At 42.9% G+C, this 243,793-nt stretch overlaps 20 protein-coding genes across 49 annotated transcripts; 10 read left to right on the top strand and 10 right to left on the bottom strand.

Moving 5' to 3' along the window:
• Positions 1 to 1,214: 1,214 nt before the first annotated feature.
• Positions 1,215 to 34,053, bottom strand: L(1)g0289 (lethal (1) G0289). The gene is made up of 8 exons (XM_071782748.1): positions 33,116 to 34,053; positions 6,835 to 7,340; positions 6,363 to 6,701; positions 5,871 to 6,063; positions 5,116 to 5,325; positions 4,274 to 4,672; positions 3,787 to 3,923; positions 1,215 to 3,404 (listed from the first exon to the last, which is right to left on the bottom strand). Exons 1-8 carry the CDS (start codon positions 33,243 to 33,245, stop codon positions 3,336 to 3,338), a joined length of 1,983 nt encoding a protein of 660 aa, XP_071638849.1. The 5' UTR covers positions 33,246 to 34,053; the 3' UTR covers positions 1,215 to 3,335.
• Positions 34,054 to 34,181: 128 nt separating this feature from the next.
• LOC139815679 (cilia- and flagella-associated protein 69-like) lies at positions 34,182 to 41,672 on the bottom strand. Its single transcript, XM_071782750.1, has 11 exons — positions 39,842 to 41,672; positions 39,017 to 39,449; positions 38,397 to 38,637; positions 37,889 to 38,189; positions 37,489 to 37,670; positions 37,263 to 37,414; positions 36,944 to 37,148; positions 36,410 to 36,717; positions 35,952 to 36,166; positions 35,356 to 35,787; positions 34,182 to 34,862 (listed from the first exon to the last, which is right to left on the bottom strand). Exons 1-11 carry the CDS (start codon positions 40,079 to 40,081, stop codon positions 34,662 to 34,664), a joined length of 2,910 nt encoding a protein of 969 aa, XP_071638851.1. The 5' UTR covers positions 40,082 to 41,672; the 3' UTR covers positions 34,182 to 34,661.
• Positions 41,673 to 42,763: 1,091 nt separating this feature from the next.
• Positions 42,764 to 66,294, top strand: Stan (protocadherin-like wing polarity protein stan). The gene is made up of 16 exons (XM_071782608.1): positions 42,764 to 42,954; positions 52,718 to 53,287; positions 53,860 to 54,421; positions 54,633 to 54,910; positions 55,002 to 55,715; positions 55,915 to 56,755; positions 57,116 to 60,418; positions 60,655 to 61,273; positions 61,565 to 61,931; positions 62,026 to 62,241; positions 62,416 to 62,988; positions 63,301 to 63,727; positions 63,809 to 64,046; positions 64,179 to 64,496; positions 64,741 to 65,338; positions 66,153 to 66,294. Exons 2-16 carry the CDS (start codon positions 52,845 to 52,847, stop codon positions 66,181 to 66,183), a joined length of 9,528 nt encoding a protein of 3,175 aa, XP_071638709.1. The 5' UTR covers positions 42,764 to 42,954; positions 52,718 to 52,844; the 3' UTR covers positions 66,184 to 66,294.
• On the bottom strand, positions 65,685 to 116,433 carry Spg (dedicator of cytokinesis spg). Of its 2 annotated transcripts, XM_071782609.1 has the most exons (18): positions 116,060 to 116,433; positions 108,610 to 108,693; positions 107,677 to 107,870; positions 107,044 to 107,192; positions 76,237 to 76,321; positions 75,232 to 75,693; positions 74,770 to 75,069; positions 74,338 to 74,542; positions 74,017 to 74,199; positions 72,071 to 73,796; positions 71,708 to 71,725; positions 71,464 to 71,626; positions 70,637 to 71,074; positions 70,323 to 70,464; positions 69,521 to 70,196; positions 69,088 to 69,449; positions 68,560 to 68,918; positions 65,685 to 68,310 (listed from the first exon to the last, which is right to left on the bottom strand). In XM_071782609.1, the coding sequence occupies exons 1-18, from the start codon at positions 116,094 to 116,096 to the stop codon at positions 68,143 to 68,145; spliced, it is 5,751 nt and encodes a 1,916-aa protein (XP_071638710.1). In that variant the 5' UTR covers positions 116,097 to 116,433; the 3' UTR covers positions 65,685 to 68,142. The 2 variants fall into 2 exon arrangements, with proteins under 2 accessions (XP_071638710.1, XP_071638712.1); XM_071782611.1 differs by lacking the exon at positions 71,708 to 71,725.
• On the top strand, positions 86,686 to 106,496 carry Inx3 (innexin 3). 2 transcript variants are annotated; one of them, XM_071782612.1, is made up of 6 exons: positions 86,686 to 86,961; positions 87,109 to 87,265; positions 99,355 to 99,528; positions 101,865 to 102,286; positions 102,528 to 102,923; positions 103,309 to 106,496. In XM_071782612.1, exons 3-6 carry the CDS (start codon positions 99,366 to 99,368, stop codon positions 103,513 to 103,515), a joined length of 1,188 nt encoding a protein of 395 aa, XP_071638713.1. In that variant the 5' UTR covers positions 86,686 to 86,961; positions 87,109 to 87,265; positions 99,355 to 99,365; the 3' UTR covers positions 103,516 to 106,496. The 2 variants fall into 2 exon arrangements, with proteins under 2 accessions (XP_071638713.1, XP_071638714.1); XM_071782613.1 differs by lacking the exons at positions 86,686 to 86,961; positions 87,109 to 87,265 and adding an exon at positions 89,157 to 89,753.
• Positions 116,434 to 117,348: 915 nt separating the features above from the next.
• Positions 117,349 to 118,901, top strand: LOC139815875 (uncharacterized). The gene is made up of 3 exons (XM_071783118.1): positions 117,349 to 117,497; positions 117,609 to 117,989; positions 118,399 to 118,901. The coding sequence occupies exons 2-3, from the start codon at positions 117,669 to 117,671 to the stop codon at positions 118,675 to 118,677; spliced, it is 600 nt and encodes a 199-aa protein (XP_071639219.1). The 5' UTR covers positions 117,349 to 117,497; positions 117,609 to 117,668; the 3' UTR covers positions 118,678 to 118,901.
• Positions 118,902 to 119,803: 902 nt separating this feature from the next.
• On the top strand, positions 119,804 to 141,777 carry LOC139815871 (sex-lethal homolog). Of its 7 annotated transcripts, none has more exons than XM_071783108.1 (6): positions 119,804 to 120,477; positions 127,997 to 128,381; positions 128,461 to 128,636; positions 128,925 to 129,038; positions 129,755 to 129,915; positions 138,084 to 141,777. In XM_071783108.1, exons 2-6 carry the CDS (start codon positions 128,169 to 128,171, stop codon positions 138,428 to 138,430), a joined length of 1,011 nt encoding a protein of 336 aa, XP_071639209.1. In that variant the 5' UTR covers positions 119,804 to 120,477; positions 127,997 to 128,168; the 3' UTR covers positions 138,431 to 141,777. The 7 variants fall into 7 exon arrangements, with proteins under 7 accessions (XP_071639209.1, XP_071639207.1, XP_071639210.1 ...); XM_071783106.1 differs by having other exon boundaries at positions 127,753 to 128,381; XM_071783109.1 differs by lacking the exon at positions 119,804 to 120,477 and adding an exon at positions 126,024 to 126,386.
• A 6,735-nt stretch (positions 141,778 to 148,512) lies between these two features.
• Positions 148,513 to 157,683, bottom strand: LOC139815865 (cytosolic 10-formyltetrahydrofolate dehydrogenase). Of its 2 annotated transcripts, XM_071783096.1 has the most exons (8): positions 156,222 to 156,316; positions 155,471 to 155,516; positions 153,999 to 154,140; positions 153,565 to 153,799; positions 151,095 to 151,789; positions 150,429 to 150,843; positions 149,549 to 150,207; positions 148,513 to 149,379 (listed from the first exon to the last, which is right to left on the bottom strand). In XM_071783096.1, the coding sequence occupies exons 3-8, from the start codon at positions 154,132 to 154,134 to the stop codon at positions 148,802 to 148,804; spliced, it is 2,718 nt and encodes a 905-aa protein (XP_071639197.1). In that variant the 5' UTR covers positions 154,135 to 154,140; positions 155,471 to 155,516; positions 156,222 to 156,316; the 3' UTR covers positions 148,513 to 148,801. The 2 variants fall into 2 exon arrangements, with proteins under 2 accessions (XP_071639197.1, XP_071639198.1); XM_071783097.1 differs by lacking the exon at positions 155,471 to 155,516 and having other exon boundaries at positions 156,222 to 157,683.
• A 147-nt stretch (positions 157,684 to 157,830) lies between these two features.
• On the bottom strand, positions 157,831 to 160,277 carry LOC139815869 (protein Red). The gene is made up of 3 exons (XM_071783101.1): positions 160,135 to 160,277; positions 159,535 to 160,048; positions 157,831 to 159,288 (listed from the first exon to the last, which is right to left on the bottom strand). The coding sequence occupies exons 2-3, from the start codon at positions 160,021 to 160,023 to the stop codon at positions 158,194 to 158,196; spliced, it is 1,584 nt and encodes a 527-aa protein (XP_071639202.1). The 5' UTR covers positions 160,024 to 160,048; positions 160,135 to 160,277; the 3' UTR covers positions 157,831 to 158,193.
• Positions 160,278 to 160,367: 90 nt separating this feature from the next.
• Pus7 (pseudouridine synthase 7) lies at positions 160,368 to 163,531 on the top strand. Its single transcript, XM_071783098.1, has 7 exons — positions 160,368 to 160,606; positions 160,683 to 161,189; positions 161,256 to 161,732; positions 161,810 to 162,464; positions 162,546 to 162,697; positions 162,777 to 163,083; positions 163,326 to 163,531. Coding segments are annotated over exons 1-7 (2,193 nt in total). The 5' UTR covers positions 160,368 to 160,512; the 3' UTR covers positions 163,327 to 163,531.
• Eif3k (eukaryotic translation initiation factor 3 subunit K) lies at positions 163,111 to 164,415 on the bottom strand. The gene is made up of 4 exons (XM_071783117.1): positions 164,256 to 164,415; positions 163,849 to 164,068; positions 163,548 to 163,767; positions 163,111 to 163,477 (listed from the first exon to the last, which is right to left on the bottom strand). The coding sequence occupies exons 1-4, from the start codon at positions 164,306 to 164,308 to the stop codon at positions 163,320 to 163,322; spliced, it is 651 nt and encodes a 216-aa protein (XP_071639218.1). The 5' UTR covers positions 164,309 to 164,415; the 3' UTR covers positions 163,111 to 163,319.
• A 58-nt stretch (positions 164,416 to 164,473) lies between these two features.
• On the top strand, positions 164,474 to 166,567 carry Phf5a (PHD finger protein 5a). 2 transcript variants are annotated; one of them, XR_011732844.1, is made up of 4 exons: positions 164,474 to 164,667; positions 164,882 to 165,072; positions 165,153 to 165,297; positions 166,005 to 166,567. XR_011732844.1 is itself a non-coding variant. In XM_071783120.1 (3 exons), the coding sequence occupies exons 1-3, from the start codon at positions 164,616 to 164,618 to the stop codon at positions 165,240 to 165,242; spliced, it is 333 nt and encodes a 110-aa protein (XP_071639221.1). In that variant the 5' UTR covers positions 164,474 to 164,615; the 3' UTR covers positions 165,243 to 165,484. The 2 variants fall into 2 exon arrangements, 1 of the variants encoding a protein (XP_071639221.1); XM_071783120.1 differs by lacking the exon at positions 166,005 to 166,567 and having other exon boundaries at positions 165,153 to 165,484.
• Positions 165,373 to 168,108, bottom strand: Hinfp (Histone H4 transcription factor). Of its 2 annotated transcripts, none has more exons than XM_071783100.1 (6): positions 167,975 to 168,108; positions 167,406 to 167,902; positions 166,993 to 167,329; positions 166,588 to 166,903; positions 166,203 to 166,500; positions 165,373 to 166,116 (listed from the first exon to the last, which is right to left on the bottom strand). In XM_071783100.1, the coding sequence occupies exons 2-6, from the start codon at positions 167,889 to 167,891 to the stop codon at positions 165,901 to 165,903; spliced, it is 1,653 nt and encodes a 550-aa protein (XP_071639201.1). In that variant the 5' UTR covers positions 167,892 to 167,902; positions 167,975 to 168,108; the 3' UTR covers positions 165,373 to 165,900. The 2 variants fall into 2 exon arrangements, with proteins under 2 accessions (XP_071639201.1, XP_071639200.1); XM_071783099.1 differs by having other exon boundaries at positions 167,961 to 168,100.
• A 135-nt stretch (positions 168,109 to 168,243) lies between these two features.
• Positions 168,244 to 171,588, top strand: LOC139815870 (tRNA modification GTPase GTPBP3, mitochondrial). Of its 3 annotated transcripts, none has more exons than XM_071783102.1 (4): positions 168,244 to 168,421; positions 169,303 to 169,476; positions 169,701 to 170,661; positions 170,731 to 171,588. In XM_071783102.1, the coding sequence occupies exons 1-4, from the start codon at positions 168,244 to 168,246 to the stop codon at positions 170,969 to 170,971; spliced, it is 1,554 nt and encodes a 517-aa protein (XP_071639203.1). In that variant the 3' UTR covers positions 170,972 to 171,588. The 3 variants fall into 3 exon arrangements, with proteins under 3 accessions (XP_071639203.1, XP_071639204.1, XP_071639205.1); XM_071783103.1 differs by having other exon boundaries at positions 168,404 to 168,525; XM_071783104.1 differs by lacking the exon at positions 168,244 to 168,421 and adding an exon at positions 168,821 to 169,001.
• Positions 171,280 to 179,179, bottom strand: LOC139816296 (uncharacterized; the record flags this gene model as incomplete). Its single annotated transcript, XM_071783697.1, has 1 exon — positions 171,280 to 179,179. A coding segment is annotated over one exon (1,560 nt), but the record flags the coding sequence as incomplete, so codon positions are not given.
• LOC139815873 (protein Loquacious-like) lies at positions 179,159 to 184,000 on the bottom strand. Of its 3 annotated transcripts, none has more exons than XM_071783112.1 (7): positions 183,759 to 184,000; positions 182,661 to 182,983; positions 182,441 to 182,582; positions 182,040 to 182,334; positions 180,867 to 181,016; positions 180,626 to 180,737; positions 179,159 to 179,316 (listed from the first exon to the last, which is right to left on the bottom strand). In XM_071783112.1, the coding sequence occupies exons 2-7, from the start codon at positions 182,974 to 182,976 to the stop codon at positions 179,180 to 179,182; spliced, it is 1,152 nt and encodes a 383-aa protein (XP_071639213.1). In that variant the 5' UTR covers positions 182,977 to 182,983; positions 183,759 to 184,000; the 3' UTR covers positions 179,159 to 179,179. The 3 variants fall into 3 exon arrangements, with proteins under 3 accessions (XP_071639213.1, XP_071639214.1, XP_071639215.1); XM_071783113.1 differs by having other exon boundaries at positions 182,441 to 182,576; XM_071783114.1 differs by lacking the exon at positions 180,867 to 181,016.
• Positions 179,380 to 180,563, top strand: Mthfs (methenyltetrahydrofolate synthetase). The gene is made up of 4 exons (XM_071783119.1): positions 179,380 to 179,736; positions 179,877 to 180,132; positions 180,241 to 180,288; positions 180,362 to 180,563. The coding sequence occupies exons 1-4, from the start codon at positions 179,626 to 179,628 to the stop codon at positions 180,532 to 180,534; spliced, it is 588 nt and encodes a 195-aa protein (XP_071639220.1). The 5' UTR covers positions 179,380 to 179,625; the 3' UTR covers positions 180,535 to 180,563.
• Positions 184,001 to 184,682: 682 nt separating the features above from the next.
• LOC139815857 (probable ATP-dependent RNA helicase DDX5) lies at positions 184,683 to 190,431 on the top strand. Of its 2 annotated transcripts, none has more exons than XM_071783074.1 (8): positions 184,683 to 184,841; positions 185,346 to 185,699; positions 185,785 to 186,438; positions 186,560 to 186,732; positions 186,822 to 186,881; positions 188,969 to 189,211; positions 189,281 to 189,481; positions 189,562 to 190,431. In XM_071783074.1, exons 1-8 carry the CDS (start codon positions 184,825 to 184,827, stop codon positions 189,594 to 189,596), a joined length of 1,737 nt encoding a protein of 578 aa, XP_071639175.1. In that variant the 5' UTR covers positions 184,683 to 184,824; the 3' UTR covers positions 189,597 to 190,431. The 2 variants fall into 2 exon arrangements, with proteins under 2 accessions (XP_071639175.1, XP_071639174.1); XM_071783073.1 differs by having other exon boundaries at positions 189,559 to 190,431.
• A 1,426-nt stretch (positions 190,432 to 191,857) lies between these two features.
• On the bottom strand, positions 191,858 to 232,089 carry Gluclalpha (glycine receptor alpha 1). 11 transcript variants are annotated; one of them, XM_071783086.1, is made up of 11 exons: positions 228,247 to 228,517; positions 227,753 to 227,820; positions 226,849 to 226,964; positions 206,881 to 206,948; positions 200,558 to 200,627; positions 199,765 to 199,918; positions 199,289 to 199,371; positions 198,994 to 199,128; positions 198,743 to 198,895; positions 197,941 to 198,224; positions 191,858 to 197,158 (listed from the first exon to the last, which is right to left on the bottom strand). In XM_071783086.1, the coding sequence occupies exons 1-11, from the start codon at positions 228,247 to 228,249 to the stop codon at positions 196,568 to 196,570; spliced, it is 1,725 nt and encodes a 574-aa protein (XP_071639187.1). In that variant the 5' UTR covers positions 228,250 to 228,517; the 3' UTR covers positions 191,858 to 196,567. The 11 variants fall into 11 exon arrangements, with proteins under 11 accessions (XP_071639187.1, XP_071639181.1, XP_071639182.1 ...); XM_071783080.1 differs by lacking the exons at positions 191,858 to 197,158; positions 206,881 to 206,948; positions 228,247 to 228,517 and adding exons at positions 197,203 to 197,577; positions 214,523 to 214,590; positions 231,492 to 232,089; XM_071783081.1 differs by lacking the exons at positions 191,858 to 197,158; positions 206,881 to 206,948; positions 228,247 to 228,517 and adding exons at positions 197,203 to 197,577; positions 214,523 to 214,590; positions 231,247 to 231,268.
• LOC139815855 (probable cytochrome P450 12b2, mitochondrial) lies at positions 229,723 to 242,738 on the top strand. Of its 4 annotated transcripts, XM_071783070.1 has the most exons (11): positions 233,776 to 233,917; positions 234,012 to 234,145; positions 235,004 to 235,135; positions 236,283 to 236,531; positions 236,886 to 237,129; positions 238,156 to 238,352; positions 238,672 to 238,873; positions 239,245 to 239,404; positions 239,725 to 239,973; positions 240,610 to 240,825; positions 242,093 to 242,738. In XM_071783070.1, the coding sequence occupies exons 3-11, from the start codon at positions 235,009 to 235,011 to the stop codon at positions 242,198 to 242,200; spliced, it is 1,752 nt and encodes a 583-aa protein (XP_071639171.1). In that variant the 5' UTR covers positions 233,776 to 233,917; positions 234,012 to 234,145; positions 235,004 to 235,008; the 3' UTR covers positions 242,201 to 242,738. The 4 variants fall into 4 exon arrangements, with proteins under 4 accessions (XP_071639173.1, XP_071639171.1, XP_071639170.1 ...); XM_071783069.1 differs by having other exon boundaries at positions 233,831 to 234,145; XM_071783072.1 differs by lacking the exons at positions 233,776 to 233,917; positions 234,012 to 234,145; positions 235,004 to 235,135 and adding an exon at positions 229,723 to 230,006.
• The last annotated feature ends 1,055 nt before the right edge of the window (positions 242,739 to 243,793 follow it).

Genomic DNA, 243,793 nt, shown 5'->3' with positions numbered 1-243,793 from the left:
TTGCATTTCCGTGCGAGAAACGTTAGACATTTCTGCAAGGCAATTCGCGAAAAGATAAGTCGATTTTACGTTTAATTCCGTTATTCGTTGTTTAAGGACAAAGTAATAGGATTTTTATTTGAAGAGATTTTCCTCTCTTTAATTTTATTTTTCTCAAGTGCGATACATATATTATTCCCTCATTAATGACGAGATTTGTACTGGCATTGAAATATTAAGATTAAAGCTACTATCTTGCCACGTTATTCGCGGGAGAGGAAAGTCAAATATGGCATGTCGGCACGTTCCCGCGAGGACGTACGTGTTCCAACGTATCCTCATTACATATTACGACTGCACATGTTCCGTATGCGCGCCATACGCTCCTTCCGCACCGGAGGTACTCTCGTCGCAATTTCCTCGTCGCATAGCTAAATGGTTCTAACTGGTGTTGTGCTTGACGCCAGTCATTTCGAATGCTATAGAACAATGACAGCAACACATGGAACTTAACAAAGATTGAGGAAGATGATGGAGGATTCAGGATTCTCTTAGTGATATGGAAAGCGCCATTCACACGAAACACTTGACAATAGTTTAAATGCCACTCTTGGAATTCTTTTTTTTTTTATAAAAATGCACGAAATATAATAATGACGATGTAATATATAGAAACATTCGTCATAATAATGAAAAATTTTATTGATTTCTTGAAAATAAAAAGAGAGATTTCGATAAACACATTTTATACTCGTTGAAAAGAATTATATAATATGTACAAGTTTTTAGAAAACAAAAATATAATATTTAATACTTGCAATACAACTTTTAATACATTACGTTTGTCATGAAAACTCATTCGTGACACGTGTCATTCATATAAATGTGTATGTATATTATATATGTAATATATATTACATTATACATATACAATACATATATATATATAATTATTATACAAATTGATATCACAGATATCGTTTGATACACCGAGTGTCACCTGGCAATCGAGACATGAAACCGCTAGGTGTTTATCGACTGCAAGTACGTCATATACGATTTCCCGATGCAAATTGTCTTGTAAAATGTTATATGCTGCTTCCACAAATAATTATATCACGAATCTATTATTTTCACAAAAGAGAATTTATTTTTTTTGTCGTGGGACAAAATTTTAATTTAGTATTAGAAATTTTTTATGCGACTCGTGAATGAAAAGAAATCACACAGAACTCATTATAATAATTACAATATTTATTATCACAAACTATGAATTACATCGTACACAGTAATGTAAGAAAAGCCCGTTCGACTATAATTTATTCCAGTCCCCTCCAGTTGGCTTTGTCGCGCGGTGAAATCACAATCGCTACGAATATCTATTGACAGATTATAACGCATTAATGGATCTTTACGTGATTGCGTAGAAAATTCGCTTTTGCAAAGAGGACCGAAACACTCTTTTGAGAATCGTGATTTACAGTGAGATTTTTCCCCTCAGGCCTTTCCGTCGCCTATTTATTATTATACACGATATGTCGCCTGTCGATATGTCGAAAATTTCATGAAGAAGGCACCCTTTGACAGTGAAAATTATACACTTAAAAATAGATAAAAATTATATTGTTTTTTCATAAAACTACTATATACACTCACAAACTAATGAAATTGTAGATGCTATAAAATCTTCATATCTCGTGCTATCTCGTTTTTTTTCAGCTCACTTAACGTCTCACGCGTATTATAAAGTGCTCGTGTGATCTTCGAAAAATTTTGTCGTAAAATATATTTTTGTATATAAAAAAAACAATCATATAGTTATAACTATATAATTATATAGAGCGTGTATATAATTATTTAAATATATATATTTTTTAATACATATATATCTAAATAATTATACATAATTTTATATATGTATAGAATTATTAATATATGTAATTATATAATTATAATTACATAAATTATATAATTATATATATTTATGGGTGTTTTGTGTGATGATAAATTGGGCCGATAAAACTACAGTTCGTACGTGGCTCCGCAGTTCACTTTCGAGAAACGTGCACGCTTTGGAATGTGGTGACGACAATGCAAATGATTCTAGGACGCATTTTCGATCGATGTAAGTTGAATTATAAATAATTTAGAGGTTTTCCTCTCTCTCTTTGTCGACTGCTCGAAGAGCTCACCGCACCGAACTGTAGTCGAGCCCATCGAACTTCACCACGCTAGATCGGAACTTTCGATTTTTTGTCAATTTTTTTTTTTTTTTGTTACTTTCCCAAAACGTTGCTCTCTTCTTGCTGTGAACATTACGTATATATAAAACAATTACTGCAATTTGCCTAACGATAAGAAAAAAAAGAAAACGAATTCTTAAACAATAACAAGGTATACCATGTGCTGCTAAGAATCACATAAATGCTCGACGTTCCCGATCGTCGTCTCCGTGTCTCGATATTACGATCATCCTCTTCCGACATCGCGAGAAACCGTAAACGCGTTTTCCAAAACGTTGGTCCGTCGGAACGACACCGGCTTTTGCCTCCGCAGCTTGTGTCATCGATCGCGTTTCAAAGCACGATTTAATATCGGTGTACGTCATTTCGCCGAGTACAATTTTCGACGCCACTGGTATGCGAAAAAAGATCTTGTGTCGAACATCGCGTTTCATCTATTCAAATAAGCATAAGACTAATGATTCTGTATACTCTTAACATCTAAATGAACTCGGCAAAATTGTACCAATATTAATCGTTGCTTTGAAGGCGCTACTGTCGCAAACGGTTCATAATATCTCGAAAATCTTCTCCGTTTAGTACGATCACGCGGAGCGATCTTTTCATTTGTCAGAGTGAATTTATGTATATATACGTCGCACCGATATTATATTCACGTCGTAAGTGAATAGTTAATAGAAATTTCATAATTTCCAACGGAATCAATTTTCTCTTAGCTAGTCTTAATTATTCTCATATACGTAATTTCTTCTCTCATATCGTTAAAATATTATCATATATACGATAAAATCTCTCACGTATAATATTCTTGTATACAGTCAAATTATTAAAATAGCAATATGTACTCTCGACATATGGTCAAATCTAGAAGAATTGAAAGGGTATGTTCGCTTGTCGCTTGTCAATTAATCCATTCCGCCTGGAATTCGTCGTATGAGAAAAGCGATTATTTCGTATTTGACGCAAACCTGACGAGCAACGGGGTCATCGCGAGTAGACGTTCTGCGACGCGTTGCACTCCCGCAGACTTACCCGACACGCTCGGCTACAATTAATAGGAAATTTACTCAACAGTTTCGCATTGACTGTGACTGGATCTCCGTTGACACCTCATCACATATGAATAGTCGCGGCCGTATAACGAGCTTCGCCTCTTCGCCAGCTCCATTGGCTCGGACGATACTGAAAGGTCAATTCCGTGATAGATAAGATCAGTAAACGCAAAATCAATATATCCGGTATTGAGAAACCAATAAGGCCGATAAGTGGAAAATCCATATTTAATAGCGAATTAAAGCGAAAAACGATTATTGATATTTCAATGATTATACAGAATAAAATTAATAAATTTACATAAATAAAACAAGAGAGATCAACAATCAAGATTTAATTTTCAATAGGTAACAATAAAGAGGAAGCAAGTAAATATTTTAATCAGCAATAATATCAATGCAAACAGTGATAATGGAAAAGAACAACAAACAGAGAAAAACAGTTACCATTACTCGTTTATATATACTATTACTACAATTTAATGATATAATTTGAAGAGAACTAATCTTACCCTGATCAGCATCTGTCCCGATGCGCTGTGAGGGTTGCGATAAGCGTATACTCCCCAACCTGCGAGACCCACCACTAAAGCGACGACGGTGAGAATGCCGATTATTCCCGAAACGCCCATATTCACCTTGTTCGAAGCTAAAAAAGAAACAGAATAAATTGCCTAATGCGACGAATTTAATTACTAGTCGCGTTATCCTGGACTTGAAGAGAAAAGAGAGATTATTAGAGCAAATAATACGCGTAATTCGAGTATTTCAATTAACGATCAAACGAGCTTCGAGGTCGAACTAAGAAGTTGTGGAAATTACGCGGACTAATTTCAACCGGTTCTAACATAAGACTACAAATTAACAAATCGCATTTTCTGTACAAAATTTGAAGTTTTACATCGCGTGCGAATTTACGCTCGTAAGAATCTTATGCGTTTTGCCACAAATTCAATTAATAACTCGATGCCGCAACAAACGTTAAATGAGAATACTTACGAGGGCTCTCCAAGGAAGATATGCTGCCAGATCGCTCTTGCTTCGCGCCCATCTCGTTGGTGGCGATCGACTCCTCTGGATGCACGTGGCCATCGTGGTCATACTGATCGCCCCTGTAGGTTGTAATCTGCGCCGGACAATTGTCCATCTCCTTGATGTTACGTACGTCGCAACCCTTCAGCAGCCACTCCTGCCTCTGTCGGGACGTGCCGGTGCTGCATTTGTTCAACTCCCGGCACCACTTGCAATCGAACTCGGGCACCTTTGTCAAGCAGTCCCGGCAGTTGTCGAAATTCAGGCACGTGGGCAATGCTTTCAGGTAGATGACCGTGCAGTTCTTTATGTCCTGCCGGTTGAAGTTGACACGGTGGTACTCGTAAATGGTTTTCCGCCGTACGACTGCGAAGCGAGATCAGCGAATTGAGTTTTCGAGGTGTATCTTTAAGTATTCGAACATTAATTCGCGATACGTCTATTTAAATCGCAATTTTGAGAATTTATATCTGGATTTTAGTGTAAATTCGACATTTAAATACATCAAATGATAAAGATAACATCTTGTAAATTTCTGTCTCGTAACTTTGATTACGGAAGTGGTAGACCTATGCTCGTCATCGTAGAAAGTCGTAGGATTTGTTTTACTTTGTATGCGTGCACACAGATAATTTCTGGTCGCTTCTAGGACGTCGAGACCGGGTCCAGTTAACATCGTCGCCTATTCGCGTAGTAGTTTCTCTGCGTCCGATGATCAATAGCGATGACGCAGATATTATCCCGCGATAGTTACGCAATGGACAAACGGAGTAATGGACAAATTGAGTAATAAGCGAGCGAACACTCACAGAACACGGTTCGGTCCATGATATAGGCGTCGCTGAGGCCGACCTTGACGGGATGCATCGTGTCCACGATTTTCTCGACCAGGAGCGGTATCACCGAATAGACGAACACGATGTCTCCGTTCTGATGCAAGGTCACCTGGAAAGTGAACGCGCCGGCTTTCGGCCTGTCCTGCAGCACCACGTTCTCCCATTCGACCGTAAACGCCGTACCTGTCGCACAAATCAAAAAGGGAATATAACAATCTCGCGCCGCGAGATCAGGGCACGACTACGTTTTGCGCCGCGCCGTGTTTCTTTGCCACCGGTTGCTTGACGAGGCGTGTAATTACGATCGGCAAATCGTCGCGCCGATTTATTCTTCCTCTCTCACCCTCCGTCTCCCCTGGAGGCTGCTGATTGACTACTGACGCGATCGCTTTGCGACGCGATTAGTTCGGCGAGGAGAAAGGATTTAGAAAATCAGCTTATTCGAAAAGAATTCGAAAAGAATTCGAAAAGCCTGTCGAATGTTTTCAAAAAAGCATGCGGAATTTTAGGACAACTCGCTTATCGTAATAAGATTTCTTTAAATCCTAAAGGCATAAATTATTTTAAATTTAGCCACACACGGCAAACGCAAACACGCGAAGGATTTCTTAAATGACTCGGCCGTAATGGGCCTCCGATGGCAATGATTGACTTCGGAAGAAAATGTAAGAACGAACGTCCTTCAGATGGCACGAAAATACCGTCCGTTCGAGATTCCGATGACTCACCATTGTCAGCGTACTTGACGTAGCTTTCGTTCGACAGGCGGGTATCGAAATTCGCCATGAGCGGTGCAATGTACTGGGTGGCGGCCAGCCAACTGTGCACGTAGTCGCCGGTGTAGAGAAAACCGCCGGTGGCGATAGTGATATTGCGCACGTTATAGCCGTAGAATGGGAAATCAAACTTCAGCTTAACGGTCTGCAACAGCGTAGAAATCGCGGCTCAATTCTGAAACTTATCCTTAGAATTAACGATTAACCGATCCTTACGTTTCTCTTACATGTAAGTTCTAATTAATCTTTCACTGCAACAGGGATTAAATATTCCAAACGTATATATACGTCATATCTGTATTTATACCAATCGCTTTTTTTATTTAATTATTATAAAAAATGGGAAAAAAACGCTACATATATAATAATCGCCATTTTCTATATCGTTTTCACTTTCTCACGACAGTAGCTATATAATGCGAAATAATGACAAGCGAGTCTCACCGCGGCACGTCGATGGCTCTGACTAAGCAGATGATTGACCCTAAGATCCGGGTGTTTGTCCATGTCGACCCAGTACTTTTTGCAGATACCGTCGTTGACGATAAAAGTGCTGTTGTAATACTGATGCGTGTCGTAAACCGTCTTGGTGATGTTGTTCTGCGTAAGCGTAGTGTTAGTCACGTCGGAGAATTTGCTAATGGAAATATCGCTGATGTCGTCGGATTTTATGGCATCGTCTGCCGTGTCCTTTGCCGCCGACGGTTTCGGCTGCTCCACCTCGCCGACGTCGGTGATATTGCGAATCGACAGGGTGCGATTTGCCCATGCGTGTAGTGTCGCCTGCGAACGGATGCAGAATTGTTAAACATAGTCACGTATATCTGTACAATTGACAAGGGGAGAGAAGTTTCGCTTTATACGTACGAATCTCTGGACGTAAAAACAACTCGATAAATCCACCACTAATACCTACCGCGTCGGTTGCAGGATTTGCTGCCTGCGACGCCTTCTTTTTAAAATCCGGCTTGAGACTGGAAATAGAATCAGATGGCCGTACAGTGGTGGAAGTGGCTTCGCCGGTCGAATAAGCCGTGGAATATGTTACGTCGGGGGATGCGTTGGTCGTGTTCGACGTCGCCGGTTGTGTTGGCGAAGCTTGTTGCTGTTGTTGCGGTTGCTGAACCTGCGGCTGCTGCTGCTGCTGCTGTTGCGATGGCAGTTGCTGCGATTGCTGCGGCGGTTGCTGCTGCGGTTGTTGTTGCTGCTGCTGCTGTTGCTGTGGTTGCTGCTGCTGCGGTTGCGGCTGCGCCGATGATTGATCCTTAAGTGGTTCTACTTTCTGCTCAGTCGTCACCACCGATTTGTCAGGCGTTGCACGGCGCACCCTCCCTACATTCTCGTCGATTAGTCTGATATGTAAAGACTGGTGATCGAACGATGACTTGGCGTTCCACCCGGCGTAACTGTAGTAAGAGTGATCTGCAATACAGGTGAAAGCGTATTCTATATTATGCCGTCAAAAGCTTGAGAAGAATATTGAAAAGAAATATTTTCTAACATCTAAATGCATATTATTATATTTTAATCTTTCCTCATCTTTTCGAGAAAGATTAAAATAAGAAAATAACATTAAGAAATTTAATATAAAATTTGCAGAACAAATTTTAAATAATCTCCAGAATTATTTAGACGAAGAATAAATTCCGGTCTACTTTAGAGAATCGATCTTTAATGGATTGAAGTGATTTATTATTTATGCATTAATCTTTCTTAACTAATAACGCAAGCTTATAATCCACTTATTCTGAATGCAGTGAATAAAGAGTTCAGCAGATAATATTATAAATAGGTCATATTCTTTTCTCACAATCTGGTGAACAACCGAGATTGCTTATTAGTCGAAATTAAAATTCAGGTTAAATGCAGTTAATTGATTAATTAATTAATGATTAAGGAAATAATTAATTATTTTCTTAGTGTGAATTCTAGTGTGTTTTTTATATTTGATTCTTCTATCTAACAGTCAAGCTTGTGGAGAGAGATACGTGCCGCATCTATCGCGAGCGAAAGAACTCGTCTCGGCTCGTCCTTGAGCACGCGTTGCAATTACGATACTACGACTGATTATTGAATGATGACTATAGGCCCAATCTATGACACATACATGACTGTGTTGCATCGCGCGTGCATTGTCTCCGGTTCGCACAGGCTCGCCGAGAGTGATTCCCTTCGAGGGGATCGGGTGTCCATTTAACCGATGCATCAACGTCAAGCCCATCGCCGGTGTCCGAGATCAGTGCCATGAAACGCGGATTAACCTCGATTTCTACGCTCGCGATAGCCGCGGCGCGATTAATGGACAGTTCGGGGGCGAAAGTGGCACGGGACAAACTTTTCACAACCCATCGTTCACATTAAATTCGTTTTTAGGATCCTTAGAGCAGTTACTATCATGCGCGTATCTTTTTAACATATTTTGTATATTCTAGTTGCAATTCACCGGCAGCGACATAAATTATATGTCTCAAATTATATTTCTTTATTTCATGGGCTAGTTTTACTAACGCTATAATTAAATTTTGAAGTCAATGTTTGCTATACAGAATGTTTCGTAATAGATAGCACAATAATCAGAACAGTGGTTCTACATGAAAAATAAATTAAAAATGTACAAAATATTTTCACGAGATTTTCTTTTCGGAAAAATTGGGAAAACATAAAAAAATTTTATTATATATATTTTTTGCTTATTTTTTGTAGATTTATTACCTTTTTAATTGCACCGTCTATTACGAGACACACTGCGCCAAACATATTTAGCTGAGTGAAATTGAGAATAATTGCTTTTGGTAAATAGATTTATTAATAAATCGTGATTACTGAATTCCGCGTCGTAAAAGAACGTGTGTAGAATCGTCGGCGAAGAGGAACGGGAAGTTAGGCGGCACGATCGACCGGATAGAGCAATAATTGACGATCCGACAAATCGGAGCGAACGTACAAGCTTGACGTCAATGTAAAAGCGCAAGCCAATTAACCAATCAACCCCGCGGTAGCCTGTTATCTTGGAAAGTTCTCTTTCCCTTATCATTACGAAACTATCACCCTTTAATAATCCTAAATTATCTGATACGTGATTTTTCCCTCAGGAAATTTAAATTCTGTGCCATAATTTACCCCATGATTTAAATTTCAAAATAATCTTTATCGCAGATATTTTCTGAAAAATTACCAAACGCGTGCGAGGAAAAGTGTATAATCTGAATAATCGTTAAACGCTAGTTTGCATAATAATGTCTGCTCGTCATCCGTTGAATAAACAGAAATATAAAAATAAAATAATTGACAACTCATAAAATATAGCTCTGTCGAAAAACTGCAATCAAAACGGGCTTGGGGAACTTTCACCGAATGAGTCAATTCTCCGATACGAGCAAGTTTCATTAGTCGTGCACTAGCGAATCGACTCGATTTCTTAACAGCAGCGGCGAATCGTAAAGTCGCTTCGCCGAATTGCGCAGATCGTAAACGCAGGTGAATATGGGCAACGTGTGAAGCTGTGCGTCGCGGAAAGGTTTCCTCGAATCCGAGGCGAGCGAGATTGGCGCGAGAACGCGATGTTTTCTACCCACGCGAATTACTAACAAGAAGTTGCATGTTGCATGTCACTGTTTTCATGCACAAACTGCGTCGTCGCGATTCAATCGTCACATCGATGCAATCGCGACAGCCATTATTCGCGGGATAGCTATAACTGTTTTAATTGTATAATCGTATTATTTCAAATGCACAAAATCCGCGAATCGTAATGTAAATTTATGAGGTTCGCGCGACTGACTTTCACGTTTCATAACGTTTCGTAGACCAATTTGGCGCGATATCGGTGATATACGTATGACACGCGTGGACAGCGTGTAAAACTTTCGCGCGAATATAATACGCTTGTAGAAAGGTACACCTGAACAAATTAAATTGAACAGAAGCGGAGCAAAGCAGTCGAGCGCATAGTGCGCTTACGTATTTGTGCCTCCCACGTTATTGCTTTAACGTTTATTTGCCGCAATTATTGAGAGACTGCGGGTCACGAAGAGAATTGCGAGATACGCCGCGAGTTGCGACACACGCGCCAGAAATATTTGTTTTATTCCACAACGTTCGATCTCGGTTCGTTTCGCGCGGGTATAATACGTACGTTTTCCATTATTCTTTTGTTCCCGGCGATGTTCCGCCGGTAAAGACCAGACAGCGCGCAGCCTTGGACGAAAACGCGCGGCGGTAAATGTTAAAATTAAAACGACGCTATCGGTGAATGTCAATGCGGCGGCGAAGTTAAACGTCGCATTTTAAATAACGCTGTCCAAAAGGCTGAAGAACGATTTCCTACGTCACGAGCGAAAACGAATCGGAAAGGAAACATTTTAGATTTACGGTAAATGAGTACAATTTGATCGCATGAAGTCGCTTGACATTAATTAGCTCGGGTGATAATACTCGTATGAGAAATACGAGTGTCTGGCGCAGCCACGTAGATTTGTGCGCGCATCGAAGTGCAATGCACCGCGTATCTCGCACGATAAGATTTTTAAGGATAACTTTATAATATGATATCCGTCGCTGATTAAAAGACGCGTCGGCAAGATAAAGGGAACGCCTCGGCGTCCTGACGCCTCCACGCGCGACATTATTTTTAGACGATGCGAGTAAAAGGATGCTTCTACATTGCAATTTTTACGCCTTGAATAACCGGGAATAGATTACGCGTCCCTCGGAATTATTTAGCGATGTGACTGAAAAAAATCGAGATAAAGCCGCAAAATAATGGGGAAGAAAAACAAACACAGATATGTAGACAAATATTTTTCCTCGAAACCATTCATGGAGCCCATCCGCTTAATTAAAAATGATTTTTATCAGTTTGAAGCGAAATTGTGTAGCAAACATGCACCGACGATAACGGTTATAAAACGATTAAAAACGATGACAATTACTTTTATCGCCGGGAAATAATGCAGTATCATATTTACCCGCTGGTCTCAGCCATCATTAACCTGATTATTCTAATTATCGTTATATAAAAGCACTTACGCGCCGCTGACCCGATTGCAAACCTCGAAGACATTTCTTTATCACATTTCTCAATGAAAAAAAAAATTAATTACAGACAATTTACGATTAAAGGCAAAATAAAAAGCTTGGCTAAGAAAAACTTATGTGATATCAATTTTTATGAGAAGAATTTTTAGGCGACTTTGGGGAATTCCACAAGCTTACACATGGAAGGGTTAATCGTTCGAGAAATAAACATAACTGTACATGCGAAACGCTGGCCACCTTTTTCCCACGATGTTGCTTGACGAGGTTTTAATGAACTACAGATTGAACGAATCGCTGAATATGGAATATGGCTTTCATTAGATCGGGCAGACGCGCGCGTGATAAAAATAGCCCTTCTCTCGCGAAGAGTCCGTTCGCAATTTCGCGCACCCGTGTCCTCGTTCTAAATCTTTTTAAGGATATTCAGTTGTGTCGCGCGATCGACGACGAGTCCTTGAATTTCATTCGCGACGATTAATCGACTTTAACGCGACCACGAATAAGTCATCGGTATTTATGAAGCTTATCGGCTTTAATATAAACATGACACGCAAAAGATAAAATAAATTACAAAATGTCACGTTTCTTTCCCTCGAAAAATAGAATTAAGTACACGAATTTTTCTTAGTTCTTAGCTCTGCAAATAAAATTTATATTAAAATTTTCTTGTTTAAAATATTCTCTTTAAGTTTCTGCATGTATATATATATACATGTATATATACACACATAACATATATATTAAAGCTGACATAGATCACGATTTCACGATATCGTGATATCGTGAAAACGGTGTAGACCTACCTCACTTAGATCGATCATTTCTCATGGCATATTTTGTTTACTAGGTTGGTAATAGCATGCGTGAAAGGTTTTCCATGTACGTCCGATAATAGGGCGCGCCCATTAATCTCATTACGATCACGCTTTTTCCGCTTCCTTTCGCATTTTGCCGTGATCCGCGATATCAGGGCGGAAACGACACGACAATCAATGTCAATGTTACGCGCGCCGCCATCAAGCCGCCCACATCCGAGGACGTTTCTTCCTTTCCGAGCGAAGTATACGGAATGTGTCAACGAAATTCGCGATCAAACGGGAGAAAAAAATTGAGATTGAGGAGGGAAAGGAACACGCGAGGATTATGAAACTCTTGAATTAATACACAAATATCGATGACGAAATGTATTTATGAAATCTATAACAAAACAGCATTTTCATCGATGACTCCATCGATGACTTGCGTGATTCGGCGCAAAAAAATCTGCGGTTCAAATGTCAGATAATAAGAAGCGCCGCGAGAGAGATGAAAGCGCGCGAGCAATCGAAACATTTCCCAATCTTTCCGGCCACGCTTTTCCGGTGTAAAGATACCAGAGAATTCAAAGGGATTGGTAACGCAAAAGCCGCACCTTGAACAAGATATTTTAAACAATCTATATATGTTCAATTATTTTTCTATGTTCCGTGAAATTTTACCACACGGCTTGCGTTAACAGATAAATTATTATACAATTTATATAACCTTTTATATCAAATACCTATCAAGATAATAATAGGGCGAGGCTTGATACCCGACACTATGGCACAATTAATCACGACGATAAAGCTTAGAGAGACAATTCTTGAGGATAATGGACAACCTGTCTCCGCAAACTGTATCCGAGATAAATTACATCAATCACGCCAATATCGCAGTTTACGCAGGACCGCGGACCAACGAGATAACGAACAAGAATGAAATTGAAGCGACTCGTATAAACTCTTACACTAATGATCTAACATGCCAATAATCGCCAATTATAGCTATGACGGTTGGTTTGTACACGTCTCGCAATGTTTAGCTTGTCGTCATTTTACAATTAGACCTCTTCAGAGCTCTATCGTTCATTCTTCATTATTCCGATAAAATTACTTAGACTTCTCGTGATTTACTATCGTATCATAGAAATTTCATTATTGTAATTTTAATGCTAAAAAAAGTGTGGTACCTTGAAACTGGAAAAAACAAATGGCACATTTTTAGATTATGTCATGAATGATTTTTCTGTACTTAAAGAGGTCAACAGTGGTAAAAATTCAATAATTTTTCCATTTCTAACATAATTTAATTTATATAACAATATCCAATTTAATCTAATCTATATCTATGTAAGGTAATTTTATTATAGCTATTTTCGCGAAGCAAATTCGAAATAATGGTCGACGCGATTCAACTCGAGAAAAGCGCAACCGTTGTCCCATAAGATAAGGCGACTACTCTTGCGGTGAAAAGTCAAATGGAAAAAGTGCAGAAAAGACCGGGTATGCAAATATATGGTATGTGCATTTGTAGGTGCTCGTTCAAGATAACGCGCGCGCCTCTTTCTTTTTCTGTTTCTCTCTCCCTCGACAAACAAGTAGATGCGGGTTGACTTTAAAGCCTGATAGCTGATAACGAGTCAAGTGGCTGAAAAGGTTTCGAGAGAACGCTGTTACGCCGGAGAGAGCGCGAATTGCGACGAGTAATTCGGATGCTCTTAAATTCGCGAAATTAAAATAGAAAATTCGAAAGAATACTTCAACACAGCGATATTTTTTTAGATAAAAACGCATCGAGAAAATCAATATTTTTTCGCGACCGTGAAAATAAAATCTGAATTGAAAGATTTGCGCGCAAGCACCTAGAAAATTTTGGAGTAAATTTCAAAGAAAATAATGCTTGTGTTGTAACACGAGAGTAGTCTAAAATTAGAAAGGATGCATTACTTCTCCAATTGTGCATTATACTTCTAAATATTTGAAATATGGGAAATAATCTGCGTCTATTCGATTTGCGATCATAACGATGAAGAAGATAACGCACATCTATAATATCGTTATCAGAGATATCGATGCGATTCTATTTCTTATAAAATCGCTAGTCATTCTATTCTAATCTAGAGAGCGATAAGATTCGTAGTAATTGCACAATGCAAACCGACGTTCAAAGTCTTGAATATTCTAACGGGCAGAAGGACGTTGGAAGATTGTACAAAGATGAAACGAAGTATCGGTCTCGACCGCAGAATGCGTCATCTGACGCCATTTGCTTTCCCCAATGCCAAATACGAGCGAGCGCGCATACATTATGACGATCACGAAGGCGGTGTTAACACGCGCAGAAGACGCGGCATATCAACGATTCGATTGAGAACCCAAACAAGACGTTCGACTTCCAGACGTCGCCTTCAAGGAGGAGAAAATACTCGCTGCGCCGGCAGAAAACACTCGTGCATCTGTCGTCGCGAGAAATAACTTTATCATGAATTATATTCCTCGTAATCGTGTTTTTATCGAACGCCTAATTATCCGCCTCGTATCATGCTCTTATCGATAAACAACATTAATAATGAACACGCTGTTATTCTCCCATGTATATAATATTAGGGTCGTGCAGTAATTTTCATCATAATCAATATTATCTTCATTTTCGCTGGATACTCCAAAAATACTGGATATCAAGACCTACGTTATTCGCAATTTTCGAGTCATATTAATTATTTATTGATACAAATTTTTTTATTTTTTTTAAATATCCGTTTTCGTTACTAAACGTTAAGTCACGAGAAGTACGAGGCAAATACAAGATTCCAGCATAAATAATTTAAAATTCTTCAAGTTATTTGCATTAGAATTTACAATCGGTGGAACACGAACGTCCCCCCCCCCCCGCCCGAGTTGTAGAACGCAGTCAAAGAAACCAGTTTTTAAAACGTGACTCATGATTGTCCCCCGTATCATAGGAGAAACCCCATAAAAATAGCTCGGCCAGAACCCGTTCTGGCATTGGCGATTCGCGACGCGAGAAAATGCACGGGTTATTTTAAGTTACGTCGCAGTTTCTAGATGCAGTAGCAAATAAGAGTATACGGGGTGTCCCAGATTCCATGCGTCTAACAGCCAGTTCCGTCCGATTTGGAGTTTATATTCTTGTTTCGCCAAAATAACGGGCACCAAACGATGGTTTTGAATTAATGAATTGGAACACTCGATATTCTTCTCGGTATTCCCTATTGACGTTGAAATTTAAATTTATTGCAAAATATCAAATTGTTGCGAAAAATCATATTTATTACATTCGTCAAATAATGTTGGAGACAAAATTTCAATATATAGTATAATTAGAGAGCAAAATTGTATAATAGTGACTGGATTTTAATATACTTTTTTCATATCTAAAGAGAAATTTTTCTGTCTCAATTTTCTGAAGAACTTCAGTTTTCCATTCATTTTTTTTTTATTTAATGCAAATATAATTTGAAAAAACGTTTAAAACTGAGCTCTTGCATGAACTTAACATCTCGATTTTAATTGATCTATTTGTCATGTGCAATTTAAGATAATCCTATTTGTTATACGGGTTATAATTATCAACAAATTCTTTTATTGCGAAATTTTCCTAATCCATGTATTTATAATCAATACAAGCCAAGTATATCCGGAACACGTAATCGCCGCCTATAACGACGCTATTTTTATACGCCGACAGTTATGTCGGTGATACGGATAAGACACCCAAGAGGTTGCGTAAACTCTATCATCCGGAAGTGACACGATAGACTGACACACATCCTGCCCCTATATTAATGCAAATATTCTCTCTCTCTAACCCTGCCTGTCGTGCTTCTTATTATTATAGTTGTTCTTCTATTCTAATCTTCTAATAAAATATTAATTCCATTATAATATACAATCTTCTATTTATTTTTTATTAATTACAATAAAATTTTTAGATAAAATATAATACTCGATATATCCATGTAAAATGCTACAATCTGTTTTCTCGGAAATTCTTCACAAATAACAATAAGACCACTTCGTGATGTTTTAAAGTATGCTGTGATTTTGCGGAACAAATAGCTACCGGAAGATTGCTTCCTTTTCTAAATAGAAACATGAATTTTCATTCCCCCTTCCTCCCTTCTCCCTTCTCGTCCTTTCATCTTTCAATATCTCGTTGTAATATCGCAGCTTCTACCACCGCAATTAAATCGTATCCGTCGTTTCTCGAATCGTATCGACGGAAGGGATCGTTAAACTGTGTACACAATGTAACAGTATCGCCGTGAGATATTACCATTCCCACTTTACTTTTCTCTTGCCGTCTCGTCTCCTGAAAATTCTATACAATTTATAACGCTCTGCATTGAATGATGCTCGAGGAAAGATCTCATCTCAGTTCCGAGTATCGTCAATATTATTGAGGAAAAATATAACGTACGACGCAGCGAATATCTTCTGCGTCGCATTTCTAATTTGAGTGTTCTCTATTGACTTGCAGAGCCGTTATGCAAAATGTTCTCGGAATTTATACATTGTTAGAAGTATCCTTATTTGAAACCGTTTAAAAAACTTTCTAAAATTAAATATTCAGATATATTTAATCTTAGTAGAAAAAATTTGGAATGGATTGCTTTCTGATGATCTTCTCAGGCGAGAGACATATAATTTCTCTTATTTACACGATATAAAAGTGGAGAAATATCGTAGAACAAAGGTTTACAACAGCAGTCGTTGTCGGAAGTGTAACAGTTTAATGACACGTGAGAAATTCTCACAATCGCCCGTCCACGCTTCACTGCATACGTAAACGCGATGCCAGGGATTTTTCTTCCTGTCTTGCGTGATGCTTTGCCATCCATCGATGGCCACAGACTGGTAATCTTGAAACCATCAGCGAATCGAAAATCGGTCATTTCCCCACGAAGCAAACTCTAAATTATCTGTTAACCGTCATTAGAATAGAAGAACAAATAATGCTCTGTTGTAATTTATATTACTGATATCAAAGAAATTAATTTAGGCGCCTCCGGTTTATAATTTTTTTTCGGATTTCCTCATAAATAAATAAAAATAGAACGATAGATTGAGATCTTTTTGCGAGCTATATCACATATTACTTTCGCCGGATGCGACGATGAGACATTTATTTAAATAGGAGGAATTTTTTTATTTTTATCTTTCCTTTTTCTTCTTTCTCTAAATATGACTATTATAAAATAATTTCATTATTCTCTGTCTAGCGCCAGCTACCTTTTTCGCACTTTTTTATATTTCATAATTTTATAACATCTTGCAAATTATCCTTTTCCCCTAATTGTTATTCGATATATAACTCGTATCAAAGTTTCGTCTTAAAAAGTTCGGGGAAGAAACTCGTTTCGTCTCCGAAGAGTCTCTCGTTTCGTTGTGTAATTGAAACGCGACGATCCGACACGCTTGATCGCACCTATACATTGCGGGCAATATATTAAACGCATCCGCGACGGTAACGCATAATTGAAGAGTCGTTAAAAAGGATCAAAACCCGACATGGTCAATGGACCGGCCAATGGCATACGCATTTCGGTCTGACCGTAATATAACGAACGTGTCGTAACTCACAATGCCGCTAACTATTACGACCATCGCGGTGATCGTACGTAGGATGCGTTAAACCATTCGTAACGACAATGTACGCGGATCATGCTAACAAGATTCGCCTGCATTCTATATTGGATATTTTCGAGCAAGCTTAGTTCACACTGTAATCAGAAAAAGTTCAAAAAATGCTCTTTTTATTAATCAAAATTTTATAGAATAATTTATATATCTGTATTTGTGTTAATAATACATACTAAAATTTATGTAAACGAAATAAATAGCAAGAAAGGATTCGCAAGTCAAACGCAATAATTAGCTTACATGCCTAAATTTTTAATTAAGAATTTAGTAAATAATATAATACGATTCTCTTGTTTACACGACGTGTCAAAATTTGTTGTGTGACTATAATGTCTTGAAATTGAGAAAGTATAATTTATAAAACAGCAAAGGACAAACGTTTTCTATGTGGCTTTTATATCGAGAAATTATATAAAATCGAGTTTCTTCGTACTTAAAAATTCGCTTTATTGATTCCTTTACAGCGCGTAGATAAACGATCAATATGAACAGCATTCAAAAGCGATTTTCTTGTCTTGAAGTAATACATGATTTTGGTTTCGGCGCGAGTTTCCCAACGTCAAGCACATCGACACGCCAGACGGATTTTCAGGCCAGCGAGCGACATAATGACACGAGCGCGACGCAAGCGTCGTCATTGTCGTCATCGTCGTCGGCGCGTTTGCCACCAGCCGTTACCGTCACGAAATCGGTCTCCCTCCCATCTTCTCCCGGAGTATGAAAATAAAAAAAAATAAAAAACAGGAAAAGAAAGAGACGTAGAACACAAATCGTACGAGAAGAGAGCAGCAGCGAGGGCCAAAGACCTCTCCTCTGTTCTGTTTCTCTGAAAGTCCATTCCTTCGTCCGTTCGTGAGTGTCGCGGTTTTCGGTGAAAGCGACCATTGTTCGTCCCCATGTGTCTTCTTTCTGGTCCGAGAAAAGGAATAAAACGGGGAGGAACACGGATTCCTGGTCTTGCACCAGAACGCGAACGAATCCGGACGATCGTGTGTTGCATGTTGGAGAATAGATTTAACATCGCCATGCTGCGCGACTTCGCGTCCAGAGATAAAAGCTACTTTAATAAGTCGCATATGAGCCAAATTAAATCTTCATATTAAATTAAAAGCGACGCATTTCAAAAATTGTTCTATTTTGACGTTAATCTAATTTAAAAACATTCATATCTATTTTCATTTGTCAATTCTCGTGATAATTTATCGTAATAATATTTTTGTAATTTGCGAATGTTGTTCTCGGAATTTAATATAATTAATTGTAACAATATCATAAATTTAATTTGCGAGTGCTGGCTAATGGTTTTATTATGTTTATCATAGCAGAGTGTAATGTATTTTTGTAACTTAGCGTAAAGTGACTAATTTGACTAATTACACATTTTTGCGCGCGGCACGTTTCGAGCTTTCAAGGTGTTTCAAGGCTTGAAAAATGGTCCCGAAATGAAGACGTTTTCGCCGGTGGAGAGGGCGTCTCGACTCGCCGAGACAAACGGGACGGTTTTGCGTCAGTCGCGCGATGCTTACGTAAACGCAAGGACGTGACCGCGTGGTCGCGAAGGAAACGGCAGGCGACTTTTCATAGCCTGGCACACCTGTCGCCAGCGGTCTCCTTCGTCGACGACGAGGAAATATCCGCGTGATACGTCAGCGCGACACGCTCCGATGGCTTTTCCGACGCGCAATCGCGCTCGTTAGCGTGCTCGAAAATTATTATCACATTCCGTACCGACTAAATAGATAGTACCGATAGATAAGCGCGAATTACGAGATAACGCTAAACGCAACACTGAATTTTAGAATTCTATTGTCCGCGAGGTTGTTACTTGATGCAACAACCTCGAAATCTGACAAAATGCAAGTGGAGGGGAATAAGGAAAATATGGAATTATAAGTTATTTATTCAATATTATATAAATGGACAATTATAGATGTATCTGATAACACTTTGAATGTTAATACAGTCTGTCTTAAAAGCGTCACACGCTAAAAATATGTACCTATTTTGTCGATATCTTTATTTTGATCTTTATTAGATTCAATAATCATCAATCAAGGAATTGAAAAATGACAATCTCACAATAAGTCAAATTGTAATTAATAATTCTAACGTGTGTCAGATTAATATTCATTACAATACTGGCAGATAGTGTTATTACCGTCGGGATAGTTGCAACATATTACAATTAATAATATGTTGCACTAATAATAATTGTTCAAAAAAATTAAAACAGGTAATGATTGTTCATAAAGGCAGTGACAACTAATAATTGTTCATTAATGACGCGTCATCTACGATTACGTTGCACGATTGGCGCGGATAATGCACGAGTGTCTCTCGCGGTATTGCACAACTGCGATGACGATCATAAAAATGACTTCGATCCGTTTAATGGAATCTGCAAGTAATATAACTCAGTAAATATGCATTGAATAATACATACGTATATTGTAATTATATGTTTATTAGATGAATAAATTGAAAGCTACGTAAATTAAATAAATATAGTAAAAATTTTTGAAAATAATAAATGAGCAAATGGTATAAACGATTTTAAAATCAACTTGCACGATAAGATTCAGTGCGGTGACCGGCGATTTTTATCAGTCTGGCAATTAGATTCGTATTTAATAGACCTTTCGAAATCTCTATGTAGCAATCGCGCGCTCCCGGCGGTAATTAGCTTTCTATTTATCGGTATTATAGTTCGCGAGAACTACGCTAATGAATACGGCAGAAAGGACGGCATCGGACGTCTCATGATTCGTTCTGACACGGAGTCGAGACACCGTCTTTCTTTCCTCGTCAGGAGCTGGCAAACGGTACATTTGCCCCAATTAATCGGACAACGGAATTGTGAGAGAAATGCAAATGACTCGTGCCCGTTCTCGTGCCTGAAATTAATCGCGAACTACAATGAAATCGTCCTTACTCAAGAATAACTCCTAATTGGAATAATTGCTTCAATGAGTGAAAAAAAATGAATGGGTATGCGATATATTTGAGTAAAATTATATTACGTTATGACAGCATAATATTTGTTATAGTAATTATATAACAATGCAACAAGAAATTTTAATAATTTACGGGAAGAAACCGGCTCGCAACTCTTAAGTTTCGTTATCCTTGTAGTCAGCTTTTGTCTAGCTTTAATTCTTAATAGATAGTTACACAGATAATATATATGCGCGCACACATACGCAACATACGTATGTCGGTAACGACATCCTTAGAATAAATTCCGAAGAAGTTTTTATGCGTACATCTTAATTATCATCACGATGCACACATTTACTACTTTTATAGATCGCGATTGCAAGAAATTTCTATGCAAACGTATGCAGAAAATAGTTACATTTTCTTTCTCGCCTCCGTAATTGCGTCTCGTTAGTCATTTCTGGTCCTTCGGCTGAAATTAATTACGTCTTGGCCGCGCTTACATTTACGTTGCAGCGTGCAGCGTCGATCGCGCGATCGCTGGCGTGCATGTGGCGTACCGGCGCGGCGCGGCGCGGTCGTGTAAATATTTGCGCGCGTACAGCGACTAATTTATCCCCGCGCGCGAGAAGAACTTCTGAATTCGTCGAAACACCGAACGCGCAATGGAAGCCAGAGACCCGCGTCTGCCCGGCAAGAAATAAGCCGCGCCGTCACGGCGAATTTCCGTCCGCGGCGAGAGCGGTGAAAGCCGAGAAATGGACCGCAAAATCTTTCTTCGCTCGCAAAACAGTTAATATTTAAATGTACCCGAAGAAATCTTTCTAGAGGTCGCAACTCTTTTACTATTTCATATTTACTTGAGAAAGTTATCAACGAGAGAGATACGCGAAAATAAATACGTGTATACATACACATATCTGAATAAAATTACATTAAATTATAGTAGGTAATAGAAATTATTGTAACAATGTGACAAAGAATTAAATAATTTAATAATATAATATTATTATAATTTCGTATATTTGATTCAGATTTCTATTTTTCATTATGCAGTTCTTATATCAGTCCGATTTACATTTAAATAGATTCTACATTTATTCTTTTTCTGATGACATGACATCAAGATATTCGCTAGTATTCTACGTAAATTCGTGGTCTTTTAATTTAGAACTATATATATTTACGTTTCCTTCCAGGAAACATAAATATATGTTAAAAATGAGCAAGTTCGTTAACTTACAGACGACGTATGATAGCAGTAGATATAGTAACAGGCAAGAGAATTGCAAGCGCGATTCGCTCAATGAGCAGATAGCAACAGAAAACGGAATTGTATAAGCAAGATTCGCTCGACGAGCAAACACATCGTAATGCGAACGACGATGCTAGCTACTTTGCATCGCGGTATACGTAACTGATCACCAACGACACGTGGTAATAACGACATCGTATATAAGCTCAAGATGCGGAGAATAAAAAAAAATTACGAGAATAAAATTACAATTTGTCTTCTAAATATATCTATCTTGCTGAAAGATATTAAAACCACAGCACTCAGCGGAGATTTACGCAGCATTTGAACTTTGCATAAATTGTATTAAATTATACTCACGTCTTAAAACAGACATTTTTGGAGATGCCTCTGGACAACACGCGTTGTCTAAAAATTGATGATAAGGCAACGCTCTTTGTTTCGCGAGACTTTTTTGACAAATCAAATTCTCCTTTGTCATTCGCGCTGACGAGACCTCTCTCCATTTAATACACCCGTAGATGATCCGTCCTATTGAAGCGAGCAATGTATTGCAAGGTACGCAATTCCGTTTGGTCAATCGCTGAAAGACCTTTTACCATTAACGAGGTCGATGGGGTGATACCAACCGCTAACGTTCTTCGACGTTTGAATTGACTTCGTTCACGGAGAAGAACCCTCTCGACTCGATCGCGTTATCGACTTAAGCTTTTATCTTTGCCCGGCATTCAGAATTATCACGAGTGATTTTTATTATGTCATTAATGCGTAGAATTAGTCATGAGCATAATGGTAATTTATAAGTAGCTAGATTTACATCAAGTATATAGCTTACATAAGTTTGTACGTATTGCGCCTTGCTATTTTTAATAAAATGCTAATCTAGACTCGAAATTGTGCGCGAGAGTTGCACGAAATGCACTTGATACACATACATCGGTTAATTACCTAGTCACTCAAGCAAAAAGCAGTAATTACCCACATATCTAATTATCTATTACAAGGATATGGCAGTGACTTCCAACAATGTTCGACAATGACTTTAGTGCCCCAGAATTTATTAGCGATTTATTCAGCCAACAAAAAGTTATTTACTTTTCGATAACTATACATTTACAGAGATGCACATACATTACAAAGTAGAATTGGTGAACAAAATGGATATAAAATCTTATCTCTTCGTCAGTCTTTGCATAACATTCAAAATTGTTACAAATTATTTTTATATTATCAATATGCTACAATAGATAATTAGTCATGAGCGACTGGTTCATTCTCGACATTATTAAATAAAAATTAAAAACTGAAATTAGATAAATATATTTTATAAAGCCTTTTAATCGACGTACCGAAAATGTTGAATTTAATTCGAATTGCGTAAATTAAATTATTCTCGTTCATGTTAATTGTTCCGCCGGATAATTTTAACATTCTCGCGGTCAAAATATCAATAATCCGCGTCTTATTTTAAAGATACATCTGAATACACGCGGTCTATTCTCGGCGCGGTTGGCGCGACGCGTCTGGTCGGATACAATCTAATAATGTTGAGAATGAATTGAGCCAATCGCCCATATCGGAGCCGGCACACTAATAAGAGCTGCACATCGCGAGAGTCGTGCGACGAAGATACACTTCGCGAGTCGAGCGCGGCGCCAGAGCCACTTATCGACCTTTTATAGATGTCAAAAGAATGCCGATGTAATAATTAATGAGAAAAAGTGTCCGGATTATTTATCCCGCCCCAGTAACTCCGTATCGCTTAGCGCGCGCTACATGAATGATCGTCGTTTCTCCCTGACAGATTCCATTGAAGAGCCGCAAAATATTTCACGCAAAAATATTATCGTAAAGTTTAAAACACGGTAAAAGATATTTTATAAACTTATACACGTTTTATAAAAATTAAATATTTCAACAATAAGCTGTGCAACATGCATTTTTAAAACGTGAAATTGTGTCTCAATCAAATAATACTATAAAGTTTTAATGCAAGAATGATATCGTAATTATAATTAACATAATTAATATTTTATCGCAAAATCAACGTATCGTAAATTTCACCGTAAGACACAGCTGAAATACTTCACGGTAAATACGGGCAAGTTCCTACACAATGTTTTAACGTAAACGCGATCCTTATAGCACTTTAACGTAAACGCGGTGGCGATAAATTGTCGGCGAAAATACCTTCGTGACGGGGACGGAAGGGACCTACGGGTATTGTGTACGTGCAGCAGCGTCTGGCTTCCGGCGTAGAACGACACACGCGATGATCACCACCTACGCGTGACGAGACGAGACGCGTGCACGCGCGCGCGCGAACGTGCGCGCTTGTAAAGACGACGATCTTACGCGCTCGCGCTCATCGGCTCGGCTCGGCTCGGCTCGAGTGCAACGAACTCACAATTTCGCGCCCGTGGCTGCATTCTTCCAGCGTAATCGCGACGCGCGAATTGCCATTCGATTGCAGCGTCTTTAACCCTTTATCCGTGCCAACCTCCTCTTGAAATGAAAAGACCACTGCTCTCTTTCTCTCTCTCTCTCTCTCTCTCTCTCTCTCTCTCTCTCTCTCTCTCTCTCTCTCTCTCTCTCTTTCTTTCTCGAACCGAGATAGCTGCTCGGAAAATTCAAACGAAAATATTTCGAATATTTTAACATTTTGTATCTATGTAGGTTCAATTTATCACGCGAAATGGCGATTGGCAAAAACCACGAAATCTGATATTCGCGAAAAGCGTCGTAATTACGGCATTCGAATCTCGGGTAAATACACGCGTCGATATTCTATTTCTGATGTGCAAATACAAAATAATTCGATAAAAGCGGAAAAAACCCTCGATTATTCACCGTCCGATTGTTTGACGTGAACACATCCATTTAATAAATTATGGAACGGCGAGTATACGCGCGAGGCACGGACCAATCAACTATAATCGGTAGGACCATTCGCACAAGGCGAACGACTTAATGACCGTATAAAATGGGCCACGTGGGTGTCCGGTTATGTGCCCGCGCGCGCGCTACGCCCTTTCCTCACCGCGAAATTTCTCCGACACACATCCTCCGTCAGACGGCTTTTCATCGCTCTTGTTAATTTTAGAAACGGGTTACAATCGCGAACGCGCGCAATCGCGGTTGCGTAACCCGTCTTTGTAACCCCCCGCCTCCATAAAGATTGTTTAACTGCCCGCTCGTTTAATTCTAATTTTAAACAAACGCAAACACAAAGGAATTGTTCAAAATAAGGTATTAGGTGTAAGAAGCAAGATATAACTTCTTTTTCAATCTGGTGAAAGTACCTATCGTGAAAACTAAAACTATAAATTAAATAAATATATCGCCTGGCTCTATATTTTCTATAAAATTCCGAATTTGTTACCAACTTTTTTACGGATACTCGACTGAATAGAAATAAGATAAATATTTTATTGAGGGATTTATTGCATAACATTATTATGTTGTGTGTAGTTATATACGTATAGTTACATACGGAGTTTACGTTGGAGATAACGATTGCTTAACAAAGCGCATTAAGGATATCTCTCATTAAGCAAAGTCACATGATAAGGCCGACGCGTGGCGCCGGTCTTAATCTAGACCCGCGCATGCGTATGCGTATATATACGTATATGTTTACATACGTATGTATAATACATTAGAATATGAGCGGAATATAAGCTTACAAGGAGCAGCGGCTTAAGATACTATGTCATAGCACATTCATGCACGCTACACCACTTGCCGGCAAATTTCATGCAGGTATAAACATCCCGTATAAAATGTCCCAAACGTTCTTCTTTTAATTATACAATTACCCTGAAAGCATAATGATGCGTGAACGCGGTGGCGTTATTTTTGAACGGCATGTTTTAATTTTAAAAAGCTATTTAAAAAGACGCTATATTTGTCACGCTTCGATCGGTACCGGCATATACGTGTGGATTACGCCACATTACGGCGTATCGAGCGACGTATCGGCTATACATGTTACCGAAACCGGATACGAGCGCGCGTATACGCATCTTCGTCAACGAGCGAGTATGGTGTGCAATATGCGTGCACCGACGACCGCCCATAAAAGCGCGTGTAATAAAGGGAGTTAACGCACTATCGACATATGCCAGACTTGGCGCGAGAGGAACGTTACATTCAAACATTTTTTATAGATTTAAAAAAACGAAATGTATTATTGTCTCTTCTTCTAAAATCTATTTCTAACAAATTCTATTTTTAATAAAATTCTATTCCTTTTTACATATCTCGTAATAAAACGTTTGAAGAACTGGAATACGATTGCATAAAGTATGTAGAATACACACGCACACATAAACGTGTCAGAGTACACAGAGCATAGTCAAATTATAAATAGAATTCTGTTGCGAATTCTGACGCGAGAGAATTGTAGGTCGCCTAAGGTGCGCCTTAAATAACGGAACATCTCTGAGAAAAGTCTGGAGCAATGGTAAACAGAAAATTGTACGACATATACAAATGCGCCTTGCGGTTTAATCTAATTGTCGGTTTCGCTTGATAAGGAGAGAACGAAGCCACGAGAGTTTCAGCTTTTCGCAGTACTGCGGTTCGTGGCAGTTAGCATGATTACGAAAAGTCACAACGTTTCAGATTATTCCAACAAGAAATCAACAAGAATCAGGTGTCGTACCTAAAAGTGCCTTCATCAAAATCGATTTTTTTCCGGACATTTTCTACATGCTTATTCATTTCGGGACATTTCTGTATGCATTTCGTATATCACGTGAGTGAGAGATATACAGACGTGTATGTAAGGTACAAGGTGTCACGGCTTTGAGTTACATACGGAAGTATTGTTATTATTACACACTTCGACTAAACATAGGGAAGCAACCTGACACAATCTTGTTACAGACATACAAGACCCCTATTACTAGAAATATTTCTATTTTTAAGCCCTTTTTAGCCAATACACAGAAAAATAATGACGCAAACTATTGTTAAGCTCGAAATTAGATTGCTAAAGCTCGCGGCCTTAAAATTTTCCTTCTCTAAAGGCCGTGCTTCTGTGAATGATATTTTCTCTTACAATGAACACCACCGCCGATCGATCCCATCGACGGGGACACTGACTTCTTCGGTTCACGTACGCGTCTTCCGCGGGGCGAACGAGGTCACCGCGAGTGTAAGTCCGAACGGAACGCGCCGCGTTAGCGAAAATAGAGCGATCCGAAGCCGCGGTGGTATACGAAAGGTGTAACGACGAGCGGTGGTCGAGGAGAGTGCGTTGAACTTTCTACGTCGATGGAAATATGACAAAAGCCGTGACTCATGGATGAGCTGTCGGCGCACGTTCGTCCGTTCCATCCGTCCGTCCGTCCGTTTATTCGTTCGCCGTGAGTCGCCAGTGAAGTGGATAGAAGCAACTCGTATACCGCGCGATTACTTGCCACCTCTCTTCATATTCCCCGGAAAATATGCGCCGAAAGGCAAGATCGATGAGAAATGATAAGAAGCTTGTTCCTCCTCGTCGCGACGGCGAAAGTGACATATACATATAGCAGCGCGTAATAGTTTACAGAAGTCTTTACGATGCGATTTACGGCGGAATTTCCGCGATACCACAAATTGGGAAAATTATATATATATATATATATATATTTTTTTTTTTTTTTTTAAGTACATCTAGAATCTGAATCGCTTTGATTATCTTATTTACCTCCAAGAATGTTTGAAGCAATCTTATGTCGAAATAAAGAATGCCCAGGAAAATTGTAAAAGTAATTTGATGAGGTAACATTTTTCCATCGTGCTTGATTTTCAAACAACAGAGAGGTAATTCGAGATTTTTATTACTTGAAACATAATATCGAAAAATTTAATTAAAGATCCATTTCAAAAATTTTCCATTTTTTATATTAAATGTTCAATATTAAATATCTTTAAAGTTTAATTTAAAACGTTATAACATTCTCGAGAAATTAAATAATGTTTATAATTATTTAATTGCTATTCAGAAATTGTATTTCTGAAACTCTTTCTCTTTATCAGATATAGATATTTCTATAAGTTATTTATAAAAAGTTATTTGTGCCTTCTCACAACTCCACAATTCTTTTTAGTATATATTTAGACATGCGCAATCTACGCGTGTATCAGCGAGTGTATATGCAAATAATGATTCTATAATGTATGCATATGAGAATTAGAAAAAAAACCGTGCAGATTGTCGGACTATGCAATTAGGTAAGAGAAATCTAGAAGAATCTAATAAAACGCTTACGATTGCATCATATACGTAATACAAACAGAAAGTAGACAGAAACACAAGAAATTGTTAGAAACCGAAATAATTGCAATTTTTCGTAATTGTGTTTATCAGCAGCTTCCCTTCCACCTCGTCGAGAGTCGAAATCTCGATATCGCGAACGTGTCATTTACGTCGTATTATTTAATCCCGCGGACGCGTTGCATTGGAAAAAGCGGAGATTATGCACGCGGACATGCCAAGTGTTACGAGGACAAATTTCTACACTTCGCGGAGAGCGTTTCCGCGCTCGGATCGCTTCGCGAGAAATATCGGGTGGCGCGAAAGTCCATTCCGTGGAATTTCGCATTGTTAAACGGCTGACGAACATGCCTTTGTCTTTACGCGAAGATCGATTGTTTTCAGTTCGGCGGCTCTCTTCTGGGAAGAACAATTTTTACTCTTGACTAATCATCCCTAATCGTCTTTCCTTACGGGAATTGTTCGTGGAATTGTTCTACATAGAAAACAAACCTGATAACGACTCGATAAGCCTAGAAGCCTAGATAAGTCTTTCGTTTAAAAAATAATATGATTCTATTTTTGAGAACGCGTATATAGTTTCTTTTATAAACTCAAGCCGCTCCACGCGATCGTAGAAAGATTACAAATTACGACTTATGCATATCCAACGACGTTATAATTGGACGCGGAAATAATTGCATTCGCAAAATTCAAAAAGCTAAATTATGTACGTGATTTTGCATATATTAAATTCAACCGGATAAAAAGAGACTCGCTACTTGCGGTTAACTTTTTAACATAATTTAATAGCCCCCAAGATAAGCGCGCATCTTTCGTGGCCAGGCGTTTTCATCGGCGGAATTAAAGTGCCATGGCGCACTTTAAAATTGCGTTCGCCGCCGTGGAATTACGCGAGATCTAATTACGCGCTCAGCTGGACGAGGCGTTTCGTGCTCGTAGAACGAATTAAGTGTTACCGAGACCGAACGTCACGAATGGTATCGCGCCGCGTCCCGCCGCAACTCGCGCGATTACTTTTCGGAGTAAACGCGTTAAATTAGAGTTTTCCCGGCATATCCCGTATCATCGTTCCCTGCTTGCCACCATAAACCGGTGTTTCGCGCGCGACGACTCGTTTATACTCGAGAGACTCGTAAACAAGACGCCAGTCAAAATCGATCTAGTCGACCTGGAGGTATCTCAATGGAATGTCGGGCAAACAAATATTTTACAAACAAAACGAAACAAATCGATCCTCTAATTAGTTCTAAGTACAGAGCTACCACTTCGTAATTGAAATAAATTAACGTAACATTAAATTAACGATGTGTTGGCGTGTCAACTGCGTTATCTGGACGCACATGTGCATATATCGCCTCGGACAGTGCGAATTCAGAGGTCACGGGCGCTTATCTAAATTTATTCACGTTGCTTTGTTTACCGAAGTTTCTCTCTTGAAATGCGGATACGTGGTCCACTGCGACTATCACCGATAACCGAGCGCGATAAGCGATCAGATTATACGATGGTAGCACCACGGCATGCGTATAAAGATAAAAGAGACAGGTGAGGGACACATATACATTCTCCTGAATTATTAAGCGTTAATGGACCGAGCCTCGGCAGGATTTACGTTTTACTTTTTTTTTTATACCTTTGCCTATGCGATCTACGAAAACACCGAGTTGTCTTCGTTATTTCGATCACGTCGCGTGAATTGCAATTCGAATACTAGAATTAAATTCCACGCCTTTAGGGCAAATTCGTATTTCTTTTCTAAAATAATATATGTTAACGAGTGCAACAAGGAACTCCATCGTTGGATGCATTTGTGATGAATCCAAAAATTGGACTCATAAGAATGAGAGTACAGTATAGTACGGTATTCTCGTATTCGCGGTGTTACTTTTTTCAAATGTAATTTCAGCTGATACGACACGTACCGTAGAAGTGTCGTATCGCGTTACAAGCTAATCTATCGATTTCTGCAAAATACTCCGCCTGCGTATGCATTATGGATAGCGCGGTCGCTTGTTGCATCGCATAACATATACTTGCGGGACAGAGAGTTTGCCATTCACGCATTATGAAGTATTTCTGTTATTGATTCTTTAACTGACAAGACAATGCCTTGCATTTCGGGAGCAGTGCATAATGTCGCATAATTGCACGAAGCTTTTTTTAAACTTTTTGAAGATAATTTTCGATAAAAATATGAGGGAAGAATTTTATTTAAAAAAGTTCTATAGTTTTAATTTAATGTTAAAATTGTGTTGTTATGATATGATGTTATCGATAATATATATCACATCTGCTGCAAGAGCTAAATAACCGTCAATTGTTAAGCAATCTGAAACGGCTGCTATATAAACGAGCGAGGATGCAATAATAGACGTATGCGCCTTTCAACGCACACGATTGACACTTTTCTCAACTACATTCGCGAAACATATTTTTCTGCCTTTCCGACTTCGTATACTTATAAAGCGACTTCTCATTCGTGACAAGTTGCCTTTGTGTCTCTATATCAGTTACCATCTGCAAAAGAAAAAAATGACTTGCGTGCACGAGACAAACGTTATTATAAGCGAAAAAGAAGGCGGGAATTTATGGAAATTATTGCCTTGATGTTCCGGGTGTTGAGTAATCGCTCGATAAGAATGAAGTATGTGTCAATAATGTAAATACGTCTTCGCACGTTCGGATGTCCTTTCAAGGATCTCGCCGAAAAATGTTTACGAAATCGGAATTCTGAATTAGTTTCTCAGGAATTTACATTAATTTGTGTGTCTAATTATAACCCTTGCAATTTAATTTAAGGAATTCCGCGACTAAAGATAAAGAAAGGTAATTCTATAATATACAGGGTGTTTTTTTTTTAAGTGTTATATATTTTGACAGCAAGTAGTAGGTATTCATCAAAACAAGAAAGGTAATTTCAAAGAAAAAGAAAGGTAATTTTATAATATACAGGGTGTTTTTTTTTTAAGTGTTATATATTTTAACAACAGGTAGTATAGGTATTCATCAAAACAAGAAGAAACTGTCTAGTAAACATGGGTCGTAAGTCAAATGCCTATTAAGATATAGGCCAGTCTTTATCTTATATACATATATATCGTACTATAGGAGGTGCTCTCGACGCGACAATACCTAACCCTGCAGCATTTAACGGGAAATGGATTGGTGGTCGAATAGTTTGACCTGCCCGATCCCCTGACCTTTAATCCCTTAGATTTTCGGCTAAGCCGACACTTTTAAAGACCTTGTTGTTTTCAACACTCATCGATGACGTACAAACAGGAATATGCGTGTCAGCAAAACCGAAAGCAACCAGGTGTATTAGTATGAGTGATTCTCTGAGACGTACGGTCTGAAGTATGTGTGACAATGAATGAGAACTACGTAGAGCACCTCCTATATAGTATGCGATAAAGAAACTTCATATCTTAACAGATATTTAATTTAGGACCTATGTTTACTGATGGACATTTTTTCTTCTGTTTTTGACGAATACTATCTGCTCTCAAAATATGTAACACTTTAGTTTAAACACCCTGTATATATTATATCCATCACGCAAGCCTGACAACGCAAATATTCCATTGCCTTTAATATTACTGACGATTTTTCTGACGTAATGTAATTCGAGAATTGCTCGTAACAGAATCGCCAATTTGCGAAAGCGTTTAAACGCGAACTCGCGATGTCAACAACTGACAACAGCTTGACATTCCGTGACGTTCTGATGACACCACTGACACCGACGATTCCGACGACGTCGACAATAGCCGATGCCTCGACCGCTTCCGACGGCAAGTCAATCGCGAATGTCGCAAGACTCGCAATTCCCGCAATTCGAAGGCACACGCGGCGAATAAAGGGGCACAACACCGAGCGACGGTGCCCCCCTCCCCCTCGAGCAAGTAGCAGACGATTTCGCAATCGCGAGATCGAGGTGCATCAACGGTATGCGGAGAGTGATCCAGAGATAACCCTACGAGTTATCACTCACGAATTCGCCGTATTGTTATCCCCAGCGACGAAAGGGTTACAAAACTGTCGCGTGCGAAAATTCCTTTTCTCTTCTCGCTCCTTGTAGCGTCGGAGCGAATCTACGATAGCTGGCAGCGATCTTAACGAGAGGGAACGATAAAAAGATGTATCGTATAGCGCAGTCCCTTTTTAATAAGCGGACCGAACAACGTGTTCCAGCGACAAAGTAATTACGGCGTCGCGTGACGCTCGTAATTTCAGTGGAAAAACAGCCTATTAAATCGAAGGGCTCGCGGCAACCAACAGCGTGATAAGCGACACGATATAGTTATGCGCAGCGGTGGGAGGGAAGGCTCATAAACACAATGCTCGCTCATAATACGATATCTATAAGGTGTACGGTAATCTTGGAAACTCGACGGGGGCCTCTCGCGTTTCTTCCTTCATTTATCTCGCGTTACGCTGATCGGAGTCTGCCAATTATTCCGCGGATACTCGCGACCTGCCATCGATTCTCGTATATACTACGAGCGTTAACGTGTACGATCGCTCGCTCGGCGTCTTTGGCCGTGAGCGAGCGAGAGAGCGCGACCTTATTCCGGAGACAAGCGTTCCCGATCCCGTTGCATCAGCGGATGCACATGAGGCAGCCATGAATGAGGACGAAGGGGTCGCCGGGATCACGCAGGGAGCGGCGTTAAAAAAGGTCTAAGACCCAGACAACCGACCGGATTTTTTCTCTTCCTTTCTCTCGTCGCCCTCTCTCTCTCTCTCTCTCTCTCTATCTCTCTCACACACACACACACACTCTTCCTTTCTTCTTTTCTCGCCCTTTACCTGCCTTTACCTCCCTAACCATCTGCGAGAAGTCTTTTATCTGACCTCCCGCTTTGTTTCCTTTTCGGAGAGTAAAACGAAGATGTTTTGAAAATAAAAAGAAAAACGAAATGGTTTAGATATCGGCTGTTCTGTCGCTTATTCGCTCGCTCCATAGCGCGCCGTCGCCGTACGTTTCTCTTCCTCTCCTGCGAGCGCCGCCGCTCACGTCGTATCTCGCGCTCGCGCCTTCCCCGCCCGATCCGAAAAAGAATCCTCCGCGATACGCAACAGGTTATCGAAAGGCGCCCGTGTGCGCACTAGCCGCGGCGCATATGTAAGAAAATATGTAAATGACATTTGTATACACGCCCGCGCGCGCATATGTAGGTATACACACTTAACACACTCCAACACACAGACATAGGCCACGCACGACACTCACCGTGCTCGGCGACCGCCAAGGATCCGGCCAGGAGAGCGCACAGGACGACGAGCAGCAGCGGGATCCGCGTCGGCCTTCCACGTTCGTTCGCACCGTCAAAGTAGCACCACCGTTTCTCCTCACGCGCCATAATTGCGTCAACGTCGGCACGACGAGGGGTTTCTACTCCGTCTTGTATTTCCGCTTCGCGTGGAAGGGCTTCGCGCGAAAGCTAAAACCCAAACGCGGGCGTCGCGAGTCCCCCCTCGATATAGCGCGCTCGCCGACGAGGCGAGTCTTACGAAGCGGAGCGCGACGGAAAAGCGGCGAGCGAGTAAGCGCGCGCGCGCGCGCACGCTTGCGGCAGCGGCGGCGGCGGCGGAAGAACGTGGAAGAACGGAGCGAGGGACGCACAAAGGCGCGGGTGGCGAAGGGAGAACCGGATGGAGACCAAAGACAGAGGGAATCGAAGGGTGACTCGCGAGAAAGAAAGGGAGCGAGAAGACGGGGGGAGAAGAAAATAAAAGGGCGAAGGGAGAGACGGGGAGGGGGGAAAAGGGAGGCCGAGTGCGCCGCCGCGTGAACGAGCGAGCGGGTTCTTTTCTCGCGGAAAGCGGATGCTCCGGAAACGGTTTCGGTGCTCCGGAAAAAGCGCGTCTCCTTCGACCGTTCCGCGTAGCGTAGCTCCGCTTTTGCTCGCGCGGGGAAACTGTTGCGCGTCGCTCAAGAGAGAAAGATAGAGAAAGAGAGAACGGGAGGAAAAAGCCGAGAGAGCGGATTCCGCTAGCGAGTCGCGCGGCACACTGACGCGAGGACGGAGCGGAGACGATCGAGCGAGTCTACTGGGCTCGCGAGAGGGCTAGTCCTGAAGCGCGCGGCTCGCTCTTCAAACCGGTACCGTCGGACGACGGCGGACCACGACGGCGGCGACGGCGACAGCACTCGCTTGCGACGCGAACGGCATGCTCGCTCTCACTACTTCACTATAGTCGCTCGCCGCGCTCGCCAGTCTCTCTCTCGCGACTCTCGCCCACTCCGAAGCGGCCTCGAGAGTATCTGGATTATCTAGATGGTCTCATCTAGATGAAGCGCGCTTCGCACGCCAGATATCGCTCGCGCGAAATCCGCGCGAGGTGTCCCGACTCGCACCGTTGAACCAATGATCTTTGTACAGATAGTACGGAATAGTACGTCCTTCAGGAATTGAAAAAGTGAAAAAATTAAAAATAATTGAAGACTAATTAGTAAAATGGACGAAGACATAAAAATGAAGAAGCGATATATCAATAATGGGTTAATTGCTAATGAGATAAGATGATTTTCTTCTCTCGAGCTTGGAGTATATTTATAAACGCGTGTAGGTCACTTGGATCCAGTTACTGTTAAATAAAAAATGACATTTCCTTAACGCTACCTTCTTCTTGTCGACAAGGAAGACAACTATTGTATCGAAGTAAGATAACACTATAGCTTCGTCACAAGAAGAGGATGTTTTGCTGCAATCGGTTCTTTAATTTCGTGTATTTTATCAAATTGTTATTATTTGATGACGTAAGCAACGCGCAGGCTATCGATTGAGACTTTCGATTGCGCGTTCGTCTGCGAATCGGTGTTCATAGAACGGAGAACTCGCGGAAGCGACTTCGAACGAAGGGAAGATCTCTTCGCGGGGCGAATCGGGGGGTGACACCGGAGATATCTTCGTGAAATCGCTCCGAGGATCCTCCAGATGCGAAGTGTCGATCAATTGATGCTGCCCGAGAATCACCTGGAAAATATTATTTCATTCAATTTTGCTCTGAAAAAATATCACGCGAATAGAATAGCGCCCTAATGTAAGCGAGTAAAATTGATAAAATATTTGTGCATTTATCGTAAAATTACAGACTTACAGAATTGTACAATTAAAACGGGAAAGAGCCTTTTCAACTTTCAAATAAAAATATAACGGAACTAAATTAGACTCTAATATTATTATATAAAATTAAAACAAAAATTCAAGGTAAAATATATCTTATTATTTTAGTGTATCGATATCAGTGTACCGATGGTATTGGTATTACACGTCAACACGTTGTTCTTATTAGAAATTTCGGTTTAATTTATGCTTCCCAGGTAGCAGAGTGACGTATTAATTCTGTCTTAATGACGTTTTTAACGGGTTTTTATCTTTTTCTCTTTATAGTGCTAGAAAAGGATAAAAAGTAAATCGAGAAAGTTAATCCGCACTGATAGAACTGGACATAAATCATCTATTTTACCGTGACGTTCGTCTTATCTGAAAACGTTCGATGACACCGCTCGGCGTCGGCGTCGCGCGGGAACGAGAGGGCCGCGCGCACTTGTCGCCTCTGCCGATCTTTCTTCCGCAGCATGTACGATCTGTCGGTCGTGCGACGGATGCGGTCCACCTCGTCCAGCGCCTCCAGGGTCGGCGCCAGCCTGGCGTCGCGTATCCTCGCGAGCTCGTCCCTCTCCGAGATCTCATCCGCGCGTCTAACCGTTGCGGTCAGCTTCTTCTGGCGGCCCTCGATTAGGAAGCCCCACGAACGGTGCCACTGCACCATGTGGGCGATCAGGTGTGCGTCCACGCTCAGCGGGGTGACGCCGGTCTGCTCCAGGTGTCTGCTCAGCTCCGTCCACATCTGGCCGAGTTTCAGTCGTAGATACATGTCGATGCAGCACAGCGTTATCTGAAAAAAAGGTTCAGAGATAACTGATTGTTTTAATATTATATAAAAAAAATTTAATATTACACACTATGTTCAAACATTCGACATTATAGAAATTCGTATGCTATTTTATATTTCTATTAGTTTTTTTATATCATTACTGGTTTAGAAATAAGAAGTCTTACGTGATCTTTTGTTGGTAGTTTTTCGAGTAGAATCTTGTAATGCTCTCTGGCGGTTTTGTATTTGTCGCCGTCTCTCTCGATGATTTTCAAAATACTGAAGATTTTCGATCGCGCCGAACCGATCATGTCGATTATAGTGGGACTAACGTCTTCCGTAAGCTGCGAACGATAGGTGTCTGTCCACTGCTTAGTGCTCATCTGAGGAAATTCAGGATCTGAAATTGCAAACAAAAAGTTAATCGCGACTGCGAAATTACAAAAAAATTTTGTTTAACTTTTCTCTGTTTAGATTTCTCCTTAATTTATACATAAGTAATCGAGAAAATCTCTGGACATATTTTTTTGCGTCTAGAATCTTTCAATAATTTTCATAAAATATTACAAAATTCAATAAATACTAAATTTGTGAGGAAAAATCTCCGTACGGAGCTCGACATTCTGATTCGCGAGATGTGCACCTGCTATGGAATCGTCGGCGCGTCTCTTGATACCGATCCTGTCTTCCTCTTCTCGCCAGACAGTCGCGAGCAAGGATATCAAACCTGTCTTCTTATCGGCGCCTCTCCAGGTGCAGAGACACGGCCCGCAAAAGGTCCTGTCGCACATATCGGTCAGCGCACCGAGATACAAACATTTCACGGGATAGCTCACGATCTCGACAATATCCAGCATGGAGTACAGTCCGCCGTTTCTCAAGAAAATCTGGAGACTCCCAGAACATGGCACCACGCATTTCCAAATGTAAGCGCCTATCGCTAACAAAAGTCTGTCCCCAAATAATAAGAAATCAATAATGTTTCTACTTCTATTTTTCATTCCAATATGTAAAGTTTTTACATTTTAATATCCTCAATATTTATAATTGTTGGTGAGTATTTTATATAACTTGTTAATTAGTTTAACAAGTTAGTTAATTGATATAAAAAATTACTATAACGTAGAAGCAATATTTATGTAAAATTGTAAATCATATTTGCCAGGGCGAACGTTACCGCTGATCCACTTGGAAGTCCTCGTCTTTTTTGTACAAGCACTTTGCGAAGATCTCTAAGACGAGCTCAATGCTTCGTTCTTCGCACAGCTGCTGAACAGACGTTTGTTTTTTCACGAGACCTTCTAGGGCGATCAGCAGCAACGTTAAGATTCGTTGCCTCCTCATCGTGAGCTTATTTAGGTACACTATATTGCTGGTTAATTCTGAAAAATTCAAAGAAAACATATTTTATTAGAAATTCAAGATATATTTAAAAAATTGTAACACTTTTTATATTTGGCATATCAGTATGAAATATATTTTGTGATATCTCTTACCAATTAATAACGGGATCATTCCATGTTTTTGGAAATCCTTCAGAAGAAGAGCGTCGGCCTGCAGAATTATCGAGCAGACGGTTCTCGTAAAAATCATCGCGAGATGCTCGTCGAATTCCACGTTCAAAATTTGCTCGTGCATCGCCAGTAATCTGTGAATATTAAAATCTATTTTATTTGATTTCTCTACTAAAATCCGATTAATTTTTCATCTCTCTTTTTTTACGTAAAAGTGCCTCTGCGCTTCACAAATTCCGTCTCTAATCGTGGCGCTAACAGTGATAAAATATGCATCGCGTGCTCCAACAGAATCAGTGACGCAGAAGAAGATCCTTTATCCTTTTTATTGCTCATGCAGGATTTAATGATCCGGAGAATAATCGGCATAATCATCGCTTTTTTCATTATCTAAAAAATTAAAAACCTTTCCGTTAATATATTTTTAAAATTTTTAAATGAGTTGCGTTTTTTGCTAAAATAGGTTTTGAAATTAAATATTTAAACCCAGAAAAGTTATATTAAAAAAAATACTAAGTTTAAAAAATTGTTTATACTCGTTTTTTAATTTCTCTTTCATTATAATATTATTCAAAATTTATGAGATAAAATTGATGAGAATAATTTACAAAGACGTAAACGTCGATATCGGCGAGATGAGCGATGATCATCAGCAGGGTTTTTTTGAAGAAGAGATCCTCTTCATTGTCGGAGAACTTCACACTTTCTGTCCATATTTTGGTACTGCCGGATTCAATTGCGGGTAAAAGATTGACGACATCCTCCGCGATGCCGCTGCTGACAAGATCCCACGAGGATAGAGTCACGATTCCAGCGAGGATCAATGCGGCAATGTCGTTTCTGATCCTTAAATTGACGGCGCAATATTGACCGCGAAGTATCTGCCGCTTGAAGGAATATCTTAAGCCCCTGTACTGCGTCAGAAATCGTATATTTTATGTTTAATGACTCGTTCTTATTAAAGAAAAACTACCTAACAAATTCATAAATAACACCCAGAAAATAAAAAAAAATATCTAAGTTAAAAAAAAGTACATATATACAACGAAAATAAATAAAGTTTATTCTGTGGTTATTTTTCTCTCACTTTATTTTTATATTTTTAATTGCCACTACCACATGGCGCATTGCTTGAGCGATGGAAGGTCCTTCAGGTGTTCCGGTAGTGTATTCGGAGATAACACCGATCTCATGAGGCTCCACAAGAGTTTCATTATCAAGAGCATGACGTCCCACGAATATTTCTCTCCCTCGAGGGGTATGTCCGGCGGTCTGGTGCAGCGCGGCTGCGTCGCGTAAGGAAGATCCATCCTGGTGAATAGCGTGTTCAGTATACCGGCCTGCAGCATTCTGTAACCTTTATTCGGGGATGTACGAAAGCTGTAACCCATGCATGTAAAGTGAGAAATGCCTGAGGCATTTTCCCCCGCGGCTAAACCGCCCTCGCTTTAACGTTCAGGCATCCATGCGCGCGCGTTATCCGTCGGAATAATATTTGAATAAATTATGCGCTTGAAAAGCATTCAGTATGGTCTGCTAGACTGCATTAGAAAATTCTTTTCAATAATAAATTCAAATTATATAACTTTAAAGAGATTTTTGAAAAATATTCTGCTCTGCTCGAAACGTTTAGGAGAATATTATTTAAACTGAATTGAAATGATAGGGTAATGTTTTTTATAATAATTTCAGCAATATATAAAATATTTCGGTACTCTCGATTCGCGTATACTCACAACATTGATTCGAGATCGAGGCGAGCATGTAGGCCAGTTCCAACATCTTCGTGTACATCTTCAGCATAGCAGCTTTGAGTAATTCGACGATGATAATCGGCAATTTAGAATTCTCCATAGCTCGACGACGAAAATCCAGTTTCACTGCCGCGACGTTCTTTGGTTTCGTTTTGATTAATAAACAATCAAGAGCCGCGTGAATCCGCTGAACATCTTCCTCGTCGGGTAAAATTGTCAGAAGATAACCCAGCAACGTGAAATAATGTTCCATTACGGCGGAGCTAACGAGACTCTCGGAAGTGTGTTTCAGCAAAGGCGGCTGACTGCATAACTGCAACATCCTGTCCAGATGCGCCCGATAGTCGTTGGCTTCCCTGGTCTTCCAGGCTAGAAATTCTAGCACCTTCATTACAGCCGGCAGGTGTTTGACTGGCTGAAAGACGTCTTTGAGGAAACATACTGAGAAAATGATTAGGAAACATCGAATAAATTGGAGCACCTTGTGCGAGTGAGAGCAAAGTGAGTATTAATATAGTAAAAGTATAAAAATTTAATTTATAATAAGTCATTTTACATACCAATTTTTAAATAATGCTTTTGTTAAAAACGATATTATTTAAGGCCTCAAAAGTATTTTATTAATTGGATAATTGTCAATACTCGCATTTATCGTTTATTTATCTACAATTATTCTCGAAAATAAATGTAGATCTCCTAAATTATATTTAAAAAAGATATAACGTATTTTTATTTTTTTCAAAAGTCAGCGAGCCCCAATAGATCTTAATCAAAGAGATTTTTATTTCTAACTTGTGCGAAGGATACGTAACCGTCGTCGCCGATCTCACGCAGATAATCAGACAAAAGTCGTGATATTCGTGCGACATTATCGCTGGTGACGGGATCCGACACGAGTTTTCGCAGCTTCTCCACGGTATAATCCGCATCTGTTCGGCGATATTTTTCCGCGTCGTTCAAATGTGATACGGGAAAGTCGTGGATCACGTATTTCGGACAGGCGGACTCCTCGGCGGTGAAACGACGATCCTGTCGTTTCCGCTCCATTTTTGTGTTAAATTATTCACGAAAGACAGTTATATAAATTACATATACATCGTACTCGACGATCTTGCTCGAACATTAATCGTCGATAATAAATTAACTTCGCGTCGCGAATCGACTGTATCTTGTTCCGCGCGATACACCGTGACCGATTCCGGTTCTTCCACATGATACGTTATCGGTAAATTAAGACGGCTCGAGTCTCGACGAGATGAGAAACGCTTCAAAAGGAAAGATCCGCGCGCCGAACCGGTAACACGTGTTCGGTGATTAATTAGAAACCGACGTTCGCATTAAAAGTCCAATTGCATAATGTAATATGATAGCGCAGTTATATCGATCAGATTTATTGGAATGTAAAAGGACATTAATTTTCACGGGTGAATGACAATAACGAAAATATATATATTCTCCGTATCTCTTTAATTATTATTTTATTTTAATCTTTGTCACAATATAAGCTGTCAATTACAGAAAGATATGTTAATTTATTATTTAAAAATGTGTTAATGTAGAGGTAATACAACGATATGCAATATTCTTGAAAAATGAAAACTTTGGCTTACGGAATCACGCGTGAGATACGTGTATTATATAAATCTCGTTTGCACAAAGAAAGCAGCGTAGGTAAAGATAATAGCAGATCATGGTCCACGAACTGGCGCTCCCTGGGCGCTGACACGCCAACTCACGAGCGGCTGATACGGACCTTTCCTTTCTCCTTCAAATTATGCGATTCAAAAAAATTCTTTTATGATGGTGCACTCCAACGTCGCGTCGTTCTAATCTAGATGCGAAAGATGCTCTTGCAAATCGACACTTGTTCTTAATTAGCATCTCTAGAAATAAAGTCGCGAAATTATCCCCATGTCTCGCGAGAAAACTTAACATGTGTTTAAAAAGCTTAACCGTAATCGGCAGGTGTCTTCACACACACACACACACACATATCCACGTACAAGTAATAGAACTCACTTGTACAGGATGTCGAAAGAATTACAGACACAAATTTTATTCTTAGATTTCTTTAACCAAGTTGAAATAAAATTAAATATCGCTTCATTAAATATTATTAAATATCGTTTTCCTTTATAGTTGTCTAATTTGCAGTTTTAGTAAATATTTTAGTAATTGAATTAAAAAATGTCGATATAAATAAAAATTGAATAAAACTGTAAAAATTGAATCTATGAAAATAAAAATTGAATAAAACTGTAAAAATTTTGATCGAATAAAATCTGTTTTGTACATGTGAAATTAGATGAGTAAGAATTTTTATTATTGTTGCGCAATCACAGGAGATTATTTTGTGAAAAAGACGGTCAGCCATAAAGATGACCATCTTTATGGCTTATAATTTAAAAAGGAAATTTCTTCGGACCGATTCTCCTAACAACCTTCTTAAAGTTTATACTTGCAATTTCCTGACACCTTGTATAATAAGATTCCTATCAGAGAGAAAGAGAGAATTCTATATTAACGCCGACAGCGATGCACGCGCGTTTGCTTTTCCGGGAAGCGGGAAAATTTCATTCACTACACGGGAAAACTCGGCTTTGTTCTCCGACTCCGTTTCATTTCGCGTCGCGGCATGTCACTGATCGCCGCGAGACTTTGGTCAGATCCGCCGAGTAGGCGATCGGTTCTACGACGGTTACAGTCGCAATCGCATACAGACACGCAATCGTACACAATATACACGCAGGCACGCACGGACGCACTCACACGCGAGCGAGTGAACGTGCGCGCAGGGCCGACGCCAAGCTGGAGTACAAACGACCGTAGATTTTCCATGCGATATAAATGTATATTCTAAATCTGAACAATATTATGGATAACGAAATTACTAGTCTCGTTAAATCGCTATAATCCAATTTCTTTTTCGTGTCTAAATAAAATTATATAATGCGAAACTAACAAACATTTTGACGAGTAAGACTAACGATAAAAAAACGAACAATTAAAAACAACAAAGAACAACAATGAAACTAACAATTAATTTACAATTTTTTAACTTTTTATTATAAATACAGGGTTTGTACAGCCTGAAATAAGATGCTATGCTAAGTTGTGGTGGAAAAAATGAAATAAGACTTATACAAAATACAGATGTATGAGTGCGTGATTTCAAAGTTACATGGCATTATAGACATAGAGGATTAAATTAGAGGAATAATAAGAACTAATTAATTAAAAAGGCGCAACTGTCATGATTACTCAATAGATAATAATTACATGTTTGCTAATTGGACTGGAATTAAAAATAGGACAATATTTGTATTTTATATTTAAGATCGTTTCAAATCTCGAGCGTTTTAACCGGTGGAAGACTGGACTTGAAATAATCTTAAAATATTAGATTGGATTACAAATATTGCTCGTAATGGTAGATTTAATTATTACAATTGTGTTACATACAAAATTACGTAGACTACACGTCTATAATTGCGTGAATACATATATTCGCGAATCGTACGGACGGTCAAAGATGGAAATAAATTCGCAGGATTCGATTTCAGGGACTTTAGACGAAGGGCTTCAAGATCCTCGCTTACATCACCATCCGCGTACAGGTGTGAGCGCGCGCACGCGCGCGTTGCGGCCGCTCGCGTGCGCGCGTGGTGCGGTGTGGGGTCGGAGCGGGTGAGAGCGGCGCGGCGACGACGGCGGCAGTCGCGACGCTGACGTGAGCCCGGTGTATCGCGCGGAGCGCGAGGTTTCGCTCGCGTTGTTTTCGTCTCGTGCACGCGAGCGAAGGCGGGTTATAACCCTCGATTCGAGTGCCCCGAGGTGATTACCGAGATCCGAATTGTGATATCGAGAATTTCGCGCGGAGATGTGACCGATCGTTCGACGTCGGCGACCTTGGCGGGACGGTGAGTGACCTCTCTCTCTCTCTGCGACGCCGCTCTTCTTCCTCCTCTTTTGCGCCGCCACGGAGCACACACGCGTGTGTGCGAAAGCACTCTTCTTCTTCGTCTTCTTCTTCCTTCTCTGCTCCTTCCTCTCCCCCTCGTTTGCACGCCGCTGCATAGGCGCTTTCCCACGGGAAAAGTGACCTTTTAATTGCCACGCCGGTTGCCGGTTAACGAACCGAGGCTCGTTAACATCGAACGTCCTCTCTTTCCCGCGTGGTTTTTCCACCGACGCCGACGCGAGAAACGCGCGCGCTGTCAATCGATGACAGGTCGCGGTCGGTTGGAATTGACTTGTAGAAAAAATACTATATAATATTGACAAATAAAAGTCATCGAGAATGAGACACTTAACTATCGCTTATAAAGTATGAAAAATTTGTCTATAAAAATTTCGATATTTTATAGAATTTGAAAATTTGGAGATTTTTAAATGTGAACTTTTGGTGATTGGGAGAATCTAAAGTTTTATTATTTGAAACTCCTTTTGATAAAAGAGGGAGAAAGAAAGAAAGAAAGTTCTGTTATTTTTTTATTATTTTACTTTAATAACTACAAACGTATCTTACATGATTCTTCCTTGACATCACACATGATGTATGTATGTTTATAATATGTAATAGATATATGTGTGTATGTAATATATAGTTAAAGTTAAACTATGAAATATGAAAGCATAGTTGAAAAAAGGATTAATTAAAAGATTATTTTACTGGTTTATAAATTTATTTTAACAAACGTTTATGAAAAAACGCACTTTACGAGACTTATCATCGAATTTAAAATTGAAAAGAATTTACAGAAGATTACAGAAAGAATAAAGTTAGTCGATTTTAAAATCTTGTGGCTCAATATTGAATTGAAAATGATCAACTTGCTTTATATCTGTTTATCACCCTTCCGAGCGTCCGCGTCCGAGAAATCTCCCTTTAAATTCGAAAGAGAAAAAGTCGTCAAAAAGACTCGGGCGAGATATCTCGCCCCGAGAGAGGAGACGCGCAGGGTCTCGGGGGAAATCCGATTCGGGGAAGACCTAAAACGAGAGGCCTATGCGAGAGCGTCGGGGAGAAAGCCTCCCCCGGTACACGACACGCGTTGCGACGCGTGCGTTCCTCGGGCGAGCGAATCAATATTTGGAGGGTAGGCGTTCGCGTCCCGACGAACGGCGTCGAGGCCGACGGAACGTGAGTCACTCACCCCTCGTCCGAGAAAGAGAGAGCGAAGCAGAGCGAAAGGGGGCTGACTGACCTCTCTTTCGCCCCCTTTTTCTCCGTGTGCCGACACGGCCCTCGAACAGCAGCCCTCGTTACGAAAGTCTCGTTGTTTCTCGCAGACTTAAGCCGTTCGCACATTTTTATTTTTATATTCTTTTGTTTTAATTTTAACTTGATAGTCGCAGATCTTCTGAAGACCTCCTTTTTATAAATGTGACAACACAAGATAAATATCGTATTAGTTATATTGTATTAATTTTCATTTTTTTTTACTGTTTTCAGATTAATTCAATTGATTATTTAAAACTTATTTTAACAGAATTCTCAATTATTAAAAATTCACATTATACTTATAAAGCTTGATTATTTTAGAATTAGATACTTGTGTATAAAAGTATTTTTAAATTTAATGTATATATAATGTAGAAAATTGAACGATTCAAAGAAATAACAGATTCAAAGAAAATTCAGTCTCAATATTTCCTCTAAGGATACGAAAATTGGATCGAAACTGTTCAGAGAATCTTATTGTTAGCATCTTATAGTCTTCAGAATACCCTATAAGATAAATTCACCCTTCGTATCTCCGGCGAAGCCGCGGATCAATGCATATGGATATCTCTAATTGAGACACTCGTCGGATTTTCGGATGTCCCCGGTCAAACTACTCAGCCACCCGTTATGAGCGTGCTGACGCTAATTTACAAGCAGGCTCTCCGCAGAAGCGTGAAGCGCGCCAAGTACGTGCCCGCCTAAAGCAAACCCGTTCGCGCGAGGGACGCGCACGTACTCGCGGCGGCGGTGGGAACAGGTTCCATAAAATCGACCGTTCCTCCGTGGAACCCTTATCTGTGCCGGGCATCTTTGGTGCCCGTTTCATCGCGCACCACCGCGCATCGATACGGGCCACCGCTTTGAGAACCTCCTCGCCGGATTTTTCGGCTTCGAAACGATTCTCTCGAGATAATCTCGAGATACGGCTCCGCGTCGTATATAAATCTGGCTGAGTCAACCGGAGATATCGGGGACTGTCGTCAGGTTTCGTAAGTGGCAATGAAAGAGTCAGGTGATCCGAGGGAATGCGTAAAAATTCTTTGATAATTAAATTTGCATATTTCTGAACATTGCATTACCGTAGGTATCCGTAAACTCCAATCATGCGTTTCCAGTTCGAAGACTGTTATGTAATTAAAAGAAGATGATAATATCTCTTGAGATTTCGTAAGCGATTATTTTTGCAACGACTGTGTGAACTTGCATGCGCGTTATTGGAATGATATACTGTTATGCGGAAAATCGAAGGCCGCCGAAACGCTACCCTCGCCGGCGCGGCGCGCCGGTGATGTCGATGCGTGTTTCGCGAGGCGCCGCGCACCGTCCGTCGCGTCGGCGACGAAAAACACTGGCCGTGTGGCGGTCGTATACGCGTCGCGAATCGATTCCGATCGGATCTGTGTGTGCCCCTGAGTTTATTCCACGCCCAAGCAAATCCGACGACGATCCCGTTCCTTATCTGGCTTACCGGTAACGAGCGAAACGAATATACCTCACGGTAATTCCCTCTTCCTCCCTTTTCTCCGACCTTACCGTTACGCGAATATGGTTTTGTACTCTCGGCTGAGTCTCGGCGTAACGGTGCGCATTGTACGACCGTCGCGGAAATGAAGAAATTTCTCCACCGAGCGTATTGCGATCGTAGTGTCACCGTGAAAGAATGCAACGCAGTACGGAGTACGTTCCTCTCTGCGCCCCCTTTTTCCGCGCTGTCATTCGCACGTCTTTTCCTCCGACAATGAGCGGAGTGTCGGCGAGTTAACTTCGCCGCTGGAAGCCACAGCTGGAAAATCTCCCCGGCAATTGTGTCTATTAAGATCAAGTGAATCCGAACGGAGTATATATATATGTGTATCTTAATTTTCAATAAATCTGTTTGCAAGCGCGTATCGAAACTTAAATTATTATCGCAGAAAATTAAAGTAATTAAAATAACTCAGATTTATGTCCAGATGTAGTTTAGCGATAACGACATTAAAATGGTAAAAGAGCGATTAATGATTTACACGGTTTGATAAGTCTAACAATGATGCGAGAGTTGCGTATTAGATACGCTAGCGTGCTCGATCGCGTGACTCTCGGGATCTTTACGTCTTTTTCTAACTCGCAAGATTTCCTTTCATCAATCAAAATTAATGTGCAGAAATAGGGGATAAATCCAAGAGAAAAATCGCGCGACGTTTACACGTGATTTTGAAATCCCAATGGGACATCAAGCGTACGCCAGCACGATCGATCGCGTGACTCTCCAAATCGCTACAATTTTTCTTTCTATTTCCCGCGTCAGACACAAGATTTCTCTACTGTTATCCGTAATTCTGTATTCAAATAAAAGTTGAACACAAATAGCGTGCCAAGTGTGGCCGATTGCGAGGACTCTCGAAACGTTTATCTTTTTCTCCTCACAGCATCGTTCACGCATACGATACTTACTCCCGTCAGCTCCGCCGGCATCGCGCGATCCCTTTCGCGTCGCTTCTCTCCTAAACGCTCATCGTTCGCGCTATCGCCCGAGTAAACTCGCTCGCTCGACGAGGACTCTCCTCGGAAAGAATGGAAGATCCTCGAGTCGAGTCGAGTCCAGTCTCCTCGGGAGATCTCGCTCGCCGGTCTCTCTTCGAAGTCGCGACCTTGAGCGGGAACCACGTACACCGGTTATTGTAATAGCCAGGCCGAGGGCCGTCCCTCGCGTGTTCGCGTCCATCGGGCGGACGGACCAGCCGAGCCGGTGGTTGCAGAAGAAAGTTGGCGGGCATACAGAAACGGAGAAAGAAAGAGAGAGAGTGAGAGAGAGAGAGAGAGAGAGAGAGAGAGAGAGAGAGAGAGAGACGAGCGAACGAGAAAACGAGAAGAAGAAGAAGAAGAAACGAAGGGAGAGTCGCTGACACCGGCCGCCAAGAGGAGGACGCCTCTGGCGATTCATCAGAGTCGTCCGGGATGTTTTTTTCGTCGAAATAATCACCGGGCCGATTCTTACCGATCCCTGCGTGCCTGCCTGTTCTGCCTTTCCTCCCCTCGCTCGTCCCGCTCGCGTACCTATACGCAATCATAATGAGATGCGATCCTGAACGATTCTTCTCTCCGAGGCCGTTTATTACGGCATAGGAGATTACTTAGGGGAGAAAAATTTCGCTCGACGAAATTTCGCTTCGCGAAAGGCGTACATTGCGTCTTCTTCGCATCCCACTCGCGAGATGCTCGCCCGCCGAGAGGATATCGTTAATCGAGGAACGCGTATGCGTGGTATGCGAGATCGTTCGTAGGCCGCTCGCACCAACGGGTGAGGAGGATACGACCGTGCGACGCGCGCGCGTGCATCTCTTCCGCATCGCATTCTTCGGCAGGAGGCCGATCCATAAATCTGTGCGATCGTTCGACGAGTTTCCTGCGTACGCGCACGCAGATTATCCGCAGAAATAAACTGTATCCCGCAATCTTCCCTTTATAGATAACGGAATCGGCATCAGCTTCCTCCGAGAAAGACAGCGGGGAACCTCGGATCTACTAGCGCGCTTTTTATAATGGCAGTTTAAAATTTTTTTTGTGATTTACATATAATTTAAATATGATTTTTTAATTTACGAAAATTGATTTAGCTCTATTTTAAGTCTAAGAAGGTTTGGCAAAAAAGTTGAGCTATTTTAGGATCATATTTTAAGAGTGGCTGATTGAGAAAGCGGCAAAGTTTTTAAAAGCGAAGATAATCTGATATTCATGAAGAAAGAATTCATACTTCCTTTTTTAAACATCTGTTCTCAAACCATTCAAAATATTCTCAACATTTCAAAATTTAGATTTCGTAATAAAAGTTTAGCTACGTCTTTCCCTCTTTCGGAGGAGAGTCGATTGGTAAATAGAGACAAATACTTTTTATTATAGCCATTTGTAGGCTGAGTACCTTCGGTAGCCTGCGCTACGACGACTCGGTAATCACATAAATGTCCGGAAGACCGGTCGCCCGCGCATATATGTCTCTATTAAAACGGTGAAATCGCGCCGTTTCTTCCGTGGTAGGACCCGTCCGAGATAACAGGCTCAGGCTGATTCACCGAAACAGCGTACGGACCCCGACGCACGCATTTCGGGACCTGAAAGGGTCCAGGGGAAAGGCGCGCGAGATAATTGTCGGGACCGGATTCCACGACAAGTTGAAGCCCTTCTCGATGTAATTAATAGTTACACCAGTGGGCCAGCCAGTTTCATTTAATAATAAAATAGCACGCCCTTCGCGACGACCTGAAAAGGGGAGAGATAATTTGATGGAATATCTTTTATATACGTGCGTATTTTTTATCTACAACCTTCGGAGAATATTTCTGAGAAAATACTTTTGGCGAAAATAATCCCTTTTTATTTTTGTTTTAAGGAATAATATTTATTAGAACAATTTTTATTTAATTAATTACGATCGTGAAGATTATTCAATATCGGAATAGTGTACTATATGTATAGTAAATGAACGAGATTCCTCGCGTCAACTATTGGGCTTTTAAAGATAAGAAACAGACGGTGCGTTAACGTTAAAAGATCGATCGTCTGAAAGCCACAAGAAATTTCCATAATATCTCGGGGAGATATCAGCAGAGCGCAGCCTTCGGCTGAAGTATTTTTCGAGACGATGGCAAGATAACCACGCGTCTAAGAGCTTTGAAAATCTGATGCTTGGTCAGGCGGAAAAATTAATGTCCCCACTTAGACGAAAGATATCTAAATGGTAATGATGCACTAGTAGCGCGGATAATCCTAATAATCACTTTAACGTTATAGTTTTTTCTCTTTTCCTGGTGCTCTGTGAAAAGTTCTTTTCTATTTTAAATGCAGTGCCAATATAAGCGAATGCTTTAACAATTATAAAACTTGTACGAATCTTCAACTAACACTAATGTGTAATAAAATCTTTTTATTGTGAATGGAGATACTTCTCTCTGATATATCAAATAAATAAGATTAGTAATTTCTGAATTCGTTTAGCTTTAACAACAAACAGAGATTCTGGCTCGAGGAAGTTAAAGTTAAACAAACTTATATAGGTGCGATTTCATTGACGCTAGAAACCAGCGGCAGCGTCAAGAAAATGTAGTGGGGGAAGAAGTTCTGTTGAATTTTGCGGTACGCTAAAAAGTTGAGACGGTCTGAACTTCTTCCCCCACTACATTTTCTTGACGCTGCCGCTGGTTTCTAGCGTCAATGAAATCGCACCTATATCTCTTTTCATGCGAAAAAGTGTCGTGCTCGAATTACCAAGCGACAGTACACAATACGACGTGGCAGCCCTTTTCCTCGCCCTTTCTTCATCACGTTACCTGTGGATAAGTCTCTAACCGTCGCGGCGGGGGCCCGGAGGTTCGATTGGATCCGCGTGCCGGTGCGCCGGCCGTACGGATTGTACCGAGAACCGGATCGGCTAGATCCCCCCGGGCGACGTAGAGGACGATCGTCCGATCCGGATCGGCCGGACCGAGGTAAAGTATCGGACTATCGCGCTCGCTCTCGGCCACGGTCCATTCTGGTCGCCGCGATCTCTCGCGGGGACCGACGAGCGGAATAATATCTCGCCGCGCCGCACGAAACGGGAGGATGGACCCCGCCGCATCTTCACGCGATTGCACGGTGCATTGCGTCGCATCGCGGACTAAAGTTTCTCGGTCTGCTCGACGAGTTGCACGCGAGATTCTGCACACAGGCGTTTCGCCATTTGAACGCTCACGTTGGATGCAATAGCGTTCAACGGAAAGACTTAGCAATGTTGAAATCAGATTGACGGGTTTCACAAAGGGCTTCTTCTTGATATTTTTTTAAATCTGCATATCTGCGTGCTAGAGAGCTTTCTCCAATTATAGAAACATAATAATCTATCTTACATTAGAAATAAACTGTTCAAGTTGTGATGACACGTTTAAAAGACACGGTACTCGTATCGCTTAGACGAATTAGTTTCTTTTCTTTTTTGTATCAGAATAAGATTTAAAATAGACAGAAAAAATTTCACGTTTTGTATTTAGCTTTAAAGTGCGTTTTCTCAATCTCATCAAGGCTGTAGAAAGACCTAAGATCTCTGTACATAATTGATTAACCTACGAATCGTCGTTCTTTCTGACACGCTTAAAAAGTCGTCGCGTTAACATCGATACCATAGAAGCAACAAATCGTTCCGATCGAACGAGATGCGGTTTGCGGGTACTTGTTACAGCAGTCGTTGATCAAGAGACGCAACGATTGAATCTCGAGACGCTCGAGTACATGAATCAACTGGCTATGTTTATTGTGCGGTAAACGTCAAGCTCTTCCCTCTTTATTTGGAAATCTTACTTTTAGTCAAACATGCTTCGGATTAAGACATCTTGGGAACTCCGACAACGTCATAAAAGATCTAACGGCACTACGTTCCATTTGTTCATCCACTCCATTCTGTCACGTTCAATTTTTTCCGTGCCGATTCTTTAGATTTCTGTTTCTATATTTTCATCGATGCGCTCGCCGCAGTTATAGCGAAATAGCCCGGATCTTACAGTTATTTCTTTAAAAAGTATACGCTCTGGAATCAAACGGCTCACTGAATTTCTCGAGGTGTGAAATTGAATTCTCGGTTATGTAGGACAGGCACAATAAGATGCCATGAGCAAAATAGACGGCTGGTATTCGTATATCTGAACTTTTTCTCGTGTAGCTTATGATATCAAGCCGCATTGTGCGCAGTTTTTTGTCAATGCAGCTTCATATATTCAGGTATTTTTAATATCTGATGAATAGGATTTAGTTTTATCAACAATTTTCAAAATATACGACGCAAATGTGGACAGAGGAATGTTTTTCATTTAGTGACTCTCGTCCGCCGCGAATTCGCCGCTTGATATATTTCAAATGACAAACTCGAAAAATTCAAGTTATGCGTCATGCAATTTAATAACTCTTTTCCTTTCTCTTTCGAAATTTTATTGAGAAAGTAATTTAATTATTTAATCATTTTTCTATAATTTTTTATGTGTAACTAATTCGCAATAGAAAGTTAGTATATACTTACATTAATTTACACAATACATCTTAATTATTATAGAATTATGAAATTATTCTTGCGTGTATGAAAATGAAAGGAGTCGTCGGGATAATATAAAGGTAATTCTTTTCTCCGGACAACTTAGAATTATTGCGATAACTGTAATTAAAGAAAGCAACTCTTTTCATCAAAGCGAGGGGTAGATAATTATCTGTTCTTCAATTGACTTGCAAATTCTATTATCTATCATTTAATATAAAGAAAACGTTATATTTTGAATTGTATGAGAGACAGAGTATGTGCTGCATAAGCAGACAGATGTGCAACGAGAATCACGATGAACTCAAGATAAAGATCGCGGTCTTCCGTTCTTCCGAGCGTAACAGCGGACGTCGCATTCCTGCATATTATACCTGCCATTGTTCCTCAAAGTTAGATGTCAAGGGCGCAAATGTTCGAAAAGGACACTCGTACACCTTAAGCTTTCTCCGACATTTATTTTAAAAGTAGATATCACTCACATATGTAAAATTATTACTTTCGAATGTTTTAATCGTAACATTATAAGATGAGCTGTAATGATATCGTGAGACGACTAATTACCCCGTCGACTTAAACCGGTCTGACTGAGAATCAGCGACGATATCTCCTACATATTGTAATCGGAGAAATTTTTCTCGTGCCTCTTCACAAGACACGAGTACGCGCGATTCCGTTGCTCGCGATCGACTTTCTCAGGATCGCGCGCGCGTGCGCTCGCGCGCTGAAGTCGAGCGTGAAAGAAAAAGGCCCGGAGCCCGTCGACCGAATTGAAGCGCGATATACGCGATGTAAGCATGCGTGTAACACGAATCTAGCCGACGAAAGGCCGATATATCTTTGGGGCACCACGCTGCGAGGGCACGGCCGGAAGCAGTTCTCGTTTCCCACGTTTTGTACCTGATGACGATGGAAGGTGGCTTCTCGCGCGAGGGGGAAACGCGTGCACCTCGAAAACCGCCGTCCGGCAATTATGATACTTCGCCGTAGCGAGAAGACGATTAAACTCGAGCGAAATACGGCGTAAGAACGAGACTCCGTCGTCACGTCCTTATATACGCCGACTGGTCCTTACCCGTCTTCCAGGTCGAGTTAAAGGCTGCGCGAGGGACAAGAAGAAGTCCACGCGAGATTAATTCCAGTCGCGACGTTGTCCGTCGTGATTTACTATCACCCTTCGCTTTTCTCGATTCCGATATTTTACCGAGCTCGAGTTACCTCGAAGTAATCACTTGAAAGAAGCAAAAAGTTGCCTTTTTTCTAATTATTCTAATGAAATAAAAGTTATCTTTATTATTTTAATAAGTAAGTTACCTCAACGATGACTATTCCATCGATTTTAAATGTAACGACGAGTTGCCTCGCGAATTTTTAAGCAATCTTTCCTCGACAAAAGACTCGACATCGATATATCTTTCCCCAGGTGAATCCCGGCGCATCGGCGTATTAAATCCGCGAAGGATCCGCGAAGACAGGTGATTATGGGACATGCGTCAGGAAGAGGACAGCACAGACCGCAGGATCGCACGGATTGAGTGCGGCGTGTCGTCATGGCGAGGTGGAGATGGACGCTGCTGATCCTCGCGACCGTCTGGACGCTGGGCGATGGCTACCTGGCGGTGCTACCGTCCAGCACGCCCGCCGGCACCGTCGTCTTCGAGGCCGGGGTACCGCAGCTGGGCGGTCGTCGCAAGTACGAGGCGTCCAGCGAGCGCACCGCTTGGTTCGCTCGGAAGCTCCTCAAGGTCCATCCACACACGGGCCGCGTGACCCTGGCGAGGACGCTCAGCTGCGACGGTCTCCAGTACCCGCGTGTCTTCACCTTCTACGTCGACTCGACGAGCTCCCGCCTCGGTAGGCCCACCATCGACTATTACAGCTTGCCGCTGAGGATCCTGATCACCGGATGCGGCGGGGAGAATCGCGACCTGGCGGCCACCAGGGGCTGGATGGCGGAGACTCTGGCCTCTTACGCGATGCCCAGCACCGACAGGTTGGTATCGGATGTTCAGGTTTAAATAAAATTAAGACTGAGTTAGTGAGTCGTAATATCGGTTTCCAATTTGTTTGACAAAATATAAGTGCAGCGATAATAATTCTATAAAGTATAAGCACTTGAAAAGTAAAAAAAGAAACTGTTCTGGAAAAACAGAATTTGGTCAGAATGGTACATTAATTAAATTTCGTTCGTTATAGTTAGAATATTTATTGTTAGCTGCATAAAATAAATCCGTACAAATCTACCAATAATCTTATTGTTAAACTTCAGATTTCAATATTTAGCGTAGCAAGTTTAATGTTCTAAGTAATAGGAAAAAATAATCTACACAACTGTTGACCCCGTTAAAAAAGTAACCATTATTTTTACTATTTAACTCTTCGTATTTGAATCTCAAAGCAACATTTTATTGCATGAAGAGCACATGGGAGAAGATAACAATTTCTTTTTTGATAGAAAATTTGCCTTCTTCGATATATTATAATTTATAATCAAAAGAAAAAGAATTAACGTTCAGCTTTGCAAAGGATTAAAATTCATAGCTGAAGATTCAATTACATCGATAGGTTTACCGAGGTATGCCTACGGACGTCTCAACTGGTGGCAGCTCTCCGCGACTTTCTGCCGCAGACGGCATTGAAGGAATGCGAAACGAGATGGGGTGGAGTGGCGGACCCCAGGTTCCTCGTGGAAGGCGCCGCCGGGGACCTGGTTTCCGCCACCGAGCAGTGCCTGGTCGATCCGTTGTGGAAAGTCTCGGTCAGCATGAACTTGCGCTGCGCCGGCGATTCGCGTCTGACCGATGCCGAGCATCGGCTGAAGATCGTGTTCCATCACCGTCAGCTGGACGACACCGATCTGGGCAGGAGGGTCAGGCGAGAGCTCAAGAATCAATCGCCGTATTTCGAGCAGCCGCTCTACGTCGCCGCGGTGGAGGAGGAAAGGGAGCCGGGGGTGTATGTGACCTCGGTGAGGGCTAGAGATCCCGAGAACGGCGCCGTACGGTATTCAATGAGCTCGCTGATAGACGCGAGGTCACAGGCTTTATTGGCTCTCGATCCGGTGACCGGAAGAGTGACGACCCGTGCCAGATTGGACAGGGAGAACGTCGACGTGCACTATTTTCGGGTGCGTATTGAATTCCCGAAGTAAAAAAGAATAAAAATTGAATGAGAAATATAAGCCTTGCTCTAACAATAAAAATAAATTTAATGAGAAGCGTTATTCAAGAGACACGCGTCTCTCCTCTTTCTAAAAAACGTATTAACGAATCTACGGTTAAGATGAAAACTGTAAAGGTTTCCAGTCAAGATAAATACAAATCTCGTTTGTCGAATAGGTGTTGGCGGTGGACGACTCGTTTCCTCCGCGCACCGGCACAACGACTCTTCAAGTTAACGTGTTGGATGCGAATGATCACACGCCCAGCTTTGAGGGGCCGGAATACGACGCGTCAGTGCGCGAAGGTGTTCCCGTAGGTTCCACAGTGATTACGGTCAAGGCTACGGATCAGGATACCGGAAGAAACGCCGAAGTGGAATACTCTATCGTCTCCATCACGGCGAGCGGTAGCACCACGCATACGGAGGATGCGGCGACATTCAGAATCGATCCCAGGTTAGTGTTACAGATATATTCAAGAATCATGCGAAATGTAACTTATTCGCATGATCTTTGCATTGACAAGACACATCTTTGTGTATCTCAGATCCGGCGTGGTTACCACGCGGACTGCGCTCGACCGCGAGCGAACCGAGATTTACACGGTAGTGCTCAGCGTCACGGATCAAGCGACACCTCCTTCGGCGCGACGTAGCGCGAACGCGACTCTGGTGGTGCGTGTTCTGGACGACAACGACAACTATCCGCAGTTCACCGAGCGCACGTACTCGGCGGCCGTGCCGGAAGACCTGGACTACACGACTAACCCGGTGATAGCCCGTATCAGGGCGACGGACGCGGATGCTGGCGCCAACGCGGCCGTCCGCTACGCCATCATCGGCGGCAACACGCAGAACACCTTCTCGATCGACTCGATGAGCGGCGACGTCGCCCTGGTGAAGCCACTCGACTACGAGTCCACCAGGAGCTACAAGATCGTCATACGCGCCCAGGACGGCGGCTCGCCCGCGCGTTCCAATACCACTCAGCTGCTCGTGATGGTTAGAGATGTGAACGACAACGCGCCGAGATTCTACACCAGCCACTTCCAGGAATCAGTGTCGGAAAACGTGCCGCTCGGATATTCGGTCCTGAGGGTGCAAGCGTACGACGCTGACGAGGGTAACAACGCGCTCATCAAGTACACCATCGGCGCGCGCGACTTCACCGGCGCGTCCACGGAGAACTTCCCCATCACCGTAAATGCGGAGACTGGCTGGATCTATACGACGAAGCAGTTAGATCGCGAACAGTGCTCAAGGTATTAATCTCTCCCGTCGATTATTAAATTGTTATTTAACCGACGTTGATAAAAGTTTGTAGAAAACTAATATTTAAAGCTAGTGTTAGAAAAATATATAAAATAATTTGCTTTCGCACTTTATACTAAATTTTATCAATAGTCTTACTTCAGATTCTTTAGCAAGCTCTTTTACGAGAAATTCTCATTTCTATTTCAGATACCAATTCACCGTGATCGCGGCGGATTCTGGCGAGGAACCAAAATCTGCGAGCGCGACAGTAATTCTTACGGTGACCGACGTGAACGATAATGATCCTTACTTCGAGCCAAAGAATTACGAGGCTGTGGTATCCGAGGACGATCCACCGGGCACCCCGGTCGCCTCGGTGACCGCCACCGATCCGGACGAGGACGCCAGGATCCATTACGAGATCACGGGCGGCAACACGCGCGGCCGCTTCTCCATCGCGTCGCAGAACGGCCGTGGCCTTATCACCGTCGCCCAGCCACTCGACTACAAGCAGGAGAAGCGGTTTGTGCTGACGGTGACGGCGTCGGACAGCGGTGGTCGCACCGACACCGCCCTGGTCTACGTCAACGTGTCGGACGCCAACAACTTCTCGCCGGTATTCGAGAACGCGCCATACTCGGTCTCGGTGTTCGAGGACGCGCCGATCGGCGTGACCGTCCTAGTGGTGAGCGCCACCGATTCCGACGTCGGCAAGAACGCCCAGATCACGTACAGCCTGGCAACTGACAACGGCGAGCAGACCGTCACCGAGTTCACCATCAATCCACAGACTGGCGCGATCACGACGACGAAGGCGCTCGATCGCGAGCTGGTACCCTCGTACTTGTTGACGGTGACCGCCCGGGATGGCGGTGTGCCATCAATGTCGGACACCACTGATGTGGAAATTTCCGTTACGGATGTAAATGACAACGCGCCGGTCTTCGAGGCGCCGCAATACCAGGGTTCGATTCCCGAGGACGTTTTGGTAGGCACTAGCGTGCTGAGGGTAGCGGCGACTGATGCGGATACCGATCTCAACGGCCGGGTAAATATAACTTTCTCTGATAAAAAAATAGTAATGCTATATAATATAATTTGATAAACGAGGAAAATAGTACATCAAATGGCTCTCTTATATAAATAAATATGATTTTTTTTATTTTTAATAAAAATCTCGAATTTGGTATATAATTAGCAAATTATAGAATACAGTCAACAGATTGCTTTTATCACTTTTTCAAGTAAAACGACGATTATAAATATTGAATAATTAAATTATTAACTCTGAATAAATATTATAAATTACACTTATAAAGAAATAAAGCTTAATAAATAGCAGCAAGACTACAAATTTTGAATATTCTTTCCATTCTTTTTTCTAATAAACTCAATATGATTGACCTAGGTAAGGTACGCTCTAGAGGACGACGGCGACGGCGCGTTTGCGATTGACTCTACGACAGGCATCATCAGGACCGCGAAACCGCTGGACCGAGAATCGGTGGCACATTACATCTTGAGGGCCGTCGCCATAGACCGCGGCTCACCCGCACTCTCGTCCGTCGTTCCCGTCGCTGTCAAGATCGAGGACATAAATGACTCACCGCCCGCCTTCGAGAAGGACAAGATCGTTCTTTACATCGCCGAGAACTCGCCGATCGGTTCGACCGTAGGCGAGATCTACGCTCATGATCCGGACGAAGGACCAAACGCGGTGGTGCAGTACAGCATCATCGGCGGCGAGGACTCCAACAGCTTCAGTCTGAATATTCGCCAAGGCGCCGATCGGGCCGAGTTAATCACCCTTGAGGAACTCGACTACGAGTCGCCGAAGAAGAAGTTTGAGCTCGTGGTACGAGCCGCGTCGCCGCCGCTACGCTCGGACGCGGTAGTGCAGATCCTGGTGACCGATGTGAACGACAATGCACCGATACTCAAGGATTTCCAAATCATCTTCAACAATTTCAAGGACTTCTTCCCGACCACGTCGATCGGCCGGATACCAGCGGTGGACGCCGACGTGACGGACAATCTCGTTTACAGCATCCTCGCAGGCAACAACGCGAATCTGATCGATCTCAACAGGACTACCGGCGAGATCCGGTTATCGCCGCAACTCAACACCAACGTGCCGCGAGTGGCTACTATGGAGGTTGCCGTGACGGACGGCATCAACGAGGCAAAGGCCACGATGACGTTGTCGGTGCGACTGATCACCGACGAGATGCTGCTAAATTCGATCACAGTAAGACTGGACGACATGACGGTGGAGGCATTTCTTAGCCCTCTTCTGGGTTACTTCCTGGACGGCTTGGCAGCCATCATTCCGTGCCCACGCGAAAACATCTTCCTCTTCAGTGTCCAGGAAGACGCAAACGTACACGGCAAGATCCTGAACGTGAGCTTCTCGGCGCGCAGGGTCGAGCCGGGCACGGTTGACGAGTTTTACAGTCCGCAGTTTCTTCAGGAACGGGTATATCTCAACCGCGGTATTTTGGCGAGATTGGCGACGGTCACCGTTCTGCCCTTTGACGATAATCTCTGCGTCCGCGAACCTTGTCTAAACTTCGAGGAGTGTCTGACAGTGCTCAAGTTCGGCAACGCTTCCGGCTTTGCCAGCAGTGACACGGTTCTCTTTCGGCCTATCTATCCGGTGACCACGTTCGCGTGCAGGTGCGCCCGTGGCTTTACCGGCAGTCGCGAGGCTTACATGTGCGACACCGAGGTGAACCTGTGCTACTCGAACCCCTGCATGAACGGCGGCACCTGCCACAGACGAGAGGGCGGGTACTCGTGCACCTGCCGGCCGGACTTTACTGGGGTAAACTGCGAGATCTCGCTGGACCGCGACGTTTGCTCTCCCAACGTTTGCGAAGGCGGCTCTCAGTGCACCGTGAAGAATACCGGCGGCTTTACCTGCGAGGGTTGCCCCGTATCCGCTCTGGAGAGCGTAACGCCTCTCTGCGAGTTGAGGGCACGCAGTTTCGGCCCGGCGACATTCCTCACCTTCGCTTCCCTCAAGCAACGTCATCGTCTTCATCTCAGACTGAAATTCGCCACCGAATTAGCCGATGGTCTGCTGCTCTACAACGGGAGATACAACGAACAACACGACTTCATCGCCCTGGAGATCGTGGACTCGTGCGTGCAGTTCAGCTTCTCCCTCGGTGACGAAGTGACGAGGGCGACGGCGAGTATTCCCGGCGGAGTCTCGGACGGTCGGTGGCACGAAGTGGTGGTCTCGTACATCAATCGGACGGTGACGGTGTCTCTGGACGACTGCGACGTCGCGCTCGCTTTAAAGCACGGGGAGAGACTGGGTCCGAGATGGGCCTGCGCCGGCAGGAGCGAGAGAATCCTCGAAGAACGTTGCGGGCTTGTCACCGAAACCTGCCACAGGTTCCTGGACTTGACTGGACCGTTGCAGCTGGGCGGTCTGCCGGCGATTCCATCCAGCTTCCAGATCCGGAACAAGGACTACGTCGGATGCATCAGCGATCTCTACATCGATCACGTTTTCGTCGACTTGAACTCCTTCGTGGCCGACAATGGAACGAATGCCGGTTGCCCCGAGAAGGCCGCCTTCTGCGCCTCGTCGCCCTGCAGGAACAACGGCAAATGCCGGGAGATCTGGTCGGGTTTCGTATGCGAGTGCGAACACAACTTTGCCGGGCCTACCTGTGCCGAGGAGATCGGCGCACCGTATGGCTTTCACGGCGACGGTATGCTCGGCTTCAACCCATTACTGCGACCTATTCAGTTACCGTGGATGACGGCTCTGAGTCTCCGAACTCGCGCACGACAGGCATTCGTCATGAGCGTGCAGATCGGCCAGAACAGCTCGGTCCTGTTGGAAATCCGAGACAGCAAGCTGGTCGTCTCGCTGGACGGCGCCGATGTAATCCGAACTAGCGGTACAGTTGCGGATGGCGAGTGGCACCGCGTGGAGGTCGTCTGGCAGAGCGGCCACGTGTTTCTGGACACGGACTATCGCGAACGACCTGTGACCGTGCCGCTACCAGCCAAACTGCAGGGTCTGTACGTCGGCAGAATCCTCGTGGGCGGTCCAGACCAAGCGACCAACGTCGATCTGCCGTTCTTCGACGGCTGTCTGCAGGACGTACGAATCGGCACCAATCAGAGCGTCCTTCAGCGGCCGACCGTCCAGGAGAACGTCGACTCCGGTTGCCCGTCCGAGACCCAGTGCAGCTTGGAATGCCCGCAAGCGTCGGTCTGCATCGCGCAGTGGCGGTCGAGCGAGTGTGTATGCGCGGCTGGCCGCGTCGGTCGCGACTGCGAACGTGTCTGCAACCTCGAGCCCTGCAACGACGCCGGCACCTGCATCGAGGATGCGACCGACGTGCGGCGGGGTTACCGATGCGAGTGTGATTCCTCCGACATATCCGGAGATTACTGCGAGACGAAGAGTGAGCAGCCTTGTCCGGCGACATGGTGGGGCTCCCCAATCTGCGGGCCCTGCCACTGCGACGAGACCAAGGGCTACGACCCCGCTTGCAACAAGACCACCGGCGAGTGTCACTGCAAGGAGAATCATTATCAGCCAAGCGGACGTAAGGAGTGCATTCCGTGCGAGTGCTACACAACTGGCAGCTTCGGGCCTCGTTGTGACAGCGAAACTGGTCAATGCCGCTGTCGGACTGGGGTGATCGGTCGTTCGTGCACGGACTGCCCAAATCCTTACGCCGAGGTGAGAAAGTGGAATAAAATATTAAATTAAGAATAAGAATTTCCTTCAAAAAAGCAAAACCTATTACAAGGTCAATCGATGCTATGAAATATATTGTAGTTAGTTTTTCTTGGGACTTCTAAATATTCTGAATTTATTTTTAAAATAAAATAGTACCGTCTCTAATAATAATTTTAATTTTGAAAGATTCTTAGCAATGTTAATTAAAATATCGATAAATTTATTTAATAAATTAGGTGACCCTGAGGGGCTGTGAGGTGGTCTACGACGGCTGTCCCAGATCGTACTCTGATGGTTTGTGGTGGCCGCGGACTCTCTTCGGGATGACGGCCATCGAGGACTGTCCCGGCACCGCCGAAGGCAAGACCTCCAGATCCTGCGACGACAAGTTGGGCGGTTGGCAACCGCCCGATCTCTTTAACTGCACCTCGGAGGCCTTCGTCGAGCAACGATACCAGCTGGCGGCTCTGGAGACCAAGGATCTCATGCTAAACACGTACGTGGCCGTGAAGATGGCAAAGGACGTTCATAGGGCGGTAAATATTACCAGAGATATGTACGGAGCGGATCTTTTGGTGGCGGAATCTTTGCTGGTGGCATTGCTGCGTTACGAAGAAAGCTTGGTGGGTCTGAATCTGACTCACAGCCAGGACAAGGATTATGTATCCCACCTAGTCGGAATAGCCGGAGCAATTTTGCGGTCCAAATACAAGGAAAAATGGGAAAAGATAGGAGAACTTAACGGAGACAGCCCCGATAAGATTCTGGACGCTATGGCGAGGTACTTGAAGACTTTAACGGCATCTCAACATGACACCTTTACCAATCCCTTCGAAGTAGTCGACGATAACGTTGGTGAGTGGATCCTACCTTCCTTTCAATTTTATTATCTTAATTAATAAAACGATTTGTTTTAGAATTTTTATAAACGAGTTTCGAATTTCTCTATTGAAATTAATACAAATTTTTTACTTAAAAATAAATCTGCGCACGATACACGGCAATGATAAAATTTAATTAAATAGTAATTTTAAAATACATAAAATAATACATTTTACAATTTCTGCTAAAAGTATATTGCATTTTATTGCGCGAAGAAATTAATTTTTATTTTATTTTTACTAAATTATATGCGTCACATTTTAGTGCTGGGTCTAGACGTTGTAACGTCAGAAAGTCTCTTCGGTTACGAGGCCGCCGAATACAAGGAAGATCTCACCTTATCAACAGCGAGGCCCGTGGAAGCCGACCGGAAGATCGTTTTGCCCGACACCTCTGCTTTTCTGAGCTCTTCGACACACTTTGGTCCATCCATTAGCTTCCCAAAGTACAACAACTACATGGCTGATCCCAGCAGATTCGATCCGCATTCGAAGATCCAGGTGCCGCTCAACACGTTAGGTATCAAACCCCTCATACAGGGTGAGCTGAATGTCAAGAACAGTCTGAGCAATCATAAGGCTGTGCTAAGTTACGTGCAATACAAAGAACTCGGTGCTCTCTTGCCGCAAAGGTGCGTTACGTTGCTTATATCAATTAATTATTTTTCTTAACATGATAAGAATTAATTATTTATCTTATTAATTATTATATTTATTGAATCGTAGATTCGATGACTCGGTGGCAGTTAGATGGGGAGTAGAAGTAGCAGTTGGATCGCCTGTAATGACCGTTTCGGTGTTGGTTCCTTCGGATGACGGCTATGAGTCCTTGACAGGAATCCCTTTGCAGTCACCGGTTCAGGTCAGACTTTGGCTTACCGAAAACGATGATTTCAAGACCAGAACAAATCCGCAGTGCGTTCATTGGAGCACGGCGAGAGGGTAAGAAAAGTTAATTGATTTCTCACTGAATTAAGAAGTTCTAATTTTTTATGAAAAATTAATTTAATCTAACAATAGATTAAATTGGTACAATTTATTTGTATGGAAATTAGAATTTTATTTTATTCAATTTTATAGTAATCTACATCAAATAATTTCTTTAATAAATTTCAGAGTCGGCGAATGGAGCCGAATGGGCTGCACGACGGAAGTCGAAGACAATTCCCTATCCTTCGGCACTATCGTGAACTGCTCTTGCATGCAACTGTCCACCTTCGCCATACTGACAGACGTCCTCGACCTCGAATACGTTCCCGAGCCATCCTTGCTAGAGGATGTCACCAGTTACAGCGCGTTCATGCTCGCCTTGCCGCTGCTATTATCCGCTCTCCTGATCCTGGCGTTGATCCGCGGCGGTGGCACCAATTCCAACAGTATCCACAAGAATCTGGTGTTGTGCGTTCTCGTGGCGGAAATCCTGTACCTGGTCGCGCTCAAGGCCAGAAATCCTCTCATCTCCAACGAATTCCCGTGCAAGCTCACAGCGATAGGACTGCATTACGCTTGGTTGAGCACCTTCGCCTGGACCCTCGTAGACTCCGTTCATCTCTATCGGATGCTGACAGAAATGAGAGATGTGAACCACGGCCAGATGAGATTTTATTACACTATGGGGTATGGTCTGCCGGCTGTCATCGTTGGACTTACTATCGGCGTCAGAGCCGATCAGTACGGAAATTTCTACTTGTAAGTTGATTTTAGTGATCCATTTCTTGAATATATTTTCAAAAATGTCTTTACTTTTAAAACCTTAAAATCCAGAATTTTATACTGTTATAACATTAAAAGTTTCATTATTAAGTAAATAATAATATTAAAGATAATAAAATTAAAGATTAAAATTAAATAAGATGAAACAATAATATAATTGTAAGTTTAGTGAGACAATCTGTATTATAATAATATATTATTCTTTCACGATTTATCACAACTAGAATATAATTTCGAACTTTTAAATGAACGTTTTCTAGTTACATAAATTTGTATTTGGTTTTCCAGCTGCTGGCTGTCCATCTACGAGACCGTGATCTGGTCGCTCATAGGGCCCGTCTGCGCGGCCGTGTTGGTAAACTTCTGCATTCTCGTAATGTGCATCCGCGCAGCGTTTACTCTGAAGGAGCACATCATGGGTTTCGGAAATCTGCGGACGCTCTTATGGCTGTCTGTAGCCTCGTTACCTTTGCTGGGATCGACATGGACTCTGGCGGTTCTAAATGCGTCGGAGAACTCGTCGATGCTATCGTACTTGCTGAGTGTCGCTATCGTGGTCCACGCGGCATTCAGTCTGATCGGTTACTGCTTCATCAACGGCAGGGTGAGGAAAAATTTGTATCAAAGTCTGTTGAGGTGTATCGGCAAAAAGTCGCCTTTGCTAGAAGGGAGCATGGGCAACGGAAGTAGCAGTCAGAATGTAAACGGCCATTCGGTACGTAATTTAAAATTTATCTCTTGTTATGCAAAATGAATCAAACTATTGAGCGCATTAACATTGACAATTACGTTTCAGCGTTCGGCGCTAGCTTATTCTTCGACCTACACCGGAGCGGAAGCCGTGTGCAAGAGAGTCCACGTCGGCGTTTCCACGAGCAGCACGACTTCAAGAAGTACAAATAAAACAGGCTCAAGCCCTTATCGCAGTGATACGCACTTAAGACACACGTCAACGTCCACGAGCAATTACAATAGCGATCGAGATCCGTACTTGTCGTCGAGGAGTCATCGATCAGCGCCACACTCTCGACAAGGTATATCTTTTAAAGACAGCAGACGAAAAAATTTACTAGCTATATTAAAGTTGATTTATAAATATTAAGTTGAATCAATTGATTATAGATAATTCTTAGAATCTTTAAGTTAATGTCACGTAACGTTTCCAGAATCTACGGAAGTGAGGGGTCAGCGCAGAGAATCGGAATCAGACTCCGACGGCTCGCAGGCCGAAGGAGGCGGCAGGAGCCTGGACCTTGCCAGTTCGCATAGCTCCGATGAAGACGACGTTACGTCGAGATCTCACAGAAACATGGGGGTGTCCACGCAGCAGCACGTCGCCCACAGCTACCTGCCCAACATTCACACCAATCCTGCCGAGCACTTGAACATACTTTGTTCGAACGCCGAATTGTTCCCCAACATCAAACCCATTTACGCCCCCCGATGGAGCTCCCAACTGCCAGAAGCGTACTTATCGTCAAACGGTGAGATTACACATAAGTTTAAATTAAGAACAAAAAAGAAAACGACGTGTAAAAAAATCTTAAATCATAATACAAAAAATAGATAATTGTAAAAAGGTACGGAAACCAAATAAAGAGACATATGAAATTAAATTAAATCAAATTGAATAATTTAAATGTATTATAATATACAATTATATAAATTATATAAGGCCCGATGATGGGATTTTTGAGAACAGTTAAGAAATAATACTATTCATTGCAGTGATGGACGTGCGCGGTAGCCAATGGTCCGGCGGCACTATGTCAGACAACGAGATGGCCTCGAACAAGACCTCGAGCCCGAACCCGCTGCCGTATCCGGAGATGAGCTCGCCGCAGAAGAACCAGCCGGACGAGAACTACTCGGAAGGTGAAGAGAAGATGCACCATCTGGGCGAAAAGTATCTGTTTCCCTATACCGCCGAGGAGGACCACACAGTGTCGCCCACCCCGTACATGCTGTCCATGTCGTCGCGCATCCTCGCCTCCAGCATGAGCCATCACTCGCAGACCTCGAATCACGAGAATCTGAGCGGTTCCGAGCAGCGTTACGGCAGCCTGAAACGCGGCCAAAGTCTGCACGGCTCTCAGCATGACAACCTCAGCGGTTCCGAGAGGTATGGCAGTCTGAAACGCGGCAAGATGGGCACCCCCACCGTTCTGGAGGACAGGCCCGAGTACATCCTGCCGATGAGCGGCAGGATACTATCCAGCTCGTTGACCCATGACCTGCAGCACAGCAACGAGTTGGCGGCGCTCAGACAGCAACAGCAACAGCAGCAGCAGCAGCAGCAATACGAGCAGACTATCACTGAGACCGAGTGAGTAGTACGAATATATGTATCGGGTTGCATTTGGGATATTTATCTTTTAATCGGGTATCGGATGGCTTTTTAAATAGACGCAAAGTAGAGAGCTTGAATGAGCTTTTTATAGATACGATGAATTTGATGCTTGAATCAAAGATATAAAGATAACATTTTAAATTGCTTTCATAGAGAGTTTTTTTTACACATATATCGCCTATGAAAATAATATCTTTTTTTAAGAGTAATATATAAAGAGCAGCTTTTCAGCAAATCTTAAAATGAATATACATACTTTAGAAATGAAAAATGGAGAGCTTACAATAAAAATTGACAAAGTTGTAGAAATAAAACCACGTAGTCACATTTGGATAAAAATAGAAACCTTTATATAAACGATTATCCAAGAAGTTCTTGCGTTCATTGACATATAAAACAATTTACAAAAAGACAATACAAATACGTTACATCCAGTGCATGTAAAAAAAGATGGGCGACGGGCTAACATACTTTTAAGTTACAGCGTTTCTTGTTTTAGCGCAGTCTCGTAACACTTCTTTTAATTCATTCTGGTTTTTCTTTGGTTTCCCGTGTTTCCCCTTGCTGTATGCGCAAAAGGTGGCGTTGGAACGTTCTAACATAACTGTATCTTTTCTGTGATCCGTGCTTGCCCTGACGACTGTCGAATCATCAGCGAGGAGGTAAGCGACGTTATAAATCTACAAATCGCCCTGCAAACCGCAACGATTGTCTCTGTCGCTAATTATTTCTTCGTGTCTCGAAATATACCAGCTGGGTCGGAACTAATCGCAAATTGTCGCTGTTGCAGGAAGGATACTAATGCGGAAACGTCCGTCTGACGAGGTCCGTGCCACGAACGAGAACAACGTACAAAGTAATTTAGTTTACGCCTAGCTTAAGTGTCCAACGCGCAATAAAGACTCGAACGATCGTCGATATATATATTTTAAGAAGCGGCCATGACTGTACTTACATACTTAGCCATATTAATTAGCATGTATGTGTGAGTGCCTGTTTATATATTGCATATGGAAGGTCTATCAGAGTAATCTCGAGAGATAAGCTTCACATTAAAATATATTCCAATGATCTGATATAATTATTTAACATATATATGTATATATCATGATATATTATATGTATAATATATAATACATAATATATATAATACATTAATTTTATAATATATATACATATATATTTGTAATTATAATGTATATTGTATATATAACGATATATGTTATAATTACAAATCGGCAATTATTGCATCATTGGAAAATATCTCGATGTCATATTTATTGAGTGTTACACGGCTGGAGGATTCAGAATGCAAAGAGAAAATAAAGTTTATATAGATCGTATTTTGAATACAATATTTTGTATTTGAGTATAGAAGGTATAGAAAATTACGGAGTAAAATCAACTGAATCGTTCAATCACTCTGATCGACCCGACATAATAAATTGCGCTTGTTATTATTTTTACGTAGGAGCGATTCGGCTCCGACTTAGTGAATCTCCGATTCTCAATGAATGATTGCTGCTGCAATGATATTCAGGAAGATACGGAGGACGAAAATGATCTCCAATCATTATCGCGTACTCATTAATTAATCTCATTCCATCCTATCTTAAATTCTCCCTCTCCTTGAGCTCAGTATTGTGCAATGTATACATTCCACTGTCATCCTTAATTATGTATCAATACTTCAGAGAACGAAGCTAGGGACGTCGAAACAAAAAAATGTCATGAACGTTTAGCTCATTTAGACTTAATTTTTCCGTATGACATTTTTTTCTTCATTTGACCTCTATATATTCATCCTTCAAAGTATTAACATATAATTAAAGATCATCCCGTATATGTATAATTTTAGGTTCCATTTACTTTTTTTTTATAGAAGTTTACAATCTTTCTCTTTATTTTATATGCCATGAAAAGGAAGAAAAAGTAGCGTAAGTCAAAGCGTACAATCATGCGGCGCATTTTTTCATACTTTTGTATATACACTCATACGAGACGAGAAGAGAAAAAAGAACTGTGACAAAATACATAATTTATATACCCCTCAGTATTTCGGGATAAGGTTCATTTCTTTCCAACCACACCCGTAATCGTAAATTGGCAACATCACTCTACACAGTCTGCAGCAATATGATTGATTTAAAAATTATCTTTATTTTCTCGTCGAAAATATAAATAAATTACAAAATATATAGTGTCGGTGTGGTATGTGTGGATCTCGATATACTCGGAAGAGCAATGTTTCTTTTATGTAAAGTCGATATATATGTATATATATATACCGCGATTCGATCGCCGATCACGTCCAGATGAGCTCAATCTATCGAGAGAAGCTTCTTGCTGGACGTTTTCGGTGTTCAAGGGCGATTATTACGCATTTTTTGTTTACCTTTCCTTTCTATTTCTCTACGAAGGTACGTATATACGCGAGTTTGATACTGTCCGTTGTGATTTCGGATTTGTTTATGATTTGATTCGGCTTAGAGTACGCTATCAGCTACGCGCGGAGTCATGTGCAAATAGAAATCTCGATAAACGACAGATCCGAGTCCGCCTCTCCGCGTTCCACTCTTGTTAGACACGACGACAACGACGACGACAATAAATGACAACGATGATATTCTTATGCTTATCTTAAGTTACTGATTTAAGAGAATCCGCCCGACGACTCGAGGGACAAATCGAGTACAGGAATCGCGCCTGACCATAATGGCACATACACATCACTAAAATACTAACTGCTAGAGACTAGGGGGGGGGGGGGGATATCGTCACTACACGGTGCTCTCCGTATCGGACGCCACGGAGAGCGTCTGCATCTTCGGCACGGAATAATTCTCCGAGTGGCCGTGGTTCTGCGTCCTGTTGGATACTCTTTCCAGGGTTGAAGGAGCTGATGGAGTGTCCTGATGAGCCTTGGGAGGGATCGGCGGAGGGCTCACCTGTAAAAGGGAATTAATCGAAACATTACTATCATCTTGATTTATGAATGGAGATGTCTATTGGCATTATTTGAATATCTGTTTATAAAAACATGTAATATATTTAATCTTAAAATTTGAAAAATTTCTAAGAATGACGTTTAATTAAATTTTTATTGAAAGAAATACTTCAATTTTAGCAGTTTACTCAAAGAGATGTTCTATACACATTTATTTTAGTGTATATGTGCAAATATTTTCGGCACTTACCTCTTGATTAGGGAGAGAATGCGAGCCTTGGAATGTGCCGCTAGCGAAGCTAGCAGTGGAAACGTTGAGTGCGCTTATCACAGATGGTGGTGAAATGTTCATGATATCGTTACATCGAGAGCGCGGTTCGAAGTCCTCGTAGCCTAGGTTGTTTAGGTTCGTCAGATGTGATTGGAAGTCCAGCAGGCTGGCAGTGGAGATGCCGCTGTCGCGTAGGTCGTTCGGTTCGTTTCTCGGTTCCGTGATTTCGGAGTCGTCGTCGGTGCTCCACTCCGTATTCGTACGTTTGTGCGTTAAACCGCGTTTCGGCGGTGCCGGCGGCACTACCGTGTTCGTGTTCGAATCCCTCTTGTCTAGCACTGAAACAGAAGATGTGCGCGAGTTGCGATGTATTTTCGTGGAGAATTTATTCCTGACAGCTTGTCATATTAAATTTTATTATAGTCTAATAATAAATATAATAAATAATATTGATTCTAGAAAATATTAATCTAATTTGCTCATAGAATAACAATGAAATTAACTTACTGCAACCCCTGGGTGGTAGCGGCGGGGCAGGCTCGGGTCCGGGTTCGCTCCACGAGCTTCTGAGGCCACCTTGATCCACACCATCAGTAGGAGTAGGCAAGGAATGCCTCAGTGGCAGTTTTGGACTCAGCGGCTTACTGAGAGATCTCTGGTGCGTGGGCCTAGGCGGGGTTGTGCCGTAACCGACGGAACGCGGTCGCACTTCTCGCTGCGGGATAGGCGGCGGCACACCGTCCACTTTCGTGTAGAAGCCTTCGTCCTCGGGAAGGCCATCGCTGTCGGCGTGCGACGATCTAGAACCGGCGGTTTCCAGAGTGGCTGGACGCTGCTTGTCGTTGACCGGCAAGGGTGGTAGGGGCGAACTAGGAGAGCAAAGATACGATTACAGAGTAAGAAACAAACAAGCACTATAGAGTATATTGAATATAATTACTTTACGATGCTATCTTGATGAATGGTTCTCTGCCTGGCCAACGGACCGAGGCCTTGCTTGAGCTGGGTGAACCTCTCGATTAGCCTCTTATGCAACGGTTGGACCCCGGCCGGCGCGATCTGACCATGCAACACCAGGCCGGATTCTAACACACTCATCTGATCCAGTATTAACCCCTTCAATCGATTAACATGCGGCACCATTTCGGGATTTTGTCGGGCAAACTCCGGAGTGAGAAAGGCCTCCTGATATTTCGTGATACCGCCCATTACGTTAGCGTCGATGATACCCTGCAGCCGCATGCTGAATGGATTGATATTTCTGTGTGGCTCCGCGGTATACTGTGCCACCAGCCGCCTCAGCTCCCTCTCCACGCTCTGCATAGTCTCGCAGGCGTACTGTACCGGTGCCAACAACTCCGACCGCTTCTCGATCACTTCGAACCATCTGAGGATCCCTGGCAGTTTAGCCTCCGTTGTCAACAACGTCCTCTCGATCCACAATGATTTGAACTCATTCTCGCGGTCCACCGGGCCGCGATGCAATGGCCGGTCAAATGTGAACTTGCGAACGTCGTTCACCAAGTAGAAGGCGACCACGCGTTCTGGAACTTCGACGCCGCTGCAAGCCAGGCTGCCCTCCTCGGGGATCGGCTTTACATTGCAAATTTGAATATCTACAAAAATGCGGTATATACAATGATTAGATAAAATATATTTATTCGTAAAAGACTGTCGATTCCTAAATTATTGGGACTTTTATAATTTAAAAGAATAATTAATAACTCTGATCTCACACTTACATTGACCCTCAGATGTAAGGATACTCTCGTCAGGCGGGGAATTCTTCATTAAAATTTGCGCACAGGGAAACTCGGTTTGCAACCGCTGCGTAAACGCCCCTATTCGTTCGTATTCCAGACCACGATAAATAAACAACTTGTTCTACAATGAAAGATACAAATAACATTTTCGAAGCGTCTGTTTCACAAGAAGTAATGCTAGAAGCCGAAACTCAAACTTTCATAAAATATTTTTATAAACTAGAATCGTGTTTAAATTACTTGATACCGAGAACGTCTTTAAAAGTCGCCTTGGATTATAACATTAAACTCACTCTGACGAAAAGCGGGAAGCTGAGGCCGTAAAATCCAACGCGGAAGTACTCCGGTTCCGGGCGTAGTTGCGTCAGGATGTTATCCAGGAATTTAGCTTGTAACTTCAACACGTGACTAAGCTTGGCATAATCGTACAGCCTAGTCTCGTATAGGATCGCCAGCTCCTTGCACAAGGGTATACCCTTTTCCCAGCACTTGCCACGATCGAGATAGTGAATGATTTTATGATAGAGTAGCTCTTTGCGCTGCCATTCTGGTTGCTGAGGATGAGCGTGATCGGATGGTAGGATGGTCGAGCCCCAGCCCAGCTGATCGGCGTAGAGTTTCATCGTGAAGCCCGCTTCCGTATAATTCTCGGCGGCCAGATGTAGATCGTGCAGCTTGTAGATGTAGCGCAGGTACATCTCCTTCCGGTTGAACTCATTCTTGTAGAAGTTCTGCAAAAACAGCAGAAGTATCCCCATGTTACACTCTGATAGGGATTCGCTTCTAGTAGTTGATGATTTAAGAATGATAAAATTTCCATTGGAGAGCGCAAACACGAGTGCTAAGTGTTATGCAAGGAGTGACCATATATCACAAGCACCAAATATATATCCGCTGAGTATACACGTGGCGGTCATGTGTCATATCGCACGGTTTAACGTTAGTTGAAGTTAATTAACGCGCTAAATAAGAGAAGTGACTTGTGTATAGCAGCTTTGCGCCACGCATTCTTTGATTGCATCCGCAGTATATTATTCTTACTAATAAGTAATAACTAATCACGCGAATTTTATTAGGTTTACTATATCGACAGTCTTCAAATTTTTCTTTGACACGTTACCAATAGATTCACGGTGCACGACATGCGTTTATCGCGATTCTCGTCACCCTGAATAACGCTTCTGTAATCGAGAAGCCTTTCCAATAAACGCGTGACAGACGTTATAAAGGCCGTGCCGCTGTCCTTCCAAGTTGGATCCTCGGACTGCACTCTGTCTAGTAATCTGTAAGCGGATGTAGAGAAAATTAATTAAAGCTAAAACATCTACCATAAAGTCGCATTCGACTGTAAATGTTGCACTTACACAGCGCTAAGATGTTCCCTGAAGCGGCATGAAATTGTAAATAAAATAAGTATTACGTAATACTTTCACGAAACGAACACGAACAAGAAAATGCTACGTAATTGTAATAATGACATCTATTTGTGTAATACAAAAGTGTGGTAGCAAAAGTAAAAAATTATTCTATTAAAAATAAGTAATTTCAAACATTTTAGAAATAGAAAGTATAATACAATAGAAAGTAATTTTTATTTCAATATCTAATGAAATTAATATCTCTTCTTGAGATCTCTGTTTTTAGGTGTTTTAAATATATAAGATTTCGAGATTTATGATCATTAGAAATGTCTATAAATTCAATTGAACCAAGCAACATAGACTTACATAGTGTTAAACAACTGCCTGTACTCATCGTCGCCCTTGTTCTCGCTGATAAGAATGTCAAGTTTGTCGATCAGCTCGGATTCCACGGACTTGAAGCTTCCACGAGCTCGCTGCTCGCACTCCATCATATCGAAGAAAATATGCAGGGTTGCCTTGCGGAGCTCGCTCTCCGGCACCAAGGTGACTTCGAGGAAAGGCCCTACCATGCCCGGTATGAATTCGAGCTTACGCTCGCCCAAATGCGACCACATAGACAATATCTGAAAGCCCATGAGTACCCTCATGTCGCCGTACTTCTCGACAATCTTCTCCCGTTTGACTTCGGAGAATTGTTCGAGCTGGAGCGACGGCTGGGTGAGGTAAGCCACCGCCAGATTGAAGTACGTGGACCAGAGCTGTGAGTCGAAGCTGCCATGTAGGAAACGGAAAGCGAGCGGCTGCGCGAGTTCCTGCAGCGACCTCAGGATGACGTTATTGGCCTGCATCCTGATGACCAGCCAGTCTGGCGGAAATACCTCCTGGCGCACAAGGTCGCGCAGCACCAGGAATACCCGTAGCAGAAAGTCTTTGAGGGGTTTCCGGTCGCCGGTGTGCGTCAACTCTTCCCAAAGTCGCGCGTAATGATACTCGTCGAGCAGCTGAAGCAATCCGATGAGACAGCCGACGAGACAGCCGAGGACCGGTCCATTGGCATTTATCACGATCAGTATCGTCTGTATGAGCACATCGAGCACCGAAAGACAGAGCGTCTCGACGTCGTGGTGTATGCAGTTGTTGACCTTGTTCGTGTCCCTGCCACGCTTATGCAAGAAGCTGAGTATCTCGCCCAGGATATCGGTGCAGGATCGTAATTCCTCCCTGCGTGCCAGATGGATGCGTAAGTGCCGACATATGGTGACAAGTAACATGTTCCGACTCTCGTCGTCCTTACGGAACAGGCTGGACGAGGTAAGATTTTTAATGGCAACCAGTTTGGCTTGCGTGAGCTGCAACGGCGGCTCCCGCGGCACCGAGTCCAGCATCGAACAGGTGAGTTTGGCAACTTCGAGGACCGGCAGCACCGCTACTAGCTGCTCGAACACCGCCGCGATCGACAGCAATAACGCGATTTGCGACAGCAGCACCATTTCATAAGGAATGCCTAACATCTTGTTGAGGGCTGCGAATACGCAATACAGGTCGCGTTTAAAACTGTCCTCATATTGACCGGCGGTCGCACGAGCAAATAGCAGCCGGCTTTGGATGATAAACTTGAAAATATACTCGAGAGAGCGGAAACACTTCATGATCGGCTCCTGCTTCTCCGCGGCTGTTACCCAGTCGGCGCAATGTTGCACGCTGCTGAGAAGACCTTTGTATACCAAAGCCGCGGCAAAATGATCCGAGATATAAGCGTCCATCACTGGCTTGAAATGTTCGAACTTGGAGTCCTCCAACAAGCTAAAGATAGACACGAGTACTTGGAACACTAGGCCGGAGTGCGCCGTGGAGTTGCCATCCTCGGTGTGAAACATGGCGAAGAGCGCGTCGAGAATGTCCTGTAGAAACTTGACGAGCTCTTCGCCGTCCAGTCGAAGTACGCGACCGAGAGCCTCGGATATTCGCTCGGGATGAGCTTTCCATTGCAGCAAACTGAGCAGATCGACGTTCTGTGTTAACTTGGTACTGCAGAGCAGGGTATGTACGAATACAGTCTCCTTGGGCGATCTAGAGAAAGCTGGTGGATCTGGAAAGCAACAAGAAAATAATTGCATAAATACTGTTTCTTTTAAAAATACTTTACAGTAACACTTATATTAACACAATTTGATAGTGATAGATCTAATAATAGATAATTAATTTTTAGAACTATTAATTTTTTATTTTATTCACATTAAACTTTAATAGAATATTATCCAAAGAAATCTTTATTTTATTAAGGAACTCGGACTTATATATATATATACTTGTGGCGCACGGCTCTCTCGTGTTACTCGGCAACGATAGGTAACTCAGGGAATCCAACTTCGCGCGCTCCTCGCATTTGTAAATATACAACTCATGCGGACCATCCTGAAGAGTAGCACCTCCGGGTTCCATCAGCCGTACGAACGCGAAGGCGAAAAGTTTCTTATCGTTCTTCTCGCGTGCTGCGACACAGAGAGTTTTCTCGTTGTGAAAAAAGTAAATGAAAATCGTAGAGAATAGGTGGAAAGATAGAAGATAAGCGGAGAACTTTTAAGAGAAGGCGGAAGACCAGAGTCAGATCGATATCTATTGGGACTCACTGGAGCAATGCCGAAACTCGAAACGCACGTGGCTTCCATAGAACTTGTCGATGGGTATCGCCAATCTCACAGTTTCCGCCCACGATGGGCTGTTGTGATGGTATATGACCAAGCTCTGATATTCGGAATTACCGTCCATCCCCGCGGCTCCAAACAGGCACTCTTCCAAGGGCTGGCCGTCCGTGTCCAGGACCAGGATTGTCACCTAATTTTATCGCAACAGACAGTACAAAATATTAAATTTTATAAAAATAATGTTATCAAAATAATTTATTTTTTATTAAGATCGTGTTTTAATAAATATTTTAATTTATTTAAATTTATATAATAATTGTACCTTTTCTTAAATTGAGATATTGCATATTGGAAATACTCTCACGCAACATGTACAACATAGATACGTATTAAGAGTCTTCGAAAATTTTATCTCACCTCGATATTCTTGCCAGTAGACTTTCCGCCGCGTTCGAATTCGCCCCGTTCCAGCTTCAGATACAGATCGTTACGCACATCGCCCGGCATAATCACGTCCGAGAAGCCGAGCTTCTTCGTGAGGCAGATATTTTTGAAAAGCAACGGATTCTCCTCCCGAACCTGAGAGAGCTCGCCGTGCAGCATACGAAGGGATACAACTATTCCATAATTGGGCTGTCCGGGTAAAGGCGAGCACTTGTTGTTACGTATGATTTGTTCGTGCAGCTGGTGAAACTCCTTCTCTTCCCCCTGATACACCTGCAGGTAAGTGGAAACCCTTTCAATTAAATCCGTCTCGTTCAAATTTGCTTATTGGGTGTTATCAAAAAATCAAGAGAACTAAAAAAATAACTCAAGTAAATGTCAATCAATTTACACGATATATGCAATGAACTAACAAGTTCCTTTATATCTGCTTACTTTGAAGGTCATCTCGAGTTCCTCCGCGTGATCTTGGGCGGCTTCCGCCAGGGAGAGAACCGCCACGCCGTGGGGCCGCCTGTAAATCGCGGTCCCGGCCTTGTTCTTGCTGGAATCGGAGTACAGCATCCGGCCGCAGCGCATCACGTGGGCGATCATATAGAGATCGCGGCTCAAGTCGGAATTGCCCAGATCCGTGAAGATGGTGCAATTGCTATGCATCTTCTCCACGTAATTTGAGAAGCCCTCCTTGCTGATGCGCACCAGGAAACGCTCGCTCAGGTACTGCTGCCGCTTGGCGTCGAACAGGGAGAAGTAAATCTCGGTGTCCTCGCCGACCGAGTGGCCGAAGTCCCTCATGCAGAAATACAGGTGATGGGTAAGGACCTTTCGGTGCTCCTTGCGAGCCCGCAGCGTGCCGCGGGCGGACGCGCCCTGCGAGTTCTCGGCACTTTGCACATGCTGCAACCACCCCGCGAGAAGAGATCGGGATTAATGGCATGTATAAACAACATTATTTATTTATTTATTTATAATTATTATATTATATATAATTTATTTATAGCGGGTCGCCTCAGTTCTTCGACCCTAAACTTTAGATTTACTGAATTAGAAATGCTGTGTTTTAAGGAGATAAACCAGCCGTGGGTGGTATATTTATTTTAGCATCTATATCGATAGATGCAATATGTTGGTAGAAAAAAATCGTCTGAGATTTTTAAACAAGCTACGCTCGTCCATAAATTATGACGAACTGGTTATCTTATTTGTATTTACAAGAAGGTAGGCTCGCAGAAGTAACCGTATCCCTCCGCACGTAGCGAGATTGAACGATGCCACCTTCGTGGTCAGCATTCTAATGAACTCCAGCTCTCATCACTGCTGCGCACTGCGTTTTGACCCTTCCTTTTTTTTCTATCGCGGCTATATATATTGTTATTCGATATTCGCGAGCCTATACGATCGGTTCGAGAAGGAGGTATTATTTTATTCGTAATCACACACCACATGATATAGTTCCACGACAGACATAGTATCCGGCTCCACCATATGAGCACCTTGGCGTGGCACCAGGTCCAAGCCGAGTTTCCTGAAACATGGCGAAGTAAAGGGGGTCGTTAGAAGTATAGAATTGAATATTGTTTTTAATCCAAAAACCGATAAAAAATATTTCGCTATCAATTAATACGTTATAATTAAGAAATGTGCAATATCGATTACTTTATAATTTAATTTATTTTATAATATTATTAGATAGATCTTTATAATACAAGATTGTCTAAAGAATTCATTATTGTTATTGAAGAATAATACCGCCAAGAGTTATTTATTTATGTTACGTTATATATAAAATATAATTAAAATTCATCGATACTGCGCGCATAAATATAACAACGCGTTTCTTATTTCCGAGCACGTAAAAATACGTCATGATAAGGGGAATATTTTTAATTTATGCCGTTAACCGATAGTCTGTACTCGCCGCTACCTAAAAAAAGAATTATCCAATCTTGGTGCAACAAAGTACCTTACATAATATCGTATAAGCGAGAAGAATTTTCCGTCGGTTATTTCCATATCAAAGGAAGACACTTCGATACGCGAGGGAATACCTCAGGGGGTTCGGATTTACATATTTATTAAATATCTAAATAAGCTCAGGATCTGATCAAAATAAGATATATTAACAATGATTCCCCAATAACAATCTCCTGCAAATTACTTTTAATTAATTTTATTATATGTTTACATTTCTTTCGTTTAATAAAGTGGGAACGGCCCACCCTCTCGTGATTCAAAGGCACGAAAGACCAAAGACCACCCTCCGTATTTTTAATTGTCCCCTCGAGACGGGGGTGTCGACGAATGAGATTCGCCGGGGTGGCACCCCGGGGTGGGCGACAGGGAAATGAGCAACGAGGGCACGCACGTGAGATATAGGATTATTACACGTCGCTGATTAAGGCGTACGTTGCATCACACTTTGGGAGGTTCGCTTTCGAGAGTGGGGCCCCGGAGAGAGAGAAAGAGAGAGAGAGAGAAGCGGCTACTTAACTTCTCGTGACCCCGGCGCGCGGGGGCCCGGACCGGGCTGGGCCCCCGCATGCCATGGGGCCGACGTGTTCTCGAACGCGTTGAGAAGGCCCTACTCCCCATGCGCGGAGGGCACCGTCGCGTCGCCCCGCAGGAATGCAGATACATGCCGGGTACGCGAGTCGTTTCTTTTTTTTTTCCTCGTGTGTGCGTACACGTATATGCACGGGGATATGTGAATCCGTAGAAAGCCGCAAGGTTTATGCTTATCCGGAAAAGAAACGGGGTCTTCGTGTGCAGCTAATTCCTAAGAAGCAATCCTTGGCGAGTTTCTGCAGAAAACTCAATTACAACGACACTTTGTGCCACGATCTAATTCAAAATACTAATATAAGATAAAACTAAGATAAGATAAAAGATAAGAATAATTGTAACACAAATAGAGTAACGAGAGAATTAAGAGTATAATAAATTTAAATTCAAAATTATATACAAATTATATAATCTGATATGCAATATTAATTTAGAAATATTATTCTTGTCATATTATATTGTGGCGAAAGGGAAAATCCCCGATAATTAATATTCCAAAAATTTCAATGGAATGGAGCTTTATTTCGACAGGTTCGTTCAATTATTATTATCATTGTTATCTCAATGATAATTAATTTCACGATTAATTAACAGCTTCATAATTTCAACATAACAAGGTTTCATTTCGTTCTCCCCGCAAAGACACTTATCTCATCGACACATTTAATTGCGTACCGTTATCTATATATATGACCGTGTCATTAACGTTCGACGGTGTAATGAAATTTTACAATTAGTTACGCGTCTGTAACAACACATCGTCAAAGAGTCACGTCTAGGATTTCGCATAAATTTCTCAAACAATCTAAGCCTCGTTCGTCACGTTCGGGGCATTAAAGTTCCGTCATAATGGACTTTTGCTGTCACAAAATTCTGTTTATCGTTCAATATTTACGCGAACGTAAAATTTACATTGAGATAACGAGATTTATACTCAAATATATAAATCATATTTAAATATCTTTTGCGTCATTTCGCTTCTCGTGTGCGCGATATTTCCGTCCATATTTTTTCGCGATATAAAGCGAGCTCTATTTCCATTTCTGCGAATATCGAGGAGAAATACGATTCAAATAAGGTAATAATCGAGCGCCGACTTGGGTTTAGTACATTCAAACGATCCTCGCAAACGGGCTTTAATCGTCCGACGAGAGAGGCATGATAATTATTCGCCGGGGGTTTGCGTAGCTTATCGCCGCGCCGATTCGATTGTTATTAATCGCTAAAATCGGACGTCGTACGGGAGGCCGCAAGCACGGCGGTAAGAAAGTCCTTTCATAAATCTGACCTGACAGTCCTTTAAGCTTCTCTCGGCGAGCGTTTAACTCGACCGCACAGTACCGTAACTACTAACTACTAATCCAGGAGGCGCAGGACTAATGAGAAAATTATTCCACGCCAATCGTCCACGCTGCTTATTTCTGCTCCGTGTTCTGCTCGCGATCGCTTTCGCTTGATGATTTCTGCATTCGCTCGCTGATCACGTAATATGTTTTCATTCGCGTTCAATTTAACATTTATTATTTTCTCGCAGTAATGCATTATTCAGAATTTTCATACATTATTCAGGATTTTTTCCAAGCAATAATTTCATAAATGCAATATGATTATTGCAACCTGAATGAAATTCGCGTGCAGAGTAGTAAATACGGAATAAAATTTAAAAAAAAATAGCACTTCGGAAATCAGGTAAAAAAAGAGCAATTTTAAATTCCGAATATAAATAAAATATAACTGAGACCACGCGGAAACAAAATGCTTTCACTATCTCTCTCCAGCAATAAATCAGTTCACAATTTAACGAAATAATACATTATATTCAGAATTTTCATACATTATTCAGGATTTTTTCACGATATTCCGTGTAATAATTTCATAAGTTCAATACGATTGTTGCAACATCGCGTAATGCGGAATAATATATAAATACGGAGTAAAATAAAAAATAGCACTTCAAAAATAATGTAAAAAAGAACAGTTTTAATTTCCAAATATATATAAATAGAATTAAATTGAATATAACTGAGAACACGCGGATATAAAATGTCTTCACTATCTCCAGCGATAAATCAGTCCGCAATTTGACGAAATTCCACCTCGCTAAACATCTATAAATTTCCGGGCTTAGACGTAGAGGACCGTAAAAAAAGCAATTGACAATGAGGTTCGTTTTCATACAGAGAGAGAGAGAGAGAGAGAGAGAGAGAGAGAGAAAGAGAGAGAACATCGAGCTGCCTTTCACGAGTTCGATGTTAAACCAAGATTAAATTAAGTGGTAGGTTCGAGAGAGTTGAGAGGAGAGCGCGGCTCTGTGGCGCACTGGCTTGTTTTATCTTTTTTTTTTTTTGCGGTCCAGACTCTCTCGAACCTGAGAATTTCCCGCCCTCCGTACGGCTACGTCACTAATCGAGGTGATTCAGTCAGCGGATCCTGCACCCTCGCCGCCACCGAGTCGGTCCGCTGGAATGGACCCTACTGCATACGCAAATCGACTCAATCTGGAGTATTTAGGATTATAAAAGTCTAATTAGGTTCAATAGCAAAAATCAAGAGTTGTATTCAAGAAGAGTTGTATCCATTTTCAATTATCCCCAAAAAAACGTAGTAGAGAACATATAACAATCCGCAAAGTACAATAAACATTGGCTGCGTAAAACAATTATTGATATTACGAGTGATATTCATATTCACGAGTCATATTCTGCAATAACAGTGATATATTTTTAAATAGAAAAACAAGCTGTTTTTAATCACAATTTATTATCGATCGATATATATTAGTGAAACATTTCCAGGCAATAATCTTTTGCTGAACGGAAGAAAGTAAATCGACGTTCTTTACATAAGAGCAATTCGAGGTGGGCATCGAGCACGGTTCGCACGATCCTGCAGGCCCCGAAAGCTCTCCCTCCAGGGGCCTCATGATGGAATGCAGGTGAGCAGGCAGACTTCGATGCGTGGAGACAGGTTCAGGCAATGTCCGCCGCCGCCGCCGCCACCACCACCACCACCACCGCCGCCACCACCGCCACCGCGTCGTCGGGACCTATGCCCCATTCTAAAGATATCGGATATATTCCAGCGGACATCGTGGGCCTTTTCTGCAGCGACCGGCCCGGCCCCACGAGGACGAGTCCGAGTCTCCCCCTCTCCTCTCCGTCGCGGGATGACGAATTCGTTCGGCCAATGGCCCGTGTCGAGACCCCGCTCGACACGTGGAGCCCCGAGGACGACGATGGGAAGCTAAGTTCGCTTCCCCGTCGATGGAGCTTCGGAAGTTCGACGACTTCCTCGCCCACGTCGTACGAGAGGACCGTTCGACCTCTCTCTTTCTCTATCGAGCGAGGGAGCATCGAACTATACCTACTGCATCTCGGGATATCGACGTTACCTGAATCGCGCGCCGGCTTATCTCGTCAACGAGGAAGAATGATTAGATCTCACGGATTAAATCGCGCTTGCGTTGTATATTCCTTCGATAGGAACGGTAACGCACGAGGAAAAAAAAATATATAAATAGAAGCAAGAGTGAAAATAGAAGAGAGTGAAAATAATATATACACAAGATAATCTATTTTACACTCTTACTAGCGGTAATTATTTTATGCCTCTGTGTAAATTCAAGCTTTCTTGTAACTTGCTTAAGAAATCTTGTAATTTCAAGAAAACGTTTGTAATAATAAGGAATTTTTGTGGCGAATGTATTTGAGCTTCTGGTACGTCAATCTAGGCCAATATTGAGCAATTAAGTTTACAGAGGATAATATTTCATCCGAAAGACCGTTTAGTTTCCCAATTTAACGTCTCGCGGGGGGGGGGGAGAAGTCCCTTTCAGCCAGGGATATTATTGGCTGGAGAAATCCATCGCAGCCTCGGCTTTTCCTCTTCATTAGGCAGGAGATGTCAGTTCAGAAGCTCGTCCTTTCTCGCGTCGCTCAGGGAGGTTTCAGTTACCGTTCGGTAGCTCTAAACGCTATAATTACGTCGGTGCTCCTGGGAAGTCCGTCCCGCGGACTTCCCGTTCCGACTCTCGGACCCGCAGTCCACTCTCTCTCTCTCTCTCTCTCTCTCTCTCTCTCTCTCTTTCTTCTTCTTCTCCCTCTCTCTCTCTCTCTCTTACCCTGTGGCTCTTAGAGCAGAGTCGATGTAATCCCTTGACGTGATTCAACATCGAAATATCGACGGACGAGTCGTACCGTAGGATATTAGCATCGCCTCCAGCACGGAATGTACAACTATGCATTAGCATAGAGGACATCGTGCGCCTCGAGCCGATCCTCCTTCGCGATCGTTGGTTGCCAGGTCCGCAGAGCGCGGATAATCGCGCTTGCAGAACGACGAGCGTTCTGAGTCACACGTTCTGCGTCGCTTTAAAATATTCTAACTCCCACCCAGAAAAAAAAGAAGTGTCAAATCAAGATTTATATACTTATGTATATACGCAACGATCTATAATCTTGAAAATGAGATTATATAAACAAAGAAAACTTGCTTCAATGAAGCTATTTATATAGTTCAACCAAGAAAAAAATTTAAATTCTTATAAGAAGATTATATAGGTCGTTGCGTATATACGAGTATCTGTATAAGTTTTTTAATTTGACACTTCTTTTTCTTCTGCACGGACTGAACGACTCCTTTTCACGAGAGACAAAAATAAACTTGGAAAATTACTAGAAAATCTGAGCTAATTCGACATCTAGTTTACATGATACTTAAAATATACTATAAATGCAAGCTGCAGTTAGATTTACTCGTCACGTAACTGAAACGTCGCGTTTAGAAACAATGATATGAGACGACAGGAGGATTTCGAATATTCGCGATCTCATCAACCGCGCGCTCGCGATTGCGCCACGCGTGCCGCCCCCCTTAAAAGCCGGACAGGTGGTTCACACGCGATCGGCTGTGCCCCGCTTCGGCGCGGCGTGCCGGCCGGAGTTATTCGCGTGACCGTGTAAAACGGCCTTAATGGGAGTGTTTCCTGATCCCGGAACGAGTAACGAGACTCGTACGTACAGTAAAGGGTTCGTGGGAAGACGAACGTCGAGGCTGGGCTTCGCTCGAGGGTACGTACACTATGTACCCGCGCGCGAGCACGTGCACACACGCGCATTCGTCCACCCACACACCCACAAAGCATACAGCCGACACGGTACATCGTGCTGCATTCGGAGAGCCGTGTATAGTCTCCGTGCACGGACTGCCGTATGCACCGGCATTATACGGCAGAAGGCAGCTTCAATAGATGTCAGGGCCAAATCTCCAATTTCCCCCACGGTCTCAATTAGACGGAATGACGAGCGATTAAGCGCGATTGACCGCGAGCTTATCGCGGCTTTTCTCGACGATAACGGCTCATGCTTGCTTTTCCCAACGGCGAATTCTCTCGCGAGATCTCTCGCCGAATCTACGCGAGTAACGTTGGAGTTGTATTTGTAGAAATACGACTTGTGTCGTGTCTTCGCACGTAAACATCGAATTTAAAAACATCTAATTTTTTAATTAAATATTTAATTAAATATCAGATATTTTTTTAATTACTTATAATACGAGCGGTTTCTTTTCATAATTTAATAATTTCATTCGTATGTTTATTACTTGAATTTCTCACTGAGCCTCAATGTATATAATCGCTGAATTATTATTTTAACTGTATTTGTAATATGCGATAGTTCAAATACACATAGACCGCAGAGATATTGCTTCCGGCCCGAGGAAAGGGTTACGCTTTGCGCCGCCATCCGGCGGAGTTCAAAGGGTTTCAAGCATTCATTAGGGGGTATCCTGCCTAGCGGACGATGTCGGGACGCTACGTGATATCCCTGAAAAGCGGAAAACCACGGATTTAACAGCGCCGCGCGATCTCTCGGAGTAGAGTTCCTCGATCCGCAAGACGGAGTTCTAGAAAGGACAGGAAAGGGCCTCCCTCTTGTACGACGATTTCCGCTCCCAGGTGCACGCTTATTAACGCCGACGAGATCGCCGCCATTCATTAATTTCCCTCGCCCGACTCGGTAGCCGTGGAACTTCTCCACGGAGTCCTTTCCTCTCACCCTCCTCGGGGCTCCACAAACCCCGTGCCGTAGTGGGCCTCGACGCGGCGCCGAGGTTGCGGCAGAAAGAAAGGGTAGATCTTAAGGCGATTTTACACGACTCGCTCCGCAGCGATCGCCACGAATGAGTAATTCGAGATGAATGCGTTTATATATCAGATACTCTTGTATCGTGAGACTCTTGGAATCTCTTCCTAATATCTTACGTATCTTGAAATTATATTTGTTTCCAGTATCAAAAAAGTTTATCATTATAATGTCTTAAGATTATCTAAGACATGTTTCATAAGTTCGAAAATATCTAGTGTCTTAATATATTTGTCAAAACATCTAATTGTCGAAAATTTTATATAATCATATTATTAAAAGATCTATATATGCATGTATCACAAATATATCACTAATAATGTATATTTTCTAACCTTTAAAGGTAAAATGTCTCGAAAAATTGATAAAGTATCAGGAGAGCATCATTGGTAAAGAGTTAAGATCCCAAGAATTTTCTTAAGTTTCAAGAATTTAAGAAGGCAACCGGAAGAGATCAAAAGACTCGAATGCGAAGAATCAAGCGACAAAGACGAACGAGAGGCAAAGACGAAGAGATGGAGAGATCTCTGGCTCTGTTCTGTTCGGCCGCGAGGCACACGCTCATTAGAAATAATAATAATTGCCGCGAGACGTGGATAATGAATGTTACCGCCGTCGCCGCCGTAGTTCGACGCCGTTAACAGGGGAGTAACTTAACCGCGACGCCGCCGACAACCGACAATTAGGTGTAGATCGAATATACACCGCTCATGGGACACGCTGATAACGATGTCCTTCGCTACCTCGTCGCGACCAATCACACATCTCCCTATCCAATCGAGGCCTCTCGTCAAAGTGCGCCAGCAATCAGACGTTCGGGATTAAAATCCAGTTACAGCTTATATAAATCTGTCACATTGTTTATATTATAGCCGTATAGCGAGTAATGTGAACCAGAAATAATTGGCTAAACTATAATTAGGAAGTTTTCGGAAAAACAACAGTAATTAATTTATTAATAGGATTAACGAAATTATTTCCAATATCAATGATTAAATATTAAAAATGGTCACGTATTTCAAATAAATTATACTGTCTTACGTTGCTTAATTTAAAAAATATATATTTAGAACCAAAATCTCAAAACTGTTACAAAGGTCGCATGCATAATTAAACTTTTCTTTAAAGGAATTTGGCCTAAGGTCCAAAATCATTGTTGCTTAACCTTTCAGAAAAAAAACACTCGCAATTTTAGTTTCTAAATCTTTACGAATAGCTTTCAAGCAACGATCGTGCGACATTTCACTCCCGATATATCGAAACTCTTTGAAAACGTGCTTGTAAATTTCCCACGGCGAAATACGTCGAAACCCATAGGTATCTCATAAGTCAGAATACCGGAAAAGTGTTATAGACACTTCGGGAATTCCAGATAGCGAGTTAATACCTAAAATTGGGACCAATATAGGAAGGACGAAACTTTAGGATGAATAAAGTTTGAGTGGACGACATTCCGATTTCGATGGAAACGATAACTATTCAATGTCAGCAAAACGGGAAAAGCGCGTATAAAAAGATTGCAGACAAAATAATTAAAAAAATATTTATTTTCTTAACTGACACAGACAAAATAATTCAAATAAATGAAATCATTAAACACGCCATAAAACACATGTCCAATTAAATTGGACAGATGCCTCCGAGAAAACGTACGTCTTCGTCAAACGGCAACGACATTAGCAAAGCGTGTAACAGTAGCGCAATCTTAATTGCATCTAATGGCGATTACATCGTTAATGGTAGCGCCGCGCGATAACAACGATAATAACAAACGCAGGAAGAAAGAGAGGAGGACCGGAGGAAAGACACAGGAGGAAATGTACAAACGCCAGCCTTTAAAGAGCTGGAAGCGACCCCCCTTGAGCGTGAAGGGCGAGGGGGAGGAGGAAGGGAACAGGTTCCCGGCATAGTTACCGCGTATTCACCGAGCTGAAAACCTTGGGCCTCATCTGGAGCGACAGAGAAGAAGAAGAAGATGAAGAAGAAGAAGAAGAGAGAAAGAAAGAAAGAGAGAGAGAGAGAGCAGCTGAAAGCGAGAAAGGAAAAAGAAAAGAAAGAGAGAGAAGGAAGGGGCGGAGGGGGCAGGATATTTGCTCATCTCGCTCCAGTCGAGATGCTGCAGACACACGATAAAGGTTGAGAAAGCAAAGGTGAGTTCACACGATGTGTGTATCGCGCCCAAGGAGTCGCGGAATCCATCGGGAGAATCCGCACGCGCGCGCGCGATCAGTGGGCCCTTGGTCCTTGAACTCGTTGCGACCGCTCGTCGCGAAAACGGTACCTTTTTTATTGGCACGTCCTGCGCGCAGCACGAGCTTCTGCCAAGATCCTGCTGGTCCCCAAAATTTCGAAGGAAAAGAGAATGAATTTATACGAATTAAAAGACGCTCTCGCGAGAACGAGAGAGAAGAGTAATGAGACGCTTTCGTGAGGCGTATTCGTGATTGCTATGTAATGAAGTTTCATTATTGTGAACAAAAAATAGCGGTTTATCGTTAATTTATTTTCATTTATGCCGGAGAATGTGCTGGTGCACGGTTGCCCGTTCCTTTTGGACCGACGAGAGCGGCGGAATGTTTTAAGCGCGACGAGTTAATTCGCGTCTCCCGCTGAATTTCTCGAAGAGGGAAGGAAGCGCGCAGCGAGACGGATTATTTCGGAACGGCGCGGCGGCAGGAAGCCGCGAGCGTAGCTGCATTTCCGCGATTTCTGCTAACGTAATATTTCATAACAGTCCCGCTCGTAAGGCATGCAAATCCCCCATTCCCCGAGTTGCCTCCGTAAGCGTTTCAACGTTTTCATATTTCCGACGCGCGACAGTCGCGCAAAGGTCCACGAGAGGCGCGGCGCTGAAATTAACGCTCATTCCGTTCATATCCTTCATTTGTGGAATTCGCGTCGCTTTAAAAATTCATTATCGCGTTCTCGTATATCCTCGTTACGTACAATTTTCTCAATCGCGTATCTCCCGTCGACAAAATCGCGCGTCGTAAAGTCAAAAAGTCGAAACGCGAAAGAAAAAAAAACAATCGTACCAACAACGTGGAAATTCGAGGGCGGCGCGCGATGTCGGGTGGGGAAACGCTGTTACGCACCTGGCGCTCCCTCCTCCTCGTCCCGGCCGAGCTGCTCCCGGTCTGGGAGCAAGATGGCGGAGTGGTGGGGCCCCGGAGCGAGGCACTTCGCCATTCGCGTCAGTCGTTTTCCGGGCCCAGTCGGCGCGTCGGGCGTTGCGAGTCTCGTTCAGGAACGCGTTCGCGTCGCGGAACAGGAGAAAGGAGGATAAAAAGAGAGAGATAGAGGAGGAGGAACGCGTCGCTCCGGCGAGCGCTCCGTTCCGATTTTTCTTCCTCCTCGTCCGAATATTCCGAATCTCAGTGCGCATTTTTGTGTCTCCTTCCTTTTCGCGCCCCCGCATTCGTCCATCGGGGAAAAAACCCGCGAAGCCAGTTTTTTGAGGGTAGGTCGATCGATCGATCGATCGCTCGCTCGCTCTCGAGGAGAAAAAGTGCGATCCCGCCTGTCTCTCCCGTGGGAGAAGAGACTCCGACCGGCGGCGCGGCGCGGCGATTCCCTAACCGATTCGGCGCGTTGCTCCTGTGCGCAGCTTTAGGGCCCGAGGCGGCCACGCAGGCAGGCCCGAAACGAAAATCCGAGGGCGGTGGTTAGTTGCTGCACCGACGGCGAACGGCTACGACATCGGGGGTTGGCGACGGCAACGGCGTTTCACCGAGGGACTCTCGACGTTGCACCACGAGCGGAAGGTATTGTCCGATGAAAGGGAAAGACGAGGTCGCCAGGTGGTTTTTCGAATAAAAGAAAAACCGGCTTTTTTCCGGCGAACCGATCGCGCGATCGGTATCGGTATCGAAACGCACAGGATCCGGCCGGATGGAAACGTGGATTTTCGATCAATGAAACAATAACGCTACGATAACAATGTAAACAAAATGCGCGACGTGGTCGAGAGACAGACCCGTCGTCTCGACGTCTCTTTCAATTGTTATTGCAATCCGAGGGGGTTGGATTCGGGAATCGTTCGGAATTCCGGCGCAGTTGACGCAACGACCGCGAATACCCGTAAATCGGAAATCGAATTCGCCAGGAAACTGATAAAAATTGAAATTTGCGATGCTGTTCGCGTTCGTCGAGACAAGTTGCTCGCCTCGTGTTCATTCGCTCGGTAGCATTCCAGCTGGAGATCCAGCTTTAAGATGGATCCGAGAAAGAAGCCGGAGCGACCTAATGAAGACGAACGATCGCGAACGAACATGAGCGTCACGTGCACTTTTCCTTTCCGAAAAGATGCGTTCTCATTTATATTCATCGTTAATATTGATCGTTATTCATCATTAATATTGATCGTTATATTTATTGTTAACATTGATCGTCATATTCATCAAAACGTTTGCGCTCGTTCGTGCTCATTCTGATCTGGACCAAGCCTCGATTACGGAATTTACGGATGCTGCTCCACCGACTATACTGTCGGTTGCGCAGCGTCGCTCGATCGCTCCTCGACATCAGGCAGCTTCAACGAGCGCGGCTCGCCGCAACTCGTACAGCCGAGAGAGGAACGCGCGCGTCTTCCTCGGCAGCCGCGTACTTAATCGACCTCAATTGGCAAGGCGGCCGAGACTCCGGATTGAAACGACCGAACGATCGTTGGAGCCGATCCGATATATCGGCTCGCACAAGCCTCAGAATGAGTAATCCCTCTTTCACCGCACACTCGTACGCGCGCGCGCACACACGATTCCTGTTACCTGCGTAACGAAGTGCACTTACGAGGCACAAACGCCACAAACTCTCGCGTTACGTTGTCCCACCGACGCGTTGACTCGCCGCTTCTAATCGGCGACGATGCTCTCTCGTTTCTCGCTATTCGACATTCCACGTAATTACGCGCGTTTCGAAGAACACGTCTTTTCACACTTTATGAAATGTACAGCCTCGTATTTATTTTCTACGCTTAAAACACGTGTCTTACCCAACGTTTTGTTAGATTAGATTCTCTAAATCTCGATATCAGTTTCAATGCATGTCGTTTAACTGCGTGTAATAAAAATTATATTAATGATTGTTAAATTATTTATTAAGTTCGCTCGGAGTGATATATTTGTCTCCCTGCGAGGAATTTTAACTTTTCCGAGCGTTTTAACGGTTCGTCGAGGAATGCGGAGTTGCGGAGCAGGTCAAACTCTGATCCATTGTCAAAAGAGCTTCAGGGAAGGTCAACTGAGCCCTTTCCGGAAATCGGCAGGGTCCTCCCTAAATGGCAGGCGTCTTGACTCGAGCTTCGACAGAAACAGCTCTAGAGAGCTGAAGCGACTCGACTCGTTTCTCGACACCGAGCGGTTCGCTTTCTCGTATATACCGCGGCTACTGTGTTCCGCTCGAGCGAGAACGGCTCGTGGCTCGCGCGCGATCAACGTGAAAAAAAGAAAAAGATCGTCAACTCACACGCGATCGACAGATCGCCCACGAGTCGCGTGAGAGATCTGAGATACATGTAATATAAAATACGAAAATGAAACGTGACAGGCGCGAAAATGAAGCGTGACGAATTAAGGAAACGTGACGTGAAGACGCAAAGTGGAAGGCTTACTGAATTTGACGTTAATAACATTGAAATAGAGAGTAGAGGTGTCCGCAGTATGCGATGAGATAATAAATATTTCCCGAAATACGTGACATTCATCTCCCGTCATTGGAAGATTAATCACTCTGAGAAACACCTGCGAGACGATAAAGTTCAACCGCGATGTTCAACGCAGTAGAATAATAAGCATTCATCACTATCTTTTTGTACGTATTTCACTTCCGCTGGTTTATCTTCCCATGTTTCATGTTTTTATGACACGTCACATTTCCAATCACGAGGAACGACACGTACGCATTGTTTCGACAGCTCGAGCGAATAGACGCGATCCTGGCGCGGTAGATAGGACCACTTCCCAGTTTCCCGGGCGTGATAAGACGACGATAAAGAACCGACGGGAGGACCTTGCGCCTTTTGATACCGGGGATTCTGATGTGTGTGCACACACAACATTATCTGCCACCTCCGCGTTTCGTGAAAGACGTTAAATTCTCCGCCGCTCCGCCTCGCTATACTCTCAACGTTAGAAACGAGCGTGTAAATACCGTAAAGGAGTAGGCGTCTCTCGTGGAAAAAAATAATCCTGCGAGCCTCTCGAGAAGCCTGATGTGATTACTTTATTTTTAACACCTGGCACGCGCGGAAAAAATGTACGTATTACACAATAGGAAATAATGGAGTAAATAAAATAAATTAATAAATGAATAAGAATAAAATGTTTGTCGCACATCTTTATGGCATTAAAATTACAATTTTATTTTATTATTTTAGCGAGCGCTGCCGTCTCGGTAGAGTTTTTATTTTGAGTTGTGCCCGATGATTTGAAATAGTACCTTCAATTATATCGTACAGCATTATCTATAGTTCGAACGGGAAGGAAAATAAATTGCTACCAATTTTAAGGTTAATCAGTGTTGACCGTGAGAAAACAATGGTCTGCCTCTAATCTCTCGAGTTACACACACGTGAAAGACCGTTTCTGACGTTGATTTCTCGACATCTGCGGTTTAAAGACAGCCTCCGCGGACGATTTCTCAACAGCCGTCACTTTCAAGGCCCACGAAAGAACGGACCGTTCCTTCCGAATCGTAAATCAAAATGAATATTGTCTGGCAAATCTATTGTGTCCAACAAAAATATTCGACATTAATTAACGGAATTTTCTTGCAACTCGTAAAGAAACACAATTATCGGGAATAGGAAAAATTTATAACTCGCGAAACTAAGTGTTAAGAATATAATTAGCCTAAAGGAGGAAGACGAAAGAATTGGAGAATGTCAAAAGTAAAATATAATAATTAATCCTTAAGAGCTTTAATAAATCTTCAACTACTATAAAGTTCAACAATTGTTGCGCTTTGTTTTGCACAATTTCCCGTAATATTACAGAGGTACGTTATAAACGCAGGATGACGGTCTAATTAACTACCATTAACATTTATCTCATTTATCGTTATTACATTCTTTGCCGTCTCTCGCTTCTCACGATCTCGAGACACGTGTGTGAGAGGGGCTATTAACCTCCTCCCCGCGCCATCGTCTTCATTCATTTTTCGCATCTTACGCGCGAGTGAATCGATGTGCATGCGTGTCTATCGAGCGTGTCAGTAAAGCGTAGCGCTCTTGTACTATGCCGAGGCGCTATGAAATATTAACTCGATGATGCTCGCCGACGTGCAGAATGACGTTCGCGTCCGGAGCCGAGCGAAGAGGCACGAAATACAATGTGCGTATGTTAGACGTCACGCGAAATCTCGCGAACCGCACCAATCTTTAGGATCGCAATACACACGTATTGCTTCGCGTAAAAATATCCACGATTCCGTATGCGTTTGTGTGAGCGATATGTGATCACACATCTGAAACAATTTACGAAATTTTTTAATATAATAAAGAGAGATTTTCAGAAGTGATCAATTATACGCTTTTTATAAATCTCTCAATTCTAGCACCAGAACGCACGATTAAATTTATAACTGTATTAATTTTCCATCTTTTATTTTACGAAGTAGATCAGTTTGAGAGATTTTTGAGAGGCTCAATTAAAGTATTGATTCAATTTGTGAGCTAGTACATATTAAATTAAACCAATGAGAAGAAATTGAGAAGAATCTTGTTTGAGTTACATATTTTTTTTACATGTCACCGTAGAAGGTAGAATTGCGATTTATCCCGCGTACTGCGTAGCACAGCCGCGAAAAGAACAATTCGGCTGTACAGTAATTAACATAATTCGTCCGGCCTCGTTCTCCATTTATCGTATACAATTATCGCGAACGACCACAATCTCCGTCGCTCGCGTCATCAACACACGCCGCTGCGCTGCCGCGAGAAGAGCGGGCGCGCGCGAGAGGAATCCGCCCGAGGTGGAAACGTTTCGCGAAAAACTCACGGAACGGAACGCGAAAATAATATTTCGCGGATATATCGCGGGCGAGTTGTACCCCGCCTTTCACCCGACGTTCGTTCGACGAAGCGAATAAAAATTACCCCTTCACTCCCTCGGCCGCATTCATTGTACGGCGCGTATCGTTCGATGCGATCGACAGGGACGATATCCCGGTATCTCGATTGCGATCGGCTTCCTCGCCCATCGCGAGGTGACGGACTTAAAAATCGCTCCGCGCTGAGGATAAATCGCGTTTTCCCACGTGCGCCCTTTAACACCGCGCCGCGCCGCGCCGGTCTATACCCCGGTAGCTCTGAGCGATTTTCTGAGAACTTCCATCTGTGAGAGCGTGATCTTTGCGAGGAACCTGCCCACAAAAGCCAAGGACATGCTTTCATGAGCGAGATGGAAGGCCATGCGCTCGCATCCTCCGGAATTTTTGAAGGAAAAGAGAAAATGAGCACGAAGAAGCACCGATACGAAAGTAACTCTTTTGGAGTGAATTTTTTCGTTGGGATTTCATGAAAAATCGCGCAACTCTCTTCATGATGGAATTATCCTTTAATAAAAATATGTATTTTACGAGTTTATAGAATATCAGGGTTTATAAGAATATTTATTAATCAAGTATTTCTCAAGTCGCTTCACATTTCTCGAGGCTGACCCATCTCTTTCTCTGAAGAAGGCCACTGGAAATTTTATTTAGAACGTCCGCGTCCACTGTTTCGTCAACGTTGTGTTCGTTCAAGGAGTAGGTATAAAGAAACTTGGCAGATAAGACGTCGAAGAGCGTGCCGCGGAGAGCTCGCGCACAAGACACGTAACTGTAAATTCCCTTTCCACTCACGCGATGAAGTTGCCAAGACTCGTCCTTTCGCCGCGAACAAACGTAGGAAAAGCTATTCGCACGCACGTCACGCGTGCCTTTCGTGTCACGGTACGAAAAAAAAATCTTTTTTCGCAGGCGACAAAAATTCGACGTGTCCGCGCGATCTAGCGCGATTTGACAATCGAACGGCTGCACAAAATGTTCGGAACGTTACAAAAGCACTTCTAATTTTGGAGAAATTGACACGAAAATTCGAACGGAATGAAATATTACATCGTTCCTCGATACAAACGATTACTTTTATCTATCGTACTAAATATTATTCTTTTGAAATGATAAATATTAGCTAAAGAACGATAAAAAAATTAAACATTTATTTTTTCGCGATTTTTGGCCCGATAGATTTACCTACCTGTATTTCATTCGGGTTGCAATATTCACGGAAAATTCATCATGTTTCTATCAGTAGGGTATATATCGTATGGCGAACGTTGATTGATGAAGGCGCGCCCGTGGATTCAATGTACGATTACAGTCATCGCCGCTCGCTTGTTACTCGGCGAATTCCTAATAAAGCATCGACCGAGCGAGCCCCGTGCACAATTACAAGCGTAATATACGAAGGAATCGCGCGGACAACGGACTCTCATTGTGTATCCCGCCGGACGATACATTTTATTCGCGTGACTTAAGAGAGTGATCAAAAGTTTCGTTAACTCGAGTTGTTAATGACCCAAGAGAAGCGAGAAACTTTCGCGCGATATATTTTCATCCTCGTGACACGAGAATATCTTTCTTCGTTATGAATGCAAATTCGAGGAAACGATCGTCACGGGATTTAAACACGCGAAATGTCAAGCAAGCTTAAATTTCGGATTCGACGCACCGAGTACGCGCGGACAGCTGATACTTTTGCGGGATCGCCGCACGTGAATAACCGTAAGAGCGGTATATATACGTGTGTGACGCGGGGAGACACACACAATTACTCGGATGGCGATTATAAAACTCGTATCTTGATCGCGGCGTGTGCAGTGTGCAGCATGGCGAATGGCCGTTGATACAATAATTTACGACACGTTGCGCTAATTCGCTCACTGTCGAGGGCGACCGTTTATCCACGGCCAAGCGTGTTATTAATTCATACATGCGATCGCAAACTATCACTTTACGATATACCGGTCAACGGGATATCGGACTGTAATTCAGGCTCTGAATTAAAGAGTCGTTTTTTTTTACGTATCGATTTCTCTTCGCTCCACTTACCGCTGTAATTACTTGAAAGACTAATTAAACGACGAGATTGTGAATTAGATATCGCGAAATGTATTTTTGCGAGATACCTTTGTGTTTTATATTTAATTAATTTATTATTGCGCGCGAGACGTGAAATGGCAAAACATTATTTATTTACACGTCAGACGTTATTTTGTAACAAGAATTTTCAGAGAGAATTATTATTGCGTCAACTGGCGCGCAAAATTACAGTCGCGTCCGGGAAGAAATGTGATTCATGCGGAGGAAAGTCCTTACCAGCCTCGACTGGTTTCCGAGAAGTCTCCCTTGAATCACATTTCTCAACGACGTGTCCGTTACTCAACGAAGACAGCTGAAACGTCATTTTCCGCGTGTCGCATGATAAAAAAAGCACCGTCATAGGTAAGTGATAATTCACAAAATCATCACATGACACAAATATGAATATCAGAAATGTCATAATAATTCATTTTCATTATGAATGCAATGTAACATCGGTGCAATAATAATACAGTGCAATGTCATTGACGATGCACTCTTGAATCCGCAAAATAATATTAGTACAATGTAACGTTATATGTAACGGTCTCGTATCGCGATATGAGATTCAAATTGATATCGATCAATATTAAATCCGAATTTACGTCGCGATGTTAGTGACGCGTACGCGAGTGAATCGAGTCCACGTTTCGAGTGATTCCCGTATCGGCAAATAAACGGTCGAGTACATAAATCACATCCCGATTACATACGCGCTCGGTGCTGCTTCTCTCTCTCTCTATATATTAGCAGTTATTAGTTCGCATATGTATGCGTAAATCACGTTACTATGACCGCGATCGTTGTTTCGACCTACAAATCGCTCCAGTTTCCATATCATGCCGGCGCAACCAGCACGCATAAATCACTCTCGTATTACCTGTTAACCATTGAATCGACAGAGCTTCGCTGCGCGTCTCCGTATATATCTGGTTCCGTAAACCGTAAGACCGTCGGATTTACCGTCTCTTTCGATCCTCTCTAAAAGGAATCTTCCGATATTTAACTCATTCATTATACATTCATCTTTCGTCACTAAACTCTCATAAACATGTCGCTTTAGTATCGTAAAGTAAATTTATAATTCTTAAATCTTGTGCCTCGTTAATATCGCGCGTAAAAGACTCGTTCAATATTTCCCAAATGATTTTTAGCGATATACGTGTATCGAACATCTCTCGGAAACCGCGGAGATTAACGTTAGAGAGAACTTCGGGAACGCAAATAAAGAGCGAGTAGTTAAACAAAATTCCAATTTAGCGGCGGTAATAAAGTTTTAAGAGAGTCAACGATCCGTCGTTTTCCCATTTGTTGAATACTTTGAACTCCAGAAATTACATTAATTATACACGTGGAACACTAATATTATAATATTACAGTATTCGTCTGTACCAGAAATAGCTACGAGAGTTTCTTCTTTCCGTCTGCGCTTTTTACCTGCTCTTTTTTTTCTCCCATTTCGCACAAACCGCAGGCGATATATACTACGGACAAAACCGGTGTCCCGGATCCGCGTTGCCGGACAAAGGATCTCCATTTTTCTCGATCGTGTATTAGCAACTCGAATCCGGCGCGTCTCGGCGTCGGCGTCGACGGCCGGTGGTCTCTCTCGCAGCCAGCGCGATCGCGCGATCCGAAACCTGTTTTCTGCATCCGTAACCCGATACGGACAATTCGTACGAGATCGAGCCGCGGCGGCACCGGCGCGATCGTGAGAAGAAAGCCGTCTTCGGAAACCGCACCGTCGACCGGTGGATTCGCGAGGCTTCGTTATTCGAGCTTTCGCTCATTCACAAATGACCAATTTAACACCCTTATTCGACAGTGTTCGATTAGCGACGTAATTTGCCGAAATTTTGATGATAAAAAGAGCGCGATCGCCCGAAAGATCCAAGAAGAATGTCAAAATTAACGGTGTAATTTTTATTATTATTATTATTATTATTATAATAACGATGATGTGATTGCACGACTGTAGATTGAGATTCAATAATATTGACGATGTGAAAGGAAGGAAAAGATACATTTGGCATTTTGCATTTTATTCTTCCCGAGTTGAGTAACGTTCGTTCGTGGAAACTCGCTTGATTTAGTAACCAAAAACTTCGGTCGTGCATGAACAGAAGCGACGAGCGGCGGCGGCGACGACAAAATTCCGCTCCGTGCTCACGACGGGATTTATTGCCGCGATAGAACATAAACCTCTTTTCACTGCATACGTATATATGTACCTACGATTGCGCAACGCCGTAAAAATCGTATTCCGACTAGCCAGAGACGTGTAATTGAAATTGGTTTTACGGCTACAACACTTAGAAAGCAACACGTATACACTTCATGATAAATCAATAAATAACATACAGAATAAATAATGAATGATGCATAAAATAATAGTAAATTAAAGTGTAATGCAAGATGAATAAACACAATATACATAATGTACGCTATGCAATAAGAGTGAGGTAATGGATCAAACAAAACAAATTGCGTAACAATTACTGATTATTTTTACCGTCATTCGCAATATGGTAGATAAATGTAGCTCGTGTCTCCGCGAAATTGCATAATTCCGAGAAATATTGCCTAATATATCGTTTCTATTAAATGTCGCGCATGGTAGTTGAAGAAATATGATTAATCAAGGCGGGGGCATATGTAAAAGGGTATCGGCCTTTCTCGTCGTCGTCGTCGTCGTCGTCATCGTTCACTTCACGTAGTTGTACCCCACTCTATCCGAGAAACCAGCAGCAGCCAACTGGTTTAACTTGGCCGGTTCCCCCTCGCCACGAGAAGCATGACGAAGGCATTCGAAAATTTGTATGCCTCCGAGGAAACATTGTTTCCGTATATGAAACATTGTTTCATTTCTCTCACGACTGGTATCGTGTTCGTTGCGGGTTGCGGATGCCGCGTAAGCTTCGTTGTTTAAAGGAGACATACCAAAAACGTTCGTCATCGAAGGCGATTACGAGACAATTAGGCCGCATTAGTTCTACGAAATTATTCTACGGCCTACGTTACGGAATATTGCAAGAAAAACATTTGCGCAATTGTGCGCCTTTTCATTTAGATAATATCTATATACATATATCCGACAGGTTCTATACATAATTACTGTCTCGAAATAGAACCGTGCAACATTTTAAAGAAATATATGATTAGACGTGAAGAGTAATTTATTAATGTATGGAAATCTCGCATCTAAAATCAATTCTTGCGAGCAGTGCGCTACGATCGTAAATCTGCTGACGGTTCAAAATTTCACGCACACCGCGTGTGTACAAAGTTAGCACCTTTTGCGGTCAGAATAATAAAGTCTACGTAGTAAAGTTCGCGATCTCGGAATTCGTTCTACGACGCATAAGGCGAACATTCTCGCTAACAAAAGATTCCCCACGTAGAGCGACTTCTCGCAGCGGCCTGTCAATTAATTAAGTAATAAAATTCCGATCAACCGGAATACGAGCTCGTCTATCACTCTTGAATTTTATGGAGAATATTCTGTCGCTCGAAACACTTTTGTAAAGAGAGACAAGTATTCGAGGCTTGGCAAACTTGTTGTCTTCATGAAAAAAATCCCGGTAATATCGAAAACTAAATAACTGTATGAAATTTTGCAATTATAGCAGAATTATACCATTCAGAATTTTTATTGTTATGGAGTAATACCATTTTATATTTTAATTATCTCTGCGACGTCTTTTATGTTATAATTAATAACCGTATAGTGATGCCGGACGCATTTATACGCGCATCTATTCTTTGTGCGGTCGTGATATTAATTAATCATTACGTCATGCATTAACGAGAATATACTTCTCGTGACTGCGGAATAACGAGCGTGTTCTTTAGATGCGCGCGTATTAACGCAAGTCGGACAAGGCCCAGCCCTCTATGCTCCTATTATTATCACGCACGAAATATAGTTGCAAAGCCACAACAGCTCGAGATAAAAACGTAAGCTGTTTTCGCGCGTCAGTTTTTTTTTAGATACGAAAGAGGATTTTTTTTTCTATAAACCTTGAAACAATAGCAACGATATAATATATCAAATTTTTCTTTCTAAATTCGTCTATATTCTATAAGATCAAAAAATGAGGGTTGAAAATCCAGATACGGGAGATAACTTAACCGGTTCGGATTTCCACGCATGAAAAACGGGCCTTTGTTATGACTGTATTCTGCAAAAAGCGCGTTTAGGTGGATGCTTTCCGAGGATGCATCGAGCACGTGTCGTTCAACAGAAACCAAACCCGACGGTGACGAAAACCGAGAGGGAGGCAACCCGGGCATTCCAGTGTCGCATCGGGCTATTGTTTCCCGACGAGACAATCTACGAGGTCGAGGTGTGTGGCGCTTAGGAGACGGGTTCCTCTCGCTCACTCATTCTCTTTGTATATCGATCTCCTCGTACACATCTGCCATTTCCGGTCGCGAGCGCGACGTTATTACCACGGGCATATACACGGGGCGGTGAAGGGACCCTTTTCGCCGAGGGTTCCGTGGGTTTTCGAAAGGGCGGCACAGGGGGGAAACAGCCGCGAATCGTCATCCCGCGTTACTCGCGCCTGACAATCTCTCGTCGAATGAAAGCGCGGTGAAGCGCGGTTCCGCTTTTGTTCGCTAAAAGCCCTGAAGGAACGGGAATAGTTGTATTGCGAATAGGCGAACGACATTTGTCCGTATTCAAAGCCAAAGGGTTTGCCCGTAGAAACGAAAAATTAACGAAAACTATATCTTAAAGCTGTCTTTTAAATTCTCATCTTAAAAAGCTTTGAGTTGTTTTTTTACGAATATTTCAGATAAAAGATTTTGACGAGAGACATCATGATCGGTCGATCTAGATTCTATAATCTAGCAACTAAACTTCTGTCGTTAATTACATCGCTTATCGTAATATCGCAAATCGAAATTCAATTAGTTCCTCAAATAGCGAAATTGGGGATCGTCGCCGGAAGGATCGAATAAGATTGATAGTTCGGCTCTTATATACGGAATGCAGTTTGCCATGGAGTACTATTTACTACCGCAGTCTACAGTTGAATTAATTACGAGGTGATCTACTGCACTGGCATGGCGAACTCTGCACAGCCTCGTCTCTCTTTCCTAAGCAATACTTACGCGATTCAGTCATTATGAATTACTGACTTATACGATAAGAATGCTAATGCCTGCCGGCATCTGATTCAATGAAACGCACTTCTAATCGCGATCGGCCAGCTGCCATTCATTAGGCATAACGGGAACGTAATCCGATTCGTCAATCGAAGACAGCTTTTGCCTCGTTCGTACTCCTCAACTCCTTTGCTAAATTCATTTCCATAAAACTTAAGAGTCGTATGTGAAAAAAAAAAAAAAAAATATGCCTTCAAATAGAAAGTCTTTGCGTTCTTTTAAGATTAATAATTTTTAAAATAACGTAATCAAATTTTTTTATTATTTTTCTCATTAGGGAAAACTTCAGCAGTTAATGGCTTTTTAATTATGAATAATAAAGTCGAAAATGAAGCGTCGGGGATCAAAGTAAACAGGAAGAGCTCGTCTTTCATTTAATTTTATGTACGCGTCGCTTTAGCAAAATGTTAATTTAAAACTCGATTACTAAAATAAAAATGAGAAACATATGAAAGAGAGTGATAAAAGATATTATACAGGATTCCCGATGTTTTAAGCCAATTCTCGTTCATTGACGATTCTGTCGATGATGATATAAATGAAGCGCTTCTTTTTTTTACAGATTAAACGAAAATGGCGGTGTTTGGTTTGGTCTCGGCGGTCGCCGGCTTCGTCAAGGTGCGATATCTGATCGACAAGGCCATTATCGACAACATGATCTTCAGAATGCATTACAGGATCACATCGGCCATTCTCTTCCTCTGCTGCATCATCGTCACTGCCAATAACTTGATAGGTAAGGTACCTTCTTTCAATATCTGCCACGTTGTCGCCGGCACGAGGGAATTCTAAAGAGCCTTGAAAGTCTTCTAGAAACACCATCGAGGAAACTTCCTTGTGCTGCGATTACGTTTGATTTTTATCGACGACACTCGAAAACACGAAGCTGAGATTATTATTATCGACGATTATTATTACCTCAATAGTTTCCTCAAACCTAAAGTGGGGTTACTTAAATAAAAATGAGAATTTATCGCGCGCGGTACAATAGCAAATATATACGATAAATGTGAAGAATTTTAAAATCATAAAAGTGCAGACGAAAGACTCGGCGATATTTCGTAACGCGAAGACCGAGTTTAAAAATAGACGTCGCAAAGATGAGAATCGTTTAATCTGTCCGGGTGGGACGTCGCCAGGTTCAAAGATCAACAGCGACCACTTGCATCGCAAGCCGAGTGCAGCCGGCCGCTACCTAATCAGGCGGTGATTAGGGACTTGAACGGAGGCGTGACGATGACATCGCATCGCGTCTCACGTCTCTCTCGAGAAAGTATGTTTACGTCAGTGAGGGAGACCGTGGTCTTCGAACACAAATTCTACACCTTATCGCCCATGTGACGAAGACGATGTTTCAACGTCGCGGTTGATCAGAAGCCGTGTTCGCACCTACAACGAACGCACCTAACGATCATAATATACCACTCGGTGTATGCCTTTCTTATTACGGTTGTCTGCGAATCGAGGTCGAGTCGTGCGACGTGATTAATGACGAGTGGATCTCTTTGATTACGCGAGATGAAGCAGTCGGGAGGTAGCAATTATGCTGTAAATGATTACGTGTATGTAACACTGGGAGAGATGGTACTCTGTTGTCTACTCCTCGTTGGCACTGTCGTCGGGATCGACGTGCGAGTACGACAAACGGATCATGTCGAAGAGGCTGTGTAATTTATTATACGGCAGTGATAATTCATCGTAATTTCGACCCGCGAAATTAGGCATATTCCAAAGATCTGCGCGATCTCGAGATTACACAGGATGATCAAATAAACGGTGTAGCGTTGCGTAACTTAATTGCCCATAAGCGGCACGATGCGAAACATCTGGCACGCATGTGTGCCACACATTACGCGGCACACATGTGACTTGCATTTGCAAAATGAAAAATCTCGGGGAAATCTATCCATCCTATACCAACCATGTTTCCCACCCTCATTTCTCCCCAATGCATCAGTGTACATCAATTTTTCGTTATATAAAACAATAACGATTTTATCTCTTTTTGTAACATGCTGTAAAAAATTGATATTCTGTAAAAAATGGTTTTGTTTCTTTTACATTTCTAAAAGTAACGTTGAAATTTTTTGTTCACTATATCAAAAATTCATGGTCTTTTCGAATATTTTCTTATTTAGGAGTTCAAAAATATTCGACGCTTCTCATAAATTTCTTTATTAATTTTTTATTACCTAAATCCGTTGCTTTTGTTAATAAATTAATGAATATTATTAATTCAATTGCTTCGACTTTATAAAAAAAACTTGAAGGAACAATAGTGCAGAAAGTATATACGTGAATGTTGTGCTAATAAAAAGCAAATAATACTATCTAGACTTGCGCGAATAAAACGCAGAGTATTGCGAATTTAATGCTTGGAAGATGCATCAGCATATTATCAAGACGCTAGGTAAGATACTTGATGCTCGGGTTTCGAGTGTGTAGACACTGTGGGTAGACAATTGCGCAGCATCTACGACGCATCCGCGGCGCATCACATGTCATGTATAAAAAGAATTATCTTTGCGAGCGCGATAATGTCTGCCTCTGATGTTCGCTAATCATGAGGGATTAACGTGCATTACGGCAATCCCGCAGGATAAACTCCAGTGTTCAGGAGATAAATGCGCGAGGTAGATGTACGAGATGCTTCAGAATTACAGAATTATAACTTATTTTATACTTATATAATTATGCGATTTATAAGTCAAAATACAGAACAAAATTCTGTCTATAATTTTATGTACCGTATAATACGAAAAACTTCTCAATAATTATTCAAAAAATATACCTACATATGTATATGTACAAAATATATATATTAAAATATTCACAAAATATACGGCACATAAAATTATAAACATTCCATCCTGACGCGAATTATAAATCATGTACAGTAGACTTTCGACATTTTAAGATTCGAAAGGTTCGAGAGCTATTCTGCATTTCTTCACGTAACTTACGCGTTATATCTCGCATCTAACTGGTAAATATACAGAGAGAGATCATCGATTTCATCGATCGTGATCGTAAAACGGCCGCGGCCTGTAATCGTTTGTCTTTCCTTCGCAGGCGATCCCATCAACTGCCTGTCGGAATTGCCCTCCGGCCATGTGATCAACACGTATTGCTGGATCACGTACACGTTCACGCTGCCCGCGAACAGCGCGAAGCCCGTGGGTAGCCACGTGGCCCATCCGGGTCTGGGTGGCGATTACGAGGAGAAGAGGTACCACTCGTACTACCAGTGGGTGCCGTTCATGCTGTTCTTCCAGGGCGTGCTCTTCTACATGCCGCACTGGATGTGGAAGCAGTGGGAGGAGGGTAAGATCAGGATGATATCCGAGGGCATGAGGGGCGCCATGGTCGAGACTAAGCAGGAGCGGCAGTCGAAGACCGAAAGACTGGTCCAGTACCTCATGGAGACCATGCACCTGCATAATAGCTACGCTGCCGGATATTTCTTCTGCGAGATCCTCAATTTTGTCAATACCGTGAGTATACGTTTGCAACACAAAGAAGCTTTTTGATATTGGAATGATTTGGAAAGTGCTGTAGCATTTAAACCTCGTTTTTTTTTATATAGTCATGTAATTTCTAATTCCATCGCTGTGGAATGTCTCTAAGTTATCCTAAGATTGTAAAATCACGCAAGACATAAAAATATCACTTTTAGAAAGAGAAAGAGTAGAGTCAAGCTCTTCGTATTGAATTGATACGATATCTTCGCTCCAGGTCGGCAACATATTCTTCGTGGACACCTTCCTGGGCGGCGCTTTTCTTACCTACGGCACGGATGTGCTGAGATTCAGCAACATGAATCAAGAGCAACGTACCGACCCGATGATCGAGGTGTTCCCGCGCGTGACCAAATGCACCTTCCACAAATTTGGTGCCTCTGGTACAATTCAGAAGTTGGACGCGCTCTGTATTCTCGCGCTCAATATTCTCAACGAGAAAATCTACATTTTCCTGTGGTTCTGGTTCATCATATTGGCGGTCTTTTCCGGCCTGGCGGTGCTGTACAGCATGGCCATAGTGTTGATGCCCAGCACGCGCGAAACGATCCTCAAGAAGCGCTTCAAGTTTGGCACACCAACTTCGGTTAACTTGCTCATCCGAAAGACTCAGGTAGGATTTTTTATTTTAAATTGCTCGTAACTTTAAGCTCGCGAAAAGAACGCCCTTTTAAAAGATACCAACGGAACATTTGTTCCGAGTAATATAACACAATAGCAAAATTTATTCATCCTAGACCGTTAAAATATATTTTTAAAAGTTTTGCTTCACCGGATGATTATCATAAACGCGGTAATCCACTTAAGAATTTAATAGAAACTTTCAAATGAAAGTTGAGGAACTCTGTAGCTGTCGGCACGAAGCAACTTTTGTAAACGAAGTCTCCGCGGATAATGTAATTGGAGACAGAAAAGTGTCTTCTGAAATGAAATTACAATTTTACATTTCAACGCGACGTTTCATTCTGTAATTTAAAGAAGAAAATCGAATTTTGCAGGTCGGCGACTTCCTGATGCTTCACCTGCTGGGCCAGAACATGAATCTCATGATGTTCAACGAGATGCTGGACGAATTGTGCCGCCGCATGCAATTCGGTAGCGGTAGCGACGCGTCGCCGACGTCGGTGCCGTCGGCACCCAGTACCCTCGAGATGTCACCGATATATCCGGAGATCGAGAAATATGCCAAGGACACCGAGATCTAAATGCGAGAAGAGGCCTCGGCGACTCGGCCGTCATCGCTTTCCTCCACTGCCCTTCTCCCCCTTTTACTTCTTCGTATTGTGATAATATCGAGGGCGGTTCTCAATGCCGTCGTCTCGGTGCCAATAAAGAGACAGGTTCGTGCCGCGCCGTCGATTACCTTACCGCGAGCGCTTGTAAAACCGTACCGGACGTCGCTCCTCGACGTCTCCCTGCTGCCCATCGGGGCTCATGTTCAATGCGGTCTTATTATCGTGACACTCGTAAAGCGTAAGCCCGAGCCGGCATTAAAAAGCGTTGATCCTTGTCTCCCGTCAACGAGGAGTTTCGCTCATTACTGCGCGCTCGTTAAAACGCGAGACCAGTCCTTGACATTTATGTCCAACGAGACTTTCAATCGGAGATTTCTGAATGGGGAGACCACTACGTGCCTTTGTGAAATGCACGCTAATCTTTATTTTCTCTGTCTAATCGTATTTTTCATTCAACAAGATCATTATGCGAATCATCTCCGATTGGTGCTTCATTCGAAAGTTTCATTATATTCGCTCGTGTATAAAATAATACATCAATAAATTAGTGCTAACGCGCGAATCACCTCGTCAGCTTCTTCGTTGAAACTTTTGTCATTACGAGATGTTCATTTAACATTGTTTGCTACAATGCAATTTTAATATCTGAGTTTGGATTGGAGAAACAGCATGAAAGCTAACCTTCGTCACCTCCTTCAGCCGTTACGAGATTTTCATGTGCCGTAAAAACAAAGTCGGGGACGTGTAAGATCGCACAAGCCAACGAGGCTTCTTGCCGATTATTTCTACGAGAGATTTCCATTATGTTACTTAGTTTTTCTTTTCCTAGAGATATTTCCGCTTGAGCGGTGCAGTGCGGATCGTAGCGAGAATTACATAACGAGCATTGTGTTTCGACATGTCGAAGACAAGTTGATTGTCTTACACTGACTGCAGCGGCACGAACCGAATGTTAGATTATCAAATATATAAACGTATAGACGATAACGCGCGATGCTCTCGCATCATAAGACGTACGCACGTGTAACTGTTTACAATCGTTAAGTCGCAACAAGTTTCCAAATGTGATAGAGTCATACATTCCCACTCGCCGTAAGATCGAATCATTTTGATTATTAATCGTCTGTTTCATGTCAACATGTCAATGCCGATTTATTTGCGGTAACTTGAGGAGAGTAACAGCCACACGTGAGACGCACGAATTGATAACGGTGCTCCTTGACTCCCGTTCAAGTCATAAATGCAACATTCCTTTCACTACTGAGCAGAAGACAAACCAGACATCGAAGCGGTATCGTGGATATATACTACTGCATTACTTTTGATACTTGCTTTTGCGATACGTAACAAGTGCTCCGCAGATCGCTTATATTAATTAGGGAGCGCGGCAATAATTTACTCGAAGTGACGTAGAACATTCATTAGCCCATATTAATTGTGATGAGAAATATATCGATGTATGTACATCATATTTTCTCATCACAATCGCATAGAAATTAAAAAAGACACAGGTGGAACATGCTGCTCAACAACGAATTCTCTAATCCTTTAAACAATTGTACGAATATATTGTATGTATATTAAGTATATGTGGACATCCGAAGGTTTTCGTGCAAAAAGCGATTTATTTGACGCTTAATGTCCGAACGAATGCACGCGAAATCTGCGAATCGCAGAATATCGCGTGATTATTAACAACGAAGACGTAAAGATATCGCAAATTATTTTACATCATAGATGCAAAGTAATTACACTGCCTATAGTAGCCTAATGAAGATAAAATAGCATGTCAATATTCTGATAAGCAAAAGGAATAGAAAAGAAGAAACGAACGTTCATGCATTCCATGACTCGTTATTTTTTTCTATTTCTTTACAAGTATTTTCACGCGACTGGCGCTAAGATTGCACTGTAACGAGAATTGAAGCAAGTAGTATAATTGAAATTCGACTGAAAAAGAAAGCACTATACATACGAGCGATCCCGTTGATCGCAATGTGTAGTCAACATTTCGCGTTTAGTGTCTTCTTTTTCTTGCAGATCGCTATAGACGATTTCCGCACATCTTAAGAAGTGAATCAAAACAATGTTTGCGCGAACATAATATTAGTTCCTGAACCGTGAAAATTAATTACGCCGAAAAAAAGGGAAAAAATGATTTAAATTTAAAACACAACATAAAGCAGAAAGAAGATCTGTTAAGACGTATAAATAGAGTTTCTCTACATGACTATATTTCGCGATATATTATATCTTGCGATACATAAAAATTGATCTACGCGTGCGCGCTCGCGCATTTTTAATGATATAATTAAGTACTTCATTAACCTTAATTGGGATTACTTTAACAACTTGTTCACGAAGGAACGATATCGTCCCCGAATATTATGCTGTCTCCTAAGTAGACTTTACTTTGCGCGATGAATTATCACGTACGCGGTAATCTTCCTTCCTGTTAATAGAAACAATATAAACTTTCCCTCGAATACATTCCCCACGTCCTCGTCCGCGAAGATGATGTATAAGCACCACCGACAATAACATTATGTATAATGACAATAATATAATACGCTACGACCCTTTCCCTTTACGGTATCCGTAACCCGTTAAATTACCGAGAATCGCGCTCTGAGTGATATCTTAAGATAGTTTAAGATGAACGAGAGAGAGGGAGAGAAAGAGAGAGAGAGCGAGAGAAAGAGAGATCAATTATAGGTGTAATAGGTGTAATTGTTCGTAATAGTTGTTCGTAAAATATGTGCCTTCTATATACACATATATGTATATAGAATACGAGACAAAAGATTATACATTAGCGTATTCTTTAGGAGGAGCGAAACGCTTCCCCTGAAACTCGCGTTTTGATGAGAGGAAGACTGCCGACATGTGCAACGTCGTTATAGCGATTAATATGAAAGAGAATGACAGAGAATAAAAGAAATTCCTGCCAACAGTGTCGTCTATTATTCGCTTTTATCCGGCAATCGCGCGCGCAAGCGAACTTAATTAGCGCATGGTCACGCGAGAGCGAATCTATTCCGATTCCGAAGTTCTCTTCCTCAGCTGTAGTAAGCTGAAACTATTCGGTGCAACATTGCTATCTCTAATTCCACTTTGCGCGCAATTATTTGACTAAAATGTTTTTCCAATAAACATTGATTTTTATATATATATATTCTAGATTGGAAAATATAAATTTTGATATTTTCGTTTCTAGAGCTGTTCGTAACTGCAATAACCATGATTGCTAATAAAAATCAATACGTTTGCGCCAATGGCGAAACACGGTGAATATCTTGCTCCGATTATATTATTATCGATGTGCCATCGTTAGAGAAAATGGGCGCGAATCGACCAGTAATTAAAGAAACTCAATAAATCTCTCCCTCATAAAAGTATGAATGAAAGGAGGGATGGTTCTCTATCCCCGACCTCGTTCCTGCGGCACGTGCCGCGAATTTAATGCGGAATAGCGAAGAACTTTTTATGCCGACTTACCGATTCCCCCAGTCCACTTTATTGATTATCCTCAGCTTCAACTCCCGCGTCTGATCGGTGGTGAGGGTGCCGGCCAAAAGTTGCCGCCGCTGTTCCAATAGCTCCCGCATCACTTTACGCAACGCATTGAACTTGTACTCCTCGCGCTCCTGCATCAGACAGCCAGGGCGAAGGATTACGTTTTAAAATCACTAAAAAAGTTTTATACGTATCCCCGAAAATAGAGAGAAAAAGAGGCGTACTATAAAATCAATCCTATATTTACGTGTTTCGCATAACTTTACGTAATGTGAAATATACAGAAAAGTAAAAGAAGTTTCGTGCTTTTTCTAGAAAGTAAAGTAGAGAAAATGGGAATTATATGAAAGATAGAAGAAAGTTACGTGAGTAATAAAAATTCATATTTATTTAAAGAACCTCCTATTAATATCGAGATATATAAATAATGCAGAAATCAAATGCAAAAGGAAAGAAATGAAGGAGAAGGTACAAGAGAATCGCAATTTTTTCTTCATCGATCGCATTTTTATAATAACGGGAAAATATCCTCTCAACCGGAACACAAAGACAGATATTTTCCCAATGAGAAGGGAGGAGGAGCGGAAAGAAGAGTACGGGATGCGGTGTACTCACCACGTACAACCTCTTCCAAATGCCACCCCATTCCCGTAGGACCAGAGTGACTTCCCGGACCACCGGATCCTCCAATGGTATAACGGACTCGAAGAGGCCCTCATTGTCGATTTTGCAGGGCTTCAGATGCACGTAGGAACTCGGGAAGATCCCCTTCACCGCGCGATTTTTCGTCGAGAAGCCTCTATACCAGCCTGCAATCGTCGGGAATCCCCCCCCATTTCAGTTGCATTTCGCCGAGCGCATTCGACTTACGCGTCTGAGGGTTTAATATTCCTGGCACCAAGAATATAGACGCGCAAACACGGCTAATTTAGACGTTAATTTAGACAATAATACCGAATATGAATGAACGTTAATATCGACATTAAAATTAATTAATGTGAAATAGCATTATTTCATTCATTATTGTAAATTGATATCAGTCAATACAATAATTTTGCACGAACTATGAAATACGATCTTCTACCTCTATTATTATTTCATGCTTGATAAATAATTAATGCAACATGTCTGCCAAATTCCGCAAGTTAATTTGAGTTGATTGCCTAAAATTAATTTTAACGAGGTAACAGGTCAAACACCGCTTGATGTATAATGATGTAATAATTAATGATGAAAAGAACAAATAGGGCAAATTAGTGAAGTCTTAATGCAAGTCTTAAATTTTTAAATTAAAAAAAAAATGATATAATATATTGCTCTCTTAATTTTTTCTCTCTTTAATTTGTATCTATTCTATATCACTAGCGATTCGTCGCTCCAGGATGCGTGATTACGCTGCACTATATCACCACTTCCTGGTGAACTTCATCATTTCCCTTGACCTTAAGCGATATCAGAACTCGCCATCGGTACAAGGCGAGGTACAAGGTAAGTACATCGATCTCTTGCGAGAAATAGAGATAAGATCAAGTATATCGGATTACGTACCCGCGCACTCTTCCAGGATCTGCACAGTTTCTCCGATTTCCAGGGGTAATCCATACCGCGTGTCCCCCCGCCAGTTGTACACAGCTGTAAAAGAGATCATAACGAATCGTTATCTATACGAGAGCTGTGCGCCACGGCGAACGGCGATATGACGCGATGATATATTTTTAACGAGCGCAGCCGCCGTCATTCACCAGTAAACTAGATCTCGTTACATCGTCCGCCGCGTAAACTAACGTGACCACCACGACTGATATCTGTTAATAGCACGCGACGAAGCGGCACAATCATGTCTATTTGCATTCGCTATAATACGGCTTATAAGCAGTGCAGCATAATAATTCTTGATATCAGAATTAATCGAGACAGTAAAATTATGGCATAATTAGGTACACACAAGAATTACAATTCACTTCGCATTGTGCTGTAAAGTATTGTAATATAATGTGCAATAAAAATTAGAGCATTTTGCGCAATATTAGTTTATGTATATAAATTGTAGCATATATAATATCAATATACAATTTATGTACATAAACTAACATTATCTTACTTATTAGTATTAATTAATATTAATATTACACATACATATATGTTATAATTATGTATACGCATAATATATATTTATGTTTAATTTATATAAATCATATAATTGTATATTGTAATATATTATCTGTTTTAATTATCGATATAACGTAAGTGTTGTTGAGCAATATCGTCAAATGATAAGATTCTATCATATTTTATAGAGATACGGCTTTATATTGTATTAAGTCTGTATCTCTTCGCAGTTGTATTTTTCTAAGCATTTTACTCAACGCGTTGATAACTGCTACACTTGAGCTTGTAACAATAAATGACTTCGATCGGGTTAATGTTTCCCCGTGGAGATCGGTAGCGCGGGCCTCTTTCCTAGAATTGTCAGCCACGATAAGCCGGCTCCGGGGTGTACCGGATATGCGTGGCGATGCACGTATGACGAGCCAGCTTCCGGTCCTCGGCCGCCGGAGAAACGCACGCGAGACGCATCTCAATGAGCGCGTCTCTATACTTCTTTTTCTTTCCCGCTTCTGCTTCTCTTTCCTTCTCTCCCTCTCTCTTTTCCTTTTTCCAGCTCTTCCCTGCGTTTTCTTATAGCTATGTTTATGGCTTACACACGCGTAGGTAGGTAGGTATATACATGGAGATGTCGAGAAAATAACGAAAAATTTAGAATCGATATTTCTACAGCGGAAATTTAATATAATGGAAAGTTAATCTATTTTCTAATATTTTTATCAATATAAGATAACACAGATAGGATCCAAATTATCAAAAGGTACTTTTTCAAAATGTTTTCCTAAGCAGCTCTCCCGCCATTGAAAACCTCCGTTAAAATATCACTAAAATTTATTTGAAACTTCAAAGATAATTTTTAATTAAGAAACATTATTAGTTATTATTATCTAACAATCGATATTAAATAGCGATGCAGTTCGACTTGTATAGAAACTCGCAAATTATGACGATGACAGGATGTCGGTTATTCATCTTTTTTTGGGACATCCTGTATACGTTAACTGGCCCTACGCGTTTGCTCGCCCACGTTTGGGACTGTCTACGAGCAACGTGCGCGTGGGACAGCGTGGCACAATTTTTGACAGCCACACATTCATGCGCCGCATGGATTGCCCATTTTTTTTCCACGTTCGCGAGCGATGCGTTTTCATTCACGCGTACATCGATTGCCGCTACGCGTCATAAAATTTGACGAAACAAAAACGGACGTGAATGCAAATATCGACGATGTATAGCGTGATATAATTTGCAACAAGCTGCATCAACCTAGGGAGGATTGAAATCGAGTTTTAAACGCAAAACTCGTTGAAAGTCAAATTAAAGTAATGAATGACGAATAAATTTAATACGTATAGAGAGAATAAATATAAAATAATGAGTTTAAAATTATCGATCAGAATTTCAAAGGCGTCCCTAAACCCCAAATTTTGCAAGATTAAAGAAGTAAATTCAGATTACGCCAGCGAATGTAAAATACAAAAGACGCTTTATGCAGTTCTCTTCGACGAAATAAAGTCAATCGACGCTGCAAATCGTTCTTTTTAGATTTTACGACCTGTGGGATCGCGACGACAGATAAATCGATGGCACGAAACGTCCGAATGACAGACGGCGGTCTTTTTTTTTTCTTCCTTCCTTTTTGCCGGGCAGCACAATGAGGTATTTTGCCGTGATCCGTGGGCAGAGGTCCGCGACAATGCGCTGCCACGTGGTTTGCCGCGACAGAGACAGCGCGATCAATAGAATGTCACTTATACGCGGAATGTTTTGCGTCACCGGATGGCAGACAGACCCATTCCGCATAGTGTCTCTTCTCTGGCCTTAATAGAAAATTTCCCCGCGTAATAGAGACAGATCGGACGAGCTGCTTTCTTCGTGGATATATTTTTCCTGCATACTGTTAATTTCGTATTCAGAAACGTGGAAAATTCATGGGCAACGTAAATTAACGTTTTCGGGACAATGAACGCACCAGTTATCTCGTCAAGATAACTTGAATAAAAGACAGGGAAATATACAGTGAAATTAGTTCAAAGCAAATAGTTCAAAGTGAGCTTGATAAACGAAAGGCAAAAAATTTACCGTAAAATAAAAGTAGTGAAGTGTAGTGAAGTAAATGCAGTAAAACAAGAAATATATAATACGCGCGGAATGAAAGATAATACCAATATATATGATACATATACGGGTACAATAAAATTCAGAGAAATAAAACTCCAGGTTTCCCCGTATTACATGGAGCTTCGCTACGAGTTCAATGCCTGTTCATCTTTTTTATTTGTGCCTCTTTGTCGTTTTCTCTCCTTTCTCTCTCTCTCTCTCTCTCTCTCTCTCTCTCTCTCTCTCTCTCTCTCTCTCTCTCTCTCATAATAAAATAAAAAATTATCTAAATATTCAAAAATTACGCTCCGAAAGGATTCTTTCGGCGCGGCACGGAACAAAGGACAGACCGCGAAGTGTACACGTCGCGCGGCTTTCCCCCATAGCTTTTCCCGGGGAATTAAATCGATAACTCCCTTTCTCGACCGTACGAAACATTCGCGACTGTAGGGGGACCGCAGGCAGACACAGATCCTGGCGCAGCCATGTCTGCCGTTCTTTTCCCGAATTTTCCGCCCTTTCCGCACGATCCCCTACGGTCCGCTTTCTCCCGGAGCGTCAATGATGGTCTTCGGTGGTGCGCCACTCCCGAAACTCAAAAATTTATGTGCGTCCACTGCGAGTGACGGAAAACGCGAGGAAACGCGACGCGAACAAAGAGCATCGAAAACATGTACAAAATTGTACACTGATAACTTTATAAACGCTGTTAAATTTTTATTAGGCTGTGAAAAATTATATGTGAAAATGTTCATCTTTATTTAAAACATTCCTCTCTCTCGCAAGAAAAAAACTGTTGCAGACGTAAAGTAAATTATACGAGAACGAGATTTTGCAATAAACATGACAGTAAACAGTAACAACCGAAGATAAGTTCGCACGAGGGAACCATCGGAGCTCCCACCTCGTATACTCACACACGTGGGCAGAATCACACGTGCGGAGCCAAAAGCGTCGGATATCAATAATGTCGGTGGAGGATAGGGTTGCAGCGCGTCAGAAGGGTCGCGAAATGAAGACATAAACAATGACATCTGAAATCATAATGCCCCTTTTGGACCCTCTGACAGCGCCTCGGTCTTCTTTACGCGTACATTTGCCTTTGAATAATTACTCTCTACTTTGTACTTATAGAGAGCATATAATTAGACAATTAAAAACGCGCGTTAATTTACAAAAATTGGAAATCTTTTTTTAAATTATCGTAAATGCTGTTTTCGAACTTTAATATAATATATACTATTATATATTATTCTATTTCCTTATCGTTTTAGTTTATCGTGAATCTCCGGAAAGTCGAGAAAGAATACGACAAAATTCTCCGCGGTTACGCAAAGTAAGTATCGTCGGCTATTTTCGCCGCGCGCGCGGCAGAAGCGAACGCCGCACATTTTTCGCGCCAACGGAAACGTCGCTTTATGCACGATCATAAAATGTCAAAAGCGCCGGTGGGTCATATCCACGCGTATATATACATACGTACGTGCGACGGCTGAATTACCGGGGGCAGCTTTTTGCGCGCGTAAAATGTGGTTAACAAACGGTGAAGGAGAGACGGCAGGAAACGCACCGATAACGTCACTCACATTGCGAGATAGCTGATACTAATATTAACATTTATGCGCGGCTGAGTGGGTTCGAAAGTTGCATCGCGTAATAGTGTCTCGTCGATGGACGTGAGACTCGTAATCGTAATATATGTATCTTGGAGGATCATGAACATACTGATGGAAAAGTTTTATTTCTCGCGGAGTTCATTCGTCATCTTTTTTGGCATTTTAATGTATTATCCGCGTTATACGTTGGGCAATACGTTTTCCACATGACTTGTGCTCGTAACGCAATGTTATTGATCGCGAATATGAAATTTGTCCGCATTAAATTTTGCGAAAACAATAATAACGCCAAAAACATAGAGGCAAGCTGATGACGTGATTCCACTCTGTAATAAAAGTAGAATTACAATTTTAAAAAGAGCGCTATATGTATAGTATTATGGGACACCGGAAATGGCACCGGCGGGATACCGTAAAAAGAGAACGGCGCTCCGAAGGCTTTTCCGATATGTTCGAGTTAAAATGGACCTGCCTTTGGTGTTCGGAGCTTATAGCACGAGGGGTCACGGTAATGGCAGGAATAACGCATCTGCAGACTTGCCACGAGAGAGAGAGAGAGAGAAAGTGAAAGAGAAAAAGAGAAAAGAGAGAGAGAGAAAGAGAGAGAGACGGCGCAGTTACGGTTCTACATCTACAACGATCCCGCTAAAAAGAAATAATGCATAGGGGCATGACCGCGTGAATAGCGCCGTACATTGGTAGATTGGAAGATTGTGCTTTAATCGCGTCACTCACATATACACACACTCGGACACCGTGCGAGTCCGTTCGTAGCCGAGAAAAATCCCGGAAGCTATCGCGCGCGAACAAGGAGTCTGCGAAGCGTTCCATATATCTGGACGGAGATTGAAAAACTCGCGAAAGAAATTCCGAGATATTTTAACTTGTCGGACGCTCCGTTTAATTCTAAGGCAACGTCCGTTTTCAGAAAACTTTGCGATATTGCGCTACTCATTTTCATCGTTTTGTCGAAATTATTTTCTTAAATATACCTGTCCCCGTGAAAGTGAGAAGGTATGAGACATGTTTTGACAAAGAGAAGAATGCAAGGTTTCAAAACAAGGCGACACATATTAGAAAAGATTCTGGGAGAACAAAAAGGCAAGGTTTAGAGCTTATGAAAAAAAAAATAGTAAGAGAGAGAGCGAAGAAAGAAAAAAGAAAGGGAAGGAAAAAGCAAAGAAATAAAAGGGGATGAATAATGAGAAGAAAATATAAGAAACGGAAGAGAGAATGCACATGTGAGATCTAGGACAACCTGGAGAAGCTATAGGATTATAAAGATGTGAGTTGGGTCAAAAATTTTGAAAACTTGAAATATGACAAATTTAATAAGTTTATATACGTCAATATATAAAATATGCAGTAAAATATTTAAAAAGATAATATATAATGTTAAAGTAAAATTGTGTATAATTGTTAACATAAAAGCAAACATAAATGTAAAATGTAAAGCAAAGTAAGTAAGTTGTAGTTGGATAAAATGAGCAAAAGAGAACAATGCAAAACACTGCGTATTGTACGGAACTCCATCCAAAGTCGCAAGAGGCAAGGATTAAATAAATATATATACCTATATATATATATCTTTCCTCGTAATTATTCACCTTGCTCGAAACTTTATCTAATGAATTTCATAAACATTTATCCCGGATAACTGGCCTCGTTGAGGAACGCCGACACGAGCAAAAGGAGAAAGATCAAGGGATCGATGATCCGGTTTTTCATCCTGATTAAAGGCGCTGTTTATCGGATTAGAGCCGCTTGCACTGCTTGAAAGAAGATTGCGCCGACGGCGATGGTAACGACCTTAAACTGAGCGCCGGGGGGATTAACGCGAGCGTTAATTAATCGCGAAAAAATGCCGGGACGAACGACGAACGCCGCGCCGTAAATTGATTCCGATTCCGCAGCCGGAGTCTCGTTCCTCGTCTCCTCGCGCCACTCTTTTCGCCGCGTCAGAAATCCTCGGCAGAAACGCGGTCACTTTAACGCGGCTAATCGCTGCACGTCGACATACCAGCGATAAAATTCCATTTCCATGTCGCGTTTATCTTTCGTTACGCATTTTGTGAATCGCAGAAAATATCCCGTAATCTTTTTATAAAAAAAAGCAAAAAATGTAATTTTATCTCCTTTCTTCCTGTAAAAAAATATACGTTTCCTTATGCGTTTTTTTATATACGTTTCGTAAACCGCCGGCGTCTGTGTATTTTGATTACGTTGAGCGTGGATTTTTTGTAGAACCGCGCGAGCTGCAGCATTTTAATAAAAGACAATGTACGTTAATTAAACTTCCCATCGGACTTTTCTACCTCATCATTCGAAAGCTAGCGATTGCAAGGATGAATTTGCGACTTCTTGTTTACGGTTCCAGGTATCCTGTCATTGAGACTCCTGTGCTCCGCGCTTATAATCTTTACTAATGACAAAACATGATAACGAGTAAGTACGCGGGGCTTGGCGGGGCATTCCCGTACCGAGAAACAATAACGACGCACTACTACTTTAGTCCCTAATACAGCAAATTACCCAGTACGCGCACCAAAATTAATACCGTCGACGGCGTCATGCGAAACGTCGCGTCGCGTCGTCACGAAGTATATTCTCATTCATCCTCTCGTTCTATTGAAATCGTCCAAAATCCCGCTACCGGCGAGTTTCACGTTCCAGAACGTTCGCGAGCCAGGAGGGCAAGGATGCCCCGGAGAGGCATTCGTCGCGCATCAAAAGAGGCGCGGAGGCGCGAAATCCGGGAGCGGGCCCGGCTTGTCAAGCGCGGACCTTACTACTCGCGCGCACGATCAATGCATGAATGGAGCACACGCAGGGGCACCCACACGCGCGCAGCGCGGTGAGAGCGCACGCAATACACGCACGCATGTTGCCGCCGCCGGCGAGCGAGAGATCAGGCCCGGTCCATCACGAGGATCCTCGCGGACGTTTGTCCGCGTCGTGAACCGCAAAAACTGCTACGCGCGAGCTGTCACGCCGCGCGATCTCGCCGCGCGATCGTTAAGCCGGGCCGGGCCGGATTCGCCGCGCCGCGCCACGCCGCGAATTTGACAGCTCCGAAGCGAGCGCTCCGGAGTTATTATAGAGCGGCGGAGGGAGAGGACGCGGGAGCGAGCGGGCACAGCCTCGCCGACCGCAAGATAAATAAAAACTCGACTTACCTACGCCGTACTTGGTGGTTTTCGTCGTCGTCCACATCTCGAGGGCGGCCGGACGGCGCGACGCCGACGACGTGGGGCCGGTGCGGCGGCGACGGCGGAGCGATAGCTACATACCAGGGCGGCGCGTCCGCTGCCGCGCGCGCGCCGAGCTCCAATCTCCGCGCGCGAGACAACCGCGAGAGACGACCGCGACGAAATTTTTCCCGTTATCACGAGCGGCACGAAAACACAAACATTGGGTGTGTTTGGCCGCGCGAATGTCGCACACGCCACACGGTACACACTGCGCCGCGACCGACGACGACGGACGGGTGGCCGTGACGAGCGGCGTTGCCGGTACGGGCCGCGAGCCGCGGCTGACTGACGGCAACGCCGCCCCGCCGGCCCGCCCGCCCCCGCTAAGGCCGGCGGTGGCGGTGACAACGCGTCACGTGGTACCACGCGTCGAATGCACGGAGCAACGAAGATAGTTAGAGGCACCGGCGAGGTATTATCACGAGTGTAAGTATTATTATTAAACGCCGACTGGCTCCGCGCGCGGAAATGCGTGACTGTCGGACAATTTAAACGGTCAGTTTGCAGGCATTAATTTTACGATTTATTATTATCAGGATGTATTGTAGATCGAAATAATTGTACGGACAGCAAAATGTGTAATTGTAACTTGTCCCATTGTAAACGAAGCTTTATTTCGGAGTCAACGCAGCGTGTGCCTGTAAAAAACATCTTAAGGCGCCTGCGGGATCAATTGCACGTCTGCGTTGGACACCCAGCACCGTTTAGCGATGAAATTATATAAATAGACAAAAGATCTATATATATGTATTACTAATAATGGCTACGGTCAACGTGACGCTACAAATGCTTCGAAGCATTCCTCTTCTCTTTTCTTTCAATGAAGAAAGAAGGAGAAGAAGAACGCTCCAGAGTATTTGTAGCGTTATGTAGACCGTAGCCAATAATGTATGATATTTTTGTAATTTTTCAATGTACAATAAAATGTGCATTACTGATACAAGATAATTGTCTTCAAAATATCCCTCCACACTCCTATTTCCATACATGAACGCTTAATTTCTCAACATAAAAAATTTTATTAACATTCCAGAAATTTATCAACAATTTGGCAACTTCCGAGAACTTTATATATCAACATAAAGAATTTGTCAATTTTCGAGAATTTTATCAACATAAAAAATTTTGTTAATTTCCGAGAATTTTATCAACATAAAGAATTTTTTTTCCTATTTTATTTACATCAAGAGATTTTAATTACATTTCTATAAAACCTCTTCCGCCATTGTTGTACAAATTTCCCCCAAAAATTGCATTTTCGGTGGACGTTTTCGGGTTCACCAATCAGGTCGTGCCTCACGACGCGGGACCCCATAAAAATGTTATAGGAGTTTCCTCTCTAGCTGTTACCACGGGGTATCAGGTGGTTAAAAAGATCGTTCGGAAAACGAAACGGTTATTACCAACGGTCGTGATTGCGTCGGCTGCGTCTCGTCAAGGACGTCAAGTCGTCAATCTCGTCATTCGGTTTTAGGACGGGGATCCAGGATCACGACGACGGTACATAGGATTGGACGGGGCACAGCTCACGAGGATGCGGCCGGACTCGCGCAGCGTCTCGTTCACGTTCCACCGGGAAGTGCTGGGCGTGCGAAACTCGCCGGAGATGGTTCCGCGGAGCTCGCGGAACCTGCGTCAGCGCCTGCAGGATCGATTCGAGAAGGACCGGGGATCGGGCGGTAACGATAACGCGAAGGAGAAACCAGCGAAGGCGAAGGACTCGGTCGACCGGGCCTGGAACAACATCAGCCTCGGCAACGTGTCCGCGGATTCGAGGCGAGCGTTGAGAAACGGCGCCGAGAAGCTGTCCAGGACGATATCCTCGGTGCGCACCACTTTCGGCACGATATCTCAGGTAAGCTGAATGAACATTTACGAACAAATTGACGAGAAGTGGATTTTATTTTCTATTATTCTTGTTTCACCTGGACTTTGCTTGTAAACTGCAGTATTAGGTTCACGCGTTAACATTATCTTTCGTTCATCCGCATTTCATTTAATGTCTAATAATAATTCCGATTATTTGATTTAATCAAAATTGTCAAATTACAAAATAATAATTATTTTTATTTTAATTATCATAAAATAACTTATTGGAAAATAGCAGAAAGAAGACTCTTGACTGTCTGTTAAAAATTTTACTAACAATAAGTGAATGTTTGCTCGAGATATATGTCTAATGCTTCATGATAACAAAACAATCACATAAACAAATGTACCAAGCGAATGACACTGAATGCAAAATAATCCTTTCCTATGTGCAGAAATTTAAGAGTTCCACACGTAGACGCCAGCGACTGGAGGAGCAGCAATCGCCGTCCAACATGCAGACACCTCAGACTCGTTCCCGCCAGCTCTTAGGTCGCACGCCGACCAAACTCTACAGCCCCTTCGGCATCGAGTCGCCGCGACACGCCTGGAACAAGGAGAACGAAGTTGGCACGCCGGTACGTGCCTCGTCGTCGCCGGAATGCAACACGCATTACATACATTGTAGACCATTTCGCTTCGCGAAAGTGAAAGGGTTCTCCATGCTGAGATAAGGGAAGAGATATATGGGAAGAGGAGAGGGGGGGGTCCTCCTCTCCTCTAAAAGTTACTGCACGTCGATCTCTCTTTCTTCCTATAGCGAACGCAGTCAGGTTTGCGTGCCTTGTGTGCAACATTTATATCGAATATAATTTATTTGCGTTTTCAATCGCGAGGGGTTCCGTCGCGAGCGACGCGAATCCGTCGTTGCGCCACAGCAATGACATTTTTTTTTATATATATATATATATACAAGTAGCATTTACAGGTATGCCAGCGTACCTTCCATGATATTTATATCATTCCATCGCTTTATTCGCGTGCGTATATCGCGAACTCTTTCTACTTTTTTACACGTATTTATATAAACGTATACATGCAATAACGTATGCAATATACATGTATGGCAGGGCCAATGCTTTGTACTCGACCGCAAAAACGAAACGCTAGAAGCGGCAACTAAAAATCCCGAAGCTGTTCGCGCAAAATATCAAAAATATGTATCGAACTAAGGTTCTTTTTTTTTTTATACGAGCGACGCACCAAGAAGCAATCTCTTGGGCAGATTTTTACGATATTCGAAAATTGTATTTTAAGTTCGTTACGTCGTGAACTGAGGATATTTCACGATCATGTTGGATTGTGACGATCTCTCGTTTGAGAATGGATAGAGATGGGTCTTCTCTCATTGTCAAAAATCAGAAGACATGAGCGAACGGTTTTTTTTTTTTTTTTTAAACTAATGTTAAATCTCGGCTATTATACTTCGTCTATTTATTTCTATTATTTCCAGGATGGTCGTAAAATATCCTCGGTTGCGTTTTATTCGATATATGTATTTATATAATGTGTACATATATATTTCTGACACGGCGAATGGTTCTCAAGAACCATTGCTCCAATGACAAAAGATAAGGCAGCTCCGATACACGGCCTCGACATGTAGCCCTGCTCTCAAGCTACGACATATCTAATTTATATTTATTGGCACAATAATAATGAATTTTTATGAAGAAGAGGCGACGCCGTCGTATCAACTAGTTTACTACTAATACCTTCGTCGAATCAACCCGGGGGACCCCTCCCTAACGATACGTCCTTGAATTAATCCCAACCTTCGCGACATCATGGCGGCCGATTGCAGTGCACAATCCATAATCCGCAGCGCGAACAACGGCGTTGCTCCGTCACGCCTCGTCAGGATTAACACGCGCCCGTGCGTCCCGCTCGTTCGCGCGATCACGAAGGGACGCAAAAAGTGAGTTGAGAGAGAGGTTCTCGATCGTGACTCGGTTACCGATATTGTCCGCTCCTACGCATCAGCCGAGCCGCGCTCGCAAGCGTTTCGCGAAGTCGCGAACGCGAGAGATAACCTAATTATCCGATCCGCCGCAACTTCACGTCTCTAGTCGTAACCCTTGTTTTTTTTTCCTTCAATAGCGCGGTCGCGACCGGAGGTACCGACGCCCGTGAGACAATCTCGGCGAATTTTCTCAGCCAAAACGACTCCCGGCGTCGGCGTTTAACCGTCGCATATCGCGCGGCGGCGATCGGGTTGGTGAACGCGTTGGTCGCGTTGGCGCGCGCGCGCGCGCACGCGTTGTGTGTGTTTTGTCCGTGTGCGTGTGTGCGCGTATCCCGGCGCCGTGGAATGCGCCGCAGTGGCGGTCGAGGGGCGACGTCGTGAAAACCGACCGGGATCGTTCTCGCTGCGGCAAGTGCGGGGCAGTCGATACTATGCGCCACGACGGATCGAGGCACACGAGTGCGCCCGGAATTGGCGCGCAGAGCAGCACGTGAAGTCCCAAAGGCGGGTAAGTGTCCGAGACCGGGTTCGTTTCCCTCTTCCTCCCCCCTTCCCCCCCCCCGCTGGCGGATCTTGCTCGCCGTCGCTCGATCTATCGACGTGACGTTGGGCGCAATTGGGTCGCGAAACGGCCGATATTTTGACGAGAAAACTTCACACGGTAGTTTCATGTTTCATCGAGAGTAAACACGACGCGCGTATCGTGTATACTTATTCAGGGGCGTAGCCAAGATTTTGATTTCGGGGGGAGATATATTTGAAAAGATTTAAATTAATATCAGCACGTATTATATGTACTGAAGGTGGTAACTAGTGAACTTTCGAAATAAAATTGAAAAAAAAAAAAAAAAGAATTTCTTTCTCGAATTATGTTGTAAATCTCTTAAAGACGCTTAGAATGACTTTTCAAAGACAATATAGTAACAGGCAAAAAATCCCTGCTCATAATATATGCAGAATATTTGCTTTGTATTTAGATGACTGTACATTATTTAGAACACTGTATGTGTGAATGAAATAAGAAGTTGCGTCTTTTTTCAGTGAAAACGTAGTAAGATTTCTCTTTCTTATTTCTCTTTCATGTCTCTCTCCGCTTTCAACCTTTCGTTTTCGTACTTGGTTCCAAAATTTCGGGGAGGGATTTATCCCCCCAATCTTCCCCTGGCTACGCCACTGTACTTATCATATTCATTTATTTATTTCGGCCGTGCTTGATCCAGCAACGTCAAGTTTTTTGCATTAAGGTAGTTCTCCTGTCCTTGTACTAGAGTAAATCGATTTTTTATAGATTTTCTTGAAACTGTGAATATACGTTAACTTAGGTGCGCTTTATGCGTGGTATAAACTTCAGTACCTCTTGCGGTATAAAAATCGAGACACTGAGCCTCCAAAGTTTCAATTTTTACCAAAATTTAGTAAAAGTTGAAACTTTGAGGCTCAGTATCTTGATTTTTTATACCGCAAGAGATACTGAAGTTCATACCACGCATAAAGCACACCTAAATTAAAACATATATTCACAGTTTCAAGAAAATCTGTAGAAATCGATTTTCTCTAGTACAAGGATCTGAGAACTACCTTAAAACCTTGTCGACCGAAATGAACGCCGCCGGAGGATGCGATTGCGCTTCTCGCGTATACCGGCGTAATGAAAAAAAAAAACGAACCACCTGATCTCGCGCAACGTTACGTCGACGAGATAAGTATCTTGGAATTTTTTCTTACGACGCGCGGAGCGTCAGTCGATGATTAATTACATAGCATATCGTCAGCGTGATCTCGCGAGAGGAACCGCTCCTTTCGTTTCCGCGGCGCGGGAGGATCGACTCGCGATCGTCGTAGTCGCGGAGGACTTACGTCTATTTTTAAATCGCATTACATAAATCGCACGTCGTCTCACGAACGCGAGGTTTACGAGTAAACGATCGTGACGCGCCGTTCGCACGTTCGGGCCCGCGAAACCCCCCGTCGCACGTGTCCCGCGAAACCTTAATAAGTGCCCATCTACAATAGGTGCTTTAAGTCCTAGTCTTTGTTTTAGAGAGAAATTACATAGGTTCTAAGCCTCAAGCCCTAAGCTTTTAAAGATAGGAATTGGCCAACTCGCTTCGGGCTTAAGAGCAGCGCGAGGAACACTCAAGGAAATATGTCACAGTTTAGAACATAAGGCTTAGGGCTTAAAACACCTATCGTAGATGGGCACTTATTAGGCTTTCATCCCGTAGAGCCTCTTGTTTACTTTGGTCCATATTCGCGGCCGGCGGATCACGTCGCCGAACGCGGCTACGTACGTTCGTTCGCGCGCGGTTTTATTTATCTCGCGCGAGCGCGCGCGCGTGACGATCGCAAACGTCATTCCCGAGCAATGAGAAATTCGAACCGTGTCGCGCTCCGAGGCTCGTAGCCGAGGAGAGAATCCAATTTCCGTTCGGCGGAACTCCGCGTTTTGCCGTCGTCGACGAGGCGTTATCGTCATCACCGTCGTCGCTCGTGGCAACCGCGAACGTGCACCGCTGCGTGTGACGTGACTCTCGCGCTCTCGTCATCCGCATTTTCCGGTCGCGCGGTATTTCACCGGCCTACACCTATATGCACGCCGTCGGATAAAGACAGGCGCGTAATAATGAACGGAAGACGTCGCGATCGCGCGCATCTTTTTCGCGAAGGTAATTCGATATATTTTTAAGAAAACGCGCGTTTACACTTTACACTCCCGACGCCGAACATGCCCCCGAACGCGTGAAATTACGCACGCTCGTGTGCCGTGCGCATCGTGTGAATTATTCGTGTGTCGTGACTCGCCGAGCTGCGTCCAACGGCGGCTATGGGCATTTATAAATGAACGTAAGGTCGAAGAGAAAATGTCACACGATATTAGATTAATTAATGAAGACGCGGTCAGTCGTAAGATTGCGTAATTTTTATAATATAAAATAATTTATAAAGAATTTTTGAAGATGAAGATATTTTATTTTTATATGATTTTCTCAAAGATAAAACTTTTCCGACTTCTCCCCCTCGCCGGTTGTTGCAAAGATGTTAACGTGACCCTGTCGACAAAAGAGGTCTCAGCCTCTAGCCTCTAGCGCATATATTAAAACGCGAGCGTGCGAAGCGACCTTGCGGCCTGAAACAAAATACGCGAGGCGGAGGAGAAACGACTGTCGCTGCCGGGGCGGTGCGGCCCCTCCGTCCTGCGAGATCGGTTTGTGACAAGGAGAGAATCGCGGCATCCTTCGCGTCTTCCTCGAGAGCTCGCCGGACGACGACGACGAGGCAGCGTCGCGAATCTGCGATGTTCGCCGCCCCCTCCTGGGAGGCCGCTTTGAGGTACATCTTCGGTAGACTCTCTTTTTTTCCGGAAGCGAGAAAGGTTCGACGACCTCGGGTCTTTTTTTGCGGTATTTAACGTGAGGTTGGAATGACGAGGCGAGCTCGGGAAAAGATACCTGAAAGAGGAAACGAAATAAATTTCGAGGACAAATTGCATTAAAACGAACGTCGGAAGAGATTCAGTCGCGAGATTCTGCTCCGGTTATTACAGCGAGGATAAGATTCATCGAGTCGCGGTTTGTGGCCCCGAGCATGTACCTTTTCATTCCCGAAAGTTGCGCGATATCTATTCCCGTGCGCGTCTAATTAATCATTTAAAAGGCCGAGTTCGTCGACACCTCGTCGAAAATTATCGACCGCGAGTCGCAATTTCACGCGGCGTCTCTCGCAGCGAGGTGACGTACTTATATACTTATTTCTGTGACAACCGTCTATATCTCTCTCAACGGGCGACAAAGAACGCGCTCCGGGAAACCGAGTATTCTCGGCGCGGATTTTTGTGAAACGCCGCTCCACGCGCGCGAGCGGTCACGTGCGCGAGCGATTAGCGTTTTATCGTCGATCAGGTCGATCCTACTCGCGATCAACGTGCCTTTCGTGTTTCGCGACCTTAATCGTCGCCCCCCTTTCTCCCGCCCCCTTAACGCGAAGCGATCGATCCTCGCCCGAGAACTTGCACCGGACACGTGCGATAGTGCCCTGCGAAAAGCGTTGCGGTGTCGCGTGTCTCACTATTCCCCCCCTCCCCCCGAAGGAAAGAATGGGTTATATTTCTGCGAGTTCGCAGATGCCCGTCGTCGTAAATGCAACGCGCCCGTTCCAGATGCGATGTAAAACGGTCATTTAAAGGCCCGACCTAATTTCGCGAGATTATCCGGGGACGATAAATTGGCAGACGATTCGAGAATCGGGGGAAACGCGCCAGAACCCCCCCTCGACGCCCCCCCGATTGTATTTCATCATCGAGATGCGTTATGACCGAGGCGCGTTTCGCCTCGCGATGTGCCCCTCCTGAGAAAAATCGTTTCTTCTTTTTTATCATCTTGAAAGTAATTTGGCGAGTCGCTGAAATATTTGCGTGCCAGCCAGCGAAGAAAGCTGGGGAGTTGGGGAGTGCATATACTTCAGGGGAAGAGTGCATACACTTCCACTATTATGTATCTTGAAACGAGGTGAAAATCACAAACGTGAGGAAGTTCACTAGAGTATCTACGATTTTATTTACCGAAATCCCAGTAAATCTGTGAAAACTGTAATTTTCACCTCGTTTGAAGATACGTAATCGATCCCCGGATTGAATGTGTATTACGGAAACGACCGGGAAATAATTTAGAAACCGGGAAACAATATTATCGCATGAGCCGACAGATAAAGCTCGAGATCGTCTGTCGCCAAAGTTCGAGACGTCCGAAGTTGTAATCGATATTTCTTACGTAATCTAATCGCCCTAATCGGACGTTCGCACTTTTCTCCCGACGTTTTCAACTCATGTTCACTTATCGCGGCACGTTCGCCTCTCGAGGTATTAAAAACAAAGGCGAGGAGAAAAGTTGAGAGGAGTTCGCTCGAACCTGAGATAGTATAAACATGAGGAGATTTCAGCAAACGCCTGTTCGCTACTTGGTTCTTTTCTTTTTTTAACCCTTCGTAGTCACACTTCTCTAGAATCCTCCCGCGGTAGTCACACTGGGTCGTATTGACCCAGTCGATTTTTAATGGTTGCCATTTTAATGGTATCAGTCCGATCGGGTTCAAATAATTCTGGAACATACCTTGAACATTCTAGAATATAAAACAACCGCGGTTTTGTGAGAAATCAAATGGCAACATGTTGAAAAAAAATCGTGAACGAGTACATGATTAACGGTCTCTACCTATAGAGGATAGGTACTTCAAACTCTTATAGATGACGGACCAAGCCCCAATTTAAGCTAGGCATTTAGATGATATTTAGATCCAAATGAAGATGGGTCAAATTGACCCATGTGTGACTACGAAGGGTTAAAAGGTTTGAGATGAGTTCAATCTTATCACCGTGTCTCCCACTGGGGGGTTCCAGTTTTTTGACACAAATCTTTTGGCACCTTCTTTTCTCGCTTGCTTGTTCAAACTTTCGTTACTTCGTGCTCCGAAGGGTTCCCAGACAGCACAATATACAAAAGCGGGACACAAGATGTCTTATGATATGAAGACGTCTTGAAGACGTCTTAATGACATCTTTAATCTTAATGACATCTATGCCCCGATTTTGGACACTGTGTCGTCTGGGTTGCTGTATACGTTAAGCATTAGCTTCCAACTTGGTTGCCAATTACGACAATCCATCTGAGCGCGATAGGAGCACTCTGACCGATAAAACCCTATATAGGCTGTTCCGCGCGACTCCGGTAAAAACGTACCGGTATCTATCGACGTTTTATCAGTCAAAGATGCGCTCGCACGCTAACGTTTTTAAATAACCTGCGCGTATACGGGATGTAAGTACCGCGTTGGCGGGCACACGCGGTGCGGGAAGCAGGCGAGTGACCGAATTCGCTATTTAGGCGGGGGGGCCGGGGGGGGCCCGCGCTACGCTGCCGCGTCGCGCACGCCGCGTTCCGTCACGCGGCGCAGCGGAGCAGAGCGCGGGGCCGGGGGCACAGCGCAGTCGGGTAGTGGGGCGGCGTGCCGCGAGAGGGTGTCGCGCGAGAAAGAGAGACAGGTCAGGGCTGGGGCTCACTGGCAGCCAGTCAGTGCGCTCGCGTGCGGTGTGTCAGTCGTGTTGCATCTGCCTGCCAATCCTCTCCTCTCGCTGCCGCTCCCGCGCGCGCGCGCTGCACTCTCCTTCCTTCTCCCTTTCCCTCTCCCGTTTCTCCCGCCTTTCTCTCTCTCTCTCACTCACTCCTTCCTCTCCGCCGCGCGGAGGAAGTCGCGCGTTCTGCCGAGCGCGCGGCGGCCAGCCGAGTTCCCGGGCGCCGCTGGAGTCCGGCGGAGCGGAGCGGAGCGAAGCGCAGCGAGCGCGTTCGCGGCGGATTACGTATCGTATACGTCGCGTCGTGTGGGCTGTGCTGCACGGCTAGTAACACGACGGACGCAATGCTGACGGTACGCGCGCTTACATAATTGCCCCGGTCGTCGGTGCGCATTAACGGCGCATTAACGCGACGCGAGACAAAGAGCGAAAGAGAGAGATAGAGGGGGAGGGAGAGAGAAAACGAGCGAGCGAAGTGCGTCCCCACGGCAACGGCGCGCGGCGGTGGTTGTTCGTACGCCCGCGCGCTCTGCTCGCCGATTTTACTCCGTTCCGCGATCACTCGGGTACGTATACGACACGTAAAAATCACACGTTACACACATCCCCACGCGCACATACATAATATACACATATAATATATATATACGTGAAACCAGCCCTCCCTGCCCTCTCCGTCCCGCTGTCCGCGTCCCGCTTCCTTCTCCCACCTCGGTACGCCTATGCGTATCTCCTTCTCTCTCGTACCCTTCCGCTCTCCGTTCCCCTCTCCCTCCCTCCCTCCACACTCTGACAGCTTGGTCGATTCACGAATCCGCCGGGGCCAGACAGCTCGCGCTCTTTCCCGGGCCTCTTCAAAATAAGGCCAAAAGGTTACGTTCCTCGCCAACTTCGAAAATCCCCCCTCCCTTTCCTCCATTTCCCTTCGCCTCCACGCCCTTCGGTCCTTCCCTTCCCTCTGTCCTCGTTCTGTTTTTATTGTTTCTGCCCGTTCGCTTTTGTTGACGACGAAAGGGGGACGTCGGCAACGGTGTCGTCGTCGTCGGTCATTGTCGTTGAAACAACGATGACGATCACAAGCGGAAAATCGCTTCGGAAGGCGCTTTGTAAACATAGGCGAGTACGTGGAAATTTTCTTTTCTCTCTTCGCGTCGCTCGCGCGGTTCTGTTTCTCGGCGCTCGAGACCTGAATGAACGAACGCGCGTGACTCCTGTCTCCCGTCGTCGTGCGAATTCCCGCCCGGGGGGGAAGGGGAGGGGGAGGGGGTACTCAATGAAATTCGATACCGCTCGGATCGCGGTGTCGTTGCACGACCGGATACTCTCACCGCGGCGCGGCGGCCGGCGATATTAATCGCGTAACAACTCCCCGAAGCGAACTCTCGATCCTTCGCCGATCGCGTTTCTCAGATTTCTCCCCGCGGATTAGATTGTTAAGTAGGTGCGTTAAAGTTGCATCGACACAAATAATTCCGGAAACGCCGATATAAAGGTATAAAGGGGAGGAAATCTCCGCTAAAGTTCACGGGACACGACATACAGATCGATATTTCTGTAGCGTTTAATTTTGTTGCCCCCCCCCCCCCCGCGCAAAGAGAGTTTTGCGCGATACTCATTACTACTTACGCTCCGCCCACTTTGCATCTTTGATTTTCGCCCCGCCATCTGATTCTGTTTTTTGTCCTTACTTGCCTTTGTTTGTTTGTTTCTCACACACAGGTCTGGCATCAATACATATATTGCACATTTATTTTCTATTTATTTTGAGACTTGCTTAGAGAGAAAGCGAGAGAGGGAGAGAGAGAGAGAGAAAGAAAGAAAGATGAGAGCATACGAGGGCGCAGGCTGGCCTACGAGCGTGGCGGCGTTGCCGTGCGGGGAAGACCTAGTAATGGATTTGTTTATATTTTTTGTATTTGCCGATGATCCTCCCGTCGATGGTCGTTTCGCTGGGCGGTACCAGTTGGAGTATACAACAGCAACCACAACACCAACAGCTGCTGGTGGTGGATTCGGTCGCGCAGCAGCAGCAGCAACGTCAGCAGCAACAGCAGAATCAGATCGTCGCGTCGAATCAGGCGTCGTCGTCGTCGTCGTCGGGAGGTGATCTGCAGCAGCAGCAACAGTGCCGCAAAATGACTGACCAGCGAGAGCAGCAGCAGCAACAGCAGCAGCCGCAGTCCCAGTTTCAACAGCAGCAGCAGCAACAGCAGATCAAGGGCAATGACGAGCCGAGAACGAATCTGATAATCAATTACCTTCCGCAAAACATGAACGAGAAGGAGCTGTACAGCCTGTTCGTCACGATTGGCCCGGTCGAATCCTGTCGGGTCATGAAGGACTACAAGGCAAGCTGCCTAATTCCTAAATGAAATCTCATATGTCGGCTTTTATGTAAAATTTTTAACTTTACATCTCATTTTCCAGACTGGTTACAGCTACGGCTTTGGCTTTGTGAACTACGCGAAAGCCGAGGACGCGGCGACGGCGATAAGCACGTTGAACGGGCTTCAGGTGCAAAATAAACGTCTGAAGGTGTCGTTCGCTCGGCCTTCTGGAGAAGAAATTAAGGAAACGAATCTTTACGTTACGAATTTACCGAGGTAATTATTTTTGTTCTTACTTGGATTTTCGTCTACCGATGGATCCAAGGATTACGCGATTTATTTAGTCACGTTTCTTGAGATTTATATTTTAGTGTTATTTTTTTTGTTCACAGTAGAATAATTCTTCCATTTATAATTCCTTATATTTGAGGTGGTAAGAACTGGGAATCGAACCCGGGTCTTTTGCTTGGCAAACGATTTCTCTAGCGCCAAGCTATCCTGGCTGATCCTGATAATACGAAAAATATTGTATTGTACTGAAAGACACCATTTTTATATTTACAGAAATATAACGGAAAGCCAGATCGACGAACTTTTCAGTAAATTTGGCAATATTGTGCAGAAGAATATATTGAGGGATAAACTGACCGGTTTACCGAGAGGGGTAGCGTTTGTTAGGTGAGCGAACGATTAGTTTCTATAGTTAATTCCGATTTTTCTATCCTTTAAATATTGATGAGCAGTTTGCGTTCGTGAGTACCGTACTTATACACGCACGGCAAAAAACGGTAGCCTCGGTGGTTTAACAAATATCAATTTATGACACTTGCACATTTTCGTCAAGTATAAATAACGCGCCGGTATTAAAGATTGGAACAAATTCAAAACAGCTGCTCGCGGCAATCATACTATATCGTTACACAACGACGGTCGTTGCATACATCTGTGCGCGCGTTATTTACTTTGCGAAAAGTTTCCTGCCAAAGTATTTTTGTACAGCTCCTGGTTTCAATTGCACAATTCTGATACGCTCCCTTTAGTCTGGCCCAGATAACTGCAAAACGTGAATAAACTAGGGATAGCGGAATTGTGTGAGAAACAGGCTGTGTTGGAAATAGCTGTTGCAATCTATGCCAACAGCTGAGAATCTCGCTAAAATGACCCTTGGCTATCCCGTTTCGATTTTGTCAAGCTTAGAAAAAGGCAGAGGAAACAAAAATAGATAGCAGAAATTAACGCTCCTACAGAATATTTTGAAGAGCGTAAAAATGTCTTGCGCGTATCGTTACATACTTAAGTTATTATCTCTGATAAATAGATATTTAACGCATCCACGATTTTGAAACTTGATTTATACTGATAAATTTCAATTTCCTCAATTTGTCCCGATACAGATTCGATAAGAGGGAGGAAGCCCAGGAGGCTATCGCGCAACTTCACGGTACAATACCGGAGGGTGGATCAGAGCCGCTTAGCGTAAAAATCGCGGAGGAACACGGAAAACAAAAGGCGGCGTATTACGCAGGCTGGCAGGCGGGGTACAATCAAAGCCGCGGTAAGTAATTTTATACCTTGCGAGACCGCTGCATTAATAGACTTTATCTCGTAGCTTGGCAGTGGTAATCAATATATTAAGCGAGTTTCTTATGCGCGCATTGTTCTTGGACATTGGAATTTAGAGCTCTCTCAAACGAGCAAAAGATAGGGTTACCACTGCCTAGTGGGGCTTGCATTTTTGGCTTCTACGCTAAGAAAATATATATACATATATGTATTAGCTGAAATATATGGTTAATATATGTATATATACATTATATAATTTATATAATTTGCATCTTTATTACGATTGTTGTAATATGTCTAGTCTATATAGGAGAGCACTAGTTGAAACTCGATGTTTATTACAATTATTTCGTTTGATCGAAAGATTATTATATTTGCCTGATATGCCGAACACGATTCTTTTGATCGAGCGTACACTCGATTTTTCTCGTATCTCGATATATTTCTCAAGTTTGCTAGTGTAGATCATTTTTATATGGCGCAATGCTTCTTATCGCGACACACGTTACTATCGTATCGTCGCGCTTCGAGATGTCTCGCTTCGCACATTCAGCATTTTTCCTCCGTCTCGGATAAAACTGTTTAATTTTACCGCGTGCGTATTAGCATAGACAGACGATTGACTCTGTAGCATATATAGGTTGCTATTCATATATACATTATATATATATTTTTTCTTTTTTTTTTTTGCCCTTTTGTCATACTGATATCTAACGTTAAAATATTTTATCAGATAAGATGGCTGCATCTAAATCAGACCACCACGACTTAACGCACTAAGCACCTTTTGTATACACAGAGAACCGAAAGGGTGTTTATATTCTGACACGTTACACAACACGACCACACACGTTAAAACGCGGAGAGAGATCTCTCCGAGAGCCGAATGACTGGAGACACGGTTTCCCGCGTTTCTTTATACTCCTTTATACGTCTTTGTTTTCTTTTTTTATTTCTACTTTTTCGAAGTCGTGCGCATGATTCGATATTGAGAGAAAAGACTCTGCCTCGCTCGGGCGGTTCTCGGGCGAAAATGGAAAAAAAAGACAAAGACAACCGCTTAAAGGGCTCTTCGCCGTATATACGATCGAGCGGGCAAGAATGTAGTGCTTGTCTGCTTGTGATAGAAGAGTCTTGTGTGTGATCTGATGACGAGAGGTACGCGTGGTACTATTATGTACACGAGACACACGGCTAGTCAGTCAGTCAGTGACACGCGGCGTTTATGCGGTATATAAACACCTTACACACCGGGAGACACACCCCGTTGCCGCACGGAAAAAAAAAATAGGAAAAAGAGGGAAAAATGCCGTTGATAGAAACTTTCAGTTTGGATGCTGGCTAGCTGGACCGATTACTTACGATTCGCTATCTTCTGTTTATTTTTTTTTTTCTAGCTCTGCTGTTATTGTTCGTTTTTTGCTTGATACTTTGTTGTTAAGAGTACTACCGTTGCCCATGTACAATGTTATATCGAGCACACAGTAGCTTCGCGTTCGCCGATATTAAATATCATGTTCCATATGGCTGATGCTGTTTGTGCTTTAGCGCGACTAAGGCGTTGTTTAAGTTTCTGTACGATACAATTTTGTTAAACATATATATATATAATATATTATTTCCTATATATAGTGTCCGAAATATATATTTTGTTTTCACAAACATGTGTACGTTCTGTCTTCCACTGGTAATTCTATTCCAGTCCTGTTTAATTTTAAGCGAATCCAAAGCGAGGGCGATTTGTAAATTACGTATTGTCACAAGCGTTCGATTATTATGTTGTGAAGGAAAGTGGAATTAATTAGTGCTTGTTTCTCAAGAGACGGATGTTTTTAAGTTACCGATTAATTTCCCAATTGGTTCTCCGTTTGAACGTTAAATTCGTAAAACCAAGAGGATACGAAAGCTCGCTCGCTCGCGAAAAGACACGCGGATTTTCGTCTTTAGCGAATTTGGCTGTGATTGATTGCGATCTTATATGCTTTAGTAAGGAATCCAAGTGCATGATGCTGTGTCCTTATCGAGCCGTTGTAACGCGCGAAAATGGAACACCTATATGAAAGACCTAATCAATGACGTTTTCATTTCTATGCATGCCTCGTGACTCGTGAAGGAGAGCGTCTGTACCCGACGAGGAATAAATATCAGCGCTATGCTCATTACCTATACTGAAAGGGGCGAGAAACGTTGTTGTTATTGTTGTCGCCGTCGTGCCGTTGAACGTTCCGAGAATGTTATATATATATATATACATATATATACGCGTACGCAGCCGTCCTTGCAGTTGTAATCAAATAAAGGCTTCGCGAATTTTATTCACGGAATCGAGTCGCGTATACTCGCAATGTGTTCCACCGAGACGTGACTTGTAATCGCGCGAGGAACGTTCTCCGCTCGGCGGTTTTCGAACGGTTTTAGATAGCGAATTGTTTGTTAATCATATAAATTGCGCTCGCCGAATCGTTTGTTAATCGTATAAATTAATTCTACGTTATGTAGCGTCTCGTTTATATACAATTAGAACGTACGGTAATTTTCTAATTGAGACTCAATTTTAGCGTTTAAGTTGACGTTGGCGAAAGTACCGAAGAATATCGTGTGTATTCCAACGGAAGTGTGATATGTAAATTTATATACAAGGCAGAAAATGAACGTGGAGTAAACTATAACGCGACTAATTTCTTTAATGTCGGAAAGACTCGATTTATTTTGCACTAACATAAACTTAAAAATTATACTTACTTTAGAGAGAAGCGTTAGTTTATAAAGTTTTATAAAATAATTTTCAAATTTAATCTCAGCCAATAACCTTGGCGCTTGTATGGCAAGAAATTTTGAAGAGAGATGTGACTCTATTGAATAGAAAATTATAAGAGTCCTTGATATAACTCATGCAGCAATGTATTCGAAGGTCATTATACACCAAATACCGCAATATGATTTTTGCTCAACGAACGTAAACTAGTCGCAGTTATTCGACGTGTCTAAGAGTTACAGTGTATATATAAATCTGTTTCGTAACTTTTAAGTCTTTGCGACTTTCGTTGTCCCGAACACCATGGTAGAAACGTTATCGTATACTGCGAAGATCGATATAATTAATGCGCAATTTGAATTAGATTTCAATAGCGTGTTTCTTTTGAGATATCTTTTTTGGACTAGATACAGCGATCCTTCGTAAAATGTTGCGCGTAATACATACGAGAATATAATCAATCCGGCGAGATTGATCTCAACGATCTAGAGAATAATGAAATCCGAGAATAGACTTAACTTCTCAATTGTCTGCTACATAGATAGTGTTAATTCTCAACGTACGAAAAAGTGGACACACGCGGCAGATCTTGTAGTTACGTAACAGCCGCTACGGTCTTTAGTAAAATTTGCAGATGAAATGAATAATCAATAAACATCGTTTCTCTTAGTAGGGGTCGATATCTTTCTAAAATTTATTCGATAGCCAAGGAAAAAAATATCACGTACGCATGCTTTCTCAAGAATGCGTCCGACTATGTTCTCGGTGGCGGTCTCGAATGGTAAAAGCGAAACGAGTAAGGCAGTATAATACGTCGATTTAGCTACAGGATATTATGTCTCAAAATAAACACGTATTTTAAATACAGAGCAAAGACGTAGGAACATATATTTATTAAGAAAAGAAAACTAATTTGGCTGCATAATGTTCCTAAAAGAATTTTCCCCAAAGAATTCTTGTTTCCTGTTATAAAATTAACTTGAAATAGCGCGAAATTAACTTGGAAACCGAGAAACCCCGATCTATATAAGATCGGAGCGATGAAGTTTTTATTAGAGTCTGACGAGACGAAGAACGTCGTGAAAAGATGTTCAAATCAACATTAAAGAGTTACAAGTAGCTAAATCGACTTTTATAGCACTCTGAGCACGTGCTCTCGGTGCCTCAATATATCAGCCACCGGATGCAAACGGATATCAACGGGCACATGGCCTTCCGTTTGTCCGTATCGGCCTGTGATGAACCGCGAGGAGCTACGCCACCGAATACATTTGGCGGTATCAATAAATTAGCTAATTAACGATACACAATATTGAGAGATAGACGAGGTCGCTCGATTTTTGTAGAATAGAATCTTGCATCGTCTCGCGGACTCTTTAACGATTCTCGCTGTTAGACTCTTTCGTCTCCCTTTGAACTCTTCAACGACGCTTTAAACGACCGAACCGGCGGCGAGAGTGCCGGAGAGAGGTGGATCCTGAAAGCTAGAAGTAAACGTGTATGTCCTTCGACCCTGACAATCGTCCATCCTCCGTGGATTTTTATCGCATCTTGCCCAGTTGCGTGCGACAGAAGGAAACAGAATGCGATTACATTCGGGGTGCAACGACAATACGGGTAATTTTTCTCATCGTAAATGGACATCCGTGATTTCGCGAGATCCCCCTCCTGATAATGCGCCTCCTTACCGCGCGTGTAAAATAAGACACCTTTACAAAAATAAGAATATCGTCTTCAGATATATAGTCTTTGATCGTTATACACTTGTAAAATAAAAATTTGTGTTAATATTATTGCAGTGCCATACGTAACAGCGCTAAACTATTTGACTAATGACTGCAAAAGTAGTTAGAAAACACTGCCTAGAACTGTGGTGTCGATTCCGTCGGAGATGCAATTCAAGTACGAATCATCTTCGATGCTTTATAATCTTTATATTACGAATTTTATTGTACCAGCAGTAAATCGTTTGTTCCTCGTGTCTGATCGCGTTCCAGTTTCTTCTGTCTTGTCGTAGATCGCGTTTTTGCAAGAGGGAGATTCGTTCTCGTCCCTAACTGGCGTTCGTGCGGATACACTTAATATACAATAATCGTAGAATTAATTACATAATAATTATGGCAAAACTTTTTTCTCGGAGGACTTCGAGAAGATTGTTAAAACCGCATAAAAATGTCACACACATCTCGATTGAGGTATACCCGACGAGCATGCTAATTAGGAAGTCAATAAAGAGGAGTATGTATATGAACGCCCCAAGGTCGCTGATGACGTTGCCATCAGTTAGGGACTGAAACCCCAATCGCGTAACGCGTTCGAGGACACGATCCACCTTGCTCAACTGTAAGATACTTTAGACGCTGCTTCGCGTAAGGGAACTTTTAGGAATTTAATATTGCGAATGCGCCGGCGTTTGACCCGCTTCGGTTTACTGACCGATCGATCGTCGGCGAGCTGCGAGCCGATGGACTACATTTTTAAACGCCAATGCGCGTTCGCGGATATAGTTTTATATGCCGAGTGTTGCGCAGGGATCTGGTCTAAAACGACAAGACAATGTATGCACCGCCGCGCCGTCAATTTTCTAGTAATTATAATAGTTGTAATACTTTTCTTTTTATTTTCTTCTTTTATAGTTTGTTTTATCTCCTTGCACAGTTTATTTCATCTTTGTCGAAGCTTCGTGTGAAACGTGTATAATTGGCTATCTTTTTCTCTCTCTTTTTATTTATTAAAATATTTGAAACATTTAATTAATCGAAAGTCTTTAATGCTTGTCATGAAGAATGATTTATATATAATTTAAACAATCTTCGACGATCGATTGATCGACGAACCGATACGCAATATGTTGCACAGCACGATCGCTGCTAGATGATAAGAAGATCGATTAAACGTTGAAAACTTCATCAGTAAGGTAGACAGATTAATATAAGGCATCTTTCCACGCGCCATGAGAGAAACTTTCGTCATTTCTCTAATCGCAGACAATCTATGTTGAAGATTAAACGTCGAGAGTAACAAAATGTGGATAATCGGCGAAGGTATTATTTAATTAAAAAATCTCGACGAAATGTAAAAAATTAGTATTAAACGCCAACGTATCTTCGGATAATTATTTATCATCAAACGTAAAAGTTTATCAAATAGTACCTAATTTGCGAGCGTGGCGTCAAAAATTATGATATATTGTATTACAATATCGAAATCCGTTCTTTCTTTCATCAAAAATTGCGACTGGATACCTGAAATGCGAACTTGACTTGGCGTCATAATCGAAAGATGCGATTGTAATTAGATATAACTTTAAACTGTTAAGTAGTAAATTGTAAGGTTTAACGGATCGAAGAATGTGCGAAATGGTTAATCCCGAAGTCCAGTAGTGCTAACGATGGCTGTGATAAGGATAAGGAAATACTAATGAGAATTGCAAAAAGAAAAAAAATATACTGACGAAACAAGCGGATTAGCGAAGCTTCTCTTCCTCTCTTTCGATCTGATTTTTAATGCCGATATAAATTAATTTTGATGTATCAGCCGTGTACAATACACCAGTATAATTACGTTCGAAAAATAACAGCGAACTGACACATTGGACAAATAGCTTCTTCGTAGCGTCTTAGTTGATGCACGATATTGATTGTGGCTAAGTTAGCGAACAATACACGGGAGGTTTACAAAATTGTCGCATTTCTCTTGGCTACAAAGTAACGAATTTGTAAAAAAAAAAATTATTGATTCCAACTTGTGACTTGAGAGCTTTTTAAATTTTTAATGTTAAATATTTTTGTAATTTATCGTACGTTTTAAGTCGTTAAAAATCTTAAATAAATTTATTATTAAAAATCCTGTTATAATACAATGTAAAATATATAATCTTGTTAATTGTAAAGTTATACACATGAGTAATTTTATTTTGATTTAGTGTCGAATAACATTGTAATTAATTTCTAATTAATTAGACATTTTTTGTGCAAATTATGTCTGACCGAGGAAAAGTGCGGCAGTTTGGGGAACACTCTAAAGTTTTGGAGAGGAGAAATTCGGCTTTTTCGGCCTCGTTTAAGAACACCCGCGACATTTTCGATGATACATTCGTCGTATTTTTCTCTTGTTCGTTATGACATAAAATTACATATATAATATATATACATATAGTCTACGCAAATCTCTGAATTAGCAAAAGTTATCGTCGTTAGGCGAGTTTAGTGTCTCGTTAACATCAGTGTTTACAAAAATGCGACACACGTACACACAGCGATTAAGTATACACGCACACACACACACAATAGATAGAAAACACGGAAAACTACGACACAATATAGTTACGGATCAATGTTCGTATCTCGTACGGATATTTGTATTTAAACGTATTGAGAATTAAATGTATAAATTATTGTACCGACCGCCGCTTTTTGTGCTGATGATGTATAAAATCGATGGTATCCCTCGCGCGACGTTAAATCGACCTTAAGCATCCAACGACACACGGCGAATTCAATTTCTGCGAAAGAGAAAAATGAGCTATGTCACACCACGCACACACACAGAAAATAATGGGCTCTCTGTGATACTTTTGTACAAATTCGTTTCCCGCGGGGATTACGCTAATTAAAATTAAGTGTTGAAAATCAGAGCTGCAAGCATTGCGCGCCTCGCGAATGTCTCTTTTCGCCTCCTCCCTCCCGATTTCGGGTGGAGTTTTTTATAATCTTGACAATCGGAGAGTTGAAGTGTACGACGAAGTTTCCTTCGCGAGAGAAAGAAAAATCATCAGGACAAAAAGTAAACCCTCCGGAGGACTGACGTTTCAAGAATGAAAATAGGAAGAGAAACGCGTCGTTAACGATCCTCCGGAGATCTTTCTAATCGATATCTTATATCTTTCCTATTCTCGTTGCCGCAATCGCGAGTTTCCTCACCGCGGTCGCTCATTAAATTTGATTAAAACACTAGAAACCGACATATACCAAGTCTAAGTCATTCGCGCCACCCTCTTTCTCTAATAAAATACGCTCCTCCTTCGTCTCTCTAACATCTCTCGAAAAATTGAAAGTCGATCATAAATACATAAGTATCAGAAATGCGCAGCAGAAAGAAAAAATATGCTATTTTTTTTTATAATATCAAGAAAATACTTAAGGAAAACAGATATTGAAAAGAAACTTCAAATCTTGTTGTGTTTACGAATCTACCACTATAAATTAGATAACACAAATAAATTTATTTATCACAACAAATGTATATTAAGATATATAAATTTATTAAATTAAAAAATAGTAAAGAGTAGAACTTCTTTCAGTTAAAAATGTCGAATCGCGTTAGCAAAAAAGATATGAAGGAAGAGCGTCGGTATCGAGACTCGTTTTTCGGAAACGGCTTGTAACTGCTCGCTTTCATCTCAGACATTCTCAATTTTCCAGGAGGAAGCGGGATCAGCAGCGGTGGCGGCGGTGGCGGCGGCGGCGGCGGCGGCGGCGGTGGTGGACGGGCTCGCAGCATCGGGGGTCCACCCGGGATGGGCATGGGCATCGGCGGTAGCGGTCCGGGCATGTTGAGCCGAGCCGGTGGTTTTGGGCCGCGCGGTGGTGGACCCCACAGTGGCGGCTTCCTAGGCGGTGGCGGCGGCAGTGGCGGCGGCGGCGGCGGTGGTCCGGGTGCTATGCGGATGGAGAAGATACACCCGCATCGATTTAATCCGATCGGCATGGGAGGCGGCGGTGGCGGTTACGTGCAGTCGCACTTCTGGTGACCGTCGCGACGTGACGGCGACGACGACGACGACGACAATGACGATAACGATGACGATGACGGTGACGGCGGAAATACGCTTACATTCGCCGCGACGTTGGTCGCTGGCTGAAGCCCTCTTCTCGTCTCGTTCGAAATAAAGCTCGCGAGTTTGGTCGCTCGTAGCGTAGCCGAGAACTGGGGAGGTAGGTTCGAATAGAACCGGATTAGAACTGGCTTTCCCATTTACAGGGTGACATACGAGAAGATTGCTCGATGTTGATATCAGTGTCAATAAGAATTTTATTAATATTGAAAGAAAAAATAACGAGTATTACGCTTTGAAAGGCTGTTTTATCGTTTGTTAACGCATGTTATTGGAGAATGTTGTTTACCGTTTAAAGATTATGCTGAGCATATTTTACTATTAATAAAATAGTTTTGTCGATATTGATGTTGAGATCGGGCTTGTGGACCTTCTCGTGGATCATCTTGCATTTTCGCGATAGCTACGGCAAAACTGGATAGTTGTAACTTTATTGAACTCGAGGATGCCGTGCATCCTTAATCTATTCAGTTTTTATCTATTGGACGCGTTGGATCTATTCGAAAATTATTCCGATCGGAATCAATTTTCCATTCGTTCACAAGATATCGTTCGGAAATCTTGCTAACGTTTCAGATACTATCCGAACGTTCGTAACAGGATAACCGAGGAAAAATTGAACCACGATCGGAATCGCTATCGAATAAATCCTTGCTATCCCGATTTGTCTGTCCGGTTTTATTTCAGTTCCTTTTACCTCGTGCGCGATCGTGAAGCTCATGAAAAATTTACATTGTTGTTTAACGCTAAAGCATGATTATAGCAGCCTCGTTTTTCCGACCATACGTTGATATTGATAATTTAAATTGTGTATTGTAAATTACACACTGATATTATTCACTAATAAAGCTAAATGAAACGCGACACGCACTTATAATCAGTTTTGCAATATTAAATTCAATTTGTTTTAATAAGCTCGTGACATTCTGATTCGTCGAACGTTGCTTCACGATCGCTCGAACATTTGTTCGTCAGTGTTCGGCTTATATTATGCAATACGATATAAAGTTTAATAACAATTTCCCTCACCGGTGAACTCACGGCCATGAGGGGTTGGGGGACGCAGAAGGGCTGCGTTGTGCAAAAGAATAAGAATTCTATGTGTTGTAAATTTCATTTTTTTTTTTTTATAGTTCTAATTCTTGAAACTTTACAAGACATTTAATCATAAGACAGAGTTTTATCGTAGGTCGAATTTGGGGGGGGAAGTCTTAGGACACGGGGAAATGTTCTCCGTTCGACGCGGCGCTGGATATCGGTGGTATCCTGCGGCGAACGAAAATTTGTAATATATTTGTGAAATACGAATATTCGTTTTTTTTTTCTTTCCTTTTTTTTATCAGATAGGATGCTCGTGACAAAAAGTTCTTTCGGGAAAATCCAATATCTGCAAATGAATTAATGAAAGAGTTTGTCATACAAAAGGGATACCAAAATTAAAATTTGAAAGTATTATTTTACTAATTAATACTTATTGTATTAAATTATGATTTTAAAAAATATATAATATTTACGTTTAAAGTGCGATTTTTTATTTTGTGTTTTTTTATTCTCGTATTCGTTCATGGCCGCTTTTATTTTAGGTATTGGATCTTCCGAAAAGGCACGTTTATAGTTACGATCCACGATCGAATTCCAAATCGTTCTAGTTCGTCACGAGGCCGAGAATACGTGATCCGAACGTGTGCTGTAGTTAATTTAGATTAAGAGAATTTTAAGCACGTGCCGCGCAGGAGAACAGGGTGAATGTAATTTATTTTAATATTTGAGAGCAGTATTAGGACGAGATCGCGTATTCTTTCGCAGTCCTGTGGACACACCTTCGGCACACGTCGCACGGTGTATTTAATTTCATCCGATTTCATCCGTAAATGTGTTGCTGAAGAGAGCGAGAGAGAGAGAGAAAGAGAGAGTGTGAATGAGAAAGAGACACATCGTAACACATGAAAGAAAATATTTATGTAAAGCCGTAAACTACTTCTTGGAATAAATACCATTAGCAACTATATGTTTAACTTTTGTTAATTGATCGTTAAGCAAGTATCTCAAGTTTTTAATTAATTAATATCATTTTTATTAATATTTTTTTATAACGCGGATGAGTCGATATCAAAATTTTGTACGTCGCGTGTACTTAAGGTCTGTTGATTAGCGTTAGAAGACTTAGCGTCGGTGAATCTCGAGAAGCGTTCGATTTTGAACAAATTGATCACCATCGTTATCCTCGCCGCCAGTGGTGTACATAGACCTCATAGGGAGACTAAGGCACTGTCGCGACCTTGTAGACGATGAGACTGACTTTTTATAAGGGACAGATTTTAAGCGAGTACGTCGAAGTCGCGCGTCAATATTTTTAGATAAAAGAAGAAGAAGAGGAGGAGAAATAACTGGAGCTGTACTTGCCCCGAACCTGTGCGGCAGGTTCCAAGGACAGCGCACCAATTGTCTATAAAGAAATCTGTGATTTGTACAAAGAGGAGTAAATGAGAGATAAAGTCGGTCATCTTAGAGAGGCGAAAGGGGAAAGGATCGTTATTTTACGTCCAAGTGCAACGGAGATAAAATCTGAAGCAATAAAGAAATAAAGGTAGAACCAATCCCTCTGCTGATGAAGCATTAAGTTAACGTTACGTTTTATAGAATAATGCGCAGAATCTTAACTTGACAACCATCCATTCTCATAAGCAAATCGTTTAATAAAATCACACTGTTGCTTTTATATTAGATATGATTTAGTAATGTTTTTAAAGTTACCTGAACATTATTATTATTATTATAATTATTACGTCTCTATTATTATTATTATATTATTTTATCATCGTCATTAAAAATAGGCAATGTATAACTATACATATCGATCTGCAGGCTAAGTAGTGTAATTTATTTATCACGTTAATATAATTATCATTCTGCAATGTATGTGTAAATCATCGAGATTTGTGTAATTGCTAAGAGTAATCAACTACGTTAACGAGAACTAAATGGCGATATAAGGCGATATACTTGATTTACAATTGAAACGGATTCGTAACAAGTAACAGCTGAATCGTGTAAGTGACACGACAATCGACATTCGTTGCGAATTTGAAGCAACATACACATTTCCAAATGTATAAGTTCGTGCATAAGAAAAGATCGTAATAAATATCGAAATAATATTGACGAGGAATAATTATTAACACATTTACATGAATTGTGATGTCGCACCAATGGATGTGTACCAAAAAAAAAAAAAAATTCAATAAACTACTGTCCGCTGCGAAGAGGAGTTCTCTTATAACGATACTTTACGAAACTTACCGTAGAAGTACGACCTGTTTTGAAGGTATTGCGATTAAGTTTAAGTTCGTGTCTCTCTGAGGAGAAGATTGCGGGAGTGTCGAGACGATTACTGGAAAATATTTTATTAACAACATATCGTCAGATGTTACACAATACAGATCTTTTATTAATAATTCAGTGAAAAAGGAAATGGCTTTGCAAGAGAAAATAAAAACGAAAGACCCCGATTGTGTCGAATGCTCTTGACGCGTAGCATGTTTAAAAATGTTTCTGCGATCAAAATTTCCTATGATGCACATTTAGTTTCATCGACGAGTACGACCGATCACAGTGTTGCCCTTCAAAAGGCAGCTTGCATAGAAAAAGGAAGCAAAGTGCCCGATGACGAGCCGCAACGTAATCGTTCAATAATCTTCCCTGCCAACACTGTTTCGCGCTGTAAACGTAACTGATTTTTACTGACATTTGTTATACAGATATTTATACGTTATTCTATTTACATGTTATCGAAACGTTGAAATCATAAATCACATGAGCAATTACGCGATACATATTTTTAGCGTATATAATATACATTTCACGTGTCCCAAAAACAATTTTCAAGCTAACCAATTTTCTTAATTTACTTAACACTTACTGAATATTACATTTCAATCACAAGATAATTATCTTAAATTTCTACATTTTCCGCGGATTTAACTTGAGATTTATCACAAGAGCTCGAATAATACGTTCTGGAATTTGTCTACTTTTCGTCAAGAATATCCCGCGCTTCAAGCTAGGCTTCACGCTTTTCACTGTTATACATTATTGCGGAGCGCGTTTCGACTAACGTTATTCAATATACCGTCACAACGTAATTCGCGGAGGCACATATTTGGAGGAACGAGTTGCGAGTGAAAAGCGCGCTTCCAGACTGACGACTTCCAAGTTCGACCGGGGAACTTTATAACGCAAACGATTCCACCCACAGGATGCTGCGGCCTAGAGATTAGCTGGCAAACTCGTGAAAAGGAAACAGGAAAGGGGCGGTTAGACCAAGATACGTGAGTTTATCCTGAAGAGCGACTGCATTCTTTCCTTTGCGCGATACTCGTTAAAATAAATTTAATATGCGCATATTCCTTAGAATAATAATACATTTTTTTAAACGTTCAATCGCGTTAGGAAAGGCTACTGCCTGAAAAGGATCCTAAAAAAGAGGAATTAATTCTACAATACTTCAACTTTTTTTTTTTTTAAGCGTAATTTTGATAAGAGGGACAAAGCATGCTTTGATATCCATATCTCCAAAACAATGAAGATCCACGTAATCTCTGTACTATATAGAAATATTCTTTTCCTTTTTGAATACAATTCTAAAAATAATTTTGAAAATATATACATATAGATTTAGATTAATTGTACTTATTTATTATACACATGAATATTTTAAATATGAAAATTATTGCCTTTTGCAAGAAGCATTATACGCTGAAAATGTGTGTTAAGCTTATTATCAGACTCGACAAACTGAAGAATTATTCCAGGGAGATATCGAGACGGAATATCTCATCGCATCCATGTTGCGATCGGTTCTCAACGGTCGCAACATGGATCCATCCGATTCATTATCCAACCTTTGACCTACACCAGCGTCTTTTTTTGTAGGCTCTTCCCAACCGTTGTCGGGAACCCCATTGAACGAGCCGGAGTTCTCCCCAGGAGACATCGGCGAGACTTTAGAGGAATTTCACGCGCATCTGTCCCATGTGTGTTTCGAGACGCGATTCAGGCCCGGTAGAGTTTGTAGGTAGGACCATTGTCATATGTGGTTTTTGTGAAACTTATAAAAATATATCCGTCGTCTTCCCGTGTTAAATTCCCGTGGAATTTCCGTTGCAAGAAAGGCAAGAATAACGCAAGAATACAAGATAAGCCGGCCGCAAACCTCTTCCCATGGTTGATAGAAGCGAACCTTTTATCGCGCGCAGCTGTATACGCTTCACACATTTCAATTGTTACGCGATCGGTTTTACTTCGAGGAAAAATGTGACGCGAGTGTGTATATACAAAAAGAGCTTTCGCATTTTATTTCTCGGAATTGTGACTTATTAACACGTTCAAGCGCAAAGATAACGACGGACGCTAATTGTAAGGAGTAATGCGATAATAATAATATTCTAGAAAAAAAACGATCGAACGCGAATTGAAATTAATTGCGGTCTTTATTAAAATTAGGATCGAGCTTCTGGAACGCGTTTCGCGTACGCCAAAGCTCTCTTCGCGGCGCTCTTCGAATTCGTCATTATAATTTCTGATTAGAGCGATAAGGTCATACATTCGAAGCGCGGAGAGAAGGAGGGGAAACGGCCGGAGCGCATTGTTGCAATGACTCATCATCCGCGCGTTTCAGTTTATTTTCCTCGCGGCCGGAATCAACGCGCGAGTCCGGCGATGACACAAACGCGGGCTTTTTTTTTTAATCCTTTAACGGCTAGTGGGACACACGTTCCACCTATTAAAAAATCTTTCATAAAAAATCCAAAAAATGTGATAAAAATACTCCAGAACATGCAGGTATATTGTAAGAAACTTACACGGCCATTACTACGCTTATAAACCACTCCTACATTGAAGAAAACATTCCTGCAGTAGTTCAGAAACGTTACACGTTAAAAATCTAGCTTACATTATTCTCGAAGAGAAAAATTTTACTAGAACATATGGAAACCACCCTTTCAAAAACATAATAGAATGACACTATTCTAAACGCCCATAAATAGTGTTTCATTGTTAGAGGTGATTTTTCTTGCGGCCCTTTTCGTATATAATTTTGACAAAATTCTGCCTGAACTTTATGCTCATTTTTCATTTTTTGTGATTTTGACACTTTTTGACAAGGTGTGTAGCTGAAAGGTTGCTACCCTCAGCTTCAGCAATTCTTTCGTATCTATAGAGCCTATCCTCTTTAAAATGATACCTTAATGAAGTCCATGAAGTGATGTGTTAAACTCTTGCAAAAAAGTCGGCCGTTAAAGGATTTATGCTCGTTTACGCAACCGCCGTTTACCTAATCGCCCGATAAAACGCACATTCCCCCCGATTTATAATTCATTCACGTGCGGCGATCATGCGCGCGATACTTTCGGCCTGGGTCTCCTGGTTTTTCTCCTTTCCAAAATAGACTTCGGAGTTTCGCTTCGTGTTAGATATATGTCGCAGGGATTTCATGTAATTCGTTTTTTTTTTATCCTTAGGGAATCCATAAAAAACCGAGATATTGTGGAATGAATAAAACTCATGAATTTAAATTTATATAATTATTATATTTATATTTATAAATATAAATTAATAAGAATTTCTCAACGCACAATTACACAGAATCTAGAATTTTGCAAAAAAAAAACGAATTACACGAAATTCCTGTGATAGGTAATACAAGTCAACTGGAAATCGTGCGAAGAGGGAGAGACCACACAAATACAAAAATGGAGCGCAATTCGTGCACACTTTCAGCTGTAAAGGGAAATCCGAACTACAACAAAAGAGCAGAGTTACAACAAAATTGGAAAGAAAATTATATCGGATGTTTGTAACGTTATTTAGAGGGGGAGAGCAGGCACTTCCCGTCGCCGAAGGCTCGCCCTAGCATCAACACGCGCGTTGCTCGTAACGCGCGACACCCAGTACGTGAAGCACGTGCGTCCCGCGGGAGGAAGATACTCGTTTCCGCCCGGCGCGATACTCGCGGGAAATCGCGTTTTTTTTTTTCCTTGCCGGCGACGATAATAGCACGTTACATATCGGTAACGCTTTTCGTTCCGCGACGCCACGCACAACTGTTACAGGCGGTATCCCGAGGACGACTGATTGCGAGCGGAATCCGCACGAGCGGAGCGCGCGCGAGCGGAAAGGGAACCGGGTCGCCGCCGCCGGGAGAGTGCGAAGAAGGGAGAAAGAGAAAGAAAAAAGAGAGAGAGAGAGAGAGACAGCGGGCGCACACGTGGTGCCCGTGGGCACAGCTTCGAGAATTTTTGTGGGCCCCCCCTTCGGGCAAGGGGTCCAAGCGAGGGTCTTTTTTCAACTGTGTGAATTGCAACATGAGATATGCGAGGTCGCATATCACGACTCACGACCTCTGAAATAGAATTTCGAGGTAAAAAAAATGTGTCGAAATTGGAAACGAGCGAAATAAAACAATTTTATTTTTGCACGTACTGCGCGTTATTGCATATCGTGGAGCTTTAGAATTTTTTTTACATGTAAAAAATATATATCTACACTGTTAAATATCTACAATGTTAAATTATACTCAATTTGAGTCATTTTTAATTTCTATATATAGATCGCCACACACTGCTCCTACTAAAAAAAATATGTCGATATTCATCATTAAGTTAACTAACAAACCAATAAAGTTAAAATAATACTGTTTTACGTTAAAATAATCCATTTCGACACACAATATATGTGTTAAAAATAACAAAATGTTATTTAAATCAAGGTATTGGTTTAAATTTCATGCTTTAATATTTAACATATTGTATGCTATTGATATATGTATTTATGTATATGTGTCATAAAAGCGCAGAGGTAAAACGATTCCTAACACAGCATTGTATTTTTAAAATCTGTTATTCGAATTTTATCGATTATTATATAAATTTAACACATAAGTAATTTTCGAAGTCACACGTTTCCTATTTCTGGAGTAAGAAAGTAACATATGGAGGATTAACATACGTACCTGGAACTGAGACAATAAATAAAGAAGAAAGCCGTGATGAATTTGAATTTAAAAATAAATTATACAAATATGCGTATATATTATGTAAATATATACATTTATGTTATTATTATATTTCTTTGTGCTATTTACGTGCGTTATATGAGGAAGCCTCAAATGAAAACGGTCGAAGATAAAATTTTCGTAAAGGCGAGAATTCTCGCTAGTGGAAGAGATATGAAGTAAGGTCAAAGAGCACTGTCCTACGGCACGAGGGGACACGATGGAATTTGCATTTCCTGTCTACGATGAATAATTCCGAGCCGTGCCGGTCGCGCACGCTTTCGAATTAGGCCCCCGCGCGTACTCGAAATTGGGCCCGAAGTATCGAGCCCGTCATATCTAGAACCCTTTACTCTCGAGCTTGTCTATAAGATTTAAACTCGCCAGAATTAATCTCTCTAACCGCACATACATGTGTCTTCCTTCTCAAAATAGAAACATTATTTCATCCTTTATTTCATTTATCGAAATTTTAATCTAAGCGGAGAGTCAAATTCCAAAGTTATAAAATCGAAAATTGATACCAGTACCTATAATTTCTCCCTTTCCTCTTATCGAATAGATCCCAGAGATCCCAGTGAGAAATTAACACTTCTGTATTCGCGTGTTCGAGGAATCTCAAGGGAAGCTCGACTGTTCTTCACTAGAAAGTATAATACAACAACGCGTGAACTTCCTATACAAAGAGAGCCTTCGTTTGCCAGACGGAGGGCCCGAGGCCCGAGATGCGAAGGGTGGCTGAGTCTTCGGGGTAAAGACGTAAGAAACGGCGGCCGAGGGAAGGCAGGGGTGCAGGGATATACTTAGTAGAACAGCTGTTCGTCGACTGGGTTGTTGACCGTGCGCACCTACACAGGGGGAATATATATTCAACAGCGGGCCCTTTCACACAGGCCTCGCTCAGGTATATGCAATACGCGTCGCGCCCGCGTTGTATCCGCCCGTGTTCGAACCGTTCCCCGATGACTCATACGGGGGTACAATGCCTGCTCGCAAACAAAGAGGGAACAGCGGGCCTCCCTGCTGACCTCCGGGAACTGTTATACATCGTAACAAATTTACGCTTTCAATCGTCTCAGGGATTTTCTGCGTGAAATCGACAAAAATTTGTCTCGCTTATTTGTTTTTTTTTTTTATTTATAGAGGCTTCTTTCGTTTATGTAATTATCTTTTATTATCGCAAATTTTTCTCTGTCTCTCCCTCTCGCTCTTGATTTCCGTCTTTTATTAGATAGATACTTAACAAAGTTACTCATCTTTCCAATAGACTTGAATAGACTTTATGAAATAACTGATAAAAGAGAAGCTGATAAAAAGGGAATTATTAATAATTTAATAAATAACTAACAATTTGTCATCGATCTGATAAGTCTAACTATCACAAAATCCAGCTCTCAAAAATATCTTGGTTCATCTTCGAAAAAAGTCACTTGCATCAGTTTCTTCCTAGTGGTCTCTCCCGTTTCGTCTTGAAAATAGGGTGACCGTTTGCGATTGGTCGGTCGGAGAGACGATGAGCGAGATGAAACACGAGGAACAGCCGCGAATGAGCCACGCAACGCGCGGGCGATGGGGCACACAAGTGTGGCCTAGGACAAAAAATCATGCAACATCTGGAACTCCAGGATAGAAGGCGATCCGTGTAAAAACTATTTGTACACCCTGTACGCGTGGGAGCGAGATCCACGTTCTCCCTTCGTTAACTCGTAAAGGTCTCGTTTCGTCCTCTCGTTTCGTTGCCTCGAGACATGTTTTCCCACGTCTTCGAGCAATTTTCTTTTTCGACAATTGCAACAGTATGCGCGAACGATCATTCTCGAGTTACCTCACACATCGTTGACGTATCACGAGATTTAAAAAATTTTATCATAAAAATTGACGAGGCGAAGAAGCTTATTTATACTTTGAGTCGTCAATGAATCTCATTAGAGGTGGAAAAAAATGGTTAGGAACAACTAACATATTTATTTCTATAAATAATCGACATGTGAAAAAAGGTAACGAATTAATGCGACGCGCAAACGCATATGTTCTTATCTTTAAACTTAAAAACTTAAAGACTCGTTCAGTTTTTTTAAAGAGATATTGCAAGATGTAAGATACAATATCACGTATAACAGGATATTTTTGACAAGGCTCGACATAAATCGCTTCGTCGAACAAATTCCGACGACACGCATCATTACGCACATCCGTGATTATCGTGTATTACAAACGTTCTCGGATAATGATCGTTAGTACTCGATGGTGACCGTCTTCGTCTTGAGATACTCGTTGAGGGCCTCCTGCCCCAAATCCTTGCCGAATCCAGACATCTTGAAGCCGCCGAACGGTGCCGCTACGTCTGTCTTGTTGTACGTGTTGATGAACACAGTGCCGGCCTCGATTCTCTCCGCGAACCTGAGTGCTCTGCCGATGTCTTTGGTGAGGATTCCCGAGGCCAGGCCGAATTCGGTGTCGTTCGCCCGCCCGATCACCTGATCGACGTTCTTCGAGCTGAATTTAGAGATCACCATGACCGGACCGAAAGATTCTTCCTTGGCGATGTACATGTTGTCCTCGACGTCCGTGAACACGGTCGGTTCAAAGTACCAGCCGGGACGATTCAACCTCTTGCCGCCGTAGACCAACTTGGCACCCTCCTCGACTCCCTTCTGCACGAACTGAATAAGTTTGTCCAGATGAGCCTTGTGATTCTGCGGTCCGTGAGCCGTGCTCCTGTCCAATGGATTGCCGATGGTGATCTTCTTTACCTCGTCGATCACACGTCTCACGAACTCGTCATGGATAGTTTCCTCGACGAAAAGTCGTCCTTGAGAACGGAAAAGAATTATTAAACAATAGACAATTTAATTATATTAGAACATTAAAGCCTATCGTATTATTAATTTATGGAAGGTACAACAAACGAAGTTTCTGAGATTGATTATTAAAAAAAAACCACCGCTTTAACTCCGAGGCAAAAGAAACAAGTGTCTTACCGGCAGCGATGCAGTTTTCGCCCTTATTGAAGAACACGCTGCCCATACCGACCCTGACCGCCTGCTGCAAGTCGGCGTCCTCGAAGATGACGAGGGGACTCTTACCGCCAAGCTCCAACGACACTTTCTTCAGATTACTGTCGGCGCAGCATCTCATGATGGTCTGGCCGACCTGCGTGGAGCCGGTGAAGCCCAGTTTTCTGATCAACGGATGCCCCACTATGGCATTTCCGACAGCACTGCCGACTCCGCAGACGATGTTGATGACACCGGGTGGAATTCCAGCGCGCGCGGACAGCTCGGCGAATTTCAGGGCTGTTAGAGGCGACGCCTGGGCCGGCTTCATCACCACGGTATTGCCGGCCGCTAGACAGGCCGCCATCTTCCACGACAGCATCATAAGAGGATAGTTCCAGGGGGTGACCAGACCGCAAACGCCGATCGGTTCGCGCCGTGTGAACGTGAGATTCTTGTTTGGACGCGCGTGCGAGATGGGTATAGTTGAACCATGGATCTTGTCGCACCAACCGGCGAAGTAGCGCCAGGTCTCGATGGACATACCTACGTGGGTTTTCAGAGCGAGAGTATAGACCGCGCCGGAGTCGAGAGTCTCCAGAGTAGCCAGTTCTTCCTTGTGTTCCTCCATTAAATCCGCCAACCTGGAAGACAATTAAAATAAAAACGTTAGAGAATTGGAAACGAATCTTCTTTAATTCCATCGGGAATCAAGAAACTTATATAAAAAATTAATTCTTTTTATTCTTCTACATCTCGCAGAGTTAATTCGAGCTTTGCCTTTCGTCTAATCAATTTATTTTAAAAAGTCTGACGTGTGACGATGATAAATAAAAAAAAAAAAAGGATTACTTGAATCTCCTACCTGAACAACAACGCTCCACGTTCCCTGGCGCTGATTTTGCCCCATTCACCCTCCTCGAAGGCTTTTTTAGCGGCCCTGACGGCCAGATCGACATCCTCGGCGTTCGCGCTTTCCACCGAGCAGATCACGCTTTCGTCGTGAGGATTTATCGTATTGACAGGATTACCGTGGCCGTTAACAAACTGGCCGTTGATGAAGAGCTGCCTGGGGAATCTTAGGGTCATGTTATTCGCCTGCACCTCCACCGCGTCATACTTGATCTCATTTGCGGCTAGATTTCCCCGAGCGGTAAGTACGACCGTCGTGACGAACTCCTTGAAGACCGGTGCCATGAAGACGTCGCTGTTCTGCAGGCTAACACCAAAGTTGTCCTTGACTTCCTCGACTAGTCGCACCACGTCCATGCTGCCTCCGCCTAAGACAAAAATTTCGCAGGACTAGTTCGAGTATCACTTCTTGTACAATTAATCTATTAAAAAAGTAATGATAATGGCGAACAAGAAATTAAAAAATTAAATTTATTATAATTATATACATCTTCAATCTTTTAACGTAACATATTTAACAAATGTATATTTAGGGTCAAGCTATCCAATGATTAGAGATTTCTATCCAAGTTCAATTGCATAAATTTGGGTGAGATTTTCCAGAACGATTGAAGCTTACCGGAAGCAAAGAAATCCGTGTCGTCGTCGACGTCGATTTTAAGTATGTCCGCCCAGATCCGACGCAGACCGTCGGCAGTCTGCAGCTCCTCTTCCGTGAACTCCACGGCCTGGCTATCGTCAGTCTGTCCGTATTTGCTGGCGAGAATGGTCTTGGTCCCGATTTTGATTCTCTCCACATTAACGAATCGCCCGTCGACGCCCTCGATCAGCAAACCGCCCTGATGAACGATTCCTTTTCGCTCCACGAGGTCGACTATTTTCTCGGCTTTCGGTTTCTTATCGTTCCACAAAGATGATCCGAAAAGACGCACTTCCTGCGGTCCAGTACCGTCCAGGCCGTCCAGTATCGTCCAGGCTCCAGGTGTACTGTCCAGACCACGAATAAAATCGTGAATTTCCTTAGCCGGCTTAGTCAAGTCGATCTTCTGGAGTTCCTTCTTGTTCAGCAGGGGGTCGTACGTCGCACCCTCCGCTGGTTGCGGTACCTTAGGCGCGGTTCCCTTGGCGACGAGATCCACCGCCTCACCCATGGCCTTGATACCCTCCGGATAGAGGAAATTGTTGTACAGGCTGTCCACCGTATCATTCGGCTCCACTCTGCAGGATTTCTGGAGGAGAATCGGCCCGGTGTCCAGGCCATCGTCCGCCCAGAAGATCGAGAATCCTGCGGTATCGTCTCCTTGGATCAAGGTCCTGAAAATGGTAGATTGCAACATGTTAAAAACTTTTTTTTATATAATAATATGCATTTATAATAACATAAACTTGCTACTCATAAAATGAAATCCGTTTAATATTGTAAACATAAATTAACGTATAAGCTATTATCTAAAAGCTAAATTTAAAATTTCTGTTATATGTTATATTATAAAAATATATTATAAAATAAAAACATCTGTCATAAAGTTAACATGTTTATAAATTTTTACTTGCAAACATCGTAGGTGTACGTCTTATCATCATTCTGCGTTAATTAGTTGGTTCTAAAAGTAAGAGCCAATCACGTTCGACTGCTACTGAGCGGCTTGTGCTGAACGCGACCATTATTATTCGAATAGAATATGACGGGGTGTTTGCTTTTGTCGAGGAAACATTTTATTTTTTCTTACATTTTACTTCCTTATATATCACGTTTTCTTTAGAGTAAGAAATTTTGAAATGTCTTGTATTTTATTCGAACTTTATCCTTTTCAGCGACTAACTATAATAACAGATCTCAAAAAAAGTTAATAATAATTACATTAATTTACATGTAAGCAAACTGAACTATGTATAAGAAGCATGCTAATTTATACCTAATAATATAATTTCTATCATTATAATATATTAAAGTAAAGAAAGCGAAAACATCAGAGTTGATTTAAGAAACGTATAATTTTTGCAATCCGTCGAAGAAATCTCAACTGGCGAGAAAGATTATTAGCTACGAGACGCCAGTATAACGCGCCGAAAATGTGCGATACAGCAATATATCGAATCATAAAGGTCATCAAAAGTGTAATAAAACGCGCGCGATATACGCGGCGGCATGCGAACGCGCATAGTCATTCGAATAAGGGATCATATGACGGGCTCGTGACCCGCTTATTATCGTTGTCATTATCGGCGCTTTTAACGAGAAAGTAGTCTCGCCTCGCAATCTGGAACGCGAAAACCACGGCAAACCGGTTGTTGCGGCGCGCCGATATCGAGAGAAAGAGAGAGACATGATACCGCGGCCTGACTGACTTGTCGCGATTAGCAGCGAGCTAGATCGTAAAATAAGTAACAAGTAAATTAGCTGTAATCGTAGAAGTACATATTAATATAATCTCCTTTAAGAATTTAATTGAAAAAATTTCTCATATTTTTTCAGAAATTTTCTAAGAATTTCTCATGTATTAGATTTATGAAAAATTCTAATAAATTGCGCGGATTTTCTGTTATATTTATTCAGATTTCTACAAAGATGTGTTGACAGGAAAAATCTGAAATATTTTATTATTATTTTGTCTAAATTTTTCTGAAAAATATTCCAATTTGTGTAAAAAATCTGAAAAATTCTGAGAAAATCTTAAATTTTTCATAGTTTAATCACAAATATTTTCTAAGTCTTTACAGTTCACGCGGATACGTATCTAGTTTACCCTAGCGAGTCGCAGTGTCGAATATTGTTTGTGTTTTTTTACCGTTCCCGCTTACCGTTATTTATATTTATGTTTTCCAAACTAACGTTTTTCCCTGTTTTACGACCTCGTTATATCTTACTTTAGATTCAAGATCTTTCGACGGTTAAATGTGGCGATATAATCGCCACACACAATAGAAATTCTGATTTATAATAATATGAAGAATTCTGAAAGACATTTTTCCACCAGGGTTGACTTCGATAAAATATCCTATTCCGAAAATCGTCATCCATAAAAATATTCTGGAAAATTTCCGATAGAATCGGAAGACGCGTAGATCGAAGTAAAGATGAGCCTCACCAGCTTATGGCGCTCGCTCCTCTGTGCCTGGGCAATATGGACGGATGATAGCATATGCTACGGTGAGGGGGATGATTAATGACCTCCATGGGAATGTACTGGCTGCAGAAGGGAAGGACGTTGAGATCCACCTCGATGCCCTTGTACAGCTCCAGGATTTCCGGCAAGGCCACTCCCTTGCTCCTCCAAGCCTTGATCTTGAAAACCGGCGTGTTGTCGGCCTTGGCGGTGGTCGCTGCGGTCGAAAAGCGGCGATAACGAAGAGGAATACAGATCGCAGGACCATCCATTGAATGTCCCGAAGCGTTCTCCGCGTATTTTGTTTCATTCTCAGAATCAACGATCTCGAAGAAGCGAGAACACCAATGGATGATTCCGAGGTAATTCATCCTGCGATCGTAAGGACCGCGAAGATAATCGTAATAGGAACGTACCTAGAGGATCCTCGCGGTTTCCCTTATCCGGGATCGTGAACACTCCGGTCACCTGATGTCCATTCTGTCGCAAAAGCTTGTAGACTTCCGCCGCGAATGGACTCTGTCCGATGATAGCCACCTTGAGCTGCGCCATCGTCGACTGCGATTTTTATTTGTGAAAGATTTTCTTTATTAATTTCTACGTATTTTCACTCCCAAAATTTTCGTTGAAAATTATATCGAGCTCTTAAGTGAGAATTAATCACATATTGAGAACCGTCACCACTGAATACACTTATACATCCTGCTATTAATGGATTGCACAATTTAAAGTCTAAACACACAATACACAGATACAGGCAATAGGAACAAGGAATGAGCCAGGCAACAGAAATAACTATATTTCAACTTATCAAAAACTGTATCAACGCAATGAAATATAGGAAATAGGCAATAGGAACAGAATTTCCGACGTGTCAGAGTTCTAATATTCTCTATTGCCTGTATCTAATCAATCACATCTAATCACACAGTAAAAAATATCGTGCGTCCAAATGTTAAAATTTTCTTGTGTTACCAAGATTTGACTATTATTTCAATGTAAAATTAACATACAACAGCTATGTTATTATTTTCGTAACATTTTTATGTGTTATATTAATGTCAACGTGATAACTTAACACTTTATGTATGTCATTTAGAAATTGAATATTATTTTGAGTTCTTTTAACATAATTATTTCAAAAAATCAACACGCCTTAAAGTTATTTTAACATGAACAAAAGTTAAAGTAAATCTTCAAATAATCGTAAACTTTGACATACAAAATAATCAAATTTACTACAATCAAATGTTCAAAACAACATTTCTCTTAAGTTGAAATAACTATCGTTTATTCAAATATATTATATCGACATTTTTTACAAGTTATTTTTACATTATACTTAAAGTTAAAAAAACAAATATAAATGTAAAATATAGTGTCAATAAATTAACATTTCTAATTTCTCAACAAGTAACAAACGATGAATGAATTATTTTAACTCAAAATTTAGAGTGGACTTTCTGGGACATTTGAAAAATGTTACGATTAACATTTTATTTTTTACTGTGTGAGTCAGTTTTATCATAACTTGAAATCGAACAAACTCACTGGCGAAGAAAAAGTATCTTATAAGTTGAAATATCGTTATTTCTGTTTGTCTTTCTGTTCCTGTATTGCTTCCCATTGGTCCTATTCCCTGTACCTTTGTATTTATGTTTAGGTTTTTATATTATCGATATCTTGGAATGCGGTTCATTATTTGATTTATATTATCTATTATCTATATTATCTATTATCTATTATCTATTTATATTATCTATTATCTACAGAAAAAGTTAATTTTTCGACAGACGTCTCTCAACAGTAAATATGTTAATATAAAACGCTGTAAATTTCATACATTTATTTGTAAATACATTAATTAAATGATATTCAATCGACATACCTATAATCCAAGGTTAGTCCAACACCAGTAACAGTTTTTAAGCACACTGCAAATATACATTTACAAAGTTTATTTACAGAACGTATCACCGAAGTCTCAATTATTATCACGCACACACCGTCACCGCATTATATACCGCATACACATAAAAAGGGATATATTAATTAATTATTGTTATAATATATAAATTAATATACCAAATATACATAAATAAAAAAAAGGAGTACAGTTTAAAATTTAACTTGTTAAGGTTTTCAAGTTACGTATATAAACATTAATTTACTCGAAATTATCATTAATATTTGCGTATATATATTAGGGGGAACGCGTCTCCCGCTAACAGCGCCTGCAATACGGCTTATTATGGTAAAAAGACAGAATTTGTGCACTTTACACATATACCGGATAATAAAATAATTATGTACATTGCAAATTGACTAATTGCACAAATAAATGTGCATTTAATTACGTCACTTAAATAGTGAACCCCGCATGACTTCTTTCAACTTTTAATTTATAATCGTATTTTTTGTGACAACGTACACGTTACACTTAACGATTTATGTTACACCAATGCGATCGCCGTAATATTTAACGTGTTAGCAAAAGCGTGTTGTTCTAGTAATCACGACGAGGTAATTAATCCGAGAGAGAAATCCGCGTCTCTCGAACATGTCCACGCGGTGATCAGATTTTTTCCCCCTCTTTTCTCCGAATTTCGTAGTGAAACGCGTCCGGATTCACTGCTTACGGTATCCAAGACGAAGTTGCGCCGCAAGATGAGATTTCTGAGACCCAGCATCGGTTGCAGGATCGCGAGAGTATCGCGCGATGTGTCCACGTGGCCAGCCTTCACTTTCCTCACTGATTGCAGTCTCGAGCGAAACTTGCCCGACGATCGAAATCGGTTCCTCGCCTGGACTGCGCGAGCACCCGGGTAAAAGCGGCGTTTATATAACGTAGGCGAGAGATATCTCTTCATATCGTTATCGGCTGTCATACACTCTCAAACGAGGGTCAAGATCAGAATTCACTGATCCTTCCATTGATCTCCTCGGAGTCATCCTCGGATTATCTCCGGATGTCGTGGGGGACTGATATGTACAAAGGCATGCGACCAAGATTACATTCGAGTGACTTTTTCCGTCGTGATTACCAAGCTAAATGTTTAATTAACGAATTCAGAAGTTGATAATTATCGCAGGATAAGATTGTAGCATACGCGAGATCATAATGATTATTGTTACAAGTTAGATAACGATGAAACACATCCTGTTTTAGTACTTGGCATTTTTGGCAACGGTTAGACCATATAAAAGGTAAAAACGAAAGAAAAAAAAGATAAAAGATAAAAAAAAAGAAAAAAAGTGTAAAAAAAATGTAAAGAACAAAAAATAAACGACTAATAATGTATTATTTTTATACGTCTGTTTTTTTTCTCTGATCATGATACGAGGTGGTATCTTAACGTAATTATTTTTCTCTTTACCAGATCTCCTCTTTACCGGATTGATCTCAATCTGAAATGAATTTGCAAAAAGGATATTTGCAACGTAAGTCTTTTCTTTAGGCAAACATCGATATCGGTTTAAGTTTATTCACGTCAAATATATGCAACATCGGGGAATTGGCCAGATATTTTTTTTTTCTTTTTTTAATGACGCCAATGACTTTCTAATTCTAATCGACGCGGGGGTCGCGGGACGCGAGCGTAAACCGGTTTGCTCCAGTTAAGAGGAAATGATTCGCCGGTTTCGCGAGTGTTAGGTCACAAGTGAGTAAAAAGTCTCGCTGATAAATTTGTTTTTATACTGGGAATAATCCCGACCGGGAAACCGGCGCGAGTCGGTTTCGGGTCACTCTCCGCGGCGAGGTGACGATCTTTATCGCAGAATCATACGAGAGTAAAATGCGCGTTTAGCATTATCTGATTTACGCATTCGTAATGCCACAGAAACGGTCATCGCGCCGTAACCCTGTTACATCAGTCATCTAACTGCGTCCTCGTTCCATGCAAAACCGTCTAAATTATGCATCTTAAAAGAATCGCACTCTCGGATAAGCCAAATGAATTTTCTCGAATAAATACTTTTCAGGGCCAGCGTAGACACATCTCTTCCGTAACCAATAAAAATCTGTCTTCAAATTTTATTATTAAATTAATTTTATTACTTTGTGTGTCGCTTCTAAATTAATTTATTAATTAAAATATAACGCGAAGATACAAGCTTTTCATAATTGAAAAGTGAAATGAGTAACGCATTCGAAAAAAACATATAGTAGGTGCATATATTACATATCGGCTAAAAATGCTATGCATATATTTAATGCTATTGAGGAAAAATATCTCGCAAAACAGATTATTGCGTAAAATAGATTAATTTAAGATTGTATTAGATTCATGTGTCTATGATACAACATATACAATTTTCTTATTCAAGTTGGTTCCCTTTGGACCACTTTATATATAGCTAATATAGCTTATTTAATTATTTAATATAATTTTATGCTACTAAAAAATATATCGCGATAAGGATACAATTTCAAAAATCGCGAAGAAATTTTATTGTATCTATACAGAAAAGAAAATTTGCTTTTGTCGATAAAGCGATTTTTCTTCACGTCTAACACGTACCTAACGATTCAAGAGATGATTCAGTTTTAAATTCTTTAAACCTTCTCATCCATGCGATAAATCAAAACAGATTCGCAGGTCGAGTCGTTCAATATCGCGGTACTTTGAATTCGGATGCGCCGTCGATCGCTGTCGTCGGTTTCCTCTTGTTCATAATGTTCTGGATCTTTTGCCACTCGCGATCGAGCTCCGCCTTCTCATTCTTCTCCTTATTGTACTTCCTGGTGCGCCTGCCATCGGCCATCTTTACGCCGTACTGGAAGGCTGCCTTGGGTAGCGCCTCCTTGTTGTTCATATATTCGCTGTATTCCTCGGGCGTGTCGAAGTCCCAGCGACCAATCGGGCCCTTCTTGTTACCCAGGTCCATCTTCGTGTAATCCACCTCATCGTCCGAGTCGTCGATAGCGTCTTGCATCTCGTCTAAGCCTGGATAACACTCGGCGTATCCTTCCGGCTCGGCCGCGAGTTTGTTCAGCAACGCACCCTTCTTCGGCGCGTTGCCATCCGCGGCGGCGGCTACAGCGGCAGCTACCACATTCGGCAAAACGTTGGGCAATTGGGGCGCATTTGCCTTGTCGTCAGTGTCCAAATTCGACTCGGGTTTATCGAAATATGAGCTTTTCTTCTTCTCGCGCTGCTGCGCGTCCTTCTTACTCGCCACCGTCGGCACATAGTCGCCAATATCGCCGTAAATGCTGTCGTCGGCGGCGGGCGGTCGTGGTTGGATATCTATGTCGTTCAACTCGTCGCCGCGACCGCGTCCATCCTTCAGCTTCTTGCCCTTCTTGCTGTGGCGGCTACCCTGGCGCAAGTACGACAGTATCTGCGCCAGTTTGTTGATCACAATATCGTTAGTCGTGAGAGTCGGCATGTTGTCGATCGTCGGCACGTCCGCCTTGCTTCTGATCAGCGTCGTCGGTATGTCGACGTCGGCATTTTCGTCATCCAACTCGATCACATACGCCATGCGACCCGGCGTGAAAAGCTCGTTTCTTTCGATCTGCTTGGATTTCATAGTCATGATGGTCTTGTACACGTTCCGGCCGATCTTAGTCTTGAATTGCATCTCGTCGTCCTTCTTCTCCGGAAGTGGCTCCTTCTTCGACTTCACCTCCTTCGGCTTCACCAGCTTTTCCAACTCCTGCTCCTGTTCGTGTTCTTTCGCTTCGATCTCACTGCGTACCTGTAGAGCGACATTATATTAGTCATATTAAACGTGAAAATAAAAAATTTAGGACTGAAATACAATGCATTATCTGCATCTTGTATAAGTTGTATTTTATTGCAATCAAATTACTGTAATCTAAACTATTCTCAGGATAAGCTAAAGTTTTCTTGTCACCAAAATGTAACAATTAAGTTTCATTATAACTTTCATTATATCGTTTTTTTTTTGTTAAGGCTTTAATACATCCTGAAGGCATTATACTTTTTGCAGAAGGGCGTAATCCAAGCCTTTGACCAAGTGAGTGTGCTCCATGTCACCACCCAAGAATTTGGACTGTTGAATCATCTGTCTCCTGCGCTCCGCGGCATCCATGCCGGACTTCACATCCGGCGCGACGGCTCGATAAGCGCTGGCATTGTTCATAGGATCCTCCGCTTGATAATCCTGATTGGTGCCGTCCCTGCGTTCCCTCGCGCGATCCCTGTACTTCTCCGCGAGCTCGGCCATCTTATCCTCCTCCTGCTTCTTCAGCTTCGCGTAGAAGCTCTTCTTCTTCCGACGCAGCTCCGCCCGGCTGCCCCCGCTGACCTGGGGGGTCTGAGCAGTCTTCGCGCTGGCATCCCTCGCCGTACCGGGCACGGAGGCCGGAGTGGCCGAGGGCACTGACGCCCTCGGGGTCATCAGGAGCTTCCGGAAATCATCGTTCGTCAAGCGAACCGACATGCTCACCTCCTCCTCCGTTTCTGGCATCTTGGCTGGCTGGCTGGCTCTTTTCCTGCACCAGGTTATAATCAGCAAAATTTTGGAGAAATATATTTAAAACAATCAAGTTGTTTTCTAAAAAAAAAGTAAGACACTCACCTTTAGTGTCGTTAAAAACTGTAGGAAGTAAAATAACAATTCCTGCGCGACAACGAAAACGTCAGTCAATCAATTTTGTGTGTTTACCGCAGAGTGTCAAGGATCGGGCGGTCAATTTACAGGAATTACAAGCAGGACGAGTCAGGCTAATAAAAATCACTAGAAGCAACGCAAAAATACCAAGTTCGTAGTTCACGGCTGTTCCAGAAGATGGCACCGACACGACAGCGGACACGTGGTTATGTTATGAACACGTATGTCTCGCGGTTGACCCATTTTCCTGACAATCAACGAACATAATTTACTTGATATTTGTAAAAGCCGACTGCGGACGATCGTCGTCGAGTGATCCTGCGATTATCGCGTTCGCCGAACGCGATGCCCACCGACAATGCTGCTCCTGCGGCCGCAGGTGCCGTAAAAAATGACGGGAATCGCCGTGCCGCCCGTGCCGGCTGGACAAGGCAGAGAGGTAATTTACTTATACTTTGATAACGAGCATATTTCGTTAAAGGCGCATTTATTGAGAGATAATTATTTCCCTGCAGGTGGCTGCCAGAACAAATCTGGTGGGAGGGGCTTCAAACGCGCGTTCGACCGATCGCCGCGAGAAAACGCGAAGAGGAGCAAACCGGATGTCGGCAGTAGGCTGAAGGAGTCTGACATAGGAATTACGGAGTACATCGGCAAGCAGCACCCCGGCTTCTTTGCGATAATCAAAGAGAGGTACACCGACTTTCACGTCAACGAGATAGGCCTCGACGGACAAGTGGCCAAGCTGACCAGTCAAGACGTTCCACGTGATCCCTGCGACGACGAGAGTATCGAGGATCTGAAGACGTCGGTGTCGCCGGCGATATGGGAACAACTGCGGGGTCTGGGAGAGGAAAATCCTTCGAGTGTGGAGATCGACGTAACTGGCGTCGATAAGGTCGCGCGCAGGACCATTCATACGATCGCGAAGAAACTGGCAGACGTTGTCAGCCAAACGGTAGACAGAGACGATAAAAAGTTCATCACAATTGTGCCTGTGTCAAATAAAGGCGATCAGACTGGTAGGTTGTAAATTTCTCACTTGCAAAAAGAAGGGCTTCTATCTAATTTTTGATTGTTATAATCAGTTTACAAGATGCGCAGAGATAGGAGGATAGATTGGAGCAGATGCGGCGGGGATTACTGTCACTTTCTGTTGCACAAAGTGAACATGGATACGATAGGCGTCGTTAATCAGCTGGCGGCGAACCTGCGGCTGCAGCCGAATAATCTTTGTTACGCCGGCACCAAGGACCGCCGAGCGTGGACGACCCAGTGGATGAGTTTGAAGAAGGTGGACCCGCGCAACATATTGAGAGCGAGTAAAAGTATACGCGGCGCGTACGTAGGGAACTTCAAATACGCTAAAGACAGCCTGAAATTGGGGATGCTGCGCGGCAATCGATTTAGGATCGCGTTGAGAAGCGCCTGCGAGACGGACGAGAAGATCGAGCGAGCGATGACGTCGTTGTGTGACAATGGCTTCATTAATTATTACGGTTTACAAAGATTTGGCTCGGTGTCCGCTATACCCACGCACGAAATCGGAAAGTGTCTACTCCAGGGTGACTATTATTGTTTTCCGTTGTATCACGCAGCATTTGTTTCATTCATGTATGTTACACTATCTTCTACCGATTAGGTAAATGGGATGAAGCGATTGAATTGATCTTGAAACCGCGGCCGGAACAAGATAAGGAATTGGCGGAGGCTAGACAGATCTACGCGAAAACCAAGGACGCACGTGCTGCCTATGCCAAGCTCAAGAGAATCGATACGATCGAAGCCAGACTTCTGAAAGGTCTACAAGTATCGGGCGACAAGAATCCTCTAGGCGTGCTCGACTCAGTGCCTCGAAACATTCGATTAATGTATATTCATGCCTATCAAAGCTTCGCGTGGAACCACGTCGTGTCGAGAAGAATGAAACAGTTTGGGACAGATGTGGTCGTGGGTGATTTAGTTTACGATAAACAGAACTGCAAGGAGATTATAAGTGACGAAACTACGGATTATCCTTTGAACGATAGCGATGACACGAGAGACAAAACTGATATTTCTATTGAAGAAAAAGAAGATATCGATTCCACGTCAAACGAAGCGAGTAAAGAGAATTCGGAGCAGAATTTTCCGGCAGTGAAAATTCTCACGGAAGAGGATCTGTCAAATTACACTCTGGCCGACGTGGTCATGCCTCAGCCCGGGTGGAAAGTTACATACCCGCCGTACGCGAAGGCTTGGTTCGACGAATTTTTAGCCAAGGATGGATTAACTACCGATCTTAAGCAAAACAATAAGTGAGTGAGTTTACTCGCAGACGTAACATTGCAATAAATTGTTTTACCGTCATCAGCCATCTATTTTTTTTTCTTTTCCAGAAAATACAGCTTGAGTGGGGCCTATAGAAATATATTAGAAATTCCGACGAATCTATCTTGGAAGATTGTGCATTACGAAAATAAACATGACGATCTAATTCTATCAGATATCGACGAAATGAGGAAGTCTACATCTCCGCAAGATAAACCAAGTATAAATCAATTGTTTTTTAACGTTTATTTGAAATCGTTCGTTTTAAAAATAATTCTCGCAACGTATACTATTTTCAGATGGAAAGAATAAAGCGTTGATCATAGAAATGTGTTTGAAGTCCAGCAGTTATGCCACAATGGCTCTGCGCGAAATTTTAAAGCACGATACTTCGGCAGAAACGCAGGCCGCTTTATCCGCTGCTCACGATGCAAAGAATACGGAGTCTAATGCGACCACCGTAGATGAATCTGGTAGCGGAGATTTAGTGGAAATTGAGGAAGATAATACGGACGAAAGTCATGTCAAATGCCACGAAGAACGTAGTGATGTAGAAAGAGACGAGACAATGAAAAGAAATGATATGGAGAACATATCTGAGACATGGTAAAGTTCATTGTAAAATAAAATAGCTTTCGTAAATTGTTACGAAACAAGTTCTTATTACGACATATACATTTTTTAATAAAAACAAACGCTAAGAAGTTGTACACATAGCGGGAAGATCCTTCATAATTAATTTGTTAAAAAATTTGTTTAAAAATTTCTCAGAATAAATTAATTGACTATGATAATAGTGATAATTTCGTAGTAAATTTTATTAAAAGTAATCGCTAATATCTTTACAGACAAGCAGCCATCAAACCTGCCACGTTCTCAAAATCAATCTTTTCAGTGATGTTCTTGGTTTTGATGTTCTCATCTTGATTCGCAACGAAGATGATCGATTTATTTTCCTCTTTCCAACCGTACTTCTTGACCCAGTGTTTCAACGTTGCGTCTGTAAAGGAAGAAGCTCAATAAATTTTACAGTCGCACAATTAAGAACACGAAATTTTTTTATATCATACCATCCACACCGCCGAGCAACTGCGCCAGGAGTGTCCTATCTATCGTTTGAAACGTGATTCCTACCACGTGACACACGAACTTTCTTATCGAATCCTGAAAACCTACAATCCTCTCGCAGAGCTCTGACATGGACAGCACCCTGTCCCAAAAATTCTGAAAGTCGCATCGTTCCAAGATATCTCCCAGGTACATGATTTGACTAATGGGACTCTCCGACATCTAAGGATCAATGCAATTGTATGTAGATGTACTTTTATGAAGAAGAAAATTATCCTGCACGTCCCCTCCGACGAGACTCACAAGTTTCTCGCTGAGCAAACACTTGCACAGCACGAAATCGGTGTGGGGTAGATTGGTCAATGCCTTGAGCAGTATCTGACACGCGATATCCATGTTGAATCGGTGCGGGTTTAATTGGTAGAGCTTCAACACAGCCAGATTCGCCTCCAGATCGTAGGCGTTCTCTCTCGATTGTATCTCCACGTACTTCTCTAAAGTCGTGAGGTTGTCCGGATTGTATCTGAAAGCACATTTCGCTGTGGTACGGGAGAAAAAATAAATAATTCTCTTAATAAAATTAAGGGAATATAATGAGGCTCGCGTTCAAGTCCCACGCGGCAACATATCTGTGAGAAGCACGTCACATGTGTCGTCGGAAAATTCATTCGTACGACAATAAATGAGGGAAAAGTGACGCGACGCGGTACCTCTCGATGCCTTTGAGCATCCCAGCCACGGTTTGACGCATCGCCTCAGCCATTTCTGACGAAAAAGTCTCAATTTCGGCGTGGACAGAACTCTTTCGGACAACACAACCTCAAACAACGGAAAACGTCCACAGACTGGGGTAGATAGAAGCGGCCATGATGTAAGAAGACAGCGCCTCTATGTCCACAAAATGTGCACATTGAACTATTAGCATGAATTCCGTAGGTAATGTGCACCATAGGCTTCTCTCTGCCGTCTGCATAACGGAGTCGAAATCGTTAGACGATCGTTTAGACGTCAATGTAATCGTCTTCCAAGTCTTCGGTCGTTTCAAGAGCGAGTAACGACGTTCGGCAGGCATGGCCAAGCATCATCCGGACTTGATCTTCTGTCGCAAACAGCCGGGAGTCGGTGAGTTGAGGTTAAGTCCGGCCTCATGTTTACTTCTACCAATGTAGATCAACTTTAATCCAAATTTAACTTAACTTTTATCCTTTTCTAGCTCTAAGATTAGAAAAAGATCGAAAGTAAGTCAAACCGAGATTGAAATTGATCCACATTGATAGAAATGGACTGATCAGTCTGTCAAAAGACACTTGGCTGTCAAGCACACTCCTTCTTTCAGCTATCGGTCGGCTGTGCGAGAAATGCGACGGCAAATGCGTCATCTGTGACTCCTACGTGAGGCCGTGCACCCTGGTTAGGATATGCGACGAGTGCAATTACGGTTCCTATCAGGGACGTTGCGTGATATGCGGCGGTCCCGGCGTGTCGGACGCGTACTACTGTAAAGAGTGCACGATACAGGAAAAAGACGTAAGAATACCGCCGATTGTCCGCGTGTACGCTTATAAATTTCCACTGCAAATCGAATGTAATAAAACGGTGCCTTTCAGAGAGACGGCTGTCCCAAGATAGTCAACTTGGGAAGTTCCAAGACGGATCTTTTCTACGAGAGGAAGAAATACGGATTCAAAAGAAGATAATTACACTTTTTTTACATAGAACTTTTCCCTAAATGTAACGTTACGAGAGCATCAGGTAATTTATTATTTTTATAAAAGTATCATCACAGCGGCGACACGATTTCATTTCGTAATATCATTAGCCAGACGATTGTGGACACTTTAATTTTATATTTCAAACGTTTTCTTTGGATACATTGAAAGCAATATAATATTCTGACATAAAACGTTCTGTAAAAATAAACATTCAATTTGTTACACGACATACTTCATTGTACAGTTCTTGCTCTGTAAATTATTTCTGAAAACGTAATAATTAAAAACGTCAAAATAGGTCTTTTCTACGAGAGGAAGAAATTGAAAGCAATATAATATTCTGACATAAAACGTTCTGTAAAAATAAACATTCAATTTGTTACACGACATACTTCATTGTACAGTTCTTGCTCTGTAAATTATTTCTGAAAACGTAATTAAAAACGTCAAAATAGGCGAACAGTAAATTTTTCCAAAGTAAACTTCGCCAAGATGGAAGATAAAATAAATCTTCGTCGCACGTTTTGTACAAAGTCAATCGGAGCTATGAACGTAAGGTACGGTCTATGTAATGCAAAATCGCGGTATATAATATAAAAATACGAGCAAACACATCGTCTCTAAAAAAAAAAAAAATATGAAGTTACGTTAAAATTAGCAGCGGTTCCGCCGACGACGGTAACTCTTTCGTTTCCTGTACGACGACCTGTTTTATAATATTCCCTTTCTCGTCTATTTCATCGATAGATATCAAAACGTTAGGTACAACAGGTACGGACTCGTCAGCGCCGCTCTCAGCCGTTTCCTCTTGCGACTCCTGTACGGCTTCCGCCTCTTCTTCCGCATCGGCCTTAACAATCTGAAACAAACGTTATATAAATACGATCTCCAATAGAATAAAAGTCTTAAATAACGTTAACTTGAGTTACCGTAGATTTCACTCACCTTTACTTCCGTTAACGAGATAGTTGGCTTCAGCTCTATTTTGTAATTTACGTCCGGTAAAATCACCTCTTCGATGGGCGACATGTTCTCTTCGTCCACAGCCTCATATCGAACCATCTGAACCCTGTAACACCCGTCTTCGTTCTGCGTGTAATGGAAACGTTTATGCCCGCTGGGCAATTGCAGCTGATGGGCTTCTATAAGATGCTTCGTCAGGCTATAACTCTTTCGGTATTTAATTGGGCATTCGTGGCAACAGTACCATCGCATCATTACACTGTGTACTCGTTCTAAATGCCTGTAATATTCAACAATTTATATTGAACAATTATTATCAAATAAAGTAATAAAGAATACATCATTAATGAAGATCTTTTGTGATTACCTGTCCAAGGTGTAAGCTCCCTTGCACGTGTAAAGGCATCCCTCAAAGTGGCAGGAGAAATTCGGTCCGTTGGTATGGACAGTCATGTGAGAATCGAGATCCTGCTGCGACTTGGCAGCGTGCGAGCACAACTGGCACGGATACGTTCGGCTCGATATGTGACGGTACCGGACGTGTTTCGCCAAGGCCGCCGGTGATTCGCAGCTCATGTCGCACAGGGTACACTTGTAATTGAACACGTGGAATCTCATATGATCGCGCAAGATCCCTTCGGTCGGATAAATCTTGTTGCAATGCGAACAACGGAATCCTTGCACTGTAAATCCGTGACACGTTTTAGAGAGTTTAAGAAGAACCGCGAAAAAAAGGATACGGAAAATCTCGAATACACGATGAATTTATTACATTCCAAGGGGATCTGTCGCTGGCAATGCGTGTGAAATTTCGCTTTAGAGGCGAACGTGACCCCGCAGTCCGGGCAGGCGACTATCTTCTCTTTGGTATGGCATCTCACGTGATCTCGGAGCTTGTATAAGCTGGGATATTTGCCGATGCATCCGGTCCACTTGCACTCGACCCCGTCTTTGACTCTGTTGCCGCGCGGGCAATCCATCATGTGCACCATAACGTGATACAGGTACAATTGGTAATTCGTGAACGGCTTCAAGCACTCTTCCCACCTGCACAGATGTGGCGGCGGGGAATCTATGATGTTCTTCCATTCTGGATCCCTGTGGCATTTCTGTAACGCGAAATCAACACGATGATCTTTAATCTCCGATACCTATTCGGGTTTGACGATCGGTCTCGTTACTTACAGGTAACTTGGTCCTCCCACGAACATTGGATCCAATGCACTTCAGCTTGGTGTGATAGGCGTGATAATTAACATGCCGTACTATCTCGTCGGACACATTGGTGTCGTACGGACAGTCCTTCCACTGACACACGTAGACCTCGTTGTCGTCCTTCACGCTTATCTGGATGCTCGGGATGTGGTTCGAGACGTGCCTCAAGAATTGATCCATGTAACCGCTGCGAAACGCGCACTCCTTCCACTCGCAGGCCAGATTCAGCACCTCGTCCTTGAGCTGCGTTCCCACCTTACGTTTCTTCCCGCCGCACTCGGAGACGGAGTCGAATTCCGAGTCGGTGTTGCACCAGTCGTCGTAATCGAACTCGTCCAGCTTGCGCTTGAGGGTCTCCTCCTCGGAATAGGAACAATCCTTCTGCGATTCCACCCATTTGCCGCATCTGTCCAGCACCACCTTGCTCGCCGTCAGCTTCGCCTCCAGATCAGCCATCTCTAGCTCACCTGGAACGTGGTCTTGTCAATCGGGGAATGCACATATATATCAGAAATAACGAATTACCTGTAAATCTGTACTTTTGAATCGGTCGCTGCAGCGCGACGTGAAACGACGATCGTGCCGATCGATCGGCGACAAGAATTTCGCAGACTCAACACCAAAATGTTGCTTGTTCCTAGCTACCTCCACCCGTGACGTCGACCCTCCGGCAATGCTGAACCAGCTGATCCCCGCGTCTGCCCCGCGGCAGTCGGTCGTTTCCGGCAGTCTCGTCTGGTCTCACCGCGTGGTCGTCACCGTTTCTTCGTCGTCGTCTCGTCGACGATCGACGATATAATACCTGGCTATGCGGTCGTTCTTGTCTCGGACACCTGCGACGCTCCTTCGCGATTGTCTCCTCGTTCGCGGTGAATCATCCCGAAACGCGCGGGTTGTCGCGTTGCGCGGGATATCGCGCTACCACGTCGCCGTCAGCTGTCCCGCGAGCGACCGCAGGGGCACGACCATCTGCGCCCTGTCCTCCGGTGGTTATGCCCAGTTATGCCCGAACTTTACCTGGCGACGGGGAGGAGGGAGGAAAAGGGTCTCGGCACGACTCTCGCGATTTTCTTGACGAGTTCCCCGACAGGTTAAGAATTGCCGCGCTCGCTCGAGCCCGCGTGTCTTCACTCTTCTCCCCTCCCTCCGCTTCGCATCGCCGGCATCACATATCGGTTTCATGTTTGCCCTCGCGTTTATTTTCTACCAATGTAGATTAACTTTAATCTCAGTTTACTTTTTATCCTTTTCCAATTCTTAAAAACCTTGTCTAATTCTAGAAAAAGGTAAAAAATTAGTTAAACCGAGATTTTAATTTACATCGGTAGAAATTGGACATCAAAGATTTAATAAAATATAGAGACGATTGTTGATTTCTTTTGTTCGTTCGCGAACGAACGAACGGCGGAACGATTTGCAATTGTAATGGAATTATCTGCATTTCAAATCGACACGCGTTCGATTGACGCTGAATTAATCTTTCTTCTTCTTTTTTTCTTTGATTTTTGCACGCCTCGCTAAACGGCGCCACGCTAAGCCTGGGGGCGACTTACCAATTCGTCGTCGGTGTGCAAAATTGTTTTTGCAGTCTATTTTTCTTGGCGCTTAAATATATTAATTGATATATCAAGTAAATAGAAACTGAATCTTTAATTGTGTCTAATCAGTCTAATAATATTTAATTAAATACTCGCGTGAATTTATGTACATTTTTCGCTTGGCAATGAGTCACGCGCCGGTCTTGAAACACAGACCGAAGCTAGAATAGTACACAATCTAGAATAGTACATATGCATAATTAATGTAAATTCATGAGAAACACGTCATAGATAAGAACAATAACGTTTTATTATAATTTCATTTTAAGGTCATGGAAAGTGCGGCGTGGCGGTGGTGAGAATATCGGGAAGCCGGTCTCTGGAGGCGCTGAAGAAGATGACGAGCATATCCAAGCTGGAACCGAGGAGAGCCTTCCTGCGAAAGATACGCGATCCGGAAACGGGAGAGGTCATCGACAATGGGCTCTGCTTGTGGTTTCCCGGTGCGCGTCCAAAATTAAACTTCAGATACTACAATTAAACTAAATTTAAAATAATAAGTACTTTTATACATTGAACACAACATTTGCCTCGAAAGTTATACATAAATGTTTTTCCGAGGACGATTCCTAGAGCCAGGCACCGACCGGTGACCGACCGATGAAAGAGAAACCGCCCATCAGGGACGTTCCGAGATTTATGTCTGATTAGAACACCCCGTTTCCAGGTCCGCACTCGTTCACCGGCGAGGACTCCGTGGAGTTTCACGTGCACGGCGGTCCGGCGATCCTGACGCGGCTGATGCAAGCCCTCTCGAGGCTGCAGGTGCATCCGGCGCAGCCGGGCGAGTTCACCAGACGCGCCTTCTACAACAACAAGTTGGACCTGACGGAGGTGGAGGGCCTGGCCGATCTGATAGAGGCCGAGACCGAGTGTCAGAGGAAGCAGGCGTTGTTGCAGGCCGACGGTATCCTGCGCAAGCTGTACGATAGCTGGCGGAAGGTGCTCGCGGAGTCCGTGGCGAGTATCGAGGCGTACATCGACTTCGGCGAGGAGGACAACATCGAGAGCGACGTGATGCAGAACGCGCATCGCGCTCTCAGACAGCTGATGCGGGATCTGGAGGAGCACCTGGCCGACGGCAGGCGGGGCGAAATCCTGCGCAACGGCGTGAGGACCGTGATTGTCGGCGAGCCCAACGTGGGCAAGAGCAGCCTGCTGAATCGTCTGGTGCAGCGAAATGCAGCCATCGTCACCCCCATCGCCGGCACCACGAGGGACGTCATCGAGCTGACCGCGAACATCTCGGGTTATCCCGTGCTGATAGCGGACACCGCCGGTATCACGGAGGACACCGGGGACATCGTCGAAGTCGAGGGTATCCGTCGGGCGAGGAGCCACGCGGAGCACGCCGATTTCGTGATCGTCGTGGTGGACGCGTTCAAGTGCGCGACTAGCGGTATGACGTACGAAGACTACATACGCGAATACCTGTCGTCGCTGGGGATGCAGGAGCTATTGGCGAAACTTGGGAGAGAACGTTTTGTCGTGATAGCGAATAAAAAAGATTTGCTGAAGGAGGAGGAGGAACGGCGCCTCCGCGGCGCTGAAGTGGTTCTGATATCTTGCAGAACGGAGGACGGCTTTCAGAACTTGCTGCGATCGCTGACGGAACGCTTCAGTAATATGTACGTTACGATAAACGGCAATCGTTGACATTTGCAATCGCAATTACGTTATGATGACATTTTGTTTAGATGCGGCAATCCATCCGCAGAGAGCCCGACCATCAGTCAGGCGAGGCACAGAAATCACCTGGCGCAGTGCTTGAGGTATCTGCGGAATTACTTCGAATTGTGTGCCAACGAGCAACACGACGTGGCCATAGCGGCGGAGGAAATTCACAAAGCGATGCGAGAACTCGGAAGGATAACGGGACACGTCAGCACTAATGAAATACTAGACATCATATTCAGAAATTTTTGTATCGGCAAATAAGGCGCTGCTACTTGTGTACAAGAGACGTCGTTTTTGTATTTTCTTATAAGATACTTTGCAATATTTTAAGCTGCAAACCGTATATGTGTATACACATTTTAAAATTATCTTGAAAGATGTATGGAGCACCGGTTCTCCATATAACTGTCTGCTGTGACGAAGAGAAAGACTAGAATTGTAAATCGGAGTTATCTGTGCATATATATATATATGTAAATATCAAATTTTTTAAGGAAACATCTTGATCAAGCATCGTTGCAGAGCATGTTGCGGTAGAGTGAAATAAAATGAATGGAAAAAAGGGGGCCTTCATAAGCATCGTATGTTTATTAACAATGTTACACGCACAATCATACATAGAACAACCTTTTGCCTGATTATAAGATATCGATACCCTACGCGTTATACACAGATAGGGCTCCGTTACGTGGTTTCAAGTCGTTATCTGTATGCCATGTCCGTGTGTTATGTGTGCTAATTGCATCGCGTTATTATGACGTTCATCATAATAACTTCGCTCGCTCTCGCAAAAAGGATAATTTTACTTGGCGAAATAACGAAAGCAAAAAACTCGATTGTGGAAAAGAAAAAGAAAAGAAATAAACTGTATACAAAAATTTGCTTCTCATGACTCGATCAATTTCTAATACATGCCTTGTAAATCTGTGATGTTTGAAATAGAGAAGGACGCGGTTCCCTATTTTAAAAAAGAAGAAGAAAAAAAGATATTCGAGTTATTACGATTGATAATTAAATAAATGATATCATTTACAAAGTCTATTACGCAACTGCTAATGTAATTTTCTGCTTTCTAAGTATGCTTATCGCGTTAATTTCATTTTTTACAATGACAGCGTCCAAATTTTAACAAATATAATCTTTTTCATTATTTGCACGGTGACTCCTCGTCTCTGCCCGTTAGGGGGATTAATTTTAATTTCGCGCGATTCGTTGCGAGTCATCCACGTACGCGCGCAGCGAAAGGTCACCAACGAATATGCTATTAATATATTATGATCAGTCCGTATAAAGAAATCGAACGGCTTATAAATATATATAAAGATTTGGCGGATTCATCACGCGACTCATCACGCCGCGCAGGATTCGTCGTTTATCCCTCCCTTCTGGTGTGTCTTCCTTTTTTTTTTTATATTAATATAAATCCGATGTGTAGAATCCTCGGAGAGAGTAGATTGCTCGTTTGTACAAGTTGCATATAGAATAGTGTTCTGAGATCCTATCCGAAAGCAAACTGACTCGCGCTGCACGTCCGAGACGCATTTATTTACGTTGAAGATCGTTTTCATTTTCTATCTACACATGTTCTACTTTCTTTCACCCGATTTTTTTTTCTTTTTTATATATAAAGCCTTAAATTATTGCGCGCGATCGTCCAGTCTCGCAAAGAAGCAAAAACTTCGCTACGTCTTGTTGCTATTATTTTCTTTCTTTTTCTCTCGCGAGACCGAGCCGATCACGCGCAACCATTTCTGTAATCCTTAAATGCTACTAACATTGAAAGTCTCGTCCAATTCTTGCGTACGACGAAAAATCGTAGTAGCACTTGAGGATTGATGCGTGAACCTAGTGAACCGCAATCGAGTACATCCGTTGTAGCGAAAGAAAATCCACGAGCGACTAACGCACAAATGACTCGCTGCTAAAAACATATAAACGAAAACTAGAGCTGCTTATCTAGTACAAAAATATATAACATCCTTTTATATGCTGCCTCAAATATAATAATCCAATGTAAACCTTCATCGAACAAATCGGAAACGTTACTCGTTAAATACAAAAATATATAACATTCTTTTACATTTCAGGTAACAACATTAATAACAGAATAAATTTTTGTCGAGTTTGTAAGCCTTGACCAGAAAAGTTGATGAGCGAAATGAGACCTCGGATGTAAAAGCGAGAATCGAAAATCAATCGCAATTTTATATTTAAACAATTTTTATCCCACTTAAGAGACACACAGGGCTCGGTTTAGGGCCGAATACGGATGAACGCAAAGCGGTTCAGAAGGCCCTTCGTATCGTGGCAGATACGAACGAGAAAAGAGAAGCGGAAAAAAGTCTGTCGAGGATCGAGTCGAAGACTCATCGATTCCTTCTCTCGTCCCTAAATGATCCACGATCCTTCCCCGCACGGGGGTAGACGTCCACATTCGTCCATTTCACTCCCAATTTCTTTCTCCATCTAACGTGTCCCTTGCACAACGGCGGAGGATACGAGGGAAGAAAAGCGACAGAGATCCCATCGTGGAACCTGGAGCCGAAATTCGCGCAATAATTTAAAGCTATGTGTGAAGAAAGAGGTGAAAGAACGTAGAACGATGGAAGATGAAAACGATCTTGAAGACAAGTCACGAAGGTGCTTCGTGATGAGAACGTAACACGTTTCGTATAAATGCAACGCGAGTCAAATATTTTTACATATAACTCCGCATCTTTGACTGATCATACTATATAGGTAAATTCGTTTGCGATTCACGAAATGCGTATTAATCCACGGAGACCGTCTTTTTATTCCTAAAATGATCCAGAAGACCCGCTTTGTCCGTCTCCATTTCTTTTCTTCGATAATTTTTTCCTCTTACTTCATTTTATTTTATTAAATAAGTTAAAAATCAATTCTTTGAGACTCTCTTATATCTAATTTTTAACATTTTTAATAAAAAAAGATATAGCGGATGGATTAAATAAATTAAAATAAAAGAAAAATCATCATCAATATGCAAAACTAATGAAGCGGAGTTCTCGGATCACTCTCAAGATAACGAGACGATCTTTCTGGACCAACTGGGAATGAGAGAAAAAAAATCGAACAGAAGGTGATGAGTCCTCAGTTCGATCCACGATTAGGCCTTTTACTTGTTCGCTTTTCTCTCCTCTCGTATCCTCGCTCGCTAAAGGCGCCAAGTTTGACGATAATTAGATTATCGCGAGCGTCACCCAGCAATTCGTTAAACGGAGGACATAACAGGACCGCTGAAATGATACAATTAATTTTTTAACAGTATGCTGATTGTATTCGAGACGTTAAAAAATTTCGGTTTCGATTTCGCGAGATCGTTCGAGGGAAAGCTCCGTGGAGACGATCCGCTCCGGTCGTTCTCACTCACTCACTTGCGAATTCCGACCAAGTGAAATATTGTCAACGTTTCTCGCACCCGTTTCTCTTTACAATTAAGCGCACCGATTTACGCCGCATAAAAGTGGAATGTGCGCGTCAAGATTAATTTCGTGCAAAACTTATCAGTTTTGTGAAACATATGGATTTTCTCTAAATCGTTTTAGAGATAACCGATTATACTTTTTTAAAAACGCATGTATCTCAACGCACAGCTTTTAATACCCGCGCCGGAAATTCGCTTGTACATTTCGGAAAGGTAATTCTGTCTCGGTACCTCTTATCGAGAGAGGTAATCCTTGGAGAAATCCGAACAAACGATCGCGAGTTATTACCGCGGGAAATTATATCGGAAGAGAAACTTCATTAAAAAAAAAAGCACAGACATCAACTGAAGGCTTCAACGTCGGGGACAATTAAGTCGCGTCGTTCGGTTTCTCGAATTGGCTTCGACTCGCGGAAATCTCGAGATAAATCGGTAACACCTCGGAACCGAAACGACGACGACGACCCGTCGCCGTTCCTCGCCGGGACGCCGGCTCCAGTTCCGGTCCCGAGGGACCGGGATCAGCAGCCGATGGCACGGATCATTCTCTCTCGTACGGAAAGTAAAGGGGACGAGGAACCGCAATGTTCATCGTCCCCCGCCTCTAGCGAATGTATGTCTATACGCACATACACATTCTATACTTTGCATGTAAGTAATGCCTATTTTCCAAAGATATATGTGAAACACGCACTCCTTCGCAATCACTGAATCACGCGGGCGATTCCTCCCCTCGCGTCGGCTCGCTCGGACCGGTAGATCTTTTTCTTCATTTGCTTCTTTTTTTTCACCCTTGCATCCTCGTCGCTCGATTCACGCGTTTCCATGATCCCTTGACCGTGCAGATCATACCATCCTTACGCTTTTGTACACTGTTGACGCATACACACGTACACGCGCGTCAAAACATTATAGAAACGCGCCGCCGCTGATGAAAATCGCGATATCGCTCTTCTTCGAAGGAGAGTGTGCATACACGATTTCGCTTCTGCAATTTCGCCTGTCTTCCCACCGGGAAGCTAAAGCTAGATCGTGGTGGTAACGTCAATTATTACCGATTAATCCTGGACGATCCAAGGAGATCCCGAGATACTCTAAACGATACTTTACATTCAATTTCACGATTTCGGCATATTGATATTCGATAAAATTAGAAGTTCTCTCCATGCATTTTTCCTAGAAAAAGAAAATATGTACAATCGCAATCGGTATTAATTGACGTTGCTATCGGTCCTAACGCTTATAAATGTTAACAAATCTCTCGCTTTCTCATTCATTCATCCTCTCTCACTCGCTCGCTATCTTACTGTGCCACTTTTACGCAGCATTATGTACAAAAGAATATACTACAGATTACAACAGTGATTTACCGTGAAATTTCTGAACCATCGCAACTCAAAATGGCGTATGCACACGCAGATATATGTATAATTTTTAAAGAAATAAGATATCGAAAGTAAATCGCCGATCGTAAGAAAACTAAGGATTATGCCGTTCGTTGGTGCTACACCAAATCTATTTGCCGTAAATCATTCTTCGAAGAATTGATCTACAGGCGATTGGACTAATCCCGATCAGCGAGTTCCTTATTCCTCCGCTTTCAGGAAATGAAAGCGATGAACTAGGACTAAAAAATAAATTTCAAAATAAATTTAGAAGTTTAAATTCAAACGAATTTAGAAACGCGTTGAAGTACACGGCTTCAGGTAGGAGGATCCCCGCGTTTCTAAATTTATTCGACGGACCAAAGGGATATGTCACGATCCGTGAGATGTAACGGCTGACGACTGGACCGGAAGTTCTCTTCGGCTCTCTCCCGATCGTGCCGTCCCACCGTCCTGACGCGCTTCGCGTGTGTTCGTCTATCGTATATATTTCGCGATGTTACTCTTTTTCATTTAGTATAAAAAGTCTCATCCGGTGACACGTCAATTGGTATACGTAGGCAAATCCGAAAGTTCGTTACACGCTCGACCTATACCCTTAGACTCGACATGCGCACTTTTAATGAGGAATCCTTAACGATTAATCCTTACACGCGTATTTAATATGTGATGCTTATGAGTTTATGAGCTACCTATACTAAAGGAAAAAACATACACCACTGAAAGATTATATTTCCTTATATCCGCGATCACGCGTTTATTAGCTACACTCGGATCGCCGCGCAAAGCTACTTCTTTTTTTTTTGTCTTTTTTTCTTCTCACTTTTTGCACTGTGCATACGCTTAGTGGAGATGTAATGTTTCGCGGTAAATGGGAGCAAAAATTTTCGGAACGATACGAGTCATTTTACACGTGATAATAAAAATCGCTAGACGACTCTGCCTCGTTTTACGTTGATCAATTTTCTAATCAACTCTCCCTTCTGACCCCATGTAATCTCTCTCTTACGCGCACTCATCTCAGACATCATTACACCACCACCCCCATATACAAATAGTGAAGCACATTAAAAACATAGCGGTAAGCTAAGTATTATGTAAGTATTGGAAAACTTCCACTAATTCTATGCAAAGTATAGCTTGTAGAATATCATTCATTAAAACTAGAACTTATACGATAATCGAAAAGAGAAAGAGAGAGAAAAATTCTATCTTTCTTGTACCTGGTGAAGCGACAATTCCTTTCTCTCACTCTCTCTCTCTCTCTCTCTCTCTCTCTCTCTCTATTCTCCTTTTTTTATCCTCTCTGTCGAAGCGCCGTTTCGTTACTCCGCGCGCTCGGATACTCCTGCCTTCCATCGCACGATTCGTGCGCGTGTGACTCGAAAAAAACTAATTCAATCAAAACACCACCGTTTTGATCGCTCACAGCGGTCGTGATTTAGGTACAGCTTCGTAAATAGCGTGTCTTTTGTAAATATCGCCTCATCCTGAAGATTCACGCTATAGAATACATTATATTGTAAAATTACAGGTTGAGCTCAACTCACTATGCTCTGCCGTGTCACTCGTATGACGGAAACAAGTCAAGATCCATCCTGCCTACCCTCGCTTACGGCAAAATGCATCCTTTTAGATGTAACGTGCCGACGAAAACGTCGGCCGCGTATCGTGTCTGCGTAAATTTGCCAAAGTATCGTCTCCCCCGCTCGGACGACCGTGTCCCTGACTCAGATTGGCTAAAATTTATTTCAAACTGGATCATAAATTGAAATAAGTTTTACCATATCCTCTGCGATTAAGGCGCGAGTAAGGTAATCTGACAAACTTCGCGTACACGCGAAATATCTGCGAAACGCTCGAGACAACGATAAATAATCGGCGATTCGACGCGTCTAACTCGTCTCCCGGATCAACAAATAATTTCTAACGTTAGAAAATCGATAAATGGAGACGAGCTCTATCTTACAAAGATTTCATCCAGCATCCACGAATCATAATAATATGAAGGAAATGACGACCATTTGTTCCCAAGTTTCGGTGTATTTAAAAAGAATCTAAAGTAAAGATCTGACGGTTTTACTTGTTGAATCGCGGTGGTCTTCTCAAACGTGTTATCAGCTCCGTCCTGACAGTCCTAGCGTAATTCGGCGTGGCGTACTGATCGGTCACCGCGATCGTGCTCTGAAGACTCTGTATGAATATGGACGAGTCCTGTATCTGACCTACACCCGCCGCTGCCGCCGCCGCCGCCGCTGCCTGATACTGATACTGACTGTTGGCCATGTCGGCGGTCGGGTAGTGACTCGGTTGCACGAACTGCGGCGGATTCTCATACTGCGGATATGGAATCGAGCTCTCCGCGGAGAACTGCGGTATCACCGTGTTGACGTTGACCGGCGTGGTGGGGTAACTGCCCGGGTCGTAGGTCTGATACTGGTTCAGCTGGCCGATCGGCGTGGTGTTGAACGGCGGCGATTGCGGAAACTGCGCGGCGGTCTCGGGGAACAGCACGTTCGCCACCGTCGGTTGCGGGAAGGCTTCCGGTCTCGGGTACGGCGAGATGTTGGCCGTCACCGCGCTGTTCAGATTCTGCACGCTCGGTATGCCGGCGGCGATCGGCGAGGTGCCGTATCCGTGGAACGCGGTCTGCGAACGTCCGGTGTGATCGGCCAGATCCTTCACGCCGCTCTGTAGCGAGCTCATGATATTGAGCTTGGACTTGAGGCCGACGGCACCACCACCGCTGATGCCGCCTCCGCCGATCGTCTCGCTGCCGTGCTTGATACGCGCGTCCGTCAATAGTGGATGCCGCACGTTAACGATGCTCTGCGGGGCGCGCAGCGGTGGAAAGTTGATCGGTGCCATCTTCGGCATCGAGCTCTGCTGCTGTTCCAGTGCCTTGCGCGCAATCGCAAACGCACTGTTGTCGTTCCTCTGACAGGAAGCGGACTGCGGACTGTACGTGCTGGACGGCGTGTAGGTCTCCCTGTGCAAAATCGGCGTCGGGATTGACTGTTGCGTCGCGAATCTTAACGGTAGATTGGCGGTCATCGATCCAGCGATGCTCTTGTAATCCGGACTGTTCACAGACATCGGCTCCTTGTAATCCAATTGGATTGTATAATTCTTGATGCCTGAATTCGTTTCGTTTGGAAATTTCTTCGGAGCGGTGTAATCCTTTGGATTTTTCATCGGGTTCTCGTGCGCGGTGCTGGTTATAAAGGTACTGACAGGCCGTACGCTACTGAACGTGGAACTGCTGGATTGCTTCGCGGTGACGATCGACCCGGTTTTCGTCGTGTTGTGCGATTCGCTCGAGGACTTTCGACTATCATTATTACCGTCGTGCTTTTTCATCGACGAATTAATTTTGCCAGCGGCAATCGAGCTCCCAGACGTTGCAATGCTGTGCAAGGCAGCATTTTTGTTGTTCACCGTGGTGCTCGTTACCCTGACAGGCAATTTGGACGTTCTGTTCTTACCTCCCGTGTAGTTTTGTCCGCCTTTACCTTTTTCGCCAATCTGATTGTTGGCCGATAATACTTTGATGTCCGTATTATTATTATTCTGATTATTAGATGCCAGATTGTGGGGCTTGCAGGTGATGGTGACAGCTGGCAGGAGCAAAGCGCTGGCTCACTTCTTGGTCATGATTTTCAGATATTCCAGGGCATTTTGAGCAGCACTGGCTTGAGCATCTTTACTAGTCACGCCGCAACCATAGCAAACTGCTACTGGCAGGGTAGACAGTTGCACAAGGCACTGGAATTTACCTAGAAGACGAAATGACACCGTATAGATTACAGCTGTAGCATTATTTAATAAAATTGGTATCATTTCGATGTATTGGGCAACAATTAATTGCGCAATCTTGATAAAATTTTGTGTCATGATTCGTGATAACATGTGATACTAAAAGGTCATACTACACATATAGACATCAGTGAACTTGTATAATGCTTAACACAGTTTAACATTAAAAAAAACCGTAAACGTGGATATACTTGAGAGCGAAACGCTATTTACAAGTAGTGTGGTAGGAGTAATCCTACACATAAGCAACAGCACAAATCACCTGCAATATGGCAGCTTTAACATCAGCTAAAAGTGTCTTAAGAAAAGAAATCAAGGACATTCTTAAAAACATTAGCTTAGAAGAAAGAAAGGAGCAATCTGCAAATGTATTTAAAAAGGTGAGTCTGAAAAAAGCAAATAAATCAATAATCTCCAAGCCAGAGGCTTATTGAAGAGGTTATGTTCTGATAAAAAAGCACATTGTGTAAAAAGCAATTATATTTGCAATATTATTTAATTGCTATCGCGTTATTTGCAGTTATGCTTGTTGAAGCAATTTCAAGATAGCAAGAGAATTTCTCTGTACTTGAGTACTAAAGATGAAATCGACACTCTGCCTATCTTGAAACACATATTTGATACGGGAAAAGAGGCATTTGTACCGCAATATTGTGGAAAAATTATGGAAATGGTAAAACTAAGGTCGATGGAGGATTATGAGACATTGCCACTAACACAATGGAACATTAAACAACCAAGCACTACTGAAAGTCGCGAAAATGCATTAGAAACAGGTAAACTCTATGATAAATCAAATTATAATTTAAAAAAGCACATTTTATAATAAAACTTGTTTTGTAAAATCATTTAAGAACTTAAAGTGTATCAATTCTTTATTTTAGGTGGATTAGATTTGATAATTTTACCGGGTGTGGCTTTCACGTCGAATGGTGAGTTTTACTCAATAAATATAACACATTTTATAATCCTGCATGTAACTGTTTTATCTTTATTATTGACTAGGAAAACGCCTGGGACATGGAATGGGTTACTACGACAAGTACTTAAAGAGATGTTTTCAAAAACAAGGTATAAAGCCATATCTAGTTGCGGTAGCATTTAAAGAACAGATACAAGAAGATATTCCTGCTAATGAAGACGACGTGCCTGTTAATATTGTACTTACTGGACAATAAATAATATAATAAAAAAATTTATGATTTTATTCTACGCATAATTATTTCTAAAATAAAATCTCTTTGTATTATATATCATTAATCAACTTACCACTGATAGATTTCTCTTCAATATCAACATAGGTTACTTCAAACTGCTGCTCCGACGCAATTTCTTGTAAAAATTGTACCAAATTTACATCCCCATCGTTGAAACAAGTATTCTGCAACAAAATTAGAATGACTTGCACGCAATCGATTCCAGTTTATGTCGATATATTAAAGACAAGCAAATGTGTCTTTTTGGCAGAACATTTATTCTTCTATTCACTTCAGTGAGCTTGAATACAAACCTGCAGTTGAAAAAGTTTAACACCTGTGGACGACTTGAGACTCTTGTGAAATTTCGAAACTTGGATACTATGTACTGTTGTCAGTGTCGAAATTTTGCTACCTTTCAGATCGGCATAACGGGCGCTCACGTTTGCGTTTCTTTGCACAATCTATAATGGACAATTAATGTTACATGTAAAACTTCTTGATAAGCACATACGTTAATAAATGCTTTATTAACAGCTACTCCACATTTACATAGAAACTAGAAATGAAGTGGAATGACCCAAGCATAAATTACTTTCAAGAAAAAATATATATACAACTATAATGGAAGTTGCACATTAAAATCCGAATATTGCCTAAATAATAGTCCGTTATAGATTTAAACAGATCGGAAAGATAGCTTATTACATCAAGTGGCATTAAAGCTAAAATCACTTCCACTTCTCTAAACACCCACACGTTCGTATATATGTCGTAGAGATTTTGTGTAATTGGTATTTTTTTGCAAAATCCCTGAAGAATTTACAAAAAACCGAAATATTGTGGAATAAATAAAAATTATAAATATAAATATAATTTACACTATATTTATAAATATAAATTAATAAAAACGTCAACTCACAATTCCATTGATAGAGCCTAGAATTTTACAAAATTACTAGTAAGATTGTGTAATTTTTATTCATTCCACAATATCCCCGTTTTTTGTAGATTCTTTAGGGATTTTGAACAAAAAAAAAACCAATTACACGAAATTCCTACGACATATGCATATACGCGCGCACACATATATACACACGCACACACACACACACACACACACACACACACACACACACCCTCATACGCAGATACATCAGATTTAAAATAAATTATCATTAATCATTTGCTTCTTAAGCCTTATGTGGTCACATGTCTGACAGGATTTTTATTCTTCTGATCATACATCATGTTTTAGCTGTTTTCTTTTTTTTTTTCTTTAAGTATTTGTATAAATTTTAAAAGACAATGAAAGATGTTTTTAACTATGAAATAATTCTGATCGGCGAGGTCAAGACTACAAATGCAAAAAGTTAAAAGTATTCAAACGTCAAGACAGTGATGAATAGGAATTAAATACACATCGATATGTAAGAATAATTTCCATTATCTAATGTAAATGCAAAACGGAAATACCAAGTTCTTACCTCGTCCTCATCCACACTGGGAGCTTGATTATTCATATCGTGTAGTGCTTGCCACATCTTGTGAGCGGCATGCCTCTTTGCGACTTTTTTACTTTTTCCTTGACCAACCTCGCGATACTTTAAGATTGAACAAACAATAGTGAATTGTCTCTCGTGAGGTAAACCTTCTTCACCCTCCATCGTGTATTTCGGGGGTGGCCAGTGGCGCGACATACACATTTCTTGTAAGGCTCCGATTGGATTGTTGACTATTTTCTCCTCCCCGTATGTCTGGAGTTCTTGTAAATTTTGCGAGCTACGTAAGAAAACGGTATACAGAATTATTTCACGTCGCGTGTACTTTTGCGCGACGCAACTTGAAGTTTACGTTTGAGCGCAATTTAAGGGCTGAGTGAACATACTCGGGCAAACTATTTGGAAGTGGAGACTCTACACCTTCGGTATTGACTCCAATTAATTTATCCAGCACGGCCTTCGCGGCGGCGTGTTTCGCTTCCTTTTTGGACCGGCCAGTTCCCATTGCTGAAACAATGGGATCTGCATCTGAATAGTTATGCGCTTATCAGTCAACGGCACGCTGCTGTCTGCGAGAAGGAAACGAGCGACGAGTGTTATACGAACCAACGACGTCGGTGACGGTGACTCTGTATCGAAACGTAGGCTCGTGAATCGCTCCCTCGATCTGCACCAGCTCGTACTTGGGTATCGTGCCTCGGCGGGAGAGCAATTCCTGGAGAACGGAGACCGGGGTTTTGCTGGGTAACGACTTCATTTCCAAACGTGCCGCCTCGTGCAACGGTAGTTTCTCCAACATCATGGCGTGCAACGTTACGCGAACTCTATTACGGCGATTGACGTTGTTTGAATGATTAGGAACGCCACCCACACCAGCCATCATGTTAGGCCCGACTTGCGGTGGTTGATGCATTTCCTCCATTGTAGTTCTGGAATCGCAACAGAGCGTGTTATGAAGCTGTAACCTTTTTCCAATGTCAACGCGACCGGGACGATATACAAGGCCCGTGTCGCGACGCTGACAATGAGTACAGAATTTAACGACATGTTTTCCCCTCCGTTTCCCTCATGAAAACACACGCCGAAGATAACGACTCGGGAATTTTCAAACAAAGCTCATCTCGCTCTCTCGTATTTGTATTTATCTCGTTGAGCAATGACACCGCGTACAGGAGCTAATTAGCGTGTCCCGTGTCCGTTCGCGCGATCTTCTCGGCTATAAATATCGAAATCGCGGCCGCTTGCTCCGGATTTCCGGAGGCAACGACGCGCCGTCGTTGATCCGCGATCGAGAACGTCCCGGCGGAGCGGCGACCTCGGGGACGCGGACGCGGTTGTCTCGGCGCGCGGAAACCGCGACGGGGTCGCGTCTCGCGGTGTCGACGGAATGTATCGAGACCGCGAGGGAGACCGGCATGGCCGCCATGATTGTTATAAAACCCATCGATTGACCGTAACGGAAATACGCGTGGGACTCGCCGGGGGAGACGAGAGACGGTGTACAACGTCGTTTCGTTTCGCGGCGATGATGACGACGACGACGATGACGACGGCCTGGGCGAACGCCCTGGGGAACAACGAGCGTCGTCGTCGCCGACCAGTCGTCGTACGTCGCGTATCATTCCGCTTACCGCGGTTCGATCTCGGCGGGCCAAAGTCACCGGGGAGGGAACAAACACACGCGTCCTTCGCGCACACACTTACGGATATTCCGGGGAGACGTAGCTGCGTGGAAAAAAATGTTGTTCAGCCGGCTCCTCGTCAGGCCAATTCCTATGCGAAAAGCGAATCCCGCTTTTTGTGATCGATCCAAGTCTCACAAAAAGCTTGATCCGTTTGACGACAGAAAAATGGTTCACTGGTTAGCGGAGAGTCCCTTTCCTCGTTCGCAGCTCTGCGATATCTGTGAGGGTGCCCATGACCGTTTTCGTCCTATGCGGTGCGCCGCCGATACGTCGCTCGGCTCCGCGCAGGCGCGCCTGGGAATGGGGAACGGTCGGTAAATAGGTCTGTTCGTGTTGCGCCCGCATATAAACATTAAATATTAGTATATATTGGTATATATAAAAAGAACAATATATAGGAATTTTATTCCTGTGTAATAAATATTAGGATATGCAAATTCTTATTTCTATATATATAGCGTTTTCTACTGGAAAAGCTTTAATACTGGAATACTGGTGCACCCTGAGTGAAATTTCATTGTTCCACAATGAAAATCAATTCACATACTTTTATTAATGTTCTGCTGACAAAAATTTGTCAAATTAATTTTTAGACTTTTATTATATTTAATTTTTAGAATCTATTAAAATCTTGCAAAAAAGAGTCACGTGGACGTTCGCGATCCCGATTGGCGCGCGTCGCAACGCGACGGCCAATCGGTCGCGAGGTTCATGCGACATCACGAAATTGAGAGAAATTTTCGGAATTTACGGAAAGTTTCTGATAATCCGAGAAATGGTGCCGTGGAGAATTTCTCCCGGCATTTTTATGTCGATAAAAATGCGCGTATAATTAATTTATTACTAATAATTACACACGATGCGTAGGAAGGGGCCGGCGACCGGGGCGCGTCTACATCACTGCTAGGTTAATGGCGTCGCTTTTTTTCCCCCAGTTCCCCTCTCTGCGTCACTTGGTCGAACTTGGTTGCATTGTCTTGACGTCTTTGACGGAGCTGACGTTCCGTATGCGAGCTGTCGCGGGCTGTTCGTTCTCGAGTGGCGTCATTTAACAGACCGAGATTGTTTGCGCGGAAAGTGCGAGTATGGGCCGCTACAGAAGGTAAGCGACACGACGTGAATATATCGAGTGAAACGAGTCGTCCAGACGTCCACTCCAGTCTAGTCAATCGGGAACGCTACCTGTTCTGTCCGCGTCGATGGGAATGTGAGAAACCACTTGCGGCGTGAAAGGCTGACCTTTCTGTCAGAAAAGTCAAATCTCCCACGGTACTCCTGTAGGTCCTCATGCCGGCGGCACGTGCAATGATTATTTACTAACGAATGACTGTCCCGACCCGATTACTCCGACTTCTAACTTCTCAGTTGATGTTTTGAAGCGTGCTTTTTTTTTCTTCACTGAAAGAAAGGAGCAGAGGAAAGCATTTGTAGCGTTAATTCACAAGTGTCGGTTAACTTTTAATCTTAGATTAACTCACTCTTCGTCTCCTTCTAACGTTCTCCTTAGAAAGAGACGAAGAGTCAGTTAATCTAAGATTAAAAGTTAACCGACACTTGTGAAACTGGTCCTAAGTGGATCGCAGCTACAATGTACAATTTATTTCAGTCGTAGTCGCGACAGAGACAGGCGACGCAGATCACGCACCCGTTCGCGGAGTAGATCTCCGCGCGACAGGCGGAGCTGGGGTGGCAGTGGAGGACGTGACAGACCGTCCAGCAGTCGCAACAGTCGCGGGCAACCGGGAGCAAATCTGAGGAAACCGCGATGGGACCTCAGCCGGCTGGAACCCTTCAAGAAGGACTTCTATATTCCTCACGACGCGGTGCAGAATCGAGATCCGCGTGTCGTGGAGCAATACAGAGCCGAGAAGGAGATCACTCTTCGAGGCAAGAATATCCCGAATCCTGTCTTTGACTTCGACGAGGCAGGTTTTCCAGACTACGTCCTAAGAGAGATCAAGTAAGCGACGGTTGTTGTGTAAAGGATAAGTTTTAGCGTCTTGTAATTTATAATTGCTGAGCTATCTTTGTTTTTCGCATTGCAGGAGACAAGGCTTCAGCGAACCCACATCGATCCAAGCGCAAGGATGGCCTATCGCGCTGAGCGGTCGAGATATGGTGGGCATCGCGTCCACGGGATCTGGGAAAACGTTATCTTACATACTGCCTGCGATAGTTCACATCAATAGCCAGCCGAAATTAAGTCGCAAAGACGGACCTATCGCGTTAGTCCTGGCGCCTACGCGAGAGCTCGCCCAACAGATTCAGCAGGTTGCCGATGATTTTGGACATTCGTCGGGCATCAGGAACACCTGCCTGTACGGCGGCGCGCCAAAAGGCGGTCAGGCCCGGGATCTGGACGGCGGTGTAGAAATAGTCATCGCTACGCCCGGTAGATTACTCGATTTTCTCGAGTCCGGGAAGACAAATCTGAAGAGATGTACATATTTGGTGTTGGACGAAGCCGACAGGATGTTGGACATGGGATTTGAGCCGCAAATCAGAAAGATCATAGAACAAATTAGACCAGACAGGCAGACGCTGATGTGGTCAGCCACGTGGCCTAAGGAAGTAAAAAATTTAGCCGAAGATTTTCTTAAAGATTACGCTCAAATCAATGTTGGTTCTTTGCAACTTTCAGCAAATCATAATATACTGCAAATAATTGACGTGTGTCAGGACTATGAAAAAGAGACTAAGTGAGTATGAGAGTTTCGAGTGGTTGTGGCTTGTTCAGTTGTCGCTAGCAGCTATTAGCAATAATTAACAAGTATCATCAAAGTACCAAAGAAAAAGCTATCACATGTCACATTTTTATAGATTAAGTACCCTACTGAAAGAGATAATGGCAGAAAGTGAGAACAAGACCATAGTGTTTATTGAAACGAAGCGCAGAGTGGACGAGATAACGAGGAAAATGAAACGCGACGGTTGGCCAGCGGTTTGCATACACGGCGACAAGACACAGCAAGAACGAGATTGGGTTTTACAAGGTATTCATGAATATTAAATATATTTTTTTTTATTTCAATTAAAACTTGACGATAAGCGCGCAGGTACATACTTATATCTAATTTTGTAGATTTCAGATCAGGCAAAGCACCAATCCTCGTTGCTACAGACGTTGCCGCACGCGGTCTTGGTAAGTCATTCAAATTTTTCGATTATTCATGACGCAACGATGTCGTGTATTATCAGTCAGTTTTTTTTTTTTGCAACACGGAAAACGAACTGGTTAATATTCACGGTATTAATTTTTCCCCAAATTATCAAATTTTTTTTCTCTTTTTTACAATGCTCTATTCTGACCGAAAAAATTTAACTAATCTTGACTGCAATGTAATGTTCCGTTAAAAGCTGAAAGATATAAGCAAGTTTCACATAACGAACGTTTCTTAAATCGCGAAGGTCTTAGAAGTATAATTTTGTCATGTAAAGTTGAAATGTACCGGTATTAGTGGATGTCATATAGATTCTAATGACATTAGACAAGTCAAATCGCATATGTGCAGAGAATAACAGAAACCAAATGTTTCAACTCGAGTTGCGTAACGACTAACCTTGGCTTAACTCAATTTATATTCCATTTATTAAATGCATTACGCGTGCAACGCAACGTCAATTACAACATACCTTAACATTTAAGTCCAGGTTCTCCTCTTTCTACGCGAACGGGACATTACAATTTTAACGCGTTGCAAGCTCAAAGTCAGCAAGAATGTAGGAATGGAATAGGGCAAGAGAAAAAAAGCAAAAAAAGCATATTGAAGCAGGAGGATGGTTGGAGGTAACCATACAGCTAACGCGGTTGGATCTTTGTTTGTATTGCAGAGGCACATTGCGCGCAGGCCCACGCTGGGTAATGCAAAGCATGTCGGGGGTGCCCGCCGCCGCTCTTTGTTCGGTGGTGCACTGGTTTGCATTGTCTGCGCTGGCCGCGACGCCGTGCCTCTATCCGTCCGTCCGTCCGTCAATCGCGTGTGAAGGGCCAAGTCCGGGCCAAATCGGGATCTACTACTACTACTACTACTACTACTACTACTTTACCTACCTACCTACATACTGGATATCAGTCCTACTGCGCTGCGCCATCCGGGCTGGCTGGCCAGGTCGTTGTTGCCAGAATAGAGTCCCCTGCGCTGGCACGCTCAAGCTAATCAGACAACCAACAACGTTGGTCCGTTGAGGCGGTGGCATGTGATAGCAGATATGCCAGAGCCTCTCTTAGCGCGCCCTGCGCCCTGCGCCTGTAGCGACAGAGTGGCGGAGGCAGTAGCTGGAGCGAGCGCAAATAGCCAGGCCCTGCCCGTACGTTGCTAGCGAAACACTCGCCCACTGCCTAATATTTTAGTATTACATAGTTCAAATTTGATTAATTGACATATACATATATACACGTACATACACACACGCATACACAGATACACACATATCACACACATCGGTATACGCGTATATATAATGTATACATGCATCTATCTCCGCTCGTGGAATTGTTACTAATTTGTTATTTATGAGTAATGTTTGTCAAAACGAAGCTAATCAGCCGTCTATATATATGTATACGTATATATGCGTGTATAAATGCGTAACATTTCACAAACCTACCACTTTAAACTGTATGCATTTTCTGATCCTCTTTCCTTCTAGTCCTTGTGATAATCATACATCAGTCGCATTTTGTCATACTAACTATTGTATCATCACGTGAACTTGTTATATAACGATTCTGGTCTTTTTTCTACTTACCGATCGCCCAGATTGCGAAAAAAGACTTCTCATTTTTTATTTTTTAACACGCAATAAAATAAGAATTTTTGTAATATTTGAGAGAGAAAGATCAGGATTGTTCTCGGTTCCAACGGTTTGTTTTTGTTTCTCGCGTACGTTGCTCTAAATAAATATGCGTAGAACATATTACTTATTAAATGATGAAAAAAGAAATATTATATCGAGAAATTGCTTTTTAATAGAATCTTTATGTCAAGAATTTCTTTGTTGAATCATTAGCACAAAAAGATGAGCGACGTGACAGCTCGGATTATTAGCTTCTCGGAGAACGTATCGAACGTTATAATTTAATATATCGTCCGGTAATATTTCATTTTCATACTCGACTCGCGGTGTTTCACAATCCTTGCGACACTACTACTTTCTTAACCCATGTCTGTCCTGAACGCTGGAACCCTGCGAAGATCCGGCTGGTCTAATGCCAACTCTTAATTTCAGACGTTGAAGACGTCAAGTTTGTCATCAATTTTGACTACCCCTCCTGTTCCGAGGATTACGTCCATCGTATCGGCCGTACCGGTCGCCGACAAAAGACCGGCACGGCGTATACCTTCTTCACGCCTAACAACGCCAACAAGGCCAACGATCTGATACAGGTGCTGAAAGAAGCGAATCAAGTGATAAACCCAAAACTGCTGGAGCTCGCCGACAATAAATCTGGCGGTTATGGCAGAAACAGAGGTAACTCTAAAACGATTGCTAAAAAGACTGTTTATTCGTGTAAGGATCGGTTGGATGGATATTTGACAGGTGGAAGAAATCGATGGCGATCGCGAGGCGGTGGTGGAGGAGGAGGTGGGGGTGGTGGTGGTGGAGGCCGTAATGGAAAAGAGCGCAGCTACTCGCGAAGCAGAAGTCGAAGCTACAGCAGAGAACGCAACGGCCGCAGCAGTCGACGAAGCTACAGCCGCAGCTACTCGCGGAGTCGTAGCCCCGTCAGCAATCGTAATGGTAAATCGTTATGCTAACCGAAGAACTGTTGACCCCCGCGGGAAGACCGATACTAACGAGAAATCGTTTCTCCTCAGAAGTTATCGGCAAGAGTTATTGGAGTAGCGAGAGATGATCTTCCAGCGGCTAAAGAATGTGTGTTGCAACACAGGTAATTTTTTTTTCTTTTTTTTTTACCTCCGACAAAAACGGTACAAGTTGCAATAAACTGTTTCAACGAGACATTCTCTATTCGCGAGAAACGACACCTTAATGGCTGCCGAATTCGAGGGAACGCGCCACTATTTATAGGTCATCCTTCTTGTGTACAGCTTTCAGTCTGCACACAATGCGCGTGTATTCCGTCCAATTCGGCAGCCGGACACTCATCGTGCGATACAATCGATAGTTTTGCTGACCATGTTTACACGAATTTCTAATGTCAGCTATTTTATGTAAAACAAATTTTCTAACGCGGGCGCGCATGCAAGAATGCGTGAAGCGTGCTCGAACAGAGATTTACCGTGTATTTGCTAGTGATAGGAGTGACGAAATGTGCTATCGTATCTTTTATTTCCTTTTGCATTCCCATGCTGCATCTGATTTCTTCCTTTTCCAAGTGTTATCAATATACACCGGTATATAGATTAGGTAATGCAAATCCATTACGGCGCGAACTACAGTTTATACATTTTTATAATGCTAATCCTCACACGCTCGCACGACAGTAAGAAAGGGCTAGGTTGATGTGAGCGAATGTATAAATTTAATCATGCGAACTAAAACTTCCAGTGTATAACGGTGTTTAATCAGTACGTATCTATAGATCATAATAAATTATAAATGTCTAGCGCGCGCTTATATTTGTAATTCATCCGTCTGTATCTAGGCAATTACGAAAAAAATGATAGTACCACTCGATGTACAGTATTTCAACGACGTGATAAATAAATTCATAAATGTCTACACTATCTCGTATTCTAATATCTTGTATAACATCACGCTTCTATATGAGACTTGCTCGATTCTTCTGACAATCATGTTGCATGAGTATAATCACTTACCTGTAATAAACTTGGCGACGATATCTGTAAATTGTACGCACTTTGTCATTTAGCAAAAGAATAAGTCGTTCGTACAAAAAGGTAAGGTAAGAGCTTGTGGTCGCGTGTTTCGTTAATTATCGCTAGAATCTTTATATGGGAAAGTGACAACCAAAGTGATTCACGTGTAGGATCAGTTTTTTTTCGCCTGTTCTGTTTAATTTAATTTTTATCTTAATTACAGTGGTAGTACTTAAAGATCTTATGGTAATTTTAGAATACCGAATTCCGTTTATCCTCTCAACCCGGTTATTCTTCGTGCGTCAATCTCGTTTGGTTCGCTTTGCGGATGGCCGATATACTTTACAGCCACGTGAAGTACTTGACGACAGGAGAACGATCATTTTTATTACTCGACCAATATATAAGATGTACACCGGCGTAATTGACGATCTAATAAGTTCACGTGTGGAAAGATTCCTTCTTTTCTTTCGTTCTTTTTTTTTTCCTTTTTCTTTTTTTATCGGACTATGTGCCACGATACAAATTTATGTTACACATCTTGAAATATAGTGCGCTTAAATGCACTCACGAATCACAAACATGCAATATCTTTCTTATATGTTCTCGAGGCGCGTGCTCGCTCGAGTCGATTGTTCCGCCGCTTTCGCCGGCGGAGGACAATCTTTTCTTTTACGATTATTGTGGACAAAACGTACAATATCCGCTCGTCGATACTTATCCGGGGCGAGCGTGGTTTTTAAGGAATTAATCGAGACGGGGAGCTAGGTGATCGACGTCGAACGATCGCGATTACGAGAAGGTCCTTTCGCAGCCTCGACCGCAACTCCGGATAGCACGTTCGAATTGATTAAAAGACACAGCAAGTTTCCAAGATACTCTATTAGTCGCATCGCATTTCAGTAAATTTATTATAATTCAATGTAAAAACCCAGACAGCACCGTGTCCAAAATCGAGACATAAGACGTCTTTTCGACGTCTTTTAGCCATCTTTTAGACGCCTTATCTCCCGCTTTTGGACAAGTGTGCTGTATGTACGGGAGTTTACCGTGACTGTCAATTTCAGAATGCTGGACGATTCGTGTTCAAAGGATATGTGCCAATACATATCTGGCCGAGGCCGCTCGCGGATCCGTTCGCGATTATAAGAAAACGGCACACCACCCGATACTCCAATCGTAGATAACGTTAAGATCGAAGTACGATTTTCCCATCGGGCTGTATCCGCGCGCGATGCAACGTGCCGCGGATAAACGCGATTTCCTCGCGAGACACGCACGGATATTCGTATATGTGTGTGCACATACGCGTGTAACAAGCTCCTCGCATGAGTTGGGGTTTAAAGGAGGGATTTATTTTTTTTTTTTACAGGGCTCAGCATGCTTCGTTCACATATATTACAACGTACGCATATAACAATAACATTAAAACCCTTTTAGGTGTGTCTTCGGACGTGGGAGAGAGAGCTATGGCGCGCTTATAATTATATCCGCGATACAACAGGATCGTACTTTGTGTGCGTGCGAGGGTCATATATTCATGTGTATGTTGTATAAGTTTTTTGCGTGTATCCGTGTGTCTGCGGCGAGACACTTGGGTGTTTCTTGGTGTGCGGATCGATCTCGCCTGGACCGAAGTGACTCCAAGCAAGCAAGGTGACGAGTGTGAGGGTGAGAGTGAAAATTTTTACACGGTCGTCCTTAACGTCCGGTCCACCACGTATCCCCCCTCAGTGGACGCGAACTTCCGATCTCCACTTCGGAATCTTTCATCTCTCTTTTTTTCTTCTCAGCGTTACGACGCTGGAACTGAGGAGGGTACTGTCGGGGTGACACGTGTGCTTGCGCGTGCGTGCAGCAGATTCGATGAAATCTATAATTAAACGTCAGTCAATTGTCCAGCAGCCGCTAAAGTAGTCGGAAGCCTCGTCTTCAAGACCGAGGAGCAGCGGCTTCTCAAAGAGGGGAAGCGAATCGGTAGTAGACGAGACAACACGTGTTGAAAGCAGTTCTCGGTCGCAAATCAAAACACGCAAATCGAGTCGAATCTTTCATTTTCAACACAAACCACGTAACGCAAGCTAAATAACGCAACTCGGGAAGAAAAAAGGCTCTCGGAGAAAGATGTTTCTCCTCGCTTGTTACAACTTTATAGTTGCGATGTATCAAGAGATCTCATGGTCTTATACGCGCAAAACGATATAATCTCTCGATCGTCTTCTCTCGTGACTCCTCGCGTGAGTAGAAACGAAGCGAAATACCCTCGGAATAGGATACGCGCTTGTCGTCGAAATCGTTCTCAAGAATGGTGCGAAAGGTTTCACGCGGATCATCCTATTAGCGATTCCTAGTAGCCCTGCGAGAAATTTCGCAGCTATTTAAGTCTTAATTCGGACCGTGCGATGCATCGGATGAACTTCGCTAATGTAGACGCGTGTGCGAGAGGCTCGTTCAATGGATCTTCGCGCGCCACGATTCACTATACGTACAGTCGACGAGGACGCGCAAGGACAGATCTATTCGCCGATCTCTACGTGTAAATTTGTTTCGCAAATACTGGCTTTGTGTCCCTTTAAGTCTCTCAACGTAGACACATACGGAGAGACATCCCTAAATATATATGGTGTCGCACCCATGGAAGCTTCGCGCGAGAAAGCCGATAATACCGGATGTTTACGCGCAAATCACGACGTGTCCACGCGTACTATATCCAAACCATACATACACACACGTAGACACGATACAAATAGACACGGAGTAGAATACGAAATGACTCAAACGGGAAAATGAGAAAACGAAGATGACCATCGTCCATCTGTCTACGCTCTACGCTATACATCTACGATCCGATTATTCCATTCAAGAATATTTATATATCAAGAGTATTTGAAACAATCGGTGTGAAGATTGAGTGTCCCTTCCGATTATTGCTAACACGATGCTCGTGATAATACTGTTGTACGTGGTTATTGTTCGTCTACTTGGATTACAATACTGGTTCGGATACCTTACGCATAGACGCGCACCGGCAAATCGTTCCTGATTCTATAAATGTATACATTTGAATCTACGCAAACCTGTCAGCCCTCTTCTCGGGCCGGGATTGCGAGAATCTGGAGAACTTGACGAGTCACGGGTCGAGAGATTACAATGTGCACTTGTTCGATTCTGTTCGATCTCACGCCAATGCTCAATGTTGAATTTCCAGGAAAATCAATATCGGCACCACGAGGTGAACTACTATTGCTCTATGGTGGGAGAATAATCTCCTCTCCCGAAAAGGTCAAAGAGAAACAGATCCGTGCGGGTGTATCTCGAGAATGCCGGGGTCTCCTGAATAAAAAATAATTCTTACTCGCTAGTATGACTCGATCTTCATCCCTCCGGGATTTAGAGAAGTCTTGCCTAATAATGCTGATACTCGAATAATCTCATTTGTGAATCGTGACGTAAATATAAACTCGTAAATATAAACTACCCTCGCAGCTTAATATCTCCTATACCTTTACGGTAATATTTTCGAAAAGTGCGGCGATTCGTTATAAAAAAAAACACATTCACCGTGAATGACACTTATAGTTGCATTTAGACGATTAACGGTTTTCGTTAAGGACACGTTCCGTTCCTGTTCGCGCTTCATGGAACCAGGTAGGCTTGTTGTACCCGGAGACAGATTCACTTCTCGCTATAAAAGCGGATCTCAGAACGACGAAATCGATTTATCGTGTCGACCTGATGGAATGTAATCTTACGGATCGTATTTATTTATTATTATATTCTTTTATGGAAAGAAGTGACTTCGTCTGTTCCTATAGGTACAACACGCGGTCCTACGGAGGCGCGAGATGCTCGCCGATGTCACGGGCGGATTGTCGAACCCGCGAAATTCTCGCTTCTTACGCACGCGCTATGTTATCGGTTGTACGAAGTAAACGAAAAATACGACGACAAACGGGGAAGAACGGGGGTGCGATCGGGCACGTCTCGCAACGACGAAACTCACCCCCTCATCGGAGCCATTCGTCGGAGGCCGAAATTACCTTCCCGACGATTTCCCAGATTCAAAATCGAAGACGCGACGCGTTATTTGCCTTGATCGTGCACCCCTCACTCTTCGTTATTCACCACCACCAGACGCAGAGCCGGAGGTGCGTTTTCGTCGAGTTCTACCGTTGCCGGCAAACGCCGGTGCGTTGTTTCTGTGTGGTCTCTTGCTTCAGGATAGCGTCTCCCGTCGTGTTTCAAAAAATACAATCGTTCGCACCGCTTTCTCTTTTTTTTCGTTTTTTTCCTTTTTTTTCTCTCTCTCTCTTTCTCTCTCTTTCTTTGTAATTACGTTCTGCGTGTCTTCTCCTCTATCTTCCATCTGCGAGGTCGACGACACCGCAGCTCCTCGACGGAATGGTCGACGGGTAAATTTCCGGGTGCGGCGTCGCCGATCTCTTCTGAGCAATATACGTGGGAGAGCCCCGTGCCGACGCGTCGCCAGGAGTTCTTCCCGGGCGAACGCCGCCCCGGGGCAGCGGAAACAGGAAATACGTTGTACGCGGTATGCGCGCGACGCGACCGCTTCGCCGATACTTCGTATCGCGAGCCCGCGATCGCCCTCGGCTCGCACCCGCGTCTGGGTCAATCTTCATCCGGGCTCCAGATCATCTTCGCGAGAAAGGAAACCTGCGCTAGATTCACATCCTTCGTTCTCTCACTGCTTATCTCCAAATTCGCCTAAGACTTCGAATTTTTGTCCGTGATTTACGTCAAATAATCGCTTCCACGAGCATTAATTCGTTTTCTTCGCGAAAAGAAAAGCTGCTCGGATAAGAATTGAGCCTAGCGATACCAAGACATCTTGTATCAGTGGTGGAAAAGCAGGGGGATGCTTCTCTAAAATCCACCGATATAATTAAATTACAATGGTGAGTCCTTTTGTCTCTCCATTTTATATCTCGCGACAGAACTATTTCCTGTGTGCGACACTTTCCTTTTAAATTGTATGGGATAAATAAAAAAATACAATAAGATTATTCAATGCCTCTGAAGCTCCGGTCGCGTCGCTTGGTACCGCTAGGATTGATAAATCCGCCAGCTCATACCAACAGGCTGTCCTATACACCCGAAAAATCATCGGAATATTCGGCACCTTTCTAGATATATAGTTTTCAATATTCTTTTTTCAGTCTCGAACATTCCGCGGTCGATCTTCGTGTGCATCTGATGTAGCCTTGAGAAAGGATAACGCGCGACAATGCCGATCATTTCGTATTCTTGAAACAACAAAACATCTCGCGTAAATGCTCACCCTCATGCGCTAGTGACTAGTCGATGCGATTACCCGTCTCGCGTGGAAATCGAAGCGAACGACGTCTCGACATGTCGCGCGTTATCTCACCCCGTTTTACGGTAATGTTTGTTACCGGATCCGGCGAACTGTCCGACATTAATTTCGGAACGACGGACGCGTCCGCGGTCCGATGACGCGCGATCTCGCGCAACGTAGATATAGATATACTTATAAACTTTACGCTTTTTTTTCTCTCTTTAATTGTTAACAGGCCGTGGCTATACAGGGCCCACTACGCTTTCAGTTCAGTCTGTGGCACGCGGTCTTCCGAGCGGATCATGAGGTACGATGTGCATGTATGCATGCGTATGTATGTGTGTATGTATGTGTGTGTACGTTGTGTAAGATATAGTACGCACGACATTATATGTTATCGTCCTCATCAATTCGACCGTCGCGAGATGTCTACCGAACGTCGCTAATATCCTCGTTGTCGCCTTAACTGATCCTCTTCCTGGAATATTCCCATTTCGGGCGCGGGCAATGGAGGAATCTTCTTGTCGAAGTGCTTCTGGTCGGTCCTCGTCGAGTAAACGCGATCTAATTTGCAATATCGTTGATGTTATAACGTACTAAATTACGATCGGAGCTCGTATAAAATTTGCCTCGGTGTTTCTTCAAGGATTTCTCCGACTTGACAGATCGCACTCGGCTTGGCTTCGTACACGTGTGATTCTGGCTCCGTATACGCTTTTCTCCTCTTTAATTCTTCTCTCCTATGCCCTCGTCACCGTAAAACAGATAAGTAGACCAGTACGTGATATTGAAGAAAGCAAACATGAGGGGAAAGCCAATACGCGAGATGATGTCGATCTTCGCGCTGCCTTGGCAATTACAGGTGCAAAATTTCCGCCGCAGGCGTTCCCAGCAACGCGTTTGCGACGGCACCGTCGCCGACGTGAGCGTCGATTCCGCGGACGTCGGTGCCGCGATCGGCGGCGAGGGCGTCGCGGCGCGCGACATGGTGCGCGACGGCGTGCCCAGGGGCGACGCCGAGGAGGCCGGCGAGGGCCATCGCGATGGCGACGGCGACGACCTCGTCGAACTCCTGCGCGAGTGGTGTCGCGATGCCCTCATCGGCGAGCACCGGCCGGCGACGCAATCTTCATCGTTCAACAGCGAGAAAGACGGCGACGGCGAACGATTCGGATGATTACGCTGATGACGATGATGTAACTGATGAGGGTAGTGATGGTGCTGTTGCTGCTGATGATGGTCCTGCTGATACGTACGCGGCAACGAATGATGCTGCGTCTTCGACGGATTGCCGCCGGTACGATGAGGCAGCAGTCGCTGTTGATGATAAAAATGATTATGTTGATGATTGTGTTGATGATGATGATGATTCTGAGGATGATGGTATAGTTGTCGTTGGCGAGGACGCGAACGTTGTTGTTGCGGCGGTCGTGTCTGTTGGAATTGCTGAGGATGGCCGCGAGCCACTTCCCTTGTTGATCCGAGCGCCTCCTCCTCATGATTTACTCGTCCCCCTCTTCCTCCCGAAACAGGTACGTGGACCAGTACGTTAGGTTGAAGAAAGCGAATACGATTGGGAAGAAGATCCGTGAAATGACGTCGATGCGCTTGGACCTCGTCGGGAACTTGGACAGCCACGACCTGCAGCAGTTTTTTTTCCGTGGTTGCATATGTATTTCGCACTGCTGCAATTTATCCATCGACATGGTATCCTCCGGGTGTCGGACTAGAGGCTTCTGAAAGAATTCGGTTGGTATTGATCCATTAATCTCTCGCGCATCTCAACTCTGTGCTCCTTATAAGGAGCAATTTATAAATTCAAACAGTTTTGATCAATGATCCGTAATCGAGAGAATTTCGAATAATCCTTCCTTTTTTGCCGCATGAGAGACTAGCTCCGTAATCTCAGTTTCATTTAGAACAAGCGTCTATAGACAAATCTCTTCTTTTAATACACAAAAACTCGGAATTTCTAATTGCAATTCTTCGAACGCTTCCGGAAGAATTCAACAAGAAAGTGGCTATCTCGAAAATATCTTAAACGCGCGTCCGGTGGACGGATAAACGCTCAAGGAATGTCATATCCTCGGTACACTGACCATGGCAAAGTTGGCGGATCCATCCGGTTCGAGCAGTTCCGAGGATGGATCGATCGACGACGAATGTTCCATCTGATCGCTCGGCGGGAACTGCTTTTTTATGTTATCGCTGTGCATGTCGCTACGCGACGCGTAGTTGACCAGCGCGAATTCGAGCAGTGCGCCGAATACGAAAGTCAAGCACACCCCCGTCCAGACGTCGATAGCCTTTGTGTAGGAGACCGGTGGCAGTGAGGCGTTTATCCCCGATGTCTGCGTGGCCATCGTCAGCAGTGTCGTAACGCCTGAATGGGAGAAAGACTTTGTAGGTCCTCATAATTAACAAAGAAGAACCAATAAACGCAATTGACGACCGTCCGTAAAACGTGTGTAATCAAAATTTCCCCTCTTTTTCTTTATAGGATCGTTAAACGTTACATTACTGCCGTTTAAACGTTGCAAACTGCTGTTTAAACGAAAGTTCGCAGCAATCAATGCGCGCAGTTGTTCGTATTTTACTTTCAAGACAGATTTAAAAACATATTTTACCAGTAAGATTTACTCGTTTTATGAACAGTATTATCAATTTTCCTTGCTTCTGCGTACAAATTTGCAGTAGACTGCGCACGCTTTAAAAAGTCTATTTCAATCTTTATCTCGTGATAATCCTATTTCGCTCTCCTCGTTACAATAATCTAATATTGCAATTTCAAATTTGTTAATATCAAAGATTTCGTTAATAAAGTAAATTATAATTATTCCGAGTTAACAATTATATGCCTGACACGTCACTCTTTTGCGCTTTATAGATAATAATTTGTACCTAGTGACACCCGGGCAGGCACGGCGCTCTGATCCAGCCAGAAAGACACCCAGGACACGATAACGAGCATGCAGCACGGGATGTAGATTTGAATGAGATAGTAACTGAATTCCCTCTTGAACAGCAGGTCCACTTTCAAGCAACTGTACTCTCCTGTGTATTTTTTTTTTTTTTTTAATTTCATCGTCAGAATCATTAGATTATACGAGCGCAGGTTTTTCTTCTCGACGCGATAGAGTCTTCCCACTTACCGGTGTTCGTCTTGCTATTGCAGTAGTCCGTGAGGAATTTCTCGAGGGTGAACCGGGGTAGATGTAAATTCTTGACTACTTGAACGGGGTCGCCTTCCTTCCAGAGAAAGACCAAATCGTTCGTCGTCCATCCGTCTGTCGGGGTGGACGAAGGTGCGGTTATTATTGGACGAGCGATTATCTCCGTTAACGTTTAACGAATAACACACACACACACACATACACTTATTAGCGAAGCTAAGTCGAGCTAAATAGGGCGGAAAACGAGGTTTTCCGAGTCGTCGAGTCTACTTACAACTGGCCATACGAAGTGAGCAAATTTGTCGATCCAGGGGATACAGTTTCAAATTCATGGGACACGAGAGCGTCAAGGATATCCTGCGCCAGGGAGAAGAAAAACAACGATGGTTTATACAATGCCGGTGGAAATAAGAACCCAATTCGCAATGTAACGAACACGCGCGCGCGCGCGCGTGTGTTTGGCCATCCCGCACGGTACACAGGATAGGATCTCCGCTGTGTACATTATAGCGAAGCGAAATTTCGCGACGTTTGATTATCACGAGGGTGAAACGCGAGCGCGCGACGGATAATGTATTCCCCCTCTGTATATCGAGATTGCGCGATTTTAACGGGGAAAAAAAACGACAACGAAGAAAAAGTGACACCTCAACGATTCTTCGTTAAAAAATTGCGCAATCTCGCTGATTAGGCTGACTCCGCGCGTTTGCCGGACGCCGATTATTATACTCATAACGCCGGTATACTCACCGTATGCTATAAAGAACCGAGCCATTCGGGAAAATTCGTATGTATACGTTGGGCATAATGATATTGTGGAAGTGGCCCTCCTTCTCGTTCGAGAAGAACAGATCCGGCATCCAGACGCGACTGGCTTCCGTCAGGGTTAAATATTTAAGTCGACCTGCAACGTTCAACGAACAGTGGGGATACCACCCCCGTGAAAAATCGGCGTGCGTTAACGAATACGGTATCGCTCGTTAGCGTTCATTCAGTAAGCAGAAAGGATAAGAGCGGTAATTTGCGAAAAGGGGAGATAAAAATAGCCGCTATTAAATTTGCGTAACGAGACCGGGGCGCGCGCGCGCGAATAAAATGTTACGACTCGCCCTTTGCAGCGCGATGTAATTGCAATATGAAAAAAAAAAGATACACACATATATGTATATATACGTATAAATGCTCTTTGTGCGCCCGAATTTCTCGTGTTGACCGCAGGTTATCGGATTGTGTGTGATATTATTGCGTAAAAGATACTCTGGCATTTATATCGAAAATAAAGGAAGGATGAGCTTTTTGATCAGATTTTTTGATTTTTCCATCGCAACCTACAGAGAACATATTTCCGCCTTTTTTTTATAACTATTATTCTCGTATTCACACGGCGGTACCGTTACACGCATCGCATGACCGCTGTATTACTGTTGTTCCTATTTTATCGCATCGTGACTTTTATCGGCGTCGAAACATCGATACCAAAGAGAGAGCGTGGAAATACAAACTGAAAACATGTATAAAATGTTATTTGTGAACTTTTACGTACCTCCAAAGTCATTAAACCGTAATCTCTCATCCAACCATTGTTCCCGAAATGTTAATTGTACGGAGTATTCCTGGAGAGAAGAAGAATAAATTGCGATTAAACAGCGTCGCGCGTTACGGCGGCGAGTAATGTAACGAGTTATTCCTTTCTCTTCTCAGTGAACGACAGTCCCTCTAATTAATAAAGTTTCGGAAGAAACGCAAAGAAGAACGTGCGTAACGAAATAAAAGAAAAAACAGAAGCTAAAATCCATCTCGAATCAGATATCTCATAATGGCGATGTATAGTCTTTGTGAAGAATGAAGAAAATAGCTTCTCTTCGCGTAAATGATAGCTTTGCATTTAACGAGGAGTTGTAATTATAATTGCAATTGCATTTTTAATTCAGTAATTACTATTCTCGGGAACGAGTTCCGGTATCTGCGATAATATTTCAGCGCGACGGAATCTAATAAAAAACACAAAGAAACTTGAATAAAAGAATTTATTTTGTATCACGTAATCTTTTTTCCCTCCTTTCTATATATATACTCGATAAAAATCTCGCATCTATAAAAAAGCGATTATTCACACGTCTCGTAACAAAGAGAATTTCTTTCTATCTATAATATTGTCGCCACTCTGGGAGGTGCAACGCCAAACTGATCGTCGATATTCTTACCGTAAAAAAAAAAGCAAAATATCGTTGATACACAGATATGGATTGTAATTTTATATTAAAGAGCCTGTATTCTCGTAGGTCGAACATTCTGATATCGTTCTGGCAATTGACACAGTTGCATTTTTCTTTTAACGTTTTTCAAACAACAATTACTGAATCTGGGTCATGTCGCACGAATGAATAGATTGCGGCGAGATATAAAAATTTTAAAATTAATACAGCAGATAATTTTTTAAGAAGACTGCGTAATTTTAATCCAAAAATTAACGAGATCAGTGACATTCGTGACCGTTGATCAACATCTGCGATATTAATCTCCCTTGGCGTAATCGCGCACGTCGATAAGTTAACTCGTCACGGATCGAACTGACGCATCCTAGGTGGAAGGACGTCATTTTATCGAGTTGCACCTGAGGCAACGCGTCAATCCGTGACGAACTATCTGTCACCTGGTAATGTGTGTGTCGAGAAATATGGAACAGAAAACCGGAGATGTTATATATCGGCAGCGGGGTGGGAAAAGCGTCCCGGGAAGGCGAAAAATCCTGATTGGATGAATTATTGAAACGCATCTCCGGGGACGCTTTTCCGGGCGGTGAAGCGATCATGCGACTCGAGGACGTACAAGCATCGACAGGACATGAATAGCCGATCTGTCGTCAAATGCTCCGAATAACACTGCGGCGCAGCCAAGGAGATTGAGGCGTGGGTAGGGGGGCGGAGGGGGCAGGTCAAGGGCCATGCAAAAGCGTACACCGAGGACCTACCAGATGTAATCAGATCAAATGCCAGAAATGTCTCGGGCACTATTGCGCAATCTGTTAGCGGTAAAAGAGAGAACGCATGCAGTTTCGCTCACGGTGTTCTCGTGTTCATCAGCTCGCCTGCGGTTCCTGCGGGGCGGCGTGCGAAGTCCTGTGCCCTGTTTCCTATTTCAGAAGGGGGGGGGGGTAAAAGGGAATGCTTTCGCAAATAGAGTGTTTCTTTTTCCTTTCCTCTTTTTTTTGTCTTTTTATCTTTTCTTCCTTCCTCCTTGTTTCCTTCGACCTACCGACCGCCAATTTCTCCGTCCTATCCTCCGCGCGCTCGGTGCAGTGCAGTTTCGCTCTACGGTGGTTCTTTTTTTTTTTAAACGTGAAAAACATTCCGTTGGCCCTTCTCTCTCTTTTTTTTTCCTAACTTCTTTATCCTGTCGGCTTGCGGTATTAGTTTTCACTTTAAAGTGTGCGAGAGCTTCACACTCGTGTGTGTTTCGCTCTTCTCTCCGCTCCTCCACTTCTAACTCGTGTCCGATAGCACGTGGTTTTGTTCCGTCGTTAACTTTTTAGCGACTCGGCCGTATTCGCACGCATCTAATATCGGCGGAAAGTTTCTGAAAAAATTGAGGAACATGCCGCCAAACGAGGATTCACCGATCACCCTCTTTTCGAGCTTTCGTTCGTGCTTTTTTTATATTTAAATTTATTTTTTTAATTTTTGTACTACGCGTTATTTTTCTTTTCTTTCCAGTAATACATCACTCACAGAGAAATATAAAATAAACGCTAAACACGTTTGCGTGGATGCCCGTTTGTACTTCAAGGTACTTATCCTTCCCGTGTAACACGACGAGCTTTTCTTGGGACAGGTATCGTGTGCAATATTACCGCGATTGCGACATGCGCTCGCGATTTTCGCATTTCTCTCGAGATAAAAGCGATTGTCGCTTTTGTATATCCGTTATGAAAAATATATCTTGTGCGCATTATATATAAACGACGTTACGGAGATTCGTCTATCGTGCGTCGTCGGAATATCTCGGAAAACGGGAAAATCGAGTTGTTCTTTCGAATACATGCACTTTGTGCACAAAACTCTACTCGACACCGACAGAAGAAATTGCCATTTTTTTTCACGCTCGATTTGAACAAGGTGGAGGATAGAAATTGCGAGTGAATCGTCGCAATGTTCTTGCGGTGAACATCATCTTCGTGGAGACCTAAGCCGCTAAAGCCAACAGCTCGATTCACAAATCGCGCGAAACAAACGGAATAAACATGCGCGATCACTATGAGAAAATTCGTATATATTCTTTTGCAACCTATTTAAACATTTTTTTTTTAAATAATACTTTTATTACGTCATCATACGTGGAGTAAACCGAGGTCTCGGTATCATCGAGTGCACCTATACGACGATAAAATTATGTAATATCAATAACACAGTGACAACACGGTCGGAAGGGTTTCATACATAATCCTGTATAAGATCTAGCACGCACAGTCAAATATCTCAATTTTATGCTATATACAGACAATGACAAATGCAAAGCATCCAAAAAATCATCGGTGTTCTATATCTTGAAAAAAAAGGAGAAAAAAGGGGGGAGGGTAACCGCAATGCAGCCCTCGAAATTTACGAACAATCCCCGGCACAAGATAAAAAAGGACAGCCTCCGATATTATCCCTGGGCTACGTTGCACCGGAAGCTGTTGCGCGCGTAACAGCTGGCTCGTAATTTTTCCCTGGCTCTTACCTTTAACGAACGACAGTCGCTATCTCTCTATCCATCTCACGGGCGGAAATTCTCGAGTTACGCGCCAGGACGATATGTTTGCCGTTTAAGCCGGCCGCTCGACGAAACGAGTGCTCCTTTTTCTCCCGCGCCGTTCGTAATTAACGCGGAAACGGCGATTTGTTACTGTCCCTCCCGCCCCTTTCCCGCCTCTCTCCCCCTTGGGAAATCGCACGGGAGACGTTTAAACGTGTCTGGAATGCACAGACGCACTTACACGGGTAGAGAGGCACAACTCGATTATCGCGAGGCGACGAAAGGCTAATTGGTCGAGTCGAGTCTATCTCGATCCCTCTTGCGAAACGCGGGTCGTTTTACGCGGAGTAAGAAAGTATTATATATATCGTCGCTGTTGTTCCGACAATTGTCCTGATGGCAATGGGATAGTGGGATGTGTCGCGAAAATAACGCTCGCGAACCCTCTATGGACCGTTATCATTATTGCCGTGACTTTTATCTATCTTTAACACGCTCATATCCGAGAAAAGAGAGCGGCGCAACATTTATCAGTCGCTATTAAAGCTTATTATCTCTCGCTCTCTCTCTTTTATATTATTACGATAAATACAATTGTATAATTAATTTGATGGTCGTAACATTTATCAGTGTCAGATGGATCGCGGGAAAGCGATCCATATAATACGATACATTATTGCTGGATGAATAGGATAAGAAGGGTAACCGACGGGAGAATTCAATTAAAGTTAAAAGTTTTCACATCACGTCTTCGTACAAATTTGCTCTACTAATTTCTTCGATCACACCGGGGAAGTTCCCCTCGGGGTTTTTAAACTTCGATCCGCCGTCGCCAGGCGTTGTCTCGAAGTTTTGTTTAGGTCACAGAGGGTTCCGCGAGATTTCGGGGCCAATAACTGCCAATCAGCCTTGCTCGGCGGATATTCGTCCGTATATTCCGTTTCCTTTGCCGATGAGCAGCCATCACGTGTTAAAATTTTGGTTTCGCCTGAACGAGATGCGCACACACGCACAACGCGCTTTCTTCGTGCGCTCTTTACGGAGAACGGGTTATACGATCTCTTCGCGCCTTGTACTCTCGTCTCGCCGTTAACGTCTCTCCGATATGTTTCGCTCGCAATGAAAACTCTAACAGCCGCATTATTCCCACGCGAATTTTTCCTCCATCCCTCATCCCTCCCATCCCGGAAGATTTCTTCCTAAGCGCAGCGGTGTGCTCATTCAGTCGACAAATATTTGTCAGGATAAGCGATGCCGAACGTGTCCGTACTTATGAGAACGTGATACAGAATGAAAGAAATAAAGGAGACAGAGAAGAAGATAAGGCAAAGAGAGAGAGAGAGAGAGACAGAGAGAAAGAGAGACAGAGAGAAGCGGAAGAAGAAGACGAAGAAAAACGACAGAAAGGACGGATTCTTGCAGGGCCTAAAATTGAACGACCGACTTTTTTCGCGATTCAAATGAACATTTATTTATGCCGTGGTTCTCAGTTTAATGATCACGAGCGCATGATGTCCGAATAGCGAAGTACAGGGAGAGGGATATATGCGTATGTGAACAAATATCGTTTTGCTTTTTTCGTGTGATGCTGGCGTGTGAAGCGTAACGAGTCTCTGATTCGTCGAAACAGAATGCCAATTATCTCGACGAGTTCCGCGCGACGGACGGACGGCCGGCCGGGGAGATAGAAAAATCAATGATCGAATCGCGTTGTCGAGAAGAATTCGGATGGGCGTCACTTATGGCGGAGTTTCCTCCCGAAATCGTGTTCGACGTGTGTCAAAGCGAATCGACAAAAAGAACAGCGACATATGATGGAGAATCAGTCTCGTATGTAACGCGCTAAATTCACTAAAAAAGGAAATTCGTGCGAAATTTATTCGCTCGTACTTATTTTTACGATAACGAGACATAAACCCGACGAAAGATATTATTTGGGAAAGTAACAAAAATCGTCCCCCAGTCCCGCGCGTTCGGTGAGTATCATTGCTCTCTGCTCGTCTCGTGACGCAGAATTCTGAGGAATCGCGTTTAAATCCACTTAACGTTTTGACGAACTCCATGGTACCAACCGTTTGCATTTCAACGAGACAGAGACACGCGTGCGTGTGCACATATGTGTGTACGTGTGTATGCGCGTGTGTGCATGGTATATCGAGCTTGCTATCTCTCGTCTGTTCGGCGAGCAAACCTGAGGCCCTGCAACGTGTCTCGGAACGCATTTTGAATTGTAATTGCGAACGCGTGCGAGCGCTCGTGCCTGCGATTGGTAGACACTCGCCGCTCTCGCGGACACATGTCGGCCAAATCTCTATAGCAAAGGTTCCAACAAGGCACAAGACGTGGTTGCAACGTACAGTCAATCGAACGATCAGTACGTACGATCAGTATATATATAGGCAACAGACAGATTACCGATCGTACATCGCGGACGCGATGGCTTCACCGTGGCCGCCTCGTACCCGCCGGACTCTTTGGCCAATCCGAAGTCGATTTTTCCTCAGCGTACTAGGTTCTCGTTACCGCTCGTTCGGCTCGTTAATCTTTCAAGATCGCATACATCCGAGTCTCTCGAAATTAGAACAGATCGGTTTATCCACGCGCAAGTCGTACCCGCGACATTGCGACCCGGAGAGCTCGCATTAAGACTTGTCGATATACGCCAAACCGTTTCTTCCTTCCTCCTCTCGTTTCTTTTTTGAAGGAGAGACCGACTCCTGAATTGCCCAAAAATTCCGTGATCCAAATCCACGGCACGGTAAAGCCGGGACGTCCTGGTACAATACGTATGTATATAGAACGTAACATGACAGTCAATGACATCGAGAAAAATCAAACGAGTGCGACTTTTGATTAGCACACATCCACTGGTCAGCGCGGCGCACGAGAGTATGCATATATATATGTATATACGTATGGTACGTGTGCAGAGATGTCACGCGCGCGGGGGACGAGACTGATAATATATATGCATATATACGTATACATATACACGTAATACAGATACAAGTACAGAGAAGTGCAAATCTTACGGCATCATATACACGTGACGTTTTAATATAGTTAGTACACAATATGTGAGGATATACAGACTGTAGGCCTTGTTGATGATTACTTGTATATTGCACTCACCATATTATAATCATCTATTTTGCTGATAGAGCGGAGAAAGATGTTGACCTTCACATTTGTCGGGCCATCTAACACGTCGACCGGAACAGAACAAAAGAAATCGATTAATTAAATCGGTCGCCGTGAACCGAGGATCGCTGGCTTTGTTTTTTTTTTTTCTTATATTTTTTTCACTTTCGCTTTCATTTAATTTACCGGGATAATACAATTTGCGGTGTAGGTGGATAATTGATGAATGAGAGGTCAGGAGGTGGAAGGGGAGGAGAGGGGTGGGAGGCGCGGGAATGATACCGGGGATCGTGATAAGATGATTCTGAGACTTATCGATTCTCTCGAACGCACGTGTCGCACGCGTCAATGGATCGAACGCCGGATAAGTAATGGATCGATCGCGAATGCCGCTCTTCCGCCGATCGTGCGATACGCATCCGAGCGAATGGACAAAACGACATAGACATTATCGTCACGTACTTCTGTGCCCCGCGATAAAATCTCTCACGCTATACGTATATAAGCCGCGCGATATACTCCGTGTACTTTCGGGAAATCGTTATGACCGAATAAAATTCCCGATAAAGTGCCATTCCCCCGTGACGCGCGCTCGTTCTCCGGCGATTAATTTTTGCGGATGACACTTGAAACTTCGCTTTATTTCAGTTTTTTTAATCGGTTTGAAACTGTCCTCCGAGAGAAAGAGAGAGGACAGGACCCCTTTCATTATCTTGCCGCGAGGCACAGGACGCGTATCTTGTTACGCGCGATATTCAATATGTGTAGTATAAAAAAGCGTAAGAGAGTTTGGAGATGAGCTTTGGATATATGCAGATATCGTGAGATCGATATATAAAATTTAAATAAACGCGCTACGCGCTACGACATTTAAATGGCATGGGGTGATGCGATGGGGCGGCGAACTATACTGCAGCGATTTAGCGAGCGTGTAGCCTCTCCTTCTCCCCGCAGCCCAATTAACATTCTAGCTCACGCAAATAACTATATATAGCGACTCGCCTATGAAAGCTATAACGGATCTACTGCGATCGAGGAAAAAGAGCGAAAGAAGAAACTTGTCTTGCAAGCTAATGTGAGAGAGTAAGATCGATTTGCGGATGACAATATCCTTTTGCTGTGCGATCTCTTACAGGAGCGTTATGCCGCGAAGACGTAGTAATATATCCAGCACTATAAAGCGGCGATTATTGATCCGTGCGCTTCGCCAAGTGTAAATAATCCCATAAGAATACAGGTAAGGAGAATAAAAATCGATGTGCGTATGTGTTGGGTGGCCTACGCGTGGCGCACACCCGAATGCAGAATGCTTCAGCTGTCGCTTTACGTGTAATCTCGGTATACGGAGCGATATAAACACCGTCGGTTGGCTGAATTTTAAAAGAAGCCGGAGTTGACAGTCGGGATAGTGCCGAACGGTTCCGTTCGAGATACGCGAGGAGACGTATGAGCGGAAGCGAAATGAAAAGAAAATAAAAAGAAACCCATAAATGAGAGAGAGAGAGAAAAGAAAGAGAGAGAGAGAAAGAAAGAGAGAAAGAGAGAGAGCAACAAAGCTAGTTGATAATGATATGATTGATAATGATATGAAAATAGATGAAAAGAGACGTATCCGAGGCACGTAAGGCGACATTTTAGAGAAGATTCTACAGATGCTACAGATGCTGCGAGGACATTCAAAATACTGGATAAAGAAATGCGTTCTACTGCGGGCTTTCGGAGTGAATCGGAGCTAATCGCCCCATTACACGGTCCCTTTGATGGCCGTTGATCCCCCGCCCTCCGTAATATAATAGGCTCGACCAGGTGTTATCACCGGGTCGACCTTTTGACGCAGAAGGGGCCTGATTGTCGCGACTTAGCATCTTTCGCTTCTCTCGTGGACGCTGCTCTCGGACGCGCGAGATGTCGTCATCGTCGTCGTCGTCGTCGTTGTCGTCGTCTTCGGCGCGGCATGGGTATACTAGAAACACCTAGGAGAGAATCCTAGAATCCCATTGCCATTGTTCGTGTTTGTCTCTGTCGTTCTCGCGGTGAGATATAATAGGTGGTTGGCGTAAGATGCGGGTCATAATTTTAGATTTTACTTTTACAGAGCGGAAATCACCGCGCGCGATCGTGTACGCCCGACACCGGCTTCATCCAGAATCGGAGACTTCATCTCGATCGCATTATAAATCTTGATACGACGTCATTGTTCGTGACTGTCAATGGAGCGCTTTTCTTGTGCTAGATAGCGCGAAAGGTACGTATATAATGTAATGGTAATTTGCGGTAATATTTCATCGAGTTCGACCGAAGGGAGTGATTTAATCGATATCGCGAAGGAGCAACTAGCAGACGAAAATATTAACGGGCTCTTTTTCATTTTCATATCGCACATAAAAATATGAAATATAGGTTATATTTTCATGACGATTATCATCCATTTTGCTATGAAAATTTATATATTATGCCTTGTGCCTCTTAATTTGCAGACACTGAATAATTTAATTTGGTTATTTATGAGAGGTGTTTGATATTTTCGGCGAAAAGTACGTATTTTACGCTTTTGCTTACAAATTGCAAAATAATTAGACCCAAGGTGTTCGAATAACATTCATTATTAAAGAAAGAGAAGTTCGATAATTGAAAAGTCAGGAAAGAAGAATATAAAATGATCGCGAGTCTAGCGTAGGTGGAGACGCTTAGTAAGTGTATGCGTGACGCTGTGTAGGAAAGGTGGACGTACCTATTATAAAAGAAAAAGCGTATCGATTTAACGGAACGTCCGCGTCCGTTAAATCTTTGACAACCCCTGAAATGCAATTCTTTTCGCTCCGCTGACATTCGCTAAACGCTGACTGTTCAAGCAGCGTCTAGTTTTAACGAACCGTTGAAAAGTCGCGAACCGTCGCTCTCACATTCATTAACGTTTACTTCAGAAATGCGTGACAATTGACGGGGATTCGTATCGAAGCAAAATTCTCGCGACGGCAATATATAAGTTCGCGCGTTTAGGCTCGAGGCATGGTATATATCTTTGTCAAGAAAAAGGAGATAATTCGAGCAAAGGATTTTGACGAAAGATTCCCATATTTTAAACTGTGACAGTAATTTTCCTTACTTTTCGGAATACCGCCGGACCAAAATGCGCTTCTGACCTGGGCTCTATTAAGCGCCGGGCAGATCAGGAAATGTTTTGTGTCGCTAATCGGCGCATTGCAGTTGCATTAAACTGTCGTAATCTAATAAGCGGGCCTCGGATATTGCCGCTCCAGTGAGGCTTACTGGACAATCGTGTGACAATTTGTGAATCGCTGGAGAGAACGGTCGTTTCTGTATTTCAAACGAATTCGAGGACGACGGACATCTTCCCTACTTTTTCCCCGCGGAAAACTGATTTAGTGACACGTAAACTAGGTTTCTCTGATATATTTGTTTCTTACAAGAACACATTCTAAAACATAAATTGCGGTTTATAGCATTGAGAAATTAAGGGGAAGACGTAGCGCGCTACTTTGAAGTTGAATTGAAGGATTAAGTTAATCTGCTGGCGCTTGTAAACAATTAAATGCAGTCAAACTGGATGTAGTAGGCGTCCAAGAATAATTCTACTGTCGCTGGCAATGAAAATATCGCAAAGTTCTATATTTCCTTGCAGTAAGGAGATAAAAGCCAATTAGAGCCAGTATGCAAAAATAAGTGTGTAATTATTTATGACAACTACTGAAATAATAAAATATCATAAGAACACCAGAAGCACGATCCTCTCAGTGACATAATTGAATTGGTTCTTCTGATTAATTCTGCTTCAATAATTGCCATAGATATTTATGTGCTTATAATTTGCTCTCTAATTTTGTATATACAAAATATATTTATATTATATATATATATATAAAGTTGACCTTTGTCTTATTATATTCAAAGAAGGTCTTTTTTATTCTCCAATCACAAATTCTCTCTCTCTCTCTCTCTCTTTCTCTTCCTTTCTCTCTCGTGTCTTCTTTATCATGTCATCTAATATCTATTCCGACAAGTGGTAAGGATATCGGCGCGGATGAAGTGAGCTTCAAGAGCGACAACATCCGAGTACCACCTGATAAAGAGACGGCCATATAATGCTTAAGGAGATACGAATCTGAGATCCGTCGCGATTAACCCAACACCTCTTCGACACTTCGACGAAGAAAAAGCACGTGTCGTATATATCGGTAGCATCAGTTCGCATGTGCGCACTGTGGAATTTTAAAGCTGATAATTTTAAGCTCCTACAGAAATTATTCATCGTTATCATTATATCATCACAATTGAATTCTTGTATAATATTATCGTTTTTGCGTACAAGTTTCCAATAGTACATATATATATTATCATTATAGCGTGTGTTTGATTTTAGAAAATCAAACTAGTGGAACTATCTTCTTTAGTAATTCATGTGCGGGTATCGACTGCTAAATAAATTACGGCAGACACATACCCCCACAGACGTACTGCACACACACACACATACCTTCGTCATGCCCGATAAATTTTTAAATGTCATCATCTTTTCTCGCACTTAGCGCGTGAATATTTAAACGGCGGTCCGCAAACGGCGGTGGGTTAATCACGGAGATCGATCGGTAAACGAATGTGACTCAAAGTGGGGCTCGCTTCGGTGAGAACGCGGGCTGGAAATTGGAGCTCTATAACGAGACCTCCAACGACAAAGTCGCCTTTCGCGTCGTCGCCAGTCCCCAGTGTATAATTAATTGGTACCAGGCCTGTCTAATTACGCTGCCTCCGCGACGTCGTCGTCGTAGTCGCAATTGGCAATTCGCGGTTAATCCCCGGCTCTGTCGCGGCAGCACAATGTCTCGTCGCCGTTGCCGCCGTGTCGCGTCGTTCGCGGCACACAACCCCCGGGCTATTTTCTGCTAAATGAGCGTATTTGCCAAACGTGCGTTCCATTCCTCTCGTCATTGTTCTAAAAGTACACCGACCGGCGCGGCGCGGCGGACCGTCGCCGTCGGTCGCTCGCTCCGTTTGGCCGCGAGCACATCAAGGAAAACAAATACGACGTAAACATATTTTTTTTAAATTTACCGGGACACAAATGCATTTACGTTTAATCACGGATGTATTTGCAATTATAATTCTGATTTGTTTTTCTATGCAAGTTTTGCGCGTTGCTCGATGAAGAGAGTATTACACGGCGCCCTGCCCTACTCCCGCTTGATAAATAGTAGACGAGAGCCTGCACCTATACGTACTCGGCACGAAAACGGAGAGAAATGAAGCATATCCTGAATATAAATCTCTCGGCTCGCGCGCAATGCGGCATGTAGAAACAATTTATTCTTGCAATTAAATTGCATTGGTCGCTGATACGCGCTGGTGATTACATTGTCGACGTGACTTGCGCCTCCGAATCATTTCCGCAACGACTGCAAGGAGCATTTTTTACCGAGATCGTTTTCTCGGATATATTGCACGTAAATGTTTAATTTTCATATAGACGACTTAACTGGTACGGCGTACAGGTACGGTTACTGTGTTCTGTTATAGCAATTGGAAAAAAAGTTCATTACCAAGAATGAGATAAAAAAGGGTTGCACACTACCGCAGAGATGTAGCAGCATGAGAATGCCTTAGCGAGTGTGTTGTCGCACGGTGCAGTAAAGAATTAAAGAATAAGTCAACGTTACATCTGATAATATATGTACATATGTGTAGGCATGTCTTCTATCATGTATGTATATGATACACATAGCGTTATACATTGCGCGTATGTATTGTATGTACGTATATATCTAATGAGTGATCAATGTGTAGCATCAAATATTGTGAAAAAAAGATAAAGAGAGGAGACGAAAAAAGAGACGTGTGTGCGAATAAATGAGGAATAGTAAATGAGAAAGAGGAGGGAGGGAGAAAGAAAGAGAGAGAGAGAGAGAGGGAGAGAAAATGACGTGTGTGTGTGTGTGTGTGTGTGTATGTGTGTGGTATATACGTGTTTGCTGTATTTGGCGAGGCAGCGTGTATATATGTGTATATATATACTTGGCATTAAAGACTCAACGCGGATAAACATAATCGAAACAAGTCAAAAAGAGATGAAACTCCATCAAATCATCTACCACACAACAGCGGGTGAGAGCGACACTATTATACTCTAATGGAATCTCATAATTACGCACAGCACGACGCTAACAATAAGCAGACAGAGGGGAGAAAAATCGCGAGAAAGACACTGAACCGAATCCGGATCGCGGGAATGATGAGATTGCGGAACAAGAAAAACAGATTGTCTCGGAACAATTTAATATATGGAAATACGATTCCCGGGCATAATTAAGTTCCGACGGGTATTAAAATGGAAATTTATGGATTATTTTTGCTGTTATCTAATTTCTGCACAATTATATACATAGCTGCTTCGGCCGTTGCAGTTTACTTTATTTTGCGAACCTTGAAATTTTTCTCACTCGAATGCAGCTCGCCGCGCGGATAAGTAAAAGTAACAGCGATTCGCGCATACAGTTATAGATTGTCTGTCACATACTTATGTAGCTATTATGTATGTTAACAAGTTATAGTATCACATTCTTTCGTCACTCCTCTTCATTCTTATACGATCCAAATTTCACGAGGATGCAGAAGCGCGTCTTCGCCATGCGTTTAGTACAGCTGGTTTAATATCGACCGAAGGCGAAGGCGGTAAAGAGCCGCGCGTCGTGCTATTCGTAAGTCTCAACTCATTCATAGACATACAGAATAGATACTTGCTTAACGTAGAGAACATGACGGTAGGTGGAGATTATACAAAAGAGCCACGAGAGCGGGCCTCAAGATACGCAACGGGTGTTTTGTTGTTTAGCACGAGGAGGAGAAGAGAGACACAAAGAAGTAGATTGAAAAATGTGTCGTCTATACATCGTGAGATCAAAAAGGGCATTAGAAGGATACTATACAGCGACTTAATGATAACAAGTAAATTAACTATGTGTGCGCACAGGCATTTCCCATCAATGTCGGAGGATACGCCACCGACGAAACGCGGCCGATTGGTAGTCGAATTTTCCTTGGCGAAATATAATTTTCCTTGCGTCTCATCGCGGCCTATTTCCGCAATCAAGCTGCGAGCAAAATCTTGGCCGATATATAAGATCTAATCTTGAGTTAAATCAGTTGTGGAGAGCAAGAATTTGTCTATTATCGCAGTATATTTTTAGGGAATAAAGTCCGCAATTTTCTTCGTTATGTCGAATTACCGCGGCGAAAGAAATGAACTCCAATTTTCGGAGAATAACGTCATCAGGCTATCCACCGGTAACGATGGGATCCCCTGTGTATCGTGACTTGATGGTATCGGTAATGTGATCGTTATACATCTCCGCAGCGCACGCGGCATTCGAGACGCGTGGCCGAGGAAAACGCCGAAAACGCGTTCGCAACGCGTGTCGTCGTGTGCGTTACGTCGACGTATAGCACACACACAGCTTCTTCAGGGTATATGCGCTGACTTGTGATACGTGGTAAACGAAACACCCAGCATTAGATAATTGTATTGTTTACTTGTGTACAGTATAGATATATATATATATAAAAAAGGCACATGTGTGTGTCTGTGATCGCGGGGCGTTTTGCATTCTCTTTTTCAACTTACCATAGTAACGTCATCTATTTTTGAGATACTTCGAACAAATATGTTGACGCGGACAACCGCGGGCCCATCTAACATGGCAAACAGAACAAACACAAAATTAATCAATCGCTGAGCAGCAGTCAGATACATCGAGGTAGAGATGTGTGCGTGTGTGTGGTATGATGAAATTTCTTAGGATCCCCTTCTCTCTGAACCATCTGCGATTGACGATGAGTTGTGAGATGTGCTTAATGTACCTTATATATTCGAGACATCTTATATCTGTTCGAAATTTTTACGGATTTTCATTCGACAGTTCTCATTTATCTGTCCAGCGATCTTCCAGTGTCGCTTATCCCTTTCTTTTTCGATTTAGCCGTTACCATCTCCTTGCCCCCCCCCTGTGCCACGTTCGAACGAATCGGATTTAACGCCCGACGGGCCGGGCGTTCCGGCGCGTTTATCATCATTAAAACGTAACGCCGGCCCCGATACCAGGGAAAACGTTTAACCGTGATCTTAAAATGCGCGCAGTAAACTTCGCCCTAAAGTGTGAAGCACTGTTTCAGTAACCGTTTCGCGTTAATCGTCTTTTTTTTATACACGTTTCTGACGTAACGCAAAAATACATTGCTCTCGTTTAGAAGCGTCCCGCTTCTAATTCGTTCATTCAAAACTTATCCGATTAAGTCGACGCGTTTAGCCCCGTATAGCAATCTACTTTCGATCGCATTAGAAGGATTCGCATTCGATAAATTCAAGTGGATCCATAGATTATATTTTAAATCGCGTCTTTCCTCTCGACTATTCGATTTCCTCATTTCGCATCGAGTGGTTTTCCTCGGATCGATCTACCGGATTTCTTCGCGCGGGAGCCTCGTCGCTCATTGAGAAATCGCGGCCGCGGAAATAATGCACCAGGGGGGACGCGAGAGCGTTATTTCGTGGAATCCTGCACGGAATATCGGTCGTCGCGCGATGATACCGCGAAACGAATTTTCTCGTATATATACCCGTCTGTTTACTCGCATGGAACGCGAGTATACCACTCGCGCGCGTTCCCCGAAGGTAATAGCCGGGCGTCCAGGACAATCGATACCTCGCGGGACGAACGACGCGAATCGCGAGATACGGATCGACGGAAGCTAAATAAATTGTGCGCGCCGGCATACAATCGAGCGGTTGAAATATGAAAGATCGGATAAGCGGAAACGCGATGAAAAATCGATGACTACCGCCACCCCGTCGTCGTCGGAACGTTATACCCGACGACGTGCCTCACGCGCTAGTGTCGAATTTAAGCCGATCCCGGGGATGAATCGGGAACTTTGCGAACCGACGGAGCGCGCCGGTCCCTACGTACGAACCCGACGCCGGAGCGGTATATATTCGCAGGAACGGATTTTGCCTGATTTCTTTTTTTGCCCGAAAATTCCCTAAAGCACAAAAATCTCGGAAAACTCTGTACAGAACGAATACACAGAACGAAATCGTCGAGAGATAGAGACCCAATGAAAATATTCATGCCGCGAGGGACGGCTGGAACTTGGTTTGCTTGAACGGCGTTTTCGATCATCGTTTCTCTTTTGTACGCGAAACAAGAAGAGCTTTGGGAAAAAAGTTGACGCGCGCTATATAGAATATAGACGCGAATAAAAATGGAAAGGAAAAAAATAAAGGATATATCCATGGGTGGCGCGAGAGGCTGGGGCTGGGATTTTTTTGCTCGGAACGGCAGAAAACCCGGAGCCAGCCGTCCCTGTTTGCAACTCCTGCGCGATATTATCGAACGAAATTTCCATGTCGCCATCACGGTCCGATTAGTGTCAAAGCGAGACGACCGCGGCCCCGTCCTTTGAACGGTTACGCACAAAAAACGCGCGCGCGCGCGCGGCGAATATACAACGCGGATGTGACGCGCGTTCGACATCGCGCCGCGGAACGCACAATTTCCGCGCTTCGGAGGGTGCCATTGTTCGAGTCCCTCGGGTGGCGAACTCCATGGCGCCGTGTCGACGACGACGCGTCAACAAGCGAGACGTTGAACGCCTTCGCGCAGTTCGCACGTCAATCGTCGACGAAGTTAACGCGCGACGTTTGACGATATTAGAAATTGACGATGTGAAACATCGGCGTCGCACACGGCATCGCACACGGAAAATTGCGCGGGCGTGACGGATGTTACATACGGTAAAGTCAGAATAACAGATGTAATCTCCGCCAAGCGGAGATGTTTCAATCGGTTGCTGTCAACTGATTTCGATAGATCAGGCGGAGGTATCCTTTCGATTTCTAAATTATTCCGCGAATAGTGTATCCTTCGTGGAAAGCTATTCTCATCGCCGTAACCATATTTCGAAATGCTCTCGTTTGAGGCGTCAAAAATTATTCACAGCAACAAGAAACCACTAAGTCGACTGTCTTTCTAATTTTAATCTGCATATCTCCCTGCATATCGATCCAACTAACTTGATGAAGATTGGATTGCGTCTTATTCCAATCATGGACCTGCGGACTGTCAGCAAAACAGCCGGCGGGCAATCGACAGCTATCGGAAGGGCGATTAGCAGCTCGCGGCGGTGTCGTCATTATCAGTGTGGTTTAACCGCGTCTAAACGTCGGCGAACGTCGGCGTCAGCATCACACGATCGGCGGATGCATTCCCTCGTTATGTCATCATTGTCATCATCGGGAGTCTAACACTGTCCGTAGCAGCATGAACGAGCCAGCCGTATCGTCCTGAGCCATACAGAGTGTTTGCGTACCATTCCGCCCTACATGAACCAGGACAAGACGTCGGACACGTAGTGCTCGTCGTCATCGTCGTCATCGTCATCGTTGCCGTTGCCGTCGTCGTCGTCGTCGCCGTCGTTGTCGTTGTCATCGTCATCATCGTCATCACCTCGACCCACTTTTAAATTCGTGATCTCGTGAAACGCGCAAAGCAGGAAATGTTACAAACATCCGAGCGCTTCTTTTCAGAAGCACGAATGCTTCAAGTTCAAGGCGTCCCAGTACTCGAAATCAGCCCCGTGGGGTAAGACGAACGCTTGCTTTAAAGAATCGTATTTTGACGAAGAAGATACACTATTTTTAGAATTTACAAGATCGCAAGTGTGACCATATAACAAATACTTATTTCTTTTACTTGGATATTTCTGAACAATTTATGAGTTTATTACTAACGATTGATTACGGAGACACTGAGTCATTTAAAGTGCGCAAAAGAAAAAATAAGTATTTGTTGCTTATAACCCAACCCGATTTGTCAAAATGTAACTGCAATAATTGTATGAAATAATATATGTAATCTGTATATTCTTAATAATATATATTAATTAGTCGCATGAGATTTCAGCTAGACTTTCATCATCAATAGAAACTTTCCTTTTAGTTACCACCCACGAAAGTATCGAGCAGTATCAATATTCGTGTTGTTGAATGCCCGAGAAGTCGAAAGTTTCGAAAACCGGATAAAATTTAAGCGTCCCTAAGTTTTGGTGATAAATTCTCTGTTGTCGGAAAGCAATTGGCATAAAGTAGATCGACTCGCCTGTATTTTGACTGTAAGCAACGTGTTCTTTGTGCAAGGAATAAACGGGAGTACAGCTTTCTGCTACAAAGAGCGAAGCTGACATTTGAAATTTAATTATTTACGTCATGTACAGAGAGAACGTTTGCAAATTTTCGTAAGAACGCACACAATCGGTCGATCTGACACACGGTGCAAAATAATTCAAATTTATTTATTCACCTTTGAAATTTTATTTATCGATGTATTAATAGATTCTATTATTTTTAGAGAAATTTCTACCGGGATAAATAAAATTCTCTCTCGTCGAATCTGTCGATGATTTCGCCATAAAAATGTAAAGTCAAGCGTTCCGGGATGCCCTGTACAGTACACTCCAGACCGATCGATCGTCGTCGAAATCGCTCTTTGATCTGACGAGCGTTGCTCACAGTGTGCTTTTACAGAAGAGGTCGAACACGAAAAGGCCTTCCTGACGGTAAACCTAGCACGTTCGCTTCGTACGAAACTGAACGGGAGTGCCGGAACGCACTCCGATGTAACTTCTCGACGTGCATTTCCGTGCGGCCCGAGCGGACGAGGCGGTACGCGTAATCTCGTTACCCATTGTGAAACACAAGTTTCGCTCTGCACTCTCTCTCGTCAGGGGTGCAACGGGCCGGCCGATCGTTCCTTCGTGAAATCGCGTTGTTGAGCGTCCCACTGCGAGCATTGCGAGGAATTTTCCGAACAACGTAAGAGCCTGACAGATGTCTAAAGAAACATTCTCCAGTCTCTGTGTATTTTTTTTGTCCTCTCTTATCTTAGAAAAATCTTGGTGGAGAAGACGCGTCGTAATTTTAGTTCCGCGTTCACCCTCGGAACTCGATACAGCTCGCCCCGCCCCGCAATGACGAGGGAGACCGAGAGAAATAAGATTACTTTTGGGACGGAATTCCCCTTCGGTGGCGTTGCTCAGATTGAGGTACGCGGTATGGTTAAAGATCAACGCGGCCGAACGACTGTTACACAAGCGACCGCAAAAAAACCAACGACCTGTGGTCAGTACGCCGGAGGTCCACGTAATCGTACCCTCGACTCTCCTCGTCCGCACCTCTGCAAACCCGATTCGGGGGAGTCGCTCTTTCGTTCGGCCACTCCTCGTCCGATGGTCACTCCGTCCAATGCGACGTAACTAACATACGCAAAATGTATATAAGCTGGAATGCCACATGCCTGCGTCTATGCTATAGAGTGCTAGAGTTTCTGGGGTGAGGTTTCTCGGGCGCTTTGGTCAAAGGTAGTGGTGATGGTGGTGGTGGCGGTGGTCGGTCCGTGTGGATGTGGTGTTCCCTCGAGAAGAGGCTGCTAGCGGTGGTGGCTAGCAACGAGGCGAGGCGAGGCGAGGCGAGGCGAAACGAGGCGAGGCGAGGCGAGGTGAGAGCGAGAGCGAGGGCTATGAGGGAGCGGGGGGAGGGTCTAGGGGGCAAAAGAGCGTGGGTGAAGGAGGACAAGATGCTGCTGCTGACCGGCACTCTGCTACGTTGCTGCTCTCTACTATGTTGCGTGTGTTGTTGCTACCGCTTTTGCCAGCCAGCCTCTGCCTGGTCTCGAAGAAGTATCGAGCTCTCGTCGCCGCCGTCCGGTTGCTGCTGGATATTTTCTCTTTTCCCTCTGAGATTTTGCCCTTTCTTTCTCACACGCACGCACACGCAAACGAACACGAACACACTGTTTGACTTCGAGATCAAGACCGCCTAAAACCTACTTTTGCGCCTACTGCGTTTTTGCAAAGTGACAGAGACAAATAAAGAAAGGGGGTTAATCGCGTCGGCAAGAGAAGAAACGGCGAGAGTTGCGGCCAGTTGCGGTTTTAAAAGGCTTTGTTTGATTGTGTTATTAGCGTTTATATATACTTACCATCTTGATGTCACTAATTGTCGCAATGCTTCGCACAAACAGGTTTACCCGGACAATGGCCGGCCCATCTAAGGGCAAAAACAATACAGCTCCCTTTTAGTGAGTCAGCATTTCTGGTGGCTTACATACTCTACTGGAATGTTCTCGAATATATATTTTTTTTTACCGCGCTTGTCGGCTATTACTTAAGCGGTTCCACCGAGTCTCGATGCGATTCAGGGCTGTGTTCGAAGGACAGGTGCGGAATGACCGAGAGTGAGTCAGTTTCGAATCAGTTACGTCGTCGAACTCGATTGAGATCCGAGTCACGCGGTATTGTTAAAATTGAAGAATGACCGCCGTTCTATAGACGCGTCGTCCCTATTTTCCTCGAGGACCGAGCTACAGAGATTAGCACAGGGGTCACGTATTTGGGGTGACACCTCAAGAATGCAGGATACGAAAAACCCGCGAAGTCATGGAAGAAGATTGGCCCAAGTTATAGTGATTTGTAAAAACCGCTGGAAAGAAACTGTTCTGGAATGAACCCCTTCCCCCCCGTTCACGGAAAAATTGGGGGGGCAGCGCCGTCGTCGAGGAAAATTGTGTAAAAGTCCTTTTCCTGTCGTCACCTAATTATGACACGATAACAAATTGCGGAATCGTGACTCACGTGAATTACATACCTGAACACGCGGCTCTCGCGTGCGGACTTTAATCTGGAGCAGTATTTAAACCTAAATCGATTCGCCGTATATCTCACGACATACATCTCGCGATAAAAATTGTTTTCATTCGCCTCTCGTGACAGCTCGATGAGAAGTGCGGTGCATAAATTGTCAATGTAAGCCTTACACTGTGAGATACATGTGTTATCTAGCATTATATCGAGCTAATTATCATCCGTTAAATACACTCGGACGCGTGCAATTCAGCGATTGTGTGTGTGCGTGTATATAAGAATTCTAAAAGATCCGCGAACATTTCGAGACGGTGAGCTCGCGAGGCGTTTCAAGCGTTTCTTTCGGTATCTCTCGACCGTCGCGTCGGTTGTCACAGGGCGGCTGAACTTGCTCACGCGTGATGTAATTCTGTGTGCCAAGCGGTACGCGGTGCGTTTCGCGTTTGCAAGGTGCTTGTCGTTTTCAAAGAGCAAAGATCGCGAGGTGTGGCAATTACAGGTGCGCGGTTGACTTTAAACTGCACGCGACCGATGTTCTCTCGCCTAATATCGACGATATTTCTCTTTACCGAAATTTCGCGCTTAGCGCCGTCATCTACATCGGCCCACGTGGCGGTTGTCCGACGCGAAATCCGGTCGCGGCCTGCCAAATCCGGCCGCGGATAAATCCCATAACTGCGTTGGACGGCATGCCGATCGCGAGCCAGGAACTCCAGCCAAATCGATGCTGCGTGCTGTATGCTTACCCCTCCTCCCCCCTCCCCCCTCTCCCTCCCTCTATCTCTCTCTCTCTCTCTCGGTATCGCATCCACGCGAATCTCTTTCCGTTATGTGTGTTAACACCTGTTCCGACAGGCAGCCGAGCCCTCGCCTCTCCGCCCGTTAACCTTCGATCGCGGGAACAACGATCGAGCCGTAATGCAAACACGAACGTGTGTAAATATGTACATACGCGCGGCTATCGCGTCTCAATCGATCTGATTTTTATTTGGTTAATGTTTACCGCGTTCCACTCTCACGTACTTCTTATCCGCCCCTTTCGTTTAATCGAAAGCACTCGAGCTATCTTACTACTCCACGCGATCATCATTGAGAGAAGACTAATTTGATCACCCAAAATATATACAATGGGAAAGTAAAGTGGTACGAAAATAAAAGAGTATCACTTCATTTAAAAAAAGCAAGTGTTTTCACAAAATACATGCCCCGTTTTAATTTGATATTAATTTAATGTGTATCAAAATCGCTCCAAATTTCCCGCTCTGTGAAGAGTTAATTGACAAATAACGTATGTACAAATAAGCTTTTAACACGACTTTTATGTAAAAGTTTGCACTCAATCACCGAGTAATATGAGCCCCTTGATGGCTCGTTAAGGGTGATATTCAATCTTCATTCATTATTTTAACCCCGATGCAAAATTTCATTTGTACACGACAACATTCGCCGGTTTCCTTGACATTTCATTCATTTCGTGCATTTATACGCGCATGATTGGCGTATCTAGACCAGCTTTATATGGATATGATTGAAAAGACGAATTCCTTCTCTTTCACTGTAGCGAGCTTAACCGCGTGACAGACTGGCGTGATTAATTATCTAGTAGTTCATATAATTCGGCAACAAAATTTCCCCCGCAGTTCTACCAGCGTTTTCACGCTCACGTATTTCCCTTCTTTTCGCCCCTATATCCAGTTATGAATCTTCTTCAAGTCACTTACGCTCGTTTACCGCCGCATACGGTAGTTAGTATTCAGCCCAGATTTGCGGGCCGTTTTGCAGACGGAAGAGGAGAGCCGCGCGTAAGATACAGTTAATTCACAGCCACAAAGGATATAGGTATATGGATAGCGTAATGCTCTCTCTAATGCGGCGACCCGCCATTGTGCTCGTTCCAGCTAGAGACCAGATCCTATCTCAAACGGCAACTGGCGTTTAATAGCAACATTTTCCTACTACACATCTTCGTTTGCTTAGCTTAATTTACGTGAGGCGAGCCAAGAGTTGCCTTTTTGGCGCGATCACAGAAACATGGTCAGTAGGAAGTTAATCAAAATATTTTACGATTTATTTGTTTAGATATAAGAATCAAGTTTTGCGTGCCAAACATTCGCATTCTATTACTCGCATTACATAGCGAGATTCTTTGATCAAACAAGGCAGTAATAACTGATTCTCTCGAATAAAATTCAGGTATCTGTTCAGATATGATTCTTAAGCAAAGAGATACTTAATGCCAAAAATAAAAGAATCAATATTTTAATTTTCCAATACAAATTTTGTTAAGAGAACCAATTTTATCAATCTAACTTAGCAGATGTGCGAATCTTGAGTGGCTTTACATAATTTATACCGAAAGAAGGTAAAGTTTCTTTTTCGGGAAAGATTCGAGTATCTTCTAAATAATCTACATCAATTACCCCTCGCATGTGATTTGAGACCAGGAGAGTATGTAAAAAGCCTTCCATAATTATTTTTCTGTTTTACTTGCCCACGCAATCAATAATGAGTTTCTGTCCGTCTACGGCAAATTAGGTACCGCAGATATAACTAATGCAAAACATTGCTGGGCGAAAGATTGAACGACAACAGTTCATCAAGATTGTAATATAAATCGACTGCGCCGGCGGACAATGCGAACGAGAATAGTGTGTTTGATCGATATTGGGACCACGTCATTCATTACGCCATTACATATTGCAGCATGTTAATTGTTAGGTCGAGCGCAAATATAAATTCCGCAGACCCATGAATAACAGATCTATCGCTACCAAAAGATTTATGGAAACGCACGAATTTTGAACGATCTATTTCCATTTCTTTAGCTAAAATGTCGCAAATTTGGTCGGTCTTACGGTACGAATTGGGCCGTCGGAGTCATGTTAATGACACCAACGGCGCAACTCGTAGCGTAAGAACGACCTTATAACATCCAGTCGGAAAATTGACAAAAATTGCAGATATCTTTTTGATATAGCGGGACTGTTTTCTTACCGCGTAATACTAAAATTGTAAAACTGCAAAAATTGCAAATACAATTTTTTTGACTTAGCGGTATTAACGGTTTAATAATTCCGAGTTATAGTCATAACTCTAAAGGGCTGCGCACAATGAAAGAAATAGGGAACAGGGAATAGGGAACGGTTCTCAATATTAATATATGAAATTCATTAACATATGTAATTTATTAACACAGAATAAACGAACAGAGGAATAGCGCTAAGAAGCAGTGATAAAATTTTATTTTATTTCTGTATGCCATATGTTATAAATGAATATGTTATAAACATATTCATTGTGCATGTGGCATACAGAAATAGAAAAAAATTTCATCACTGTTCCTCAGCGCTATTCCTCTGTTCGTCTATTCTGTGTTAATAAATTACATATGTTAATGAATTTCATATATTAATATTGAACTGTTCCCTATTCCTTTCATTGTGCGCAGCCCCTAATGTAATCCCCAATGCGTTGGGAGATATGCGAGTGTACTGTAGAGAGATCATGGAAAATATGTAAAAGTATCTGTAAAATTTGGATAATTTCCTTATTTTTGATGACGTAGGGTACAAGAATGAGGATGAAACAAATACGTCAGCGCTCGCTCCTCGCCTGTTTGATCAAGAGCGAAGGAGAATGACGATCGAGAGTGCATGACGCTGGGCTCGAACGCGTCATACGTGGCGCGTTTGCCGATCTCATGGTCGATTAACTCCACGCGACGTCATCGACGATAAACCGACCGTGATTATGGACGGGGCGAAATTACGAATGCGCGATCGATCGATCGAAAGACATACGACTATCTCCAAATTACGCCCGGAGGGGCACGGGTATACTAGGATACTCGACAGCGTATTAATATCCTCGCATCGCATCACATCGCATCGCATCGCATCGCATCATATCACATCGCATCGTATCCAATTGCATCGCCTCGGATGCGCAATCTTGAAACGATGTTCTTCTCCCAGCCAGTTCAGAAGTGGCGGCCGTGCACGAAGCGCTATGAATTTTCGCCCTTCCATCGCACCCGGCGATGGCAAAAACTCACGGAGCGGCGGACGCGCACTCACGGCTCTGATACTCGAACGATAAAATTAACGAGTGTCGTTTACCCCCGAGGCACGCGATCCGACTTTTAAAGCGCCGCTAAAGTCAGATAAATATAGGTGAACGCGAAATGCGGATGCCTGCGGCCCCGTAGACTCGCGGGAAAAGCGATTAAAGACCCCTTTATTACCGCGCGACACGCCTATAATAAACAGGTGATAAAGAAATCACATAAATCGTGTTCTTCCGAGCTTTAAAGCGATACAGGGTACATTCGCCTACAGTAGACACGTGCTTAGAGAGTATACCGACCGTATTCGTTTAACTGCGACACGTAATTGCGCTCGATGCGATTTACTTAATCCCTCTTTCACCACCTGCTTGCAAGGGGGCTTACAATTCCATCGTGATTTCAATTCTAGCAGCTCGGCAACGTCGATTGCGTCGTCGCTGAAGATTTTTGTGTAAATTGTAACTATATGTACTTTCTCAAATTTGTCATTTGTAAATTTAACCTTTTGTTCTACAAACAATAAATTGGTATTGTACTGAAAATTGTCATCAGGCAGCATTATTTGGTTCTTTAACACATAAACAGACGTTACGTGTTGTATCGTATTTCGCAAAGTAAAAGACTTCGGAGAAAGGCAATTTGATACGACGGGAGAAAATTTCGCGGATGTTACAACACAAAGTGTTGCGAGCATACAAAAAGATATGCTTTACGGATTCTTCTTGGCAACCGATTTAACGACAATTTGTAACGTTACTTTTAACATTCGAACGTAATAAACACACGAGCGAGTAATATTTAATTAATTTTCCGTCTGATTATCGTTGATCATACAGCTGAAAAAAAACTATAGTCGGTCTCGATACGAGTTCCGACACGGTTTCGGTTCGAAACGCGGTTGGATCAAGAAGACGTCGTCTCCCTCGCTGATACGAGGCAACGTTCGCATTTCTCTACTTGGCCTCGTTTATTTATCACGCCGAAAGTACCTCGAATTGCCTTCCGTTCGACCCGTTGACTGCAGAAATCGCGATACGGATTGGCGATTGCCACGGGTTGGCGATCGATATCGACGAAATTCCATCATTCCGACCCACTCGCCGTGTCGTGGCTCGAAATTGCCGCATCGCAAAAAAAAAGGAAAAAAGAAAAGAAGGTAAGTAATCGATACACCTTTCTGCGCGTAATGTGAAGAAGATTGGAAGACGATTTCGGTCGAACTACGCATCGTTTCGCGAACACGTTGTTCGGAGATACCTACTCCGAGATGAATACGTGAAAAGCGGTATTATCATTGTCGTGAGATCATCGCGCGAAGCGCTCTCATCCTGAGATTTGACTTCTCTTTCTTCGTCAGAAAACAGATCGGTCTGAATGAAAATTTATACGTAAAATATATATATTTTCCCGCTCTTTGTAATATATAAAAAAAAATCATAAATTTCTAATAAAGAAAAATTTGTATCGCCAGATTGTGCGAATCTCTTAATATACTCGCACATTTTTGCCGAGTTATAGTAGGAGAAAGTAATACCGCGCGCTAAAGGAAGAAATAATATATGACGTATCCGAGAGACAGTCGCAAGAATATAATATCGCGAAGGCAAGCCCCGGTACTTCGCGAGACCGATCGTGGCTCGCTTCTGAACGCGATACCACTCAGTACGCCGCTCGCATTCGCCAAGTTTATGAAAAAATTTCTCACCGCTCGGTACGCATTCACTCGGTACGGACGTGCGGAAAATTCTCGCAATTCATCTCGCTCGCTTATTATATAATACATATATACATATATTATACATGCACTATATATGTATATATTGCATACATATACAATATATAAATATACATATATATGTACATACGTACGTTATGTATATCATATATTGTCAACGAACTCGCGCGCTCGTCGTCTGCGTCGCATTAACGACAATGTAGATCGTGTTTGCAACGCGCATTCAATTCTCCGCACTCGGCGAGGCTTAAGCCTTTCTCGCCGGAACGTGCGTGTACATCTCTCCGTTGCCCCGTTTCCTCTGTATTTCTTCCCGCTTTTTTATTTTCTTTTTCCACCCTATACGTTCACACTTCTCGGCTGATTTGCCGCGAGATGTCGGTACAAAATTACGGTACATGGTGAGGATGGGCAGAGGGAGTAAATAAGGACTCGCAAGAATCTCTATATTCACCTGTTCCGTTTTCCCCGCTCGGCCGGATGCGCGCATCGTAACGGCCTGGTCCTAGGATGTTGTCGAGCACCTGCTTCTCCTTCTCCCGAAAATTCACTTTTCCTCCCTGCGTACATCTGAAAGAACATACCAACGGCATCGTCGATACAATAAAGAAAAAGAAACCTAATTTCTGAAAAGAAAATCTCCTAGTGTCCTAGTTTTGTTGCCATAAATAGATAAACATTTATAAAAATATGAAGAACGTATCCGAACGTTTTAAATAATTTATAATTTCGCGTCAAGAATGGAATTCAGAATGAAATTCTATTTGTAATTTTATCGGGTATCTTAATTAGATATTTTATATATGTGCGTTCATCAGATTTTTTAAATATTTTTTGTATCATATGACACACAAAGTTTCATAAATAGAATTTTATCCTAAATCCCTATCGCGTCACCGACGCGGAATTATAGGAATAGTTTAAAGTGGATTTTAAAAAATGTACACGTTGTCGCGAGGAATGCACGCAATTCTTCTAAATTTTTTAAAATTGTTTTAACAAATTCTATTTTTGTTCGCGATTCCGCTCGTACGTCCGGGCATACAAAATTTCGGATGCGGCGCACGTTGGTCCGCTCATAAACTTTCCGTATAAACTTTATGCACCATAACAAAAATTCTGTGGGTCAATAACACACCGTCTTTACGAGTCACAGCTCGTAGTGTCTTTCCCAGAATTATGTTTCTATCGTCGGGGATCTTCCCGCGGAATCCTGTCTTGACGTCGTTCCAAGAGAGCGTAACTGTTTTATTATTAATTCAGGCGACAGTTGACTGAGCGCAATCAAGACTTGTCTAAGAAACTGCCAGCGATAATTTGACACGCGTTTCCGTACGTCCGTCAATAAAACAACCTACCTCGATGGATGCAGCAGGACCGCTAGTAACAGCAGTAACGGTAGTGCTCCAGGCCACATTGCGCCGGCCTGCAACCGAACAAGATGCACACACCTTCACAAAAATTCTGCGGTGAGCTGCGGAACGAATCCCTGTACGCGGACTCGCATTAGCGATGATTAAACTTATATCTCATACCGCACCGATGCAATCTACATAATTACTCCCCCGCGGTCCGTGATATCCTCGTCTTCATTTAGACTCATTTTTATTTACGTTATCGGCATGGCGCCAAGTAAAAAAAAAGAGAGTCGACACGCTCGCCTACTTCTTGCAAAAATGACGAAAATCTATCCGTTTGGAATTGCATCCCGTTAAATTCTGTTGATTTTACGCGAGCTCGACTGATGTTGTTTCCAAACTAGACCGAGTTAATTGCGATATCGTACTCGCGATATTTAATAGCGGAGAAGCCCGACGAGCCCAAGTACAAAGCCGGGGATGCCTCCATTTACCATGTCTCAGCAACTTCCCGATGATTGATCGAATTAAGGCGACGTGTGTGTATGTGGATCAAAGTGCAGCGAGGACCGATATGCTCCTTTGCCCGTACCGCACAAGAGTATCAATTGTCTTGCGAAATTAAATTGATTATACGTGTAGGAGAAGATACACACACTCTCTCTTTCTCTCTCGCTCTCTCTACACGAGTATAGGTACAGTACGATTGGGTTTCAACGTAAAGAAGAATCGGAGCGATGCTGATCGCTGTTTGCGTGTCACTGAGAGCCGAGTGTCGGATGCGACTTCTCTTCGAGGTCCGTCCGTGAATGACGGGATCTATTCGCCTGTCCGTCCCGTCTATTTACTCATTTGAAGAGCTAACTCAATGATAATTACGAATTGGACGCCCGCCCCGGCCGTGAATCAAGGTGGAAGCTGGTAAAAGTGGTCGCGCGTTACATTTAAGAATTGAATCGATGCCAAGATACGCACACGTGGCCTATTTTCGTTGGGTAAACGTGGAATTCTAATGGATATGTAAGTAAGCGATCGTGTGGGAAATTTCTTCTCCGCACATGTCCGCACCGGAACTTAAATATACCCCGGCGATTCTACGCACAATACCGTATATCGCGAGATATATATTTCGCGAGCGGCTGGAACGCCCACGGAATAACCGCGCAACGATTCGCCGAGAATCCACGGGTGTTTTAAGAGCACACAGCACGGAATATCGTGGGTGCCCCGGGCGACGTCCGTCGGCAATATTGCCGGGTAACCCGAAAGTTTCGAGTACCGTGACCCAAACCCGACCCGCGTTACAGCCGACCCGACCCCGAAGCCTCAAGCTCCGGGATATCCACAGATTCCGAGCACTTGAGAGACCTTAATCGGCTGTTTGAATGCTTCGCGGTCAATTCCTCGCTCCTACACCCTTTCTCCTGTACATTGTTGTTCAGATATGCGCATAATTTTGAATTTTAATTAAAAAAATATCCAGAGGTTTGCAAAAAGATACGCAAGGCGCAATCTATCTTACCTAAGCAAAGATTTATCTCCGTTTAAATACTTTTTTTTTTTACCGCGTGACTGTCTCGGAACTGAGAAGAGAATTAAACGTCTTTAAAGTGTTCCGTGGATGAATCTTGGTGCAAATATTTGCTGCACGTTCGATGCATCAATCTTCGTTATTTTCATGATTTCCGCCGAAGTATTAATATACTACGCATGGCCTCTTTGTTTAAATCATCCGTAATTGACGAGCGCGATATATGTACGACATTGTACGACGAAGTACGTCACCGCGATTTTCGTGGACTCCATCCTGGATGGCGGGACGCGGGAGGAGAATGGATTAAGCGTGATTGCGGCTAACGAGGTCCATACGCGAAAGGCAAACAAGTGCATGAGCAGACAAGTACGTAACAAGAGGTCCTTTTCAGTATCAGCAATGTCAATGTCGCGTTCGCGGCATCGGGGGAAGGCACAACAAGAGCCCACCCTTATCGCCGCGCAATATCTTCGTTCGTTATCGCATTACCCTCGCTTCGCTAACACGTATCGTTAACGGATTAGCATTTTGCCAGCGGGCGCAATAACGAGCGGCTTCTGCCAGTTTTATTGGTAATTCATGATATCTAAAATATCACGAAACTGAATTATCGTCGTTCGGAAAAGAAAATTCTGTGGCAGAGTCGTATTCTTCGCAGAGATTCGCGCGACAGGAACGAGTGACAGGAAGAAGAGCTATGAAAAACTTGCAGCAATCTATGTAAGTAATTGAAATAAATGTTTTCCAATCGCTTCGAGTGTCAGAGTGTAAGATTTGCCGCGAGTGTATTAAGAATGTATATCGATCTCCTCTGTGGAGATCTAATAGACCCTATCTTCATACCGAAGCTACATGAATAGACCACGCGCGGACACCATAACTCATAATTTAGGTAACCGGTGCTGACAAATGGCGACAAAAGAAGAAGAGCATGCAGGTAGATTAGCGGAGAGGGGCAGGCGAACGATTTACGACACGTACTGGTCTCCTCCCCGAGTTAGTTTGCCGTCCGCATTTCTATCTCTTTCGTCATTATCGCGGAGTGATGCCCTAAATGAATACGTGGATTTCATCCGCGACAGATTAGCTTATCGCACAAAATCAGGGATCATCAACGCGATCAGTCATCGATTGGTAAAAGCCAATTTGATGGAGGGTAAATAAAGCGCTCGAAAATGCATCCGCGCCGCAGTTTAATGGCATCGTATATTTGACACATCCCTGCAATTTATCAATCTTGATGCAACCTTAATGGCGAAATGTACATACGTCATGCTTATCATTACGCGAAATCTGGTGGAAAAACGGAATTAGCATAGAGCGCGTGATAAAAATCTAAGTATTTATAGCCTGTCCCAGAATTATGTACATATCCGTTATCTCGAAATGTCATTCTTTTTGCTCGCCTTCGCTCTTTCTCTTGATTTTATCATCGATTTAGCTTTACAGATACAGATATGTAGTGAACATTTAAGGGATCGATCAGTACCCCAATATTCGTTATTTGCTGTTGCAGTTAAATAAATACACGAAAAAATTAAAAAAAAAAAGGATATATTTATCCGCGGTTAGATTTACGACGAAATACAATTTTTTCGCCTTTACGATCTTCGACAATGTGATTCGGGCAATTGATCTATCAATCCGTTCGTCCGTATTCCGTTACGTTCGTATATCTGCGAATCCGTCTTTCCGTTCTGCCAATTGCCCATATTTATCTGTCCGTCCCGTCCGTTTCGGCGTTGCCGTCGATCCGCCCATCGGGTCCATCGGTCCATCTATCAACCTCTACCCGTCCATCCCGTGTCACCCACCGAACTGCATGCGTGCGTGCGTGCATACTTATCCAATCTATTCGCCAATCTATCTCTGCACTTGTCCCCGCGAGCCTTCTCTCGCATTTACTATTTCTTTCCTTTTCTCTCTCCCTCTTACTTTATCTGTCTATTTATCTATCTACCTCTTCGCAGTCCGCTGCCACTTGGATCTTACACGCCGCCTACAACAAAACGACCTATCGCGCGCCCATTCAACTCTTTCTCCACTCCCGAGTCCCGCGGGAGTCCCGGGGATTCCCCGAGACGCGATTCTCTCGCGCGGACGTCGCACCGCGGGGACCGAAATCCGGAAGAGAGTTCGCGCGCCGCGCTCGCGGCCAACGGCACGTTGCCGTTGACAGGACGGAGGCTGTCGTTGGACCCTTACCTGGAGAGGCTGACAGTCCTAGACGCTGGACACCCCGCTGCTGCGCTCGATTACTGCTGGCATAGCGCCGCTCTTCTCCGGCACGACACTAACAGGCCGCCGAACTCTCTCCCTCTCTCTCTCTGTCTATCTAACTGTCTCTCTCTCTCGTTTTCTCTCTTTCTTTCTCGCTCGCTCTCTCTATCTCTCTCTCGCTCGACTCGTAAAGTGTCCTACCTCGCGAGGTTCGTCTCCTGGACTGCCACCGTGGAGAAAGCTACATGCACCCATACCTACTACCTGGTTGCTGGCGCTATTGATCCCGGACCCCCAGACACCAACCGACCCACGCAGACGCCTCGCGTTGCTGCGTCGCTTTAGCAACGTGACGTCATTCACCGCCCCGCGACGCCCAGCCCGCCGCCAGATTTTCTATACATCTTTCGCCTCTCTCTCGCGAGCCTTTCCTGCGCTGCTGCCACCACCGCAGCTGCGGCCGGCTACCACCACCGCTACCGACGACGACGACGACGACGACGACGTCGGCGCCACCGGCTCCTCTCGGTCCCAACATCCCCGTGTACCACAACATCGCGTCACCGATCTCACCAAGAACGTCCGAGCCAACGAGTTACATTTATAGCGCCATTGATAATTGAAATATACCTAGCTACCTGGCGAGTTTATTAATAAAAGTTTATGCGAATAAAAATACACTGTTTTTCGTGATTATTGCGATCGCGATATTAATTTTATGACAAACTCGGCCACGGCATTCCTGCCGACATTGCTTTTTGTTCGAATATCTAGGGATGCCCAATATTCATTCAATATTTAAGAATGTCGACTTTTTTAACACTGTCATTATGATCGCCATTGAACCGATTAGACCTGAAACTTGGCCACTTCCAGCCATCGGCACATACCTGTTTACGGGATGCTCGTTCGCTCCCGGTTCTCACCCTCGAGCCAACCGGAGGTGTGAAAATCCGTAATGAGAGACCAAACGTGAATTCACGCCTGTAATGAATACGGACGTGCGCGCAGAGATATCCTCGCTGCTTTTTTTTTCGCACATTATTTAATTTAGCGTAATGATGGCAATGCACGCCTCCTTTAAATGTCCTTTTAATTACATTAAAAAACATGTTACGGTGTAATAACGATAATAATAGCGATAATAGCAATGACGGAAAAAAATAATGATTCTTTCAAGAAAATGATGCAATATCAGAATAATCTTACGAAAAAATTCTTTTTCTTCCCGTTATTATTTCATCTTTCTGCTAATTCAGATGTATGTCTCTCTGTATAAGCGCGTGTAGACGAATTTCGTGCAAGGAACGAGGGATTACGTAAAAATACATGAGGTTGTCCCAGATTTTCTGCCACGCGATTCTTGATCGAGTTTCGGTTCTTGAACGAGCAGACACGCGTTCTTAACGAAAATTTATATCGCTGCGCCTAGATTATCCTTCCCCTCGGCGGAAACTTGCATTATGGCATCTACATTATCAAAGTGTCAGAAGTCATTTTATTATACGTCGCGTGCTAACTGCGAATTGCAAGCTCACGGCCGAGATTAAACGTCCAACGCGCGTTTCTCTTAAATACACGCGATAACCTTTCAGAACTACGCAGGCACGTCAGCATTCATCTCATGCGATATTTTCATTATTTTTTTACAAAGCGATATTGTATTAAGATGCATCGTATCGCGAATACAATGTGTGCAATGAAATTTTTCAATATCTGTTATCTACCTATTGTTATCTATACCTTTTTCCTAGGGCTTAGGGTACGAGAACTCGGTCAGTTATTGTGTCCTGCGCGTCGATACAAAGAAAAAAAGGAGAGAGAACTATATAGCAAAACGCAACGATTAACCCTTTTGTTACGAAGAATCACCGTAATGGCTTTCGTCGTACGTTCATTACGAAGATCCGGTACAGTTGCTCGTCAAAAATCCTCGTCATGCTCCTAATGCGATGAAAGATAACGTAAATACTAGTTATCATCAAATTACGACACAAATTATATCTAACATTTCATTCGTCAGTCTAATTGTAAGATTAGAACACGCGCGAAGGCTAATCAACCGGTATCTGTAATTAATTCCACTATCACTGGAAAAACAATAACAAGGAAAACAGCATTTCTACGACATATTTATAGTTATCGCGAAAACAATATGTGTTATTCCTCGCGTCGATCGCGGCAGCAATCACCGACGTCCCCACTGTGCGCTAAATGAAGAAAATCTTGTTCCGCGGCCTTGTTGCAGGTCGGTCTTCTGCATGTAAGTGCAACCGTACCGAGCAAGCACGTCACAGAGTGTTTGCACTCGGTCATATAAAATCGCAATCGCTCTCGGTGGGAAGTTTACGTTGACGGCTGCATCTGATCGAGTCACAATGATTCCGACTCACAATCAGTAGAACAAAACGGTTCGTAAAATGGACACCTGTGCAATGATGAAAAATTTTGCCGCGCCATCTGTCTAGTTTTTTGTAATTAAATAAAATTTGTTTGCATTGGAAGACAAAGGCAAGCAAACCTATTCTTGTTCAGTGGTACGAGAGGCGAAGTGGCATGTGTCTATAGAAGGGATCGTCGAGTCTACGGAAGTAAGATACGCGCGCCCGTGGAAGATTGTTCGATTACGCTCCTCGATTGTAAGTGCACGTTTTGTCCCAATTGACGCGGTGTTACATGAGTGCGTAATATACCGCATAATATACTGCAAACACATTGCTTTCAATTCTGTCATTGTGCCCGAACCCGAGTACGGCTGTACTGGGCTGTACGGGCGATAAATAGTTTTATAACATACGGAATCTGTTTCTTTTTTATGGTAATTTTCGTTATTTTATCGCTAAATCCAATTATATGCTCAATTTATTTACAGACATGCAACGCAATGTATGCACTGATTGTGAGAAAAAAAAATTTTAATCCAAAAAAATATTTATTAGGTGGCTCCTAATAGCATATTTACTTACTTTTTACACATATTTATTTAGAATTAGATATTTTTATTTAATTGAAATACAAATATCTAATTCTAAATAAATACGTGTAAAAATTAAGTAAATAATGCTATTAAGAGCCACCTAATAATTTTTTTTTTTTTTATATTTTTTTTCTCAGTGTGTGATGTTAAAAACATGGAAATATTTTACATATTTTACTTCTAACGGTAATGATAAGATAAAACAAAAGTGCACCATTTATAGCGGACGAGTTTACACAACTGGGCAATTATATTCTGCATTTGCAATAGTTCAACAATATCGTGCACGTCAACTGCTAGTATGAACAAATTTATTGGCTAGTAGATATTCGTTAGCATTATTCCATAGCATTTTACCAAAATCAAACATTCGCGTGTTGTTGAGTTCTATTTGGAACTGATATGACCGAGAACGTGCAATGAAAGGAATCGCGCATAGGTCAAATTAGTTAGTTAGTTTGTAATTCAGATACTAAATTTCCGCATGGCAAATAATATCGAGATATAATTGTCGATAAAGTGTGAATGCTGACTAGTTCGACCCACCTCATTAAGAGACGCTTCGAGCCTTCGAAGGTAGACTGCGTCATTCTTATTCGACACAAAAAAAGGAGGAGGAAAAGAGAGGAAAAAAGGGAAGAAAAAGATCGCGGTAGGTAAAAGTTACACGGCAGAAGTTGCCTCATCAGGCGTTTCCTGCATTTGGAACTTGTAATAACAAACCTGTCGCGCGGGGCGACCACGGAGGGCAGAAGGGGTGAAATATGACCTATTTTCGTCACTCACCGGATTGAAAGTATTTCCGACATCTGAGGGTTAAGCTAAGACGGGAAAATGTCGGACGGGAAACGAGCGCGGTGAGAGGGTGAAAAACGGGGCGTTCGGTTCGTCGTCGTCGTCGTCATCGGCGTCGTGACTCGTTCGTGCTATAATAACGTGGGCTGACGTGTGTCGATATAGAGGCGTTCGCGTGTTTCGGTCCAGCGGCGGCAGCGCGCCGAGTCTCTCCGGGACCATAACTCGATATCTCCCGGAAAAAAATCCCTCTATCGCGTGCTTTGCAACCCGTACAACGCCCGAATTGAATGTTAGCCCAAGACGAACGACCGCCTTGTAAATATCGCGCGGTCGCTCCTTCGTTTTTAATCCTTTGGCTGAGAGCGTTACAATGTATCTAATTAGAATCGTAATTTATATGATAAAAAGCAATTTCGAGCTTAAATAAGCTTCGCCTTGTTCATATCAACACGATAATGTTGATATAGAAATAGAGGAGTAAATTCGAACGGTACAAAATAGTTTCTTATCCATTTAATGAATTAATTAAACTACGCTTGATTGAAACTTCAAAGGCTCCTTCGATTTTGTCGATCCTTTCTTCGTTTCAGACTTACTGCGCCCGCAAACAGCAATTTTAAGTGTACGCGGCACAGCCAAAGAAATTAACCTTTCTATCATCAAGTAGCGTAATGTACCCCGCCGCAGTAATTCCTCCACCGTGTTTTAATCTCTTACTCGAGATTAAAATTCCGATCTTGGTCTTTCATTTTTCACAGCTACGACGTGTGTAGAGAAGTTCGACACTTATTCGTATGCCTTAAATTCCACGTGCCGGCTACGTGATATTTTTCCATTAGTCTGAACTAATATTCCGAGTCGTATATTTACTGAATAAACATGGTTTCGTTGCCGTAAATAATCGCAAAATGTAACTGCATGCATATTGAATGCGTTGAATCGATATCATTCGGTAGTACCGTTTATGACGAATGTATATATAGCTGTGGATAATTTTGCAGAACGACCAGATCGAAAGGTATCCAGCGTCAAAAGCATGATACGTGCCAGATTTTTTATTCGCGAGATCAATGGCTCGCGTTTGTCATCAAAAGTGCAATGTCGCGCAAGATCGGTCGCTTATCCGATCGAACATAATGAAACGAAAGATGTGAACAACGAAACGCAATATGCGCGGCCGACCAAAGATATTCCCGGACCGAAAGCGTTGCCTTTGCTTGGCAATTGGTTCAGATTCCTACCATACATAGGTAAGAGTTCTCTCGTCACACACACACACACACACACACACACACACACACACACACACACACACACACACACATAAAGCGTGTTCAAAACATTGATTATTTTATTATTATCGGATTATTCAAGTTCAAATTTAAATATGATATTTAAGTCAGATCGGAAGTTTATGTCCATGGGACGTATAACTGCAATATAATTTAATAACTAACAAATAATTTATTTAACAGAATGTCAATTTGTATCTCGAAAGATTATTTTGTTACCTGTTAAACAATATCAATTGTTTAAACGTAATATATTTCCTTTGTTTCTTCACGTACGTGTAAAATGGCGACCACCGATTGACGTAAATGCAGGTGAATACGGCGGACAAGACACTATAACGCAAATGCGGATGCTGCGTGATCAGTACGGCGAAATCGTTAAATTGGATAAGATAGGAGGCCGCAGATCGGCAATCTTTCTATTCTCACCGGAGCTATGCGAGAAAATGTATCGGGTGGAAGGCGCGTGGCCGACGCGGATTGCTATGGAGACTCTACACTATTATCGCACAAACAGGACACACATCTATAATGGGCAGTACGGCCTCGCAACAAGGTCAGTATAGAATGCTTTGGAAGAAATGTCATTGTCAAGAGAGAGAGGGAATTGTTTCTCTTTCTACATATAAGATACACGACTGTGTCTCAATCCCGTATTTCTTCACAATTCTTAAAGACGCGGTAATAAACATTTCTTTAAAAAATTCTTAAAATTTTGAGATTCTAAAATCCAGAAATAGAATTACTTGGAAAGAAGATTGTCAAGTTCCATAGCTAGATAGATGAGTGATAGTATATGTGTGCGTGTGTGTGTGTACATGTATAAAGAGCGCCCTAGTTTCACTGTACTTCCTCTTATTCTTACCGTCTATTATTAAGATATTAAAAAAATCTGAAAATGGAAAAGAGTGCAAGAAGCCCGACTTCATTAAACGCTCTTTTCAGCTTACGAATCGCAATATTCTTCTGCTTATCTCAGATCGCTTCAACAATCTGCACTAACGTCACGGCAAGTTTCGAAGTTACGTCATGCTAAATTATTAGTTTAATATTTATCAAATCGCATAATATTTGTACGCATAATGTTAGACTAAGCATTCTTGAGATACGTATTCCATAACTGATAAAATTTATCGCCTCGTCCTGTAATAATGGAACAAATCCGATTTTACAGTATTCGATTTCTCATTTTAATCAATTGTTAGATTAATAACATAGCTATTATGGCTCTCGAGATTTCAACGTGATAAATGTAGGCGTTCTCAGTGTAGTATGTTAGATATATGGTCAAGCGCGAAGGTCGTCGATATCCCGAAAATTCGTCAGAATATGGGAACACCAGCTGACGAAGCAACCTTCCTCTCCATCGCTATCCTAACTCTCTCTCTCACATACTCCTCCCCCTCTCTCATCTCTCTCCGTCACTCTATCTCTATCTCGCTGGTCTCTCTTGTGTCCTGTACGGTCGATAGTCCAGCGAGTGTACGAAGAGCCACGGAGAGACCAAACACAGAGGCCTACATAAATTGCGTACGATGTAACATCTCGTCTCTCGCTGAAAAGGGCGCTCTCCTGCTTTTAGCCAGGGCAAATTGTGGCACGACTTTCGGTCGAAAGTCAATCCGCACATGATGCAACCACGTACGGTTAAGGCACACGTAGCGCAGATCAGCGAGGTGACCAGCGAGTTCGTGGACAAGATGCGAGCACTGAGGGATCCTGAAACCCTGGAGTTGCCGAGCGACTTCAAGAACGAATTGCAAAAGTGGGCCTTAGAGTGTAAGTACGAGAGTAAGTGATGCGAGCGGCGGAGATATTTACGCCACTGATGTTTCGCGCTCCTCCACGAAAATGGAGCACCTAGAATAATATAGTTATATACGTATATCACGGTTGTAACAATGGGGCTGATAAATTAACTCGCACTCCAAATTCAATGCACTGCGGCATTGTATATTCCAGTGGATCGTAATGCATTTATCAACGATGCGACGAGAGATACGCGCCGGGCTGAAAGTTTTAAAAATATACGCCGCTCTATATTTCGATATTAAGTGACTCCGCAGTCACGTGACAATCACTTACCGTTGATTAACAGCAATATGTTCGATCGCGCTGGATTGCCGACTAGGGTGCTTGAAGCCTAATCTTGCCGCGGATTCGGAACCGCAAATAATGATTAATTGCGTGCACGAGATGTTCGATCTCATGTACCGCATGGAAATTCTACTGTCTCTGTGGAAGGTGTACAATACACGGAATCTCAAGAAGTTCTTCCGTGTGCTGGATACGCTTAATGGGTAAATATTGAAACTTATACTCGTTACACTACTACGTCAGCATATTACTCGCAAACTCCCACGCGAATACGCGAACTTGTTACTTCACATCGTCATTACCGTAATCCTCGATATGTTTCCTCGACATTCTCGTGTCGCGAAGTTAGTTATCAATAATGTATCGTGTGTCATGTCACGTTAATTACTTCTTGCTTAGAATTTAACGTTTTACGTCCGTTCAGTTACTTTTACTTCTAGAAGTTACGCGTTACCGCTACCTCCACATTTTTCGCTCGCGCATAATTCATTCTGCATGTAACAAGTTTGAAAACACGACTCGTCGTATTTGCGTATATAATTTTATTTACGATCTATTTATCTACGAATTTTAGAATTGCCAGTAAACACATCGAGGGAGCTAAGACGAAGTACGAAGCAATGGGCGATAGCGCGGATCTGGGCGAACGTAGTATATTACAGAAACTTTTGCGTATCGACAAGCAAACGGCACAGGTAATGGCGCTCGATATGCTAACGGCTGGTGTTGATACGGTAAGTGCGAGATTTTAACTCTTCAAAATGATTTTAATAGCTCGATCTTCTATCGAATAAAATCTCGTTATCTCTTTTTCGACGAACATAATAATAATGAAATAATAAACGACTCTGATTAAAATTAAAAAATTTTTTTATTTTTAAAATAAATTGCTACACTATGGCATCTCGTATATCTTTGAAAGCTCTATAATTTTTTGTATATTTAACTGTTAAAATCTTTTTTTAAATGCATCGGAAAGAGCAAGAGAAAGAATTCTATTATATCAAAATTCTGAAAGTGGGACTGTACTTGATTAAGTAACGACTTGTTACAGACTGGCAACGTGTCCGGCAGCTTGTTGTATTACATCGCGAATAATCCAGAGAAACAAGAAAAACTGCGGGAAGAAGTAATGTCCGTGTTACCGGACAAAACATCGCCCGTCACGCAGGACGTCCTAAATCGTACGAAATACGCTAAGGCCTGCATCAAGGAATCCCTTCGATTGTTCCCCATCGCTGTTGCCAATCTCAGAACTATGCAAACTGATGTTTGCATAGGAGGGTATAGAATACCAGCAGGAGTACGTGCCGTTTTCTTTCTAATTTGTTATTTATAATTAGAGTCTAAGATTCGTCTGATATCAATAGATATATCTAATTAATGACTCATATCTATACCATTTCATTAAAATATTTAAAAAAAATTTACCGATAAAAAATGTTTTATGAAAATTTCAAAAACGCAGTTAAAAATAATATTTATTAAATATAATATATTTGATAAACTCGGATTTTTCAAGGAACTTGGAATCGATTTTCTTTTAATCAAAATTTAATCGAATATTATTTTTCTATTATATCATAATTGGTAATTTTTATAAATTTAATGATTATATAAATATAATTATTTAATTTAAATTCTATTTAATTCCTTGAGCTAAATAAAATATATAATTTTAGTACTCATTCGCGAAATCTAAGTCCTCAAAAAATTATTTCCATTTGTTTACTTAATTCAAAGACTATCAATATATTTGAGCGTTATAGGTATATTGTTAAAAGAAAAAATTCACTCTGAATTGTACAAAAAAGTCATAAGTTTATCAGGTATATATGTCGCGAAATAAGCTACATCCTACATCAATGAATTTTGAAAAAGGGGGGCCAACTTCACAGACGTATGAATTCTCAGTGGTTCTCTCTTTTTATACCGTTAGACCGATGTCATTGCTGGCCACTCTCTGATCGCGAAGGAATCCACGGAGTTTTCGCGAACGCAGGAGTACATTCCCGAGAGATGGTTGCGAGATAACACGGAGTTTCCATCAGCCAAGGAGGCGCATCCCTTCGCGTACATGCCTTTCGGATTTGGCCCTCGCACCTGCATCGGCCGACGATTCGCCGAAATGGAGCTCGAGACGTTACTCTTGACAGTTCGTAAACTTGCTCGTGTCCTGCTGACAATTCTGTTGCCCGCGGGATTCAGTCAGTCGAATAACGATAACCGGATTTCCATTTCGAAATAAACGTGTCTTATATTAGGAGAGTAACAGTGCCAACCCAAGAATAAATGCGACTGTGTCCTAAATTTGTTCGAGCAAAACGGTTAAGACGTCTTGATAAAGATCGATTAATATTACATGCTCGTACCTCGTTCGACAAGATCAACTTACAATGCCAATCAGTTCGTCAACAAATTCGTTCATTATTAATAAATACATTTTCTTTTTTTCTTTCGTTTTTTTAATATAAAGTGATTTTTTTTCGCTGTCCGCCGTTTACAAGATTTGTCAAGAAATAGAAGAAAACAACCATTACGTCTAGTGGATGTTCTATTAATCTTACCGCATTTCACTTGTTCACGTGCGCTTTCGCGCGAATAACCGAAGCGAATGCAAACTTCCTTTTTAAATGAATGTAGCGCGGAAAAACTGATTTTTGTACGTTTGTTTTTAATTCACTCGCAAGTCTCGCGAGGAGGACTACGTTCTTCTTTTCACCGATGTTTTATTCATACGCGATAAGCGCAGATGTTTAATAAGTTGAAAGGTTTAAACGAGCGCGCGCGCACAAAAAGTATATCGCATGCTGAGATAATAACGGAAACAGACGACACGCTTGCATAATATGCATATTCTCTTGGAGCGTCGGACTACGCGTGACTGTGCATGGCAGTGAAATAACGATGTTGCGCTCAAGTACGAATTCCCGGAAAACTAAATATTCTGCGCGGATCCCCGTTGGCGCCGTTCCTCTCCTCATAAAGAATTGAGAAGCGTGATTCCGTAATTCGCTCTGACACGACAGTTTGGCACGAACATCAACAGAAATGACTCTCTTTAATTCCGGTTAATATCCACAAACATATCTATCGTCAAGTACTCGGATATGAATGTTTCGATTTATATTGTGAATATGTTATACCCTCGTGTATTTTATTAACATTAAAACATTTGTTTCGCACGCGAATTAGACATTTGAGACTTTTCGCCAGACACTTTTGATGCAGAAATTAATCCTCCGGTGAGAATTACGAGTCTCGCGGAACCACGCTTTTCAATTGAATCGCAGATTCTCGAAATGATTCCCGGGCGGAAAAGCCGCGAGAACACGACGCCTGCATATCACTCCCCCCGATCGCGCGCGATGCAAATTGCGAAAGGAGTTTACTATAGAGAGATGCGTTTTTGTTTTATTTAGGTCATACGAAATTTCCGGATCGAATGGCATCACGGACCGCTCGAGTACGAAAGCCGATTTATAAACACGCTGGTGTCACCGATGCGATTCAAGCTCGTCGATTTGTAGATCGTCACAAATTTTCCCACGAAAACTATACCCACATGTTTCACGGAGAAAGCGGTCAGAAAAGTGTCCTGCCGACGTTTTGCGCGATTTTTCCTCTTTAATAATTACGACGAATGTCGGCACGGTTACCGGTTGTACGAGCATCTGACCCAAAGAAGCCCGACCGAGGTGGAGAAAATGCCATCGGCCAACCACAATTCTTACAATTTTAATCTACGCCCGAGGACAGAGAGCGCGACATTTTACAGGAATTTTTTAGCGTAAAAGCTACAAATTTTTAGCAAACTCGTGTAGAAGCACGAGTGTGCAGGTGTGTATGCACGTGTATGCTCGCCTCTAAATAGCATAAAAATACGAGAGATATAAATTGTACATATTGTTGAAATTTTCTTTAGCAAACACCAATGTACAATACCTTTTTATACTTATCTGTTATTTATGATAGCCTTGGGAAAGCATAATGCGATGCTGTTTTATTTATACCTATACCTATTTGTAATGCTAATGGTAATAAAGTTAAAAATATTTATCAGGCACAGTCGGTGGCTGTTTCATCAAATATTTATCGTCCATATTACTGATAAAAGATTCTTGATAAAATGTATAGAGGAAAAAAGAATGCATAATTTGCAACGTAGGGTGGTCACCGCGTACACGTAGACCGATAAATTGCCATTATTTAGGCGAAGCCGATTCGATCGATCTAACGTCGTTGCGACGCTAATTTCGTTATATGCCATTTATAGTTTAATTATGCCGCACAACGTAATAACAGTATTTATAGCAAAGCTACGATACTACTACCAGCCTTATCTATCGCGCGACGCATTCAGAAATTAATTTGAACTTGAATTAACCGCATAATAGGCTTGAAATATCACGACGTTTGAAATAGGTCGTAATTCCAAGACGCGCGCTCCGTGTAGGTGTGCATGTCGCGGGTGCGAGTTTAGTAGGAAAATCGATTTACGCTTTTGCGATAGGAAGCAATAAAAATCATTCTTACGTTATGTCGAATAACGCGCGACACTTCACGTTTCCACGCGATAGGATAATGCATTATCGGCGAAACGAATCTTAATGCGACCTAGTTCCGGTTTACACGCACGACCTCGATAATACGACCGGATAATAGAATACTGCCGCGTGCATGTGTGAATCTGCAATATTTAATTTTTTTTTCAAGCCTATCTCGTTTTCGTTTACAGAACCGTGTATACGTAACAGAACCGAATACATTTGCATATGTTACAGAGATGAAAATAATGCGCGGGAAAAGCAAGGCGGGTAAGATAAAACGCAACGAAACAACTGCCGAATAAAATTTGCGTATTAACTACGTCATTGTTCGCTTATTTTATGCGATTATCGGTTTTTCGAGGGATTTTACTCTTTTATAAATCCGCGTGTGACCAACTAATGCGTGGCCACGTTTAATTCTACAAATTTTATATATACATAGATATGTATATAAAATTTAACCATACACGCGTCAATGAATAAAATAACAAATTTGTGCAGCGAGAAAAACGTGGAAAAGTAAATCTATGGTAGTGAATATTCCCGGTGAAAATTGACTTTAAACCATCAGAA

The sequence above is a fragment of the Temnothorax longispinosus genome, chromosome 7 (genome assembly GCF_030848805.1).
Source record: "Temnothorax longispinosus isolate EJ_2023e chromosome 7, Tlon_JGU_v1, whole genome shotgun sequence".
NCBI classification, from domain to species: domain Eukaryota; kingdom Metazoa; phylum Arthropoda; class Insecta; order Hymenoptera; family Formicidae; genus Temnothorax; species Temnothorax longispinosus.
Note: the sequence above shows the minus strand (reverse complement) of the source record. Positions and strands in the feature narration are given on the sequence as shown.

Bases quoted from the DNA above. Each gene is read 5' to 3' on its own strand.
- Gluclalpha (XM_071783086.1), bottom strand. The intron at 198,896-198,993 runs GTAAGTGGGAAG...AAAAATACACAG, and splicing joins CAATAGCAAGACGAACACCG to GAGAGTACAGTTGCTTGAAA. The intron at 197,159-197,940 runs GTCAGTGTACCG...TATCATCAACAG, and splicing joins GATCCGCCAACTTTGCCATG to CGACTGCTGCCTCATCGTAC.
- LOC139815857 (XM_071783073.1), top strand. The intron at 185,700-185,784 runs GTAAGCGACGGT...TTCGCATTGCAG, and splicing joins TACGTCCTAAGAGAGATCAA to GAGACAAGGCTTCAGCGAAC. The intron at 186,882-188,968 runs GTAAGTCATTCA...TCTTAATTTCAG, and splicing joins CGTTGCCGCACGCGGTCTTG to ACGTTGAAGACGTCAAGTTT.
- Spg (XM_071782609.1), bottom strand. From the start codon at position 116,096: ATGTGGACGACGACGAAAACCACCAAGTACGGCGTAG. The intron at 108,694-116,059 runs GTAAGTCGAGTT...TCTCTTTTACAG, and splicing joins AACCACCAAGTACGGCGTAG to CTGTGTACAACTGGCGGGGG. The intron at 75,694-76,236 runs GTGTGTGATTAC...GGGTGGTTGCAG, and splicing joins TCGTGGAACTATATCATGTG to CATGTGCAAAGTGCCGAGAA.
- Hinfp (XM_071783100.1), bottom strand. From the start codon at position 167,891: ATGGCTGATCTGGAGGCGAAGCTGACGGCGAGCAAGGTGGTGCTGGAC. The intron at 166,904-166,992 runs GTAATAAATTCA...ACGGATTTACAG, and splicing joins GCGACAGATCCCCTTGGAAT to TGCAAGGATTCCGTTGTTCG. The intron at 166,117-166,202 runs GTGAGTGAAATC...CGTTTGTTTCAG, and splicing joins TCTCGTTAACGGAAGTAAAG to ATTGTTAAGGCCGATGCGGA.
- Pus7 (XM_071783098.1), top strand. From the start codon at position 160,513: ATGCCCACCGACAATGCTGCTCCTGCGGCCGCAGGTGCCGTAAAAAAT. The intron at 160,607-160,682 runs GTAATTTACTTA...ATTTCCCTGCAG, and splicing joins CGGCTGGACAAGGCAGAGAG to GTGGCTGCCAGAACAAATCT. The intron at 161,190-161,255 runs GTAGGTTGTAAA...TGTTATAATCAG, and splicing joins AAATAAAGGCGATCAGACTG to TTTACAAGATGCGCAGAGAT.
- Mthfs (XM_071783119.1), top strand. From the start codon at position 179,626: ATGGCAGCTTTAACATCAGCTAAAAGTGTCTTAAGAAAAGAAATCAAG. The intron at 179,737-179,876 runs GTGAGTCTGAAA...CGTTATTTGCAG, and splicing joins CTGCAAATGTATTTAAAAAG to TTATGCTTGTTGAAGCAATT. The intron at 180,289-180,361 runs GTGAGTTTTACT...ATTATTGACTAG, and splicing joins TGTGGCTTTCACGTCGAATG to GAAAACGCCTGGGACATGGA.
- LOC139815865 (XM_071783097.1), bottom strand. From the start codon at position 156,470: ATGACAGCCGATAACGATATGAAGAGATATCTCTCGCCTACGTTATAT. The intron at 153,800-153,998 runs GTACGTTCCTAT...TTTCGACCGCAG, and splicing joins AAACCGCGAGGATCCTCTAG to CGACCACCGCCAAGGCCGAC. The intron at 150,844-151,094 runs GTAAGCTTCAAT...TTTTTGTCTTAG, and splicing joins CACGGATTTCTTTGCTTCCG to GCGGAGGCAGCATGGACGTG.
- LOC139815871 (XM_071783106.1), top strand. From the start codon at position 127,956: ATGATCCTCCCGTCGATGGTCGTTTCGCTGGGCGGTACCAGTTGGAGT. The intron at 128,382-128,460 runs GCAAGCTGCCTA...CTCATTTTCCAG, and splicing joins GGGTCATGAAGGACTACAAG to ACTGGTTACAGCTACGGCTT. The intron at 129,916-138,083 runs GTAAGTAATTTT...CTTTCATCTCAG, and splicing joins GGGGTACAATCAAAGCCGCG to ACATTCTCAATTTTCCAGGA.
- LOC139815869 (XM_071783101.1), bottom strand. From the start codon at position 160,023: ATGCCAGAAACGGAGGAGGAGGTGAGCATGTCGGTTCGCTTGACGAAC. The intron at 159,289-159,534 runs GTATAATGCCTT...GTCGCTCTACAG, and splicing joins ATTACGCCCTTCTGCAAAAA to GTACGCAGTGAGATCGAAGC.
- LOC139815679 (XM_071782750.1), bottom strand. From the start codon at position 40,081: ATGGAGCGGAAACGACAGGATCGTCGTTTCACCGCCGAGGAGTCCGCC. The intron at 38,190-38,396 runs GTAGTGGCAATT...GACGCAGTACAG, and splicing joins CTCAAGCAATGCGCCATGTG to GGGCTTAAGATATTCCTTCA. The intron at 37,149-37,262 runs GTAAGAGATATC...TGAATTTTTCAG, and splicing joins AATGATCCCGTTATTAATTG to AATTAACCAGCAATATAGTG.
- Eif3k (XM_071783117.1), bottom strand. From the start codon at position 164,308: ATGGCTGAGGCGATGCGTCAAACCGTGGCTGGGATGCTCAAAGGCATC. The intron at 164,069-164,255 runs GTACCGCGTCGC...ATGTGCTTTCAG, and splicing joins ATGCTCAAAGGCATCGAGAG to ATACAATCCGGACAACCTCA. The intron at 163,478-163,547 runs GTATGATATAAA...CTTCCTTTACAG, and splicing joins GTTGCTCGGCGGTGTGGATG to ACGCAACGTTGAAACACTGG.
- LOC139815875 (XM_071783118.1), top strand. From the start codon at position 117,669: ATGCGGCCGGACTCGCGCAGCGTCTCGTTCACGTTCCACCGGGAAGTG. The intron at 117,990-118,398 runs GTAAGCTGAATG...TCCTATGTGCAG, and splicing joins CTTTCGGCACGATATCTCAG to AAATTTAAGAGTTCCACACG.
- LOC139815873 (XM_071783112.1), bottom strand. From the start codon at position 182,976: ATGGAGGAAATGCATCAACCACCGCAAGTCGGGCCTAACATGATGGCT. The intron at 182,583-182,660 runs GTTCGTATAACA...ATAACTATTCAG, and splicing joins CACCGTCACCGACGTCGTTG to ATGCAGATCCCATTGTTTCA. The intron at 182,335-182,440 runs GTATGTTCACTC...TTTCTTACGTAG, and splicing joins CTTCCAAATAGTTTGCCCGA to CTCGCAAAATTTACAAGAAC.
- Stan (XM_071782608.1), top strand. From the start codon at position 52,845: ATGGCGAGGTGGAGATGGACGCTGCTGATCCTCGCGACCGTCTGGACG. The intron at 63,728-63,808 runs GTACGTAATTTA...ATTACGTTTCAG, and splicing joins AGAATGTAAACGGCCATTCG to CGTTCGGCGCTAGCTTATTC. The intron at 64,497-64,740 runs GTGAGATTACAC...TATTCATTGCAG, and splicing joins AGCGTACTTATCGTCAAACG to TGATGGACGTGCGCGGTAGC.
- Inx3 (XM_071782612.1), top strand. From the start codon at position 99,366: ATGGCGGTGTTTGGTTTGGTCTCGGCGGTCGCCGGCTTCGTCAAGGTG. The intron at 102,287-102,527 runs GTGAGTATACGT...TCTTCGCTCCAG, and splicing joins TCCTCAATTTTGTCAATACC to GTCGGCAACATATTCTTCGT. The intron at 102,924-103,308 runs GTAGGATTTTTT...CGAATTTTGCAG, and splicing joins TGCTCATCCGAAAGACTCAG to GTCGGCGACTTCCTGATGCT.
- LOC139815870 (XM_071783102.1), top strand. From the start codon at position 168,244: ATGCGGTCGTTCTTGTCTCGGACACCTGCGACGCTCCTTCGCGATTGT. The intron at 169,477-169,700 runs GTGCGCGTCCAA...CCCCGTTTCCAG, and splicing joins GCTCTGCTTGTGGTTTCCCG to GTCCGCACTCGTTCACCGGC. The intron at 170,662-170,730 runs GTACGTTACGAT...CATTTTGTTTAG, and splicing joins ACGGAACGCTTCAGTAATAT to ATGCGGCAATCCATCCGCAG.
- LOC139815855 (XM_071783070.1), top strand. From the start codon at position 235,009: ATGCTGACTAGTTCGACCCACCTCATTAAGAGACGCTTCGAGCCTTCG. The intron at 236,532-236,885 runs GTAAGAGTTCTC...ACGTAAATGCAG, and splicing joins CAGATTCCTACCATACATAG to GTGAATACGGCGGACAAGAC. The intron at 239,974-240,609 runs GTACGTGCCGTT...TTATACCGTTAG, and splicing joins GGTATAGAATACCAGCAGGA to ACCGATGTCATTGCTGGCCA.
- Phf5a (XM_071783120.1), top strand. From the start codon at position 164,616: ATGGCCAAGCATCATCCGGACTTGATCTTCTGTCGCAAACAGCCGGGA. The intron at 164,668-164,881 runs GTGAGTTGAGGT...TCCTTCTTTCAG, and splicing joins TCGCAAACAGCCGGGAGTCG to CTATCGGTCGGCTGTGCGAG. The intron at 165,073-165,152 runs GTAAGAATACCG...GGTGCCTTTCAG, and splicing joins GCACGATACAGGAAAAAGAC to AGAGACGGCTGTCCCAAGAT.